We start from the raw sequence: 287588 nt of genomic DNA on the forward strand, positions 1-287588 counted from the left end.
TATTAAAATACCAATAGCATATTTCACAGAACTAGAAAAAATCTTCCAAAAACTTACATGGAACCAAAAAAGAACCCAAATAACCACAGCAACCTTGAGAAAGAAGAACAAAGTTTGAGATTACAAGGCCACTGTAACCAAAACAGCCTGGTACTGGCATAAGAACAGGTACACAGACCAACAGAACACAAAAGAGAGCCTAGAAATTAACCCACATCTCTATGGTCAATTAATATTTGACAAAGGAGTTAAGAGCATACAATGGAGTAAAGACAATCTCTTCAATAAGTGGTGTTGAAAAAATTGGACAGACACATGAAAAAAAATGAAAATAGGCCACCAACTGTACACAAGACTGAACTCAAAATGCATAAGAGACTTAAGTATAAGTCAAGAAACCATAAAAGTTCTAGAAGAAAACATGGTTAGTAAAATCTCAGACATCTCTTGCAGCAATATTTTGCCAATATGTCTCCAAAGGCAAGGAAAACTCGGGATAAACAAATGAGACTACATCAAGCTAAAGAGCTATGCATAGCAAAAGAAACAGACAACAAAATGAAAAAAGAACCCATTGTATAGGAGAACATATTCACCAATGGTACATCCAATAAGGGGTAATTTCCAAAATATATAAAGAACTTATACAATTCAACAGCAGGAAGACAAACAATCCAATATAAAAATGGGCAAAGGTTGTGAATAGACACTTCTCCAAAGAGGATATACAGATGGCCAATAAGACATATGAAAAAATGCTCAATGTCATGAATCATCAAAGAGATGCAAATAAAAACTACAATGAGGTATCACCTCACACCTGTCAGAATGGTTACCATCAATAAATCAACAAACAACAAGTGCTGGCCAGGATGCGAAGAAAAAAAGAGCCCTCGTGCACTGCTGGTGGGAATGCAGACTAGTGAAGTCACTGTGGAGAACAGTATGGACTTTCCTCAAAAAACTAAAAATGGAACTCCCATTTGACCCAGTAATCCCACTTCTAGGAATATATCCCAAGAAACTAGAAAAACCAATCAGAAAGGATATATGCATCCTTATGTTCATAGCAGCACAATTTACAGTAGCTAAGATTTGGAATCAGCCTAAGTTCCCATCAGCAGATGAGTGGATTAAAAAACTGTGGTACATCTACGCAATGGGATACTACGCTGCTATAAAAAGGAAGGACTCCTACCATTTGCAACAGCATGGATGGACCTGGAGAGCATTATGCTAAGCAAAATAAGTCAGTCAGAGAAAGATAAATATCACATGATCTCACTCATTTGTGGAATATAATGAACAACATAAACTGATGAACAAAAACAGATCCAGAGACAGAGAAGCATCGATCAGACTGTCAAACCTCAGAGGCAAGGCAGGGGAGGGTGGGGGTAAGGGGGAGAGATCAACCAAAGGACTTGTATGCATGCATTAAAGCATAACCAATGGACACAGACACTAGGGGGGTGAGGGCACGAGCGAGGGGGTAGGGGGCCATGGGGGCATAAGGACATATATGTAATGCCTTAATCAATAAAGGAAAACAAACAAACAAACAAACAAAAAGCTGCCAGATATTTTTACCACTACTTTCAGGTATCCTTCCAGGTCATATACTTACATTTAACAGATACAATTGTTTAAAAGTGACCCTAACTATGAGAATGTCAACACTAATTTCAATGGTGGGAAAATATTTGTGGACATATAAGTCTTTTGTTCTTCAAATAGTAACAGAATGAGGTCATTTTAGTGCTTTGTAGGATCATCCTTGCCAGAAAGTATAGGGGGTTGACACATGGGCTATAGTGTCAGCTCCTTTATTTGGAACACAGAAATGTACTCATTCTCCAAGAATGCACTGAGTGTGCTCACGGCAGGCACCAGCTCCTACCCTGTACAACCCCTGGAGTCCTCACGAGACAGGAAGTAGGCTTTCCATTGTCGGTGGTGCTTTAGCAGAACAAGGATGTCTGGATGGGTCTACCACCATGACCCAGTAGGACACTCCCAAGACCAGATGCTTGAAAATCATCAAATATGTCTATGAGAGAGATAGTCTATGTAGATCCATAGTGTTAGCAATGAGAGCTGGTAAAAGTAGAGTGGCATTTCAGTGATGCTATAAAGAAGAGTGGTTTTTAAAAATCATATAGAATTTGAAAACAAACCAATAATGAAATAGGCCCCTATTAAATAGTTGTACTTGCCTCCTTGTCCAAGTGTATGACATATGAGTACTTAAGTCCTAAATACTCTACTGTTTAGAATGCTTATCACACACAGTATGGTAACTGCCTCCTGATGACTGTTTTCACTCTGACCAGAAGTCTCTTCTGGTAAAGCCTGTGTTATCTTTATCAAAGACTCTGCAGTGTCTAGCAGGATGCCTAACACACAACAACATCACAGGCGTGATAGATTGGATACAAGTACCAAGAGGGCAGGGTGTGTGTAGGCTTTGCTCACTGCCTGGCACAGCGAGAGGCTCAGCAAGTATTTGGTCAATGAGCACCACGTCATGGAATACTCGAAGGTCAAGCTCTTACTACCCACAGGTGTAGCCCATGATTTTTCAGATTGTTTCATTTGCCCAGATTGATGCAGCTTTAGAGGAAGGGAGGATGGGACAGGTGAGAGGTGGTGGCCATAAGAGGCAGGGAGAGTGAGGCATTTTTTATCTTGACTTCATTCTTGCCCTGAGAGACTGGGCTCCAGCATCCCAGCCACCTACCTTCCAACCCACCACCGAGCTCTGAGCATCAGGAATCCAAGTGGTCTTTCTAGAGAGAGGTGTTTCCTCACAAGAAGACTGAGGTGCCCTGTTCAACAGCTCCTCTGTCTCACACGTGCCTACAATGCAGCCCTGCCCGGATGCTCCCAGTCTTGCCCTCAAGTGACCCTGGAAGCTAGCTTTTCCAAATGAAGAGACCAAGCACATGTTTGCCACTGGCAGGCACCCTCAGGTCAGGACTGCCCATCCTAAATAGATTTTAAATAGCACAGCTGATATTTGGAAAGCTGATTAGTAACCTGATGTTTGCTCAGCTCAGCTGCCTAAGTTGAACTCTATTTATATCAATCAGTTTGTAGCTGATAAATACCTACCAGGAGTTTAGGACTCTGCTAGGTAAAAAGAAATACAAAGTGGTCCATACCAGGAGGCAGTTTCCTCCTTCCCCGGGGAGGCACAGGGATGCTGAGGACAGCAGCTACAAGCTTTACTGTGTGACATGGTTGCTGAGGGTGACAGCCGCTGAAGGGTGGAAAGATGACTAGGGACAGGAGTAAGCAGAGGACATGGGATTGGGACTTGAGCAGATGGGGCACAGAAAGGAGGAAGTATGGTTGTGAGGGTGATTGTAAGAGCAAAGGAGTAGAGGTGGGGAAGGTTATGATGCCTCAGAGCACCTCAAGGGTGCTGCCCTGCCTAGACCGAGGGTGTTTGCTAGGACTACTGGTCAACAGGGTTAACTGGCTGGGGTGGGACCAGCTTCCAGGGGACATGAAAAGCCTTGATGAATGAAGCATCAGGTGGGTAATTCAGAGAGATCCACTTTCTCAGCAGGCCCAACAGAAAACAGACCAGAGGCTGCTGGGACAGCAGCTATGGAGGCACACAGCAGGCACAAGGTGCTGTGGGACTGGACTAGAGAAGCAGGGGGTGGGGTGAGAAAGAAAGAACAACTCCAAAGTAAGAATGACAGGATGCTGTTAACAGATTGGATGAAAAGAGTAAAGAAATGAGAGACCCTCAGGCCCTGAGAGGTAAGAGAAATAAAAAGTTTGGGGCAAGTTTTAGTGGCATTAGAATTAGCTGGAGAGCTTTTCTCTTTCTTTCTTTCTTTCTTTCTTTCTTTCTTTCTTTCTTTCTTTCTTTTCAAAATATATTTTATTAGTATTTTTAAAATACATGTTTTTATTAATTTCAGAGAGAGGAAGGAAGATGGAGAAAGAAATAAACATTGATTGTTGCCTCCAGTATGCCCCTTTTGGGGATCGAGCCCGAAACCAGAGCAGGTACCCTGACCCAGAATCAAACCAGTGATCACCTGGTGCATGGGATGATGCTCAACCAACTGAGCCATACCGGCTAGGCCAGGCTTATTAGTAATTTTAATTGTGATAAAATATACATAATAAAATCTACCATTTTAACAATTTTTAAGTGTAGAGTTTAGTGGCATTAAGTACATTCACATTGTTCTGCAGCTATCACCACCTTCCATCTCCAGAACTCTTTTCATGTTGCAAAACTGAAACTCTGTACCCATTAAACAGGTACTCCCCACTCCTTCTCCCCCTCCAGCCCCTGGCATCCACCATTCTACTTTCCATCTCTGTGAACCTGGCTACTCTAGGAAACTCATGTAAGTGGAATCACACTGTATTTGTCCTTTTGTGACCGGCTTAGTTCACTGAGCAAACCTTAAGGTTCATCCATATGCTTGAATCATGTGTCAGAATTTCCTTCCTGGTTAAAACTGAATAGTATTCCATAATGTGATCTATAATGTGTATAGATCACATTATGTTTATCCATTCATCTGTGGATGGATACTTGGGTTGCTTCCACCTTCTGGCTCTTGTGAATTATGCTGCTATGGTGGTACAAATATCTGTCCGAGTTCCTGCTTTTAATTTATCTCTCTCCTCTTGCATTTACCATAAGCAAACCAAGTCACTTAAATGTTGTTCTTAGAAATCTCCTCAGCTAAATATCCAATTTTATTGCTTGCAAATTTGACCTTCCACCAAACACTAGCACAGCTCAGCCAAGCTCTCTGCCACTTTATAAGAATCTCCTTTCCTCCAGTTGCCAATGGCATGTTCCTCATTTCTGTCTGACTTCAGAAGAGTGGCCTTTAACATCCATATTCTGCTCACAATGACATATGTGTTCTCTGAGAGGCTTTCTCTCCAGCTCTTTTCTTTCCTTCCTGAGGACTCACCACAACTACCTTTAACATCCATAAATCTACCAGTAGTCCCCGTAGGCAGTCTAGGCTTTTTCTATTAGACACCTTAAAACAATTCCACCCTCTACCCATCACCCAGTTCCAAAGCCACGTCCACATTTTTATGTGTTTGTTACAGTAGCTCCTCACTACTCAGTACCAAATTCTACAGGGGTGGGCAAAAATAGGTTAGTAGTAGTAATAATAATAATAATTACAATAATAAATAAATAAATAATACAAGAATAAACTCTGTTTCACAACTGTAAATCTACTTTGCCCACTCCTGCATATTAGTAAACTTAGGCTACCATAACAAAATACCACAGACTGTGTGGCTCAAATCATAGAAATGTATTATTTCACAGTTCTGGAGCTAGAAGTCCAAGATCAAGGTGCCAGAAAATTCAGTTCCTGGCAAGAGTTCTTTCCTGGTTTGTAGACAGCCTCTTCTTGCTGCATCCTCACGTGGCCTCTTCTCTGGGCACACGTGGAGGGAGAAAGAGAGAGAGATCTCTGGTGTCTCCTCTATTCTTATAAGGACACCAGTTCTGACAGATGAAGGTCCCACTCTTACGACCTCATTTAACCTTAATTACCTCCCCAAAGGCCCTATCTCCAAATGCAGTCACATTGGGGGTTAGGGCTTCAATATACAAAATTTGTTCCACAATTCAGTCCACAATAGCATCTCTCCCATAGCCCTCTGTTCAGGTGACTATGATATCATGGAATGAGCACTAGATGTCAGTCAGGTCAACTTTTGCTCTCATCCCAGCCCTTCCTCCTTGGGAAGCCATTTAATATTTATGGGTCTCAGTATTGTCATGGGGAGTGGGGCTGGGGAGAAACATAACCTTTTCTTATAGTTGTACAAAAGGTTAAATCTATTCATGAAGGAGGAGGCATTTTTTGTGCCCTGAACACTTAAGGAATTCTTAGTCACAGCCTTCCAGGTCCCTTTAATGGTCTAACAATCAAATAACCAAAGCCCAGCTCCATCCTCATCCCTGAGCATACACCCCTCATACTGACCTCCTGCCTGCTAGGAAGTGCAGAAGGAGTAGCATTCTTTTTGTTGGTCGTTGTTTAGAATGAAGACCAAGGATAGTAAATGTTGTGTTGCTAAGGATTCTCAGCTGTGTTCCGTCTCAGCATGGTCTGATTGGGTGGTGGGTCTACCTTGGGCACTGGGGGAGGGGAAGGCTTAGCTCAGACTCCCTAGGACTCTAGGGCCCAATCACTGGGCTCTTGTTTTTCAGTTTTCTAGGCTCTCAGTAATCCTACTAGCACTCTCCAGTGTGGAGATGTATTGTTCAAGGATATGAAATCACACTGTCAGAAGACAATAAGCACTGTTTAATGATTAAACAAAAAACTGCTATCCTGTCAATCCTCAGTATTCACAGAAATGAGCATTGTGACTTACACTAAGCGAACATTCCACCAGTGGATTCCTGTGCATAAGCACCAAGCATTGCTAAGGAAGCATGGGTAGACTTCATGCCTTGAGCATCATACCTTGAATGGTAAAGCAAATGGACAGGAGACCATCACAGGTCATCTCAGACAAGATATATATATATATATCCCTAATATGCAAATAGACATAAAAGCAGAACAACTGAACAATCGGTCGCTATGATGTGCGCTGACCACCAGGGGGTGTGCGCAGAACATGGCGGGCATTGGCAGTGGTGGGATGGTGGAGCAGGTGAGCAGGGGCATCAGACCAAGATGGGCGCTGGTCACTGTCATTGGGGTGAGCCTCTGGTTGTTACTGAAAATTCTTTGCTCCCACGCGTAGTGGTCCCACCGGGCACTCACACCTGCTACCAGCACACACACCTGCTGCTGGCGCTGACCCCACTTGCACCCACTGCCGGCTCCCGAGCTACCACTCTCACCTGCTGACAGTGCTCAGTGTCAGCCCCGATCGCTCAGCACTGCCAGCGGGTGCGAGCAGCTGCCAGCCCCAATTGCCCCTGAAGGCTTCTCCACCTCCCCCTGCTCCTGAGGGGTGATCAGGACCAGCAGCCGCTGCTCACACCCACTCCTGGAACCTGCACTGGTCCCGATTGCTTGGCACCATCAGCAGGTGCAAGCAGTGGCTGTTGGCCCCAATTGCCTCTGAGGGCTTCTCTACCTCCCCCTGCTCCTGAGGGGTGATCAGGGCAGCAGCCACTGCTTGTACCTGCTACAGTGCCAGCGACGGGTGTGAGGAGAGCTGGCAAACAGGGAACCTGGGGCTGTTGCAGGAGAGGCCAGGCAGGGCCACGGAGGATGGGCCAAGACCCTCCTCTGTGCCCACTCACAGCTTCGCAGCCTGCAGTTCCTTTCAAGGTGCATGAATTCGTGCACTGGACCCCTAGTTTAACAAGCCTTTAAATAGTTACAAGCATATTTCCCTATGTTTACATGCCTCTCACTTCTGTATGCTCTAATAGCACTTTTTCATTCTGTCATTAGCCCTTCCCATGAGGTATTATAATTACATGATTCTACTTCATCTTTCTCACTAGTCAACAAACTCCTTGAGGGCCAGGAGCACCTCCTATTAATCTCTCTGTTGCCAAAGCCTGGCACACAGTCTCTTCATTGTAAATTTGTCTGTGGGATGACGTAGCAGGTGAACAAAGAGAGGCGCTGTCAAGTTCCAGAGCTGGAGATGCCAGTCATGTCTTCCTTTCCCTGTCCCTTTCTCCCATATCTCGTCACCTGTGGGCCGAAGCAGGCACCACTTGATTTATTTTGGCCTTTGTGTCTGTAAAGGCATACATTAACTGGCTTTTTAAAAGAGGTGGCTATTCAAAGGACAGAAATTGGATGCTAGCAGAGCTAATTATGGGATTAAGAAAATGCCCTTACCCATCATAGGAATTGTGATGCTTTCTATTTTTTAGTGTAAAAAATGTAGTAAACACAATTCACTGTCATTTCTAATGTCCTGGTACATTTCAGAGACCCATTTAAGATAAATGATTTTCAAATGCCTGGTCAGTCTGGTTTGAAAACCTCTATGGAATTAATGTACTATAATATATTCCAGTCATTTTAAATCCAAGCTGTGCTTTGATATTTGTTTATTATTGCCATCACTCGTCAAAGTCCAAGTTCACATAAACAAGTCATTGCTGCTGGGATGTGTCCTATCCTGGCCATTCATTCAAAGGCTCATTTTCTAGCTCAACCAAGATCAGCAGAGAAGTCCCAAGACAAGCACTGGAAATCTTTATTGTGAGCCACATGTAGTGAGTGGGACCGAGATGGAGGAGCATAAAGATGTGTGCCCAACTTCAGAGAATGTAGTTACACACAGAGGAGAGATTTTGACATTTTGAAACCTATCAGGTACAGTGAAGTGTTTTTTAAATAAATATCCATGGTTAAAACTCAAGATAAGTGAAAAATAATTTAAAAATATGTACATTAAAAAGTCATTCTCCCATCACTTATTTAGTAGTTTCTGGTGTGACTCTCCAGCTTTCCTTTATGTATATGGGGATATATTTTACGTCCCCCATAAGAGGATGATTATGAAGAAAGAATGCTTATTGCAGATTACTTTTTTAAAATTCTCACTCAAGTACATGCTTAGAAAGAGGAAGGAGGAGTGAGAGACATCAATGTGAGAGAGAAACATTGACTGGCTGCTCTCCAAATGCAACCTACAACCCAGGTACATGCCCTGACCTGGAATTGAACCACAACCCCTCAGGGCACGGGATGATGCTCCAATCACTGAGCCACTCTGGCCTGGCCAGATTACATTTATTATGTAGTTAGAACATGTTCTAAGAGGTATTACTGTAACACCTGTTTTATAGATGCAGAAACTGAGGCAAGTACAAGCTGAGCTAAGTAACTTGAACCAGGCAGGGTTGGAGCACCTAACCTTCACTTGCTTGGCTCTCAGGCAGAGAGAAAAATCTGCAGAGAGAGTTTCTGTTACCTCCAAGCAATAAACTATTCAGAATCAATTGCTCCCTACATTCTAAAAGAGAGACCAAGGAGATCCCCGGAACATAAAGTCAGAGCAGCAGAGTGTTCCCAGGACAAGGAAAAAGAACCGTGGAAACCTGGATAGCAGGAGGGGTGTGTAAGGCCCCCTTAGGCATTGTCTGTGGAGCTTCAGCTGTGCTCAAAGTACTGAGAGTTGGGGTTGGGGGGCACAGTGATGAGAAGAATTGTCCTAAACTAGAAGCTGTAAATGATGGAAGTAGGCACCGACTTTGGAAATATCAAAGGCTGCTCCATAGTGTGTTAGTACAAGTCAGCTGACCATAAACTTTTGCTAACACCACCTGCACTATGAAATACTTTTCTCCAGCAAGGCTTGCATCCTAGGTTTAGGAATAAAAAGGGGAGAGTAAAGGTGATCTAGGAATAGAGGTTTGTTTGTTTAGGTTTTTTTTTTGGGGGGGGGGGGTGGTACATTAGAACAACAATGGAGTTCGTGATGTTAGCCAGATATGGTGAAAATAGTGGACTAAGAGTCTAGGCCAGAGAAGGGAGAAATGAAAACAGAAGAAAGCAGGGCGGTAAAGAAAAGCAGATGCATAGAAAAGCTAACCTACTAAAAATCTCAGTGCAAGTGAAAACAGGTATAGTGGCAGTGAAATAGCACCAGATGTTAGATTGGTGAAGTCAGACCAGATCTTGGTTCAGTAACCTCAGTACTTGAGTCCTGGCTGCGAAAGAATTCAGAGTCAAGACTCATACTATAAGAGAAAGTTTTATTTAGAAAGTCACAAAGGTAGAAGTGAGCCATAAAAGAAATGGGCTCAGGCCGAACCGGTTTGGCTCAGTGGATAGAGCATCGGCCTGCGAACTCAAGGGTCCCAGGTTCGATTCCGGTCAAGGGCATGTACCTTGGTTGCGGGCACATCCCCAGTGGGGGGTGTGCAGGAGGCAGCTGATCGATCTCTCGCATCGATGTTTCTAACTCTCTGTCCCTCTTCCTTCTTCTCTGTGAAAAATCAATAAAATATATTTAAAAAAAAAAAAAAAAAAGAAATGGGCTCAGGAAACAAGTTACAGAGGCCAAAGAAGAGTCCTTGGAGCTTAGGAGAAAGAGGGCAAGGAAAACATGCCTGGGAGAATGGGGTGGGGAAAGGTGTGGTGTGCTCCATAGAGAGAGCTATACAGGGTCCTTCGTCTTGAGGGTATTTATTTGGAGGTCTCAGGAGCGGATCCCAGTAGAATATTCATCAGCTTTCCAGGTGTGTTCTTCAGGGTCATGGTCTCTGCTGATTGGTGGGCACCAGGGAAGAGGGTCATTAGTCAATGCAGCTGGTTCTGAGGTCAGCTATGGCATCACTCGTCTGGTTTTGCTGCCTTTCTGGGCCTGGAGCTGAAACACAACTGAGGCCTAGATGTTATCCCTAGGGGTTAATGCTTAAGGTCATGGTCCAGCAAGGGCCTGCATGGGAGTTGGACAAGGCCACTCTCCAGCCCTTGTTCTTCCTCAAAGACAGTCTGCCGCATAACTAGCAACATGTCAGTGGAGGAAAGGTCAGGGGAGGGTCTGAACTGCATGACCAGCGATATGAAAGGTCAGAGGCTGTAAACCACATGACCAGTGATATGAAAGGTCAGGGGCCCCAAACTGCATGACCAGGGATATGCTAGATGCGGAAAGGTTACCCTGGGAGCTAGGTCCTTGTTTTCTCAGTTTTGCCCCTTGGTAGGCACCTGTGGCTTTCTACCTGGTGACCTTCTGTCCCTGGCCCATCATCCTTGCTCTGTTCATGTCTGTCTAACAGACTGCCACAGGAGTACCTAAGTTGGGATCTGGAAGCAACAAAGCTGTATTCAAGCTGGGATAATCAATCTCAGAGTTGATGGCATTTATGGTAACAATGAGGTCAGGACATTGCTTGGGCTGAATTGTTCCCCCTCCCCCATTCATATGTTGAAGCCCTAATCCCCAAATACGACTGTATCTGGAGATAGGGTTGCTAAGAGTTAAGTAAGGTTAAATGAAGTTACAGGGAAATACATAGTTCTGGCAGCTTGAGCTGACTAATACAATTTGTGGCCATGGGAGAGAGAGCTATGTGGAGTGGAGAAAAAGGTCACTGGGTTTGAGGAAGTCACAGAGCTGAGAAGTCAGAATTGCAGAGTTGAGTCAGCCATCTAAACATTAAACATTAAAGTCACCAGAATCATGGTAGGACATAGAGTGGTGAAGACAATGAGCAGCTGCTTAAGTCATTAAAGCACATAGGAGGGGACTGGCCAGGAGGAGTGAGATGCAGCTCATCAGAGGGAGAGAAGACAGACTAGCCAGATAGGGGAGTCTCAAAGCCATAGAAGTGACTGAGAAGAGGCAACTTCTAGTCCTGATTCTGAGGTCTGAGGATAACAAAGAGCAGCCATTGGTGATGGTTACTAGGAGAGGAATAGCCCGATATCCTCAGGAGAGGTTGACTTCAGTACAGCAAGGAAAGGTAGGGAATGTGCAGTGGGGAGTTGTGAGTACACAGATTCCATATTTGATGGATAACAATAGAGGAAGTGCTGGAAGTGGGTCAGGGAGGAAGTTTCCAGCTCTCCTGAGAAATATTTTCACATCAGTCAACAGTTTTGTGCCGTGGTTGAACTAATAGGACATAATGTTACAAATACATAGATTATAAAACACAAACCATAATCAGTTTGTAAATAAAATTCATATATATTATGTTTAATCATCAAAACAACATATTCATGAACCACACTTTAATCTTATGGACCCTAAGGATAAAAAGAGAAGAAGTGATACATGATAAAAAAAAAAAAAGGTTTCCATGTTGGGTGATAAGAACGGGTAAGAGGCGTGTGAGCTGAGTGTCTGGTAGGTAGTAAGAATTATCAACGTGTTGGTCTCTGTGTGCAAATGGAAGCATCTGAGCCTGCAGAAGTCAGGAACCTGGTCCCAGAGCTCAGGCCAGTGACAGGATTGGCTGATCCCATTGGGGACAGCAATGGCCTCTGATGAAGGGAAAGAAGAGCAGGTGCCAGGACCCAAGAATCGGGTACAGTGAGAATAAGGAGGCAAACCACGTACTCAACGGACGGGTGACCTAAAAGAAATCTCACTATATTTACTCTGCCATCCAAATATTTAGTTCAGTACACAAATGCTTCAGGCTCAAAGTACCCTTGTAAAGTTTTGTCGGGGCTAAGAAAAACTATATCTTTCCTCCCACCTTCTAAGTCTTTTAGCTGGGTTAATTCTCAAATTAACAGAGATTAACAGGAGAAACATCAAAATGTTACTGTATGTACATGGGGATTTTTTATAAGCATGAAAATTCCAAAGATAGTGAGGCAACATTTGGTATATAAGACAATTTTGAAAACAGGAGAAGGTGTCTTAGATTTCAGAAGTGAGAATGGGCAATTTACAGGTAGTTGAGAAAGAGTGGAACACACGTGGCAGGAAAATTCTGGCCAGGCAAGTCAGAAACAGTGGGACAGAGGGTGTCTAGCTAACTCGCCTGGCTTGAAGCCCCCTAGTTACCATACTTAATTCGAATTAGGCGAAGGAGACATCCTGAGCTCTCTTCCCAAAGCAGGTTTCTCTGTCTGAATCTCTTGGCCATGAAAGGAGGGAAGGTTAAAGTTTCCTTTAAAAAAAAGTTTTTATTGGATTTTTAGAGAAAGAGGAGGGGGGGGGGGCGGGAGAGAAACATTGATGTGAGAAAGAAATATCAATCATGTGCCTCCTGCACTCACCCTGACTGGGGATCAAGCCCACAACCTGGGCATGTCCCCTGACCGGGAATCATGACCTCTTGGTGCACAGGATGATGTCCAACCAACTGAGCCACACCGGCTAGGGCTGAAGGTTCTTTCTTGGGACTTGTGTTAGGAATTGCCTTCAGTCTTTTTTCATGAAGAAACTGAAGGGAACCAAAGTTTTGCCACCCTTAAGTGCCTTTTGGGGATATGAATTTTAAAGCTGTTTATTAGGAAACAAGGCTCAGAAAGAACCTAGGGTGAGTGTCTGAGAACGAAAATCCTATGTGCCAGCCCTTTAAAAACAGTGACTCTGTCTCCAGTGGCTCAGCTCCCCAGCTGCTAGAAGCCCCACCACTGGTTGCTTCATGGGCAGCTGCCCCAGGCTCTGACTGTCAGGCTGGGGAACCCTGCCTGGGGTGCAGGCCTCTCTCCAGTCTGGGGGAACCCTCCTCACCCTTGGCCTGCTGCTCCTGGGAGCTGGGCCAGCCCCTCTCACCACCCCGCCCTTCCTACCAATCTCAAGGTGGTGTCTGCCCTTCTTTGTTAAAAGTCCGCTCTTCAGCCAGACTTCAGCTGGTATTTCAGAGTAAATGTTCCCCAATTTAGTTCCAGTGACATTCTGGGAGGAGGTGGGAAAAAGATCCACCTACTCTGCTGCCATTTTCCAATCCAAATCACTGTTTTTAAGGATGAACAAAAGGAAACAACCTAAAACTTCATTAATAGGGATATGGATGAATAAACTATAGTAAATTCATAGGAATACTACTAAAATAGCAGCTCAAAATAGATGTATTGTTACCGGAGAGATGAGTGGGCCCAATTTCCCTGTCCCTCGTGGGAGTGGGGCTCTTGGGATAATGAGATGTGGTAAAAGACTTTATTTGCATGGAATTATGTTCCTGGGGTTGTATAGTCACAGGCCCCTAACCCACTCCTGGAACAGGTACAGCTGGGGCTTCCGCACAGCCAAAAGCAAAGCCAGAATCCAGAGCAGCTGGGTCCGATGTAGCATCCGGCTAATTAAAGTCCCTCGGTCCACTGTGTGGGTCCCACATGGCCGTGAGTCATGTGGGCAAATGTAGGGGAGGGGGCCCCTGCAACAGGAGTCCCTGGAGTGTAGGCAAGTAGGAGAGGCAAGAGAGAGAGAGGCTCTTTGTCCAGGAGTTTAAATATTTAGGTTTCAAACCCTTGCAGTGGCCACTGACTTGTTTCCAGGTGTGACTGACAGATAAGCACCTTCCTATGTCACTTAAACCTTACTGGGCACACGTATAAACTGCCTTTGCCCAGTTATTTCCTCCACTAATCAGCAGAGAACAGACTTGGAGAGTGATAACTGCAGCTGTCTGGCACAGCTGTATAAACGGCTTGCCTATATTATTGGTCTCCCCTGCACTCCTTTCCTGTTAAATAATAACCAGATTATTACAACGGTATCACCATGTCTCCAAATATCAACCCGTACAAATTTTGAAAACATAGAATTGAGAAAAGATGTTAGCTGAAGAACACTGTGTGAAGTGTTATTTATATAAAAGACAAAAAACTGCGACATATTAATTATTTACACGTACACATGTGAAAATATAAAAACGTGTTGGCATGAACAGATCCCAGGTGAGAAGTCCTATTGAGGAGAGGGTAGGGGTGGGCGACCGGAGGAACATGAAGGAGTTTCTACCACGTCTTTAAAAAACATGAAGCAGATATGTCAACATGTGTAAAATCTGGATAGTACACGCTTATATTATTTTCTGCACTTTTCTGTATGTTTCAAATACTGCAGAGAAAGAGGGGCTCTCCTGGCACTCTGAGCCCCTTCTTGAGCCCCAGCCACCCTGAGCTATTCGTTGGCCCCCAATCATCTGGTAAACCTCTTCTCCTCCTCAAATTGGGGTCAGTGTCGTGGAAACAGACAATAGTGTGGTGAAGGCCTGGGGAGGGGGTGGGAGTGAGGAGGAGGGGGTCAAAGGGGGGAAAAGGGGTCATCTGTAAAACTTTCAACAATATAGATAAATCAAACGGGGGCCAGCCAACAGTGGACCACCTAGTGGCTTTTTGGAAATGTTGCTCCTCAGGTCCTACCCAGATGTGCAGATTCAGAATCTGCAATGTATCAAGTTCCAGGTAATATCTGTGTACAGTGAAGTCTGGGCAGGCTCCTGACATTGCTCCTGCTGCCTCCAGCCTTCTGCCCACGGTCCCTATTACCTAGCTAACTCCTAAAGCTCAGTCTGGATGTACGTCAAGCTTGGTTTGTTCTGTGATTTCCTTGAACCCTTATCTAGCTCTGGAGTCTTCTACGCACACCGATTTTTTTCAAAACAGACAACATTATTGTCCTCTGCTAACTGGACTGTGAATTCCTTATCAGTTCCTATAGCTTTGGGGCACTTGTCCTATCACAGTATATGTCACTGGCACAGGTTCAATGACTGTGCTATGGATGAGTCAGAATCTACCTTTTAGGTACCAGTAAGGCCATCATCCTTACTAAACTATCCAGGGAGTGGAGGTATCTGCTTCTGGAGCACTTAATACAGAGAATTAATTATTTACAGCCCAACCGGCGTGGCTCAGTGGTTGAGCATTGACCTATGAACCAGGAGGACACAGTCAGAGCACATGCCCAGGTTTTTGACTCAATCCTCAGAGTGGGGTGTGCAGGAGGCAGCAAATCAATGATTCTCTCTCATCATTGATGTTTCTCTTTCTCCCTCTTTCTCCCTCTCCCTTCCTCTCTGAAATCAATAAAAAATATATTTTTTAAAAGCCTAATGAAAGACGTGGACCTTCACCTCAGATAAATGCACATGACTATATAATTTCAGTATCCACAAACTCCAAGCAAAGAGCTTCTGCCCTAAAGTGGACAGGCTGTGTAGGATCCCCTTCCCTTGCATTGCTGGGAGTTTCCCACTGTGTCACAGGAACAAAAATGTGTCCATGACAGTAACATTGTTGCTGAGAAAACAATCCCAGTAACCCACAGAAAATCATGACCACTTTGAATTCTCTGACCATTTCTGGCTGATAAAGTGATGTTTTGAAGTATTCTCAGGTTGGATTAATCCCATAATTTCCACCTGTAGTTGCAGAAGACAGGAAGTCGCCATGAGAATGGACATTTCCTGGTCAGAGGCAGTCATGGGAGGAGGGATGGGGCTGATTGAGCAGCAAGGCCTGTCCTCGGTGACCTGGACCAAAGGATTTTATCCAGTGGCTGTTTTTTTTTTTTTCTTAAAATAAGTAGCAGTCAGAAAAGCAGTGAAAATATTTCATTCCACTTACAAGCACCATCTAACTACTACATGTTTCAAACATAATAAACAAGTAACTGCCAAAGGGATCAAGAGATGGGAGGAGCCCTGCAAAGACCAGGGTGACATAAGAAGCCCAGAGCATCAGGTCATACTCAACCCAACTGGGTGCCCATTTGCCTCAAAGAAAAGTCTCACGTCCACCCCTTTCACAAGTGGCCCCCAATCCCTTTGGGAGAAACAGTACCTTCTCTACAGTAGACATCTCCCTGACATTCAGTGGTTGGACCTCTGTGTGCTTATATAATAACCAGAGGCCCTGTGCGTGAAATTCATGCACAGGTAGGGTCCCTAGGCCTGCCCAGCAAACATGGGCAATCAGGGCCTTCTGGCTGCCAGCCGGGGACTACCTTCCCTGGCTGCCAGCTCCTGGCTGCTGGCTGGGGTCTTCCTTCATTCCAAGCCACCCCCTTAGTGGTCAGCACATGTCATAGTGATAACCGAACTCCCTGTCTCCCAGTCAAACTCCTGAGGGGACACTTTGCATATTAGCTATATATATATATATATATATATATATATATATATATATATATATATATATATATATACATATATACTAGAAGCCCAGCGCATGAAATTTGGGCATGTGGGGGAGGATCCCTCAGCCCAGCGTGCACCCTCTCGCAATCTGGGACCCCTCAGGGGATGTCCGGAACCCCTGCGGGATTGGGCCTAAACCAGAAGTCGGACATCCCTCTCACAATCCTGGACCACTGGCTCCTAATCACTTGCTTGCCTGCCTGCCTGATCACCCCTAACTGCCCCTGCCTGCCTGCCTGATTGCCTCTAACCACCTCTGCCTCGGCCCCCGCTGCCACAGCTTTATCAGGAAGGTCATCTGGAAGGACATCCAGAATGACATCCGGAAGGTCATTCAGCTGTCTGGTGTAATTAGCAACTTACGCTTTTATTATTATAGACTAGAGGCCTGGTGCATGGATTCGTGCACTGGTGGGGTCCCTCGGCCTGGCTTGTGCCTTCTCGCAATCTGGGGACCCCACCAGTGCAAGAATCTGTTATAAGGTCTTTGGTTAATCTCTTTCCACCCTCCCCCCTCCCCTCTTCCCTCTGAGATTCATCAGTGTGTTCCATATTTCCATGCCTCTGCGTTGAGCATCTGCTCCCTGGTGGTCAGTGCACATCATAGCTACTGGTCGAACAGCCCAATGGTCCAACAGTTGAACGGTCGCTTAGGCTTTTATATATATAGATAGCCATTCTGACAGGTGTGAGGTGATATCTCATTGTGGTTTTAATTTTTATTTCTCTGATTAGTGACATTGTGCATCTCTTCCTGTGTCTATTGGCCGTCAGTATGTCCTCTTTGGAGAAGTGTCTATTTAGGTCCTTTGCCCATTTTTTAAATTGGACAATTTAAAAAAATTTTTTTTTGGTATTGAGTTATATTAAGTTCTTTATAAATTTTGGATATTAATCCTGATCAGATGTATCATTGGTGAATCTGTCTGCCCATTCAGGGGTTGTTTTTTCATTTTGTTTATGGTTTCCTTTGCTGTACAAAATCACTTTGCTGCGATGCAGTCCCATTTACTTATTTTATTTTGTTTCCCTTGCCCAGAAAAAAAACATTGCTAGGAGAAATGTCTGATATTTTACTGCCTATGTTTTCTTCTAGGAGTTTTATGGTTTCAAGTCTTACATTTAATTCTTTAATACATTTGCAGTTTGTTCTTATGTATGGTAAGAAGGTGGTCTAGTTTCATTTTTTTGCACATATCTGCCAAGTTTTCCCAAATGCATTTATTAAATAGACTATCTTTACTCCATTGTATGTTCTTGCCTCCTTTGTCAAATATTAGTTTACCATATTTATCAGGTTTATTTCTGATCCATTGACCTGTATGTTTGTTTTATGCCAGTACCATTCTGTTTTGATTACTATGGCCTTATAGAATAGTTTGATATCAGATAGTCTGATTCCTCCAACTTTGTTCTTCTTTTTCAAGATTGCTGTTGCTATTCAGGATCTTTTGTGGTCCATATAAAGTTTTGGAATATTTTTTCTAGTTCTGTGAAATATGGCATTGGTATCTTAATAGACTGCTTTGGGAAGTATAGACATTTTAATTATGTTAATTCTTTCTATCCATGAGCATGGTATATACTTCCACTTATTTGTATTTTTTTCAATTTCTTTCTTCAGTATCTTATAAATTTCTGAGTATAGGTCTTTTACATCTTTGTTTAAATTTATTCACAGGTATTTTATTTTTATTATTTTTATGCAATTGTGAATAGAATTGTTTTATTAGTTTTCCTTTCTGAATTCATTATTCACTAGAGGCCCCATGCACGAAATTCATGCAAGAGTAGGCCTTCCTTCCCCCAGCTGCCGGCACCAGCTTCCCTCTGGCACCCAGGACCTGGGTTTCCCTCTGGCTGCCGGCAGGCACCCAGGAACCAGGCTTTTCTCATAGCCCTGGCTTTATCCAGAAGGATGGAAGGACATCCGGAAGGATGTCTGGTCTAATTAGCATATTGCACTTTTATTATTATAGATATTTGCACCATTTTTAACTTTGTAACACTTTCATGTGTTGGTCTAGCATTTTAATTATGTTGTCAGAAAGAAAGAATAACTTCTTCTTCCACTCAGCCCACAACCCCAGACAAGTCCGCACAGCATGAGGGGCTCCCTTGGACCCCAGGCCCGGTCATCTAAGCCTTGTTTGTGTGGAGCTCTCCCATGTTTGTGAGATGAGTCCCTGGAAATGGAAGTTAGCTATTCCTAGATTCTGAGCACTGAGGTCAGAGGCTGATGGAATAAAAGACTTAGTCATTTTGAAAAAGGCCCAGAAATTCCACGCAGTGTAGAGTTCATGAGAGGCTAGCCTTTCCACAGGAATTGCCTCTGGTTTGAGGACTCAAATTGTCTCTCAGTTCTGGAGATAAAGTGAAACTTTGAATGGGTAATGCTTTTGTTTTGGATTTCAGGTTACTTTAAATATTTCATTGATTTAAAAAAAATAAGTCAAATTTATCAAAATAATAGAAGTGAAAGATAGTGGAACTTGCTTTCTCACCTCTGCTGGTTGACTAAGTTAACTGGCACTAACAGGAAAGTCGATATGTTTCTTAGTGGAAAAGCTGAATTTGCCTTGTGTTATTCATCTCTCTATTTACCATTTATTGAGCCCCTACTAGGTTCAAATTACGGAAGATACCCAGTTGGGTCTTCAGAGAACTAAAAGTTTCAGGGAGGAACTCAAAGAGAACCTATTTTCATGCATTTAAGCTATATGTTTCTGAGAGATGAAGCTGGAGAATGAGCAGGGAAAATGCCCCGTTGATTGTGTGTCAGTAGTTCTGTTATTGATTATATGGTATTCTACACACATTCCATTTCCAGGGAGGCAGCATCCAGAATTTAGTGACTGGGAATCAGAAAAACTAACTATGCCCTCATCCAGGCTGACCTCTGAGAAACTCTTTGATTTTGGTCAAAAATTTCAATTTTTCTGAAGCCTCAGTTTTCTTTCCCAGAAAATAGAGATTTAAGGTAGATGACTAGAGATTCCATTTATCTTCATTATTTGTTTTCATTCCAAAATGGTATTTTCCTGCCCAGGCAAGGGAGAAATTATTAATTTTGTGTTGTTCTGGAAGAAAATGGTCGTGGTGCTCTGGCAAATACACTAACAAGCTTCTCCCACTCTCCACCCCCAAGTTGCTTCTTCCCTGCTTCTATTTCGACAGATCACCTCTGGACCTTCAGGTCGCTATTAAAACAAATGAAAAGAAACCCCATTCCTCCTTGGCCTGGGTAAAAGCACAGTGGCTATTTGCAAAGGTACATAAAGGCCTTAATTAGTGTTAGTTCACACTTGGGTTTGATGCAAAATAGCATCTCATAGCAACAGAGAACTTCAAACAGTGTGGCCGAATTCCAGTGCAGACACTAATGGAAGCAAGGGGAAAACAAAGGGGAAGAGGAAAATGAGAGACTTTGGGACTGAGTCCAGAAGCTTGGGACTTGGTAATTAGAAGAGGGCGAGGAGCCATTGGAATTATTTTCCTAAGTAGCCTCAGTAGCTGATTAGTATGTTCATCTGAGGTAACGGGAAGATCCCTAACAAACTATCCATAAAGGGGCACTTGTGTTGAAAATTGCCAAGCCAGGACCAGCAGGGCTTCACACCCTGAGATTTAATTAGGTGGGTCACACCTCCGAAAGGAGAAGAAATAAAACATGTGGAAGATGGAGCCCAGAGGAACAGGACACTGTTTTGCCTTTGTTTTCGAATCCCTTTTTCTTACCACAGTTAGAAAGGGATGCCTCTTTGGCTAAAAGCAAATATAAAACGTCCCTTTCTGTGGAGAACACGTGGGCTGGGAATGATTGAAATTCTTCTCCAATTCCTCTTGGGATTTGGACACTTTTATTAAATGAAAATGCGGAGGGTAAAGGCTCAGCAGAGGTTAAAAGTGGAGTGGTGTTTAAAGAGGGCATGGAGAAGAAAGCAAGCTCCTTAACAGCTAGTCAGAGCCTCATCTCACATGGCCACCAGGCCGGCTTCTTCCCCTCACAGCTTTCAGGAAACCCTTACCTCCAGAGCCACTTTAAGGGCAACAGAAGAAATTCTACCTCCTCATTTTATAGTCACAGGTCATTTTAAGTCCCCAATGATATTTCTCAGCTTAATCACTAATCAGCCACTTTTCTTAAAGTCAAGAGTGTAAACATTTTCACAATTGAGAGTATTTGAACGAATGTGCTGCAAACTCCAAATGTAATTTCAGGAAAAGAGGGCCAGAAGGTGTGAACAACAGCACCTCTCTCAGGAGCCTGCTGTCCCCACTGGAAGAGCAGAGACATGTGGACACATTTGGGCCTGCTGGTTACAAACATCCATTTCTGTTTGCAAAAGCCTCATCTAATGCATGGCTTTACGGTCATTTTCAGTAAGTAACTAGATGAATAAAAAGGGCAAAAACATAAAATAGAACTCTCGGCAAACGAAGTGAGGTTCCCCGTTTTTGGCAGAAAGTTTCCAACAGGATCTAGGGAACTATGCCTGCTGCTGTGTTGACTCAAACCAGTTCCAGCTCCAGCCTGGAGGCTGAGCCCTCATGAGGCTCCAGTGAAAGGTGAGGACTGGATGGTTTGCCTGAGCTTCTGCTCAGTGCTGCTTGGAGCAGGCAGAATTTCTGAGCATCTCACGCAGTGAAGGCAGGGAAGACAGAATTTTGTACTTCAGTGCAGTTTAGATAACTTGGAGTCCATGGTGGTCTTGCAGGTAGTAGTTACCTTTAATTTATTCGCTGAATTTTCCTGAAAAGTGGAGGGTTTTTTTCTTGACATATTTTGCAACTAATGCTTTATCTAGTTTCTCTTTCAGATTAAGGGCCCCCAAAAGACAGCTATACATATTTTTAAAAATCTAGAATTTGCATGTCATTTTTAACAAGAAAATTGAAATGGACATTGTTGTTTCTCCTTCCGTGCCATGTGGATCAAGCTTGGCCAATCAGAGCATCACAGTCCTGGAGCCACAGGGATAGGCTGAAAAATAGCACATGACCCAGCCAGCAGCAATCAGAGCCAATGAGGTGGGCTGTGATATTTTTGGAGGTTTTAGAGAAGAAATATTCTTTCTGCTGGAGCTGCCCCCTGACTGGAAGCTCTTTCAGTTGGCTCCTGTGTCCCTTTGACATAATCCTATCAGTGTGTGTGTGTGTGTATGTGTGTGTGTGTGTGTGTGTGTGGAGGTGTTCAGCACTTCCTTACTTTCTGACACTACAAGATTCCCCAGGCTCATCTCATATATCTCCTGCCCCAATTTTATAATAAATTATTTCCCGAAAGAGCCTTGGTTCCTTTTATTAGAGAAAGGTATTAGAAATGGTGCCAGGTGTACTTATTTATATTAGGGTGTTAAATAACCTTCTGAAATAGCAAAAGTGTTTTACTCAATCAAAGTTCAAACATTCAGTTTCATTTTTTAAAGTACTGACTGTTAATTTAAAAAAAGTTTCAGTAACTTTATCTACACATTTTTATGCTTTTTGCCATAGAGACACTAAATATTTAATCAAAGCCCTGAGAGGTAGCCCATAATTTCTGCTAAAGATACTATGCATACAGGTGTAGCTAATTTTTTAAGTATAAAAATTCTTTATGTCTATCTGATAGTCATAAATTAGAGACAAAATAGTCATGAATTAGAGACCAAAAGTTCATCACATTTTTTGGGGGGGCGGAGGGGGAGGTGGGCAAGAACACCTTGCTTCAGAAAGTATATTCTGGCTCTGTGATCTCCATTTAAGAGTATTCCTTCTCTTATCCTTTTAGCTTCTGGTCATTGAAGGAAATTAGCTTAAACACTTTAGATTTGGCTACACCACCCATGAAGTTGTGGGTTTTGTTCATCTCTATTAGAATTAGTAGGGAAAGAGTTCTTTAAAGAGCTTATTTTGCCTCTCTTAGGAAGTGAAAGTTTCTTCCCTTAAACCTTTGCTACTTGACATTGTTCCCACAAACCCTGCTGATGATGGTTGTCTTCAGATTGCTCACCTCTTATGGAAAGCACAGGTGTCCATACTTGAAACCTGAGATTCATTTGCAACTTTGGGGATGATTAAAAAAAAAAAAAAGAGGCTGTTTCCTTGTTGGAATGAAGAATACAATGTTCACCTGTAAGTCCTGGCATTCTATCCCTTTTCCAGTGTGTCTGTGGGAGGGAGACAAAGAACATTGTTAAGCACAATAAAACAAATGTGACATCTGTGATTTTTTAGCAAACAAAAGCCAGCATCCAATTCTAGATCAATTTGTTGTGCTAGGTTTTTTTTAAAACTCAACAAAAGAATTGAAAATTAAAATTTGAGCAAGCTTCTAAAAGTGATTGAGCCCTATCAATCACATTTACAATTGAATAACTTTTATGTAGACATCTTATCTCCATTTTGTTATCTGTTTCCAGTTGGCCTTTTGATCAGGAGGGTGAATTTGATTAGTACAGGTGTGTAGCTTTTCTCAAGACATCAAATGTAGGTTTCCTTAGGCTAGATTATGTGACATTTTTATTACTTTTGCCACTGAACTAAAGCAGCTTTTCCATTTATGTTTATGATAGGTTTTGTAAATGTCAAATTCCTTGTTAGAAAGTCAGAGTTAACATTCCAAAATTCAAAGGCTGATGTCAATAATGTTCATGGATACTCAGTTTGAAGTAATTTCATATCACATTTCCCTCCAAAAATCAAGATAACCTACTTTTCAAATAAATATTTGAAAGAAAGAAATCAAGCTGCAGTCAGAATAAAAAAAAGATACAGAATATTTTAAAATGTGGTATCTGCCTAGATTTCAGGTATAAACAAAAAATATGAACATACAGGTAAGACCAATGTGAAATCAATTTGCTATGACTAAGTTTGTAATTTTAGGTTAGTTAACCCTTACACCAATTCCTTGGAACTAACTTTATAAAATTATGGAGGATTTGAAATTAGGTTTCTATCAACTTTAGCTAATGTTTTGATTCCTGTTATCTCCAAGGAAATAAACCTGTTCAAGTATATTGGGGATTAGGTTGCATCTTTCTTTTTTCTATCCTTTCATTTTTTAGGAAATGACAAGTTGGTAGGTTATTTAATATGTTTTCAAAGGAAAGGAGAATGGCTCAGCTTCTTTATGGAGATCAGCGAGTTCAGGATACTTTCACAATTGGGGGTCACAGACTCAGAAGCCTTTGGTGGCCAGACAAATGATGTCTGAGAGATGAATGCTGGACGAGGACTGCAGAACACCTGTCCTTCTACTGCATTCCAGGGAGTGTGGCCCTGCAAAGACCAGGCGTGGAAGCTTCTGCTGTGTGCGTGTTTTAATGTTCAATCTCCTGATTTTCAAATGCTGGCAATCATTTTTCTTCAAAGATTGTGTGTATTCTGTGAGCTGCACTTGGCCTATAAGCCTACTGCCTACAAGCCAATAACTGCCCACAATAATTTCATACTGGGAGCCAATCCATTATGCACAATTATTTATAATAAGGAATATAATTGTCAAGTTCATTTAAATTCTCATTTTTGGCGGATCTGAGCACTATATTTGAGAGCTTAAACAAATACGAAAAGGTTGCTTGGTGATTTAAGAATCAATGTAAAGAGTTATAGGATTCTGATAGAGAACTTGATCAAATAGATGTTGAGTGTCTTACATGTACCAGGCACTGTTTTAGGCATCAGAAATACAACTGACTACAAGGTACCTATCTAGAGGTGGGAGGTAGTAAATAAATAAGTAAACAAGAAAACTAGAACTTAGTGGTAGCTACCACTCAGAAAAGTAGACTAGGGTAATGCGATAGCAGGTGCTGACTGGTTTCCCCAAAGGAACCTAAATCCTCAAGGCTATCAAAGTGTTGAATTCTTCCTAAAGTCTCCTTTTGCTCTAGGTCCCTCAATGAAGTCACTGGAGGTATGTCTTAAGGAATTGAAGACTAGTTTATTTTAAATTGGTTACCTTTTAATCTTCTTGGCTAGATTTGGGGGTCATGTTGATCCCAGAGAGATTTAGGGAAAGCTCTCATCTAACCAGCAACTTAGTACAATGCCTGGGTGGGTGCTGCAGAAGGCTGACTACAAACATTTTGTGTTGATTCCTTTAGCTTGTACTTCAGAGAGGACCATTTTCCTGAATGTCCCCAAATTCTGGGAATGTATCATTTTAGGATTTCTACCACCTTTTGGGGACAAGGACTAATAACAGCTTGGCAATGAAACTCCCTGCCAGAGCCAGGGCTTCTCCCACCTAAAAATGCACATTGACAGATACCTTTCAAACTCTTCCCAATGGTATTATAATATGTCCCTTCACATTGACATGGAGAAAACCTGGAATTTGAGTCAAGTTAGAAGATCTGGATTCAAAGCCAGCTATTTGGCTCTGCTGTGGGCCACCTCTTTGATCTGATAGTCTCACAGCCTTATCTTGAAGACCCACTTCTTGGGGATCCTGGGAAGATTGAACAACAGTGTATATTTGAAAGTCAACCCTGCAAAGCTTCATATTATATATTACTAGAGGCCCGGTGCACAAAAATTTGTGCACTCGGGGGGGTCCCTCAGCCCGTCCTGTGCCCTCTCAGTCTGGGACCCCTCGGGAGATGACCACCTGCTGGCTTAGGCCCGCTCCCTGGGGGATTGGACCTAAGCTGGCAGTCAGACAATCCTCTGGCAGACCAGGAGCCCTTGGGGGATGTGCACTTGCCAGCTGCAGTCGGACATCCTTAGTGCTGCTAAGGAGGCAGGAGAGGCTCCCACCACCACCGCTATACTGGCAGCCATCAGCCTGGCTTGTGGCTTAGCAGAGCTCCCCCTGTGGGAGCGCACTGACCACCAGGGGGCAGCTCTTACATTGAGCATCTGCCCCCTGGTGGTCAGTGTGTGTCATAGTGACCAGTCATTCCCAGTCTTTCTGCTGCTGGGGTCAATGTGCATATTACCCTTTTATTATATAGGATTATGATTGGAATGGCCATCAAGGTCATGCTTGTTTTGCAATATTATAATCCAACAAATGGGTAAGGGGGCAGAGCCAAACACAGATAGACCTCTGATGTAACAGTAGGCCACTGAAGAGCAAATAAATATCTTTAAAGTTATATCTGAAATAGAAATGCAGATTGTAAATAATAGTAATTGTAGTAGTGGCAGTAATAATAAATGGCTGACATTTACTGATCACTTTCTCTGTTCCAGGCCTGGAGGTAAACACATTGCATTTATAATATCTTCGAATGGGGTGAGGAGAGGGAAGAAAAAAGTCAAGACAATAATGCGAAGTTGAAAATAAAGCATTACTGCCAGCACAATGTGCACTATCACCCCCAGAAGCTCTTTAAATATGAGCAGGTCTTGAGAACCCATTTCTTAGAGATTTGGTGTGTTCAGTCTTCCCCTTCTCAGCAGGAAGGCCCACCACCTTCTGCCCCAAGGCCCAGCCCACTAGCAGCATTCAGAAAGAATTGTCTTGGATGTGCCAGTATTTTACCTAGTAGCACATGTTGCCCATAACAAAAAAAGAACTTCAGGTTAAATATGTAGTAAACAAAGAATGGAAATGCAAAAGAATACATTCAGTAGCTTAGAGTGTATCCTTTGTAAAGCAAAAGCATTTCTTTCAACGCCCCCCCAACCCCCAATAAGACTGGAAATGGATTCTTCTCTCAAGACATCCATAAACTTCAGAATATGAAATGTGTCCAACAAGTGGGGATGCTGGGGTGAAAGGTGCCGCCCATTCTCCGCCGTGCATGGGTGCAGAAGGAAATAATGCTCATGTAGCCGTTTGCCGCAGGGCTGGTGTTATTTATATAAGGCCGCCGGCTGGGCCAGGTTGGCGCTGGAGCAGGGAGAGGAGGGAGAGGCTTGTCTTCATGTGCGAGAATACAGACGTGTGCGCCTGTGCACTCAGCGTTCGGCGTTTGAAACGTGAATTCTTGAGGAGGGTGTGGGGAATACCATCACCACTCACGTTTATGTATATGTCATTATGTTGGCAACACAGACTTCTAGCATCGTACTTGTATAGCATTCATTTGGGAGTAGGGAAGAAATGGCGATTTGGGAGTGAGTGCTGCGGTCGGCGGTGGGTGATCCACGCTGCTGGTTACTGAGGACCTGAAACTGGCAAACGCGCCCCCTTGATCCTCCACCGAGGACACAAAAATCAACCATATACGTACTTTGGAAAATGGAGAGAGGGTTGCTCCCGAATGCTGGCGACCCTTGGGCTCGCGGCCGGGAGTGGTATGCAGGCAGGTGGGCGGCTGGCATCTCTGAGGCGAGCAGAGGTCACCGAGACCAGGCGCAGGCCGGGTGGGTGGGGGCATCGCGCGGAGGCGGGAGCCCAGCGGCGAACACAACCCCATTCATACGCTCTGGGCGCACGCCGACTCCTCTGGGATCCCCAGTCCACCCGCGCCAGCTGCTCCGCGCCTTCTCCTCCCCCGCCCACCCGGCGCGGGAGGGGGACGGGCAGGGGACCCTCGGGATAGGCGGGCCCGGAGTGTCCCGTTTGCCCCGCCCGCCTCCCGTGGATCCCGCGGCGCGGCGCATCCCGGCTGGAGGGGGCGCTCGCGCCCAGGAACCGGGCGCAGCAGGTGCCGCGGTTACCTCCACCTCGGCGGGGGGAGAGGGGGCGGGCCGGGGCAGGGGAGGAGGAGGAGAGCGGGAGAAGGAGGAGGGAGGTCGGCTCGCTGAGCTGGAGAGCGCGGCCGGCTCGGCAGGTTGGGACCCGAGCTTGCGGCTTCCGGAAGGCTCCGAGGTCGGATAAATACATCCCAGGGACCGGGGAGCAGGGAACGCTGCTCGCACCGCCCGCACCGCCCGCACCGCCCGCTCCGCCGTCCGCAGGGCGCCAAGCCGGCCGGCTGAGGCGCGGCGCCCGCTCCTCCTCCTCCCTCGGCCGGCGCGGAGCAGCGGAGAGCGGCGGGCTCGACCGCCGGCGCCGGGCCGCAGAGCCGATGAGCGGCGGCGGCTGAGGGCCAGGACTGGCCTTTGCCCGCCGTCTGCCCGGCGCCCGATCGGGGCCGCAGCGCCCGGGGCGCGGGGTCCGCGCCGGTGCCATGGGGGCGGACTGACGCGCCGGGGCGGCCAGCACTCTCCCTCGAGCCGCGGGCCCTGCTCGGAGGCGGCGGCGGGCGCCTGGCGCGGCGCGCTCTGCCCGGGGCGCCCGCGGGAGCCTCCGCTGCGCTCTATGCGCCTCTGCGGGCGCCGCGGGCCCGGGCCATGGCGATAGACCGGCGGCGCGAGGCAGCGGGCGGCAGGCCCGGGAGGCAGCCACCCCTGGGCGAGGAGAACGGCTCTCTGCCGCCCGGGGACGCGGCGGCCTCGGTGCCCCTCGGGGGCGGCGCGGGCCCCAGCAGCGGCGGGGAGATCCAGTCGCTGCCCTCCCCGCATCCCGGCGGCGGCCCTCACTGCGCGGCGGCTCCCAGCCTCCTGTTGCTGGACTACGACGGGTCGGTGCTGCCCTTCCTCGGGGGCCTGGGCGGGGGCTACCAGAAGACCCTCGTGCTGCTCACCTGGATCCCGGCGCTGTTCATCGGCTTCAGCCAGTTCTCGGACTCCTTCCTTTTGGACCAGCCGAACTTCTGGTGCCGCGAGGCCGGCAAAGGCGCCGAGCTGGCGGGAGTCACCTCCACTGGCCGGTGGGGAGCCTACGACGGGGCCAACTGGAACAGCCCCCCGACCACCTTCTCCACTGCCGCCTGGGGGCCCGCGGGCAACCTCAGCAACAGCAGCGGAGCGGACAGGGGCGACACGCCACCCCTGTGGTCCCCTCCGGACAAGGGGGACAACGCCTCTAACTGCGACTGCCACGCGTGGAACTATGGCATCCACACAGGCCTCATCCAAAACGTGGTCACCAAGGTAAGGGCCGCGACCGCCCCGGCCCCGTGTCCTTCTCCTAAGTCCCTTTCACTCCTAGGTCACCTCCACCCTTACCTCCGTCCCTCTCCTTATATACCGAGGTCTAAGCAAGGGCAACCAGGGACGAAGGATGGAGTCCCAAAGTGATGCTGACCTGTGTGTACAGGCATCCCGCATTGACGTAATAGCCTCCTGTCCCCCAAACAAATGCATTGACTTGAAGCGAGTGCTTTTTGCCGCCCTCCGCAGTGACAGGGCCTCCTAACTCTAAGGGTCACCATAGCCTCTCCTAATCTGCACCCCAAGTTCTGCCCCAGTGCACGTAGGGAAAGAGTCTCCCCCTCCTCCCAAAAGACTAGAGCTTCCTTCTCCCATCCTGCTGGCTGTCACCCTCATGAGGGCAGGAGTGGCCGGTGGAGGGTAAGGCCTCTGACCTGTCACCAAGCCTGCCTCATTCAAGGTCTGCTGGCGGTTCCAGGCCCGGGGCTCCGCTCTTCCGCCTGGCCAGCTATCGCTGTGTCTGCCATGAAGAGCTATCTATCCATGAGCGTAGCGCCTGTTCCCAGATACCTTAGCCATCTCCTGCCTGCTTTGGAAACAGGCTAAAGCCCACTAAGGCACTGAAGTTGTAGCCAGAGAAGCAAAGAGCTTTTGAAAATTCCCTTCCCCCATTCCCAGGCTCGGTCTCCTCCTAAGATGGGCATACTTGGCCTTAGACTTAGCCAACCCACTGTTCCCTCTAGTGATTTCTCAGGACTATAGTAAACATCATGGAGTATAGGAAGGACACTAAGAATGTTTTGGTACCCAGGGACCCCCATGCTCCTACATAGCAGCTGCCTTTATCTGAGGCATTGGGACCCTGATCAGCTTTAGCTGAACTTGCAACTTGCGTCCAGTCCATTGCAGCTCCTCTAGCAGAGGTATTTCATTGGAATGGAACAGTGTTTGGTGAGAGATGTGTGGCCAGCATAAAAATGGAGAATGAGCAATCTTAAAAAATCAGTGCCCAGGACATCTATAATTTTCTGGATTTCTTAGCATATAAGAGATATCTTATGCCAGTTTGTCAAGCAGTTTGTGGTTTTTGCCCTTTTTGTGTTTTAAATAACTAATTTGCATTTCCAAGTAAATGTAGACCTTTTCCTCTTCTGGGCAGTTCTGGGCAGAGTTTTAAATGATTTGTTTAAATGTGAGACTGAAATTTAACAGTTTATGATAACCAATGTGCATGTATTTTCCTCCCAAATGTGTGTTCGTAAACTTTGTAGCTCACAGATGTGTAAGATGAAACTCTTACATCATCATAACCCTTGTTTTAATCTTGGCAAGAAATGATCTGTCCTGTGGGAACTGTCTGGATTAGCTGTTAAATAAGGAAGATCCTTTCAACTTAGTTCACCCTGACACCCCGGTCCCCCCAGTGAGGTTGGCCTTCCCAAAGGTGTTTCTGTGATTCTGTTTCCCATTGATGGAGGGCAATATTTGGATTTTGTTTTGACCAGCATGGGGAAATTAACAATGACTATTTTAATAGTCTGTATTTCTGTGAAAGTAAGGATTTGGCAGCATTTTCATATACTCTAAGCCCCCTTCTAAAGAGAGGAAGAATAAAATAGATCAAAGCAAATGTGAGAGGAGAGTGCTCTCTCCTGGGTCAGATGGAGGGCAGACTCAAAAGTTAGGAGGTGGGATAGACTGTCATTAACTTAGTGGTGGGGATCCAGGAACAGCTATTCACACTTTGCCCATGGATGGTGGGAGGAGAGAACTAAAATAGTTCTTGAATACAGGCTATGCAGGCATGTTGGAGAGCTGGTAATTCTTTCTAAATTAGCATTCAAAGGGGTAAAAAATGGCACTAATGTGTGCAGTGTGTTTGGGAGTGCTGAATAAGTCACAGTGACATAGAGCTGACAAGCAAGGCTGGGAGGAGAAGACTCTGGGACAATAGTTAGACACACATTTTCTTGTAAGATAAAGACTAGCAGGCTCATATCGATTCTCACACACAAACAAGATCTAAATAAAGGACTGTCCTTCCACAGTGTTCTGTTCCATAACAAATGCTTTAAAGAGTGTTTAGAGCACATTTTGGCACCCGTACCCAGGCAGACTTTCTCCTCCGTTGGCTGTGCACTATCAGATGTACAAACGTGGAAGGTATCCTGTGATGGGGCTGAGTTCTAGGGGTCAGGTGCTTGTGTGCTTTGTAAGTAGAAGAAAAAGTGGAAGATTTGTCTTCTGTCAGTGGAGGAAAGATCAGGGTCTGAGAAGTTGCTTTTTGTGTCCTCTTTTCTGACTCCCATCATACCTGCAAATAAGCCTTACGGAATGTCTTTATCATTAGACATGAAACTGTCAAGCCAGTTAGAATCCCAGGTTATTATAGTTAAAAGAGATCTTCAGGCCTTCAGGCCTCTCTCCCCTCCTGAATCAAACCCAGTATGTGGGTCTCTCTTCCAGGATGGGAAGGGAGCCCCTGCCCAGGCAGCCCGCTTCATAGTTACTCTTCCTTCCAGAGAGGCCTGTTTTTTGGTGATTAGAACTGGGTTCCTCTCATGCCCATGTGTGCAACTTGTCCCTCTGAAGGATTCTTCTTCCTTCATGTAATACATAGTCAGGTGGTGGATGATGCCCAGGTCCGTAGTTTATTTCCTGGCTAAGACGTCTCCAGATGCTTCAGCTGTTGCCATACACGACAGACTTTGCTGTACTGACTGCTCCACTGGACATGTCTCTTCAGCATGGCACCCAGCACGCAGCCTGCAGGCCCTGTGTCTTCTAACCAGGAGGAAGGAAGAATGGACACTGCTTCCATGCACGAAGCCTACAGTTGATGCATTAGGCTTTTAGCACATGCTTCTCTTTCGAGACCATGGTCACCAAACCTTTATGGAATTATACTATGCCAGGGCTTTCTCAGCCTACGCTTGTGTGACATGTTGCACAAGATAGGTTTCATCTGAATAGTTTTTGGGTTATTAGATCTCTCCTATTAGGATCTTTTTTTATTTCTGTTTTTGCCTTGGTCCTTGGTATTTGTTATCTGTTCCAGAATTTGTCATGCCTTCAAAATAACAACAACAACAAAAGCAACAATAATAATACCAAGTTTATTTTGTGTAGCCCTATGAGTTTCAAAACCTTTGACATATATTTCCTTTCATTAAGAATGTTGAGTAATCTGAGGCCAGTCTTAACACTGAGCATTTCCTTGGAGTTTAAATCAGTGGATGCGAGCACACTTGAGTGGGCCAGGGCCCAGTGTTCAACTTCCTGATGTCACTTATAGCTCTGTATTGTATCTCCCAGTCATGTTGGAAGATATTGTCAGTGCCTTCCTGAAAAGAAGAGCCTAATAAATTCCTGCAGAGTCACTTAGAGGACAGTTCTAGGGGAACTGAGGCGGGAGGAGGGGTTGCTTGGTCTCCCTGACCCACACCAGCAGTCCCTGTGCAGCCCAGCGGCCAGGTACTTCTGAGATTTTACTCAGCCAGGAAAAAAAATAATCAGCCCTGCTGATTCTAAAATATTTTTCTTAATAACTTGCATATTATTCCGCATCGTTCTGAGTGAACTCTTACTGGTTTCTAATGCTCACCACTTACTTTGAATAATTACTAGAATTTTGCAAAAAGTCAATGTCAGCTAAACTTTCTAAGCTCCATTCTTTTTCTGTAAATGAAGTTTGGGATGCTTGTCTATCTCCAGTCATCTGCTGTTTCTTCTGTTCTTCATGAATTCTCAAAGATTGCTAGCTTTTACTCTGTAAGGACACCTGAGAGTTGTTTAAATATCCCGAGAAGCAATTTGTATTCTTTTTCTGGTACTCAAGACAATAAAGTGACTCAGTACAATTTAATTAGGATTAAAAATAATTACAATTTAATTGCAATAGTAATATTTAAAAAAGAACCCACTGTTAGGTCATGCTAATGGTGTTTTAATTATTTCGTGCAGTATATACAACACAACAGGGAACATCTTTATGCATACCTATTTTTAGAAATTGACTAATAAAAAATGCATGCATGTGGTATGGAAAGCAGATGGTAGGGTAACATTTCTTGCCATCTCTGCCTCCAGTTTCACTCTTCAGAAGCAACCATGGTTACCAGTTGCTTATGTATCCTTCCAGAAATATTCAAAGTATATTTTCATTTATATATTTTTCTCTCACAAACAGTAACATTATATATACTGTTCTATGCCCCTTTTTTGCCTATATTGGAATGGATGCATAGAGAGCCCCTAATTCTTTTCTGTGTCAGCACAGTATTCCATTGTATGATTGGGTCATAATTTATCTAATTAGTCACCTAAAAGGGGGGCATTTAGGTTGTCTCCAGTCTTGGCTAATATACAATATAGAATGAAATCCTGGCACAAATGAAATCCTTAGCAGTGGAGAGTCAAACTGGGCTGCATTTTTATTTTGCTAGATGTTGTCAAAGTGCTCTCTACAGAGATCTTACTACCAAGTTACACTTCCATCAGGGATGTGTGAGGTGCTCTTCCTCCCTGCAATCCTTCCTGGGCCAGGGAGTTAGCCACATTGCTAACTGTCTCCTGGCTGGATATGCGAGAAGTTGTGTTTGGTCATGGGTATGGATTTACATTTGTCTTGCTTTGAGGGGGTTAAACATCTCCCTGAAGTTGGTTGAGCCATTGTGTTTCCTTGTCTTTGAACTGTCTCTCCATGTTTTGGCTTCATGTGTATGCATGTTGGGGGAGTGTTATTTTCTTACTGATTTATAGACATACTTTATGCTCAAAGTCAGTTAAGCCTTTTGGATGTCTTGTAAATAAATGCTTTTCCCTGGTTTGTTGTTTGACTTTTGATTGTGTTCATGGTGTTTTTGTTAGGCAGAAACTTTGGGTTTGGATAGTGTCAAATGAATGAATCTTTTCTTTTTAGTAGTTTCTGGATTTTGTGTTTGATTTAGGGCTTTCCTAATCCTGGAATGTTAGGGAAAAAACCCATGTTTTCTTCTAATAGTTTTATGACCTCAGTACCTCTTTAATTTGGTGTTGCAGGGATCGGTGTTGCTTTTACTGAGCTGTTAGGCTAAATTGTTAGAAAGGAAAATAAATACTAGGCCAGAGGATATAACCCCATTTCACGCAGGCTTTCACTTGCTCATAACAATGTCTTAAACCTTCAATGTGTCAGAGGCCCTCACTGATGGGAAGATTGGAAGCTAAACAGTCGCTGAGCAGCATTTTCCATCTCCCATTAGGAGACAGCTCATTGTGTGCAGTGGGTCTCACCCCCTTTCATCTTCTTGTTCTGAACTAGCTGCAAAGCATCTTTTTTTTTTTTTTTTGTCTTTAGCATTTTTTTCAAGTCTCAATTCATTTGGGCCATTGGTCCAAAGTAGAATTGAACCAAAAGTTGATGTCAGCTAAAAGCATGTTGGACTCTCTGAATGTCAGTTCTGGGGTCACCACAAACCAGTGATATGTGGGAGCCAGCCTGGCTCCTCCAAACCCTGCGCCAGTGTGCACATCTGTATCCAGCTGCACACTCAGGAACATCGTGTTGGTGGCTTGGAACTGCTGTGGTGGGAGTACTGACAGGCATGGGAATTGGCACAACAGGGTTTATTTTTTTCTTCAGAAAGCTAGTTATTAAGGAATTATCAGCCCACTGAGCTTGACCCTGGGCCACAACTTTCCTTTAAAAAAACACACACAACAACTTTCCTTTTCCCCTCTTCTTTCATAGATATGAGGGCCTATTCTGAGCCAAGCATTGTGTTGTGTGTTGGGGATAGGCGGAAATAGATAGTTCAACTCCTATAGAGCCTATAGACTAATGAGGGAGATAAACCTTAATAAATTAAGTAGTAACTTTTTAATTACAAACAGTTAAATGTGTGGAAAGAAAGGGGAATGAGAGACTAGAAGAGCCTGCCTAGACTGACTGGTCTCTGAGTGAAGCCAACAGGAGATGAGCTCTGAGTAGGAGAGGAAGGCACAAGAGGGGTGTGTGTGTGTGTGTGTGTGTGTGTGTTTTCCAGAGTGAGGAAACAGCATCTGCAAGAGCCCTATGGTGTGCAGGAACCTGGGATTGATAGAAGGCTCTGTAGCTGGGAACATGGGGAGGGGTGGCTTATAAGACTATTAACCATGAGATGAACTCAGCCAGCTGAGGGATGAATGGGAATGGAGGGCAGCAGGGGAGAGCCTGTGGGGTGAGCGGAGGACCTAGGACCCAGCCTGTGCCTGCGATGGGGACTTGGGGCTATGCAGGGAGGCAGAGGGGAGGGAGGGGGCATTTGAGAGGAGTGGAGGCAGCTGGACCAAAGGTTCCATGGGAAACAGGGCCTGTTATGCTGCTGAAAGGAGACCAGCTGGCCCAAGGAAGGGTCCTGAGGAAGAGCTGTGGAAAGCATGCCGGGGCTGCAGGTCCAGACCAGACTTTGGGCAAATGGGCCTGGAACCTGATCCCAGGTCTGTTGATAGCAAACAGCACTGGCTGTGGAGTGTTCTAGTGTTTTCCATTGCCCTCCTGCTCACAAGGGGAGGATGCTAATTAAATTTCCACAAGGCTGAAAGGCACTGATACGGGAAACCATCGGTCTAGAATTTACTTCCATTCAGCTTCACCTTTGCCAAATGCCTGGTGTAGGTAAAGAGGTTGTTAATGACATACATTATCTTCTAGTCCAAAGTCCTCAGTTTATAGATGAGAAGTCTGAGGATTGGAGAGGGGAGGGCCTTTGACTTGTCCAAACCACCAGGATTAGAGTTAGAATCCAGCTTTCCTCACCCTGCAGGGCATTCTTGCCTCTGCCCCCAGGGGAGAGGGTTGTTCCTTTTAACTAGCCCAGCAGAGACGGTCTCCTGCCCAAAGTGCCCATAACTCTGTGGGTTGGTAACTTCAAGGTGAGGTGCAGTTGGTTGTACTGTGGCTCTGTGAGGGTGGGCTTGTGCAAACCGCCTCTCTGGGCAGATTTCTCTAACCTCTGCTCCTTCTGCCTTCGTTTCCCACTTGCCTGGAACTACCTCTCCTCCTTCCTTCAGCTGATAGTTCCTGCTCACCCTTCAGATTAGCTCAGTCCTCATCTGGCGCCCCCAGCACCAGCTGTCCCTTCGTCAGAGCACTCACTGTGTGTGATCAGAATGGTGTCTGCCCATCCCCCACTGGAGGTGTGTCTTCCTGGTCTTTCGCCCACAATGTCGTCATAAATGCCTGAACCCACCTGAAAACTTGATGTTATGAAAAGAGTGGGAGTTTTCAGTTCGGCAGGTGTGGGTTCAAGTCTTGACTGAGCTGCTCATGACCAGCAGGAACCTCATGAGCAAACCAGGTCATTACTTACCTTACCTGGAAGGCTATCCTGAGGGTGAAGGAGAGCAGCTGGGGAGAGCCCTCCCTTCTGGAGCCTGGCAAATAGGAGGCACCTGGGGAATCTCAGACCCTTCTTCCTGCATCCTCGGGTGAGGGCTGGCTAAGTCATCTGAGAAGTGCCTCAGTGCGGAGGAGCTGACAGGCCACACCTGGAAGGGTGATTATTCCTTGGGAGCTCCTAGGTGTCTGTCACCTTCCTTTAGAGCAGTGGTTCTCAACCTTCCTAATGCCGCAACCCTTTAATACAGTTCCTCATGTTGTGGTGAACCCCAACCATAAAATTATTTTCGTTGCTACTTCATAACTGTAATTTTGCTACTGTTATGAATCGTAATGTAAATATCTGATATGCAGGATGTATTTTCATGGTTACAAATTGAACATAATTAAAGCATAGTGATTAATCACAAAAACAATATGTAATTATATGTGTTTTCCGATGGTCTTAGGCGACCCCTGTGGAAGGGTCGCTCGACCCCCAAAGGGGTCAAGACCCACAGGTTGAGAACCGCTGCTTTAGAAACTGATGGTGTGGGAGCCAGGTGTGCCATTAAGACAAGACATCTGAACCTGGAACCACGGACCTGCAGGGGTTTGTCTAAAAGACCCTTGAAAGGGTCTGTTTTCAGAGCTCTCATCTGAAAACAAAACAGGTCTCCAGCCACAGGGCACTGAGGGTCTGGAAAGGAAAGGACCTTCCTGGGGGGCCAAGGCCCTGAGGACCAGAGAGCTCCCCTGGTTAGAAGTTGGGAAAAATCAGAGAGAAAGTGGAATTTTAGAGTTGATGATAACCTTGAGCTGTAATGGCAGGGATCAGAGACCTAACTTCAGGGTGAGCGGCCCCCTTCAGAGCGGCCCTGTCCCACCTGGAGTGCTATTCTTGCTGGGTTTTTGTGGGAGAGCATTGCCTTTGATCTCACTAGTCTACAGACTTTGATCTTTACTGAGTTGGGATTTAGTAGGTTTGTTCTTTCATTTGCTCAGTGTTTGTGCAATGCTGGTCATTACCCACAGGCAGACCTCCTCCCAACAGTGCCTTACAGATTGCCGAGGCCTACGTTCTGGGAAGGGGGCAGTGGTTATTGATTGGTTTAAGTGGAGTTCCTCTGAAGTAAATCGTTGCTGTAATAGAACAACACTACGGCCCGCCAGGCCATCCATTTGCGAAGTATATACCCTATCCAACATCTCTTCTTAGGTTGCAAGTACAGAAAACAAATTTCAAATTACATAAATAAAACGGAAAAGAAACATATTGGGAAGATACATGAATGATTGCATAGGGAACCCGAGGGTTGGGTCTAAGATCAGAAAATGTGTGTCAGGGAGGCGTCTTCAAGAGCCCTGCTGCCAACCCTCGTTCTTCCAGAAGCCACATCTGCTCTTCTCTCGTCCCCTTCTCCAGAGCTGGCCTCCTCCCCCTCCAGACTGCCTTTGTCATGCGGCTGTTACTCCCTGGCCCCTGGTCAGCAATGGCCAGCATGGAGGCCAGTGTTCCTTTGTCAAGCTCCAGGTTCCTGGACTGAATCTGATGTTCAGCTTGGGCTGGGGTGGGGAAAGGCAGGCTTCAGAGCAATGTGTTGGGCTACCTAGGGCTGTGTGTGTGTGTGTGTGTGTCCCCTTCAAACCATGGGACAGGAGCTGGTCTTCAATGGGGTAAAAGGGGATTAGGATTTTTTTGGGGGGCAATTAATCAAGAATAATTGAATATTGATGATTTGACATTTAAATGCTTTACACAAAGTATTCGTTTTCTTCACAAGGACTCAGAATGTAACTTACCTGGCTGTTTAAACTGCTTACGTTTAGTATGAAATTGGCAAGAATACCCCTTCTGATGCTTATTTTCTGGAAAAAATTATAGATGGCTTTAGTTATCAGCTCCCGATCACTGCAGGAGCTTGGAACAAGCCCTTGGGCAGTCACTGAAGCAGTTTGGCAAATTCCCCTCTACCCCTGCCCCCTGCAGGTTTCCAAACCTTTCTTCTAATCAGGACCAGCTGCAGAGCTGAGGGGCCCAGTGAGAAATGAAAAGGCAGAGCCCCTTGTTTAAACATTATCAAGGTCAAGACAGTGACAGCCTGGCACGAAGCCAAGGCCCTTCTGAACGGGCCCTGCTTCTGTGACCCCCAGCCTGTCATCGGTCACAAAACAGGTTGTCACCCCTACAAAGCTTTGCTGTGCTTTGTATCTTTCTCTAGGTTTCTGGTATTAAAAGTGACCCATACTTGTGGGCCTATTTTTCTCAGGGAATGTTCCATAGGCCTTCCAAGTGTTGTTTTGCACTTTGAGTTAGCTCGAGGCCTACAGTACCTGAAGGAGCCAGGCGCCTTCTCACATTTGAAAAGGCTGCTCCTGAAGCGAGCCAGCGGTTTCCTTATCTAAGGAGTGAACCGAAGAGCTGAGTCATGGGAGCATGTGGTAAAGAATGTTAAGTCATTAGGAATGCTAGTTAAGTGTTTATCAGCCTTTTTTTAAGTGGGAAGGAGGGTCAGTTCTTTATATAATTTAATTCTACTAGGTAACAACCACACTTTATTTCTTAGTGTCATTTAAAGAATAAACACAAGGCGATGATGCTGGCATTAAACAGCCACAAGCATCCCAGTGCTCATATTAAATTATGGACGGTTATGCGCCCAGTGTCATAGTTTGCACTACAGCGTGTTTCCTCCCAGATTAGATTAAGAGCTGTTTTCTCTGTGTGTGTTTAAAATACGCCTTACAAATTGGGCACCCCTGCTTGCTACGTGCTCGGAACGCCACTGCTCTCCAGTGGAGACACATGAGTTCTTACAGTTAACACAAAGGTTTGTGTCCTACTGAAACATTTTAAATTGTGATAAAATACACATAATATAAAACTTACCATCTTAGCCATTTTTAACTGTACAGTTCAGTGGTATTAAGTATATTCACATTGTTATGTAACCAACACCACCATCCATCCACAGAACTTTTTCATCTTCCCAAACTGAAACTCTGCTCTCCCCATTCTCCGTTCCCCGCAGCCCCTGGCAGCCACCATTCTATTTTCTAACCCTGTGAATTTGCCTACTATAGGAACCTGATATAAGTAGAACCATACAGTATTTGTTCTGTTGTGACTGGCTTATTTCACTTAGCATAATGTCCTCAAGGTTCATCCATGTAGTAGCATGTGCCAGAATTTCCTTCCTTTTTAAGGTTGAACATATCTCATTATATGGCTAGACCACACTTAGTTCACCCATTTACCCATCAGCAGATGCTCGGGTTGCTTCCACCTTTCGGCTCTTGTGAATAATGCTGCTATTGACATAGTGTTGTCTGACTTTTTGAAGACAGCTACATACAACCCCTCCATCCCTCCTCCCCCGCTGTCAGGTGATTTCTGCAGCCACCTGTGTAGTACTTGACCCTGATTTTTCTCTCAGAACATCTGCTCTGTGGCAGACCTTCTGCTGTGCTCTGGGTAGGTGACAGATGGATATATCGCTTCTGCCCTGAGCAGGAGCCAGTGGTATAGCTGAGACCTTTCGTAAGTGGAGGATTCCAGGGCAGTATGAGATGAGCTGAGACATAAAGGGCTGGGAACTGAGGGTGTGGGGCGGGAAGGGGGACAGGATGCTATGGCATGTGAACTGGCCCAAAGGAGGGCTGGGGTTCGGACAACCCTACAAGACAAGAAGAGGGGCGTCCGAGGAACCAACCCTCTGACACCTTGATCTCAGACTTCCAGCCTCCAGAACTGTGAGGGATAAGTTTCTGTGGTACTTGTTTCAGCAGCCCAAGCTGACTGATACACCTGGGAGCTACCACAAGCGGGTGAGTGACTGAGGATTCAGGCAAGAGACTGGGAGAAGAGGAGTGGCCAAGAGACAGAAGGAAAATCAAGAGCAAGCACACTCCCCTGTCATGAGAGACGAAGGAGTGTGGAGGACTGACTGGTCACTGCCAAAGCCACACACAGGTCACCTGAAACCGCTGAGGCTGTCCTGAGGAACCGAGCATTAGGGGAGCCTGACCTGTCTGGGGCATAGAGACCATGTGGCCAGCAAAGCAGGAACCTGGGCACAGCTGGTGCTTGCCCGGAGCACAGACCAGCGGAGGAGAGGGCAGCAGCTGCTTCCCCCGCACAGTGGTGGCGGGGCTTGTCCAGGTGGTTTTCAGGAAAGGCCCCCACTCACTTGTGTGCTGTGGGTGAATACAGAGGCTGAGAGGGAGCTGAGGACACAGGTGGATGGGCACCGAGCCCCAGCGGACAGGGGCCTGGGCTGGAGCATGTCCCTCCTGTCTCTTCTGTTGTTTCTTAGTTTAGGAACCTCAGATGCTCCATAGCCCATTGGGGAAACATCAAACCGACCCCCAGGAACTGACCATGGACCTCGGGGTTGGGTCCTAGGTCCTCCTCCAGGTCCCTGCCCCTCTGCGCCATCCCTTCATAGCATTTGTCAGCTCCTTGGCAGATGAGGCCCTTTCTCAGTCCTTTCCATTCCTGTCTCCACCCCAAATGGTCTTTGTACCCCAGACCGTGTGGGGTCACCTGATGCTGGGTCCCTCAGGACTGTATCAGTGGTTTCAGTTGGCCTCTGTGTGGCCTTGACAGTGACTGGTTAGGCCTCGACTATCTCCTTATGATAGGGGAGTGTGCTTGCTCTTGATTTCCCTTCTGCCTCTTGGCCACTCGTCCCAATCTCTTGCCTGAATACTCATTCACTCACCTCCTTGCGGTAGTTCCCAGTGTATCAGTCAGCTTGGGCTGCTGAAACAAGTACCACAGAAACTTACTTCTCACACTCTGGAGGCTGCAGTCCGAGATCAAGGTGTCAGCAGGTTGGTTCCTCGGAAGCCTCTCCCCATGGCTTGTTCATGGGTGTCGTCTCTCTCCGTGTCCTCACAGGGTCTTCCCTCTGCATGTGTCTGTATCCTACTCTTTTCTTACAAGGACACCAGTCCTGTTTGATTAGGTCCCACCTCAGGGACCTCATTTTACCTTAATTACCTCAGGAGCATCTGAGGTTCCTAAAGATCATATCTCCAAATAAGGCCACATCCTGAGGTACTGGGGTCAGTACTTCAACATGAGGGTTTTGGGTGAGAGAACAATTCAGCCCTTATCTCCGGTTTTCCAGCTCACACCCTAAGTGAAGCGGCCCCCAATCTCTGTTCTGTGACCCTGATTTTTCCTTGAAACCCAAGGCTTAGCTAAGTATTGGGGTACCTGCTGGGCTGGGCCTCTTATCTGGCCTCTGACCTTATCCACCCCACCCCACCCCACCACCACCTCAAATTCAGTGTTTTGCTCCTAAGAAGCTGAGTGGCTCTATTAATGTTCCTGCTTCAGAAAACTTGGCTTGCTGTAGCCTTTTGGATGAAGTGGGGCCTGGGTGGTGATTTTCTAGGTCCCTCCTGATCCTCACCCTTCCTGCCTCCCCTGCCGCGGTCCCATCATGCCTGTACCGGAAGCCTGTGCTCCAGCCCCAATTGGGTCTCAACACTTGACCTTTGCCAGTGATGTTCCTTCAGCCCAGAATCCACCTCTCCTTCCTGCCAGTGTATCACTTTCCTCGGGCCTTTCCTGAGTCCCTGTTTTCCACCTCAGTCCCCACCTCTGCTTTCTTGGCCCACAGGCATATCTTCAGGACTTGGACCTAGTAGGTGCTCAATTAACATTTCATGAGGGGTGTAGGCAGAGAGGTGGTGAAGGGGCTGCTGCTCTCTTCTAGGTAAGAGTTGCTGATTTAATTCTGGGGTGACAAGAATAGGAAGAAGAGGACAGAAATCTAAGTCAACTCAAACCTAAAGTCAAATTTCAGTGAATTACTGAAGACTCAGAAGAGGCATGTAATTTATCTGAAATAGAAACGAATCACTCGGGAAATCATACTGGGCAAAGGAGTGTCCTTACTTTAAGCCACTGGTTTTCAGAACTTCAAGTCACAAAGCTGCTTCTTCCTCTGAGAGCCCCACATTGAACTGGTGTGTCTGAGCTAGGATGGGGACAGAAGTGATGGGCCAGCTGGGGAACTGTGGGAAATACCTGTGGCAGTTGTTTTAAAAAGTCCTCCGGAGGATTTCCATGCAGTATGATTTCCCCCAGGGGCTTTTGGTGTCTGGGAACGTTTTTGGCTGTCATAACTGAGGAGGAGGGAGCTACTGGCATCTAGAGGGTAGAGACTGGGGTGCTGCTACACATCCTATAATGCGTAGTACAGCCCCCACAGCAAAGAGTGACCCAGCTTAAAACATGGAATGCCAAGTTTGAGTAATCCTGGTCTAGGCTAATGTAAAAGTTCATTGTATTTTCTAACCACACCTGGTAGATGGCCAGGGGTTGTCAGCCCGGGAGCCTTCGGCTGCTCTGTACGCCACAGGGGGAGAGTGGTGGGCAGGCTCAGGCTGAAGAGGGCGGCTCATCGTGCTGGGAGTCACCCGGACACAGTCCCGGTCCCCTTGCCTGCTGTGAAGAAATGGATTGCTAAGGACACTAATGGTGTAAACCAAGTGTCCATGGGCACATGTAGTCTACCTAAGGAAGCACATTACAAAAAGCTGCCTTAGGATGTTTATGTCCAAATGAATGTTGTTAATGACCACATCACTCATTAAAGTAGGTCCTTTGAACCTCTGCTTAGAATAATGCTTGGTCACTTGAAAAGGAAACATCTATTTGGACGTCAAAAATGTCTCTTAGTCAGACTAGCCTTTTCCAGAATTAATTCCTCTTCAGGTGGTTTGGTAGTGTTTTCAGCAGCTGGAAATGAGAAGTCCCCAAGAGACCCAGCCACCAGGAGCTAGTGGCCAGAGCCAAACATGAGCCTGGTTTATGTTTGCTGAGGAACAGATCAGGGTTGGCGTCCCCCTTGGGCACAGGCCCAAGTGGTCTGAGTGTGATGTCTCCAATGACAACACATGCACCTCTGAAGGTAAGTGTACCTACTAGGTGTTAGCCAGGGCTGCCAGCGATGTGCACTCTCCCCGCTCAGATGCTCACAGCCCCGGCTGTCTGTCCACTCACTTGTGTTTCTTTTTGAGGGTTGTGCTGATTTTCGTGTTGTTCCCCATACAGAGCTATCAGGGTTTAGATCAGTGGTTCTCAACCTTCTGGCCCTTTAAATACAGTTCCTCATGTTGTGACCCAACCATAAAATTATTTTCGTTGCTACTTCATAACTGTAATGTTGCTACTGTTATGACTCGTAATGTAAATATCTGATATGCAGGATGGTCTTAGGTGACCCCTGTGAAAGGGTCGTTCGACCGCCAAAGGGGTCGCGACCCACAGGTTGAGAACCACTGGGATAGATGGAGAGACTAGCTGAGTGTTCTGGGCTGGGCAGAGTGTCTTGTGGGGACTCCGAAATAACTTCCGAGTGGGAGATAAAGATGCTTCGACTCTCAGTCATCCAGGGAGAGGGAGTGAAGTTCAAGAAGGTGATGTGGTTTTGTAGGGGCCTATCCATGGCCTAGTAGTTTCTGGAGGTGTATTGCATGGTGAGTCAGCAAATCTACATTCCAGAGTAGGGTTTTTGATTATTTCATTTTAATAGAAGGTTTATTTTTAATCTCTCCCTGGTAAGTCTCATAGGAAGCAACTTTTCAATAATGGATATCATCAAGGTTATGAGGGTATGGGTTTTTTTGTTTGTTTTAGTGTGTCTGTTGATAACATGTTTGAATTTAATTTAATTGTGGTTTAAGTATAAGCTGTGGTTTCTCTAGTTAATTAACTTTTCATCTGCCATATTGTTTCCCCCATTTATAACCCTAGTTCTGTTTTGACAGATTCGTAGGTAAGCAAAACTACTACCTTGGTTATGAATCTCATTACCAATAGCAACTTTTGGGAAACTTAAATGACCTTGAATAAATGGAAGGTTACCAGGAAATTTAAAGACTTGTGGATTATCATACTGAAAACAGGTTTTTAAATCTGCAAAAGGCAGTTTTCTTTTTTTAGGATGGGGAGGCGATGACATGCAGCAATCTTTCTTAGCTGACCTGTTTCAGCCTGTGTAGCAAATATAATGGCATAATTTCATATAATAGTTAAAAATGTATGCAGGGAAAATATCACAGAAGAAAAACCCAGAGAAGTGTGTAATATTCAGATGTTTATTGAGCAGCTACTATGTGTAAAACATTGTGTCAGGAGCTGCAGGGGAGAAGGAGCCTACGAATTGTGCCTAAAGAATGGGTGGTCCTGGTGGACAGAGATGGGCTGAAAGGGCACATATGGGGAAGAGGGAAGCATTGAGCAAAAGAATGGCGATGGGAAGGGTGGAGGCTGAGTTGGGAAGAACCAGGATGTAGGTATTCTGATGGGAAGGAGTAAGAGGAAGCATTTGTTCTGGTTAGGAAGAGAGAATGCACAATAGTGTGAAGGGTTTGAAAGCTGGGGGAGGTCTGTTAAGATGCTGTCTGCTACAAATAGCCAAAAACCTCAGATCAAATGGAGTGACAAATATACAGAAATACATGTAATGTTTCTGGAAGTCCAGAGATAGGATAGGCTGTAATCCACAGTTCTTTCTGTCACTGTCCTCGGCCTTTCTCAGCTTGGGCTGCCATAACAAAGCCACAGACTGGGTGTCTTAAGCAACAGAAATTTATTTCCTCACAGTTCTGGAGGCTGAAAGTCCATGATGAAGGTGTCAGCAGGGCTGGTTTCTTCTGAGGCCTCTCTCCTTGGCTTATGATAGCTACCTCTGCCCTGTGTCCTCACATGGCCTTCCCTTTGTTGCAAGTGTGTCCCAATCTTCTTACAAGGACACAAGTCATATTGTGCTGGGGTCCACCCTAACGACCCCATTTTAACTTAATTACCTCTCCAAAGGCCCTGTCACCAAATATATTCTCAGGTGCGGGGGATTTTGAGGGGACACAGTTCAGCCCATAACAAATGCTGACTTCTTTGTAGTCACAAGGTGGCTTCCCCTGATGGGGGTTATTTGCTACCCCTGCCCTCAGACTTGGAGAAGAGGCATTGGCAAAGGGAACACCGGTCTTCTCCCTTTCCTTGGAGGTGGGTCCTCTCTTACCTGCACCACTGACTGATACCACTCACCAGGGGATGCCACGTGTGCATCGTAGATGGGGCTCCTTCCTCCAAGTCACGTGGGGTGCCGAGGGCCTGCACAAAACAGGGTTCCAAGTAGAGCAGAACAGGGGAGAGGAGGTGCTGTAAGTTACCAACACAGCCCACTGTTCTCCGAAGAGAAGTCCCAACTTCCCCTGGCGGGTGATGGAGACCATTGAAGGCTTTTGAGCAGGGTTGTCACAGCATGTCCCAGGCGCCCTTCCCATCCCAGCTGCATGCTGGCGGCTGTCAGCAGGCTGCTTGCTTCACCCTTGCAGTGGCCCGGCCAGGCAGTCCTGTCACCAGCATCCGGCAGGTGAGGAAACAGACCAGGATGCTGAGAAACTTGGCCAGGGACACACTGTTAATAGCTGGTCAAATCAGCATTCTAAAATGCATCACCCCCACTCCAAAATCTATGCTCTTTCCATGACACCGCTTCCACATTTTCAGAAGACGAAACTGGCTGTGGTGGAGGAGATAAGAGGATGGTGCTCAGTCTGAGGCGAGAACAGAGAGGGCTCTGCAGGAGTCTGTGCTGTTGATGTTGAAGTCCCGGCCACGTGGTGGTGGGGACCTGAAATAGACCCTCTCAGACGACAGGTGTGCACAGGGTTGGCCCTTCCCTAGCCTCTGAGGGAGGCCGGGCTCCAGGCCTCTCCTGCTGCTGGAGGTTGTGCGTTCCTCGGTGTTCCTTGGCTTCTGGATGCATCACCCCAGCCACAAAGCTTCCCACGACCTTCTCCTGTGTGTCTTCATCTTCCCTCTCCATGTGCCTGTGTGTGCAGATTTCCCCTTTTATGACCTCATTTTACCTTAATTACCTCCAAATACAGTCAAATTCTGTGGCACCAGGGCGAGGACTTCACCAGATCTTGCTGGGGACATAACTCAGCCCACCACAGAGTCCTGTCAGGGAGAAGGGAGGAAGTCTGTATGGTTAGAACACAGGCATTCTGTCCTTCGCAGGAAGAGGGCTTCCCACCCATTTTGTCCACAAGTAAAGGTGGCCGAAGTGGTCGGAATCCAGGTGGTGATAGAAGGGGGCAGGTAAAGAGAAAAAGTGGCTGTAAACGGGGGTGGGGGTGTCTACGGGCACCCTTCACGGGGGAGGGAGGGAGGGAGGTGGAAGGAGGCTGTGGCAGGTTTATGGGCTGAGCGTCTTAGGTATGTCAGAGCTGAGTCGGGCAGCAGCCCTCCTCAGGAGGGGCCTGCCTCTCACTTACTGCACAGCTGGAGCGAGAGATTAAGGGATGTGGCTGACACGTGGCGTGACTGACCTGACACTGCGGCCAGCTGCGGAGGCAGCCCTGGGCTCCAGTTCTGCCTGGTGCACCCTTGCACCTAGGAGGCAGGATTGCAGTGCTGAGTCTCTTCCTTTTTATGCAGGCGTGTAGACCAAGGGTAGGGGACTGTTTTGTTTGCTTTTGGTACAGTTGCAACAGCTCTTGTTTTGGACTGATGTATGACCCGTAACCATGTTTGTGAAGAACCGAAGGCCTTGAAATAGCAACTGTGTGAGTTGTTCACTCTCTGTTCTGAGCTCGACCTAGAGATCGACTTTGAAACTGCAGGGAGTGTGCAAACGCCTCATTCGTGAGGTTTATCCGTTATTTGGATTCCTCTGTCAGGAATCTCTTCCCCTTTGCCTCCTGCCACTGGAGGACCAGTGCAAGGAGGAAGAGACTGGATATTTTGGCCTCATCTTTAGGGACCCGTTTAAAACAATTTCCCAGATTCTTAAAAATGGAAGTATAATTAACATATAGTAAACTACACATATGTGTTTTAGTGAGTGTTGGCTCATATTACACCTGTTAATCACCAACTAAATTAAGATACAGAATTTTTCTCAAATTCCTTCAAGCCCATCTCGGGTCTGCCCAGCCACAGGCAGCTGCTGCTTTTATCTCCTTCGCCATAGCTGCGCTAGGCCTGGTTCAGAATGTTCTGTAAGTGGAATGATGCGGTGTGTAGACTTTTGTGTCTGCTTACTGTTGCCCAGCACCATGTTTGAAATGTGTCCATGGTACTGTAACTCAGTGACTGTTCCTTTTCGCTGCTCAGTCGTATTCCACGGCGCGTGCAGGCTGCACTTTGTTTACCTCTTTTCCTGATTTGACCATGAGGGTTGTTTCCTGTTTGTGACTGTGATGCTTAGATGGCCGTGAACATTGTACTCCGAATTCTGTAAGTCCTTTCCACCGCTTATTACTCCCAAGTTCTAACATTTAAAAGTTGATTGACAGAATCAGAGCAGCTAGTGAGAAATGTTGACTTTTAAAAAATCTACATGTTTCCTTCTTTCTCTTTTCTTTCAGAGGGTAGGAAGCAGGGGAGTGACAGGTGCATGTGGGGAGGAGACTGTCCTCTCTACGGGGCAAGAATCCAGCGTCTGTGTCCCTGGCCTGAGAGAGTGTGGCCCCACAGCTCCAGTGACCCACGCCCAGGGTTGAGGAGGAGGCCCCAGGAATGGCGGTGTTGACAGGGTTATGTGTGGGTGGGGAGAGGCATTTGAGTGAGTGTTGGCTCATATTACACGTGTTAATCACCAACTAAATTAAGATACAGAATTTTTCAGTAAGCAGACACAAAAGTCTACACACTGCATCATTCCACATGGAAAAGGCGTTGCCAGTGAGCTGCTGTCCTGTCACCCAAGGGGGAGTTCACCAGTTGTTCCGATGTTTCTTCCTGCCTCTTATAAACAGGCGAGTGTCCTTGAGCAGCTAGTGCTCCTGCTGTAGCCACCTCCTGCCATGTGGGGTCCTTGAGGAGACCCTCCTCACCCTTTCTTTCTATATGAAGACCCGGGTCAGCCCTGGGAGGCAGGCAGCGCCAGGGTTACAGAACTTTTGGAGCAAAAACCCCATCACCCAGCCCCTAGCTGAATGCAAGGAGTAGCGCAGCCCCAGTTTGCAGGGGTGGCAAGGGGAAGTCTTTTCTCATGGGACCCGCCCTGCAGGATCCTGTTTATTCCCTGCACTGGGATCTGGAGGGAATTAGAGGAGTGTTTTCCAGCAGGAAAGAGGGACTGAGAGGAGAGTCAGCCCTCCCAATTTCTCATCTCCTGTCTAAAAACCATAAAGGGGCCTGGCCAGGTAGCTCAGTTGTTTAGAGCATCATCTCCATATACTGAGGTTGCTGGTTTGATTGCCTGGCAGTGCACATAAAAGAAGCAACCAATGAATGCATAAACAAGTGGAAAAACAATCAATGTTTCTCCCCCCCCCCCCCCAAATATCAATCAATAAAATAAATATAAAAACATAAAGGAAGCAATGAAATGTAGGCAGACATTTCCCACCATTTTTAAACATACGAAAAACGTTGCTTGTTCATAGGATTTCTCTGTCTTGTGGTCACTCAGCATTTTGTTAGAAGTGTGTTTGTGCTTCAGCACACGTGTTGTCCCAAGTTGAACTGCATTTCTTTTAAAGCCAATGAAGTAACTGGTGATGGACTGTTATTGAGTTAACTGTTTAGAGATTGGAGGCCCCAAAATGTTCCGCATACATAATACAGTTCCCACGATGGCCGTTGAAATTACTGAGCCAGAGAACTACAGGAGTGACTTCACCCATGTTCTCCCCACGGTGAGATATTGAGTGTTTGGAATAGTAGTTGTGCATAGCAGTGAAGAAGCTGGGTTCCTTTAGGTTTTGTTAAAGTAGTCACAGGATTTCATTTATTTAATCCTCATCTGAGGGCCTGCTTAGGGAGAGAAGGAAGAGGGAGATGAAGGGAGAGAGAGAAACATCGATGAGAGAGAAACATTGACCAGCTGCCTTCTGTACAAACCTGCAACCCAGGTATGTGCCCTGACCAGGAGTCCAATCAGCAACTTTTCGTTGTACTGGATGACACTCAACCAACTGAGCCACCCTGGCCAGGTTGAAAAAAGACATTTTTAAAGCAATTTTCAGTGCAGGCTTTTTCACCGTCTCAGTCAACTTCACCACGTGTGGAGAAGCGGGTGTCCTTCACCCTGCAGGCAGGCACTGCTCGACTGAGGGCCCTGGCAGAGGTGGGAGCCCAGCGTGCAGCGCAGCGCAGAGGGCCTGGGCAGAGTCCCAGCACTGACTGAATCCCAGTGCTGCCACATCACCACAGTGAAGCTCGGGGGTGACTTACCTCTCAGAACCTCATTTCCAAAGTGGAGATGATACTCACCGCACAAGCCTTTGTGGGGATTGAATGAAGCCGTCGGCCTGCAGGCTCCCTCTCAGCAGTGTGCGCTTTGAGACACACATTCATCTGGGTCCTTTCTGCATCACGTAGACAACTACTGTGCCTTATACAACCAAGCGCAATTTTCCAACCATTAACTTTAGACCTTTAAAACAAGAAGTATGGGGGTTCACAGGACGTCATTAACATCAGCCCTGGCAATGACCGTCTTCGTGGCATGCAGCCAGCCAACCCAGCCAGGGACACACACCGGCTACTCTGCTTTCTCACTTTCAGAACCCTCTTCCATTAGCCCATACCACACCCAGCTATTCAGCATCTTAGGTGGTTTTTCCAGGTTCCCTAAAAGGCCCTCTTTCTCAAAATTCCCTCTCTTTCTATTCCTACTTTTTAAAATATCTGGGAAACTGATCGTAGGTAGGAGATTACAGCAGTTCACCCCAAGTTATCTGTGACTGACAAGGATAATCGTTCTCCTTTGGGGTTCATCCATATCTTTAAACCTTTTTCTCAATGATTGATCAATCAGTAGTCTGCAACTATAGGTGGTATATTTTGATATTTCTGACATCAGCAGCAAAAAGCAAAAGCCAAAATAAGGTATAATTTCTGTAAACATTTTAATTCCATTTAAAGTTGTTGTTGATACATTTTCAATTCTGTAACATGATACGCAAGGCCCCTGTAGATTTGCTCCTGCTTATCTCCACTCTCATCTCTAACTCAGTGTCTGGTCCCACCAGCAGTCTCCTGCCTGCCCCACACTTCTAGTCTCTTCCAGTGCAAGTAACTCTCTTCCCGTTGCCCAACCCCGACACTTGACCAATTAGAAGAGAGAGTCACAACTAAATGGAGCCTCAGGCCTCTCTGTGTTCTCAGGGCCTATCCATGTATCAGTTATTACAGCTCTTTATTTCTCAGTGTTGTCTTTCTTACACTCTGAACCATTGAGAGCAGAGACAGCACCTGTACTGTCACTTCCCTGGGGCCTGGGACTCAGTAGGTGACCAGATAGTCATTAAACACTGAAGCTATGCCATTCTCTCCAACACGCAGATGAGGTCCCAGTGGGCCTGGACGAGGATGCTGGCTGTTGGGGAGTGACACAAAGGGAGCGAACCTTTTTTAAAAAAGTATGTTTTATTGATTTTTAGAGAGAGAGGAAGGGAGAGGGATAGAGAGATAGAAACATCGATGAGAGAGGAACATCATCTATCAGCTGCCTCCTGCACACCCCCTACTGGCGATCGAGCCCACAACCTGGGCATGTGCTTGGACCCAGAATCGAGCAGCGACCTCTTGGTTCCTAAGTGGACACTCAACTGCTGAGTCACACCGGCCGGGCGGGAGCAAACCTTTTTGCATGAGGACAGAACTTGGGTTACCTGCCTTGACCATTGTGTGAAGTTGAAGGCACAGGTTGAAGGAGCATTTGACTCTGAGGTAGGAAGGTATGGTCACTCCTTTTTGGTGAGTGATGTCCCTTGTACCTTCCACTCAGAGGTAGCTTTGAGGAGAAGGGATGTCTCACTGCGAGGACTAGTCTCTCCGGTGGAGAGAAGACACTGTGCCGAGGTCTGGACCATGGAGAAGATCTTCCTGAGGCTATATTCCATAAGGCTGAGCATGTGCAGGAAGGAAGAGATGGCGCCATTACGTTCTGCCAAAATCTTAAAGCAGGGTTCTCTTCAGAGCAATGCCACTGGTGTTTAAGTGAAACGGAACCACACCTCGCCCATTTCCCCCCATCCACTTCTTGGGTTTGTCATTGGTAGAACTGGAATAGAATTGAACAGTTCAAGCTAACACATAAAGATACACTTTTTAAAATTGTGATAAAATATAAATAAAATAAAATTGACCACTTTAACCATTTTAAGTGTACAGTTCTGTTGCATTAAGTACATTGACAATGTTGTGTACCCATCACCACCATCCATGTCCAGAACCTTTCATCTTCCAACACTGAACGTCTGTCCCCATTAAATGCTCACTCCTCTTTTCCCCCTCAGGCCCCGGCAACCACCATTCTGTCTCTATAACTTCTCTGGGCACCTCATCTCAGTGGGACCATGCAGGATTTGGCCTTTTGTACCTGGTTTATGTCATTTAGCTCATCCATGTTGTAGCAGGTGTCAGAATTTTCTTCCTTTTTAAGGGTGAATAATTTTCCACTGTATGTACGTATCACATTTTGTTTATCTGTCTGTCTGTCAATGGACTCTTGGGTTGCTCCTACATTTTCAGCTGTTGTGAACAGTGATGCTGTGAACATGGGTGTACCTATATCTGCTCTCGTCTGCTCTCCCTTTTGGGGGGTATGTAGACCACTTTGTAAGCAATTTCCTAGAGTACGTAAGTGCCCTGGACTTGGGCTGACTGAGTGACCTCCTGCTGAGAGACGAGGACCTGCAGTGCAGTTACATTTCTTCCCCAGGAGTCTGAATGTGACACAGTGATTCCTTTCTGTTGTGGTTGACCTTCTGCATATCATTTCCTAAGAGTATTTGATATTTGTCCATCTGTTACTAATTAGCCCTTATAACGTCTGTGAAGACAGAAATATATTTATCATTTTTATTTTCTCTGATCAAAGGTAGGAAAAAGATTCCTTTACTTACTTGGGTTACTCTTTGATATTCATGAATAGCAGCCTTTCTCCCTTATGTAGATTGCCAGAGGTGACAGGACTCAAATCCCAAGATTGTCGTGTGTTATAATTTGCATTGTGATCGCTCATATTCTGCAGAAATAGACCTTGTAAAGTGTGTTGTGGGGGAGATGGTTTCCAAGGTCAAATAGGTTTGGGGAGGATGAGTGTAGAGTCGCCTTTGCAGGATTCATGACACCCATTGACATAGTCAGGGCTGCTAGGTCCCCTGTTGTCAGTGATGTTTCCGCGGTGACTGGACAGTTGGTCACTTTTTGAGATGAACACCTATGGCTGCCCTTTCAGTCTGCTGCCTGGAGAATGTGCTTTGGCTGCTCATGTGGACGTGAGTCTGTCTTAAAGATGCAGCCACACGGGCACAGTCCGGAGGAATGGTTTTGTGTATGGACCACTCATTTCATCTTGTCTTTTGCTCATTTGCTTAGAGAGGAGAAAGAGTGGGAATGCTGAATGGAGGACTTGGTGGTCCCTGAAAAGCTTTGTAAAGTCTGCTCTGTTGAGTCAGTGGTTAATGGGAAGCCATGTTTTAGATAGTCTGTGAATTATACCTCCTCAGGGCGTGCCTTAGGGCTGGGATGGAACTCAGGTGCCCTGGCTTAGCTGAACAAGGCTAGACCCTCAGGACCACAAACACTGACAGAAAATTAACACGTAGCAGAAGGACCACGGAAGCAGAACGACTGCTTCTCCTGTTCCTCAGAAGGGCTTCCCCGCCTGGTTCCTAAGTGCTGTGATCCCAGACGCGTCAGCAGCTGGAGGATGTCCTTCCTGAGCTGGTCGTCGGAGGCCAGACACCTGTGCAGTCCTGTGTCATCCTGCCACCGGAGGGTGGGCAGGCCGTGCAGCACAGCTGAGGACTGCTCGGGAGACACCCAAGGACTCCCACTTGGCGGCTTTGCAGCTGCTCTGGCTTGAAAGGGTCTCTGCCCCCCTTTCTCTCTCTTCTTGCTGAGGTTCAGATTGTCTAGTATGTTCTCCATGTCTATTTCCCACACATCTGGCCATGTCCTGTGTGGGCTCCTGGGGTCTGTCCCAGGAGAATTGGTTCACAGTAGCGAGCAGTACTTTTCAGGGGGATGGTCTGGCATTGGCTGAAGAATACGTTTGAGTTGTATTTGAGAAAATACCTTGGCGAGCTACCTATCAGTTCGAATGTCGCCAAAATGTCAGAGGCACCCCGAGTGGAAGGGGGGGCCCTTTCCTTGGTCACTGCCCTGGGGCTCGGCTGCCCCTTCTCCCATGCTGTGGACTGTGCTGCACACTAGTGCTTTCTGCGGGAGCAAACGGCACAGCCACACTTTGCTGTCACATCGTCAGGTGGGCACAGTGTTTTTAGGAGATTGATAGTTCAAGAAAAAAACATAAACACCCTTTTGGGTATAGAGTGTTGTTAGCTTTTGAGAACAAACCTACTTCTTTTCCTTTTGATCAGAGAAATAGTATGTTGAATGAATGAATGATGGTGGGCCGTCTGGGCGATGGCTCTGTGCTGCTATCCTCCATGGGCTGCTGGAGGTCAAAGCAAAGGGCATTGCAGCCTGCGCAGGAGAAGGACGCAGAAGGTGTGGAGAACCCCTCCGGCGCCCCCTGGCTGTGATTGCAGCGGCACCCCTGGGCACCTCTGTCCCGCCTCCACCGTTTCTGTTCTGGTGCTGGCTATGCAGACAGGACGTACAACTAGTTGAATACCCCTTCGCTTGGAGCAGTTAGGGATAAGGCTCAATGAATAATGCAGACTCTCAATGTCAAAACTCTTTTGAAAAACAGTTTTATTATTCTAACAGTCAAACTTTACTTTCCAACAGACTTAATCCCCCAAGGAGCTGCTTAAATGGATGACAAAATTAATGAATCATAATAACTTGTGCCAGTTACCACGCGAAGCACGTTCTTCACATTACTTTGGACTCATAGCAAACCTATACGATAGGTTTTGTGACTCCTCTATCACAGCTATTGCAACTGAGGTCCCAGGCGGTGAAATACTTACCCTGGTCATAGGACTGCCGAGGGAAAATGCTCAAGCTCCGACACTCAGTCTATCTGGGTCGGAGTCTGCACTCTCACCATGATGCCCAGCTGCCCCCACAGTTGCATCTGGGCCCTGGGCTCCACCCCCTGGTCAGTCCCGAGATTCCAGGCCCTCTCCAGGCTCTTGTTTATCGATGACACCCTTCCTCAGAGGTGGTGGTGAAGTACAGTCCAGCACAAGTGCAATGAAGACAAAGACCAAATGGGTAAAAGTTCAAGAAATTGTGCTGCCCTCGTGCGAGCCCATCTGTTGAGTTCGGTGGACCAGGTGCAGCCCCTGTCCTGTGAAATGTGCTGCAGCGGGTAGGTGCTGGCTGTCTTCAGGGAAAACTGGAAGTTTGTATGTCTTCCGGTTTGAGCTGGACAAGGCAGACAACATTTGTTTGAAGAGGCCATTTTACTTCATATCATTCTTGTCCTTTCAAGATGGTTAGACCGGTTGGGACAGGAGGAAAACTGGTTTGGCTTCTCAGTTATTCTGATTCATAAATTATAAAAGGGATGACTATTTGACAGGAAGCCTGAGTTGGTCTCAATTAAAATGTTGAGTTGATTTTTAAAAAAACCTTTATGTTGTAAGCGTTTTGGCCTAGAATGAAGGTAGACAGAATGACCGTGAGGTTAGGACTTGGATGTTCACCTTATCGTCTTGCTCGGCAGTAATTGACTCACGAGGCTGGCGGGGAGAGCCTCGCGTTCCCGTGCATCGGGGTGACCTGTCCGGAGATGAGGTTTTCCACGGGAGCTGGGATGGGGCGACTGAGACTGGGGAGACTGGGCTCTGCCCGCGCTTGGCTCAGCGGCTTGCTTTGTTATTTTGAGTGACACGTCGCCTCTCTGGGCTTCAGGTTCCTCATTTTTAAAATTAGGAGGTTGACCTTGACTTTTTCCAGCTTTTCAATAAAATTCTATGAAAAATAAGAGACTGTGATATTTTTTCACAGGTACTTTACAAGTCATTTTTGTTTGGTCACATAACCATGAAATAACAGCAAAGCCTGTCCCAGTTCCATAACACTGTGCCTCCCTATACATGGAGTGTATCGAATACCTGGAGACAAATGCTGTGAGCTGTAACAATTTAACATAAAGCAGAGAATTGTTTCTATTCGCATGAGCTAGGGCTGTTTCTGTGAGTTTATTGGGGGTGCTGGTAGTAAAGAACATGAGTTTTAATCAGACTTGGATTTATAATCTACTTAAGCCATTTGACCTTGGACTAGTTGCTTCAGCCTCAGTTTCTTCACCTATAAAATGGACACACTGGTAATAATGCCTGTGTCATAGGCCTGTTGTGATGGCAGAATGAGAGAGCTTAGTCAAAATAGCTAGAAGACCATGGTAGTACTTAACAAATCTTAGTTTCCTTTCTTCTTAGAACAATGCCTAATTTATATAATAGATTTGTTTTATTAAGAGAGAATTATTCATTGTTTTAAATAAGTTTCTCTATACCCAATATTCTGTTGGCTTTTATAATAAAACTAGAGTTATTTTCCTCTGGGGGAAAATTACTAGTAGTGAAAAGTTTGGCGGAAACATTTAAAAACTATATTGCCTATATAAATTTTGTATAATAATTATGTATGAATTATTTAAATTAAATTATAATCACAGAGAACAAAGGCTTAAGAAGGTACTTGGCACAGTGAACACAAGCAGACACAAAGAGCATTTGATTTCTGGGAGTGACAGATTCTACAGGACGCTATCCCTTCCTTTGCACCTCCTCATTCCAGGTACTAGCTTAGGGACTAGGGATATAGAAATCAGACAAGGTCCCTTTCTTTGAGGAATGTGACTGCTGGGTTGAAAAACTTCCTATGAAGGGTCAAAGAGTAAATGTTTTTGGCTTCGTAGGCCATGTTATCTGTGTAACTCTAAGTAGTTGTGGTGCATAAGCAGTCAGGGACAATACAAAATGAATGAGTGTGGCTGTGTTCCAATAAAACTTTATTTACAAAACAGGGGGCAGGGCCCTGTTTGGCCTGCAGACTGTAGTTTACTAACCTCCCGAGCCAGTGAAAGACTTGTACATAGCCAGCAATCTACACTAATAAAAGAGAAATATGTAAATTGGTCATCACTCCACTATGCTCACCAGCCAATCAGGATTAGTATGCAAATTAACCCAACAAAGATGGCGGGTTAATTTGCATACGCAGGCGCCAAGCAAAGACTGAAGACTGAAGAGGCTTGGCTTCTCCGCTGCGGCTGGAGCGGAGAAGCCAAGCCTCGCTGCGGCCAGAGCAGAGAAGCCTAGCCTCGAGGCTTGGCTTCTCTGCTGCAGCCGGACCAAAGGCCAGACCAAAGGCCTGGGTCCCAGGTGCTGGAGGAAAAACGGTGCCGGCAGCCAGGGAAGGAAGGCCTATTGTCCAAATCTTTGTGCAATGGGCCTCTAGTTATAGTATATTGTGATAAATAGTCTGGGTGTTTATCATGAGTACAGGATGCCACAGAAGTACAGAGAAGGCTCACCTGATCCAGCCTAGGAGGAAGAGAATCCCTCACCTGAGTTTATTAAACTTGATAGAAATATGGAAATGTATTCATTTGAGCCTTTGTAATTTTGTACCTCTTTTCCTTTTCACTTAATTGCATGCTTACAAAGGTAATATATGCTCATTGAAAGAAAAAAATGCAAGAAAGTCTGCCCTACTCTCATCCCTAAGTGATAAACAATGTTAAATAATTTTGGCTGAAATGAACTTTCTCCTTTGAATAGGCATTGATCCAGAAAACTGGTGAGGGGGGTGTGGGAGACGTGGACATTGTAGAGCAGACGTTGAAGAGCAATGCAGCAAAGGGCACTGAGGCTCTTTGGGAGCTCACGAGCACTTTGGCATGGCTGGCTTGTGCAGGGTTGGCAAGCAGAGGGGCCGGCATGTGGATGGGGGTTGACAGATGAAAGGGATGACTCAGATCATAAAGGGAGCGTAACAGGGCAGTGTTGAGTCAGAGTCTTAGCCTGCCAGCAGTGGGAAGGGATTGAGGCATTTGCTACTAGCAAGTGAAAGATGATTTTCCTCCTGTCTCTGAGTTCTTCCATGATTGATCACACCTGTGTGATTATTAATCTTTCTCATTTCAAGGGTTTCCTGATCCTACTGTCAAAGTTCCCCATTCTTGGCTCCTTTCCAGAATGAGTGGGATCATTTTAAATGTTAATGTTATAGTCCAGTTTTGCTCATGTCCTCTATTACACCAAAGGATATCCCCTATTAACACATGAAACAACTTTTTAATTTCTCAAGTTAGAGTCTCCCAGTTATTTACTATAAATTAGTGTGCTTGAAGCCTGTGTGTTGATTTATTTCACTTAAGAACTTTAGTGGTTCCTCCCGTTTAATACGTAGGGCTATGGGATTTCTTTTTTTTTTTTTCTTTCAGATTTTGCAATAGGCTCCTTTGCTTTATAGGGCTTACTTTAAATCCCCCTCTTTAGAGGTAGTTGGTGAGGGCCATTAGTAAAATATGAATTGCAGAAGTTGGAATGACTCTCCAAAGTTGTTCTTGCTAGAAGGGCATCCATTGCTTGCTTAGAATTCTGTGTACCCTGTTTCCTTTAAGAAAGAGTAAAGAACAAAAATGAGAAATAACCCTACATCAGCTCCCTTGGCCTGTTTCTGTTTCCCTTTGAAATTGTCTTTGGAAGAGGTCTTATATCTCTACTAGAGGCCCGATGCACGAAATTTGTGCACTTAGCGGGGGCAGGGGAGGGCGGGGTTCCTCAGCCAAGATTGCAAGAGGGCACAGGCCAGGCCAAGGGATCCTACTGGTGCATGATCAGGCCAGGGAGGGACACAGGCGGTTGGTCAGCCAGGGAGGGATTGCAGGAGGGCTTCAGGGCATGTTTGGCCCATCTCACTCAGTCCCGATCAGCCAGACCCCAGCAGCAAACTAACCTACCAGTCGGAGCATCTGCCCCCTTGTGGTCAGTGCACATAATAGTGACTGGTTGACCGGTCAACTGCCTGCCCCTTGGTGGTCATTGCACATCATAGCAAGCAGTTGAGCGGCCTTAGCATATCACTAGCATATTATGCTTTGATTTGTTGAATGGCCAACCAGACAACTGGACACTTTGCATATTAGGCTTTTTTAAAAAATATATATTTTATTGATTTTTTACAGAGAGGAAGGGAGAGGAATAGAGAGTTAGAAACATCGATAAGAGAGAAACATCGATCAGCTGCCTCCTGCACGCCTCCTACTGGGGATATGCCTGCAACCAAGGTACATGCCCTTGACCGGAATCGAACCTGGGACCCTTCAGTCCACAGGCCGACGCTCCATCCACTGAGCCAAACCAGCCAGGGCATAGGCTTTTATTATATAGTATTCCTTTAAAAAATGCTCAGATTCAGTAAGATGGGAAGCCCCCATGTCAATAACTGAAGCAGTGATTTCCATTTCAGCAAAGCCCAGCAGGTGTAAGAATATCATGGAAGAAAAAAGAAACAAGACAGAGACCACTGTGGGAGGGGGTCAGAATGAACCCAAAATTACTACCTAAGTTGAAAAAAGGGACCATGTGAAGTTCAAGAAATGTAACCAGCTTGAATGCTGTGGTTCTGGAGTGGGCTTCCTGCAAATGAGTGGGAATGCAGGTGCTGGTCGGTTGTGCCTTCCACCCAGAGTGAAGAGGCTTGCAGAAGATTTTTGGAACAACTATTTTCCTCAATGTGCTATGTTTTTGTTGTTGTTGTTGTTGGTTTTTTGTCACTAAGAAAAAGAAAATGTTGAGCAGCAATGAATGGAAAACAGAGATACAAAACAAAAAAAAAAACAACAAAAAAATTCTCCCATAGTACCTGGCAAGGATATTCATTATGTCATTTTAGGAAGCTTGCAAGGATGCCAGCCTAACTGGCAGCTGTGTCGGCTACTGTTGAAAGTGGATCTCCTAAAACTGGAGGATGAGCATTCGGAAAAAAAGCAGTGAATGATTTTCAAAATACGTAGTATAGCTTGAATTTTGATAGAGTCTTTTAGGAAGAAAAAAAAATCATATACTGCTAGATAAAAAATACTGAAAAATACAGGGGAGCATAGGCTGCCTAAATGTTGAGACACTAATTGTAGCTAATATGCTGCCTCATTCCTGTTTGTAGGGTGTTCCTTTTGTCTGTCTGTGACTAATCTTTTAGGGTGGACTTGCGCATGCGAGTGCGTGGGTGCATGCGTGTTTGTCTGCATTTCTATCGCCTCCAGTTGAGAAATGCAGGGCGGGGCGAAGGTATGGTATATAAAACAGTGGTTCATGAGAGGCTGCTGAAATGCTACTTTAGGGGGGAAAAGTGTTGCAGAAGAATGCTGACCCTATATTTCTCTAAATTTCTACAAATCATTCAGGAATTTTGTTTTATTTAAGCTTGACATTCTCAGGGTTATTACCCCCTTTGTAGTGCTGAGCAGAAGTGTATTGTCCTTTTATCTCAGCTGACTGTTCTTAGTTTGTTAACAGATGACGTGCACAGTGATGGGTAAACCCCTCCTGGTTTCTAATGGGACAAGATCAAGTGGGGATCTCCACCACAAACGGTGAAACTTGGGGGAGATTTTTCATTTAGTTCCCTAAAAAAAAAATGTGTTTGCTTTAGTCAATGTGCATTAACATAAAGAAAATTCAGGCTATGAAGACTTGATTTGTTCCAAGTTGCTTCCCAAACAAGCTTCCCCTAGGCCTGACTTCTTAGATTGTGGTACAATGCATATTCCTGAAAAGGTGAAAAGGCTTTTATTTTTTAATTTTTTACTAGAGGCCCAGTGCATGAAATTTGTGCACAGGTAGGGTCCCTAGCAGCTGTAGGCTGCAGCTGCTGGCCGGGGCCTCCCTTTCCAGGCTGCTGGCTGCTGGCCAGGGCCTCCCTTCCCCAGCTTCTGGCTGCCCCCCTGGGCCTTCCTTCATTCCGTACCATCCCCTGGTGGTCAGTGCACATCATAGTGAGTGATTGAACTCCCTATGGTCAGTCAAACTTCCAAGGAGACACTTTGCATATTAGGCTTATATATATATATAGATGATTTTATCTTAACCCTCATCAACATCACTGCCTCCTACCACCATGGGTGTTTATATTATATTTACCTATATATTTTTCTCTCATTATAAGGTTTATAGATGAATTGTAGAAAGTTTGAAAAAGTCAAAACTATAAAACTCAGCCTTTTTTTAAAAAAAATCTTTACTGTTGAGATTATTACAGATGTCCCTCTTTTTCCTCCCAATGCTCTCCTCCACCCAGTTCCCGCCACACCCCAGGCCTTTGCCACCCTATTGTCTGTGTCCATAGGTAATGCATATATGCATATAAGATCTTCGTTTAATCTCTTCCCGCCCCCCCCCCCCCCATTCCCTCTGAGAATTATCAGTCTGTTCCATTTCCATGCCTCTGATTCTACTTTATTCACCAGTTTATTCTGTTCATTAGACTTCTTATTCGTTTATTTTTATTTTTATATTCGATTGTTGACAGGTATATATTTGTTGCCATTTTGTTGTTCATATTTTTGATCTTTTTCTTTTTCTTCTTCTTCCTCTTCTTAAATAATACCCTTCAACATTTCATATAATACTGGTTTTGTGATGATGAACTCCTTTAGCTTTTTCTTATCTGTGAAGCTCTTTATCTGACCTTCAATTCTAAATGATAGCTTTGCTTGGTAGAGTAATCTTGGTTGTAGGTCCTTGCTATTCATCACTTTGAATATTTCTTGCCACTCCCTTCTGGCCTGCATAGTTTCTGTTGAGAAATCAGCTGATAGTCGTATGGGCATTCCCCTGTAGGTAACTAACTGCTTTTCGATTCTCTCTTTGTCTTTAGCTTTTGGCATTTTAATTATGATGTATCTTGGTGTGGTCCTCTTTGGGTTGCTCTTGTTTGGGACTCTCTGTGCTTCCTGGACTTGTAAGTCTATTTCTTTCACCAGGTGGGGGAAGTTTTCTGTCATTATTTCTTCAAATAGGTTTTCAATTTCTTGCTCTCTCTCTTCTTCTGATACCCCTATAATGCAAATGTTGGTATGTTTGAAGTTGTCCCAGAAGCTCCTTACACTATCTTCATATTTTTGGATTTTTACTTTTTTTTTACTCTTCTGGTGGGGTGTTTTTTGCTTCCTCATATTTCAAATTGTTGATTTAATTTTCAGAATCCTCTACTGTACTGTTGAATCCTTGTATATTATTCTTTATTTCAGTCAGTGTATGCTTAATTTCTGACTGGTCATTTTCCTTTCCTTTCTTTTTTTTTTTTTTTTTGGAGTGTTCTAGAAAATTCTTGAGTAACCTTATAACCGTGGTTTTGAACTCTACATTCAATAGTTTTCTTTCTTCCATTTCTTTCATTTGTGACATGTTTCTTTGTCTCTGAATTTTGGCTACTTCCTTGTGTTTGTTTCTATGTATTGACTAGAACTGCTATGTCTCCGTGAGTTGGTAAAGTGGCCTTGTGTAGTAGGTAACCTATAGTAGGCCCAGTGGTTCAGCCTCCCAGTCACCTGAGCTGGGAGCTCTAGGTGCACCCTTTATGGGCTGTGAGCACAGTCTTGTTGTAGTTGAGACTTGATTGCTGTTGGTGTCACTGGGAGGAATTGATCTCCAGGCCAGTTGGCTGTGAGGACCAGCTGCGACTACAATGGAAGAGCTGCTGTACAGGAGACACCCATATGGAGCAGGACTTGCTTCAGTGGGACTTTGGTGCTCACTGAGTCTGTCCCTTGAGTGTGTTACTTGTGGATGTGTAGAGTTGTAATCTGGTATGGTCTGACATTGACCACTGGGTACACTGGCTCTTGGGTCTCCAGGGAGGTGCAAAGTCACACTGCCTGGGGCCACCCAGCAGGAGCTACAGAGAGATCTTCAGATTCCTCCTCTTTATATCAGATTTGGAATTGCCCAGACGAGGCCCAGCTATGAAGCAAGGCAGATTGGTGCTGGTGCTGGGTCTTAGGCCTTTTATTGATAGGTTTGGGGCTCCCTGACCCAGCTGCAGCTTGTTTGAGAGGTTTTAGCCTGAGAAAGGACAGACCATTCATATGCAAAAACTTCCGCACAGAGCTTGGGTGGGGTTGTAAATTGGATGAGGTGGGGTCTAAGGGAATCACCAGGGTGAAGCAAACAGAAATGACTGCCAGTCAGCCCTGGGACAAGGGCAGTCCCAGCTTAGGAACAATGATCCCTGCAAGCACATTTATCTGGGAGAAAGCTGCCCCCAAGTTCCTGCCCCGATGCCAGACAATGCAGTTCCTCCTCATATGTGTCTGTGTCCTCCAGAGCCTCTCCTTGGTGCTGGAGCTCAGGGGAAGCAGGACCTTGTAAGTTCAGTTCGGGGTGCTGGCCTTTTAAGAGGAACAGCTAGGTCTCCAGCAGCCTCCATGTCACTTAGCACCAATCTGCACTGGTTTTTACAGCCCATAATTCTTACTGCCCATAGGACTTCTTTTCCCAGCTCTGGGGCCCTAAGCTGGACCCCTTGCTCCTCACGGGTAGCCTCCACAGAGATGATCTCCCTCCCAATTAAAAAAGTGGCACACGCGGGTGCTGGACCAGCCCGTTCCGCACCTCTGCACCTACTACCAGTTTCATGCGCTTTCTTCTTTACTTCTCTAGTGTAGGACTTCCATTCAGTTTGCTTTCCAGCAGTTCTGGATGATGGTTGTTCTGTATTTATGTTGTAATTTTTATGTGGTTGTGGGAGGTGGCGAGTATAGGCATCTACCTATGCCACCATCTTCCACGAACCTCAAAACTCAGTCTTAATTCAACCCTCCAAAGACAATCACTTGAACTATTTTGGAATGTTGTCTTCGGATTTCCACTGCACCCATAAACAGCCATTCACTGCTTTCTTATTCAGAGGCTTTCTCATTACATTATATCATGAACATTTGCCTCAATCATTAGTTTTCAAAAACAAAATTTTAATGGCTCTATAGTATTGTTGGACATTTAGTCAAGTTCCCATTTTTTCTCTTACAAGTGACAACTTGGAAATCATTGCACTGGGACCCCTGTGGGCATATGATAATTTCCTTGGGGAAAGTCCCATGAAAGGGAATTGCTGAGTAAGGAGCACTCACTCTTTAAAACGATGTCAACCATATTGCCAGTTGCCTTCCAGAAACACAGTGTTGAGTTTATATTCCAAGCCTGGATTTGCACCTCTTTGTATCTCCTGCATCTTTGGGAAATTAAAAAAAAAGAAATGTTTAATTCTGATTTTTATTAGTAGAATTGAGGATTTGCCAAGTATTTTTTTAGCTATTTATATTTTGATTGAGTGCTTTACTTATTTCTAGTTGGAATATTAGTCTATATTATGTTAATACTTATTAAATATGAAGGTATTAACCCTTTGGATATTGTAAGGGAGGAAAAATCCCTTTTTTCTTCTACCCTCCTAGGTTCTGTGGTTGGGACCCTGAAAAGTAGACTGACGACAAACAGGTGAACAAGAGAAAGCCAGAGCTTATTCATAGGTGCACTTAGCATGTACAAACTTGGGCTTATGTAGCATCTTAACAAAATAAAATAAATCTGTAGAGAAGTAATAAGACAAAGGAAAAGGGGTTTAGGTTTTTAGGGGCAGCAAACTTGGGAAGATAAATATAGGAGGGAAACTAATGGAAAATAAGGGTCGTTTTAGTAAGATTATTTGCATACCCATCTCAGGACTGACTCCATCATCTTGGCCATAAAATTCCTCCAGGAGCCGGGATGCATGGCAGCCCTCACTTCTCAGAAGTGTCTGCTCTTCGTCAGATAAGCAAAGCTTTGAGAAGGCTTCTTTCTGCATCTGTTGACTCTCATTTGCCTCCAGTTCACATCATCCTTATGCCATAGTGGCATCTTTTGGGCTGGTACGTTCTGATCCCCTACAATATATTTTACAAATTTGGGACTTTATAATTTTGTTTGTGGTATTTTTGATGCATGGATTTTAAAAATAATTAACATGGATAATAATTAAGTAGTCACAGTTAAACTGTTACAAAATCTATCAGTATTTCCTTAGGTAGTTTTTTCACCTTAGTGTTTATCCTTAGGAATTCCAGCTCCACTTCAAAATTGAATAAGTAATGTTTCTTTCCAATGGTTTTTCTTTTTAAAAAAAAACATATTTTTATTGATTTCAGAGAGGAAAGAAGAAGGAGAGAAAGATAGAAACATCAATGATGAGAGAGAATTATTAATCAGCTGCCTTCTGCATGCCCCCCACCGGGGATCAAGCCCACAACCCGGGCATGTGTCCTGACCAGGAATCAAACCATGACCACCTGATTCATAGGTTGATGCTCAACTACCGGGCTATATTCTTTTTCTTTTGTTCTCTGTTTTTACAATTTAGTTTATCATAGTATTCATAATTGCTGAAGATAAGGTTGTTTTTTCTTATCTCCCATTTATTTTCTATCTTCATTAGAAATTTCATTAGTTTTCTTGATGAATATTTCTCTACTCTGGCAAGTCAAGCCATTAGATTATTGCTTTAAAAATCATAAATTTTATTTACTTTAGCGCATCCTTAAAAATATATGGGTAAAGAAAAATCTACCAGATTTTCTGTAACCTCTGCCTTTTAAATTTTTTTTAATGGAACATGTGCAACTAAATATGAGAACACCTTTAGGGTTAATTTTCTCACTATGCAGTCAGTCTTGGCTCACAAGCCTCATGTGGCATCACCATAGACATCCCCGGTCTTCGAACAATGGCAAAGAAAGCAAGCCTATGATTATGAAATGGGGCTGAGACTTTAACGATTTTATGATCTTGTTAGAACTGTTGATGAAATGTTAACGTGCCTAATTAGAGGACTATTTTCATTGTTCTGCAGGGAATGGATTAGAGGAAGGCCGGAGTTAATGCATGGAAGCTCTGGTATTAGTTCAGGAAGGGAGGATGGTGACATCCAGTTCTGCAAACCTCATCCCAAGGAAATTTAATCAGGGAGTAGGATTCAATTTGTAGATAACAGACACCACACTAGGCATTGAAGGAGATAGGGATCAAACACAGGGAAATTGTACTCAGTATATGCAGGAGCAGCTGAAGGTGGGACCTCTGGAAGGACTCTTAGGACAGCTCCCTAGACTGGCCTGCCTGGGAAACTGAGTCACAGTCAGGAGGCTGGGGACCCGGGACCACTGTTTAACCTCTGACTCCAAGGTCATCCAAACCAAGTCCTCCTGCCAGATCTGAACAGCAGCATGGATGTCCCACTTATTCCTCGCTTCACATGCTTCCTAATGCAAGTCATCCCAAAAATTAGAACTAGGTTGTGCACTGAAAGTTATTTTGGGTCATGCAGCTGATTGGCAGAACCTACACCATATTTAAAACCTTAGCTGTAAGGGAGTCTGGAAGTGGTTGTTTGTGTTTTTTTATTAGCCTCCCAGCCCCACACCTGGAGAAAGGTGAGTGAACCCCCCTACCTTTCCCTTGAAGCAGGCTGTCCTGGTGCAGGAGTGTGTGAAAGGGAGAGTCTCTGCAAGTGGTGACTGAGAGTTGGGGGGGAGGGTAGGGGATGGGAAGAGAGAGGAGACGGGTAATGTCAGAGACCAAACTGGTTGCATTGAGTCCTGGTTTTGCGTGTTTTAGATGTTTTAACATCCCTTAGTCTTTGCTTAGTGAAATGATCAATTGCCATAGTGGAGCAAACAAATTTCGAGAGCAAGGTCATCTCAAAGCTTCCTCATACTTCTGAGATTCCTTTGAAGATAATATGTTTAAGTATATTTTCTTTTCTCTGTACATTTTTGTAAGTACAGAAGTAGAAATCAAACAGGAGATGTTGTCTCAAAGGTGCCACCAGCCCTCCTTCCAGGCTGTGGAATGTGCCTGGGGTGGCCCTGCAGGCTTTAAGGGTGTTGTGATGGGCAGAGCCCCAGGCATGAGGAACCTCACCTTGGGGAACCTGCTGGGCCTGCAGTGAGTTTGCTTGTTGACTCAGATATGCCGCCTACTTCTGTGCCTGACTGAGGGGTTAATGCACCTATAACATGCCTGGTCCTGGATTCCCGGCCCCTCCCCCAGACCTAGAGCAGGTGCCTGAGAACTCTAGCAAGGCTTTCCCTAGCAGCTGTGTAAGGGCCTGTCTGTCTCAGCGTTTTTGTTTCCCACTTCAGTGTGGTCCATTGATTAAGGTGCATTGAGGAGGCCGGTGAACCTCTGAATTGGTAGCACCTAAATTGGGTCTTGGCTGCCCATGGCCAATCAGGTAGAGTTATTATTCAGGTGGCTGCGTTCACTGCAGTGTTGGCCATTTCCCCCACCTCTCTGGATGCTATTATAAAATCTCTGGCTTCCTGGCTTCTAATATAAGCATGATGTGCTTCTTTGTATCTATCCCTTAACCTCAAGTAAACTCATCTGCTGGGTGGAGACCTGAGCCCGTGACTCTCTGCCACAGAGCCAGCAGCTGGTGCCCTCCCTCCTCAGCAGCCATCTGGGACCAGGTGTGCCCCTCTTCTGCCAAGAATGTGCCAGGCTGAGGCACAGGCAGGTGTGGTGTGATTGGGAGATTATGATTACAGGTGTTGTAGCACCTCCCCTCCCAGGTTAGCCAGCTGTGCTGATAGGTGTAGCTCTTACTCTGGAAGTGGAAGACTTTGTGGGCAGGTTCCTGGGCTGGGCAGCGAGGAGAGAAACCAATTCAGATGGCCTCAGTGTCTAAACCCAACTGGGAAGCAGACTCTACACACACTGGTATTTAGGATGCTACAACCCACAGTGTAGGCAGAGCCTGCATTCCTGAAGGTGTTGATTATTAAAAATCTGTTTTCCCCTAGAAATAATATACACATGAATGTTGGTTCTCCAGATTTTCCATCAAAAGCCCACTTAACTCATAGTCTATTTTCACAATTCTGCATTTGCAGCACAAAACAATAACCAGTGCACTGTGCAGATTCACCCAGGGTCTGGCTGCATGCTGCTCCTGAACCCAGCCAGGCCTGCAAAGCTCAGTCTTTGGCTTCAGAGTAGCAGGAAATGGCAGGGCAGGGCTGCTGGTGATCAGACCTGAGCAGGCAGCAGAATCACCTGGAGGGCTACCACTTACTTCACTCTGAAAGTTCTCATTCCGGGGGGTCCGGGGTGGGGCTCAAGAATTCGCATCTCTGTCGCATTCCCAGGTGGTGCTGATGCTGCTGGTCTCACCACCTTTGAGGACCACTGGGAGAGATGTGGGAGGAAGTTACCCACCCAAAGAAGTCCTGTATTTGAATTCCTAATGACGAGATTCTGTGTGCCCAGCGGTGCCCCACTCCCCAGTTATCCACTATCAATGAGGCTCTTGGTCCGTCTGTCAGTCTGGGCCCGCCATTCCCTTTCTTCCTGAGCCTGGTGTTGACCATCGCTCTGGAAGTCGATGGGTAGAGGAGTTAGTCACTCTCCCAAGTTCTCTGGAGGGTCGGCCATACCTTGGGGACATCAGTGAGCAAGTGTGTGTCCCAAAGAGTTCAGGTACCCATGAGAGGCGCCCGCCTTCCTGCTCTGTCTGGGCCAGGTGCCTTCCTCCACAGAGTCTGATGCCGAAGTTCAGCTTTTCCCGAAGCCCCTTGAAGCCAAGACCCACAGCTGAGGACTCCTGGGGTCTCCATCAGGTTTTACAGAAATTGACCTGAGCTTACCATGCCCTTTAAGAACTCCCTACATTATACTCTGGGTCTCAAGACAGATAGACAAGGGGGAGAAATTGAAGAAGGCAGAGCTAAGATCAGATCTCAGCCCAGCCTTCCACACGGCCCATGCCACCCCCACGAATCCTGGTTTTGTTTCCAGAACTCCCTCTGTTCTGACAGTCCCTACTGCCTTACCCATCCTCACCTCTCCAGCTTCCTGCTTCACTCCCCCTCTCCACTGACCTGGGTGACTAATGCTTCCCAGGGCTGGAAGCTTTAGCCACTTCTTTCCACAGGACAGAGGGCGTCAGTGCCACTGCGGGGTGACACGGGTGGTGCCACCAGCAGAGACTCCCCATTTGCCCCTTGAGCCCCACGCAGATGGCTGTGGATCCAGGGCTGTGTTCTCACAGGTGCTCCCCTGGGACACATGCCACTTCCAGGGAATAAACTTGGGCTTCTCTCCTGTGTCTGCAAAAGGAGAAAAGAAAAATGGGAGGATTATTTTGTTTGTTTATTAAATAATAACACATAGTTTCAAAAATAGTCTAAATGTTGCACTTACTGATTGATCAGCTTTCCCTCCAGGTGAAGCAGATAGCTTTAGAGTGGAATATGAGAACACATGGGACGTTTACAAGCAAAATAATAGGAATGCTTAAAGTTGATATTCCAACACCTGATATTAGCCCTCTTTATTTTTGACTACTTATGAAGTTTGCGGGGATGAAAACACAAAAATTGCTTTTAATTTCCTCCTGTCATTATGATGCCTGGTGTAAAAAGTTGGCAGGGCCTTCCGCCTGCTGGGCCCTGTGACACTCACAGGTGCTGGTGGCCAGGAACGCGGCCTCCTCGGCTGCTCCCTGCCTTTGGGTGACCTGCCCCAGGTGCCTGGAACAGCAGGAACGCACATGCCCAGGTTTCACGGGGGTATTTCCTGCAGACCTTCATAACCTGCCTCAGACCGAAACGTTACACTGCCTGCTATAGGCAAATTATATTTCTCGTTGTTGGATTTTCAAAAACACTGAGGGGCCTCCTAATGGTATACGTGACGTGGCGCTATAAGTGGCATCACAGCCGTCACCACAGTTCTGTGTTGCCCTTGTGATTGACTAGCACTGGCATCTGTGTGTGCTTCTCTCTGATCTGTTTTTTATTTGCCCCTCTCTAGTGGGATCTTGTGTGTGATAATGCCTGGAAGGTCCATATCGCTAAGTTCTCCTTACTGGTTGGATTAATCTTTGGCTACCTAATAACTGGATGCATTGCTGACTGGTGAGTACCAACGTGCCCACACACAAACCTTGGGAAGCCACTGCAAGACTTTGCAGGCTAAAGAGGAGTGGTCAGTGTTAGATGCTGGTCCTGTCTTTTCTCTGCCCCGGTGTTAGTGCCGGAACAGGAGCTGAAGCCATCCCCTGGAGAATTCAGAATGAAAAGAATTGGCCAGTGCCCATAACAGACCCTTGTGAAGTGAGAATTTAAATTCACTTTAATTTAAAGAATTTAAATTCTTTAGCTGCAAGAATCTAGCAAAACCAGCCAGCAGCCTGCAGCCCTCTCTCCTACTGACAGTCAGTGTTTAGATAGGAAGAGATGGAGGAGTTCAGCTCAGGGCTTTCTGGGTTGAGCCCCGATGGCTTGGATGTATAAGACGCATCAAAAAATGGGGAGAGGAGGACCTAGTGAACTTAACAGGTCGCACCTCAAAATGTCCCACAGGTTTTAGAGAGGGACAGCTCCTGAAGTTGGCTTGGCCAGCAGATGCCTCTGTGGGGTCCATGGGGAGCTGGGCCTGGAGAAGCGGCAGCATTTGGATAACAGCTGGGCATCGCAGGCAGAGGCGGGGCAGTGACCAGGTGAGAATGAATGTGCTTTACCTGGGTGGGTGAGGAGGTCTAAGGGGTGGAGCCGAGTGCATGGTGCAGAATGAAGTGATGAGGTTGGTGAGGAGGGCGGGGGAGGCGGTATTAGAGACGGGAATGATAATAATAATAGCAACAGTGTTGGCAACTGAGAGGTACTGACTGATGACTGTTGCCGGGCACGGTGCTAAGTATTTCCACACGTGAAAATATTCCATCTTCACAGCACCCTGTTTGGAAGGTACTGTTGTCACCTCTGTCTTAGAGTGGGAAAACAGAAGCACAGACGTTTAAGTAAAATCCCCCAGTGCACTCAGCTTTCAAGTTGGAGAGGCAGGATGTGGGGCTAAGTCCCACGGCTCAGAGCCTGCCTCTTCTCAAGGGTGCTGCCACTGTATCTCCGGCCTCCTGCGGTCACAAGGGCAGCGGCAGCAGTGACATGTCTGAGTGGGGAGGCAGCTGCCCAGTGTTGACAGCGTTTCAAGTAATGGGACTGCTCAGGGAGAGAGGCATGGGCTAGCTGTTCCCCTCACCGTTCCTTTATCTAACAAGGAACTTGTGTGTGTGTGTGTGAATGAGGTCATCTTGGACCCAGTAACATAAGAACGATATAGAGCAAACTCCTTATGCCTGTGCCTCCCCCTGGAGCCCTTTGGGCGGGGTTAGCTGAGAAAGCTGGCTCAGCAGCAGCCGGGGCACAGAGCAGTGCGTGGAACCCTGAGGAGTTTTAATACCACTTTCAAGTTCTGGGCATTTCTTTCTAAAAGCTAGCATCTATTTGAGAGTTCCTGGCATTAACATGTGTGATTTCCTGTGTGTTCAGAATTTGCTTAATCATGATTTGTAAATGTTTCTTAAGGACACATTCCCCGGGGACAGTAACAGAGAAGCTGTGAGTGAAGAAGAGGCGTCTGGAAAGCTGTGCAAGGCCCCTGGGGGCTGGCAGGGTGGGGCAAGCACAGGGGCTTTTTTCTAACCAAATCTTGAGCTTAAAGGTGTTCAGAGTAAACTGGATGGATCTAAAAGATACTCCAGTGTTTTAACCACAAGGAGTTTTATTTTCCAAATCAGCATTAAAATAGGTTAGGAAGATACACTAATATAATTCACATCACTTGTTTCTAAAGAAACGCAGACTGGACTTGGGTTCTAGTTTCCTTGTTCAGTGAATTTATAGGTAAAGCAGATAAGGGCCTGTATTAATATCAGTCTGTAACGGGGATTAAATTACTTAGGGGTGGTTTTGTGAATTCTTACTTCTTACGAGCACAGGCTGTTTGGCCTCCCTGATCACACACTAGGACTGGGGACAAAAAGCAGAAGAGTTTGGGTCCTCCTTCAGGAGTAAAAACCAGTGGATCTTGTAGACTCACTTCTCTGCAGTCCCTTTGTCGAGGCCCGGAGGTGGGTGGGGTGCCGTGGGTGATGGAGAGACAGGGAGTGCTCTGTGCTGTGGCTCTTTGAGCATTTGAGTGGGCCTCGGTTGCACTTGGAAAGTTTGGTGTTTTCCACCCTTAGCTTTTATTTATGGCTCTGTGCTCCCTGCGAGCCTTGCTGAAAAGGAAACGGACACGTGTAGAGGGAACTACAGATTCACAGCTGCTGGCCCAGTCACGGCATGTGAGGAAGTTGTCCGAGCCGGGGTGAGCTCTCTAAGACTGTAGTCAGCACATAAAATGTCAAGTGGTACACTTTGTCCTTTAAGAAGTTACCGTTCTCCCCACATGTTTTATTTGGGGACACACATCACATGTTTTAGGATGTGCTAGTTTAGATGTTCGAGGGGACATTCCTGACTGTGGCGTGGCCAGATGACACCCCTCCCCCCACAGCTGGTTCTTTTGCTAGACATGCGCATTTCTCACCCCAGGAGCCCTTACCCCTTGCCCTCTAGCTCCTGGCTCAGCCCTGGCAGAGCCCCTTTGCCAGGAAAGGTAACATATTCCCAGGCTCCAGTGTTTAGGGTGTGGACATCCTGGGGGGCCATTATTCTGCTCACCACGGAGTCTCGTTGATAAAGCCCTCTGTGTCTCTGCATTACAGATCTAGGGCTGTGGTTTTAGCCCTCATCCCTCATGGGGTTCTGCTGGGGGAAGCCAGTCCACACTAAAACTCCAGGGGCTCTGACTTACACTTGTTGACCATTTGCTGGATCACTTGCACTTACTTATCCCTGACAACAAGCCCATTAGTTTGGCACTGACCGGCTGTTCCTAAGGAAACAGGAGGCTAGTTCGGACAAGGGTGGTCTTTCTCGTGACCATGTATGTAGTGTATATGTGGTGGGCCTGGATAAAAGACCAAGGGCTCTGACTTTGAAGATTATATTTGCCCCACAGTTCCTAATAGTAATTTTATTCACTGACTTTAGCAATCATTTCAAAGGGAGAGATTTAAATAGTTTATACAAGTGAAAAAAAAGATTGAGGATCTCTTCTAAAGTATCAGAACATTGTAATTGATCTCATAGCTCGGCCTCATTTCAATAAACTGAAGTTAACTATGGGGAATGTTAGAATCCTAAAAAATTCTGAATGAAATTGTGTCCTATAGCACCCCTCCCCCCAAGTTTTCTGGAAATTATATTCATCTCCTTCATAGAGCAAAGCCATGTGTTACTGAGCATTGCTGTTGCTTTAACAGCTTTATTGGGAGATAATTTACATTTTACATATCATAAAGCTCACCCATTTTAAGTGCACAATCCAGTGAGTTTTTGTGTATTTGCAGAATCATACAATCATCACCACACTAAAACATTTCCACCACCTTAAAAGGGAGTGTTGTGCCCATCTACATTCATTCCTCATTCTCACCCCCAGCCCTAGGCAACCACAAATCTACTCTGTTTCTATTTGCCTTTTCTGGCATTCTACTTTTATGTAGATGCCTTGTTATAAGCACGTATAGGCTAATTCAAGGCATTAGTTACTCTTCAGGTGTTTGGGCTGCCAGGCTTGGTTTTCTTCCTTTGACAAATAGAATTTCTCTCCAGTTTCTTTGTGAGCTATTCTTCTAGTTCAAGCTTGGTTGGGTTATATTACTTTGTATGATTTTTTTTCTCCCTAGTAAATTGATGAAGGAAAACCTGGAAGGCTAGGAAGAGAGGGGTGAAGAACTAGTTACCTTCCATTCCCATAGACCCCCTAACCCCCCTGTGGACCTCTCAGCCACTCCTTAGGAGCACATCACACCCTAGTAGTAGCTGATCTTGCCCGGCTCTATAATCTGCCAGTCTAGTTTTTTTCTGAAACACAGTGGCTTGGGCTCCTTCCACCCCTTGCTGCCCGGTGGGCTTCGCTTTCAGGTTCACACCCATTATTTAAAGTCGAACTATCTTAGTTTAAGTTTAGTTTAAAAATGACTTCTCATCATACAGTTGAAACACACCGGCAGCTGGCTTGGCCCCAGCTCTGGTAGGCTGTGTGAGGTCAGGCGCCTGACTAGTTACCAGCCCTGACTAAGGAGATGAAGCCACTTCACTCAGTGTCTCTGTTGACTTTGGTGCCAGTTCCAAAGGTCAGTGATTTCTCAGGACAGTTTATGATGGGTGTGTCAAGGTTTACATTTGGGGAGTTGTTATTGATTTTGTTACTCTTGCCTTGAATTATCCTCCTATATACTCAAAAATAGACTTGCCAACAGGAATTGGGTTCCTGTTTCAGTTCTATTATGCCGTAGCTGTTTAATCTAGGCCCTTTTTTCTGCACAATGAGGCGGTCGAGCTACATTTCCCCCAAGGGCCTCTCTGTCCCTAGATATGCCACAGTGGGTCTGGACAGTAGGAAGACTTTTAGTCCAGTACTCATTCAGCATCTATTGAGCACCTACTGGATGCTGGGTTTTCAAGGCTGGTACCACGGTCCTGTGTAATGATGACTCCTAACGTTTCCTCTCTGTGCACAGGGTCGGCCGGCGGCCTGTGCTGCTCTGTTCCATCATCTTCATTCTGATCTTTGGCCTGACTGTGGCCCTGTCCGTGAATGTGACGATGTTCAGCACACTCAGGTTCTTCGAAGGATTCTGCCTGGCTGGAATAATCCTCACCTTGTATGCATTACGTAAGTAGGAGTCTTCCCAACCCGTCTTGAAGAAATTGGCGGAAGTGTTTATGGCACCTACGTGGTTCTGGGAAGGGGCTCTGTGCTGGTGGTTTGGGATGGCAGTCTTTTGGAAGTGTAAACTTGAATGGCCTCAGCTGCTGTGAAGACGCTTTCCCAGGTAATGTCATCCAACACCCAGTCTATCCTGGTCTCTGGCGTGGTCTCAGGACACATCAAAGGACACGAGGGCTATGTAACTGCTTGGAGAAGCAGGGATCAGCCCACAGCTGGTGTGGAGGGGCTTTTGCTTTCTTCCAGAATTTTCTGTGTTAATGTTCTGTGCACTTTCAAGTACAGCACATCATTAGGCATCCCTGTGCTTGGTTCCAGAAAAACATACCCACCACTGCTACCCTCTGGTCTGGGCTCAGTGTTCTCATTGCCTCTGTAAGAGTTTTTCTTCCAGCCCTGGCTGGATAGCTAAGTGGGTTAGAGCATCGTCCCAATACACCATCAGGGCACATACAGGAAGCAACCTATAAATGCATAAATAAGTGGAAAAACAAATTAATGTCTCTCTCCCCGTTTCTCTCTCTCTTTTTTTTAAATAATTTTTCTTACTTTTTTTTCCCTGTAAGGCTGTGCAGAGTCCGAATTATCCACATTCTCATGTGCCTGGGTATGGCTTTAAGTGGTCTGGACTCAAATCCCTGCATTGGTACTAGAAGAGTAAATGGCAGTATTGTTAGTACTTGCTCTTTTTTTCGGGTGAAGAAAAATTTTTCTGTATTAATTCCTCATGTTTGTTGGACATATTAACTCTCCTATCCAATCTGGTTATGTTTTACTTCTTTGAAGTTGGTGTTTTCTAGAATATAGCCACAAACCCCTACGAAGGAGGGAGGTTTTAGGCATGAGTGTTTTTACTTATTTTCTAGTTTTTATGCTTTCTAATCACCTGGTGAAAAGAACTGTTAGGAATAATGTAAATTATTTATAATATGTTTTGTCTTTTTCTTTTCCTTTAACAACATGGGTAGGAGTCAGTTATAGATTAAGTAACATTTTCCAGTGAGGTCAAATAAGAATAGTCCTGCTTCTCTTAAGTGCGCTTATTAAAACTAGATAACACACCCTAACCAGTTTGGCTCAGTGGATAGAGCATCGGCCTGAGGACTGAAGGGTCCCAGGTTCGATTCCGGTCAAGGGCACGTACCTTGGTTGTGAGCACATCCTGAGTAAGGGGTGTGCAGGAGGCAGCTGATCGGTGTTTCTCTCTCATCGATGTTTCTAACTCTCTATCCCTCTCCCTTCCTCTCTGTAAAAAAATCATAAAATATATATATTTTAAAGAACCCACAAAACTAGATAACACTTTCAGGTTACTTGAATTTTTGTCCCTCTATTATCTAGAACTAGAGGCCCGGTGCACGAAATTTGTGCACTGGGCGGGGGAGTCCCCTCAGCCCGGCCTGCACCCTCTCGCAGTCCAAGAGCCCTTGGGGAATGTCCAAGTGATGGCTTAGGCCTACCCCCTGCCCGTCCCCCCCGCCCCCCGGCTGGGGAGCAGGCCTAAGCCATCATTCAGACATCCCTAGTGCTGCTGCGGATAGTCAGTGCGTGTCAGCTCCTGCCTTGAGCGCCTGCCCCCTGGTGATCAGTGCACATCGTAGCGACCAGTAGTTCCACCGTTCAGTCAATTTGCATATTCACCTTTTATTATATAGCATGGGATCATGCCAAAACTGGCCTGCAGGATCAGGCTGAAACCGGCTCTCTAGTATCCCCCGAGGGGTCCCGGATTGTAAGAGGGTGCAGGCCAGGCCAAGGGACCCCACCAGTGCATAATCTGGGCCGGGGAGGGACATGGGAGGTTGGCCAGTGGGGGGAGGGACTACAGGAGGGCTCCAGAGCGTGTCCAGCCCATCTCACTCACCCCCGATAGGCCAGACCCCAGCAGCAAGCTAACCTACCGATTGGAGTGTCTGCCCCCTAGTGGTCAGTGCACATTATAGTAACTGGTCGACCTGTCAACTGTCTGTCCCCTGGTGGTCAGTGCACATTATAGCAAGCGGTTGAGTGGCCTTAGCATATCATTAGCATATTATGCTTTGATTGGTTGAACAGATGACTGGACACTTAGCATATTAGGCTTTTATTATATAGGATAGAAATATAATCTGTAACATAGTGTTAGAGTCACAGAGAAGAAATGGGCATAGAGAAAGGCTACAGGTATATTCTCTGAATCCACAGTCAGCAGTTTTGTCATCTCCCAACACTGAACTGTTTCCAGTCTATTTGCATTTATTTTGGAGCCCTTGCTTCTTAGGGAGTTCTTTAGGAATATATGTGTTCCAGGTCAGTGGGTCACAGTCATGGCTGTTTGGAGGTTTTATTTCTTTGAACAGCGTGAGTATTGGGCTTAAAAGTTTCCTGGTAAAATTCCTGTGCTGTTTTCTGGCCCTGCCCACCCATTGGTCTGTGCAGAGGAGCAGCTTCCTCACCTTTTTTAAAAAAAAATGTTGTTATTGATTTTTTTTTTAGAGAGAAGGGAAGGGAGAGGGATGGAGAGATAATGTCGACGAGAGAGAAACATCATCAATTGGCTGCCTCCTGCATGCCCCCTACTGGGGATCCAACCTGCAACCCGGGCATGTGCCCTGACCAGGAATCGAACCATGACCTTTTGGTTCCTGGGTTGACATTCAACCACTGAGCCACACCGTCCAGGCTCCCCACCCTTTCTTTGAGGAGACTCCAGGCCCTGCTCTCAGACACTCATTTGAGCTGCATCTGTGTAGGTTTGTGAGGCTTCTGGTTCTCCCAGGAATCTAGGCCTTCCTTGAGGATGGCCATTGAAGGGGACAGCTGTGCATGTTGACAAACTAGAAGAGCTGCGCTTCAGAAACTTTGCAGAGAGTGTAACCTCAGCCTACCACATGAGTATGTATCAGACTTGGAGAGAATATCAAGCACAGATGACATATCAGTTTTATTTTGCATGCCAACTGCTCATGATAGATTGAGATTGCTAGCGAGCCCAGGGAGCTCAGGGAGCTGGAGAGAACACCTTGATCCATTAGCCACGTATGCCTGGGAGAAGGAAGATGGGTGGGAAGGGCTGCCTTGACCTGACACTCACCTCTGCACAGATCCTCCCTGAACTAAGCCAGACCAGAAGAGCACGCCCCCTGCACTACATCGTTTCAGCCTCACATAGAATCGTTTTACTGACTTGTGTTGTGATATCCTGCCATTGGCTCTGTGAAAGTTGTTGCTATATTTACTGTAAAAATGAAGCTAAGGCTGTTTGTATTTTTTTTTTTTTTCAGGAGATTACATAGTAAACTCTTTACAGTAGGAAGTTCTCTTTCCTTTCGGAACCATACAAAGAATGTGCTTACCCTTGGAAATTGCTGTGCTTTTGTCTCATAGGCACAGAATCATCTGCAGGCATCTGCAAACTTTGTTTCTGTAAAAAGCCAGTTAGTAACTATTTTAGGCTTTGCAGGTCTCTGTTACAACCACTCAGCTCTGCTATTGTACCACGAATGCAGCCATAAATAACATGTAAGTGATGAGGTGTGGCTGCATTCCAATAAAACTTTATTTGCAGAATAAGTGGTGGGACAGATGTGACCAGCAGGCTCTACTATTCCAACTACCGATGTAAGCGAGTCTCTCTGTCCTTTGACTGCTAGGAAGCTTGGAAAGCTCAGAGTCTGATCTCGCATGTGCGTGGGCCTGATGGGCTGAGCTGTAAATCAAGCCTCTCTCCTAATTTCATCTAAACTTTCCTACTGTAATTTCTCCTTTGTCCCATTTCCTGTCTCTATAATATAAGTGTTATTTTATTACATGTATTTGTATGAGCAGTCTTAAATTTTTTCTGAAATAAAGCAGGGAATAAATAGTTATTGTTTTCTTAGATTGGAATTACATATGAAACATCATGATAAATACCATTGCAATGAACAAAATTCCAAGCATCAACCAGTGGCCCACTGTCTGAGCTAATACAATATCTAGTATAGCAAAATTAAAATAAAGCAAAAGGACATAAATGATTAGTTGGAGTTCACTGAGATAGTATTTAAGCAATATAAATAAGGGGCCAATGATTGAGAGACGGCAGAAGAGCTAAGCTTGGCAGGGGAGAATCAGAGAGAGGCCTTAAAGTTGTGACGGGCAGGCAGGATTGGGGAAGGATGTGGTGCTCGCTGGCCTGGGGCAGCCCATCTCTCTGTCAATCCTAGATCAGGACACTGATGGTGACGAGAAGTTAAGAGACAAGCTCCCAGTCAATAGGGCAGATGACTGAATTTCCAGATCAGTGTGCTTGCTAGCATTTTATACACGAGTAATCCATGGGCTTAGTTAATGTTTAAGAATTTGCTTTGCTTAAAGGAAATTATTGATCATCTCTGTTACAGTGTTGAAGTATTTCTTGACTCTAAAGAGAAGTTTTAAACTTTTGGGCATTGATTGTTTGGAAAATACATTTTTAATGGTCCGGACTTTTTCTACTCCTTCACCATGTGGTTTTCATCTCACTAGGTGTGCTGGAAAGGCCTGCACTTCCTCAGAGAGAACTGGATGTCATTCCTTTTTTCAGTCTTGCAGGTGCTTGGCAATGTTCGCAGGGAAAGTAATGATTTTTGCAGATTCCCGTTTCTTGTGTAGCCTGTGGTGTGGGTGGACTCTGAGTTTTAAGAAATGCTGCTGACTTAGGAAAGTTTCTGCTTTATATGCAAGGCTGCTTGAGGATTTCTCATGCTTTGGAATTTTTCTAAGGTACATTCCAGTTAAATACTCTCTCCTTTAGACTTTTGTTTTCTTCAAGTCAACATAGGAGCATGTGGTTGCTGGCTAGGACATAAAGCAGAGATTATTGGCATCTTCCCCAGGAGCCTTTACATGGAAGCAGAGTGCACACTGGCGAGAGCCAGAGAGAACAAGGGAACTGAGAGGGTGTGTGCAGGCCTGCAGTCTGTTTCCTGCCTGCCTCTGAGGCCACCCGGAGACTCTGAAATAACTAAATGTACTTGTGCTACATCAGTAGCTTAATTGTACCCCTTTGCCTCTGAGTAACAACAGCAAAAAAAGGTAGAAAATCTTTGCTGGGCAAGGGGCAGGGAACTACAGATCCAGGAAAGAGGAACTAATCACTTGATGGTTTATGAAAATAAAAGTCTTATCAAAGACTAAAGAGAGAGGCACGTTTCAGTCGAGTCAGACATGGTTTGTGGTGGTGTGAATTCTTTTTCCAGCTCAAACCAAAACATTATGGACAGGGTAACACAGAATTGTTTAAGATGTGTCTTTCAACAGAGGCCAGTGGGAGATTATTGCTTTTTAATCTGATTTGATGCTGGATATAATAAGTCCTGTGGGAGAAAAATATTTTTTGAGACATGAATACTTTGTTTTTCTTCTCATTTGATCTATGTCTTCCCCTTCTCTACCATTAAACTACCCCGCCCCCCCCCCCCCCCCCACGCCATTTGAAGTAATGAGCACTGCTTTTTGTTGCCAGAGACTGTGCCCAGTTACTGTGGGCAAGTGAACATCTTTTATTTATTTATTTATTTATTTATTTATTGCCTAATAACAATAAATAATTTTCTTGAGAACTTTTCTTAAAGCTTCATATTCTCCTAATAACCCTCCTTATACCCAGATAGCTTTGTATATAATCAAGGAGTGACCATAAGTTTCACAGGTGACTAAGTTACTGATTACTTTACAAAATTAGAAGCCAAGTCTTAACTGGTAAACAGACTCAGAAAACTCTCCAGTTTGCCTTGGGCGGGGCGATGTTCTCTTTCTCACATTGCACGCATAGCCTTAGACTCTCACTGAAACGGCTGAGTAATATCTAATGTGCTGGGGTGAGGTGACTTTTTCCTCCTCACGATTGCATCTGTTTCTATAATGTGATGTTTTTCTGAACTAATATTCCTTGGAACATATTTTATTCTACAGGGTTATTAAGCATCATAGCTGTGCTGTACATTTCTAAAAATCACCTGAACCAGACAGCTCTGTGTAGCAAGTTATTGAACTGTGGAATGAATAAAGAGAAGATTGCTGAGCTGTAGAATTAGTAGAATGGAGATTGCTACTGTCCAATATGCATGATTTCAACGGTCTTGTGCTTCACTTCCTCTGGGGAGGGAAGGTTTCACGAATGCATACTTGGTTATGGTCATCTATAGGTCTCTCTCTCTGCGCCCCACCCCTTTGCCCCCCAACTTCAGATACCTGGGCCTTCCTAATGGCAGCAATAATCCCGTTCTTCTGGTGGGACCAACTCTACTGACGGTTTTTCCACCAAGGAAGTGAGTCACAATTTCCAAACACCTTTGACAAATTATTGTATATATTTTTAAAGAGCTTCAGAAGAATTTCAGTTGTATCCAGGTTCAGGCTGGGAAATCAGAGCGATTGAGGTTTCACCCATGTTTGTATTCACTGGAAACACACTGCTAACCCTGCAGGCAAGCTGTGGAAAGCAAAGGAGTAAATGCATCAGCAAAAGTCCCAAAGCCCTTGTCCTCCACCACCCCATCTTCCTCTGCCACACCCCTGAGGAGTCACAGCGCCTGGTGTAACCGCAGTGTTGAGTGACCACAGGTCCTGGTTGGGAGTTTAATCCCTAGGCAGGGACGTGTGGCAGCTGGTCAAGGCAGTGCTGGTCACTCTCTGAGACTAGAGGGCTGAGTCGTCCAGCAGGTAACCAAACATGCCACCGAGGACTAACGTTTCTGAAAGTTGTACCAGCCCTTCAAACAAAAATTATTGAACCTCTCTCTGTTCCTACTGAATATTAGCCAACCTTGGATTTATAGTAAGACTTTTCTTTGAGGGAAAAAAATGAACTGCCTGTATGTCTTTAAGGGCTTGTAAGGATGTATCATCTTCTCTGCATGTTAACAGTGGAGCGTCGAGGGCAGAGGAAGAGTAAGTGGCTCTGTGGCATCGTTGGGACGCATACACCCACTTTTCTTTTGTCTAGAAGTTAGGGCAAGGGAATGTATAAGTAAGCTGCTAAGTGCACATTTCTTTGGGTGTTTTGAATTCATTGAAGATAGTCCTATCTCAAAATCAGAAGGAAAAACAGCAAATATGTAGATATCTGGCATTTTAAAATTAGAGTATTTGGTGGAGGATGTTATTAAAGCTGTGTGTGTCCCTAAGGACTAAGTTTCCCCAAAACTGGTGTGTGAGTGCTTCATTTGAAACAAAGCTGGTCCTCACACTATAAGGGGAAGCGGACAGATCTGGAAATCAGGAGATCCGAGCTGTAGTGTAGGCTCCACAGTGGACCGACTCTGTGTCTGACAAATTGCTTTATCTCTAAGCCTCTGCCTCCCACTCTGTAAAGTTGGGGCACGGGTTTTCAAATTTTGTACTATGGGGTCCCTTCCCTGAGCCATTTGTGGGGAGAAATGGGTAGAAAACAAAAACAAATGGATTCTATATGACCCTGTTTGATACTGCTGTAAAAATAACTAACAATAAAACCAAATGGAAAACCTCTGTCTCCTTGTACCTTCCAGTTTTAGAATTCTGTGACCTTTGAATTCTAAACTCAACCAGTAAACCTCCTTCAGTGTTCAAGATTTCGTAGCTCTTGGAAGGGGGGCACGAAACCAGGGGTGCTTGCTCCCCAGTGGTGTCCTTCTCACACCCACACGTTAGAGTTGTCGGACTTCCATCTTTGCTTTCTGTGAGGCTGCTGCCGCTGTGTCTACCAGGGTGATCTGCGAAGAGATGGAATGATAGGGGAGGATTAATGGTTAACAGCCTCTCTTTCCCCATGGTTCTAGACCTCATGTCAACAACTCCCTTCCCAACCCGTCTGGCTCGCTCAAGTCTCCTTTCTTACCATACTTTTGCTGGGTAGACTCACAGATCTATTCCAGGAATCCTATTGCACTCTACAAAATTTTCTGTTCTCACCTAGAAAAACAGGATGAGACATAAAGCTAAAAGCTGTGCTGCTTAGAACAGGGGGTTGAGGAGAAGTAAGAGAACAATATTGGACTGATTTTATTTTGTTTTATTTTTCCACTCTTGATACAAAATAAAAGAGAGAGGAAATAAATCAGTTACCTGAAACCAAGTAAGGATACCAGGCTTCTTCAAAACGTATATGGGGGGAAGTAAAATCATTATTGGTTTGCCAAGTCTTATGTTAGATGTTAGCAAAAAACATGATCTGGGCTGAGAGGACAGAGAAGCATAACTCAGATGATGCAGAGCCATACTATCACTCATGTAGTTAGCCACTGTGTTACTCTGTGTCATGCCAGATAAACTCTACTGCAGATAGTATATTTTGTTTATTGGTGACTCTCGTGGAAATACAAGACTTCTTTCTCCCTCACTCATTTGCTTGGCAAACATTTGAGGGCTTACTGGGTGCCAGGGGAACGACAATTGGTTACCTTGAGTACTTACTGGGCATTGCCAGATGCCTTGCACACATAGACACCCACTTTCCTGCCTCCAGGACACTTAGGTTAGTGAGTAAAGATGCAGGCACAGGCCCTGGTTAGAGAAAGAGTGCTGGAAAGTGACCTCTGAGTCATGAGTTTTGTAGGAAAGTAGGTGTTTGCTATTTACAGTGGGTGCTCAGAGGCCAAAGGAGCCCAGTGTGTTTTGGGTGCTGTGGATGGTTAGAGACTGACGGAACCTGGTGCATTCTGGGTACTGTGGTGATTAGGAGCGGGTGGAATAGCTGAAATCACCTAGAGAAGAAATTGAGTGGAGATAGGAGATCCAGTTGAGGGAGAGGGGAGGGAATAGCCTGACTGGTCAGTGGAAAGTACGAATAGGCTGATAACCAGGGAGCTAAGGAGGGTGCCTGATGAGAGAGTCACATGATGCAAGACAAGGATTGAGAAATGTCCATGGGATGTAGCAACCATTGCCTAGTAGGTCAGAGGCAACTGGAGCAAACACAACTTTAATTCAATTTAGTGATTAATGTAATCTAAATTCTTTCAAGCAAAGGTTTTAATTCATGTATTCCCCAGAAGAGTACTGTCTTGTTATTATATCAAATGTTTTAGAAAGAAAATACATTTCTTATTGTGATAAAATAAAATTTACCATTTCTACAACTTTTAAGTGTACGGTTCAATGGCTTAAGTACATTCACTTTTTTGTGCAAGAAAATCATGTTTTTAACAATGGTCAATGTTCATCGTAATCGGGTAGAAAAAATTGAATTGGAAGCCAAATCAGTAATGACTCCCCCCCCCCCCCCCCCCCCCCCCCAGTCACCTGAAACTAAGTTAGCATGGCTCAGTAACTGGACATTCACAACTACAGCTGAGTTAGAGATGCCTGTTTGTTCTCCACATGATGTCAAGGGAACAACCATTGGGTGCCAGGGGAACAACACTGAAGGCAGGCCATGTGAGCCCATGTGCACGATCACAGTCAGCCATTGACCAGATCCGCGGAAGGATCCCAGCGCTGGACGCAAGCCAAGCCCCACCACTCGCGCGTGCGCACTGTGATCTTGGATAAGGTACTTAACGCTAAACCACTTTTCTCACCAATGAAAGATTGTGCACAGGGTCGACAGCGTGAATGTCATCGCCATCAGTAAACCGTGAATATCTAGAGAAATGGTGGGCAAGTGTGTTTGTGGGCTGCTTCTGTCAACGTGCAGCCCGGGCTGGGCAACCCTTCCTCTGGCAGCCGGCCCTCTCAGGTGAGGGCCTCTCCAGGGTCGCAGCAAGCTTGGAAAACATCACTGAAGAGGAACTCTGAATTGGGGCTGGCTACTAGCTTATGGTCACATTGGAGAACCACTGTGGTGGGGGGGCATGAGGCTAAGAGCTTGCTTCATGATCAACTCTCTAGTGGCCAGCTTGATAAAGTACCTCTCCCTTAACATCCGTTCAGAGCTCCAGGGACTGCATTCTAAAAGCCCGAACCATGTCAGGGCCGGAAAAAGGTAGTAGACCAATGGAAAAACTCTCTGGACAAATCATACACAGGAACCTTGGCTCTCATGGACAGCAACACCCGAGTATGCTCACACCCAGAATACTCCGTTAATCTCTGAGAAAAGATACTGAAGAAATAGAACACTGGTAGCCATTGTCAAGATTTATCTTACACAGGTTCACAAAAGCGCTCCCTTTCCCTTCCTGATATTACCAATTCTGCTTTGTAAAACATGCCTCTACACACTTTCTCTGTATTTTTAAACATGAATTCACACAGCCTGCTTGGCGTCCCCTCCTGCAGCTGCTGACCTGCTCTGTCCTCTCTGTGGTTGTGTTCTGCTGTGAATCTTCGTTTGCTTTCCTTCATGTAAGGATGATGGCAGTTTATTTGTGATATGATCTGTGTGCTCCCAGGATAGGTACCTGTGTGAGGAGTGTTGCTTTGAAATAGCACAGGGTTTGTTTTCTGTTGTGTTTCCAAATGAGTCTCCTAGAGGAAAAGCTGTTCAGGCACCACCTTCCAATTGCTGGTCCAAGGACATGTAAGACCTACAAATATTGGTTGGCTGGTTTTGATGACCCTGCTGGAGAAGCCCTCCCTGTGTGAACAAGCCCTCCCAATCCAGATCGGCCTTTAGGGCCCATGTGCCCGAGGCTGAGCAGTGATGCCCTGTTAGGCTCTTTCTGGGTTGTGCGGACCCACCCATCTCTTCTCTCTGGAGTCAACTCCATGGCTGGCAGGCAGACTCTCCCTTTGCCATGTTTACAGCTCCCATTGACCGAGACCCTGGGTGCCTTTCTGGTGATAGTCTGTGAAGTCGGACTCACAGACCCTCTGGGTGTCTTTAAAACTGTGACCTCTACCCTGATAGAAGCCAGCCTAGGGAGTCTGAGGAGCCAGGAAAGGGTTACACTGGGTCGGGATGCTCTGCTGTCTGCGCAGCATTCCCCGTGACCAAGTAGGACAGCTCATGGGCCCAGGAGTGGCGTCCCCTCTGAGCCTTCTGCACGGAACACAGAGACCAGAAAATCGTGGGTCTCTCATTGAGGGCTCTGCATTCCCTTCGTTTCCCACTCTGTGGGTCTTTGATGATTCTTGTAGGAAAGAGTGCCTGTGTGCAGCCTGAGTTCGTTCTGTCCACTCCTTTGAAAGCTGAAAGGTGCTGCATCCCTTCAACCGGTGCCTTTGGGAAGCACCTCTGCTTGATATTTCTTGGGGGTCAGGTCTGGGCAAGGGCTCAGAACTCCCTCCAGACCACGGGCAGGGAAGGAACTAAGGACCAGTTCCTTCCAGCCTAGCTCCCCAGCCATATCAGTCTTACAGAAGAGAGAAATTTTGCTAGTTCCAGTGTGACTTGGGATTCATGACTGTTTCTTCCCTGGCATCTATTTAATTTGTCAAACTGGCATTGCTGTGTAAGGCCCTGGGCTCAAAATGCAGAGGCTACAAGGGGCTCCTGAGATGAAGGAGAACATAGGGGCAGATATGACTTATCCATGTTGATACATATTCTTGGCTTCTTTGTGTTTGGGTGGGAGCATGTGACTGTTCTTACTATACGGGAGGTGCTTGCTGGGAGGCCCCTGGCCCTTCATCCCTAGTTGTTTGCTCTCTATTTAGCTGGCCTTAGTGTAGAGCCTGAAGCATGATTTTGTCTGCTATCCCATATATCACTTCCATGCATGCATAGATAGATAGAAAGATAGATAGGTGGGTAGACTCAATTCTTTCCTGTTGGAAAGAATCAGACAGTTTGATGTGCAGCGTTAGGCAGAGAATAGCCGAGGTGAGCCTTGCACGTGCACAGCATGAGCATGTAGTAAGGAGTAAAACAGAGAGACTGAAGAGGTCATGATGATAGTTGTTTGATAACAGTAATAGCTAGTTATTGAGCATTTTCTAAGTTCAGGTACTGGGCTAGGCTACTTACAAACACCTATTTTAAAACTTTTGTATTGACTATATACAGCAGATCCTACTAATAGCCTCATTTTACAGATAAGGAAACTGAGACCCCTAATCTCTGGACCGTATCTACTTCACTATCAGGGCCTTTACGCAAGAGCTAACATTTATTAGACTTTTACAGTATACTTGGATGCTGTGCCGAGTACAATATAGGTATTTCATTCAATCCACCCCAGAATCCTGTGATCTGGGTACTATTATTGTCCCCAATTTCACAATGAAAACCTGAGTGTAGGTGAAGTAACTCGCCCAGGTCACATACCAAGAGCTAGAGGAGACGGAGCTGGACCACAGGTCTCTGTGGCTCTAGGGCTCATTCTTCTTAACTGCTGAGTTAGTCCAAACAGCCCTCTTCTCCTTTGACTTAAATATGTTGTTATAATATTATTTAAATGTGTGCAAACATCCCATAAGGAGTTTGGATTAGTTCTTTAAGTAAGTCTAAGACCAAATGTTAACAATATCCAATTTCAAAATGAATACAGTCCAAATTAATGGTGGTCCGTGGATGTGATGGATGGTGGTTGTCTCCTGGAATGGAGTCACCCTTGCTGGTTAAATAGCAGGAAGACGTAGCTTCACATTGAGTTTCATATTTTATCTGTTTTGGCATTTGGACTTGAAAAATTCCAGCGCATACAATGCCTCGTTTCACAGATTTTGCTGTCTAAAATAGCGTTAACAACTTGAAGGCTTTGCCAGCATGGAATACTCAACCTCCATATTTTCCCACTGCTCACGAGCACGCTTCCATCACTCATGTTGATAGGTGCCTCCTGACAGCTCTCCTAACCTGCCCGCTTCTCCTGAAGAGAAAGCTTGATTTGTGGCATTATTAAAAGATTAATTAAATAGGTATTAATCCACTGATGGCTGGAAATGAAACGAGGAACCTACATTATTGCTTGTTTCCTAGTGCTCTTCTGCTAGTGAGCTGGTCTTACAGAAACCACAGGCACATGCTCGTGCACTCAGCCTGACACCAGGCTCAATCACTGTACAGTGTGGTACTGCAGTTCTCCTGCTTCTTTATTCAACCCACCATATGTGTGGCCTTTCACAGTGACCTTTGGTCTTTGCAAGTGCAAATCTAGATGTGGCGTGGACTCAGAAATCTAGGTTATAGCGGCTGATCCAGACCACCCAAGTTACACTTAGATTAATGTAGACTAAGATTTTCATTGACCTGAGAACATAAAGTTTGAAAATTCTCATAGACTGCCAAGAATGCATCCACAGATGCACAGTCTTCCCATCCTGCTTCAGGAACCAGCATTCCAGAGTCTAGCCCCCTGGTGACCCACTGTCCCTGTCCTCATTCCTGCCACTGCACCGCTGGGTGGGTGACTGGGCGCATGCCTGCTCCCTGTTCCCCTGTCCCTTCCATGATTCAGCTTCCACTTGGCCACTGGCCTTGTACTCCAATATCCTGAGGGCGAGGTACCTTCCTAACAGCCCCTCTTCCCAAAGAGCTCAGCCCGCCTGGTGTGACCTCTGCCCAGGGAGTCACCACACAGAGGCTGTGCAGAGATGCAGCAGAGAAGGGGCTGGGAAGCTTCCCCAGGGCTCAGGCCACAGAGGGACATGAGCACCCGATGACATGTTTGGAGTGGAGAGCTATCGCTGGCTTTTTGAGAGAGAAAGTTTGGGGGAGATAACTGCGCGTCATGCCCTTCTTGTCCTTTGGGCTGCCACGAAGCAGTAATAGTTTGTGCCATTAAACAAACTTGAACCAGTAGTTTCCTCTTTGATGAAGGCACCCCTGAAAAAAATTAAGTGGAGAACTAGACTTCCATATCTGTATCTCCCATAAATGAAATGCACCCAGATCACTCCGCTTCTTGGCGGTTTTATCACTGAAAAGATGGTCTTCTTCGCAGCCATCTTTCAGTTTCCTCGTTTCATGTGTGCTTCTTGCATCTGATGCAACACCGCAGACCCACCACGTTGAAGGGTTGTTGTCAGAAGTTTCATGTGAGCTTGGGGTTGTCCGGAGAATCGGGTTACTCTAGGAGACATGAGTCTTGTTCTTCCAAAGGATTTAATTGAATTACAGAATGTGCCACCCTGGGAGGCCCACGCTGGAGTCCTGGGATCTCACAGTGCCCAAACCCTGTTTTCCCTTTGTAATCATTACCCCAAAACACAGTGGTGTTCTCTGACCTGTGGCTGGATCGGATTTTCCATTTCCTTTGTGGGGTCACTGTAGGTTCTTATTTCATGTTCTCTTCGGGGAATAATTGCTCTCTTTTGCTGTTTTTCCAAGCTCTCCTTTTTGGCATGTTTGCTGTGTACCTTGTGACAGTGGAAGCGAATGTTTGCACAGTTGGCTTTTCGTTCCATCACTGCTGCTCTGGCGTCTGCGGGGAGGAGGGGGGAGAGTGTGCAGAGCGAGGGCTCTGCTGCCTTCAGCAGGCTGGAAGATATCCCTTTGGTTCCCATCACACGCCCCCTCTCGTTTTTTAAATATTTTTTATTGATTTCAGAGAAGAAGGGAGAGGGAGAGAGGATATAGAAACATCAATGATGAGAGAGAATCATTGATGGGATGCCTCCTGCATGCCCCCTACTGGGGATCGAGCCCGAAACCCAGGCATGTGCCCTGACCGGGAATCAAACCTCGACCTCCTGGTTCATAGGTCAACGCTCAACCACTGAGCCACGCCGGGCAGACTCCCATCCCCTTTTTAAAAGGGATGGTAAGGCAACTTGGAATGAAAGAACAATGGAAAACCTTGGGATAATTACCTTCCAAAAAGTTATGAAGACCTCTGATATCTTCAGTTGAAAATTATTAGGAACAGTTTATAAACACGAACCTGAAGAATTTTGGCAAAGGAGCAGGAACAATGGTTGTTACATGTCTAAGTTATGAATGAAACAAATGAAACCAAGTGGGGAAATGCATGGTTTTGTTATTTCCCCAATTCTCTCTCACACATTTACGAGACAAGGGAAATCAATGGTGGTAAACTATTGTAAAGAGGTTTAGAGCAGAGTTCTGCACGAGAACTCGCTGCAGTGACGGGAATGGTGTCTGCACCATGCAGCCCTCTAGCTGCCGGGCACATGTGGCTACTGAGCATTTGAGATGTGGCTACTGTGATGGAGGGACTGAATCTAACTTTAGTTCATTTTAATTAATTAAATTTGAGTAACCACAAGTAGCCCATGGCCACTCTCGGTCAGCTGTGCTGGAAATGTGGAATTAAATCATCTCTGTGTGATCTGTGTCACCACCTCTGATCTTCCCACCAAGTTCCAGATTCAGATATCCAGCTCCCTTGTTGAGATTGTACTTGGATGTCCAATACGTCTTTCAAATGCAGTGTGGCCAAACAGAACCCTCATTCCAGTCTTTCCAATCTCAATAAATAGACCCACCACCCATGTAATTGCTCAAGCCGGGAACATTTGTGTCACCCTTTAATCTTCAAGTCCTCTCAGCTCTTTCTCCAAATTATATCCTGAATTCCTCACTTTCTCTCCACCTCCACTGCGGCAAAGCCACCTCGTTTCTTGCCTGGAAAACCATAGCACTTCCTGGTGGATCTTCCTGCTTCCCACTCAGACCTCTACAGCTAATTCTTCACTTACAACTAGGCTGATGTTTATATACTCACCAACGTCAAACCCTCTGATAGACAACAGTAGCTTCCCTATGACTCTGCTCATGTGACATCTGCAGAGCTTCCTCACACCACCCATATACTCATCACCCAAATAATTCCTCTAGAGTCATCCACTTTTTTTCAAGCATCTACCACTCCCTGAAAATATATTTATTTATTTGCATCTCCATTCATACCTCCTAGTTGCTCTAGAGTGAACTCCACCAAAGCAGGAACTTATTATTCTTGTTTTCCACTATATCTTCAGTACGTAGATTTGTACCTGGACAGAATGAGTGTCTATATATGAGTTGGCTGAATGAATGAATGAATTTATGGAACATGATGAAAACCTATGTATGCAGCACTATAACAGAATAGATATAATTGTAAAATATTAAAGCTGGATGAACTAGAGTTCTCTTAGTTCAGTTTCCACATATTAAACATGAGGAAAAAGGACAATTGATATTGTCACATATGTGAATAGTAGAGATAATTTGCTAACATTTCTCATGAAAGCCTCCTGAACTAGACAGATTTGGACTGGATGCCAAAAAAATTGGTTGTATTCTAAACTGATCCCTCAGTCATATCCTGCAACTATTGATTGATAAATTCATAGCAGCCAGAATAAGTTCTCAGTGACTTGGTGAGGACATATGTGTGCAAATGTTTTAACAAGCACAAAATGGGGGATGGTCCATAATGAGTGATAACATGGGGTCACCATCTTCCTTTTCCTACCTTACCACTATTAGTCAACTCTCCCTGAGTCTTGGCTTTTGTCTTCGCCATAATCCCATGAGAGGGGCTGCAGCTGCTCTTCCATCCTCTGTATGGAGCATAGTGCCTGCCCCCAGTAGATACTCAGTAGGAACTTCTGAGGAATGAGTAATCATCACTACAAGATGGGAAAACTCTTGTCAGGGGGTACTGGGTAAGTTTAAGAAACTTTCCATCATTGTGAAGAGTCAGGGTATCATTTCTCTACATTCCATTGGTGCAGTTCATTTGCTGAGTGGAACCGGTGTCAGCAGTGAACACGCTGGGTAATTTGTGTTGGTGTGCAGGGCTTTCAGGCAGCACTCCCAATTCAGGTTAGAGTCCTTGGCACAAATTCTGTCAAGCCGACAAGACCTGAAACTAATGTTTAGAAAATTTAAAGAGACAAGTTCTAAATACTCTACATCCTTCACTTGGGTTTCAGTTGTACCTAACAGACAGGAATGCCAACGATCCAGCATGAGGTAGATGCCAGCTCCCAGTTTTCATCTAGCCCTTGGCATAGGAGACGGACTGAGGGGCCACAGGTGACACATCTCAGCCAGGTTACTCCTTACAGTGGTTCTCAACCTTCTGGCCCTTTAAATACAGTTCCTCATGTTCTGACCCAACCACAAAATTATTTTCGTAGCTACTTCATAACTGTAATGTTGCTACTGTTATGAATCGTAATGTAAATATCTGATATGCAGGATGGTCTTAGGCGACCCCCGTGAAAGGGTCGTTCAACTGCCAAAGGGGTCGCGACCCACAGGTTGAGAACTGCTGCCTTAGAAGATAATTAAGCCTCAGGCAAGCACCAAGGGTACCCAGACCTCTGGGCCCCTGGGAGCATGGGGTTTACTTCAGGCTCTGAGGACTTCTTATGGGAGAGCCTGTGGACTAAGGTGATTGCAGACGTGAATGGAATGCTTGGCCTGTGCACTGCCTCACACTAGAACTTGATGAGGTTTGGGCAGGGAGGAAAGAGGGGTGGGGCAGGGGGCGGGGTTCAGGATGTGCTTAGCGCACTCTGCATTCTTTTTTTTTCTGCACTTCCTTTTATTATCATCATAGCCTTTGCATCAGAATACATAGCAATGATAATTTTACATTACTCTGCCAAGAAAAAAAATTAAAACTCAAGTTATCTGAAGCCTGGACACACTTCCATGATTAGCTGACTGTCTCAAAGTTGGTGACTTCTTCCTGCTGTCAGCAGATCCAGGCCCCAGAAAGACGGGACAGGTTACAATCGTTTCTGAAAAGTATGCTACAAAATGGATGGCCTATTCTAAGCCAGGTTACAAAGTAAGGATGGGGTAAGGGAGGGACATTTTCTTTCAGACATAGAATTTCTGAAGAATCCCAGTCCATCATTTTTCCCCAAAATGGTTGGAGGAGGGATAAAATCTCAACATGAGCTTCAAAGCACTCTGTGCCAAGGGGACAGAGTTGCCTTGCTGAGGAGGGCTGCTAAGGAGGGACATGGCCAGGTGGATCACCCTTTCCTGGGCGAGGAACACGGAAAGCTTGTCCCCCCGCCCTGAGGTGGGAAGGTGGGCTGAAGCCTGGCACTGAATTCTCTAAGAGGTTTCTTCTAGAAACAGACAACTCAGACTCTTCCTTTCACTTCAGCAAAGAAGTTATTTTTTAAAGCACTTGGGAAGTTACCCTCCAGCCTTGGGGGGGCGGGGGGTGGAGGCTCAGAGAAGAGAGTCATCAGTACAGCTGCCTTTCAGGCTGTAGCGGAATTCCTGAAGGTTGAAGACCCCGTAGAAGTGGACAAAGGCTGCTGCCACCACCAGGACGTGAAAAATCTGATGTGACTGGAACCATATGTCAAACTTTCCAGGACAGAAGCGCTCAGGAATTCGAGCAGCAAAGAGGCCAGCCCCGGTGATGTACATCACGGCCATGAGGAAGAACCAGCCCATCTGGCCCACGGTGGTGGCCTTGACAAAGCCCTCAGAGATCGTAAAGTGCATGGTAGGCACAACGCCACTCAGGCCCAGGCCCAGGAACACCCCTGCTCTTGTCTGCCGGTGTTGAGGCATGGCAAACCGGTCCCACTGTGCCACAATGATGGCGGAAATGCCCAGGACACAGATGATGGAGAGGTAGATGAGCCGTGACTGTGGGGAGCAGTAGAAGGAGTAATACAGCCAGGGGACAAAGCTCCCCATAATCAGTATGGCAATCCCTGAGTAATCCAGTTTGGAAAAAGTCTGAGAGACTTTCTCTGAGTGACAGTAGACGGTGTGAAAGAGCCAGGAGAAGCTGAGGCAGAGCACCGTGCTCAGGAAGAACATCCCAAACACCACCTTCTCCTGCAGGGGGGCCATGAAGTACATGTTTGGCCTCAGCAGGGTCAAGATTCCCAGAAACAGAAACAGCACAAATCCAAGCAGATGGGTCCAGATATTGCCAGTCTCTGTGTGGATGCGGAAGATGCTCCTGAAACAGGCCCGGAAGGAGGGCATGGGCGGCCTGTGGCCGTGGAGCAGGTAATCGTTGTCCTTCAGCCAGTCAGGGAGCACACTGTATGGGATGACCCTCCAGCGGCCCTCCCAGACCTTATACACAAACTCCTCCATCTTCTCCATGGCACGGTATGCTTGCAGGGGAAGTGTCAGGACCCTCATCTCCTCTTCCTCCTCTTCCTCCTCCTCCTCCTCCTTCTCCCTTTCTTCTTCCTCCTCCTCCTGGGGCACTGGGCTGGCTTCCTCTGCTTCAGCTTTGGCTGGGACAGCGATTCCCGGTTTGCCCTTCTCTTCTAGCAGGGGTCCCAGTTCGGCCAGCTCCACCGTGTCAGTCTCCCTGTTACTGGCAGGAGCCCCGCTGCCCTGTGCCACCACCGGTCCTTTGTGAGAAGGCATCTAGCTGGTACCTCAACACCTGCAGCTTCAGCTTGGGGAGGGGCTGGGTGTCTCCGCCCCAAGGGGCAGAGATCTCCCTGTGACGGCAGACACAGGGGCGTTGGGCTCAGCTGGGGCTGCGAACCCCATGCGACATCCCTCAGTGCTGCAGGCAGCCTGCCCCCCAGCGACCTGATCTTTATGCGCCTCACGCCTGAAGGGGGCCCAGTGCTGACGCCACCTCCGCTTCCCGCGTGGGAAGGGGGCCCAGCGCTGGGCTGACGCGCTGGGCTGACGTCACTTCCGTGCAGTGGCTCCCGGCCCCTGTCTCTGCATTCTTATGCAGGGGGCCCTTTAAAAGTCTACAAGTGAGTTCTGTAATTGGAGGCCAATGCCTTGAGATAGCTGTGTGAGTTTTCTCGACAATCCTGCATTTCTTCCTCAGCGACATTGGATACGAGGTTTAGTTTAGGCCGCGGAGATGTGAAAAAAGGCCGTTCCCTTATGCCTGACCAGGGCGCACAGCTGGTGGCTGCTCCAGATGAGCCGCCGGACAGATGGTGGCAGCTGCCCTGGTCATGCCACGGCAGGAGTAGCCTGCTCGTTTCCTTCCAAGCTGGTTCTTTTCTGAAATGCAGAATTCTGTCACTTCCACTCTCTCCCTCCGTCCTTCCCTCCTTTCCAGTCTCTAAAAATCGATGGAAAAAGGCAAACAGTGGGGCCAAATCTTTGGGTTTTATTTATTTATGTATTTATTATTTTTTTAAATTAAATCCTTATTTTTCAGATTATTACAGTTGTTCCTCTTTTTTTCCCCCATAGCTACCCTCCATCCGGTTCCCACCCTACCCTCTGCCCTTACCCCCCACCCCCACTGTCCTCATCCATAGGTGTACGATTTTTGTCCAGTCTCTTCCCGCATCCCCCACACCCCTTCCCCGCCCCCCCAGAATAGTCAGTCCACTCCCTTTCTATGCCCCTGATTCTATTATATTCACCAGTTTATTCTGTTCATCAGATTATTTATTCACTTGATTTTTAGATTAACTTGTTGATTGATGTGTATTTGTTCATAATTTGTATCTTTACCTTTTTCTTCTTCTTCCTATTCTTAAAGGATACCTTTCAGCATTTCATATAATACTGGTTTAGTGGTGATGAACTCCTTTAGCTTTTTCTTTATCTGTGAAGCTCTTTATCTGACCTTCAATTCTAAATGATAGCTTTGCTTGGTAGAGTAATCTTGGTTGTAGGTCCTTGCTATTCATCACTTTGAATATTTCTTGCCACTCCCTTCTGGCCTGCATAGTTTCTGTTGAGAAATCACCTGACAGTCGTATGGGTACTCCCTTGTAGGTAACTGACTGTTTTTCTCTTTCTGCTTTTAAGATTCTCTCTTTGTCATTTGCTCTTGGCATTTTAATTATGATGTGTCTTGGTGTGGTCCTCTTTGGATTCCTTTTGTTTGGGGTTCTCTGCACTTCCTGGACTTGGAAGTCTATTTCTCTCACCAGGTAGGGGAAGTTTTCTGTCATTATTTCTTCAAATAGGTTTTCAATATCTTGCTCTCTCTCTTCTTCTGGCACCCCCATAATTTGGATGTTGGTACGCTTGAAGTTGTCCCAGAGGCTCCTTACACTATCTTCTTATTTTTGGATTCTTTTTTCTTTTTGTTTTTCCGGTTGGGTGTTTTTTGCTTCTTCGTATTTCAAATCTTTGACTTGATTCTTGCGATCCTCTAGTCTGCTGTTGGAACTCTGTATAATAGTCTTTATTTCGGTCAGTGTATGCTTAATTTCTAGTTGGTCCTTTTTCATAACCTTGAGGGTCTCACTAGATTTCTTGAGGGTCTCACTAAATTTATCGGCAGTTTCTAGAAAATTCTTGAAAAACCTTATAAGTGTGATTTTGAACTCTATATCCAGTAGTTTGCTGTCCTCCATTTCTGTCATTTGTGACCTGTTTCTTAGTCTCCGCATTTTGGCTGCTTCCCTGTGTTGATAGAGTGGCTTTCTGTGCTAGGTGTCCTATAGGGCCCAGTGGCTCAGCCTCCCCAATTACCTGAGGTGGACACTCTTGGTGCACCCCTTTGTGGGCTTTGTGCACAGTCTTGTTGTAGTTAAGCCTTGATTGTTGTAGGTATCACTGAGAGCAATTGACCTCCAGGCCAATTGGCTGTGAGAATCAGCTGTGTCTGCAGTGGGAGAACTTCTGTGCTGGAGACACCCTTCTGGGGCAAGACTTGCTTTAGTGGGGCTTTGGTGCTCACTGAGTCTGTCCTCTGAGTGTGTCCCTTATGGATCTGAGGAGCTGTAATCTGGATGGTCCCACTCTGACCACTGGGTACACTGGCTCTTGGATCTCTAAGGAGGTGCTAATTTAGCCTCTGCCTGAGGCTACCCAGCAGGAGCTACGGAGAGATCTGCAGATTCCTCTTCTTTGTTTGGGGTTTGTAGGTGCCCAGATTAGCCCCAGCTGTGAAGCAATGCAAGCTGCTGTGGGGCCTTGGGCCTCCTTTTGGAAGTTCTGGGTCTCTCTAACCCAGCTGCAGTTTGTTAGGTAATTTTCAGATTGCAAAGGGCCAGGCCTTTCATATGCAAAAGCCTCTGCGCGCAGCTTGGGTGGGGCGGGGTCTCAGGGGATCAACAGGGTGGAGCAAGCAGCTATGGCTGCTCCTCAGTCCTATCCTAAGAGGCCCCGCGTCTCAGTGTCACCCGATAATCGCTGCAAGCACCTCTGAGAGAAAGCCGCCCTCGAGTTCCAACCAATGCCAGACAGTCCAGTTTCTCCCCCTATGAGTCTGGGTCCCCAGAGACTCGCCCGGAACTGGAGTTCAGAGCAGTCGGAAGCTTGAGACTCCCTCCAGACTGAAAAAGACAACCATGTCCTCAGTTGCCAGTCCTTTCCATGTGCACTTCCATACCTCTGCACTTTACTTCCACACCTCCTCTGAGTCTCAGTGTACTTTTCTCTTTCCTTCTAGTTGTAGAATTTCCACTCAGCCAGCCTTCCTGTGGTTCTGGATGATGTCTGTTTTGTCTTTTAGTTGTATTTTTGAAGTGGTTGTGCAAGGCAGCAATTTACGGTGTTTACCTATGCCACCATCTTGGTTTCTTCTGGAGCCAAATCTTTGAAGCTGGTTCCAGCAAGGCAGTTCTCCACATGCTTATATAGCATTAAGCGGGTGGGTTTCAAGCACTTGGCAACAGCTTGAAATGCAAGTGCAGATCCATCACCCCCAGTGCCTGCTCCTCACAGGTCTGCTCTGATGCCTTCGCTCAGGAAGGACAGCCTTTCCCTGTACTTCCTCCTGCACAGGCTCCAGGCAAGATAACCAAGCTGAACTCCACCCCCGCCCAGCTCAGATCTTCCTGAGGTGGGAGGGGCGGTGATGCAGGAACACCGCCTGCAAAGGTGGAGATGTGGGGCGGTCAGAGAGCAGCAGGAAAAGTCCAGAGAAATCCCTACAGACATTGAGCCCATCCCCCTCCGTCCTTCCCTCCTGAGAGCCCTTCCCTGGCTGCTCACTCAGAATTCACTAGCCACTTTCTCTTCTCACACTCATTTTCTGCATTCACTTAAAACTTTTTAATTGTGATAAAAGACATAATATAAAATTTACCATCTGAACCATTCCTACATGTATAGCTTGGTTGTGTTAAGTACATAGACACTGTTGTGCAATCACTACCACCTTCCATCCACAGGTGAAAGTCTGTGCCCATTAAACACAAGCTCCCCATTCCCTCCCCAGGCCCACAACCGCCATCTACTTTCTGTCTCTGAATCTCACTACTCCAGGGACCTCATATAAAGGGAATCACAGAATATTTTCCTTTTGTGACTGGCTTATTTCACTGAGCATGATGTCCTCCAGGTTCGCTCATGTAGCATGTGTCAAAATTCCCTTTTTAAGACTGAATACTATTCCATTGTATGCATAGACCATATTTTGTTTATCCATTTATCTGTGCATGCACACTTGGGTTGCTTCCACCTTCTGGCTATTGTGAACATGGGGAATAACTATCTCTTTAGTACAGGTATCTCTTTAAGACCCTGCCTTCATTTTTGTGAATACATACCCCGAAGTGGGATTGCTGGAACAGGCAGGCAGACTCACTTCCTTCATCTGCAGAACGAAAGGCTTGGCCCTCAAAGCCGCTCTGAGCTGGGCTGTCAACATGCTCGGCACGGCTGCTGAGGAACAAGGGCCTTCAGAGCCCCCCACCTATGGGACGGCTGTCACCCAGTGGTGCCAGTCTCCTCTGTGGCCCTAGGAACAAGGCCGTCTTGGAATCAGGAGCCTCCCGCGTCTGCTTTATTTCCAAACAGGCTCCCTTCTGAGGAGAAGGAGCGGGAAGCGAGGTCCCAGTGCCACTTACAGGTTTCACAGATGTAGCTCTGCTTGCGGTTTTTGTGGAACAAGTGAATTTCTCTCTTCGCCTCTCTCTTCACCTCTGAGGTTTGTCTGCCTCCTGCAGTGCTGCTCGGCCTCTCTCTCACCTTTCCTGGGACGGGCTCTGGACTCCTAATGGCTGTTTTCAGGGCCTGGGTGGGGTCATGTCTTTAGCTAATATGGAGCTGGGTCAGTTAATAAATCCACCAGGCCGGGTAATTAAAGACCGAGGAGTGTGAAAGGTGTGTTTTTAAAAGCCTGTTAAAATCTCTTCTCCGTGTCTGGCAGGGACTGCTATTTAATGTGGAACTTGAGAGCTGCACCATTCAGTGCGATGCATTTAATTTGGCAGCATCCTGCTTGAACTCGGAGCGGGCACCTGTTGCAGTATCTTGGTAGCCTGGTGGGCTATTCTGTGCATGTGCTTTAGAGAAGAAGAGCTGAAAAAAACTGGGTGCCATTTGCTCTCACAACATCCCAGCTGTAATGCACCTCTCCTGGCAGCCAAGTGTCCTCTGAGGAATGTTTTGTCTTGACAGAGGCTTTTGTTTTTTCATGTGGGCCAGTAGCAGCACATGGGTTGGGTGCTGTGATGAGTGCGTGGGAAGTCCTGACCCCTGGTAACGCACTTGCCGCGACCTCAGAGGATTTCCACAAGAAGCCCTCAGCCTTTCAGGGCACCAAGCTGATAGGTCCATCAGTGAGGGACAAGTCTAGCCTGTAATAAACGCAGCCGTTGTGTGGTTCAGTTCAGACATCCATGCTTTGGAATTTTTTCTTTTATTGTGACCAAATATACATGATGTGAAATTTACCAATTTAGCCATTTTTAAGTGTACAGTTTGAGACACTGTGGCATTAAATACCTTCACATTGTTGTGTAACCATCACCACCATCCATCTCAGTTTTTCATCTTGCAAAACTGAAACTATCCCTGTTAAACCCTATCCTCCAGGTACTGACAACCACTCTTCCACTTTCTATCTCTGAATTTTTCTCCTCTGGGAACCTCATATATGTGGAATAATCTAGTATTTGTCCTTTCGTGACTGTCTTAGTTCACTGAGCAGAGTGTCTTTAGGGTTTGTCCATGCGGTAGCATGGGTCAGAATGTCTTTCCTTTTTAAGGTTGAATCATCTTCCGCAGTATATATACACAACATTGTGTGTATCCATTCACCCGGGGGTGGACACTCAGGTGGCGTCCGCCTTTTGTCTACTGTGAGTAATGCTACTCTGAACTTGGCTGTGCAAGTATCTGTTTGGGACCCTGCTTTCAGTTCTTTTAGGTCTGTACTCCCAATTGGAGTTCCTGGATTATATAGTTTTGAGGACTTTTGCTATATTCCTTGGAGACCATTTTTAGAGATTTGGTAGAACTTATTGCAAGCATTAATAAATAAAAGCATATGTTGACTTTTTTTCAAATAGAAGTAGCAGGAGATAAAAAAAAATATGGTCATCCTTATAGTAATGAAGGTATAAACTTGAACCAGGTGGTGTGACGACGAAACCAAACAGCAGTGCTGCTTTCACGCTTTTCTTTACAGCACATGTATCCGCGCTTGTTCTTGCTGCCAGAGAAATGTGTTTCTAACTGGTTTTAAAGTATTCCTAACATTCATAGTTTTCACTGATCTATATTTTTAAAGACTATATTTGTAAGAATCGTTTTACAGAGAGTGTTTAAAATGAGTCTGATGGAGTAAAAGCTAGTACCATAAAGTTGACAAATGGTGGGAGATTCTTTATTTTAGAGAAGGAATGTCTGCTTTGCGGATTTGCCGTGGAATGTCTTTCCCATTGTAAGCTCTGCCAATGCACAAATAGTTAGTTCAACGTACAGTAAATGTATTTACACAGCACTGTGGTGTTCTTGCTCATGGCAGCCAGGAGTCGGGAAGCAGCCGCTGTGTTAATGGAGGGTTGTCATCTTGGCCTGACACCTTCTGGATGTTGTTTGTTGAAATGCTGATGGTGCATACATAGTTACTGGCAGTATTCTCACCCCAGCAGAACCTGGGGGGACTTTAGGATCGCAGAGCAAACTGATGTTGCTGCAGCAAGAAGAACTGTCTTCAAAGGCACCTCTGATAGTGCCCCTTTATCCCATGGCCTCCGTCTTCCAGAGGCTCACGGTGCTGTGAGAGCAGAGGGTCATTCACTGTGGCCAGAGGACCCTGCAGCCCTGCTTTCCCTGCTCTCCACCTCACTTGCCGGTTTCAGTCCCTCAGAAATCCTGTAATCTGCTGCGCCTCTCAGCTCTGCACAGGCTCTTCTTTGCTAGACCACTCCTCTGTGACTTTTTCTCGGGGTGGAATTTGCTCATCAAGTCCTCATGGGGCATATGTGCCATTCTTCCCCGGGATTTTCTCCGAGTGAGCGGCCCTCCCCTGGTGCCCACAGCACTCTCTCCTGTCCTGTTACAGAAGCATAGCACTCAGCATGTCCATTCTAGTTGCAAGCTTTACTTTGATTAAATATTGAGTAAACATAAAAATACTAATAGAATATGTCGGATATGAAGGATCTGGCACCACGCCCTTGTGTGTGCCCACCACCCAGCTTTAGAGGAAGGACACGACCGTTACATTTGACGTGCCCTGGGGCCTCTTCTCCACCCCTCTCACTCCTGCCCTCCCGTTCACCACGAGCCTGGCTCTTGTGTTACTCCGTCCCTTGCTTTTCTTTGTAATTTTGCCTCATCTGTGAGTATTCATAAACAACATATCACTTAATTTTGCATGTTTTTGAACTTTTAGTGAGTGGAATCATACAACAGTGTTCTTCTGCATTTGTTTTTTTTTACTTAGCATTATTCCTGAGGCACATCTGTGTTGACCTTTATGGCTGTAATTCACTTGTTTCACTGCTGTGTGAAAGTATCACTGTGATTTGTCCTGTACTTGAATTTTTACATATCTCTATTCTTTCTCTTTCTCTTATGCCCCCATTTTTACCCCAACACACAATTTTATTTTGTTTCTTAATTGATTTGAGAGACAGAGAGGAAGGGAGAGAGAGGAAGAGAGAGAGAGAAAAAACATCACTTTGCTGTTCCACTTATTTATGCATTCATTGGTTGATTCTTCTATGTGCCTTGACTGGAAATCGAACCAGCAACTTGGCATATCGGGACGATGCTCTAACCAACTGAGCTACCTGGCCAGGGCAGTTCAACACAGGATTGTAAACTCCCAAAGGGCAGAGATTGTGTTTATCTCACTTGTTATGTCCAAGTGTAAGAAGATATTTGTTAAATAAGACATGCGCCCTTTGGCCTGAGGGTCTGCCTTTGGATGGGAATTGGCAGCAGTGACGTTCTTGTTTGGCCAAAGCTCTTTCCTTCCCACGCCTCCCCTTGCCACAGTCCCCCAGGCCAGGGCTCAGCAGACTTTCTGGAAAGGGCCAGGTGGTAAGTATTTGGAGTTTTGTGGGCCATTTGGTTTCTCTCAGAACTCATTTCTGCCAGTGTAGCATGAAAGCAGCCATAGATAATAGGTAAACAAATGAGTGTTCTAGTAAAGCTTTATTTACAAAAACAGGCATCAGGTTGAATTTGGTCCAGAGGCTATAGTTCACCACCCTCTGCTCAAGAGAACTTCCCTGGTTGGGAGGGAATCAGTGCTGCTACTGGATCAGTGAGAGGAAGCCTGGGTCACACCTGTGCTTCTGGGGACCCTTCCCATCTACTACACACAAGGTCAGAGTGGGCTTGTGGTACCTTATAAGGCCACAGGCAAACAATATGGCCCTAGCCCTGGCCTGTGTGCTCGCTCGGTTAGAGCATCAGCCCGTGCACCGAAGGTCATGGGCTTGATTCCCAGTCAAGGGCACATACCTGGGTTGCACATTCGTTCCTTTGCCCAAGGGTGCGTGCAGGAGGCAACCAATCAATGTGTCTCTCTCACATCGATATTTCTCTCCCCCCCTCCCCCCCCCCACCCTCAGTCCTTTCTATTCTCAGGTGAAGATTAAAATAATAATAACAATAGTAATAATAATAATGTGACTCTAGTCAAGGTGGAAAGGTAGCAAAGTGCATCAGATGAGGACCAAAATGCTCCTTACCTGTCAGCATGTGGTATGTACAGGCTATGTGACAAAGCCAGGAATAAAATACTACAGCATCTGAGTTGCAGGCTGGGGTAGTCCCTCTCACTGTCTTCATCCCCACCCTTTCTTCCCGATTCCCCTCCAACACCTGAGGCTTGAGTCTGGCTGGCTCTTGTGCACAGAACTGGGAGTTGGTGCCTCCACTCCATCAAGCATACTGAGAATATTCTGGTAGAGAAAACGCTGTCTCGTGTTTGTCAGATTGAGCAGAACAGCTTCTTCGGAGAGTTCTGGTACACGTGAGAGATGACCTTGATGGGGTCACTTCCCTACATTAAAGGGGCCCATATCCACGGCATCACAGACCAGGGAGAGCGCTGTGCGGGAGTGCGGCCCAGGCAGCAGCTGTGGATCTGAGACATCTCGGTGTTTTCGTTAATTAGCGGGGATGTTATACCCACCTCACAGGGTTATTGTGAGGAAAGTGACTTGTTCCTTGTGGTAGCAAATTAGTTTGAAAGATGCTGCTTAAGGGAGGTGGAGATGATGGGGATAAGAAAAAGAACAGGAAGAAACAAACACCTGTGCTTACTGAGCTCTGGGCTCCTCCTTCCATCCGCACAGTGGCCCTGGACGGAAGGTGCTATTTCTGTCCCCCTCCCACAAGAAGGCCACCTGTCCAGGTTCCCTTTGCTGGTGATAGGACTAAGATTGAGACAGTGTGTCTGGCTGGCGAGTTCCTGCCCTTCACCACGACAGGGCTTCACGTGGTGTTGCTACCCATGCTTCCAATTGGGCCACTGTCACATCAGTGCTGAGGGGTGGTCCTGAAGCCCTCGCCACAAAGTGACGCGCTCAGCTCTGTTCTGCTCTCCTGTCGTTGATCATGCCCAACCTGTGGTAGAATAGAATAAAGCTGCCTCAGTGAAAGGTCCCTGAGAGAAAAATAAGGGGATAAAATTGCAGAGAGCTGAGACTCCACTGTGATGCTGGCACCGGGGTCAGTGGCCAGGCAGACGTTGCTAAGTTAGGGTTCTGTTTTTACCTCCCAACGATGTTGGGCCACAGGGGGACTTTAGTTTGTCCCAGTGATGGTATTAAGAATCTTATGAAGGAGACACAAAGGTGGTCTAGACACATCAGCTATTTCTCTGAGGACACAAAGTATCCAGGAGATCATGTCACATATGATGTGCATTTGAAACATTTTGAAAACTCAACAAAGTGTGGAAGTTGCCTTGGCCGATTGCTCAGTGGTTAGAGCATCGGCCTGCACACCAAAGGGTGGAGGCTTTGATTCCCTATCAAGGTCTGTACCTTAGTTGCAGGTTCAATCCTTGGCCCCCGTCAGGATGCGTGCAGGAGGCAACCAATTGATGTGTCTCTCTCATATCGATGTTTCTCTCTCTCTCTCCCTCTCTTCCACTCTCTCTCTCTAAAAAACAAAACAAAAAAATACAGCCCAATATCAATGGAAAAAATATCTTCAGGTGAGGATTAACAACAACAAAAAAAGTATGGAAGTCATCGGTGCCTTTTGCCACTATTTCCCTTGAGATTGGGCAGTTCCATGTGTCTAGTTCTAGCCAATGAACCAAGAGCAGAAATGATGTAGTTCATTTACCTATGAGAGACCCTCTAGGCTTCTAACACACCAACCAGCAATGTTGAAGAGGGCGGCCACTCTTTCAGCCTGCATCCCAAGTGACAGTGATGGAAGAGCCCCCCGACCAGCCTCAGGGGGCAGATCGTTTGAGCAGGAAATAAACTTGGATGTTTAAAGCTCTGAAATTGCTAAGACTTGTTTGTTACTACAGCATGGCATAGCCCACGACTAATCCACAAACCCACCAGTTTTCTGTCCTGGCAAACAGGCTGTACACATTTTAAAAACAACTTTACATGAGTTAGGATTGGCATGAAAGAATGTTAGTGTTGACTTTGGTGTATAGAGTTTTATGTAGAGTAAATAAGAAGTTCCAAAAATAGAGTCCAGTTCCATGGGACTTGATTGTACATATTGATAAATCTCCCAGAATGTCTGGTTTCATGATAATGTCAGGAAATGCTTGTTTCATTGGCAGGCCATTGTTAGGGGACACAAATGTATATAAATACTAACTGACACATCTGAATCAGTTACTCCCTCGGATAGACTTCTTACCAATGCCTTATGATTGTGGTTTGAAATAGTCCCTTGCAGGAATATTTTATTAACATCTTACCCAACTATATTACAGGATAGGTTAGTGTAGATGTTGTGTTCAAAAATACCATTTCTGTTTGCCCAACCGACTCCTGGTGTTTACAACTTTCATCTAAACATTTCCCAGACCTGCTCAACTCATTGAGTTTGTGCAAACCATGCACCCCATTGGCCCTGTGTGTTAGCGTAGTGTCCACATACCACACGGCTGTCCCAGAGCCTGCTTTCTGTTACCATGTAGGATCCCTGCACCTTTCACCCTCTCTCCCCTTATCCCTCATCATGTACTTTATATTTCTCTCTTTGTCTTGCTTGCACACAGGCATATGCATACACGTACTCACATTTTCTCTTCAAAGGTTTAAAGTGATCCTGTTCGGAAATCTCTGACGCTGGGGGAAATGTCTGCACATCATTCATCCCTAATGAACGAAACTGCAGGAGCCCCTTGAAACACGCCTGCTGGGACCTGAGGGAGGCTTGCTGAGTGGCCGTCAGTAATCCGAGGCCACCTGGCTGTGTGACCTCAGTGTGAATTGCAGAAGTTTCTGTCTTAAGTACAAACTCCACAGGTTTAGGTTTTCAGCTTGTGTTCCAGGTGATAAAGAGTAGGGAGTTAGTGGGAGAAATTTAATATTGGGGGAAGGAAAAAAGAGTCAGCATTCTAACCCCCACAAGGTATGTTTACCTTTCTCTTTTTCATAAGCTGAAATTTTCAAAACCAAGTGGAATGCGGTCTATCCTCCCCTCTCCCACCCTGTGCCCTGGTGCAGCACCTTGAATTTGCTGCACATATTCTGACAGCAACCAATAGCATGAGATAAAAATTTCATTCTTGACAGGGAGAAGCACACCCTGAACATTCTTAGGGAGGATTTGGTGATATTTACAGTTTATAAATGATCATTTAAAAGGTGGGCCTTTCCCTAGAGCTTTTAATCTAGTAAGTGATAAGACTTTTGCCACAAAGAAAGAGCACATCTGGGGGGAGAAGATGCCTAAGCCCCTTTGGTAGAGAAGCATGTTTTCAGTTTCTGCTCCAGCCTGCCCTCAGCCATGTGGAACTTGCCTGGCAGGCAGGCCAGGGAGAGGAGAGAGCCTACAGGGCTCAGGAAGGCCTCAGACTTCGGTCGTGGAGAACTCCGGGCCGACGGGCAGGCTGGCGGGGAAGGGCCCACCAGGCTGTCCTGTGAGACGGGGTTTGCTTGAGCTGCACCTTAGCCCCCAGAACTCAGTCCAGCTCATCCTTCATGTTAAAATCTGATGCTGGGACAGGTTAAAAGACGCAGCTACGACAGAGATGGTGTCTGAACTCGAGTGAACTCAGACCTCCTGAAATGCAGTCTAATGCCCCTCAGAGAGTGAAAGGAGCTCAAAGTTGTCCAGGAATATTCAAAAAGAAAAGGAAATGATTGCTTTTCAAGGGAAATTAAAGCTTATTGTCTGAGTGGTAATGGCAGTGATGATCTCTGTGTAAAACTTTTGTTTAAATATCCCTAGTCTTGCAGGAGGAAGTGCTCCTACACGCTGGGAGGACCACCCAGGTTCTCGCCGCCCGTGCTTCCTGGGCTTGTGGCCACGTTGACCTCTGGCCTCCCAGCACACCCGCCTGACAGATGTAGGCTCAGCAAGAGGGGCAAAGGATCCTAGGTCAGCTGAGCAAGAAGGACAAAGTCTCCGGGGCGTTGGCAACACTGAATGTTACAGGAGGACTTGAGGACATGTAGGAATTAGTCACAAGTGGGTTAGGTATGTGCTGTTGTTGCCAGTTTCCATGTAAACAGGTTCCATAACGACATTGCCCAGCCCTTCACATACCTCAGACATCCTGTGTGTGTCCTGGTCTGGGTGGAACCACTCACAGCAGTTGCCTAACAGCAGTGTCTTCAGTCGGGCAAAACTATGTGTGTCCTGTTCTTACGGGGGCCGCGGGGCCGTGGAGAGGACTTGATGTGCTCGAGAAGGAGCGGAGTCTCCGAGGGGAAGCAGAAGTGCCTGCTGCCAGGGCCACTGCCCTGCTGCCCTCAGATCCCGTCGGCTGCGTCAGCAGTCTCCTGCCTGCTCCCTGCCCAGCCTCTCCCTTTGCCAGCACTATTCTCGGGGCCTTGAGTGCGGCACAGATGCTCTGCAACTGCTGCTGAGTGGCGTTCGCCGTAGCCCACTTTCAGAAACATAACAGTCTCACCTCTTGTGGCTGCACTGGAGGGGACAGGACTCAAGCCAGGAGAGGTGGTGCTGGCCCTCCTGCTGCCTACAGACTGAAGAGAGAGGGTGCCCCCACTCTGTCTCCGCACTGCAGGCCCAGGAAGGCATGGGGCGCGGGGAGGAGAGATCTGAGCAGCTCTTCCCTGTTATCGCTGTTGTTCTCCTTCCTGTGTTCCCTCCTCTTGACTCTACACCCAGCCCTTTCTGCATGCCTTCACTGTCCCCTTCCTTCCACCTGAAATGCCTTAGTCCTCTGCCCACCATTTGCATTTCTAAATTCTACCAGTTTCTCATTGGACCTCAGAAGGCCCCATTTCTTTTCTTTTTGAAAATGTGGAATGCATCACATTTTTGCATGCCATCCTTGCACGAGGGCCATGCTAATCTTCTCTGCATCCCTCTACCTTTAGCACATGTGCTGCCCAGGCGAGCACAAAGGCCTTTTTTCTTTACAGATCTTCACATCTCCCCAACCCCCAAGCTAAAGGGCCAGTCTTACTCTAGGAACCCCTGCCAGGCTTTACTTTTTCCTTTCTTATGATCTACTAATATGTCATGTCTCTCTCCAGCTGGCCTACAAGGTTAATATTTGTCCCATTGGTTTTTGTTCAAATAACCCAAGACAGTGTTGTATGGTGAGCTGTGCCAGAACAGTATTCAACAGACTCTATAGTGTAGATGAGTGAATTAGGGATTGGCATGGGTGGCTGAAAGTAACTGGAAATTTAGCAGAAGGCGAGAAGGACATGAGCTTTGAGAGATGGGCGTCTTCCTGTGAAAAGGAGGGCTGCAGACAGGAGGTATTTAGTGACCAGGAGATGAGAAGGCACATTCTATAGAAGGAGATGCATGGCGACTCAAGTGGGAGTTACATGATATGAGCAGAGGGAGGTGGAAGGGGTGGTGGGAGGTGCGGTGTTGGTAGAGGCTCCAACCTGGCTCAGAAAGTTGGTTTAAGAGGAGAGCAGTGGGAGAGTTCACTTTGCACCCAGATTTGGTGTTGGCCTCACTTGATCAAGGCACAGCAATGGTTAAAGGAGGAGGGAGGAGGCGGTGGCTGGGTGTCCAGTCTTTGGTCTGGCTCCACACTAGTGGATGCCACTCTGGAGTGATTGCACAATAATGATTTTGTTCTGAAGCCAGCATCAGTATTTACTGCTTTGGTCTTACTGGCATGGTTGCTTAATAAAATCTTTATTACCCCAAATGCAATGTATTTTTCCAAAGAAATATATATGGCTATAAAATATTCAAAGATGAGATATGGAAGAGGCTTCCAAATGCTGTAGAAATGGAATTGAAAGACACACAGCACCAAATAAACTTACTTCTATTAAATTCCCAATTACCAACTGCCTAAAGACAAATTTAAGTAAATAGACTAGCCATGTGTTTTTCTCTAAGAGGAATATTTTGATAAAAATAAAGACAGTTGGTAGACATTTATACTAGATCTCTCCTTTCTGCCCCGTTAAACCAGAAATAGTCTTTGCCAGTGGTGACCTGGAGTATGTGTACAAGGGAAGATAATTAACTGGAAGGGGCCAGTTGCAGAATTGCTTATCCTGTCATATTTAATAGCAGCAGTGTGGACTCAATACAGATATGCACATTAGAAGCTTTAAGTCCCGTCCCTGGAGACAGACACTGTACAAAGAGTGGCAAATTACGTCTCCTGGAAACAGATTGTGCAGTAGGACTGAGCAGTTTGTCCCCGGAACTCCCATCTCGGCCCACAGTCATGGCTTTGGCACCCGCCCACCGGCCCATGCTGATCCCTGGGCAGGAAAGCTCGCAGTGGTGCCCACCGCTGTGGTAAGTGAATGGTTTAGTTGGATGAATAACTGTGCTCAATGTGAGGAAAAGCAATTAGTTTCCTGAGGACCAGCAGCTGATATTCTTTTCCAAAACACAGAATGTGCTCAGATATAATCATGAGAGTTAATCAGACTCAACCACAGTTGTATAAGCAATATTTTGAAAGGGGGTGGTTTGTTTTGAAGCTGGGAGTACTAAAAATGCTAAATGATGAATAAGGGCAGATAAAGCAACTACCAACAAAGTCATTTTCTCTGGGGCTTGCTTTTAATTTTTCTCTGCCTTTTTTTTTTGTAGCTTGTTGTCATTTAAAATCTCACTCCTTATAGCTTTTGAGATTGTTTTTGCCATTAAACATATTTCTGTGTGAAATAAATAATGTAATTGAATTTTTCTTTTTTAATGACTAAAATATGTTTTATATTGTCATATTGCAGTGTTTGGAACAGAAATCAGAAATTTAATTAAAGTCATAAAATATAGAAAGATACCATAACAAAAATTATTTCTAACCCTTAAAAAATGGCTGTAAAATACATTTTAACCAATCCAGAGTGGTTTGTTTACTAAAAATATATAAATAAAACCAGGGAATTTTTGCATATACTCCATTATTTCTAAAATTAGTGATTTAAGAATAAATTCAGAGCGCCTGTTTAACAAAAATGTATGTCAGTAATACATTTATAGATGGCTATCCTCTTCCAATGGATTTTGCTCATTTAACTCTTGGAAGACCACCTTATTTTAGGTTTGCCTCACAGTGCTCCGTCTTCAAGGAAATTCCCCTTCTTTGCAATATCTTTGTGACCCTGAGTGTATTAAGTTCTGTTTGAGCTCAGGGTTTGCATTGTAAGCCAGGGAAAGCGAGCATGCCTGCAGAGTAATATGGCTTCCTAGCACATTGCAAGTGCTCAATGAACCTGTATTAGTAATTACAATGTGGTAATACAAATACAATGAATTTGTCATGTGTATTCATCAGAGTAACAGATCCTCACTGCTGTAACACAACCCCCAATCCCAGTAGCTCGATGATAATTTATTTATCATTTATGCATTGCTCTGATGCTAGCCAGTTTTCCTGGACAGGTTGCTACCAGGTAAGGATGACTCAGTGACTCAGAAATCTCCAGTCTTTTGATCCTGCCATCTTTATAAACTGGCCTCCACTGTCACTGCAGGAAGGGAAGAGATGGTAAGTGATTGAACCGGCATTTTTATAACCAGACCGCAATGTGGCGTACTTCCCTCTACATCCCATTGGCTAGTCCTCAGTCAAATGGAATGTCAACAACCTGCAGAAGAGCTAGTTAATGTCTTCTTCCTTTATGTCCAAGAAGAAATGGGATTGTAGAACACCTAACCATTCCTTGTCACACTCTTCGTTCCAGTTATCATTGCTGTGAAACAAATTACTCTAGATTTACTGGCATAAAACCACCACCAATTTCTTTTATTTTATTGAATTTATTGGGATGACATTGGTTAATAAAATTATATAGGTTTCTGGTGTACAATTCAATGCCATCATCTGTATATTGTATTGTGTGTTCACCACTCTAAGTCAGGTCTGCTTCCATCACCATTTATCCCCCCTTTACCTTCTTCTACCTCCCCCTCTCCCTTCTCCCTCTGGTAATCACCATGCTTTTGGCTGTGTCTATGAGTTGTTTGTTTTCTTAATCCCTTCACCTTTTTTACCCAACTCCATAATCCCCTCTGACAACTGTCAGTCCGTTCTCTGTCTATGAGTCTGTTTCTGTTTTGTTTGTTAGTTTATTTTGATCATTAAACTCCACATATGAGTGAAATCATATGGTACTTGTGTTTCTCTGGCTTATTTCACTTATTATAATGCTCTCCAGGTTCATCCAGGCTGTTGCAAAGGGTCGACTTCTTGCTCCCATCATGGTCACCATTATTTACTCAGCTTTCTGAACTCACTCTTCAGCCACCTTTAATATCCCTGCCACTGTTAATTAGCTACCAGATTCCATTCTCTCTTTAGAAATGGTTCTTAAAACCCACAGCTACCATCCTAGATCCAACCCACACCCATTAGACGCCTAAAAGGTTAAAGTGGGGAAAATGTCTGAGATTGTCAGCTACCACCTCTCAGCTCAGAAAGGATACGTCCAAGATCTTACTCATTATGGAGGCAAATCCAGCACTGAAACTCCCCCAGTCGTGAACTCTGGCTGAGTATTGTGTTGATTGATGTCGTGGTGAGACTCTTGGAGCAGATTCTCAATTCCTTGCCCTGCTCCAGGGCTCTGGCCCATCAAGTCATCTCTCTGTTGTGCCCCCAGATAAATCTTACCAAATCATCACTTTTGTCACTGTCACTTTCTTGCTCGCTGGCTACCCATTGCTTGTAACTCTTGCTTTTCATTTAATCTTAATTAGATTTCCCCCAGTTTTACCAAGGCACACCTTTTATTCCAGTAGTCTTCCCTTGGTCCTGTCAACTTACCATGGTCGTTGTTGAGTCCACCTCTCTGCTCATGTTGTTACTGCCATGTGGAGTACCTATTTGGAACTTACCTTTGAGATCCCCCTTAATGTCACATGTTCCCTGAGACCTGCCATCACAATTCTAGACTGTGCTGACTTCCCACTGCTGGTCATTCTTCTCTATCTATTTGCATCTGAATGCTTACTGTGTGCAAAGTGTGAGCCATGGAGGCAACCCAAAGACACACTGGCCACGAACCTAGCCACACAGAGTCTGGCACAGGCATCAAAACATGCCCCAAAATATTCTGATGTTTGGTAGACTGTACTTTGTAAATATGTAGGTTCAGTTGGGCCTGTTTATACTAGTTAGGAGTTACCTTTGTGTCCAGAGAGAGAGAGAGACAGTATGGTGTATCGGTTAAGAACTCGGAATCTGCCGGAACCGGTTTGGCTCGGTGGATAGAGCGTCAGCCTGCGGACTGAAGGGTCCCAGGTTCAATTCCGGTCAAGGGCATGTACCTGGGTTGCGGGCACATCCCCAGTGGGAGATGTGCAGGAGGCAGCTGATCGATGTTTCTCTCTCATCAATGTTTCTGGCTCTCTATCTCTCTCCCTTCCTCTCTGTGAAAAATCAATAAAATATATTAAAAAAAAAAAAAAAAAAAAAAAAAGAACTCGGAATCTGAAGCCAGAGGATGTGTTGCTAATAACTAATTATATGGCCTGGGTCAGTACTTAATCTTTTTGTGCTCAACTTCCTCATCTATAAAGATGGAGACAATACAATTGCCTGCCTCCCAGGGTTGCTATGAGGATTAAATGAGTTAACACGGGAAGTGCTTGGAGACTGCCTGGCACATAATAAGTACCAGATACATGTTCGCTATTATTGCCTCCATCACTATCACCATCATCACCATTATCATCAGTACCACCATCAACAACATCATCATCATCATCACCATCATCTTCATCAACCTCACCATCACCACCATCATTAGCAACATCACCAACATCACCACCACCATCTCCATTGTTGTCTCTTATACCTGACTGCGAATTTCTGAAGAGCAGAAATCACAAGGTACTAACTCCTGAGCATTTGCTCACATTTGAATGAAACAATAGATAATCTGATGCGTGGCTTCTCCCACACTTTTGCTTCAGGATCTATCTAGCAAGCACCTCTGTCTCTCCCCCAGGCCTTCCTGTGCTGGCACAGCACGGATTCAGAAGGACAGTATCCCAAAATGATTTGGCTGGGGATGGCTGTGTCGGCAGTCCCCAAGACCACCCCCAGGATCGATGATTCACTGGAGGACACAGGACTCCACACCTCAGCATCTAGTCTGGCTGTAATTTATTACAGCAAGAGGACATAGAGCAAAATCAGCAAAGGCAGAAAGTGCACGAGCCAAAATCCGGAGGAAAACAGGCTGGGTTTCTCAGAGTCCTCTCTCTGTGGAGTCTCACAGGATGCGCTTCGGTCCCCAGCAGTGAGTCATGACAACACGTGTTAAGTGCCATCTGCCAGGGAAGCCCATTAGAGACCCAGTGCCCAGGGTTTTTACTGGGGGCTGGTCTCATAGACACCCTCTGCCTAGCACTTCCCAGCTCCACACCCTCCGAGAGAAAGCAGGTGATCAGCATACAGCACATTGTCTGTCTAAACCGTGTAGGCACAGAGAGCCATGTTGTCAGGGGACGGAGGAACGACTCCTGAAACCCATGTTCCCAGATGCCAGCCAAGGGCCAGCTTGCAAGGAGGCCTTTCTGAGGAGTGCTGGCAGTCACAGGCCTGTGGTGCTGATTCCTTTCTGCACAGGATACAGCCTGAAATTACATGTTCAGCAAGCTTTTGACCAATTGGAATTTTACAGGAGAAAAAGAAATTCCATTCCTCAGCATATTTTAAGCACTTCATAAATATTTGGTGACAAAATAATGGGAAAAAGGGAGATTTGAGGCCAGAATTTTGAGAGGAAAAACAAATCAGAATTTGAAAGTTTGGGCCTAAATTCTCCTGTAATTTCTGCATTCAAAGGCTTGCATCTAACACCTGTGTTGTGCTTGCAGCTCTCTGACTGACATGCACGGCCGAGCCGAGAGGTGTTCTGAGCAACCCTGTGCAATGAGGATGGGAGACAAAGGAGCATGGTTCCCTAGGAGACAGAGCAAAGGGTGGTCTCTGGCCTTTGGACTCCAGACCCAAAAGGAAATAAAGGTTTCTCAAGGATAAGAAACCTCTTCCTGGCCTTCTCCTCCTGTCCAGGCCCTTCCACATTACCTACCCTCAGCATCTGCTCCCATCCTTCCCTGAACTGGAAAGGCTCCCGAGACAGTGTGAGGAGGAAGCTTCCTGCTGGGTGTTAGTGCATCTTGCCATTCTTACTCTGCGCTTTAAAATCCCTGTTTCCCATTACCTCTTCCTGCGTTCAGGCCCTACTTTGAAACGCCAGAGGGATGTGATTGACTGGTGTATTTCCTCTCAGACTGAGGAGGAAGTTCATTTGTGCCCGACTTCCGTGACCTTGATGTTTCATACTTCAAGTTCCGTTTCTGCCTTTTTCCAGGCGTCCATGTTCTTAAGGCAGAGCTCAGACTCTGGACAAAGTTGCCCATGTTTAAAATCCCAGCATTGGCCCTGGCTGGTGTGGCTTGGTTGGTTGGAATGCTGTCCTTGTACCAAAGGCACATACCCAGGTTGCGGGTTCAACCCCCTGGTCGGGGCACATACAGGAGGCAGCTGATCAAGGTCTCTCTCTCTCTCTTTCTTTCCCTCTCTCTCTTCCCCTTCTTCTTTTTCTAAAACATGTCTTTGGGTAAGGTTTAGAAAGTAAATCCCAGCACTGACACTTCTAGCTGTTTCAATGTGGACTAAAAACTGTTTCGCAAAATAGGGACAAAAATAGTACCTCCCTAGGCACTAGGTAGTATCTGTCCTAGGACAGTTGTGGACTGAAAGGAGAAAGTGAATTTCATCGGCTCTAAAACGCACTCCCAAGACAACCCCCCTCCCCCCCTCCGCCCCACACACACACATTCGCATTTGTGTTTGTGAATCAGGATGCATCTTACATCAAGGTTGTGTCATGTTAGCTGGAAGCTCTTTCTTTCTTGGTGGCACACTCAGCAATGGTGCATCTTAAAATCAATAGCATCAAAGATTAGATAAAATGCTGTAACAAGCATGTAGCACTGAACACAACACCTTGTAGGAAACAAATACTCTTGTAGGTTAGTTGTTATTGTCATTGTCAGTGTCATTATCAATGTCATTATCCGTATCAAACAGGACATCCCTCCAGAAGGAGATCAGCTAACATTCACTTAAAGTTTTCTCTGTTTAGATATCTAATTCTTAGAACATACAAGGCAGAGGTTCTCATCCCCATTTTATTTATTTATTTATTTATTTATTTATTTATTTATGTATTTATTTATTTTTATTGATTTCAGAGAGGAAAGGAGAGGGAGAGAGAGATAGAAACATCAATGATGACAGAGAATCATTGATTGGCTGCCTCCGGCATGCCCCCCACTGGAGATCGAGCCTGCAACCCTGGCTTGTGCCCTTGACTGGAATTAAACCTGGGACCCTTCAGTCCGCAGACCGATGCTCTATCCACTGAGCCAAACCAGCTAAGGCTCTCATCTTCATTTTATAGATGAGAAAGTGAGTCTCAGGAAGTCGGGGCAACTGACCTTCTCCTATAGAGCTAGCGAGGGCTGGACCTGAGAGTCTAGCCCAGGAGTCTGTAATCAGCCAACTGCCTTTTTTATAAAAGTGGTCTGTGAATTATGCATGGTTTTTACATTTCTTAAGTGTTGTGATACGTCAAAAGAAGATTCTATTTTGTGACATGTGAAAATTGTAAGAAATTTAAGTTTGAGCATCCATCAGTGAAGGTTTATTGGGACACAGCCCTGCTCAGATGTCACAGAGTCTCCGGCGGCTTCGCCTACAGTGGCAGAGCCGAGTCCTTGCAGTGGAAACCAGGTGGCCCACAACAGCTACAATATTTGCCGTGTGGCTTTTCACGGGGAGAGTTTGCCAACTCCTGGTCTGGCTCCGGGCACTTGGGCACATGTCCTTTGAGGAAAGAGGGTGTCTTGTTCCTCTTTTTGCCTCCCACACTTGGTAGGCACTCAATAGGTGTTTACAAAATTGAATTTCTGTTATCACTCCTGAGTCTAAAATAAATCTCAAGTCGTCCTGGTACCGTCGCACCAGGAAAACAGCAAAATGAAATGATAATTTGCTCAAGGACAGAGACTCTCCAAGACTCCTTTTCACATAAGTTCACATTTGTGGTTCAATGTCTCTTAGATTTAACAAAATAAAGCGATTTCCGAAGAACCAGGCTGTTTCTGAGAGCAGCTGAATGGGCAAATGAGTCTCGGGTAGGAGATGTTTTTGGGAAGTTGAACACTTGGTTTCCTGCTTGTTGGCCCCTTAAAAGGACAGCTGTGCCCCTGGAGGACCATGTGCGGATGGCAGGGACCTCAGCTGCCAGGATCCTTCCGCAGTGTGCAGAGGAATGAGGCCACGATATCCTGCCTTTGAAGGCCCTGTTGGTTTCAAAAGATCAATCAAGTTATTAAAACTAAGCCAGGATCGATGTTTCCTCTGCATTAAATGTTTACAAGATAGGCACGTGCAGGCACATCAAGGTTGCTGGGCAAGCTTGCTCAATGTGGAGTTTGAGCCAGCCATCGGGCACGTGGGCCCCCTGTCAGGTGAGAGGCACTGAGAGGAGCCGGAGCTCCACTCCCTCAGGCCTCACAAGGGAGGTGGTGTGGGGCACCCCAGAAGCAGCCCTGACAAGTACAGCCCTCTCTCGCCCACCTGCAGACAGCTTCCTCTTTAAAAAAAAAAAAAAGTATATATATTGATATATATATTGATTTCAGAGAGGAAGGGAGAGGAGATAGAGACATCAGTGATGAGAGAGAATCATTGATCCGCTGCCTCCTGCACACTCCCTACTGGGGATTGAGCTTGCAGCCGGTGCATGTGCCCTGACCTGGAACTGAACCAGTGACCTCCTGGTTCATAGGTCGACGCTCAACCATTGAGCCACTCTGGCTGGGCAAGACAGCTTCTTCTTAAAGCTCAGAGGTTCCATGGAGAGAGCCCCATTCTCCACACGTGTGCAAAGAAAACTTCATGCAAAGTCAGAACCAAGAGCTAAGCACCTCCCTGAGAAGTCAGCGTGCACCCTTTCTGCCCCTGTCAGACTCAAGGGCCAGCTCAGGATTCTTCAAAACTTGTTAAATTGTTTTATTAAGTAACTAGAGGCCTGGTGCACGAAATTCATGCACTTGCGGGCGCGGGGGGGGGACGGTCACTCAGCCTGGCCTGCGCCCTCTTGCAGTCCAGGACCCCTCGGATGTCAGACATCCCTCTCACAGTCCGGGACTCTCCCAGACCAGGACCCCTCGCTCCTTTCCACCAGCATGTAGTGGAGGCAGGAGAGGTTCCCGCCACCACCACTGTGCTCGGCTTCTGGCTGAGCGGCACTCCCCCTGTGGGAACACACTGACCACCAGGGGGAAACTCCAGTGTTGAGCATCTGCCCCCTGGTGGTCAGTGCACATCATAGTGACCGGTCGTTCCACCGTTCAGTCGATTTGCATATTAGGGTTTTACTATATAGGATTTCCTTTAAGTCATTTCCCCCCAAAGCCTAATTTTATAAAGATTTTTTGCATTCCTATATATAGCTAACCACCTTATTTTTATAAGGAAAATCAACCCTGGCTGGCTTTGCTCTATGGTTGAAGTGTCAGCCCTCAGACTAAAGGGTCTCGGGTTCAATTCCCAGTGAAGGGCACATACTTCAGTTGCAGGTTCGATCCCCGGCCCCGATGTCTCTTTCACATCCATGTTTCTTTCTCCGGCCTCTTCCTCCCTTCCACTCTCTCTAAAATATCAATAGAAAAAAGTATCCTTGGGTAAGGATTCAAAAAAGAAAAGAAAATCAGTGGATTTTCTTTATAATTTTAAGGTGGGGAGGAATTCCCAACCAAGGCATCTTTAAAAAATGGAAGCATATACCATATTCCATAAAGCGAAGTGCGGTGGCATACACTGAAGTCCTGTCTCTTAACAGTCATCCTGATAAAATTGGGTCTGTTTTCCTATAATTTGCCTCTTTCTCCCCAAAAGAAAAGTATGATGTTCAACAAATATTAATGGTATTTACAATGTACTGAGTTTTTCTTTTTGCTCTTGAAAAAGTGGCCAGAGCCACTCCAATATCTTGAAGTACACCTATATGTAAAAGAAATCTTTACAAGAAAAAAGTTATGCTTAAGATATATTAAAAACCATTTCTAATATCGAAGTGATACTGTTTCAACACATGTTTAAGTATGAAGCATTTCAATAGCTTTGGGTTGACATACTTGTGTGGACTAGCCTGGGCCCCTCGAAAATCTGGCTTCTAATTGAGGACCTAAACATATCTTTATACCATTATCTCTAAAAAGCAAGTTACACATGAACTTTTGGGGAACATTTGTGAGGCGGATATTTCCTTAAGCCTGGGGTTAGAGGAAAATTACAGGGAGGTAGTGGTGATTTTTAAAATGCGAGGGTTACAGTCCTTTTTTTGTCATTTTTTTTTTTGGTCCTTTTATTTTTAACTGGGGATCCTGCAGGGTGGGACACAAGGACTCATGTGGTTTAACATCCCCATCTGTCTTTAGAAGACATGCTTGAAGGAGACAGGAGGGATGATCAGCCAAGCTAAACCATTCATGCAAATATTAAGCAGGAAAAAGTATTTTCTTAAAAAACATAAACGCCATACTTTAAGGGACAGACATAATTGGGATAAAAGCAGAGCCATCTCTGGGGAAGAGCATGGAGTTGTAACCAGCTCCTCACTCCGAGCAGTTGGCACATCAGCAGGTGGATCCCAGGGGGGCAGCCAGGACTTCTGTGCCATATGCACACTTTTCCCAGTGGGTTTACTAGAAATAGGAGCTGGTGTGCAGCCTAAACAAGCTGCTTGTGGAGCCCGCCTTGGACAGTGCACGCCTGGGAACTGGACCCGCCGCCTGCCCTGCAGGCAACTTCCTCTTCCGCTTGGCGTTTCTGCCAGTCCTTACCCTTTCCTGATCCATATTATCCTTGCCCCCTACCCCTTCCACAACTAAAGGTACACCGGTTTATTGGAGTCTTGTTGTGTAATTTACTCATTGGAAGATTTGTTTTAATTTTCTTGAAATTTTACAGTTTAAATTGTCCATCCTTTACTTTCTCCAGCTTTAATTGCTCTGACCCACTTTCTGTTGAAATCTGGCCAATTAGACAGACATGAAAGCGCCTTTTAAAACAGTGCTTTTGAGTCTTTGGAATCTTTTTGGGACAAAGACCCCTCCGAAAGTGTGATGAAATCTATGGGTCCTTCCCCTGGAAGAATGCATATCTAACACACACACACACACACACACACACACGTGCCCATAACAGCTTTGCATAAAACTACAGAAAGTCCATGGCTGTTCCCAGACACATCTTTAGCCCCCAGGCTGCAAGCTCATGGCTCTGGTTGGCCACAAGGGGAAGTGCCCTGGGGGGAGCCTGACATGCGTCACCGACACTGGGGTCACATGGACGGTGCCTGGTGTGAGGGGCCAGAGCGGGAAGCACATTTCCAAGATGCGTGTGCTTTCAAGTGCTTTGTCATAGGAACCAAGGATTCAAATTTTGCTTAAAATCTATTTCCAGAAAAGACTTGTCCAAAACAATGGGAAGTGGTTGTGTCCCCAGAAAGCCTCCCACTTTTGCTGTTCACCCTCAGTCCCCTTGACCTGCTGAAGCCAGTGGCGGGCTTTCCATGAGACGGGCTTTGGGCTGCTGGTGAAGATGCAGAGAGCCAGATGTTTCTGCAAGGAGCTGAGACAACATTATTTGAGTCCCAGTCGAGGTCGTTGGGTACACTGGGTGGGGAGCATCTATTCCCTTTTCATCTCATGTGACTAATCTTTAAGTGCTAACAAATGGTCAGGAGCCCTTCCACAGAGCAGCCACTCGCAAACCTCACCTAGAATCCAGTCTGTGCCTTTCCACTGCCACCACTAGCTGTGACTCTGGGCAACCTGACTCACCTCCCTAAGCCTCAGTCTGCTCATCTGTGTGATGGGAATGCTAATGATGTCTCCTCGGGGTGTGCTTAGCCCATGTTGTAAAGTTGTTCTGTGAATGCCTGGCTCCTTGTCCTCACTCTCCCAAAGCCCAGAGTAGTCTCACTACTGGCTGGGTGGCCATGGCCCATACTGCCTTCTGGGGGGAAACTGGGAGTGAGATGACCGCAGAGCTATCTGCAGACCCTGTCAAGGCCGGGTCCTGAGGCCACAGGAGAACGGCCCTGTGGGTACCTGTCAGGCCTGGCTCACTGATGCCTGAGTGATGGTATATAGAAATAGACATTTTAAAGGCAGACCAAAGGATGGATATCCAGCTAACTGCAGCATGACTTCTTATCCTGCCTCGAAATTGTGGTGTCGGAACCCTCTTAGAAATGCACTTTGTTTCTGAAGCCTGTGGGAGGGTGGTCTGGCCACAGAAGCAGCTGTGAGTTCTGAAAGCCCAGGAAAGCCGAGAGCTCCATCGAGAAGAGCCTTTCCTCTGAGCTCATGTGCACTCTCTCTAGATCAAGCATGTCAAACTCGTGGCCCATGGGCCACATGCAGTCCACAACGAATATTTTTGTGGCCCAGCCAATATAACGGATGTAAGAAATGTTTTAATAAAAATTTCATAACTTAACTTTTACAATATCCTGTTATACATAATATTAATAACGAACTACAACGTTTGCTAATGACTGATTACTATAATAGTGTTGCATTCATTTCCCTTATGCGCCTTATGGGCAGGCACACCATTTCTTTCCACTACCGATTACCACGTCTTTAGTCTTGGACTGACTTGTTTGGTATGCTCAACAGGAAATATTTCGCTTTTGGAGAACAAGAAAAATAGGTTTATTTGCATTACACTTATTAATTGGTGCAGTTACTCAGTGTCTAGTAAGTTAATGTTCAAGAAAAAATATTAATTTTTATTAAAATGTTCTATTATTTTATGTTAATGATGACTCATTTATTTCAGCCCTTTGTATTCAGCATGTCTCTATCAAAATAAACCTATGTTTCTCATGAAAATTGAAGCTTTTGTTTTTTTGCAGCCCACATAAACTTAAACCTTGTTTATTTGGCCCATGTTACTCTTTGAGTTTGACATGCTTGCTCTAGAGCAGTGATTCCCAAAGTGGGCGCTACCGCCCCCTGGTGGGCGCTGCAGCGATCCAGGGGGGCGGTGATGACCACAGGTGCATTTGTTTTAACTTTTTTTGTATTACCTTTTTATTCTGAGTTCAATAAATAGTTTCATAATTTCAAACTTCAATGTTTCTAATTTACACCTTTCTTTACTATATTTTACGAAAAAGGTAGAAACATTAATACATATATCTTTCTGTTTAATTGCTATTAAAATTTAAAAAAAAATTAATTTCCAGGGGGCGCTGAGTAATATTTTTTCTGGAAAGGGGGCGGTAGGCCAAATAAGTTTGGGAACCACTGCTCTAGAGGTTTGCTAACAAGGACGCCTGGTGAAGGAGGGCAGCTGTGTTCCTTCAGGGGCTCATGGGACTCCTTGAATGTCTGATTGCTGTGTCTGTGTTGAGGCAGGGTCTGCTCGTCTGCTTATGGCTTGAGACTTGGATCATCCCGGCCCTTTCATTCTAGAGGAGATGTCTCTGGTGATTGCTACAACGTTGACAAATCTCAGTGAAGTTTTGTTTGTGAGTAGAGGATGGGTGGGGCAGAGAGGCCATTGCCTAACCTAAACTTCACCTACCATGGCTAGGACCCCTCATATCCAAGGTCCACATGGCTCCAGCTGGGGCTGAGCTGTAATTTAGGAGTTCTCTAAGAATGATATTTGGGGCAGATGTTTTGCTTGTGGGTAGATCTGAGTGAGGTCTGTAGGTTTCAGCCATTGTATAGACCCTATAGAAGCATTTTCCCCCGTGAAGTATCTTGAGTAGCCAGTAACTTAGGAAAAGTTAGTTTTTATACATTACTGATGGTAATCCTATATAATAAAAGGCTAATATGCAAATCGACTGAACGAAGGAACGACCGGTCACTATGATGTGCACTGACCACCAGGGGGCAGATGCTTAACGCAGGAGCTGCCCTCTGGTGGTTAATGTGCTCCCACAGGGGGAGCGCCCCTCAGCCAGAAGCTGGGCTCACAGCTGATGAGTGCAGCTGCAGTGGCAGGAGCCTCTCCTGCCTCCACGGCAATGCTAAGAATGTCCGACTGCCAGCTTAGGCCCACTCCCCATCAGTCGGACATCTCCCAAGGGCTCCCGGACTGTGAGAGGGCACAGGCTGAGCTGAGGGACCCCCCCACCCCCACCCCACCTCCAGTGCATGAATTTTGTGCACTGGGCCTCTCGTAATAATAATAATAAATAATGTTATTTATTAAGTCAGGCACTGTACTGGATAGTTGCCACATATTAACCCTTCCCCCCACAATACTGTGAGTGAAAAATTGAGCACCACTTAACAGACGGGAATACTGTGGCTTGAAAACTGGACCAAAGCCACCCACCTTATTGTGGTGGAGCCATAGCTCATCCCCATGTCTTTCATCTTTCTCACTTTGACTCCCAGGGTCCTCTTGCCGTTCTCTGTGTTGTTTCGTGATGCTGTAAACCCATGGTACATGCATAAGGACTATGACAAGTTAAAGGAGTCAAAGAAAAATTAAGTGAATAAAAGAATAAGAAAACAACATGGTTTTTGGTTGACAAATTAGTAAATTGTTTTAAAGATAAAGTTTTCTGGTTTCTGTTTTCCTTTTGCCTCTGATGTTCCCAGAAGAATTCAGGATAAAGATGCTTGCATTACACACCTGATTACTTTTTTTTTTTAATCCTCACCAGGTATATTTTTTTCCATTGATTTCTAGAGAGAATGGAAGGGAGGAAGGAGGGGGTGGGAGAGAGAGAGAGAGAGAGGCATCGATTGGTTGCCTCCTGAACATGCCACTACCAGAACTGGGAAATCTGTAACCCAGTATGTGCCCTTGACAAGGAATCAAATCCAAGATCTTTTGGTTCTCAGGCCGAGGCTCTAACCATTGAGAAAACTGGCCAGGGTGACCTGATGACTGTTTTTTTTTAATGTTTTAAATTTTTTAGGGGGGTGGAGGGAGCCTAAACACATGGCCAACACTTGTCTTATGATAATAGCAGAAAAGAATTTTTTTAATGGAATTATTCTGAAAAACCATGAGGGATAGTTTCTATAGTTATAGGTTTAATCTGTGTTCTTTAATGTTGAATTATTTGCTCCAAAAACCAGGAAATAGAGCCTATGTGCTCTCCATGGACGGATGTTCACGACGGTTGGCTCACTGCTGCACCCTCGTTGCAGGGCCAGGAGCATGGTTCACTATGAAAGATCCTTTGCCTAGGCATCTGAAACCCTGGATTCTGGTCCTGAATTGAGACTTTTTTTAAAAAATCCTCACCTGAAAATATTTTTCTATTGTCTTTTCAGAGAGAGTGAAAGGCAGGCAGGGAGGGAGAGATAGAGGGAGAGAAACATCAATGTGAGGGAAATATCAATCGACTGGTTGCCTCCCACACACACCCCAACTGGGGATGGGGAGTGAACCCGCAACCCAGGTACATGCCCTTGAGCAGGAATTGAACTCTCGACCCTTCGGTGTGCGGGCAGACGCTCTAACCACTGAGAAGCACCAGCCAGGGCCTGAAGGGAGGCTTTTATTAGCCATGTCACCTGGGGCACTTTACTTCAGAGAGCTTGTCCTCGGCTTCTTAAAATAAAAAGTGGGAACTGTCTATCCTGTCTTACCGGTCACTGTAGGGACCAAGCTCTGGGCAAGTGTTTGGTGGCATCAGCAGGACTCTCTCTGTTCCTTTCCAAGCAAATACTATTGTGTCTTTGTGTGTAGATTGGAAAATGAGCTCTCATCTCTGTGTGTGTCTCACCTTTGTCCCATCCTGAAGGTGCTCACAACAGTGCCCCAGAGCGGCGTGATTCAGTGGGATGCAGGGACGTTGGACTGGCTGGGTCCTTGGGTGCCTGGGCCCGCAGGCTGGCCACGAGAAGTCGGCCCCTATCAGAGCCACCACCTAGACTAGGCTGGAATCTAGAGGCCTAAAGTCGAAAAATGTCCTTTGTAAGTCACCTGTGGGGTCAGGCGGTCCCTGGCTCTGCCCCACAACCCTATGTCCGCTCAGAGTGTAAAGCCAGGTCCCCTGAGCGGCCAGGACTGGAGGGCAGGGTCGGGAGTCATCACGGAAGTGGAGCTGAGCAGAGGCCAGCGCAGGTGGCTCCCACCACCCCTGGAAAAGCTCCCTTCTTCCCTGGGGCATGTGGCTGGAGCAAGGAAGGCCAGAGTTAGTGCCATGGTGGGCCTTTGTGGAGTGCCATTGTTCTGGGAAGAAAGCAGGTGGTCCCTCAGCACTGGGGTACCAAGTCCCAGTCTGGGCGTGGTTGCTGGGCCCCCAAACTGGGCCTGGGGTTGTGGCAGACAGCAGCCTGTTCTATCAAGGTGACCCCAGCAGCCAGGCAGTGAGCAGGGGCTGAGCCCATGAACCTATTTCTGCCCATTCCTTCTCCCTTCGCTCCCCTCCAGCTCCTCCTCCCTCCCAACCCCCCTCAGCCTGTGGGCCCCGGTTCTCTGAGGGGCAAAGCGGCCGAAGCTGCCATATCCCAGTTGGACCATGTCTTATGTCTTGTTTTGGCTGATAGCCTGGGCTCTGGGACAGAGCCCCACAGCCAACACCTTCCCCCTCCCCCACTTGCCATCCGCTCTGATATTACCTGGGCTGGGCTGTCTGAGCTCATCCCCTGCTGCTGCGCTAGGTGAGGACAGGTAAGCCAGGGCTACAGGAAGAAAAACTGGCTGGTTGAGGGGAGATGCAATTGTGTGTTTTGTTTTGAAATGGCAAGAACTTAAGTCACAGAAAAAAATGCCACTGCCTAACTGCCCTGTGCTCACATCCTCAGCCAAGTACAAGCCCCTTTCTGATGCCCTCTGGAAGCTATGGACAGTGGCCCTCAGGATGGGTCCCCGGGTGGCAGGAAAAGGCCCTGGATAGCCCTTGTCGGGGCGGGGATGTCACCTGCTGCTGCAGGCCCGGGGACCCGGTTGCCAAGGCTAGCCATGGACTGCAGAAGCCACGGGGCAGATCCGGTGAGGCTGCCAGCTTGGAGGGAAGCGGGTGAGCAGAATACTGACAACAGAGCAGGAGACTGTTCCCAGCTGAGCTCGGGCCAGTCCAGTGAGAATACAGATCAAAACTCCGCTCCTCAGCTTCTGAGCAGTCTGCTGTCGAAGGCTGCTAGTTGGCTGCGCCTGCTTAATATTTCGTTCACACACACATGGAAAGGAGGTGTCTGGCCTGTGGTGGAACTTCCCTTCCCCTCCACGCTGCTCCCCTTCTGAGCGGTGGAGAGATGGAGGGACCAGGTGACCGATGGGCACCTCCTCCTGGCCCAGAGTCTGGCCCTGGACTGCCTCTCTTAAAAAGATGGGCCCATGAGAGAGCCCAGGAGGAACGAGGCCCTTAGCTAACACTATTTGGGTCAGGAAAGGGTTTCCTCAGTAGGTGTTTCAATTCCTGATTAAAATGTATTCTAATCTTTTAAATTATACTTTCAGCAACATTTTTTTTGTTAAAGGTTCACAGAGCCTTTAGTTTGCTGATCTGCATGCAAACCTCTGAGATGTACAGACGGAATGTGTCCCCTGTGTTCTCCGATCTGCTGTTTTCTGTATCTGGCTGCCGTTCCCTCACAGCTGTGTCAGTGCTCTTGGCTGTGAGCATGGGAATTGGCTCACATGTCACACTTCACTAATTATTACTGCAAGAATGGCTTTTGTTATCTATGGAATCGGCCTTGTGTTTCCTATTGCCCCCAAACTGTGATTCAGAAAGAGGCTGGGGAGGGTTTTCTTGGACTACACAGGGCTTGCTATTGGCAAGGGAGTGCTTTGTAGAAGGGAGACCGGGAGAGACCTCTCCAGACCTTTACCCTGCCCCTCGCCCCCTTTGAAACTGGAGATGGAAGCTGAAGTCTGGAGACTGGGTCCCCAGAGTTTTGGAAATGGAACTGACGCCAGGCACCTCCTCGTGGGACCTTGGCCTGTGTGGCCTCTCTCAGCTGTTGACTTTGAGACTTTCCATCACTGTGATGTGCTGCTCCTCACCTGCTCATTGTGATGCTGTCTGAGGGGCCCCGAGGTGTTTGAGGTCATGAGAGAGAAGGACAGGACGTGGGATAAAATAGTAATCGGCACAGATTTGATTCATCCAACTTTGTAAAAAGATAAACAAATGAGGTACTGACCCTCCCACTGACCCCTGCGGTCCTCCACCTCAAGGAGCCCCTTCCGCCCATCCTGGGAAGTCTCCTTCCGCCCAGCCAGGAAGGATGCCCCACCCCCAGGGCCTCTGTTGGAGGACACGCACCTGCGCGGGTTGTCTGAGCCTTTGCTCTGCCTCCGTCAGGGAGGGCCCACTTGGTCCTCCCTGTTTCCTAAGTGGATGGGACGGTGCTGAACACGGGGGTGAGTGGAAACGTGGAGATGGGGAATGAGGTTGTCGGGGTTGACTCAGGAGGTGCAAGGCCCTGAAGCCACCTTTCCTGCCATTGAGCCGCTGCCTGAAATCTGACCATGAGAATGTCGTTCTCTATTTTAAGCCACAGAGGAGACTTGACCCCTGAGAATGATAGCACAACAAGCTCTGTGAATCACTCCCACTTCTTGGAGTTTGGGACAGTGTGAGGATCCTTATGTGGGTTGGGTAGGGTAGGCACAGACCACTGGGGGCCCTCAAAAGCAAATAATCCTGCTTTACATTTTGGGACTTGTTTGTTTGTTTGCAGGGTTTTTTTTATTGTGGTCAAATACACATAACATAAAATTTACCACTTTAACCATTCTTAAGGGTACAAATCAATAGCATTAATAGCAAGTGTGGTACTACCATCATCTCCAGAACTTTTCATCTTGCAAAACTGAAACTCTGTTCCCATTAAACTGTAACTCCTCACTCTCCCTCCCCACAGCCCCAGATAACCACCGTTCCACCTTCTGTCCCAATGAATTTGACTACTCTGGGTTCTTCATATAAATGGAATCCTACAGTATGTGTCCTTTTGTGACTGGCGTATTTCACTGAGTTTAATGTCCTCAGGGCTCTGCCATGCTGTAGAGTGTGTCAGAACTTCCTTCCTTTTTAAGGCTGAGTAGTCTTCCATGGTATGTATAGACCACATTTCACTTATCCATTCATCTGTCAGTGGACATCTGGATTATTTCCACCTTTCGGCTATTGTAAATAACGTAACTGTGAACATGAGTGTGGAAATAACTTTGGAGTCGCTGCTTTCAATTCCCAGAAGTGGGACTTCTGGATCATGTAGTAATTCTGTTTAACTTTTTGAGGAACTGCTACACTGTTTTCCACTGTGGCTGCACCATTTTACATCCCCACCAGCAGTGCACAACAATCCCTGTTTCTTCACATTTTTGACATCCTAATGGGTGTGAAGCGAATCTCACGGTGCTTTGGATTGGCATTTCCCTGATGATTAGTGATGTCAGCACCTTTTCATGTGCTTATTGGCCCTCTGTATATCTCTCTGCTTCCCGTTTTGTTTTAAACGTGTGTGTGACCTGAGAAGAACTGCTCAGTCAAAGATGGGAGACAGTGTGCCGGGCAGCCAGCTCAGCTTAGCGCGCTGCTGTCTGCCCGATAGTGGCGAATCCTCAGTAGGTGCTCGTTCCGCATTGCGCTGGAGTCAGATGAGGTTCGGTTACTGTGTCCCTCACTTCCCCTTCTCAGTGCCCATCCTTCGCTCAACTGAAACTTATCTGGGGTTCTGGATGTGGCCTGTATGTTTCCTTGCTGTCTCTGTGTGCCTCTAAATTAAAAAAAGAGTTTTCTCCTTTGCAGTTGTATGGCTCCCTGTCCTCCTGTCATCCTAAATGACTGAGATGCACAGGAGTAGGGGGACGGGAAGGAGGGGACAGCAGACCTGATGTGCAGACTCCATAGGTGTGGAGACCTGGTTCAGATGATGCGGGGGGAGGGGCAGAAAGCAGAGACTCCCAGGACACTACCCAAGGGGAGCCGGAGCTTCCCTGTGAATCCGAAACCTCTGCCAACACCCTACCAGCCTCGCGAAGGCAGATCCCTGCGCTCCTTTCCTCAGCAGAGCTGTGGCTCCTCTGGTGTCCTCGCTGGTTGATGAAGCAGAAACCCTCCTGGGGACTTTCTGATACTGACAACCAAACTGTTCTCTGCGGCCCTCATTCCTCATCACCCAGAAGAAAAGCCCTACTTATTTCCCCTTAAGGTCCAGTTCAAATACTGCTTCCTCTACGAAGTCATCCCCAGCATCTACTCCCACCTTTGCATTGCCTGCAAGGTGTCTTGCACGTCACAGATGTGACACCTGACACCAGATGTGCCTTGTCTCATAGTCATGTGTCTCCTCTGGCAGACTGTGACCCCCTGTGGTCAGCTCTGCAGCTTACTCATCTTGGCATCTCCCCTGGCAAAGCCCCACTGCCTAGTCCTTGATGACTGGGAATGGGGCACTGATTATTATGCACAGCTATCCTCCCCTTTTCCACTTTTCATCATTATTCAGGGTTTTCTCCGGGTTGAGAGATGGGCCTGGGACGTTGAACAAAAACACAGTTCCTAAACTCAGGAAGCTTTTAATTTGGTAGCCAGAGAGATCATTTCTGCATTTTTATGTATGGCATGCTTTTGGATGCATGGTTGATAATGAGAAAGAGGTAAACAACATAGTACATGGAGTTCTGTTTTTGAAATAGCTGGGATCTGTGGCTAATGCAGTGCATAGGCAGCTAGGAAAACAAACCTACTCTGTGCTTGAAGCCGTTTCCTCCTGTGGATCGATAAGGGGCGTAGTCTGTGCATTGTTGCTGCACCACCTGCGTTTACACAAGAAGCTGCCTGGGTAATTATTGGCTATGGCGGGTCCTTACGCGGGTGGTTTGCAGTTGACCTTTGCTTAAGGAACGGGAGGATTTGTTTGGCCAAAACAATGATAACTATTCACATGGCATTTAAATGCCGCTGGATTTTTGCAACTGAGAATGTGATGTGGGCACTGCACAAAACGTGAGCATCCTATACAGTGCCTGCCTTGTTTCCTGTTTCGTTTTGGTTTTCTCTCCCAGGCTGCTTTGCTGGTTTGTCTGCTTAAAGGTGTGTTCCCGGCCACCACGGCCTCTGGGTGTGTCATGGTGGTGGGAATCCAGAAGCCTGTGCCTATCTTGGAGGCACCACTTGGCATCACTAGTCCATGAATTGACCATTGAAGGGGCCATTTCCCATCTTAGAAATGGGATAACACCTAATATCCTTATCTATAGGATTTGGTGAGGGTTTAGGACCGTGGGTCAGCAAACCGCGGCTCGCGAGCCACATGCGGCTCTTTGGCCCCTTGAGTGTGGCTCTTCCACAAAATACCACGTGTGAGCGCGCACATACAGTGCGATTGAAACTTCGTGGCCCATGCGCAGAAGTCAGTATTTTGTGGAAGAGCCACACTCAAGGGGCCAAAGAGCTGCATGTGGCTCGCGAGCCACGGTTTACTGAGCCACAGTTTGCCGACCACTGGTTTAGGAGGTAATGTGTCTAATGCTCAGAAGGGCTCGGGTGTAACCGGGCCCTTGTTATGGGTGTTGTTGATGTGATGGGCCTGATTGCAAAGCCCAGAGGCCCAGGCCGGCCGGTCCCCACTGCTGAGCAGGTGAGGAGGGAGAGGACATGGTTACAGCGGAACTCCGGACTCGGGAAGAAATGTCCTATCCAGGCAGGGTCCTGGCCAGCGGATTTGCTATAAATCAACACTCCTGTGTCTGAATCTGAAGATTTGTCCGGTGAAATGGAGAAGCTGATGGGAGGGTGGTACAGAGTGGCCAAGTTCAGGAGCAGAAGAGGAGGTGAGAGGCGGCCAGGATCACCCCTCTGAGGTTTCCTCCTGAGAAGGCTGCTGCCTTCTCCAAGGTGGACGGTGGCCCTTTAACCTTTCAGGCATGCAGATTGGATTGAATACACTGTTTTATGATCCAATTCTGTCAGCTGTTTAGCAGCTCACCATTTCCTGTTGAGCAGTTCCGGGAGCCGGCAGTCCAAATCCCAGCGGCTGGCCCCCTTGGGGAGAGTGCGCAGCAGCAGCTTGTGTTTTGATGGTCTTTGTTATTGGTAACTATGGAATATTTCTGACATAGACATCTATGGACCCACTGCACAGACTCAGAAGCAAAGTGTTAGTGTAATCCAACCCTCGTGCCTTACCCCTTCCTCCCCACTTCTCCAGCCATCCACATTGTTTTCTGTTAGCCCCAAGAATCCCCTTCCATGCTATGCAGTCCTGAGCAGTATTAGAATTCTCGATGCTACCATGTTGCCTAGGAAATTTGTCTTTCTCCTATTTTTTCAGTTAAAAGCTTCTTATCACACACAATAACTTCATCTTTTTCCTCTGATACTCTTCTATCTTAAGATGAGGAAACGGATGGAATTAGGACCTCTTTGTTCATCATTTTATTTTCACATGTAAAGGGGAAGAGACACTAGAAAGTATCTGGGAGGAAGATTATTTTTTTATTTTATTGGCAGAGGCAGTGTCACAGAGAGGAGAGGGAGAGGGAGCTAGAAACATCAGTCATGAGAGAGAATCATTGATCAGCTGCCTCCTGCACGCCCCACACTGGGGATCGAGCCCACAACCCGGGCATGTGCCCTGACCTGGAATCAAACTGTCACCTTCTGGTTCAAGGGTTGACACTGAACCTCTCAGCCACACCGTCTGGGCGAGAGGAAACCATTTCTAAGTGGGTGGAGGATGGGAAGCCGCAGGTACAGAGGCACCATTTTTTTTTTTCTTTTTGTAAACTCAGAATTAGGAGCCTCAGTGTTTTTCCTGTTTCCTAATTAAAGGAAAAGGTGCAGCACAAGGCAGCAGGCACTTGATGCTCTTAGGGGCGGATTCAGTGCTGTGACCCTCGACCCACAGATCATTATTTTTCTCTTACACCATCTTGCCTACCCACGACTGACAAAGCTACCTCCTTAATTGACTCGGAAGGACAAGTATTAATGGAAGAAGATGACACTGAATTATGAGATTCAGCAACCAATTACATGGTAACTTGGCCCAGCGTAGTACCTTTCTCATTGTCGACACTCACTAATCATTTGATTGATTAGTAGGAAATTAGAGATGGTGTGAATAATTGAAATCTAGGCAATGCCCCCAACTCCCTGTCTTCCCCCAACACTCTTAAAGGGGCATCTACTGAAATCCCGAGACCATGTTTCAGTGCATTCACGTAGTTCATCCACTAACAGATGGTTTATCATTCAGTTATTGAGTGCTTGCTGGGTGCTGGGGCTCCAAAGCTGAAAAGACATTGTCCTGCCATTGAGGTGCAGAGTATGAGGGTAGCGTCTGACCACAGCACAGTGCTCACCGTGATGGAGCACATGCTAAAGGCAGTGGGGATGAGGGAGGAAGAGAACCTCGATCATTCTGAGATTTTCTTCCCTTTACCCAAACCATCTCCATGTAAAGGTGCCGCTTAATCAAAGGAAGGAGAAGGTAGAGCCTCAGAGGGCCCTTGTGTGTTAACTTCTCGGCATCGAGGTGTCCTGAAAGGGTTGTCTCTGCCCACCTGGTGCCCTGCCTGCCTCAGGGGAAAACATCAGTTCAGTCCTGTGAGCCGAGTGGTCTGTGTGTTCTGATTGGGAAGTTTCCCTGAGCCTTTCGTGTGGCTCTTGTCTTGGCCTTGCCGAGACCAAGGGAAAAAATGCTTGTGATCGTCATTGAAATTCCCACAAGCCATCCAACTCTGCAAGGAGGTTTACCTAATGGGAAAAGTCGTTTCACTACCTGTCACTTAAGGGAACATCAGAGAATACAGCCAACCTGCCAAAGATATGTATCCCCCCCCCCCCCCCCCCCCCACTGTTTTCCTAGAGAAAGCAAAGCTCCCCACCCACAGGGGATTGGAAAAAGCAATGGCTGGGGTTTGGACAATGCCTCTGCTACGAAAGAGTCTGTGGTGCTCCCTGACTCACAGCCTTGGGGAACAGTGATCCTGGAAGCAGAAAGCACATGAGCACGTTAGGGTGGCAAGGGATGGGACAGAAAGAGCCCTGTCAGTCAAGCTTCAGAGGAAGAAGAGGACCACCACCACCATCACCACCACCACCACCACCACCACCTGGGAAAGCAGTGCTTGATTGGGATGGTGATTTGGGGATAAAAATCCCAGTAGTTCTAGTCTTTTGGTTTTCAGTTGAACTTTTTTCCTGATGTTTCTATCTGTGTGATTTGAAAAGGTTTAACAAACACCTAAGTCTGAGCAGTGTGATGTTTTAAAGCCCAGGGTCTCAATATTCTCAGTGAGGTGAGATCCAGGCCACGAGGTCTAATGGCTTTAAAGGAACCACCATGTGGCCACTGGGAGAATCAGGGTGGAGGTGCCTCTTAGTGGGAGTTCTGGCTGTGGTATGGGGAACCTCAAAGATAGAACTTCTCTTTTTTGTTCAAATACTGGAGATCCAGGCTTTATTCAGACAGCTAGGTAAAGACCCCAATGATACAGGCCTTTGTAGCCCTCTGCCATCTTTTCTTCAAAAAGATAAAAAATTATGTGTTGAGCCCTAGCTGGTTTGGTTCAGTGGATAGAGCATCGGCCTGTGGACTGAAGGGTCCCAGGTTCGATTCCAGTCAAAAAGCACATGCCTGGGTTGTGGGCTTGATCCCACAGGGGCATGCAGGAGGCAGCTGATCAATGATTCTCTCTCATCATTGATGTTTCTATCTCTCTCTTTCCCTCTCCCTTCTTCTCTGAAATCAATAAGAATGTATTTTTTAAAAAATTATTTAACAGTGGCCATTCTTGTATGTAATTTTTTATGAAGCCGAGCATTGGTGAGTCTTAACATTGGATGTGTTGTGGGACCTGTCAGTATTTGTACAGTAATTATATTTATTTACTTACCACTTTCATTCTTAAGTACGACTTTTTACCCTGCTCCTCAGCAACAGAATTCTGTTGAAACAGAGCTAATCAGCAGGGGCTGGTTCTGTTAGCAGGAGGCAGGACGTGTGGGCTGTCCAACATTGTCCCAGGTGTTTCCCGAGCTTTCAACATGTTCGACTGGCGTGTGTTTGCACACCGTTGTTCCAGAGGAATTCTGCTATACATTTTTCCTTCTCGGCAAAGTCCCTCACTCACATTAGTGACAGAACTGTAATTATTTTTAAATGCTGGTAAGCAACATGAGTCATTCTCAGAACTCAAGGAAACGTGCTGCTGAGTCGTTGGCACTTTCCACACGACATAAGGATGTGATTTAAAGACCTAAGGGATTCCATTTTCCATGATTCAGGTGAGTCCCAGTAGAGGCTTCTTACTTACAGATGGAAAAATGAGAATGAGACAGAGGCAAAGATAAGAGTCTGTAGAAATAAAACCCTTAAAACAGGCTTTCTCTCCCTTTTGTTGTAAATCATTGTTGTAGTTGAAGCTTAAAGGCCTGGCACGCTTGCTTTCTGTGTGTGTGTGTGTGTGTGTGTGTGTGTGTGGTTTTCCCATCAGGGTAGTAGGAGGACAAGAAGCACTTACACATTTTCTTTCATAACCTGCCCTCCTCCGTGGTCCCGACAAGCTGAGGCTGGCTCTTTGCCTTGGTGCCCGCCTCCGGCACTCCTCGTCAGCCCGCCAGCAGAGGAGACTTGCATTTCAGGTGTGGGAGGAGGAGCAGCCCCTCCAACTGTTGGTCCTCACCCCTGAACATCCATCCCTCCTGCTTTCCTGCTCTCCCATTTGCCGAGGCCATGGGGGGCACGGGGCTGCCTCCGGGTGGTCCCACCATCTACAGGGCACAGGGAAGGCCTTGGCATTGCTTTCCTTCACCCTGCCCAGGTGGAGGCACCTGTGTCGGATGAGAAGGTGTTAGAGCCTGGGTCTTCCGGCTCAGCCCAGAAGGGAGCGCCTTGTCTCCTTGGCTTGTATTTGGTACCAAATAGCGGAAATGTGGCCTCCATAGGCCTGCTGCTGCTGGGTGGTGGGGGGTGGAGAGGAGATGTGCTACTGAATCTTCAGGGTGGCCTATGGCCTGGTCCTAGCCTAAAGCCAGAAGAGGCAAAGAGGAGAGGCTTCCAGAGCTGCTGGGTAGAGAAGGAATGGGGGTGGGGGAGGAATGGGGGTGGAGAAGGAATGGGGGTGGGGAAGGAATGGGGGTGGGGAAGCCCAGGGCTGGTTACTCAGCAGGATGCCTGCTCCTCCATCCTGGCTGTACAGACTCAGCCAAGTGTTCTCAGATCAAACCCCAGCATTTGTACTTCAGGGCCCATCTCAGCCTCCCATCCCCAGAAAACCTTGAGATTTGCCTTTCTGCCACTACTAGTGAGAACATAGATTACGTTCACCTTACCTTTCCCTACTCTCTTTCTTCTACCCCAAAAGGCTAAACCCCAGGCCTTTTCCACCATGTTCCGGTAACGCTGGACCAAGACCCACCCACTGGCGCACTCCCAGGGAGATTTCTTTTCTGTCCAGTGTGGGCTTCACCAAGCAGGTGCCTTAACTGCAGGGCCTTCCCAGCTCTCCTTTCTTTCCTGTAATTCTATACGTACGGCCTCAGCCTTTACCCGGGCTTTGTTTGCAGCCGTTCAGAGGGTCATGCTCATCTGACTTGGGTTTCTTGAATTTTAAGTGAAGTTTGTTCTGACCAGCCTGGTGCTACCTCATGTAGAAGAAATGTAGGTTCATGATTATGAGTTATGAAATGCAAAGGGGATGGCTAAAAAAACAAGCTTTCTCTTCCACTACAAACAAAAGGCCTCAATAAAAGCACAGCGTTAAAATTTGAAATGCCCTTTGATACTAACTCGTTGCCCTCGGAACATGTGACCTAGAAGGGCCACCTCCCCCACTGCAAGGAAGTCCGTCTGTCTCTGATGTGGCTCACTATTGCATTCTCTAAGTGACATTACTCATTTTTCTGTTACAAACTGAAGTAAAACTAATACACCCTCGCTGTGACAACCAGTTTGACAAGTTGGCCAGAGTGTCCGTCTGCACCCGCCGAGCTCCCCGCACATGTCTCCAGCTCCGTGTGCGGCCACGGTCTGCATCACGGCTGCCCAGTGCTGCCGTTCCAGTGCGAAAGCAGCCACAGACAGCCTGGAAACAAAAGAGCGTAGCTGTGTTCCCATAAAGCACTGCTTGCGGACACTAAAATTTGGACTCATCATGAATTTCACAGAAGAAATATTATTTTTCTTTTGGTTGTTTTGAACCATTTAAAAATATTTAAAAAACCCATTTTTAGCTCACAGGCTGAATGAAAATGGGTGGCAGGTTGTGTAAACACGGGCAGTGGCAGGAGTTGGCCCACAGGCCATAGCTTTCTGAACCTACTTCCTACCTGATCTCACCCCAAAGACTGAGGAGCAATTCTGAACCCTGCTCTCAAGCAGCATTTCAAAACCGCAGTTCAGAATGCGTTAGTGAGTTATGAAGTCCATTTGGGGGGGTCCTTTCCAGCAAGCTAAAGAAAAAGGATAGAATTTAGTGCATTCCACATAATAAAGGTTAAGTACTGTATCATGAAACTTTTGGGGTGTGTGTGTGTGTGTGTGTGTGTGTACTGAGTCACTATGCTGTCAAATACTTGGAAGGAATTTTGTATCAACCATGGCTTTCCCCAGCCCCCAGATTTTGTGTACAAAGGAACACAAAGACTGAGAATTGATGGAGTGCTAATGTTGTTAGCCAACAAGAGGGAACTGAAGTGAGTGTGACCACCTTCCTCCAAGGTCTTCAGGTGGAGAGAGGTGGAAGCACTACATGAAGATCTGTCCTTGAGATATTGGGTTGTTTGGGGCCATGCCCACTAAATATGAATTTCCTGCTTCCAGGTTTTGCTTATTTCTAAGAATCCATCTTCATCTCTGCTTTTCTGTCTCTCCAGACTCAGTGATATTTAAAACCCTTGGTTGGGTATTCAGGATTCTTCACTAAGTGAGAAACTATTGTGTGTGGGAAGAGGGATGGTGCATTTCAATCTGATAAAAGCAGCTCATGCCAAACATGACTGCCAGCCGAACTGCAAGCCAGGCCTTGAGGAGGAGGAGGAAGGAAGGCAGGCTTTGGCATGCCAATAATTCAGCACCCATCGGGGTACCCTGTGCTGACCCACATCCTAGAGAGGGCCCCAGAAACTCCAGGAACCAGAGGGAAGCCTTGGGCTTTGGCTTTGCACTTTACTGGTCAGTCAGTTGAGCTGAAAAGTATCTGGTAGGTAGGATAGTGATGGGGGGGGGGGGGGCGGCGGCGGGGGGAGGCGGAGACAGACTCTTAGGTTCCTGCCTTGGAACAAGCTCTAAACAATGGTGCGGGGTGGGAGGAGGAAAAGTGGGGAATCCAAAGATGTTTGGGGGTTCTTACTGAACAGTCTGAAGCCCCTGCTCAGCTCTGTACTTCCTGGTGGTTGAGGTGGGGGGCGGGGGGGCTCTGGCTCCCAGCCCTGAAGGCCTCGTAGAGAGGACGGGAGGAGCAGGCATGAGTAGCCCCGAGCCAGCTGGATGTCCCTGACCCAGTGGGTGAGAAAGGCTCCATCTACAAGCTGTGGGGAGAGAAGGCATGCTGGCAGAACCAGAAGGAGCCTCACACTTCCTTGTTCTGCTGCTCAGATGACGCTTGTGGCTTTCTTGTTTACCCAGAGGGAGAAATGTTTACTCTTGTGAGGGATAATGAGAGATTAGCTTCTATTTCCAGGGAGGTGATGAAGGCTGAGGTAAAAGGTGACCAGGAAGGAATATCAGTTACTTCCTCTCAGGAACAAAGACTCTAAGTTGCGCTGGGCATCTGGTACCCTGTGCTGGCTTTGTGAGGTGTCTCCTCACAGTCAGGGACTCCTGCTGAGGGTTCAGGGGCGCCGTGTGCAGGGGGAAGATCTGCAGCCATGCCTTCCCTGGGCAGTTTCCCAGTTGCATTTGGAGGGAGCAGACATGACTGTGGCTGGTGCCTGGCCTCAGGTGTCGGACAGATGAGTCTCAGGGGCAGAGAAAAGCACCGCGCCTAGCTTAGCATCTGGAACATGGTGAACATGCAGGAGACTGTTGGATTAATAAGTGCAGGATGCACTTATGTGTCATTCTGTCTGCAGGGCTAGTGTCTATGTGTGCACTCATACAGAGGCACAGATGGGAGCCGGTAACCAGGCAGTGAGTGGCCTGGCTAAATAAAGAATTGTGAGAGGAAAATGAAGAAAATTCAGATGGCTTTTGTCACTCTAAGCAGATGGCTCAAATCATCCAGAGTATACCCCTGCAGAGGGAAGAAGATAAAATGGAAAGTCATAGGAAATATAACCCCTGCACCAGGGAAGATGCTGCTTGGACCTTGATTTAAAGTTAGAGCCCAAAGGAAGATGTAGCCACAGCAGTCAGACAAGAAAGAGAATTAAAAGGCATCCGAATTGGAAAGGAAGAAGTGAAACTGTCATTATTTGCAGATGATAGAATACCATATATACAGAACCCTAACAGTCCCACCAAAAAAATACATTAGAACTAATAAATGAATTCAGTAAAGTAGCAAAATACAAAATTAATATTCAGAAATCAATTACATCTTACATATCAATAATGAACAATCAGAAAGAGATAATAAGAAAACAATCTCATTTACAATTTCATCAAAAAGAATACAATACCTAGGAATAAATTTAAATAAGGAGGTGAACGACATGTACTTGGAAAACTATAAGATAATGAAGAAGTTGAAGAAGATACAAATAAATGGAAGCATATACCATGGTAATAAACAGGAAGAATTAACATTGTTAAAATGCTGTATCACCCTAAGCATCTACAGATTCAGTGTAATCCTTATCAAAATGCCAATGGCATTTTTCACAGAACTAGAACAAATAATCCTAAAATTTATATGGAACCACAGAAGACCCTGTATAGACAAAGCAATCTTGGGAAAGAAGAACAAAGTTGGAGGAATCATGCTACCTGATATCAAACTATACTGTAAGGCTATACCTATCAGAACAGCATGGTACTCGCATAAAAGCAGACGCATAGATTAATGGAAGAGAATAAAGAGCCCAGAAATAAACCCACACTTATATGGGCAATTAATATTTGACTAAGGAGGCAAGAATATATAATGGGGTAAAGAAAGTCTTCAATAAATGATATTGGGAAAACTGGACAGGCACATGCAAAAGAATGAACTTGGATCACTTTCTTACACCATATACAAGAATAAACTCAAAATGGATTAAAGACTTAAATGTAAGACCTGAAGCCCTAATACTCCTAAAAGAAAACATAGGCTATGAACTCTTTGACGTCACTTTTAGCAATACTTTGTTGGCTACGTCTCCTCAGTTAAGGGAAACAAAAGAAAAAATAAACAAATGGAACTACATCAATCTTAAAAGCTTCTGCACAGCAAAGAAAACTGTCAACAAAATGAAAAGGGAACCTACTGAATCGGAGAAGATATTAGTACATGATACATGTGATAAGGGGTTAATACCCAAAATTTGTAAGGAACTCATACAACTTAACACCAAAACACCCCCACGAACAATCTAATTAAAAAATGGGCAGAGGACCTGAATAGACACATCTCCAAAGAGAACATACAGATGGCCAATAGACTATGAAAAGATGCTCAACATCACTAATCAGCAGAGATGCAAATTAAAATCACAACGAGATATCACCTCACACCTGTCAGAATGGCTATCATCAGTAAATCAATAAACAGGTGTTGGCAAGGATGTGGAGAAAATGAAATCCTCATACACAAATTGGTGCAGCCACTATGGAAAACAGTATGGGTGTTTCTCAAAAAATTAAAAATAGAGCTACCATATGACCCAGTGATTCCACTTCTGGATATTTATTTCAAGAAATCCAAAGCACTAATTTGAAAGACTATATGCATTCCTATGTTCATTGAAATGTTATTTACAATAGCCAAGATAGAGAAGCAACCTAAGTGTCCATTAATAGATGAATGGATAAAGAAGAGGTGGTACATGTATGCAATGGAATATTACTCGGCCATGAAAAAAGAATGAAATCTTGCCATCTGTGACAATATGGATGACCCTAGAGGATGTTATTCTAAGGAAAATAAGTCAGACAGAGAAAGACAAATATCATATGATTTCACTTATATGGGGAATTTGAAAAACAAAATAAACAAAGCAGAAACTAATAGATACAAAGAACAAATTGATGGTTGGGTAGGGCATGAAAAAAAGTGAAGGGATTAAGAAGTACAATTTGCCAGTTATAAAAATACTCACAGGGATGTAAAGTACAGCATAGGGAATATAGTCAATGATGTTGTAAGAACTGTGTATGGTGCCAGGTAGGTACTAGACTTACATGGGTGATCAGTTCATAAGTTATATATAAATATCTAATCACTGTTATATACTTGAAATGATATAATATTGGATGTTAACTGAAAAATAAATAAATAAAATTAGGACCCCATAAGTTGGAGTAATTGTACCAGGCAGTGGTCAGAAACCAGCTCCCTCCCTCCCTTCCCTGCTTCCTTGTTTCATGATCACAGAATACCTGTAATATGTAGGCACTGATTTAGAGATACTGTATTAAAGAAGACGAAAATAAGGTCTCTTTTCTCCTGGAGCCTTTAGTCTCGGGCAGGAGACAGATATTATACAGAGAAACAGGTACATATACTAGTATCCCGCAGTTGGGACTAGTGCTGTGAAAGAAGAATTTTGGGTGATATGAAAGGACATATAGAGACTTGATTTAGATGAGGGAGCAGGGACCTGGAGGCTCAGCCGGGGGAAGGACAGGAGGACAGAGGCTTCAGCCCCACTTCCCGAGGCTGGGAGAGCCGGGCCTTTAAGGGGTGGAAAGAGGCCGTGCAAGACAGCACAGACATAGGACTCCTCAGCCACACCTCAGTGAGACCTGGGAGCGAGCATCTTAGGTAAATGGGAGTCTCTGGCAGGGATTCGAGAGATAATGGAATAATACCAGATTTGTGTCCCAAAATGATAACTTCAGCTGAAGTGAAGATGGGAAATTGGGAGGTGGGAGGGCCCTGAGGAGTCCACTGCAGCCAGCCAGGCAGGTGTTGACAACAGACCAATGGGGCAGGCAAAGAGGGAGAAGAGATGGATTGGGGATGGCGGTGGAGAGAGGGTGGCCAGGCCTGGGAGGATGAGGACAGTGACAAGCAGGCTTGTCTGCATGAGCCGGAGTGAGCACAGATGCTGCTTCCTGAGAAGGGAGTTTGAAAGAGAAACAGCTTCGCGATCTGAGAGATCCAGCCGAGGCCAAGGGGTTTGGGAATCCATGTGGTGGTGGGGTCGTGCTTCCTTGTTACCCAGGGAATGACTGATTCCTGTTGTAGGTGAATTCCATACATGACAGTTTTGCCATTAGAAGTAAGTTAGCACTCGTCCTGTGAGTCAGAAAGGCAGAAGATTTGTAATAGGAGGACTGGGGTAAGCAAAGGTGTGACAGAAGATAGACTGGAAGGGGACGAGTGTGGGGGCAGGCACAGTGGAAGAGTGGCTGGAGGTGCTGGGAGTCCAGTGAACATCAGAAGGGATGATGATGGCAGGCTTTGAAGAGCTGCCGGGCTGTTTAGGAATGAGCCCACAGCTGTGTGGCAGGAGAGGGCAGACCGTGAAGGAAAGGACCTCACTGGAGCTGGAACAGTAGCCATGGAAATGGGAAGGACAGTCAGATCTGAGAGGATTTGTAGGGAGAAAGCTTGATGGTTCCAAAGACTGAGTCCAGATAGGAGAAGGAAGAGGCCCCAGGCCCTCAACCTAAGGACTGAGTGTGTCCTTAACAGACACGAGGAGATGGCTGGAAGGATTGCCATGGGGGTGGGGATGGGGAGGTGAGATGAGTTTCAGATGTGGGGTGTTGAGTTTTAGGTATAGCAGAAACTTGCAGGTTGACAAGCAGAGGTGTCCAGCTGGAACTTGAGGGGAAGACAACTCGGGCAGGTCACGAACTGGAGGGAGCCCATGCCCTCTGACAGAGAGGAGCCATCTCTGGCTCTGAGCAACTGCAGTAGGAAAGACCTCAGTGGGACCAGGTTGGACCGCCCTAAGCTGTAAGTGGAACATGTTAAATGCTGAAGAGGAAGCTCTTTAGTAGCAATAGAACAGCCAGCAGCAAGTGTGGTACCATGTCACTTTGGGGCCGCATGGTATGTTCTGCAATGCCCAAGAAGGCCACAGCAGACTATCTACTTTAGAGAACAGGAGACACCCAAACAAGGGGAAGGCTCTCAGCGCATGGATAACAGGTTAGAAAGGTAAAACCAAGTCTGCTTAGCATCAGGTAGGGCAGTTTTATTATATGATCATTTGTGATAGAATGGGGCATGCCATCTTGAGTCTGTATCAGTACAGGTCCCACATCTTGCCCTGCAAAAGCACCATGTTTCTAGAAATGTAGGCTCCATGCACTTCCTTTGTAACTTAAGTGAGTTGTTTACACGGAGGAAACTATTTCCTTCAGATGAATGCTCATGCCTGGGGTCTGCTGGGTTGGAGGATAGAATAGAAGTGACAGTAAATGAAAGAGTGTAAATAATTCTGACGAAACCAGCAAATGACATAGGGACACACTTATTGCAGACTTAGCCATGGATCTTTGTCAAGTATTGGACAATAAATCTCTATTTTCTGTGTAAAGGGCGATTATTCAGTGAAGGTTCCCCTTATTTTCTGATACTTAAAATTTACCGAATGATTTACAAGCTTAGAGAGACGTCTCAGCGGGGCTCCTGGCACTGACATTGAAGGAGTTTGTGATTGCCTGACCATTACTTATTTTTATGTGCTTAATGTCTGAAATTGGTTTTTTCAAGACACACTCTCTGTTTCTACCTTTAGAGAAAGAATCTTTATGCATCATTCTGTGGATTCACATTAGTTTTGCCTTCACCTTCAATGAAACTCCAAATATTCTAGAATTGTTGTTAGTTCTCCAGGACACTTAGGCCCCATGCCATGTGGTCCCAGTGCCCAGGTCTCTCTCCACGTGGTTATGTCTGGGCACCATCGCTTTTGTCCAATACACTTTGAACTTTTCAGCAAGGTATTTCTTTATTGAGCCTGTTAACGGGCTCCCATGGGGCTTCTACATATCTGTGTTTTATTTATTATTTTCACTGAAAAAAGAGTTGGGGGAGGGGATGCTAAATGTAAATATTTGACACTTATATTGGGCACACATGTGTTCTCTATTATTTCTTCGTTTTTTCAATATACTTGAAATATTTTTAATAAAAATATTTAAGTTCAGTTTCCCTCCTTCTTACTTAAATATCCTGGGGAGTGCTGGCAACATTTCCTCTTCATTTCAGCACTTTACCATCAGATTGCAGACCAGTGCTGTCCAATAGAATGCTTGAAATGTGACTGGTGTAACTGAACAACTAAAAGTTTAATTGAGGGAATAGTAACTAATTTAAATTTAGGTTTAAATAGCCATATGTGGCTACCATATTGAGCACTGCAGTCTGGAAGAAAAAACTGCCGAAGCCAGGATACTTCAACACCATCAGAGACAGGGCTGCGTATTCTATTTTATGTGCCATTCCTTAGCAGACATCCTCTTAAAAGATCTTAGGAATTACTGAACCAAGTCTGAAATTTACTGAAGGAAATGATATCCTAAATATGGAATGTACTAGTAAGTTTCTTCTTCTGCCGTCTTGTACCTTCTGCTTGTCCTTTTCTGATGAAATGGTTTTTTTCTTGTGTAAGTCTGCTCTGTAATAGGCACTAGTGTTTGATAATGATTAGCTCTTCACTGGGTTGAACTACACCCTAGCCCCTGAGGTCATCAATCACCGAGTGTCATTATGTTTGGAAGCAGATGGACAATTCAAGAGCAACCTATGGTCCTTAGACCGTTGGCTGGTTGCTGAGTATTTAATTATGTCTCAGCCAACACTAGAGTGAGCCATCATTCATAAATTTAGCTTATTAGAGGCTGGTCTCCTTAATGGTTGTGTTGACAAATTGTGCTAGTCTATTGAAAAGAGATGACTGAAAGGAAAACTGTATTTTTGAATCAAGGGAATTTGTGTATGTATTTGAGGGCGAGGTTGTTTGCTTTGTTCTTAAAGGATAATTGATTTTAAAATTAAAAGATCTAAATTCAAGTCCTGAATACTAGAAACAATATGACCTGGGCCCTGTTTGGTAACCAGCCTCTTAGCATCCTTCCTGCCCCCCTACACACACACACACACACACACACACACACATACACTCACACACACGCGGGCCGCACCTGTAAAATGCAAGTAACTCTTGTTTACACGACAGGAATGCGGGTGGGAATAAATGTTGCAATCTGGTGACTGTGTTTGCTAGTGAAGGCTCCCCAGTACACCACTGTGGCAGAAGCATTATTTTGAGCTAAAGGCATTTGAGAATCAACAGATGAAAGATGAGGCTTGCTCTGCACCCCCTTGACTGCCTGAAGGAGCAGATCCTTTCAAAACAATTCAGCTGTTATAAGTCCCCCTTTACTTCAGGGGAAAGGATGACTCCTGTCACCGGAGATGAGAACTGCATGAACAGACTTTGCTAACACAAACTTGCCTCCCACTAGTTTCCCTCATCTGTTCTACAATCATTTCCCACCATTTATTTGTCCCTTGAAATCCTAACTCCCTCCCTGAGCTAAGATGGTGTATAAGCCCCAAATTCGAACTGCTTTTTCTAGCCACTTTCTTTGTGGGCCCACTGCCACTCCCATACAAACCTTCCTCAGTAAACTTTGTATTTTCTCTTTTTCATCTGCGTCCGTTTAATTCATGGGCCCCCAGTGACTGACTTAAGAGGATAGAGGAAAAGTTCTCCCCACCAACACTCACAGGTGAAGGTGTTATTTGTGTGATGGTGGCTTGAGGGGGATGAGAAATCCCAGTTGTGCTGACACTTATGTGCTGACACGGGCTTCCTTGTGCGGCAAGATCTCCTTCCCGGGCCCTGTCACCCTCTGACTGGCGGCTTCCCCCTGAGAATATCTGATTCCGTCTGGCACAGGGCCCCAGGGAGTCTGACTCAGCAGGTCAGGAGGCCACACTTTGGGGAGCACTGTTTCCAGGACCTCTGCATCTGGAAAAAACAAACAGAGGGGGGTGATCCAGGATGACCTCGCTTTCAGTGTCCAGGACTGTACTGTATTCTGCATTTCAATTTCAAAGTTGCCTAAATGAAATGGCTTGCTCCTTTTGTTATCAGTGGGGTGCCATCTGTGTCCCCATCTGTTACCGGTGGAAGTGGAGTTCTTGTGATGTCACAAGGAAAGGAATTTCCTGACACTGGCCAGGGAGGATGAGTGGTCTTTATTTTCGTGAAATTAAACCCCTGGGTTTCCAGTGTTGCATTTCCCTCCATCCCACCATTGGGAAAAGTCCAATTTTGTCTTCAGCGGGGCTAGAATTAAGGCCTCTGCCCAGAGTCTCCGGTCGTATTAAAGTCCAGTCCAGTGTCCTACGTGTGGAGTCCGCATGACCCTGGGACATGCAGCTGCTTAAGGCCACATGGCGATGACGAGAGGATGGATGCATGCAGGTCACGGAGCAGGAGAGGAGCAAGAAGGCATGAGTAAAGCAAGAACAGGCAAGAGAGGGTGAACTCTTTGTCTGGAGATTTTAACCAGGAGCTTAAACAATGAATCCTTAAGGATCGGATTTTACCCACTTGCAATTATCTGTTTCCCAGGTCAGACTGACAGGCAAGCACTTCTCTATGTCACCCTGACTTCACTGTGCATGCGCCCATCTACCCCTTTGTTCAATCCCTTTCCCCAGGGATCTGCGGAATGGGCCGGTGGTTCCCTGGGAAGCATGAAGCTACAGCTTCTTGGTGAAGCTGCCCAGATGACCATGCTTACAACGTCTAGCCTCCCCTTTGCTCTCTTCCGATTATTAACAACTAGCTAATTATGACACTAGCACTTTCAATTTTGCTTTATCTCAATTTGCTAGACACAGTAACTTTTTGAAGGAGTTGAAACATGTTAAGGAGACACATATTTTTAAAATATTAAGCCCTAATGAGTTTGATTTGAAATTCAGGGTTACATCTTAGAACAAAATGGTGACTGGAAATAATTTTTCACACAAACACATCTGACATTTAAACCCATATTACTTACCTAAATGAACAAAATATTAGTGAGGAGTTACTAAACTTGGATTATCTTCTTAAACTCTATTGGGCAGATTGCTTCCTCTGTCCATGAATCAATATATATTTAACCACTTGGGCCCTGGGATTTGTTCATGAAATGAGAGAAGTACATGGAGACCTAAGTTATATGATTTTTAAAAATCTATTAACTTTCAAAGAGTTTACATTACTTATTTTGCATAATGCACATCACTTGAATTTTATTTTCTTTTTCCCAAACCAATGTCTTACAGTTTTCTTTGCTTGTATCTTATTGCCAAACAGGCTTCTTCTCTCCCGTTGCCCCACCCCCGATGCTGGCAGGAAAGCTCTGGTCACCAAAGATGATAAATAAATGAATTGTTCATTTGGTTTCTGCTGTCTTGCCTCTTTCTCTTCAGCCAACGTTGTCAAAGGCTGCCCAGCATGAATCAGAAGTGCTGGCTGAACACTTAGACATCTGGGGTTGTTCTTGTGGCAGCATTTACATTTGAATTCACCTCATACCATAGAAGAGATTAACCAGTGGCTGCAACATCATATCCAGTGGGGAGTCACAAAATGACTGTTTCTGTGCTTTTATGTTCTGGACCATAAAACACGTTGGTGAGGTCTGATCATTGTTTTACTGAAAAGGAGCTTCAAGGGTGCCCTCAAATGAGCTTCTCCTTGCACCATGTTAAAGGTAGGCTTTCACAGTAAAGTCTTTTGAACAACAAAAAATTGTAATTCCATGGCAGGGTTTTTTAAAACTTTAAATCCTTTGTCTTTAACATGTTCTCTCTCAACTTGATATGAGGGAATGCTTTCTGAGAAATTCTCTTCCCACCAACCCTCCCAAGGGCATCTGTGAATCTGGCCAGTCTCTACAAGGCCTTGATGTAGAGTGACAGTTCTCTTTAAAGTGCTGTGTGTCCTGAACACGTTTCCTTCAGAACCAAGAGTTCTCAGGAGCCAAGTCATCCCTAAGCTCACAGCAGGTCGTTCTGAATAGTGTAACACGATTGGAATGTGTCTGTGTGATGAAGATGCCCCCCACGAGTGGAACATTAAGTGTGAGGCTTCTGATCACTCAGCTCTATCCTCAAAGAAGGAATGTAGTGGGGAAACACTATTTTAAATAGAATTACTTTAAAGCTCTATTGCCTCCACTTCTGTTTTCCCAAACACTAAAGGTGTCCCTTCCGAAATGATTGCATCAAAACCGCAAACACCTTGAGAAACCTCTCTGTTCTCCCATCTCCAGCACAGCAGGTCCTTTTCCCAGAAGGCCCCTCCATTTCTCAGAAGGATTGCTTTCTGCATTCGCTATGGTGATTGTCTCAATCTTTTTCACGTGGGACCTTGAAAATCGGTTTTCACCTTTATACAATAGATCATTAAGAAAGGCCCTCATACTGCTGTTGGAAATCCAGTCACTCTAGAAATTGCCATTCTTATGCAAAAATAAGTCTTCAACGTTCACAGGGGTAATCACCTTTTACAAAAGCATATTTATATCAGGGTCGCCTGGAACTGCAGAGGCATTTTGTTACAGCCTCTGTGTGGTTGTGGACCTGCATCCTGGAATTATTACACTACAATGCCGTGTCGGGGCACCAGGCAGACATGCCAGGCGTTTTGCCTTCTATCATCTTCGTTCACTCTCCGCCAAGTCTTCCAGGCAGTGTCTGTCATCATCTCATAAGAGAATCACGAGCATGTCGAGTACCTTGTTTAATGCCACACAGCTGGTACTTGGAAAATGGAAATTCCTACCAATTTCCAATCTTCTGCTCTTTCTACTGCCCTCGCCAGGCTGTCCTTCTTGGACGTCTTGTTCTGTGGGAGAGCCTGTGGGAAACAAAAGGAGGGACGGTGGACTGGACTCGAGTGGATAGTCATTTTGATTCTCAAGCGCTGTGAGCTGATAAGCTGAGGCTCTTGCCCCAGAGGGAAGGGGCCAGGGCGTGGGAACTGGGCAGCCCCTGGGGAGTGAACAGGTAGCAAAAAGCAAAGCTTGACCATGTCTTTGAAGACAGATCATCTTCGGCCTCCATCAAAGCCTGTGCACATGGTGCTGGGTTATCAGATTGGGGACGAGGGGGAGGGTGGGGAAAAGCATTCTGGTGTCATTTTTATCAAAATTTGGGAAGAGGCTGACATGGGTTTTAGTTGTAGTGGGGATAATATGTGCAAAGCTATTGTGTCCCCTAAGGAAGGACTGGCTACTCTCCCCTTGACCCGCCGTTCCCTCTGCCGGAGTGTTCTCTCCCCATCCTGTCATCCGCCACATCTCTCGGGTTTCACTTTAGGGGTCACTTCCAAGCTCTCTTTCTGGGGCTCTCACCTGGGGCTCTCTCTTGCCCCTTACTGTCCCAAGACGCTCTACCTAGGCAGCAGTACCCACAGTATGGGGGGTGGTGCTGGGGAGCTGCTCTACCCAGCAGCTTGCCGGCTTCTCTGTGCCGGCAGCTTTGAGGAGCTCCATGCATTTGTGTTTGGTGCAGAGCACTTGGAGTTTCTGTTCATGACAGACCTTCATGCCCTGGTGTGAAGGTGCTTAATACAAGCTGCAGTCCTTTCCTCATTGACCCAGTTCTTTGGTTGCCATGGAAATGTGTGCCTCTCTTGTTTTTGTCATTTTGGCATTTACTGAGCATCTGATAGGTGCTGATTACAGTACTACACATTAAGAAGCATGCAGAGAGGAGCAGACGTGGTTTTCATTCTCAAGGAGCTCAAGGCTGTGGGGGAGACACTGACAGGCACAAGAGGAAGGAGAATCCGAGGCTCTAGAATGTGGCTACTGAGTGCTCTGGGTCCAGGAGGAGGCGGCCTGGTTGACTTGGCATTTTCAGCGGCGTTGAAATATAACAGAGCTGGCGTTAGGTGCAGTCATCTGTCCGCAGTGTCGGGTGAATTAAAGGGAGAGCCTCCCTGAACGCTGCTGGAGCAGTCCGCCCTGGTGAGAAATGTGTGGTGTGATAATGGAAGAGGAACGGTGATGGGGCGCCCTCTCCTACCTCCACCGCCTGGAGTGGGTGACCCCCAGGACGTTTTGATTCCCAGTTTGTTGGGAACATTTGCTTAACTGCTGAGTCGGGTGAGGTGCAAATCTCTGTGTACACATTTTCTGTAGCTTCCAACAGCCACTCCTGGAGCACAGCAGAGCGGCACCAATGTAGTGCTCCCCACACCAGACTTCAATCCTGGGGTTAGAACTTTGTACATTTTAGAGATAGAGCCCCTTCCCACCCCCACCCCCAAACCCCCACAAAGAGACACGCTCCTGACTTCCAGGAGAGAAGGAGGCTCTGAGTGAGGGTTTAAGAGGTAAGTGGCTGCCTCAAGGGCACACAGCTATGAGTAAGTGGGGTCACAGTGCGGCACTGTCCTGAGCTGTGAGCTCTAGTTGAGCTGTGAGGAGCTGCGCCCACAGCGGGATTTAAACAGAGGAGGATTCTGATACTTGAAGGTTACAAATGTGTTACTCAGCATCTATTCACGAGCCCACACTGTCCGCACAGCGGGCGTGGGTGTGTGGGTGTGGTGACTGCCGTGTGACCTTTGGGCTCCCTGGAGGGGACTGCAGACCATGCCCTCAGAGGCTTGGTTCCCACATGGGACAGGGGGCCTGGCCACAGAGGGGCATTGTCCCCAAGTCCCGGGCAGGACTTGGCTGAGACCCAATGCCCTGTAGTGTCAAAATTCTCATCCCACCCCACCCCCATGTGCAGCAGATTCGAAGGCAAACATGTCATGGAACAACAACTGTCAGAAGCAAGGTGGCCCTGGGACAAGGTGGCCCTGGGTCTCTGAGCTTCTCGGGTCCTGCTGCCACTCCTGCTGAGGATACGCCATGCTCCCTCTGGCAGGACAGCCCCTCTCCAAGGACCTGCTCCCTGAAAATCCCTTCACAGTTGCTGGCTCTCTGACCCTTTGTTCAGTTGGCTGATGTTGTCGGGTGAATCTAGCACACAGGGGTTTCCTGATTTGGTGGAGGAGGAGAGAGCTAATTTTAACTGCCTTATGTCACATTGAGTTGGCTTCTTGTTTTTATTGTAATCTCCATTTAAAAATAAACCAGCAGCAATCCAGCGACTCGTGTTCTCCAGAGCTCCTCGGGCTTGGAATTCATGTCTAGCCTTTGGTACCAACCAACTCTGTGACCTTGTTTCCCCTCGTAAAGCGAGCAGGTCAGGTGACGCCTGCGCCTGCAGGCTGCCCTGTGTGGCCATCCCCTGACCCCTGCCATGTTTTGTGTGACCTAGACAGTGTTTTATTTTCTAATTGAATTTAAAGGCCTTTAAACTGGGCAAGCACTCGGGGATTTGCCACGGCCCCGCCCCTCCCACCAGGTCGGTTTGGCACGTTTCTCACCTGCCTGGCATCGGACTCTGCCATCCCTGGTCGGTATTCTCTGGGTTTCCTTTCAGCTGAAATTGTCTGTGAGTCTAATTTCTTTGCAACTTCAGATCTTTTGTGCCTCTGCCTGACTTGCCCTTTGGACATTGGAAGAGCTATTTTCTTCAATGGAAAAAAAACAAATCACACGTCTGATGATGGGAAAAAGCAATGACATGGTCACTCTGAGATCAGCAGGCCAACAGGTGTTATAACCTGTAATGTAGCTTTGTTTTATTTTTATATGCTAGTGCTGCAAAGGGGGAATTAACTATGGGAGCTTAGGGTTACGATGTATGAAACTCTACCTACAGTATTCAGAGCACCAGTTTTCACAATGTGGCCCCCGAACCCGCAGCGTCACCAGGGAACTTGTTACGCATGCGGATTCTGAACCCTGCCCGGCCCGCTGCGTCAGAATCTCCGGTGGCGGGGCCCAGACACCTGTGTGTCGTCCCCTCTGAAATGGGGTGATAAAGTAGAGCCTGCCTCACAGGGTTATTAGGAGGACTGAGTGGTATGGTCATAAAGCCCCCTGCAGTGGTTCTTAAACGTGGGCACCATCGGAGCCACTGCAGGGCTTTGTAATACACGTGGCTGGGCCCAGCCCCCCATTTCTGATTCACAGGCCTGCGGAAGGGCCCCAGGAACATGGTTCCAGAGGCGCTGGCTCCCGTGTGATACCTCATCACTGAGGCTGTGGGGAGTGAGAGGGGCAGGGATCACTAGTTTGCGCAGGGAGGTCCGTCAGAGCTTCCCTAACAAGAGGACCCTCAGGCAGAGACCTGAGGAAAGGCAGGAGGGAGACACAGGACTTTCTGGGGAGGGTACTGCAGGCACAGGGAACAGACAGTAAGTGCAGCGAGGAGGCCAGTGAGCTGAAGTGGAGGGACCAAGGGGGAAAGTGGCCGGTGATGAGCTTGGAGGGCGGGGGGTGGCGGGGGCGGGGTGATCAAGTGAGGTGTTCAGTTGCTGTGAAAGACACCACTTCTGCTCCAAGTGCAGTGGGAGCCATTGGAAAAGTTGATAGGATGTGTGAAATTACTCATTATCCAGGGAGATCATGACTCTATAGTGCAGCCTCTTCTGAATTAGCTATATTTCTGGGTAAAGAAATAGCCCTCATTTGATGAATAAACAGTCTTCTTTGCAAAATAATTCAAAGCAAAAACAATGCACAGTGAATGGTGGAATGAGAAAATAAATCACCACTCTCGCCCCCTAAGAAATAACAGATGTGGCATTGATCACCAGAGGATGCTTAAGCCAGTAGGAATATGTCGGTGGCAGCTCCAGCGTGGGAGGCCGAGGCGCCAACATTGGAATCCCTTGATTCATCTCAGCATCATTTGAAGTTGGCCTGTCCCATCTGGCTTCTGCAGCAGGACAGTGCCGTGGGGGAAGGCGGGGAAGGGTTTGTCCTAAGACATGTGCAACATAGGAATCTTTTTTGGACCCGATTTTTAAAATATAACCATGAAGGGACTTTTTACAAGATAAATGAATATTTTGAACACAGACTGGATATTAAATAATATTAAAGAATTATTAATTCTGTTAGACGTGATGATGGCATTGTCTTTGTGTAAGAATATGTCCTTCTTTATAGAGAGACATATATTTATATTTAGAAGTAAAATAACATGATTTCAAGAATTTGATTTAAAATATTACAGGAAAGAGTGAAAGAGCAAAAAGGGGCAGAAGAACCAAAAGGAGCAAAATATTAATAATTGCTGACCTTAGCAGATGGTATAGAATGAACTTATTAAACTATTCTGTCTTCTTTGTGACTATATGAACTTTCAAAAGAAAAGGTTTTTTAAATGCAAATTGAAAAGAAGATGGGAAGGTAAGAAGATAAAAAAGAAAAGCCTTGTTTAGGAAGACTAAGTTGCTAATAATTCTTCCTTGAGTTAGGGAAATCATGACAGTGAAAGGCATTTACTATTGCTAGATGTTACTTATGTTAACATAAAAACATTCAAACCTGTAAAGAATTTTTGTGAGTTTATTTGAGCCAAACTGTCTACAATTGCCGGGAAGCAGAGCCTCAACAGTTGGGATAATGCTCCCAAGAATGGTGGGTTACATCTGTATTTATACATTACAATCAAAGGGAGGGATGTAGGTGGGTTACATGAAATCCATTGGTGATAGATTAGAGAGGCGGGAGAAAGCAAAATGGGGAAACCCCTGGGATTGGATAAAAAGTAAAATGATAGACACATAGTTAGGTGGGTGCAGGAACAATTAACATGATAACAATGAAGGAATTTGTGGTATCTGTCCTGGCGCCCAGCAAATTGTGTTGTGCCCCAAGGAGTCCAGAAAAAGGGAAGTTACAAGTTACCCAGGAAGTTACAAGTTTCAAGGATATGTTATCATAGATGCAAAAAGACAGATGGGCTCAGTTAAGGTAAAGGTTGACTTGTCAGTGAAGATACCAGCCTAGGAGGTGACTAGCCACCATAACTGCTTTTAGTTAAAGTTTAATTTCAGACCATCCATCCTTTGTGGTTAGTTTAGGTCTCTGAGTTTGCAAGACCGCCATGCAGGCCTTCCCTGAGCTTGTCTGTCAGGTTAGCATCTGGCCCCTTTCGTCCACACTTAGAAATGAAACTATGAACTCTTATTGAGATATATTCTATTTATCACATATCCAACCCCCAATTTCTTCATTGTTTGCCAAGCTCATAAAATAATGACAATATTGACAACACTGATGATGAGAAATAAAAGTTGGTAACCTTCCCTGCCCTCTGACACCTGGGAAGCTGAGTGCATGCTGCTGTGGGGCAGGGTTGCAACCTATTCCATCTCACTCTCTGAGGGCTTACGTCCAAAGGCCTGTGAGGCCTCCTTTTGCTCGGATGCACAATCTGATTATGCACAAACGAGCAGCCAGTACATGTGAGTTTGATTTGTAGGTAGTTAGTACCGCAGAAAACGAGGACTGAGACCTGTTAGAAACTGGCTGCTGGAACTGGCTGCTGGAAAACCTGGATGGCAATTTCTAAAGTGTATTCTCGACCCTAAAACCACCCACTCCCTATCTCTGCTCCCTCACTCAGCTTGAAAATGCTGAGCAGACTCAAAAATGCAGGGATTTCCACAGACTTGCAGGTATTCTGCTGTTTGAAGTCATGTCTCTCCTTGGGTATTTCTTCTCTTAGTAAACGTGGAAGTCTGAGTGACATTAAAGCCCTAAGTGTGTACCACTGAACATCGGTCACTGTTTGTAAACAGAGCGACTGCTGGGCAGAAAGACTAGTGAGCATTTACATCCCTATTCCTCACTTTGAGTAATTGTCATATTAGTTAAAAGAAAAAAACATGAGGTGATAGAAAGAACTTGTCTGGAAAGGGAACTGAACTTATGGCTTCTATTGGGTAGCTGAGTTTTATGGTTCTACGTTTTATCAGCATTTGCACACGTGGGCCCTGACGAACTCCACATAAGACTGGGTTCTTTAGAGTCACAGACTGTCTCAGCCATCATGTCTCTAACGGTTCCATTGTAGAATCTAAGGGAAGAGGAAGGCAGGCGAAGTGACTAAAGTAGACAGGAAGAGCCCATTACACAGTTAGTTCTGCATTGGACAACTATCCGGGCAGGGCCCCTGCCGTGTGCCAGATGCTCTCCTTGTCCCTGAGGAACAGGCTGTCGCCTCCATGGAGCCCAGATTCCAGCGGGGCACAGGGAAGAGACCAGACCCACCCGAGACTCTGAAGACAGCTCCTGCCTGCAGCAGAGGGCTGGGATGCACAGGGTGGGAGGAGTGGGGGGCTGCCTTCCATTCCTACCTCATTCCTTCCTTAGCTGTGTGAGCTTGGACTGGTCACTTAATCACTCTGAGCTTCAAGATCCTCTTGTGTAAAATGCCAATAAAAACAACACCTACCTTATAGAGTTGTTATGCAGATTAAATGAGTTTAATGCATGAAAATGCCTCCTGAGCCGTAACCGGTTTGGCTCAGTGGATAGAGCGTCAGCCTGCGGACTGAAAGGTCCCAGGTTCGATTCCAGTCAAGGGCATGTACGTTGGTTGTGGGCACATCCCCAGTAGGAGGTGTGCAGGAGGCAGCTAGCTGATTGATGTTTCTCTCTCATGGATGTTTCTGCCTCTTATCTCTCTCCCTTCCTCTCTGTAAAAAATCAATCAATAAAATATATTTTTAATAAAAAAAAAAAGAAAAGAAAAAGAAAATGCCTCCTGAGTGTTTGGCCCACGGCGAGTGGGAGTTGTTACTTAGCCCAGCACTAGAGACGAAATAGGTACTCAGCAGCTAACTCATTTGCTACTTCTGCGTTTGAGCATTAAAATGGCCATGTGTCTGGCAGACACTGGAATGGGATTGCTGGGGAATGTTTACATTTTCATAGTTTTTAGGAGAAAACAGCCTTCAGACTGTTCTGACCATCCCTTTAGGTTGGCAGGTCCTAATTAAGAGGGGAAAGCAGTTGCCTATGGGGAAGGGACGATTCAGAGCTGCCGCGTTAATAGCAGCCTTTCACAGTCAGACCCTAAAATGCTATTTGAGTCTACATGACCCAGCAATTTCAGGCCTTCCTGCTATAATAAGGAATTCCACAACTGATGTCCAGAGGGCTGTCTGGCAGGGCTCCTGGGGCCTGTGTCCTTGGCCAGGGCAGCAGTGACGGCGTGGCCCACTCCCGTCCAGGCCCAGCTGAGAAAACTGGCTTCCTTCCCTTCAGCAGGGAGGTTTTCCTCCAGGGCTGCCCTGCGCCTCTAAGCTGTTTGGGTTCTAACAGAGGAGGGTGGGAGAGGAAAGGGAGACTGGCTCGGTCTGAAGGAGGGTGAGTTTGGGAAAGTGGCTTCTGTGAATGGTGTGTGTACTTGCCACGAGGCTGTCAGCTTGGTGGCAGCGGCCCAGTCGGCCTTGGTATAGGCTGCCCCCTTGTGCGCTGGCCAAGCCACTCAGCAGTGCCCTGCATTTTGATGGATTTCTCATTCCTCGGGCCATCCCAGGGATAGGATTTCACCGTGGTGCTTGACTCCAGTTTGGGGAGATGTTGCCTCTCTTGAGCCTGCCTTGCCTCCCTCCTCCAGTGGCTGAGCCGGCTCGTCCTGTGTGGGGCATTGTCTGTGTCTAGCAGAGCAACCGGGCAGTGCAGCCTGGGAAACTGCCCAGGCTGGCTCCTCCCATAGAGCGAGTGTGAAATAAAAGTGGTTGAATCCTTTGCTGAGCTTAATGGGAGGAGTGTGTGCTTGTATCAGCTTAGAGACTTGTTTCTCCTCCGTTCAACTTCTCCAATTCTTTCATGGAATCTCTTGCATGAATTTGTACGGTATGTCATGGGCTTCCTGGTTAGAAAGAAGCCCTGGTGGGGGAGGAAGGAGAAGGACAGCTGGTGCCTCGCCCCACCTGTGCCCTCACAACCCCCGCTGGGTACAAGACCCTCACCCAGAAGAGACCATTCTTTTTGAGGAGCCTCAGCAGCAATCCCCAATGAGTAGAGGCTCCTGAAAGGTCAGAATCCTGTCATATGGAGTTTGACCACCATATCATTCTGTCAGTTCTGACCAAATTTTACCTAAAACACAGAACAATTTAGGCCCCATGTGGAAGAACTTAGTTCACTGGAGTGAGTCTCTTAGTGACATAAGCCCACCCAGAGCCTCACCGAGTGGCCGGCCAGCTGTAAGGACAGCAGCATATGGGAAGCCTGTAGAGCAGGGGTCCTCAAACTTTTTAAACAGGGGGCCAGTTCACTGTCACTCAGACCGTTGGAGGACCGGACGATAGTTTAAAAAAAATTAGTCGGCTGCTAAGCAACAGGCAGTGGCGGCAAAAACACCCGGCAGGCCGGATAAATGTTTTCGGCGGGCCGCATGTGGCCCGCGGGCCGTAGTTTGAGGACCCCTGCTGTAGAGGTTAGACATGCACCGTGTGGAATGGGCACAACACTGCCTACTTCAGAGACCAGGAGACCGGAGCACACGAGGCTGAACGACTTCCCTCAGCCTGGAAGAGGCAGGGAGGGAATTTAACCCCTGCTTCCCACCCTCAGTCTGGGCCTCAGCCTCTCCTCCTGTGGAACACATTCCTTGTTTCCTCCCATAAATATTTTCAGTCAACTTCACATATTCCTTCATTACTAGTCAACTCTGATCCAGAAAAGTCCTGCGGAATATTTTAGAGAACCTAGGAACACTTAGCAATTCCAAGAAAGGATAGACTGTAGCAAACATATCCACGGTTTTTAAAAAATATATTTAACATGTTAAGCGCCCAGTCAGTCACTGGTGACTAACACTATACTTTCCATCGGGAAGATAAAATAGGCTGGTGCTTAACATGTTAAGAAAGAACAAGAATTGTGGCGCTGGCCAGGTGGTTTAGTGTAGTTGGAGCATCATCCTGTACACCAAAGGATTGTGGGTTTGATTCTTGGTTAGGGCACATACCTGGGTTGTGGGTTTGATCCTTGGTCTGGGGGTGTGCAGCAGGCAACCAAATGATATTTCTCACATTGATGTTGCTCTCTCTCCCTTCCTCTCTCTCTAAAATCAATAAAAACATATCTTAGGGTAAGGATTTTAAAAAGAGAAAGAATAAGAATTGTGTTTTATTTACTAATATATTATAGAAGGATGGGGCATATCTTTTTAAGACTGGATCCAAAAACATTTTTTAATTAGATCATCATAATTCCCAAATGCAGTGACCAGTTAGTTAGGTCAGTGTGTTGGTGAGGGTTGGGACTGTGGGAAGGGAATGGCAAACCTCATTCTCTGGCTGGTGTTTCCGGCAGGCAGATAGCTTAGACATTGAAGCGGGGTGAGTCCTGCCAGCACAGTGCTTTGTCTCTTACCCAGCGCCCTGGCCTGGGAGCTCCAGGGTGCGTGTCTCAGCACACAGCACACCCTTGTCCGGCGCTGCACCCTCATCCCACAGGTCCCGAGCTGCAAGGCCGCTGTGCCTGCCAGCCCGGAGATAGGCTGTTTGACAGGAACGAGGAATCTTTTTTTTTTTTTTTAATGAAATTGTATAAGCAAGGAGTTTCTAAAATCATCATTTGTCATCGAATACCAGCAAAGCTGTAGGCTTTTAAACCCCATGAGGCCGAGCGTGGGTGACAAAGTGAGTGAGTGAGAAGACAGAGCCTTTGGTGTTGGCCAGAGGCGGGTGTTTGCATGTTGAGGACATGTGCAGGGGTTTTCAGGACAGACTTAGTTTTTCTCAGAATAGTCACCTGACCTCTGGTTCCTCTTGCAGCACTACCCACATAGCCTGGCCCCAAGAGGGGCTTGTCACCAGCCCACGGAGCCGTAGGTAGGGCTCCTGGTTGAGAGGTGACAGGGGAGCTGGATTCGAGTGATGGAGCCACCTGGACCCACCCCTGGGGCTCTGCACCCTCCAAACCCTTCGTGGTCATTCCTGCTGGTTCTGCTTTGGTGCCATCACGCTAAGGGGGAGAGTGCTGGAAATTTTGTCCACAGCCTCTCAGCGGCTGCTGTGTAGGATCAGGGAGTTTCCCAGCTGGATGGGGCCTGGGAGAGGTGTTTGTTTCCTTTTCAGATTGGCCCTCAGATTCCTGAGGCAGAGGTAGTCAGTGGGACAGAGCAGCCCCTCCCAACCTTTCTGCTGCCCACACAATACAAGCCATGGTGGTATTTTCTTATTATTGCAGAATTTATGAAACCAGAAGGAGATACATAGGAAGCGATTTCCTGCAAGGAATTGGCTTACACAATTGTGGGAGAGGTGGGGCAGACCTGAAATCCAGGGATCAGGCTGGCAGGAGGGGAGTCTGCACGTCAGGGTGAAGCTGCCGTCCACGGGCAGAATGTTTTTGTCTTCCGCGAGGAAGCCTCGGCTCTGTGTCTCTAGGGCCTTACAACTGATGGGGTCAGGCCCACCTAGGTTATCTGAGATCACCTCTTTTACTTAACATCAGCTGACTGTGGACTTCAATCACCTCTACAACATATCCTGACAGCAGTGCCTGCGTTACTGTTGATAGAACACCTGGGATCGTAGCCTAGCAACACTGACTCAGCAAACCGAGCTGATGACCCGGGCTCTGATGCCTCACTTCCCTTTGGGCCTCGCCTTCCTCCTTCCTCACCTGAAGTGACTGATCTGGGCAGCACTACTTTCTTCTTCTTCTAGGAAAAGTATGAGAATCTGAAAGCTTCTGAAGGCCCCTAAAAGATCTTGCACCCCAACACCACATTTCCAACAGAGCTCGCAGAGGGCCTCGGGGCTACTCCCGCACCGTGAGCTCAGATGATTGCGGTCATGCTCCCTTTTTTTACAGGCCAAATGCCTCAATTAAATCTTAATAATGTGCTATTTAATTCTCATAACCTTCAGTAATTTCTCTGTTTATCAACAAAGTGTATCAAGCTTGTAGGAGTGGCTTCTATGCCTTCTTCATTAAGGTGTTAAGGGAAATGTGATTTTAACAAAGGGGATTTTGTAGTGGTTTCCTTGGATTCGCTTAGTTCTGTTTTTCAATTGCTGGATTGTTTCTGGTTTATGAGAATCTCTATGAGATAAATGTAATGAGAAGAAGGAGTGTAGACTGTCATTGTAGGCTATTTCTCTTCCTCAGTCTTTTTAGAACAAACCTCAGCCCTGCTCTGAAATTCACCAGGTTGGTGAAGAATGAAGAGGTCAAATGAGACCCACGAATGATTTGGCAATAATTATGTTATTATATATGGTAATGATGCATAGTATTATTACTTACGAAAACTAACATATAGCCATAAGGTAGGGCTCCTGGTTGAGAGGTGACAGTGGAGCTGTATTCGAGTGATGGAGCCACTGTGTTCAGGCATTCTATGCTTCTTTGATGCTCATAACAGCCCATTTTACCGATGACAAAACTGAGGCACAGACTCCAGATGGCTGAACCAATGTCACAAGTTCATAAGCGCTAGGGACAGGATTTGAACCCAGGCTGTCTGGCACTGGCCTCCAGGCTTTTAGCTATGCGTGAAAGGGCTGCACACTAGATGCTTGAGATATTTTTGGGTTCGAATCTATGATGCATCACCTAAGATGACAGTTTTTTGTGACCTTTAATTGTTTGACATAACGAAGGAGAGGCTGCCGCCATAAGTGAAAACCTACTCAGACGACTTGACCTTGGCCCATTGGCAAAGAAAGTAGCTCTAAGAAGTGATGACACCGTGTGAAGCCTGGGCCTTCACAGGTGCTGCTGGCAGCTGGCAGCTCAGAGCCATGGACAGCTGCTTGTGGGCGACCTATTATTCAACACATCCCAGGTGCTTCGAGGGTGGCTGGGTTGGGGACATCATCCCCTGCTGGTGGCAGGTGTCCCTGCCTTTCAAGACCAAGGCCAGTGGCCTGGCCAGGAGTCTAGAAGCATCTCCAAAGTGTGTGAAGCATTGACCAGCCACTGCCGTGTGCAGAGCTGGGCAGGCCCTTCGTGGGCAGAGAGGGTCTACCTGCCACGTCCTCCCTCCTGCGCACTCCGGGACGTAGGCTTTTAACATCCTGATGGATTTCTCCCTCTCTTTCACTTAGAATACCCGATTCCCATTACCCAGAAGGAACATGGGATTAATGGCAAGCTTCAAGTGCCTGTGGTTCTTTGGTAATTGCTTTAAAAACACACATCCTTATAGCCACCTTTAGAATGTAGTTGATTTCAGGCAGTTTGGAAAGAATTTCTGGTGAGTTGAGGCAAAATGGTGATTATCTGCAAGTGTCATGCCTGTGTCCTCACATCAGATCGCTCTTTTCCATCGCCCCTGCAGGAATGCTGAAACGCCATGTAGCTGCATCTTTCTACCCCAATAAAACACAGTGAACTCCCGGCTAGGATTCCTACCAACGCAGGAGTGCAGAGGTTGGGAAGTGATTTTACTAAGCCAGCTGTCAGAGATGTGTGTCGGGGAGGCAAGAACATTGCTCCCGAGTAGAGCTCTGGGGACCTTGATAACCTGCAGGTGCTGATTCTTGGGTCTGGGTGGGGCCTGAGCTCGCACCTCTAACACACTCCCAGGAGCTGCTGATGCTTCGGTCCAAGTACAAGGAGTTAGAGGATTGCTCAGACCACTCATGGGAGAAGAACAAGAGAAGCCCACAGAGGAAACACTGGCCACGAACTCATATCTACAGTAACACTAACAGGTGCCCCGGGCACGGCGTCCCATTTGCAGGGAGGGGAGAGTGAGAAGTCAGACTGGAATCATTGGCCCACACGGGGCAACTTTCCTTCGTCATCCACCAACCTTGCCCCGGTTTAGAAGGCGGCCCGCGATGCTGTGTGATGGTGCGTGGTGTGGTTAGTGTGTGGGACTGGACATCCCCTAAGGGGGCCTGTGGGGCGGAACTGGAGTTGCAGATGTTTTCCTGCTCGGGTCTCACAACACTAAGGAGAAAGTCATGCCCGTTGCACCCGCTTCGTGCTGCTGCTTTGGCATCATGTATCTCTGTGACTTTGTTTAAAGGTCACCTGAGTAGGCAGGTGCTAAATTTCCTCATTTGATACGAGCCTGTGCTGCGCCGCAGACTCTGAACCCACCCCGCCCAAAGCCCATTTCGGATTTCCATAGCAAATCCACCGCTCGGGCTGAGTAAGTGAAAGCTAGAACCTGCAGCTGGTAGTCTTTTCTAAAAAGATTCTGGTTGCTTTACTATGTTTAAAAGCAGAGATGCCAGACCCCACGTGCATGCCTGAACCCCCTGGGAGGTCATCTTTGAAGTGAGCCTGGCCTGTGCGTAGAAAAGAGCATCATCATAGCCGATGGCCAGGAGACGGCTGTTTAATCCTGTTTTCTTAATTAAATGGAAACCAAATTATTTAGACGCTGTTCTCTGGAGGTCAAGTTTCTCTCGCTCACGATAGCTGGGATCATGATGCCTGTTTGTGCGGAGCGGGGATGGAAATTCTGATCGAGTTATTATTTCTTTCCTACAGATGAGCTGGTGCAGGCATTGGCTGGCATGGTGCCCTCTCCTTGGTGGGGCTGATTCTGTCCTGCAAGTGTAGTTTGTCTGTTCTCCCCTTTAATCTGTTCTCCTTCACTGCCTTGCAACCCCCACCTCTGCGCTGGCCTCTAGACAGTCAGAAAGTGGGCGATGGGCTGTGGCAACTGACCTACAAACAGTGTCTAGACACAGATGCATGAAAAGTACTTTCTCCTGAGAGTCTTCTTTTTAAAAAAAAGATTTATTTTACCTACAGTTAAAAAAAAAAGGCAAGCCAGCTTTAGGGAGAAGAAGAAGAGCAAACGAACTTGTGTGTTCTAAAGTACGTGAACCCTGCTGTCTGCTGCAGTGTTGAGGACCTACCTCTGTTTCAGGAGCTCACGTAGCAGGTCTCTACTGGTTGGCAGCTGGGCGCTGCCGTCTAAGTTTGGGACCATCTTTGACTCCGGGTCAAATTGAGAGCCTAGATTCTTGCAAACAGGAGGGACCATGGTGTCCTTCCATCCAGTAGACATTTAGTGGAGGCAGACACTGGTGTTGTTTGGAGCTGGGAAGTTCAAGCAGACACCCCCACCCCCACCCCCGCCGTGGTATCTACCTGATAGGACCAGAGAGAGGGAAGCATCACACCCAGATCACAGTGGGCAGAGAACCCCCGTGGGGAGGAGAAACTTCCCATGAGAACATCACAAGATCCAAGTCTGCTATACTGTTTGGGTTTTGTCTTGTTCAAAAGGAGGGACGTATAGGTGGGTGGGCGTGAGCAGATGGTGCTCCTGGGTGCCCTGTGCAGAGAATGAGAGGGTCCCCTAATACAGCCTGGTAGAGGGAAGGAGTGGCGACAGGCGGGCACGACAGAGTCCACTCTACAAGACACGCAGTGGCCTCCAGAGAGCAGAAGTGGGAATAATGTGCTATGCAAACACTCTGCCCCCTTGCAGTGTTTGCTAGCTTCTGGACTAGGCAACTCTGAATTATAATGTTCTTTTGCCACTGACTTGCTCTGTGACCTTGAGCAATGATCTCGCTCCCTTCCCCGTCTGATCCTCAGCTCATCTAGCTGTAAAAATGAGGGTCTTAACTTAACTTACTGTATAGGGCTCTCAGATGACCAGCAAATAACCCCGATTTGACAGTTCTTGGTTGGTTAAGAAGTGCACTGGCCCCGGTGCCCCCGTGGCTCCCCCAGGCCAGGGACAGGATACTCATGTCTCTCTTGTCTTTTCTGTGTTCCAGGAATAGAGCTGTGTCCCCCTGGAAAACGGTTCATGATCACCATGGTGGCGAGCTTCGTGGCCATGGCGGGGCAGCTCCTCATGCCCGGGCTGGCGGCGCTGTGCCGGGACTGGCAGGTGCTGCAGGCGCTCATCATCTGCCCCTTCCTGCTCATGCTGCTGTACTGGTCGTGAGTATCCCCGCAGGCTGCCCATGCGGCTGCCCGCACTCGGAAGGCCATGCCCACCCCGGGAGACACAGAGGAAGCATAGGGCTGGGACCCGCTATCCCCAAACTCCCCCTTGTGTCAGCTTGTGTGTTGTGAGGGAATGTTGCTCTCTCTTTTTTATTTTATTTTATTTATTTTTTAAATGTCTTGTCTTGGGAAATGTTCAGACCCACACAAAGTGCATAGAAGATTGGAATGAGCCCTGGGTGCCCTTTGCCAGCTCTGACCACGTGCTCTTCTCAGTCTGGTGTCACACCTATTCGCTGGGTTATTCCGATGTGATTTTCATGAATGGATTTGCGAAGGGGGGATCCTTGGGTTGGGAGGAGCAATAGGGAGATGTTCAAGGAAGTTCAGCAAAGCCACCTGGTCTCCTCTGGACTACAGAGGGGCAATGCCAGGCCCTCGGTCGCCACCCAGCAGCTGCAACCCAGGCTCGTGTGGCCCACAGAGCTGAGAACAGCTGCTGTGTGGTCCTGTGGGGGGGAGTCTGCTCTGACAAGTTCAGGAGGAATTTTAGGGCTACGTGTACCTTTTCAGTTTCTAAGGTTTAAGTTTGGGGCTTGCTGACTTTAGGAAAAAAGAAACTGCTAAGCACACTGGTTTTAAGCTATGACCTGGGCAACTAGATTTTTGAAACTCCCAGGGGATTAACGTGTAGCTGAGATTGGAAATCACCACTCTTAGACAGTTGTTAGGGAAAAAAGGAGTGTCCTGACCTTTTTATAAATAACCCTTCTCTTTCTGTGCCTTCCGTCCCACCCCCACCCCCCATGCCAACACTCTTGCTTCCCCACAAGTACAGGGTACTGTCGCGTAGATTATAATACTGCGCTGTTTCTATTCCTTCGTCACCAATGGCAACCAGATGTCCAGCAAAAAGTCAGTCAGTTGTGTCTCAGCTTTGTTCACAGAGCGGAGAGGGCACTACTGGGGCTTCCTTTTTTTCAAAGGTGCCAGGGAGGAGAAGAAAGCCCCTGCCTTTTAACTTTGCCAGGGTCACCACCCAGATTGTCACCCCCAGCAGATAAAAATCGGTGAGCGAGGCGCCTTTTCCTCTAGAGCTCTGCCCTTGCTCACTCCGTCATAAGAGCCTCAGAAGCAGCAAGGAGCCTAAGGGCCATCTGCTAGCGAGGGCCCCATCGCGCAGCGGCCACACTGCGCTCCTCTCACCAGCGCCTCTGCCAGGCTTCTAGACCTGAGGTCCTCCTTCAGGAACCACACAGGTTTCAGATCCTGCTCCCTCCAGCAGGATGGCCCTGGCCAGTGTGGCTCAGTTGGTTGGGGTGTCCTCCCGTGCACCAAAGTGTTGCCGGTTTGATTGCTGGATCCCCAGTAGGGGATGTGCAGGAGGCAGCCGATCGATGTTTCTCTCTCTCTCTCTCTTCCTCTCTCTCTAAAAATCAATGAAAATATTTTAAAAATAAGAGGCAAAGAATGAAATGGTTTCCCCAGAGCAGGAAGCAGTGGGCAGGTCTTCCCTTAATCAGTCAGAGGAAGCCCTTCCTGTTCCTCCCTGCGCCCGGAGCCGGGCTGGGCTTGTTTTGGACTTTGGGGCATTTATTTATTTAACAAATGTTTATATAGTGTCTGCTCTATGCCAGACGCACTTGCTAGCACTACACAAAGAGTAGACCACTCAGTCTTCCTATCGACCACCCCACTGAGAAGATGACAAAACTGAGGCGCCCAGCTGGCCCTGAAACCCAGCACTTGTGCTGTCTCCCACCTTCCCCCAGCTACCATCCACTTGTCTTGGGAGAGGAGCCCCATTGCCCTAGAGCATCTTCCATGTGGTCTGGCATCCTCCGCCTCCCTCCTCTCACTTCCTGGCCTCCACAGCACCCAAGGGCAGAAGTGCTGTGTTCTGGCCCCTGGGGGTTGTTGGGCCGGGGTAGGCACAGCCTTTTGGAGACCCACACTTCTGTGAGGGCAGACAGGGTGTCTCCATTACCTCCAGGCTCTGAGTCTCAGCCCTGGTTCTGCTCCCACCTGTCCCAGGTAGGAGGGCACCTGATGGGGAGAAATGGCAGAGAAGGCTTTCCTGGAACGGGTCTGGGATCCTGGCCCACGTGGGAAAGGGCTGCGGGGCGGGGCGGGGGGGGGGGCGGGGATAAGGATATTTGTCTTATTCTTGTTCATTCAAATTTAAAATGCATCAAGGTTAATGATAGGCAAGGTAAGGCATTCATTTACTTATGTACATTATCAAACCTAAGGAAAATTCTTTGAAACAAAACTCTACAGTGGAAAGGGTATCCAGGGTACTCTGACAAGTAAAATGTGTGTGTGGACAGACAGATGGACAGATGTCCCGATGCACTGACACCGTGTAGTTATTGCTCTGGCACCGCTGTCTGGATCAACCTGCTCTGCTCACACATGTTAACTGCTGTGATCGTAATCGGCATTATTTTTTATTTATATTATTATTTAAGGTGCTTGGCACATGTCTGGCCTACAGCAGGTGCTCACTAATATTAGCTACTGTTGTTACAATGATTATATCACCTCTTAGCATGTGTGGCAGCCTGGAAGTACCAGGCAGGTAAAAGACACCAGGCGTGAGAGACATATTCCATTTCACCTAGCAGATCAAAAGCCTCCGTAACAGTCATTGGCTTTTAAAGGCCACTGCACTGCCTCTCCTTTTTTGTCATTTCTGATTCCCTCCCGCCTCCCATCCGCTGCAGCGGGAAGCTGTGGCTCCCCAGGCTCTGGTCTGACAGGATGAAGTGGGCTGCTGGGGGAGGTGGTGAGCTGCAGCACCAGTCCCAGGACCAGCTATTGGTGACAAAATATTGAAAGTCACTTGCTTTCCTTTAATGAGCAGGTATTTATTTTGTGCGCCCAGGGGGCCAGCAGTGCACTTGGTGCTTTGCAGTGACTCTAAGAGCTGTGCATGAACAAGGGTCATAAACCAAACTGTATGACACAAGTCGCCACAACCAGGGTCCTGGGTAACAACAAAGAGGTGGACGGGGGTTGGAGGGATCTCCTGGTTCCAATTGTGGGCTAAGCTGACAGGGACCCTCCAAACACACACAGATGCCGAATAAGATACACATCAGCCAAAGTGTTACACAGCGCTGAGCTCCGTGCAAGCCCCGGGAGTTCCCAGGGCCCAGACCAAGCAGAGCATTAGAGCAGGACTGACCAGGCAGCTGCAGGGCATCTGAACCGGAAAAAGGAGCTTGGGCTTCAGCACCTGCACAGGGGGCTGGAGCTGAGATCTCAGGCCTGTATCTCTTAGAATCGGGCCCTTAAATGAAACCAGGGGTCAGAACTGTTGGTGAAAATAGAGCTGAGGGTGGAAGAGTTCATCCCACCAAGAGACCTAACTCTGACGCTGGCTGACGGCCTGGGGCTGAGGGTGGAAGAGTTCATCCGAAGAAACTGGAGCCTCGATGTCTGCACCACACATGCTGTGTGTTCTAAATTCCAAGGCTCCGACGTTAACGTAAGAACCAGTGAGTTCTTCAGAACCTCAAGGCCAAATGGAAACCCCCCCCACCCCCCCAGGGAGAACCAATAGGGCCAGGCACTCAAGATTCATTCCAAAGAAATGTTCACCAAGGATAAGCTCACAGGCAGAATTCACAGAGCTCATCACAAGGGCCAAAAACTATAAATTGGGGAGCTTGCATACCAGGAACTCCAGAAAATAGAGCAATCTGAGAGATAAGTTAATTAGCTAACTTATTAAGTAGTTACCACAACCCCACACCAATTGCTGTTCTAGATACTAAGTATTCTAGATACTGCACATGCATATGAGCAGGTCCCCACTCACGTGAAAACTCCCTTACAGTAGGGCGTGTGGGGTGGGAGGGAGCCCACTGACCATGAAGCCATCAACAAGCGAAGGGCATGGACTCACTAACCAGCACATGAAGAAGGTGAGACGCTGCCGTAGGACAGAAAGGGACAGCAGGGTGATCAGAAGGGCCGCTTTGAAGAGGCGACATTCCTTTCTGAGACATAAATGATCAGAAGGAGGAAGTCACACACAGTTCTGTGCGGAAATGTGTTCCCAGCACACGGGAGCAGCCAGGGCAACAGCTGGCTCCCACTGTCTTTTCTGGAAGAGGAAGCAAGGCCAGTGTATCTGGAACATGAGGGAAAAGGGGCGGGGGGCCAAGCTCAGAGGCAGGTGGGTCAGACCACCTGGGGCCTGAAGCCCAGCGATTTCTTCTAAAAGCAGGAAGACCCGTTGGAGGTTTATGCAGGTCAGGGACATGCTCTGGCGCATGCTCTGGGGTCGCTGTCTGCAGTGTGGTGAGTGGTTGTGGGCGGGTGAGAGGGCCAGAGGGCTACCACACTGGCTGGCCCGTGAGAGGTGGTGTGGTGCCTGCACTGGGGTGGGTGGGAGGTCACTGGAAAGGGTCTGACCCCAGGTACACTCTGTAAGTGGCTTCATGGAGGCTTGCCAGTGGTCTGCGTTGGCGGGTGGGATAAGGAACGGCAGTAACTCGGGTTTGGACGGTTTGCTGAGATGGGGCCAGAGCTCCCTGAAACATGGAGGCCCATCTAGGAAATGGAGCATGAAGTCCTGTCCTGAGAGCAGTTGGAAGAGTGACAGAAATGAGATCACTGGCTGAGGGGGAGCTTTGAAAAGGCGGGTTTTGATCTTGGGGACAATAGGGAACCACTGTAAGGAGTGCAGAGACTTGATTGAAACCACAGCCTGCATTAAATGACAGGGTTTATTAGCATCCAGATCTGGTGAGGCCAACAGAGCTGGAGGCGAAGTCACTGAGTAGTTACTCGGTTCCCAAGAGGAGGGGCGCTCCACATCACGGGGGCCACACAGGAGGCACCGGGTCAGTCAGGAGGCTGAGGGAAGGAGGGGGCAAGAGCCTTCACTGTGGTTTCCTCAGGGAAGGAACCGGTGAGCCAGGTGAGCAGGCTTCGTGTTGGCTGGTTCGAATAACTTCAGGGGGCCATGGGCACCCGGACTGTCTGCTGGTTGTCTGGTACCTGGCCCTGGGTGGTTAGGGCAGGGGAATGATACCAGAGAGTGAGAGCCCCATCAAGGAGGTGGTGGGGGTGTGGGCTCTGGATCGCGGGGTTTGTATTTGAAAGGTGCACTCATAGGATAGTTGTTTGCTAAATGTAGGAATGTCCCAGAAACATAAAAAACACAGGAAATAAAAAGGCATGATTAATGCATAGCCCTACAGCAGCTACAGGGTTACAGAATGCTCTGGAACGAAGTGCCCATGGTGGAAAGAGGTGGCAGCAGAGGACTGATGTGCCCGGACTGGATGGGAGTTTGGGCAGGGGGTGTGGTGAGCACAGGTGGATTCTCCCGGGTGGGGAGACGTAGTGCCCTCGCAAGTGGAACTACGATGGGAAACTGATGTCATTGCACGTGCTGCCTATGGATGCTCCTACCTTCCAGGTCCGGGGGCAACGAGCTGTGGTTGCCCAAGGGCTGTAGGCAAAGGAAGACTTTCAGGGCGGAGTGGCCCAAGAGAACAGAAGGATGTGCTTCTTAGCTGTTGGTGCTTCCACAGGCTTTGCAGAGTCAAACTCTGGCATATCATTGTGAAGCGCAAACAGAAGAGAGGGTACTTGGAAATATTGTTACCTGAGTGTAAGTGCTGTCAGAGGTGGAGGGTAACTCCATGGATGGGTGTGGGTCCCTGAGACCCAGGCAGCCTTTGAACTTCATGGCACTGGGGCCAGATAGGAATGCTGAAGATAGGGTGGCAGAACGTAAGTGCTAATGTAGAAGGAAGTCATACTGACCAATCCTGTTTCGGGGATAAATGTGGAATTCTCCCAGGGTCCCAGAAAACAAACTGGGCATTGGGGGTGGCAGGGCGAGAGGAAGGGGGAGTCTAAGAGAAACTCGGATTTGATATGCTAGGAATTGGCAGGTGAGGACAGAATGGAAGATGGGGCTACTGGGAAGCTGCCTTCTAATTGTACAGATCGTACAAAAGGTGTCCCTTCCAGGTGGCTCAGCCCGCTCCAGGTCACGTGGTGACACACCTTCCTGTGCAGGAGCTCTCATGCAGCACACAGCCTGCGGCCTGCCTTTGGGGGTCCAGGTGTGTGCTAGAACCATGGTCGGTAAACCGCGGCTCTCAAGCCACATGCGGCTTTTTGGCCCCTTGAGTGTGGCTCTTCCTAAGCCTTAGGAGTACCCTAATTAAGTTAATAACAATGTACCCACCTATATAGTTTACGTTTAAAAAATTTGGCTCTCAAAAGAAATTTCAATCGTTGTACTGTTGATATTTGGCTCTGTTGACTAATGAGTTTGCCGACCACTGTGCTAGAACATCTGGGAAAACTGCAGGGTGGAAAATCAGGAGGGTAATACATGGAGCGGGTGACAGAGTTTTCCGAGTGGAACTCACTGTTGAGGAGTGATATGGGAGTGAGAAGCCTGCCCACATGGTATCTACCTAAAGGTTATTTTGGTGGAAACAACGGGAAGTAGGAAGTCGAAGAGATGATAAAGATGTTAGTGACACTTTCCCAAAATGTTAGTGCATGTCATCACCGTACCTTCAAATGTAAGTTAGGGAGCAGAGTACACGTGATGCTTTGTGAAAACACGGATGTCCGCGTCTGCATGTGCGGGGACAGTTGTGATGCCATTCAGTAAGCTCCCCTGGGGCTCTCACCGTACACGAGAGCATGCACCCTCTTCCAGCAATGTTTGCTGGGTGCCAGGGGTCATCATAAACGTGGAGGACACCGTCCTGCCCCACGGAACAGCCTGGCAAGGCGGCTGAGGCACTGTGACAGACACTAATGCACAGGTCTTAAACTGTTAGGGACACACTTTCCCGGAGATCAACAACAAATCTCTGGGAAAGTGTGAGGCTCCATTAACCAAAATATTCCTGGGTTAGGGAGGGCAGGTAGGCAGTGGGATTATTCTGGTGTTTAGCAGGGGAAACCAGGGCATCAAAAAGCTCCCCAGGGCCTGGCTGGTGTGGCTCAGTGAATGAGCATCCACCATGAGCCAGGAGGTCATGGTTCCATTCCCAGTCAAGGTGCATGCCTGGGTTGCGGGCTAGATCCCCAGTGGGGGACGTTCAGGAGGCAGCCAATCAATGATTCTCTCTCATCACTGATGTTTCTATCTTCTCCCCTCTCTTTTCCTCTCTGAAATCAATAAAAATAAATACATTCTTTTAAGTCTTCCCTGGAGCACTCAGAAAAGTGGGAAAGTCAGTAAAAATTGGTTTCGGACGTCAGTGGTTCTCGGAGTGCAGCCTCTGAGCCAACAACGTCCTCACTCCCCTGGAACTTGTTAGAAACACAAAGTCAGTGTGTGGGGGGGCGGGGGGGGGGGGTAGAGGTTATGGTTTAGGACCCGCCCCCCCGCCCCCAGGGTATGTCACTCAGCCCCAGTTTAAGAAGTGCTGTCCTAACACTTCTCCCCCACCTGCAGTTAACACAAAGTAATACTGAATGTCCACTATAATTGAAAAAACTTTAAAAAAATTTTGATCTTAAATTTTCAGTATTTATCATTTTTTGAAAACTTTTTAAATTTATTTTTTCAATTACAGTTTTTATTCTAAGAGGACTTATTAAAAAGATGTCTCTTTTAAAAAAATAAAATAAAAACTAAAAATAATTTTTTAGAAAAAGGAGTGCTGTCCTGTGCCAGACTGCCCGTCACAGAAGAGAAAGCCAGACGTCCTGCATAGGGGACGGGACCCTCGGGAGCCAGGTGCTGCTGAGGGCGGAACGGAGCTCAGAGGGCTGTGGACACACCTCCGTGAGAAGCGGTTTCTGGTTCTGCAAGGAAATGAAACGTGTGTCCTTGAAGGGCCAGGTGACACCATGCAGGATCTGGTGCTTGCCAGCTCCACCACAGAGCACAGAGCTGTCTTTTTTTTTTCTTTTAATATATTTTATTGATTTTTACAGAGAGGAAGGGATAGTTAGAAATATCTATGAGAGAGAAACATAGATCAGCTGCCTCCTGCACACTCCCTACTGGGTATGTGCCCACAACCGAGGTACATGCCCTTGACCAGAATCGAACCTGGGACCCTTCAGTCCGCAGGCAGATGCTCTATCCACTGAGCCAAACCGGTTAGGGCCAGAGTTGTCTTGATCATCCAGACAACAGATGTCATGGAAATTCCCGGGACTGGTGGACGAGGATGTCAAAATCTCAGCACTGGATCTAAGCATTTCATCTGCTCTGTGAGAACATAAGCCTATGTGCATGTGTGTTCTGGAGTCTTAAGTGATGGACCGTGACCTTGCTTACCTGTCCTCGCACGGGCAGCCAGGTGGGGCGCTGGCCGCACTTTCCCTCACGCCCTCCCCGGGCTGTTCACAGGGACCCTGTGAGGGAGGAGCCCGAGTGGAGCCTCACACAGGCGGTGGCGCAGGAACCGCCTGGGGAAAGAACAGCAGGTGGGGATGCGTGAAAACGGTGAATTATTAACCACACTCGGTTCGCTAGAATTTCATTCTGACAAGAGGAAAGTGCTGCTGGCAGTCACCTCGAACAACGAGAGCATCTGGGAAAGCAAGAAGAAGATAAGAAAGGTGCGGGAAAATCACGAGGAAATGAGAGAAAGACGGAGCCGCCCCAGTGGAAGGGAAACCTTGAAGCGAGGAAACTGGAGCATGCTCCGCGAGGAGGGGGCAGCACAGTCACACCCTTAGGGGGAAAGATGCTAAAAGGATTTTAATTTTTAACAATTTCAAGAAAAAGCCAGTGTAAAACATTTAAAATGGCCTCCGGTTAGATAATATCCAGAAAAGAAATTGCTAACTATTCCAATATGTAAATGGTCCCAAATATCACTGGCTCTTTTAAATATCATCAGAAATATTTTGGCCAGAATAGCCATAATTGTTCATATTTCTACAGAGTCTGCTTTGTCAGGTGCTGCTCAGAACTTTCTATAGCCCTTTAGTCCTCCCATCGACTCTCTGGAGTAGGAACAGAGACAGTCCAGTATGGATGGAGAAACTGGGGCTCCCACAGAATGCTTACAGCCTCTGTGGCCAGGTGGCCAGCAGGGGACCCCAGAGCCAGAATGAGGATACCGGGGGGGGGGGGGGGGGGGGGGGGGGGTGACTCAGGGCACAGTGCCGGGGTGCTGCAGGGCCCCAGCCTGGGACCGCATGCTGGTGGAGGGCGTCTCCTGGGTGGCCAAGAGCATCTGTGCGGGCACAGCACTAAGCTGCTCACCCGGGAGGAACTTTCTCTTCCAGTCCTCTTTTTATTTAGTTTATATTGCTTAACGTTTACAAAAACATCTTTGAAAATCTTCGGGGAGTGTCTCACTCCTTCCCCTAATGGAGGCTTAATGAAAATTTAGGTCGATGAATCCATTTTTATTCTTGCATTGTTGAAATGATTTTACAAGACCCTTTAAAATTCATTCCAGCAGTTATGAGCCTTTTTTTCTGCCCGCACACACTTCCTCCATCAGAAATGGTTTTATTTCGCCCACCCGCCTGCCTGGCCGGCATGGCTCAGTGATTGAGTGTCGACCTATGTACCAGGAGGTCATGGTTGGATTCCTTGTCGGGGCACATGCTCAGGCCAATGCGGATGTGCAGGAGGCAGCCAATCAGTGATTCTCTCTCATCATTGATATTTCTATCTCTCCCTTCCTCTCTGAAATCAATAAAATATATATATATATTTTAAATGGTTTTATTTCAGCCCTGGCCGGGTGACTTAGTTGGTTGGACATCATCCTGTACACCAAAAGGTTGCGGGTTTGATTCCCAGTCAGGGCATGTACCCAGGTTGCAGGTTTAATCCCTGGTCAGAGTGTGTACCAATCCATGTTTCTCACATCAACCCCTGCTCTCTCTCTCTCTCTCTCTCTCTCTCTCTCTCTCTCAAAATCAATAGAAACATCCTTGGGTGAGGATTTTAAAAATGGTTTCATTTCAAAAGGGAGCAGAGTACCACATTATGTCAACTCTGTTCCAGATAAAATGGGGCTGAGAGGTTCCCTACATACCAGGGGGGGATGCAAATTCCATTATACCAACACTTAGTCACACAGGAAAATGCTTTCCTCAGAGGAAACTGGAAGCAGTGGATCATAAAAAGCATATAGAGCAGTGGTTCTCAACCTTCTGGCCCTTTAAATACAGTTCCTCATGTTGTGACCCAACCATAAAATTATTTTCGTTGCTACTTCATAACTGTAATGTTGCTACTGTTATGAATCATAATGTAAATATCTGATATGCAGGATATGTGAAAGGGTTGTTCGACCGTCAAAGGGGTCACGACCCACAGGTTGAGAACCGCTAATATATAGTCTCTGGAAACTCGAATAAATCTGCAATAATTCTTTTTATAGGTTATCAGATAATTAATTTGGGGAGACTTATAGGAAACTTAAAGCAAACACAATTTTTTTTAGTCAAATTCTATTTGTTTAAAAATTATCTAGGTGGGTAATGCTAACCAAAGGCAAAGTATAAATAAAAATGGTGGTCAACATTTTATTCCAAACCATTGAAGGAACAACTAAAAGTGAGATAAAAATGTTCTCTACATTGGTGCTTTGGGAGCTGCTGATGGCATGGAATTTTAGGGAGCCCTCAGGCAAGAGGCTGCCCAGTTTTCAACTTCTGAGTATACAGAGATTACGTAAAATAGCAGGAACCCCTGTGGTCAACAAGACTGCTTCCTGGTAGAAGCAGAGAAAGGCCTGTGCTGGGTCGGGGGTAGGGGAGGTGTAGCCTCTGCTCCAAAGGCCGGTGCAACCGACTCCAGGGCCACCTCTTTGTCCTCCCTGTCCCCATGCCCAGAATGAGCTCCAGCACCACCTCTCACGACCCCGCCGAGGAGGAGGGGTCACTGGGCCCTGCCAGCAGGCTGACCTCGGTCTGTGTGTTCTGTGGGAGTGGAGGCATTGAGCTGTTGGCGGCTGGCAGGAGTCAAGTAGATGGCCCTCTGGTGACAGGTGTCTCGTGATAGCTGCTAAGCAGTCGCTGCAGCAGCTGGCACAAGTCCACGTGGGTGATTAAAGAGAGGCCAGGGCCCAGCTCCCATCCTTGCGGACTGGCGAAGCACACATCAGTGTCACAGGAAGTGGGAATCCGGACAGATCAGCACGGCCACCCTCAGTCGCTGGGCTTCAGTGGCCAGCTGTGCCTGTTTCTGTAGGACTTGGGAGAGGGAGCACAGCAGAGGCAAGAGGCTGCTTTCCAGAGCCTTGTATGAGCTTGGGGCAAAGTCAGCAGGGCCACAGGGTAAACCAGTCAGTGAGTGTGTGGCTTCGGCTCTGTGGTCTCCTGCCTGGGTAAGATGGGAGCCGGCAGGGCAGGAGGAGCTCGGTCCGGGGAGAGGGGTGACTGGGCGCCTTAAACAGGCTGCTCAGACAGATGCCCCAATAAAACCCCATTTAGAGAAAAGCAACATAAACCCTTTCATTGTTCCTTCTGCCCTCTTACCTCCTCAAATTGTTTTTCAACATCACGTTTATTTTTATCATTTGTAAAAATGCCAGAGTAATTTCCCGTGCAGCATTACATTTTGAATGCCCCATGGACTATATACTTTCTGCAGCCTGATAATTGCTTATGTGGTAAAAAAACAAAAACAAAACAAACAAACAAACAAACAAAAAACAGAAGGAGAAAGAGCACAAGGAGGGAGAAAGTGGAGAAAACTAACCCAGCTACAGAATATTTTCTGCTGAATTCCTAGTATTCATGTTTGCAGTATTCACTGAGAAACATTTTAAATGTGCCCAATTATTACACATTCAGAGTTGCTTAATCTAAAAGGCTAGCTCCTAACAATCTTATTGCTGCCTTCATTCCGCATGGCCAAAACCGAAAGCATCAATACAATGTTTGTTCAGTGCGATGCCATGATCAGCATTTTTCGTATCCTTCAGAAAGAGGCAGCCATTACCACTAGTCCCTGGAAGCAAATCGCGTTAGAGAATGTTGGAGCTGAGTGAGGCCTTAGTATCATTCCACCATCCATTGCCCATTAGCACCCATTCTACAGATGTGGGGAAACTGAGGCCTGAAGGGTTAGGTGACCTGCTCAGTCACAAAACTGGTTTATAAGCCCAAGATTCCTGATATGTTCCCTCCGCATTTCTATAGTAGAAGAAGTAGGGAGCTTGCATATACATTATTCGGAAAAGCAATAGAGCTAATGGTGTGAGTGTATGTGACAAATTAGTGGGATGGCCATTTAAATAAAAGAATTCCTTGTTTTACAGAGATTTGCAAGAAGAGTTCATTTGCATTGGGAAAACATTGGGTTTTAACCATCCTAAGAGCCATTTTTTTTATTTGTTTTAAATTTATTTTTTTTAATCCTCACCCAAGTATATTTTTTCCATTGATTTTTTTTGAGAGTGTGGAGGGGAGGGAGGAGAGGAGGAGTGGGAGGGAAGGAGAGAGAGAGACAGAAAGAGAGAGAGAGAGACATTGATATAAGAGAGACATATCAATTTGTTACCTCCCATATGCACCCTGGGGCCTGGGATCGAGCCTGCAACTGAGGTACATGCCATTGACTAGGAATCAAACCTGAGACCCTTCAGTCCACTGGCTGACGCTCTAACCATTGAGCAAACCAGGGTAGAAGAGCCAGGGCATAACTTTTATTTGATTACATGATACTCAGCTCTTCTCCCTAAGTTACTAAGTTTGACTCAAATCATAAACTTGACATTTTTAAAGAGCTAATTCATGTCCATTTGCTATCTCTTGACCTGAACCTACTTATCTAAAAACAGAACTAGTTTGTTTTTTAAAAAATCCAAGTGATAACTTACCTGCTTGTCCAATACTATATTTTGTAAGAGCTTTGAACCAGAAACTTAAAAATATTCTCCCAATTGGTATTTAATTCAATGCTAGACTTTGAATTTTTTTTTAATTTGGAAAATCTTTTCAGAATTTCATATTGACTGTGATACTTGGTAGAACCCCAAAATAATAGCTAGAATCACCTCTGTAAATCCAAAGCACCTTCCTACAGTCTAAGACTTTCTTCATAGACGTGTTCAGGGAAGCTTCAATCCTATAGAGCTCTCCATGACTCTTCTCCCTCTCCTCCCCCGTCTCACAGTGTCCTTCCCTCTGCATTGGGCAACCTATTTGATAGAAGCTCTTACCTGTAAGGCATTTGTTAATCTGCATGTTTTTCTCGACTGGCAGGTTGAGCATGCTCAGTACATGTTTATTCCAGGAATGATGTAATGTTGCATCACAACACGAAGGCATACCTGTCTACACTAAGTTCTAAAACTAAGCACTTCAGTAAAACAAGTGACTTGAAGATAAAATCCAGGGTGTTTGCAGTTCATCTTATTTTCTTTCTATATATTTTTGAGTAAATATTCTCATGTAATTTAAAGAGGATAGATATGCTAAAATGTAGAGAACGCCATGCTGGCATTTTATCAGGACAGGTGCTAAATGAGTTAGCAGGAAAGCAGCCCAGGTGGTACACCTGTCTGTCAGATCCTCCAGTTGGGTAGAAGGAATGTTTGGTTTTATTCTTAAATGTCAAGGAAAAAATATCAACTTCATAGTATTAAGAAAGGATCAAGTCTTGAGTTTTAATGACTGATTCTATGGAGTTACAGGTCACAGGGACTAAGATGTAAAACAGATCCATGAATGTGAATCAGATGGGCTTGAGACTTAGTCAAACAATAGAAAAAGTGGGAATGCAGACAAAGCTGGGAAAGTGTGTGAGAAGCAGCACGTGACTATGAAACCATAAGGTGCTGTGGTCTGGAAGGCAGCGGTGAGTGGGGTGCTGTGGAGGAGGGGCGGGTAGGGTCTTGTTTCATTGCACACTGACACTGGGCTTTGTGGAACAACATCTAGTGGCATCAGTCAGGAAAACAGACAATGTTTCTGTCCTGATGTGGAAACATTATTTACGTGATGCCCATGGAAAAATGGTTCCATGAAAATAAATGTTATCACTTTAAGAATTAACACTTTATTGTGACTATTTGGTAGATATCTTTCTAAAATATATTTTTTCTACTTTTAAACAGCACTATAAATATAGTGTAATGTGGAGAAGTGACACTGGTGTAGGGGTCTAAAGACCAAGTGCCATGTCTGTCCCTGCCTGGATGTCCCCAGGAAGGCATTGTCTGGGCTCAGCCCACCTGTTGTGCACTGTGGGGCTGGGCCACGTGCAAATCCGAGACCCTCTCTGACTCTGAAGTTTTCAGTGTTGTAACTTCGCCTGTTCTTGGTGAGCGATTCAAGGATTTTCATCATGGCATCAGGCATGTCTGTGGTACAGCAGTGTGAGCCTTCCAAGGGTTCCCAGTGTGTGAGGTCCTGTGCCTGCCTGGTGGAGCTGGGGACACCTGGCTTTCCCACGCTGTCTTCTGGGAGCCAGCGTGCCTTCTCTGCTCCAAACGCCTCCCCCACCCCTGCCTGTGGCCTGAGGACTTCTAACCTGGAACTCGGGGTCCCACTGAAGAAAATCTGTTTTCAATGATTGGCTTCTTTGACCTCCCTGTTATTCAGTCAGAAGAGTTTTTCACTTACTTTCTAGTTCTTGGCGCTTTGTAGAATAATTGAGGCCACAGGGGAAGTGACCATGTGGTGGCTTTAGGTTCTAAGAACTGAAATTCAGGTTGTGCAGGTTGTTCTGAGGCTGGATCACCCTTGCAGTGGTGCCCTCCGCTCACAAGTAGGTCGTTAGTGTGGGTTGTATCCAGATAGAAACCTGTGTGTACAACACACAGGGGTGACAGTTCCTGGACCCGTGGGTGGGCAAATGTGTAGCTGTCTGGAAGGAAGGGAAATTTTGAGAGCAAAACTGATATCGTGCACTGAAAGTGGGCAGTGGCTACAGCGGAGGAAGCACGAGGTCGATGGGTGTGTGAGTGCCCACAGTGCGATTGGAAGGGTCCACACCACCATCGAGGGGTCAGCCCCTCGTGGGGAGGAGGCAGTGCAGGGGGGCCAGATTGGGACAAGAGGTCAAGGAGGGCTTTTGTCTTCTCTGGAATGTTTTAATTTTTAAGTAGAATATGGATTTATGTGTGATTTGCTTAATTAAAAATTACTTTTCTAGCCAAAGATGTTGACTCCAGTTTCCTCAGCTGTAACTCTTTGCCAATGGTAATCCCACCTCTGACTGTGGCTGGGGTAGCCTCAGGGAAGCAGGCAGGAATCCCCCAGTGTCGTTACTGGGCAAACGCCTCACGCTGTGTCACCATGGGCAGCCCTCCCATCACCTATTGGAAATATGGACGTGCCAAACTCTCATCACAGTCTCTGGCTACTCAGCACAGATAGTCAATATTTTTGCAGTGAAATTCTGTGCTACATGAGGTCAGGTCAGTTCAGGTTCCATTGCCAAGTGAGATGAATGGGAAGGGCTGTGGATTTCCGAAGCTTTTGGGTTCTGGAATTGTGACTAGGGCAGGGGTGGGCAAACTTTTTGACTCGAGGGCCACAATGGGTTCTTAGTCTGGACCGGGGGGCTGGAACAAAAGCATGGATGGAGTGTTTATGTGAACTAATATAAATTCAAAGTAAACATCATTACATAAAAGGGTACGGTCTTTTTTTTTTTTTTTAGTTTTATTCATTTCAAACGGGCCGGATCCGGCCCGCGGGCCGTAGTTTGCCCACGGCTGGACTAGGGGCTGTGGACCCTCTAACCATCCTGAACATGTTTGGGAGACGGCCTCAGGATGACCAGTCACTGGCCTTGGGGTGAGAGGTCCATCAGCCATGAGGTGATGAGACTTCTGCCCAGCATTGATCTTTTTTTGCTCTTATTCTGCCCCTCGCTTCCTGCAGTGGCTTTCAGACTAAACAGGACCAGTTTTACCCAGTTCCTTTCCACAGATGCCCTGGGACTCGCTGAATCGCCAGCTTAGTGGTCACAGCCTGAGAATCTCCAGTGGGGACTGTCTGCTTTCCATCTAGCACAGCCACTTTAATAGCTGTGTTATCTGGGCAGTGTACTTGGACTTTCTTTGCCATTTTCCCATCTGTAAAGAGGCGTAATAATAGTACTGCTGCATAATGAGCTTGAAAAAATTAAACACTTCCAGTTTTTGAAACTTCCCGTTCCACTATTCACTCCACGGACTATTTCCTTTTCCTGTAGCCACAGCTGCTTCTGGCAGCCACTGCAGAGCTATCCCCCAGAGAAGCCGCTATGGCTCCCAAGCCTCGTTAACCTTTTGTGGTTGCAGAAGTCATCCCCACGGTCACTTTTTCACCATCCACATGCGAGCGTGCACCAGGCAGACATGGCCTCCAGCTGCCTACCTCGCGCAGTTTCTCAGCCCTTGTTCCTCACAGGTCCTCGGCCGTTGGCTGGATTTGTAATTGTCATGGTGTTATTACATTATGTACTCGTCAGGAGATATTTCAATAAATTTTCACAATGTGGCCACACTGCACATTATTCAAACTAGAATAGCTGTCTCTGGGCTTTCTCATAGGCTGATAGTCCAGTGAGTTCTTTATGACTTTGAGGCAAATTTAAATACGTGAGCTTCAGTATTCTGTACATGTGCTTTTGGGCCTGTGGCATTCTGGAACACTGAAGGAGCATCGCTTAGGAAAGTACCACCTGAACTTTAGTCATCCGAGTACCATGTAGGCACATGGGGTGAGTTTCTTTGTCCACTGAGGGGAAAAATGTGGGCTCCTGAGTCAGGGTGCCTGGGTTGGAATCCAGCTCTGCCATCTAACAGCTCTGGAATCTGGACTGTGTCCTTGAACGTTCTGTGCCTGAATTTTCCCATCTATGAGATGGGGATGATATTACTACCATATAACAAGCTTGAGAGAATCAGTCCCTCAGGAAACATGAGAAGAGTGCCTGGCGAGCATAGATCCAGTTTTGGGAAGGGTGGTCTGCAGTGCAGTCTGCCTCTGGAGATGGGCTGGGTAACCAATGGGAGCTTGCCCATTATCTTATGCCCAAACCTCCTGGGAGCACCCTACTTCTCTGCTTCAGTTCCTTCCAGTCAGATGGCTGCTGCTCATTAGATTCCATAATGTGCAGCATCCTCCACTCCCTGGGTCCTGCCTCTCTCATCTCATAAATAGCATTCTGGTTTTACCAGTTTGCTGCTCCTTGAACACAACAGACTGTTTCATCGCCCTCTGCCTCCTCTCTGGTCCCACACTCAGGCCCAGCCAGGTAGAGCCAGCAAGGCCCTGCACTGCCACTGTCATGTGTGATGGAAGGTGGGCTGTCCCTTTGTGATGTCATCTGGGGCGTCTTGGAGTTGAGGACTCTTCTTAGCTGCCCTGAGTCTCCTTAGCCTCCGACCAACACCTAGGACCTGCCATCACCCACCGTGGGGCCAGCTCAGACCGGCCCATTCGCAGAGGGCTCTCCCCAGGTCAGGACCTGACACTTGCAGTCGGAGGGGCAGAGTGACCCACTTCTCAGGCTCTACAACTCGATCAGACAGGCTAGAGCAGAGAGTGCAACACAGAGTAGCCTGGCTTCAAGGCTGCACACGGAGCCCCATGTGAACACAGAAAGCATATCCTGTGCCACAGAGCCAGGCCCAAGGAGACCAAAAAGGCCAGTAGTGCACACTGTGTTTTATGGTCATGATTTAGCAACATTAATGAAGCAAGAGTGCAACCTGACCACCACCCCCATCTCAAAACCTGTATATTTGGAAAATCCTGATAGAAATCATGAAATATTTAGAATCAAATCACAGTAATAACGACATGTCTACACCTGTGAAATGTCGCTGAAGTGATGCTTAAATGAAAATTCGAAGCATGAATTCATATGTTAGAAAGGAAGAGTTAAAGTTAATGATCTATACGTCCATGTCAAGAAATTAGAAAATGACACTAAAGCCAAATAGATCAGAAAGATGGAAATAATATAGATGAGCAATAGAAAGGCTGGCATTTGGGTTAGGTTATGTTGTTATAAAGAAAAAATCTGACAAAAACATAGCCAGACATGAATACCTATTTAGCATCTATATATTCTGAATGTTTCTCTTTGCTTGCATTATAGTTCTCAAAATTGACTTGTAAAAACTACAGGCCAGCAAAGCAAACATTAATTTTGACTTTTTTTAATTGAGTGCCTACAATTTGAAACGTATGTTTTAGTGGCTTTCCCATTGGGCTCTCAGATAAAAAGACACGAGACTTCCTGATCCTGTTTTGAAGCTCTGGGCCGTCACACAGCCCTCCCATACCTCTGTGCAGCTGTGCAAGAGGGGGCTCTTTAACAAGTGCCCCAGGTCTCCAGCATGGATTGGTGTTCAGGTTAAACTATCCCAAATGTACCCCCAAATTCAGTGGGAACCTGCCTGGCTGTTTCTGTAAAAGGCAGTCGCAAGCAAGTAGAAACTTGATTTTTGTTCAGCGAGGTGAGAGAGAGCAGTTATTAGATACCATTAGTGATGTGACTTGGAAATAAAAATGTTCCTCTGATAACTTTTTCCAGCTTCTGAATTACTTTAATTAGAGACTCTCTGAACTTTCAGGGCAGGTGTTGGGTTGTTACAATGAAGACTTCTTATCAGTGCCAATCAGGACTCCTGTTCCTGTGTCACTGAAATAAAGTAGAGTGGTGACTGAAAGAAGCACTGGGCTGACAAAGGCTAGGACTTTGATTTCCAGTATTTGCTTCTCCCAGTCAGAGTCACCACTGTTTTTACAATGCAATCCTCAGGGAGCACAGCAGCACCCACCCTGCGCATGCCTTCTGGCTGCTTGCACTCCAAGCAGAGCTGAGGAGTTATGGCAGAGACCTTATGGTTCTAAAAAGACTAATATGGACTATTTGGGCTTTTACAAGAAAAGTGAGCTGACCCTGCTCCAAACAGGAACATTGTTCTCTTTGACTTGTTAATCCATATATCCTATCTAATAAAGAGGGAATATGCTAATTAACCCTCACACCATCGCAAAGATGGCAGCGCCCACAGCCAATAAGGAGGGAATATGCTAATTGCCCCACCCTCAAAGATGGCAGCGCCCACAGTCAATAAGGAGGGAATATGCTAATTGACCCTCACACTGTCACAAAGATGGCGGCACCCACATCCAATAAGGAGGGAATATGCTAATTGACTGTCCCACCCTCAAAGATGGTGGCACCCACAGCCAATAAGGAGGGAATATGCTAATTGACTGCCCCACCCTCAAAGATGGTGGCACCCACAGCCAATAAGGAGGGACTATGCTAACTGACTGCCACGCCCTCAAAGATGGCAGTGCCCAGTCCCCTCAGCCCCACTGGGGCGGCAGGCACAGGGCAAGGCTGGGCCTGCCCCCAGGGGCCCGGCCTTGCCTCACATCTGCCTCTGAATCTCCCAGTCCCCTCAGCCCCCCAGCCACCCAGGGCCGGCCCGAGGTGCAGGCAAGCCTCGGATGGTGGCTGCTTAGCTGCCCAGGGCCACCCGAGGCTCAGGTAACCAGGGCCAGCTGAGGCTTGCACTGCCGGCAGTGGCAGCAGCAAAGGTGTTATGGGGCATCGCCTTCCCCTGATCGCCCTACTACATCCCCCGAGGGGTCCTGGATTGTCAGAGGGCACAGGCCAGGCTGAGGTACCCAACTGGTGCACGAATCCATGCACCGGTCCTCTAGTGTTGTCATAAATGTAAACCAGGTTGCCTCCCGCCCCTGAGGGCTCCCAGACTGTGAGAGGGGGCAGGCCGGGCTGAGGGAACTCCCCCTCCAGTGCATGAATTTTCATGCACCGGGCCTCTAGTATACTAATAAAACCCTAAACAACTTGTCAACTATTCGACTGGTCTACTGTTTGACTGGTTGCTATGACACGCAATGATCACCAGGGGGCAGACACTCAGTGCAGGAGCTGCCCCCTGGTGGTCAGTGCGCTCCCACAGCTGGAGCGCTGCTCAGCTGCCCGACAACGGGTGCCAGATACCAGGCTCACAACTGGTGAACAAAGCTGTGGCGGCTCAAGCCTCTCCTGCCTCTGTGGCAGCACTACCAAGTGGCGGAGGTGGCGGGTGCAGCAGTGCTGGGATAAGTGGGAGCAGCACAGTGCCCAACCCTGCTCAGGCTCTTCCCTAGCGCCCTACTACATCCCCCGAGGGGTCCTGGATTGTGAGAGGGCACAGGCCAGGCTGAGGTACCCAACTGGTGCACGAATCCATGCACCGGTCCTCTAGTGTTGTCATAAATGTAAACTTACAAAATGCATGGATAATAAAACACTAGTTTTTCTTCTATTGGTGCTTTACACAAGATTTTGTCCTAAAAGCAAGCAAAGGAATCTGTTGCTACCATAACTTGAAAACTGCTGTGTTATGGCATCATATCAGGGAGGTGTTACTGCAGTTTGCAAAATGAAGTTAATTCTATAGGGAAGGCCTGGGAAAATCAGTCTTCAGATCTTCAAGAACTGAAAATAACTGTCAGGTTGCTAGTATTGGAGGCATTTTTTGAACTTAAAATTATCCTATTAACATTTGTTTCTCTGTGACAAAATATAACAAATGTAGCCCTTCAATGATTGCTTAGACATGGTTTAGAAATACCTAGGTTTATTTTTTTAATGTTTTTATTGATTTCAGAGAGAGGGAGAGAGAGAGAAACACCAGTGATGAGAGAGAATCATTGATTGGCTGCCTCCTGCACACTCCCTATTGGGGATCGAGCCCACAGCCCAGGCACGTTCCTTGATCAGGAATCGAACCATGACCTCCTGGTTCATGGGTCAATGCTCAACCACTGAGCCAATCATGGTTATTTTTTAAAGTATATGTACACTGACAAAGTTGGTAGGATGTTGTTCCTTTCTGCCAAATTTTAAAAATCACAATTATTATACTTTCTATAAAAAAGTTAGCAACACTCCAGCACCCACAGTCTTATTGCCCCTAATTGGGCTAATGGGAGTCCTGAGCATTCATGGGATCCCACAGCATGAGGGCAGAAACTGCGTGGGACACCTCCTCAAAGTTCACCTGCCTGGGCCATCAGCCCAACTCAGTGCCCTCCAGAACCAGAAGGTACTCACCGATCCCTCTGTGTCTTAAAGGGTATTCCCTGAGTCCCTCCGGTGGCTGATGGCTACCCAGCAGTTTGAGTCTGCGAAGAAGTTGATCCTGCACTTCACCCAGAAGAACTCCATGAACACCGAGACTGACATCAAAGGCGTGATGCCCGGTGAGTACAGGCCCTGGGAGAGGCGCCCCTGTCCTGGACCGAGTGTCAGAGCAGTTCCCCGATGCTGGGGATGGCTGGTTTTCCAGGTAGCTGTCCTAGCTAGTGGCTTCATGTCCTGTGATGGTTGCTTAATGTCTGCAGATAGGCTAGGAACATGGGCGGATTGAAATTCTCTTCACCCTCTAGGAGTTGGGTCTTTCCTGGCCAGGTCTGACACACTGAGGGGCCCCACATAGCCTGCCCAAACCCCAACGTGCAGTGTGAGCCTAATGTGCACCTGGTCGCCAAGGGAGCATGCGCCGGGGGCAGGTAAAAATGCCCGAGCCTGGCACAGCCCTGCCTGCCTGCCTACCAGGTCCAAAGGCCCTCAGAGCACTGGCTGGGAGTGGCTGGCTTCACTACCTTTCTTTTCCCAAGTGCGACCTCGGGGAGCTGCCACCGTCTATACCTGTCATGACCAATTTGTGGGGGCTGAGGAAGTAGGAGCGTGAAGCATTTCTGCAGATGGGTTCAGGCCCGCTGGCAACATCCTCCCAGGGCAGATCCAGTTCTCAAGCTGCAGCTCCACAATATCACCAAGAGGCTGTTAAAATCCAGGCTCCAGGGCCTTCCCTGGCACCAGAGGTTCTGATCCAGTCCATTTGGAATAAGCCCTAAGAACCTGCACTTCTAGTAAACACTAGGAGAGATTCTGGCGCCCACAGTGCACAGATGCCCTTTTGGAAGCCCCTGGTAGACCCAACCCAAGCCCTGACCCACTCCCCCAACCTGAAGACCCGTATTGATGGCACTGTTGTTATAAATTTCCCAGGCAAATAATCTGCAGGCCCTTGTCCCAGAGAGATATGCACATTTCCCACCGTGACCTAAACTTGGATGCCACAGACGTTCACTAAGCGCTGCCATGGGCAGGCACTGCTCTGGAGCAGAGAAAGCAAGAGGCAGAGCTTTGCTCTCGTGGAGCTTGCAGGCCGGTGTGCAGGCCCACAACGCACACGGAGATGTGTAATGCGCCCGGGGGATGCATGCTGTAGGGAAAATCTCAGAGTGGAGGGCTAGAGGGCGGTGGTGAGGACCCACTCCGAGGGCTGGGGAGCCTGGCTCCAAGTACAGGTGAGCAGACACCTGAGTGAAGTTGGAGAATGTGCCGGTCCCGATGGGAAAGGAGCATGAGTCGAGAAACTCAGAGCCCACCGGCCGGGAAAGGCTTCCGTATGCGCCTCTTCCGTGGTCCGAGACAGGCTGCTCACAGCCTCCTGACTCAGGGGATCTGGGGTTCAGTGTCCCAGATGCTGCTGTTCGGCCAGGTGAGCCCCTGCCTTGGCCTGTGCCCAGGACCTGGGAGGTGGGGATGGCAAGGCTAGGCCACCTCCACGTCAGCACAGGCAAGAGTTCAGGAGGCCCAGAGCCCATGCTTTACTGGAACAAAGGAGGACATGAGCCAGGTCTGCTTTCCGAGAAGAGCGCTGAGTGCTGGTGCTCTGCAGAGGGCGGCTGTGGCCCTTGTCCCTCGGCAATGACCAGACACTTTTCTAAATGACTTGCAAATGTTAACTTACATCTAATATTTACCCCTAAATGCTTGATGTGTATTAACTTATATTTCTTCCCAACTTGAGTCCTCTGAAGGGGTTACTATAGTCATCTGTGTTTGCAGGAGGGGAAACTGAGGCACAGGGAGGGTTAAGTATCTTGCCAGAGGTCACATACTGAGTAAGTAGTTGAGAGGGGACTTGAACCCAAGAAGTCCAGCAGAAGCGGCTTCACTGGCTGTTTTTGAGAGAGGGGGCTGGGCTCTGAGACAAATGTGCCTGTTTGGAGAGGAATTCGTACTGAATTCACTTTCCTCCTTTTGGTCATGTTTGCTGATTTTGGAGTGTCCAGCTCTCTTCCCGAAACTTATCCAGGCCCCATTCATTATGAAGATAATGCTCTTAAGTCTTTCCGTGTAATTTGTTTCGGGAATTCCCCTAATTAAATCACATGTTCTACTTTCAGGTTGAAATACTGTCTGGGAAAAGCTTGTTTTCTCAATCCAAATTACACTCATCCATTTCCCTCCTATTTCTGGAGGAAAATGAATTTTCCCCTTTCTTTGCCTCTTAGTTTTGCTGGTGTGATTTTTTATGCTGGTGCCCCTGCAGGAGGCTGGGGGGCGGTAGCTGGCACAGGTGGCCTCCCCTCCCCTCAGGAGGATAATCAAACATCCACTCCTGGGGGGCACTGCGTTCACACCTGCCTCCTGATCTTGTTCACACCCAGCTCTCGAACACACTGATGATAGCATCGCGGCAGAAGCCGCCCAGTGCTTGCAGGAAGACAGGTGTCTGTTTCATCTAATTTGGTCACTTCCAACTTTCTGAGGCTGGACTCGCTTTTCTGCTGGAAATCTTCCCATCGCCTCACCTAATCCACCTCCCAACACCTTAGTGTCCTACTTCGCCTCTTACCTTCCTTGACTCCATCCTCACTGCTACCCTTCCCCTCACATCACCTCCTACTCAGAACTGCTTCCCAGGACCCGTAGGCTAGACCCCCAGGCCTCCAACTGCTCTGAGACCCTGTCTCACGTCTGCCTGCCTCTCGCAGATGCTCTGGCCTTCGCTGGGCCCTCAGAATGCACCAGTGCCTCCGGCTGCAGGGCCCTCCCTGTCCTCAGCCTCGCCCTCATTCGGCCAGCTCCTGGGAAACCAGTCCTCAGGTTATCCAGGGGTGGGCAAACTTTTTGACTCAAGGGCCACAATGGGTTCTTAAACTGGACTGGAGGGCCGGAACAAAAGCATGGATGGAGTGTTTGTGTGAACTAATATAGATTCAAAGTAAACATCATTACATAAAAGCGTACGGTCTTTTTTTTTTTTTTTTTTAGTTTTATTCATTTCAAACGGGCCGAATCCCATGGGCCGTAGTTTGCCCACGGCTGGGTTAGCCTGACTCCTCAGACCCCGGCCAGCTCTCCGTGGTGCACCATCTCAGCTGCAGGCATCCAGCTGTGACGAACGGTTTGTGTAGCTCCTCAGGGCCCATCGCCCTGTGTCTGCAGAGCCTGGTTCCGCTGCTGCCCAGCACTAGCAGACCTGACTCCTAGCAGGCCTTCCACGAAAGCTAGTAAATACATGAAATGTGGTCAGCTGTAGTTACTGGTTGTGTTGCCTGGAGGTGGAGGAGTGTCTCAGGTTAGGCTGCAGGTGTATGCGTCAGGGGAGCTCTTGACCCTGTCAGCGTATCCTAATCTTGGATTCAGGCCAGAAGAAAACCTCATGTTCCAAAATGTTCCATGCCCTTCCTCTTTTAAACAGATCTTCAGTTTATTATTGAACATGGCAGATTTTCTCAGTGGAGTTTGCAGCTGAATTACCACCAATATTTGGGTCTGCTCTGGAGTGTCATTGTCACAGTATCACTCCTACAATCATTAGTGTCACATGGCATGTCCAAGTACTGACAGCTCTTCTTGTATCATAATTCCCAAGATTTTGAACATGTACTGCAGGAGTAGAGCCTGCTGGTTTCAAATGTGGCCACATGGACGGCAGCCACTGTACAGAGAAATCTTGGAATAAGAGCTCCACCCCTGCTCCTAGTCGCAGCAATGGGCAGTGGCCCCGCAAGGCCTGGCTGAAACACTATGTGCACATGATCCTCATCAGAGCCTTAGGAGGACCATAACCAGACCATCCTGCTGTACATGTGAGGAAATGGGGCCCAGAGAGGCTGAGTGTTGGGGAACACTGCTTCCCCACACCCCACATTCCCTCCTCGTGGAAGGAGCCAGACCCAAGGAGGCAGAGCGGACCCCCTCTCCTCTTTTTCTCCTGGAGATTGGGCCATGTGCAGGGTGCAGGTCCTGTGTCCTCAGACATCAGGCCCTCTCGGGTAGTACCCAGGGAAGCCAGCCTGGACCAGCCTTGCCAGGATGGGCAGATGAGTCTGTACGATGTAGGCATTCCAACCTCAGGCCCCTCCCAGTGGTGGAGCAGAGATATTGTCCTCACCTGCCTTGCTCTTCTCCATCTGTTTGGAACCTGAAGTGAGAAAAGAGGGGCCATGTATCAGGTCACTCAGGGTCCCCAGCAATAGGTACCTTGTCCAAAGTCCTCCTCCTCCTGCCCCTCATGCTCTTCCTCCTTCTGCTGCTGCTGCTGCTCCTCCTCCTTCTCCCCCCCCCCTCCTCCATCTGCTCCCCCTCCTCCTCCACTTGATCCCCCTTGCCCTGCTGCTCCTCCTCCACCTGCTCCTCCTCCTCCTGCTCCTCCTCTTTCTGCTACTCCTCCTCCTGCTGCTGCTCCTCCTCCTGCTGCTCCTCCTCTTTCTGCTGCTCCTCCTCCTCCACTTGGTCCCCCTCATCCTCCTGCTCCTTTCCTTATCCTTCTGCTACTCCTTCACCTCCTCCTGTTCTTAAAACAAAGACAGTTTATTGCACACCCCCATCCAAATGAATGCAAATGACCTTGGCGTGTGTTTCCCCTGCATCTCTGAGTCTGGCCTCTGCTGTTCTCCAGAAGCATTCTTTGGCCTCTCCCCTGGATATCCAAACCACGGAGAGGTCATGACCCTTCCAGTGTGTCTGCAGGGACACCTTCCCTTCTGCAGTCAGTGTTGAGAAGTGGGGACAGACTGGGGCAGCTTTTCATTCGGTTCTTGTAACAGTGCTCTGAGGTGGGGACAGTGTTCCACTTAACAGATGGGAAACTGAGGCACAGAGCAACTAAGTAACTTTCCCAAGGAGCCTCAACAATAAAGGCTGAAAGCCGGGACTCTGCTGGGTCTGTGGGCCCCTCGCTGCCCCCCCCCCCCACCCCACCCTACCCCACCCCCATTCTGGAAGGGAGACCCTGCCCAGACAGACCCGGGCCCTCTGGCTGCATCTCACAGGGACTAGCCTGGGGGCAGAAGAGGGGGCAGAGTGACAGGAGGGGCCTGGCCTGGGTGGGAGATTCCTAACTTGACTTTATTTGTTTTTTGTTTTGAAATGTTCCTAATGGCTCGAAGCCAGAGGGTGGAAGAGTCCTGGCTGGGGAGCAGGAGGAGAATTGCTTTAATAGCTGTTTCCTTGATGCAGAGTCTGTCGACCCTCATCCCCCTTTTTACCCATTATTCCCGTGTGCAAGGACTTCACAAATCCCTGCGATTTCTGTCTGATAAGCAGAGGTGGAAAGGCCTCTTTCCGTTACCTATGCAGTTACCTCCGGAGGTCTCAAACGGTCTCTAATGTTTCCTGTAACCCGGCTGGTGGACTTTTGTCCCAGAACAGACCTAGTGCTGAGCAAGGTTATGTTGCTGTTGGTAGGCTGGTGGGTGATATGTCTAACAGACAAAATGTCAGTGGCCCAGACAAGTTCATTTCATTCCAATTAAAATGCAGTTCCTCTATAGACTGCAGTCAGTTCTTCAGACCTGGGGCTCTAGAGTTTAATGTTATATAAAAAACAAAACTCAGTCATAGTTACAATTGCTACAGCTTCTTTAGCAACATCTGTTTTACTTCTAATAATGTGTTAGTAGTTAAGTTTGGGCCACATTTAAAAAAACACAACCTTTAAACTTATGTAAACATCTTAATGGGCATTTAAGGTTTCTTCTTGTAAGATTTTCATGGTGAGCAAGTGGAGCTATTATAATTGATTCCTGGTAAGTTTTACAAAAGTGAAATTACTCAGGTCACTGGATCCAACATGATCTATTAACTATAATATTTCTATATTCTTTAAAAGTTTTTTAGATTTTTAACCAGGAGGAAAGTATGTTTGTAAATCAAATTAGTCCATTTTTACAAAGGGGAGCATAAAAGTCAGGAAGACCTCAGGAGAGGGTCTGTGGACACAGCCGAAATGCCAGCCGTCTGGCTTGTGCACAGACCTCAATCTTCACACCTAAATATGGAAAGGAAGAAAGTTCTGGAAACTCAAGTGGTATGGTATCCCTCAGACATAGGAGAGGCTTTTTCTTCCCTTTCTATGCCACAGCTGGTGACACTGATCCAAAAAAATTTTTATTTAAATAAAAAGCTCCTAAATCCTCATGGTTAAGCAAAATATTTTCCTTCCAACTGTAACTAATGAGGCCGGCGGCCTTGAGGCCATTGGGCGGCAGGAAGGAGGTAGAACAGGAGAGAAGTAGGGGGCAGGTGGCCGGGTGTGGGTGTGGAGGGCACTCCTCAGGGACTCCCTGGGGGAGCTGCTGCTCTGGGAGGCAGGCCTGTTTCCTCTCAGCACTAAAGGCTTCCTAGTATACGGGGAACTTCCCACCTCCACTGCTTTTTAAGAAAAACGTAGTAGACTTTTTTGGGATAACTTTAAGTTTTCAGAAAAGTTGCAAAGTAGGACAGAATTTCTGAATACCCCTGACTCAGTCTCCCCTCTTATTACCATCTGATATTCCCACGGCACAGTTGTCACAGCTGAGAAACTGCCATGGGGACACTACCGTTAACCAAACGCCAGCCTTTATCTGCATGTCACCATCTTCCCATGAGTAACCTCTTCCTGCTCCAGGGTGGCGTTTAGTCAGCCCGTTTCCCCAGTCCTCTCCGAACGACAGCAGTTTCTCAGTCTTTCCTTGTTTTCGTGGCCTTAACAATCTTAAAGAGCTCTGGCCAGCCACCCAATTGGTTAAGTCGTCCTTTTCTCTTTTAGCTCCCGAGTAGGGGATTATTCCCCCAGGACAGGACAGGCCTGGGCAGGAGCAAGAAGGGCCTGGGAGGCTGGGCGGTGGCTTTTCTGCGCACAGAGGGGTAGGGAGGCCGTGGAGGTCCAGATGTTGCCTATTTTGATCTTCCATGTTAACTTGCTAAGTCAACACCAGCACTTGAGCAAACCCATGAACCCGGTTAACGCGGCCCTGGGATGCTGTCGGTCTGTTCAGAATGGCTTTTGGAGCCCGTTTGAGCCTCGCAAGAAACTGTCTTCTAACTGTGTGGTTGGTCACATCACTTTCAGCCAAAACATCATGTCTTTCCAGCTGCCAAAGGCTTTGAGCGTTAAAAGTACACCCACGTGTGGGTTGTGTGTATCTGTTTGTGCACATATAGGCACACAGTTCCTGCATTTATTTCTCTTTCGAAGATGCATGCATTGGAGGGGCGGTGTCAGAAGCAGCAGCGACGCCATCGTGCGTTCCGCCCACAGTTAAGGAGCATGTCAGCATGTGCTTCTCTGAGCAGTGGGCGGTGCAGACAGATCAGACTTAGAAGGAAGCCACTGTTCTCAGTGCCTAGAGCCCAGTGAGTGCTCAGTATCCTAGAATCACCCTTCGGCCCTGACCTCTGCCCGTGTGGAATGAGCCTGCGCTAATCACTGTGTGTGTCCTTCCTGGTTCCCAGGAGAGGCTGACAGTGAGCACGGCTCCCTCCACACCCCACCCCGAGGGGAATCTGAGCAGCCAGGTTAGAGTCCGTGAACACCTTCGCTATCCTGACAGCCAGGCTCTGTCCCCTGCCTTAGAGGGGGAAACCCTACAGTATTCTCCCTGTTCACGATGCCTGATTGGGCACCGGCTGTCTTTGAGGCCGCCCGTCCGGGCCTTGCGGAGAGGTCACGCTCTCTTTCTCCGCAGAGCTGGAGAAGGAGCTGTCCCGGAGGCCCAAGAAGGTCTGCATCGTGAAGATGGTGGGAACCCGGAACTTGTGGAAGAACATCGTGGTCCTGTGTGTGAACTCGTGAGTTGCAGAGGGACACATCCGAGGGCGAGGACAGGGAGGGGCCGGAAAGGGCCTCCAGGCCCTCCTCCTTCCCAGCTGGTTTTTGAATTATGGCCGAGCTGGCCCTCTGGCCTGCCCAGGGCTCCGCCCTTCGCTGAGGGGCCCAGCTAAGTCTGATAAGCCTGTCAGAGCTTTCTAACCAGTTGCTGGAGGATATGGGCCCCAACCCCAGCCTCAGCGCAGCTAGAGCCCCAGCCAGCCACCCCGGGCTGCCCAGGCGGGGCCCTGGGCTAGTCCACACAGATGTGCATCCTTTCGACCGCGAGAAGATGGGCCAGGCTAGTCCTGCCATTCCCCACAGCTGCTTCTGTCAAAGCAGCTCCATTGAATCAGGTCTCGGTATTGGGGTTCCTGATTAAATTTGGGGAAGATAAAAAGGTTCTCCTGCCAGAGCGATAGGAAAGCTCAGACCTCACTTACACCCTGTCCCCCAGGTGAGGAGACCATGGCCCAGGCAAGGGACTCACCAGCCATGGCCACCGGGTGGTCAGGGCCAAGACCTCAGGCCTCAGCCTCCTGGCCCAGAGTTGGCCCCGGGCACGGTCACCACACCACTGTCCATATTGGGCAGACACTGGCTAGACCAATAGGACCATTAAGAATGGAGTGACTTCTCCAAGTTGTATTTTGGAAAAAAAACACAAAACGTGACAAAGACAAGATGACATTCTAATGATTCTTGTTGGAGCGTGTCTCTTTCTCTGGCTTTGTTGTCCTAAACTGCCTTTGTGGCCAGAGGACTTCCTCTCCACCAGAACAGAAAGGTGAAGACTTCCCTGCACCCTCCCTGAGCCAGGAGGAAAGGGCAGTCATCGGTCCAGGAGACGCGCTGAGTCTCAGTTACTAGATGAGAAAAGGACGCCCAGGGGCTGGGTCCTCGGCTGAGTGCTTCCCAAGCAGAAAGGCGTGTGTTGGCAAAGGGCAGCATCCTGCTGCAGGGGTGGGGTCTGCTGCAGGGGTGGGGCCTGATGCATCTTCGAGGCGTGATGAGAGCACCAAGGGAGTTGGAGGAGAAGGGAATGGATGCTGAGCGCTGACATAACAAAGGGGCTCCCCCAGCGTGCAAGCATTTCACACCAGACCCTGTCCCAAAGGGCCCTTCAGAGCCCTGGGTTCAGTCCACGTGGTGTGGTCACCACTGCTGCAGCCTCCCTGGGCGTGCACAGATGCTTCCCAGAGCAGACATCTGTCTGCAGCAGCTGGGACACATGTTGCCAGCAGATTTCTGTGATCCTGTGGGGCAGACAAGAGGCTTGATCCGGGCAGTGGAGGAAACGGACGTAAATGAAGAACTGAAAGTCTCCAAGACCATTTGGCCTGGTTTCTACTGGTTCTTCAGGGTGCCTTTGACAAGTAGTGGCAGAACAGGGTTGCATAGGTCATTCTCTGGACGGATTCCCAAGCCCCCAGAGCCCCGAGTGCTGAAGGAAGAGGCAGACACAGACGGGCAGTGTGTCTCTAAGGTTGTCCTTTGCCAGCTGAGTAATCTGTGCTAGCGGCTGGACCTCCCTCAGCCTGTGTGCCCACCTATGAGGTGGGTCTGACAGTAGCTCCTACGCCACTGATGTGGGATTGAAGAAGCGACACGAGGGGAGCACTCTGTCTTGCATGTGGGGTTCCCGTGAAAGTTGCTGTTTGAACAGAAGGCCTCGCTGCCTTTATGCTTACACCTTTCTCCTGGAGTGATGGCAGGGAGTGAGCACGCGCCCCAGTGAGGGTCACCTCTCTGAAGTCTTCAGTCTGCGTGTCTCTCTCCTCTCCATTCACTGACGGTAACGGCACACTTTTGATTACACATGGAGCCGCTCACACGATTCCTTGTTGTTGGACACAGTGACTCCCGGGGCGTGGCGCGGTCCCTGGTGTCCTGCATGCCCGCACATGGCCCTCTCGGTGTGTCTCCCACAGGCTGACAGGGTTCGGGATCCACCACTGCTTCGCAAGGAGCATGATGGGCCACGAGGTGAAGGTGCCACTGCTGGAGAACTTCTACGCCGACTACTACACCATGGCCAGCATCACCCTGGCCTCCTGCCTGGCTATGTGTGTGGTGGTCAGGTTCCTGGGGCGCCGGGGAGGGCTGCTGCTCTTCATGATCCTCACTGCCCTGGCCTCCCTCCTGCAGCTTGGGCTCCTCAACCGTGAGTAGAGCCGGGGGAGTGGGATGGGCTGTGGGGTGGGGGTGGGGCCGGGTGAAGGGGCCGGTGTACAAAAGGGCTGGTGGGACTTGAGACTAGTTTTCAGTGACCTGGTATTCCAAAATCAGCAGCTCTAACAGCTGTGCATGGTGACTGCCTTCTCTCCTCTCCCTCCCCAACCCTGGGCTCCCACTCAGAGCCGCCCTGACTGCACCTGCATGGCCGCGGCTTCACTAATGGCCAGACTATCTCTGTGACAGCACCTGACGGAGAAGAACAAGGGCTTGTTTCTTCCCTGAGAAATGAAGAGGGAAATAAATGTTGACACTCTTGTGTTGGGACACTGCTTTTCAGTAGATATTCCCAAGTTCCTCAGCTTGTCTTTGGGCCAAAGAATTTCTCAGTAAATGTTTAAATGATTTAAAGGAACGCTGGGGAATCCATGTGGCCCCTGCAAGTATAAGAAGGCAAGCTCAGAACAGCACCATGTGGGCCAAGGCCCACCTCCATGCGTGGAAGGAGCCACAGGCATCTCTCTGGCCTGCTCACGGTGAGACGTGAGTGAGCCAGGCAGCTGAGCCCTCCTCTCACCCGTGCCCGGCCTCCTGGGACAGCTCGGACACTGTGGGGACACAGATGCCATGAAGGGAGCCACCAGGCTGTGGGGACTGGGCTCGGGACCCTCGTGCACCGAGGGTCAGGGCCTCTGGTATGTCAGGTGTGCGGGATGTGGCCGAGACATGGGTCAGGGTCCAGAACGGAAGGAAGCGAAAGAAAGCTCACAACTTCCTCAGCCTGTGTACAAACTGGGTTAAAGAATAGCTGGTTTCGGCCTCACGAGGCATTTTTCTAAGGGCAGGTCCTGTGCATCCTGCATCTCGCTGGGGACTGGTCTTTGTTTCAGCTGTGACTGACAAGGGACCGGAGGAGTGCTGTCTGTCTCTCGACCATCCTGTCCCGGGTGGGGCTGCCCGAGCTGCCCTCCCAGGGAGCCTCGGGGAGTGGGCGCTCCAGGGGATGTGCAGCGGCAGCCCGGGAGGCCACTGCGCTCTCTTCCCTGAGCAGGAAGGAACACCACAGCAACTCTGTGCAAAGGACAAGTCGTCTGAGGATCAGACTCAGAGCATAACGCCCCTGGCGGTGGCCTGGCCGCGGCGGAGGCTCCCTGAGCACAGGCGGGCAGTGATGAGGCTCGTGCGCAGCGGAAGTAGTGCTTGGCTCAGGCCAGGGAGTGAGCCAGAGTCGGTTCCGGAGGGTGCAGGCTTCTCCCCAGGATGAGGCCAGTGAGGCTTTAGCCTGCCCTTCCCAACAGGAAGAGTTTTGTTTAGCCGAGTGCTAATTCCAGTGCCTGGGACTGTCCCACAGGCCTTCTCCATCTCTCTAGCTCTCTGGCCCAGACCTGCAGGGAATTCACTGAGATTCCAGCCACGTGGAAACACACAGTGGACTTGCCTAATGTGCTTTCTTTCTCCCCCTTTTCCCGCTTTCTTTGTCCTCATCCGTGTGCTGCCATCATCTCCGTGGCCCAGTGATTGGGAAGTACACCCAACACCCAGATTCAGGTGAGCCCCACATGCTTGTGCGTGCGCGTCATCATCTTTGTATTGCATCCAAACGGGCAATTTCATAAACACTCACTCGCCTGTGTTTTCCCTCTCCTGTTTCTCCTCCTCCTTCACCCTCCAAGAGTTGCAGCTGAAGTTGGCCGTAGGTTGGACACTATAAGCATACATCTGTGTTCTCTACCCCCTTTGCTTCTAGAAAGAGCTGCTCCTCCTCCTGTTTGTGCCCAGTTTGCACGCATGCCCTCGCCTCTTCCCCTGGCACCGGCACAGGCAGTCAGCGCAGGCCTCAGCTGCCACCCAAGCAGAGATGCAGAGTGTCTTAGGGACAGTGCTGGGCGAGATCAGAACGCCCAAAGGTGTTGGAGGCCTGGCTGACCGTGCTGCTGGGGGAAGCTGCTGTCTGCTTGTGAATGAGTCTTGCGGGCTTGTTGCTCTCCGCCGCGGGGACGGCAGCGCCACCGCCGTGCACCGCAGTGCTGCTGGTCACACGTGCCTGGCCTGACCCAAGCCCATGCCCCTGGGCACTCCACAGGGAGAGCCTGGGTCCCCTGCAGCCTCGCAGGGAACAGAGCTCCGCCCCAGCGGCCCGCTATTGCTTCACGCTAGACGCCACCTTGGCGTGAGGTCAGACTCTAGTGCCATTTGCAAGATGCTTGGGTTGGTTGAGCCCTTTCCTTCCAGGCCCATAAATTTTTCTGTTTGGATTATTTGAGTTTTTATTCCCTTAAATCAAGCCTAAGATACCCTGCCCCGTGTATTGGACTGGGCAAAACTGAGGCCCGAATAGCCAGGGCTCTCTGAGTGTGGGCACCTTTCTCTGGAACCATATGGAAGGCTGGGACAGAGTGGACATTGCTGTAATCCTGAGACCGCCAGCCTCCCTTCCTGCCAGGCTGGCTCAGCCTGAGGCATCCAGCAGTCCGTGTGTGCCCCAGCCCTCAGGACCCACAGGGGACCTGCAGGAACCCGGCAGTCTACTGCCCAGAGGGTCTGACCTCCTGCCTCTGGGCTGCTCCTCCCTCTGCAGAGGGACTGAGCACCCTGGTCTGCACCCCAATAGCAGAGAGGGGAAGAGGGAAGTCCCTTCATGCATCCCAGGCCTCCCTGTTCCCCTCTCCCCTGCTCTCTCCGCCCCAGCGTGACTAGCTTCCTTTCCCCTTCCCTCTGCCCCTCCTCACCAACCCTTTCTGATTGCCCTTCAGGTATGAGCGACAGTGTCAAGGACAAATTCTCCATCGCGTTTTCCATCGTGGGCATGTTTGCCTCCCACGCAGTGGGAAGTCTCAGTGTGTTCTTCTGTGCAGAGATCACCCCCACGGTGATAAGGTGAGTGGTGGGAGATGCCCCGCAGGATGTGTTCCTGGGACCCTGGAGGGCTGCCCATTTGGCAAGGCTCCGAGTGAGTTCACAGCTCAGCTTTGGCCGGCCCTGGCCTCGGGCAAGGGTGATGCAGGTGCTGAGCAGTGAGCTTAGTGAAGGGGCACTCCACCCTGACCTGAGGCAGCTGAGAATCAGGTGAGAACTTGATCCTGGGCTCTGCCAGGCTGCAGTCCGAGGAAGAAGAGGAGGAGGAGGAGGAGGAGGAGGAGGAGGAGGAAGAGGAAGGAGGAGAAGGAGGAGGAGGAGGAGGAGGGGGAGGAGGAGAAGGAAAAGGAAGAAGAGGAGGGGGAGGAGGAGGAGAAGGGGGAGGAGGAAGGGAACACGGCAATGACTGGAAAGGAGAGAAATCAGCAGATAACTTACACCCTCACTTCAACTGAAATCAAATGCTGCCAACTCCTCTGAGAGACCCCAATGGAAAAAATCTTTTTCTAAATAAAAAAGAGAAGTAGAAAGGGCCTTATTTTTTTAGTGGCCTGAAAAGTTGATGTCACTATTCCAAAAACAGGCCACATAGAGAGAAAGCCCAGCAAGTTATATCATTGACTTACTGAGCCAGTATTTATCACATACCCACCCGTGTGGCAGGCAGTAGCCGAGTGAGCAGCACAAGGACCCAGCCTGGCAGAGGTATGATTAGTTCATAATTTCCCGAGAGTGGTGCTAACTTGTGCTTAGCTCATTTCTTTTGGTTCATGGAGGTTTGGTCCTTCCTGGTGCTATCCCTGGGTAGTGGGGGGGCAGGAGAAGGGGGCACACACCATTTGATGTTACTAAGATCATCTATAGTAATAAAAGGGTAATGTGCTAATTAGACTGGACGTCTTCAGGACATTATTCCGGACGTCCTTCCTGACGAAGCCAGGGCCGGAGGGAAGCCAGCCCAGGTCCCGGGTGCCTGCCGGCAGCTGGAGGAGGGAAGCCCGGGTCCAGGTCCCAGGTGCCAGAGGGAAGCCAGTGCCCGCAGCCGGGGGAAGGAAGGCCTACCTTGCATGAATTTTCATGCATTGGGCCTCTAGTAGCATAATAAAAGGGTTTGCCTTTATTTAAAAGGGCACCACTTAACTGCAAAGTCATAGGTTTTCCTGGTAATTACTGTGTGGGACTATGGAAGAGCTCACCTTGGTTTACTTTGAACTTTGTATGGAAATATCATTAGCATTTCCAAAGCATGTCTTAAAATATAAACTATGAATATGGGCAATTATTCAGCTGCGAAATAAAACCCAGAAGCCATGCCCTAACCGGTCTGGCTCAGTGGATAGAGCGTTGGCCTGCAGACTCAAGGGTCCCAGGTTCGATTCCGGTCAAGGGCATGTACCTTGGTTGCGGGCACATCCCCAGTAGGAAGTGTGCAGGAGGCGGCTGATCGATGTTTCTCTCTCATCGATGTTTCTAACTCTTTATCCCTCTCCCTTCCTCTCTGTAAAAAATTAATAAGATATATTAAAAAACAAACAAACAAAAAAACCAGAAGCCAGCATGACGACACCCTTTCCACCCTTACTTTCCCACATGGGGAAATGAGTGGAGGCCAACCTGATGGGCTGAAGGTGGGATTTGCTGGACTAATTATTTTAGCCCCAGGCTACTGGGAAGGACTCTGGGAGGAGGCAGGTAGGTTCATGGACTCTTCTTCCCACATTCCCAGCAGGCACGCTGACCGCTGACAACAGAATTTTCACATGACCTCATTTTGATTCATTCTCCCAGATTTTTACAATATATGCCAAGCCCTAGCCCGAGGCTGCTTGGTGCTGTGGGATAAAATGCCAAGCAATTGTGTACTTAAGAAATGAGCTGTGAAATGCCACATAGTCAGTCCTGCCCAACCTCTGCCCCAGCAAGGTGAAGAGCTGAGTCTGAAGTTTGTTCTTACTGTAATGCTGGATGTTGCAAAGTGCCCGAGGCAGATGGCAGCTCTCTCTCTTTTCTTTACCTACACCTCCTCCCTTCACAAAAGATTCCAGCAAAGAGGATTCTCTCTGTGGAGCAAAAGTCAGGGTTAGGCCGGCTCTCTGCTGGCCTCTGCGGCCTCTGTGACTACAGATGCTCCCCTGCGATGGCCAACCCTCCCCTCCGGGAGTGGGGAGACTTTACTGTTCCCTGTGAGATTTTGCATAAGCAGCTGAACTGTAGGAAACACCGTTTCATTTTCCTCTGTGATGCAAACCTGGAAAGATGACTTGGGGTTGAAATTCAACAAATATGTTGTCAGATTGAGCTTGCCAAGATGACAAATTAGAAAAATCTTGGCCCTTGGTGATGTTTTTGTACTTGCAGAGAATGAAAGAAAATTCAGTCCAAAGGGGGTCTTGTCTCCTGGCCAGGATGGAACTTTCTGGTGTTACTGATGACCCCCTCTTGGCACCGTTTCCTTCCGAAGGCAGTCTCTTACACGCACTCAGGGACAGTCCCTACACAGTCCCAGGACCGGAGTGGCTTTCTTATCCTCCCCCTACTGCGTGCAGATAAATCCAGGGTGAGCTAGGATGGGTGGCCTGCAGTCTGTGAGCTTCATTGTTCTTAGTACAAAACTAGCCTTTTTCTACAAAGATGTATTAAAAACACATCTTCTGCCAGGGCTGACTGTGGGCAAATGGGAGGATAAGAACCTTTCTGCATAAAAGCTTGCGGAACTCCATTGTCCAAGAATGACAGCGACTCACCAGGGCTAATTAATCAATTCGTGGTGTTCTGTGATCCCACCGGAACCTCCCGCTGCCGCTGCCGGGCACGCTTCCCTCCGGGCAGGCTCGTGTAGACGCCACCATTCTTACCATTAGCGGAGGCAGCGAGGCAGCGGGTTCTTCTCAGGTGCGCTTGGGCGACATTGCAGGTGGGTGGGAGGGACCTGTGTCTGCGGCACCTTCTCCGCTTCGGCTTGGACAGTGGCCGGTCCCGGTTGATCCAGAAGCAGCTAGTGGCTTTTTGTGGCAGGTCATCTTTTCTATGCGGTGTCCACCTGGAAGCACAGGCGGGAGCCCCTTGTTCCCAGTCAGGTGAGAAAGGAGGCAGGTGCTGGTGACCACAGCAAGTCCACCTCATTTTCCCGAAGTTCTCACAGGTTCCCTCCACGCCCTGAGCCTCAATGGTGGGTCCCCTGCTCTCGTCCGAGCCCATCCACTCCCTCCTGGTGTCTCCTGCTCTGCTCCCCTCAGGCCACCCCACCTCCTTCTAGAAACTTTTCTTGGCACTTGCCTTACCTGACACCTTCATCCTAACTAACCCCTCCCGGTTCCCACCTCAGGACTAGACCCCAGACCCTGAGGTCTTCCTCTGTAAAGTTGCCTCAGGAGCCAGCACTGGGGACAAAATGGCCTATGTGTCATGTGGAGTCTGCTTAGCTTTTTTTTAAATTTGTGTCTTAAATATATAAATACAATATTTATAACAAATGCTCAGTGAATGACCAGAAGCCAAGGAGACGAGCCACACACATTAGAAGTTAAACAGCAGGACGAGGGCCGAGCAGAGGGCAGAGGATGAGCCAGAGCCCAGATTTGGGTCCTCAGCCCAGAAGAAAGAGCAGAAGTGGGCCAGTGTGATCCCAGAAGCCACTCATCCCTGCATGGCCCCGGCGCGTCCTTCAGCCAGCCTCCACCCCTGTGCCCTCACGTGAGAGGACTCAACCGCCTTGTGTGGTGGTGGTGATGAGGGAGGAGAGAATATAGGCAAAGGGTTTGGCCTTGTAAAGGAAAACTGATATTGACACCTATCCCAAGATATTGGCAAAGCTTGTATGCCTATGGATTGATATTGAGCTCAGAATCCATTTTTTATTCTTTTACATGTCTGCTCATAGTAATAGTTATATTTATTCTTTGGGGTTTTATAGAAAACCCCAGTCCAACTATTTATAATTACTGAACATGTATAACTGTCAATACTCTTTTTTAAAAAAAAGAAAATTGATATAGTCCTACCTGAAAATTTTTGGCCATTATATTTATTTCTGTAAAAATTGACACAAATATCTGTTCATCCTTGACTTCACAGAAGTCTAGTAAAGACAAGCTAAGTAACATAAAAGAGGAAGTAAGAAATGGGAGGTATGTGTCTGGGATTCACATGTTCAAATGGAATGATTTGAAGATTCTAGAATTCTTAATTCATTTGCTATTTCCAATAAGGCGGCTCCCTGTATATGGATCTTTATATCCTTAATTTAGATATTGTAACTAGTAAAATAAAGATAGCTGGTGGAAATGAAAATTTGTGTGCTCCTAAAGCACAGCAAGTTGCCCCTCCCCCATTATCTTTTATCTGTAAATTGAGGGTCTGACTGCTCTACTGTGCATATGCTGCCCTCTAGTGGCAATCTAGAGAAGGGCAGAAAAAACGCAGGAACCAATTGTGGGAAGGAAAATGAAACTATCACCTAATTATTAGCATGTAATGATCCCATTCAGTGAAATTTCAAAAAGAAAACACAAAGCCAAAAATGATGTGCCAAATTCTGCCAAAATTGTTTCTAATCTTACTGAATAATTTTAATGTATCTTTGATAGAAAACCAAACAGAAAATTGCTTTCATTGAAAAAATATATATATATTGCACATTATATATGCATGTGTACATACCTGTTTATGTATATATAGTATATAGGTAATTTTTTAATGGTCCCTCTAATCCTACCAAAAATCAAATATATTTCATTGACATGATTTATTAACATAATGTATTAGTATGGTCAAGTTCATTGGGCATGATGAAGGGAGACTTCTGTGTGGTGCTGAGCCCTGCTCCTTCAACCATGAATCCGTGTTCAGTCTCTCTCGTGGGTCTGTGCACTCTACCTGCCTGCATGTTAACCCATGTGTGGTCTTTACATGCACTGAGCTGCCTGTCAGTGGCATTCACTCTTAGTGGCAAGGTCAGGTGGAAGCCAAGCAGGTTTCCGAGAAAATGACGTCTTACTGATATCAAAGGCCCCGCTGAAACATGTCCATTTTCCCTGGCATCCAATACGTCCCTTGCAACATCCTGTGGCTTCCTGAAGTGACTAGAATGATCAAAAAGACTAAGTGGCACTCTAGCTGGTTTGGCTCAGTGGATAGACCATCAGCCTGTGGACTGAAGGGTCCTGGGTTGATACCGGTCAAGGGCACATACCTCGGTTGCAGGCTGGATCCCCGGTCCTGATCTGGACAATCAATCGATGTGTCTATCTCACATCGATGTTTCTCTCTCTCTCTCTCTCTCTCTCTCTCTCTCTCTCTCTCTCTCAAAATAATGGGAAAATACCTTCTGTATTAACAACAACAAAAAAAGACTAAGTGGCTCTTTTAGGAGTTTCTATTACTCATCTCACAGATGGAGTCAATCACGGTGCTCTTTCCAGTGGTCATCTATACTTAACCTGTCCTGTTTGTTTGGGCAAGCTGACCTTCCTACCTATGAAGCCAGTGTGATCCATAAACAGCCAATATTTACTAGGCATAGACAGTGTGTGCCCGTTGATATTCTTGGAAATACTCCTTGACCTTGAAGGGTCCATAAGCTAACAAGGATGGTGAGCACATGAACAAATACTAATAGAAAGGTTCAGAGTGTCTTTAAAAGGTTCTCTGGGACCCTCTATCTGGGAAGGGGTTAATAGCTGGGAGACACTCCCCAGAACACTGCTGTTCCTCATTTGTGTCCCCTTGATGGCTCAGTGGCACATGATGTGACCATTCCTCTAGCGCTTTCAGTCTCTCCCTTGGGGAAGGCGTTCTAATGCACAGACAGCACTGATGACACGTCACAGCCTGGGTGAGGAGGCTGGCTGCTTTCTTCCATGGCTAAGTGTAGGGAATGCTATCACTCATTGATTAGTGTATCAGTTATCTATTGCTGTGTAACAAATTACCCCACAACTTAGTGGCTTAAAGCAACCTATGCTTATTCTATCACAGTTTCTGTGGGTAGCAGCCTGCATGGCCTAGCTGGACTCTCAACTTCAGGGTCCTCCCCAGGCCACAATCAGCTGGACTTACTTCCAAGCTCATTCAGTAACTGGCAGATTTCTTAACCCATCTGGGCTGCTATGACAGAACACCATAGACTGGGTGGTGTATACACAGAAAGTTAGTTACTTCTCACAGTCCTGGAGGCTGGGAAGGCCACGGTGTCCGCAGGTTTGGTGTCTGGTGAGGGCCTGCTTCCTGGTTCACAGATGCTGTGTTCTTGCTGCATCCTCACATGCTGGGAGGCAGAGAGCTTTCAGGGGGCCCTTTTCTAAGAGCACCAACCCCATCATGGGGGCTCCATCCTCATGACATAATCACTTCCCAAAGGGCCCCCTTCTGATACCATCACATTGGGGATTAGGAGTTCACATGAATTTGGGGGGACACACACATTCAAACCATAACAGAAATAGTCAGTTCCTTGCCAAACAAGGACCTTGTTCCTTGCTGGCTGTAGGCTAGGGGCCACCTTAGGTCCTGGCCACATGGACCTCAACAACCCAGCAGCTTGCTTCATGAAAGCCAGCAAGGGAGTTTGCTGGAGTCCAGTCTTCTGTAAGCTAATCATGGAGGGACAGCTCATCACCTTTGCTGCATTTTATTAGTAAAAAGTGAGTTGCCAGGTCCAGCTCATCTCGAGGTACAGGGTGTGAACAGTGGGTGGTGGGAGTGATTGGGACCATACCGAGTGAATACCCAGGTACCAGCCAGCTCTCAGCCAGCGGCTGGGTAGAGGCTAGGGCTAGCACACTGAGTCAGGCCTGGTCCCGCCCTGGAAAACCACTGAAGAATAAGAGCCGCACAGACATGCAAACATGAGTGAGTCAAGTGTGCTGAGGATATGGTGGGAGCACTGAGAGGAGGGAAGGCAGCGGGCAAAGCACTTGGCAGCCTGCACAGCGTGTACCAGGGCGCTGCCTGGGACTGGATTCCAGGGTGCAGAGGGAGCAGCCAGTGGTCTGGGAGGGAGGTGAGTGCATGGGGAGCAGTGTGGGGGGAGGGAGAGAGCCAGAGCAGAAGTCTCTAGAAGGGAGAGGGGTGGTGGGTGTGAGGCAGCTTCAGGAGGCATTGTCTGCAGGACTTGGGTGAAACGACCAGGAGGAGGAGAAGGAAGGACCAAAGCTGTTCCAGCACCTCCACCAGCCTGTGGGTCTCCACCTTATCCCTGGAGGCTTTAGGCCTCTCTCTCTCTCTCTCTCTCTCTCTCTCTCTCTCTCTCTCTCTTTTCTCTCTCTCCCTCTCTCTTTCTTCCTCACCCAAGGATATGTTTCTTTTGACTTTTAGAGAAAGAGGAAGAGAGGGAGGGAGGAAAGGAGCGAGAGAGAGAAACATTGGTGTTAGAGAGAAACATCAAACCCGTATCCTGACTGGGAATCAAACTGCAACCTTTTGGTGTACGGACAGCACTCCAGCCGACTGAGCCACTCACCTGGCCAGGCCTGGCTCCTCCTCTCTTTAGCCTCTCAGTTCTTGAACTTGCTCAGCTCAGGCCTGGCTGTCAGGTTCCTCCTCATCCCTCACCAAACACCCCCAACCCCAGCCAATCCACTGATCTCAGCGGTCTTCCCTTCACCTCCTGCTGTTTGTCACTTTAATATTAATGCAGCAAGAAAGGAGTTAGAAATAATATTTCTGCTTTGTGGCGCCAACAGAGATGTGATGGGAGCTTAGGCAAGCAGAGAAAATAAGCAGCAAACCTGCTCTGCCTAGGGCTGCTCGCTGTGCCGCTCTCCCTACCCCCTTTACAGATTCTTCCTGCAGCTCACAGAGGGGACGCTGCTGCGGATGATGGAGCCAGAGCTCTGACCCAGGCCGCCTGTTCTCTTAACTGTTGCATCTCCTGCCTGTGTAGCAAGAAAAGTCTGTGAGGCAGCTCGCTCTGGCCTGGCCTGTGTGTGTGGGTTGCCCGAGGTGGGGTGGCCCTAATTGCTAACTGCAATCTTGATGCTCCTCTACTTGAATGAACACTAGTGACAAGTCATGTCTCCTTCTTCACTACACACATGAGGTAGTTACCTACCCAGGAACCTGGCAGGGCAGGGCGTGAAGCCCCGGAGCTTAGCTGGGGCAGGGTGAGAGAACCCCATGGAGGGCTTGGAGGGGAGAACGGGCAGGAGGGCAGGAGGGCAGCAGGGCGGGGGAGCCCTGGGAGCTGTGCATTATCTGGAGGCAGAAGGGAGCCATGGAAGGATTTGGAGCAAGTGACTGGCATGATCAGCTCTGTATTCTAGACAGGGCACTTTGTCAGCAGTGAGGAAATGAAGTCTGAGGAGATGGGAGGATCCCTGCGGGAGACACCAGTGAGGGGAGTGTAACCCCCATGGGCCTGAGCTGGTCAGGGGTTGGACAGGAGGGGGGCTGGGAAAGGGAAGCGCAGGGACTCCCAGGCTTGGCTTTGTCCCCTAGGGCAGGGCACCTGGAGAGACTCTCTGAAACCCAGCCTGGGTCTTAGCCTGCAGCAACCTAAGGAGAAGTGTTTCCCACCCTCCTCATCTCTGAATCACTGGCACTTGCTGTGCCTGAGGCCACACCCTCTGGGGTGGGCTGCTACCTGCAAACACAAAAGGCCATTCCTAATTTAGGGAGAGAAGGGGAGAGAGAAATTTATTTTTTTGATTATGAAACATGACAAAATGGGGGAGACCGCCCATTGTCCCACCCATGCACACACAGTTGCCATTCTTAAGAAAAAATATTTGAGAAAAAATATTTGCAAGACTGCTCTGTCCTATCTTTATCATAAAACTGTATGTCTGATTTAAGGTGGCCCTTAGGTCCAGCTGCCCACCTGGAGAGCCCCAGCATGCCACCATCTCTTCCCGAGTGCCCCTAAACCCTATCACCCTCCCGATCCTGGACTGGCCAGCCAGAGGGTGTGTTGTCGTAGGGCGGCAGGTAGCAAAGGCAGGGTCTCCCCTTCCCTTGTTGGGGACAGTAACGCCCCTGAGAAGGCCTGCAGAGCAAAGCAAAACAGAAACTCCCACCCAGGCAGCCGGGTGGAAGGGAGAGGGGAGCCCGGACAGTCTCCGTGTTCTCAGGAAGAAAGGTGAGGCCTGCGTGGGCGCCCTTCTAGACTAGAAGTCTGGGGATTTGTATCAACAGGAGGCCCCAGGTGGAACCGTTTTGGGGTTTTTCTCAACAGCTTTATTGAGGCACAATTAACATACCATAGCATCCATGCACTTTTAGTAAATAGTGCAATGACAGTGCAAGCCTCACCACAGCCCAGTTACAGAACATTTTCCCCAAAAGTTCCTCATGGCCCTTGCAGTCTTCCTCCCACTCCCAGAGCCAGGCAGCCACTCGTCTGCTTCCTGTCTCTATAGATCGGCCTTCTTTTGGACATTTCCCATAAATGGATTCATACAGTCACCTAGTGTGGTTCTAAATTCACCCATGTTCCTTTTTTATCATGGATGCTATTCCACTGTATATGACAGACCACATTTTGTTTCTTTAGTCACCAGTTGGACAATGGAATTCTGTCCAATTTTTGGATGTTATGAATAATGCTACAGTGAACATTCGCTGGTACGTTTTTGTGTGGACACAGGTTTTCATGTTGCATAGGAGTGGAATTGTTGGATCATAAAAATTTACACTTAACTTTTTAAGAAACTGCCAAGCTTTTCCACAGTGGCTACACCATTTTTCTTTCCTACCAGCCATATGAGGCTTCTAGTTTATCTGCATCCTCACCAACACTTGTTATTGTCTGTCTTTCTGATTATAGCCATCCTAGACCTCACTGTGGTTGTGATTTGCATGTCTCCAAATGTACTCATTGGATGTCTTATAGTTTCTCTGGAGAAATGTCTATTTAAATCTTTGGCCAGTTTTTTTAAATTGGGTTATTGTAAATATGTCTCTCTTCTCTGCATCCAGCGCGGCTAGAGAGCAGTCCAGTTCCTGAGTAGGGGCGGCTAGGGTTTGGGAAAATGAAAGAAAGATACAGACACAGAGGTGGAAGGAAAAAGCTGGGGCTGGGTGGGAACGCTGTCCTCTGATGATGAGACAGGGACAGAGACGTGATACAGCGATACAGCGTATTTATTTTATACAGCAAAAACCAGGAAGTTTTACTAAAAGTCAAGACAAAGGGGATTATGTGCATCCTTGGGTGAGCCCAAGTTGTATTCATTCCTGGTGCTTGGCTGGATTTAAATAACAAAACCCAGTCTCTGGCACCTGGACTGAAGGTCAAGCTGACAACACTCCTGCCTCTTGGAAAAGCGTGTTTCCAGGATGTGGCTTTGCCAACGCCACTGGATTCAACTGACAATAATTAAAGAAATGCCCAGGTCCTTGGGAGCTCCCAGCCCTGTGTCCTACACGCTACAGGGGCCTACCCTTGCGCCCCTCTTTGCCTCATGAGCACATCCAAGAGTAAAGGTCAGTTCACTGAAGGGCAGTACCTAACTGCCTTTGACCAGGTCCATTTGAAAGTTATTTAAACCAACTGAAATCTGCACCCCTGGACCTTCTGCTTACTGGTCTGCATCTGCTCTCTGAGGTGAGGCAAACATCTGCATTCCCCCTGAGACGAGACCTCCTCGCCCGGCCCCTTCCCTGTGGCCCCAGAGCTCTGAGACCAGCCAACCGTCCGTCCTGTAAGTGAGGGCCCAGTGGACAGTAGGACCATTACCTCCTGTCACCTGAACACCGTGGTCCTCTTTACTGCAGCCTAGCACTGCACTGCTTTCTTGGTGTCCACATAACACCTTCTCCCCAGAAATACATCTTTATGCCCAAATAGCCATTAATTGGAGGTTTGATGGTTTTTCCCGCTGCTGTGTATCTACAATGCCTTTGGAGTGTTTGGTAGGTCCCCTCCTGTGGGAGAGGAGTGGAGGCAAGTGGCTCAGGTTCCAGGCTTGTCCTGTGCTATCTGAGCTCAGTGCAGTGGGAATGTCTCCATCAGTGCATGGCTGCTGGAACAGCCTTTCCCAGAGATGGGACACTCCCATTGGTGGGGTGCAGAATGATTCTAGGAAATACATGGGACTCGACAGTAAATAACATCAACTCACAGCGAGAAAATACTGTTTTCAAAGTGTCTTCAAATCTCTGATTGTGGCAAAGAGAAAGTCTGATAGTGTCTTTAACATCTTTAATCCTTGGCAATCCAACCAGACCCCCTGCTACTTCTCTAAATGAAGAGCAAGCCATGGGAAAATAGCAGAATTTAATGCTACTCTCTTTTTCACTGTATGTACATTATTCATGGCAAGGGAAGTTTTCCACTTACAGTGACATTATAAAGTTGTCTTTCAAATTAAATGAGGGAAAGTATTACATGAATTAGAGGTGGTGTACAGGTGGCCCAGATGAAGGTGGTTTGGGATATCCTACATGGGGGATGCACCACAGGTGGGGGGCATGCCGGGTGCCCACCCCCCAGCCAGGCCTCGGGGTCTGCCGTAACCTTGCCATGTCCGCACTCTGGGAGCCACAGCGCCATGCGCGGGGGTGGCGGTGGACACTAACCTTGGTGCTCGGCCCTCCTGCAGGTGCGGCGGGCTGGGGCTGGTGCTGGCCAGCGCAGGCTTCGGCATGCTGACGGCGCCCATCATCGAGCTGCACAACCAGAAAGGCTACTTCCTGCACCACATCATCTTCGCCTGCTGCACGCTCATCTGCATCATCTGCATCCTCCTGCTGCCCGAGAGCCGGAACCAGAGCCTGCCCGAGAGCCTCTCCAACGGGGAGCACTACACGCGCCAGCCGCTCCTACCGCACAAGAAGGCCGAGCAGCCACTGCTGCTCACCAACGCGGAGCTCAAGGACTACTCGGGCCTCCACGATGCCGCGGCCGCGGCGGACTCGCTGCCTGACAGCGCCGCCGCCAACGCAGCCAACGGCCTGCGGTCCTGCGGCTCTGCGCGCGGCCTGCCCTGAGAGACCTGGGCCCGTGGGGGTGGCTGCGCGCAGGGTCACCGAGGGACCAGACATGTGGCTGCAGAGCACACGCGGCTCCGCCGGGCTCACCGGGCACCGACGCCGCGGGAGCACAGGACCTTCGCTGGTGTGGGGGGATTCTTTCCAAAACGCTAAGGATGGTGTGAGGAAGCAGACTCTTTGGAAATAAGACTTTCTTTTCTGCCATTAAATGTTTGTATTTATTTTGGTCATTTTTACGAGAAGCACTTTATTCCCTTTCCTCTCACTGATCTTGAAATAGAACCACCCCCTTCGAAAGAGGGACCCAGTCTCCCCGCCAGCAGCGGCCAGATGCCCCCAGGGCCGCCGGCTGTGCGCAGACAGAACACCGCGAGCAGTTCAGACTGCGCCACGCTGACATGTAAACAATGAGGTGTCCGCCAGAGAGGCTGATGGTCTGAAAGGTTTGGTGTTTGTAGGGTCAGAGCTTCTGGTCCATGTTTTGGGAGAAAGCAGCTCACGAATGTCATTAAAACCAGCTTAATCTTTCCTTCAAGATCATCCTTTTGTACTGGATGCTGGAAACTCTTTGGGGAAAAGCTTCAACATGTCACCACAAATCGTAAATGATCCGTGGCAGTTTCGCCAGTTTTCTGACCCAAGTTTGCCTGGTTCAGTTCATGACTAGATGCGCTGAGGTGAGGCATTTAGCATTAATGCTTTCTCAGATTCAGCTCTGCGGGAAATCTCCCTCCACCATCAGCTTTTCCAGCACTACCTGAAAACACGCTACTTTCTGACGGGAAACCAATGGGACAATAATTGAAATAGAGGACTAAGGCAAACCCACAGAGGGTGGGTGCTCTCCCAAAGACAGCGCATGCACATCTGGAGCACACCACACGGCATCACCAGCTTGGATGACTGTCGCTCCCACTGATTTCACGCTGAGACTGCAAACCTGCGGGAGCCGGTCCCCCTCATGCCTGCCTTTGCCTGCTTCCTGCTTCCTCCCCCTTCCCTCAGCACAGAGGTGGGGCTTGGGGCAAGCAGTGGGATGCTCATAGGTTAGTCCAACTGACCTCCTGCCTCTCTTAAAGCTTCAAGACCAATTGAGAGGAAGCAATAACTTCCCAAAGTTCAACTCCCATCCCCAATAGCCAAGGGTTGTCATTGACTTCATTGCTTGTCCCAGACAATGCAGGCTTCCTCTTCCCTTTCACGTCAGGCGTTCTCACCTGTCTGAGGGTGTTTCAGAGGAAGCTTGGAGGGCCTCCGCAAGGACACGCCGGGGGCCACTAAGGAACAAGCTTCATTGGCGCAGGCAGGCGCCCCCTTGAGCAATGTAGGCACCTGATTTTCCAGACAGCCTGGGTCCTTTCTAGAATTGTCCACCCACCCCACCCCCCACTTTGTGACATGTGTCTTTGTCATGGGCTGTGTTATCCCCAGGAAATCATAGTCTCGGGCCTGTAACTTAGGTGACCTCCAACTGACAGTTGCTAGAACTCAAAGGGCCTGAAAAGGGGTTGGCTTAACTACCCTTTCTCCCCTTCTAGCTTTCTACCCGGCCTGTTTCTTACTGTCTCCACCCACCACTCCCCTCCGAATCTGGTGGACTTCAATAGGAACTGGTGACTTGATTAAAAAAAAATATGGTGAGGAGGTGAAACTTGCAAGTGTGTGTGACTCCAGTGACTAAACCGTACTTTCTGTCGAATCAACGGGGTCTGGGGTCTCCAGCCTCGTCCAAGGGCCGCTGCCTAGGAAGAAGGCCACCTGGCCAGTCCCTATTTCAAACCCCACTCATCCTCACCTTCTCTCATCTCTTAGGTCACTTTTGTTCCATGTTTCCATGTGAGTCCACATTCACCTTACTTTACAAAGGCCTTTCTTTACAAACGTGCAGCCTCCGCGTGCCAAACTTGTTGAATACCTTCTGCCTTTTTTAGAGTACTTGCGACAAGCCACCTGGCAGCAAGACCCATTAATCCAGGACATGACATATGCAGCCGCCAAGCCCCTGAGCAGTTGAGGAAGGTGGGTAGGAGCCAGTGAGGTCCTGGGCCTGCACCTGGCCAGGTGTATGTCTGCATCACCCCAGCACCAGGGCACCTTGCAGTCCCCTTACTGTACTACGGAAGTATTGTAGCATTCTCTCGCTGATCGCAGAGGCCTCCCTTAAAATGTGATGGAGCTGCAGAATGCTGCCGGTAATCTCTAGGAAGGCGGAGGGAAGGCACAGCACTTACAAACTCCTGTTCCTCTTCAGGGTTAGGCTGAGCTCCTCTTCTGTTGCTGGGTTAGCTTAAGAATATCTGAAGCTCTTAAGGAAAACCTTTATCAAATGTAGCCAAAGCAGAAAAGCTTCCCTGTGAAATCCCCGTGAAATCCCACACCAAGTGGGCAAGGCGGCCAGGGCCCACTGAGCCTGACACACGTCCAGTCCCACCTTGCTCTGCATGGGAAGGGGCTGCAGCCACCATCTCCCTAGCACCTATTGGTCAAGCTTGGACTCCTCAGTCCTGTTTCCTTCGTGGTCAGTAGGGAAACAGTTCACAGACACCTGCCATTTCAAGTCCACTTTCCCATCACCTCCTACCCGCCCAGGGAGTCACCTCCAGGTATGTGCTGCAGCCACTCTCCTCCACCAGCCACTCTTGCATCCTGCTATCCTCTCGGGGAGCTGTAACCCCTTTCAATAAGTTATGCACAAATGTGAACGCCTGAGCCACGGCTGGACAGCTCTTCATCTGTTCTTTTCCAGAAGTCAATCATATCTCAGAGCAAGTACCCTAAGTACTAGCACCCAAGACAAATAGGGAAAAGTTTTAAATCTTTTGTTTTCTAAAAGAGTATAATTACTTGCAACTAGAGGAAAGGGGCTGGTAAGTTGTTTTGGCCACAGACCAGAAAGCAAAAATGGACATCGTAAAGGAAGTACTGCACTCAAACAATACCACTTCCTAGAGCCAAACAAGAAATGACTGAAGTGCCATTAAATGAATTGTGACCATCGCACCTCCCAGCCCCTAGGTGGCGCACGCGCGCGCGCACGTGCTGGGGAAAGCCCACGCTTCACTTTCAAAGGATGCCTCGCTTTGCTGTAGCGTGTTTTGGAAACGCAGCAGTGTGTTCTGTCCAGTGGGGATATTCCCTGTCCTTCCTGCCGCCCCAACATTTGAGGTTCCTAGTCAGAACCGTGTTACTGCACATCCACCGGGCTCACTCTGGAGGTGCTCATTCATAGCACAAGCCTATCGAGTTCTGAACTGTGTCGTTCAAAGATAATGTCTGCATGATGTCACATCTGTTGTACCTTTGAGGAAAATTTGTATGTAAATGTACAGAAATAAAAATGTTGCCCCATTAACAAATTTCCTCTGGAATGTCTTCCCTACCTCATCTGATGGTATCCAATGAAGGGCATTTCATGACCATTGACAAGTAATAAAAACTCTTTATTCAGACCTTGCTGAGTTCCTGTTTTAGCGCCTGTGTGAACCGAGTCTTCACTCTGCCTGGGAAGGGTGGGTGGCCCTCATCTGCTTGCAGAGTCCTGGTCTTAAAGGCAGGCAGAGGCAGAGAGGATTAAACACAGACTGTTTATTCAGGGCCAGTCTAAACCACCTGAGAAATGGGGCCATCAGTAAATTTGAGAGTTCTTTTCTCTTGTGTATTGATGTCCTGCTAATCTGTGACCTGCAAGTTCCCAGAAAGGTTGAGAAATGATTATCTGACACTGTGATTCTATAAGGAAAGACTGATAACCAAAACCTTCTTCTCTAATGTAGTATTTTTTCACAAGAAAACAATGTTTCTTTAATAAAGTTTTATAACAAACTCTTCTCTCCATAGCCCTGATTTTGTGTTACTTACTCTTCCTAGAGAAAGTGCCCACTGAGCTCTCAGCTCGGTAACACTGGCTGAGGCCTGGGAGGCTAGCACAGGAAGTCTGCTAAGGAGGGAACATCTTAAACCCCACACCTACTGCTCTGAAATGCCTTTATGTCCCAGCCACAATGTCACCACCCCCGGCTGCTTACCCCGGGCTCAATGCTTTTACCACTGCATGAAGTGTTACAGAGCCCTGGACTACCAGCCTCCAATAACAAAACGGGTCCAGGTGGGCTCCAAAGACTAGCAAGTGTTTGGCCAGTGGTCCTCTGGCTTGCCTGTGCTGAGCACCTGGGAGCTTTTCAACCCAATGCCTGGGCCCAGGCCATCGGCGTCTTGGGCAGGGGAGGCATAGGCAGCCTGTGAGAACTCCCCCACAGATCTGAATGTGAAGCCAAGCTTTGGAGCCACTGACTCAGGAAATACTGGCCTTTGGAAAAAGGAGTGAAAAAACAAGCAAAATGTGTAGCATTTGGTACTGAGTCAATGCTTTCCTGAGCAGGAGGCAAGGGTCATTTCTTTCCCGAGTTCTTGTACAGGTAGATTCGAAGAATGAAGCCACAGACAAAAGGTGGTAGATGCAAAGGTGGAAATTTATTGGAAACAAGTACAAACTCCCATGTAGGGAGGTGGTTCCCAAGGGGTAGCCCACTAAGCTCCTTCTTCCTAAGGATTATAAAGGCTGCAGTTCTTTGTTTCTTGTTGCTGCCTTCCAACTGGTCACTATATCAGCTTCAAAGCTCAAAACCCACAAGGTGCCCCCCTTTACTTCTCCCCCTTCAGTGGTGGAATTCTCTATCTCCTGTGAAAATCTGTTCCTTCTCCCATTTGTCAGCATTTCTCTATCCTCTGTGGAAGTCTGTTTCCTCTTTCTCCCCATACCCTGTGGCTTTTCCCTGTCTTCTGCAAATGGATGTCTTCCTTTTCCCTTATCCTGTGGCACCTTTTATTCTCTGTGAATATATGCCTCTTGGCAGCTCCAAGCCCACAACCAACTATGTCTTCCTCCCGCATGGACCCCCTAATTCCTAAAACTCCCTGCACTTGCCTATTTTACCCCTAAAAACTCCTTTCAGTACTAAAAAGATTAGAATCTACTTCAAGTGGTAGGCAGAAAAAGGCTAAGGATTAAAGATGACCAAAACAGGTACTTGGGACTTGGGGGGGGAAAAGAGAGAGAGAAGGAGAAGGAAAAGACAATGGGAACAGGAGGGCAAGCATTTGGATCCACATGTAGATAAAGCCGTAACTGACTCTTCATTGCCATTGCACTTATAGTTTGCAAAGTATTTCTGTGCAGTTAATCCTGACACTAACCCAGCAGAGTGGAGACCATTCCCATTTTGTAGGTGAGGAAACAAGGCCCAGAGAAGTGAGAGACTTCACCAAGACCACAAGTCTAGTGAGCTGTGAGGAGTGGGGCTCCGACCCAGGCCCGAGGGTGAGCACAGCAGAGAGACGTGCCAGGGAAGGCTTATCATCTCCCATTTTAACTGGGAATGGACACAACAGAGTCACAACTAATTTAACCCTTCAGTCTTTTTAGCCCCCTTCACAACAAAATCCCATCTGAACCCCTTTTCTCCATCACTGAGCAGTCACAAGGCAACTACTGCCCATTTTGCTTTTCTTCTTCCCAAGTTTGATCAATGACAGCCTTCTGGCCCACAATCTGGTGAAGGAGAAGAAGGAGAATTAATAAGATTAACCCTTTAAAGACAAAATGTAAATACATTAACCTGGTGACAAACAGTGGAATTCAACTCATTTATTTAAATGTATATTATACATAAGTTAGAAATCCTCACTTCCGCCTCAGCTAGAACTTTTCCGGAAAAGCCTCCATTTCTTCCTTGATCCTGTTTTCTACAAGTAACGCGAAGTTATTGTCTGTATTTTGTAGGTTATAGCTGACAAACACCTGCTTGTTGGTCTTCCTGGCTAAAAAGAGAAAACACATTGACACAGCCATGACTGAAATATCTAGAGACTCTGTGTGCCTCGGGCAGACCTTACAGCTTAGCAATGCAGGGGGAAAAGACAATGGGCTTTCAGGGGGAGAAGAAAGTTCTGGTTTTTATGACCTCAGAGGCAGCTGCTGCAAATGCAGACTAAAGTCTTTGAGACCGTTCTAAGTCTCTAGAACAGTGGCTCTTCAAGTGTGGTCAGCAGCATCCCCTGGGAACTCATCAGAGACACACATGCTCAGGGCCCACCCCCAGGCCAGCGGGATCAGAAAGGCTGGGCTTGCGGCCAACACTGATGTCCACGAGACCTCTAGGGATCCGAATACTAACGTTTAAGAACCACTGTTTGTTTCACTTTTCAAAAAACACCAATAATCCTACATTTCTCCATTTCTGTGTGTACCCATGCAGATACACACGCACATGCATATTCATATGTGTGGGCAAATACACATACACACACAAATATCTAATTTTCAATTTGATGTTGGCTATGTTTGAGCCCCTTTCTACAGAACAATAGTAATTAAGGTGTACAGCTCCAACTGCAGAAATCAATATGAAAGATGAGACAGACATCCTGAGGACAGCCGGGCAGCAAGTTTAAATCAGCTAAATAGTGTAACTGCACCAGAGCTGGGGCCTCCTCCCTCGGCCTCACACCACACACAGGGCGGTTACAGACTCCTCCTCCCCACAGAGGCACGCACCCACCCTCCCATCCCAAGGACTTCAGATGACCACGCCAACCCAGCATCAAAGGCAGAGAGGTGGTCAGGAGAGGTGAGACTGGGATGCCGGCCCAGCCTGCCCTCATTCAGGGGGCGGGAAATTCCCTGTCCACCAGAAGGGCTGCTCTGGTTCCAATCTCTCTACTTGCTAAGACAGGGTCTTACAGGGAGCAAGACTGTGCCCACCACATCGTCTGCCCAGCAGACCCAGCCAGCGCTGCCCTCCAGAGCCACACAGGGGGGTTCTCATCCACACCGCAGCCTCCAATGTTTCCAGGGTTACCCTGAACCCTCTATCATCTCTTCTCTCACTTCTTTTCATCTGTTTGGGACTCTGCTCTCTTCTCATTACCCCTTCTAGACAAAGCCCCCAACATTTGCACAAACTAAAAAAGAAAAAGAACCTGCCCTGGCCAGTGTTGTTCAGTGATTAGAGTGTCAGCTGGGGCACCTAAGGATCTCAAGTTCAATTCCCAGTCAATGGCACAAACCTGGGTTGCAAGTTCAATCCCCGGCCCCAGTTGGGGCACCTGTGGAAGGCAACCAATCGAAGTGTGTCTCTCACATCAAAATCTTCCTCTCTCTCTCCCCACTCCCTTCCACTCTCTCTAAAAAAGAAAAAAATCCTCAGATGAAGATTAATAAAACAAAAAATCAAAAGAACCCTATTTTTTTTGCATACAAACTATTAGCCCTCCATCTCAAGGACACATCTTCCTTTTTGGCACAAAAAACATGGCGCACCAAATGCGCACCCACCACCCTGCACTACCAGTCTGTCATCCACACTGTGGTGACCCACCAGTTTTCTGGCCCAGAACTATGAACACCCTCATCTTCACTGTGTCGGGCAGGCACACAGTGGTCTGTGACATGATTGTTATCCCTTAAACGCTGGCAATACAGTGAAACACGTGGAACAGTCATGTCTTCAACCTACTTCACGTGGTTCAGAAAAAACAATGACGTGAACACAGGAACAGTAACAACTGGGAATCTGGGTGCGGGCTAAGCTGGAATGCTGGAGCTAAGCAGGAATGCTCTGTATCTTTTCTTGCAACTTTTCTATAAATTTAAAATTACCTCCTAATACGAAGTTACCAAACAACTTACTAGTCAGATTTCTCTAATTTCAGGCTAAAGAAAAGGTACAGTGATGTTCCCAAAATGCTGCAGCAGCTGCCCTCGTGGCCTCACCCTGTCCATGCTCAGAACTGTGTGGCGAGTCTAGAATGGCCTCTCCTCAACCTGCCCCTGGCACCTGTGTGCCACCTGAACTGTGTGAGTGTTCTGTTTACCAGGGTGCCTTCCAGACTGACTTGTTTCCACTTTTCAGGGATTAAGTGGATAGAACTGTCAACACCAATAAAACACAGGGCTGGGCCCCATCCGCTGCACACGCCCAGCACCAGTACACGGGCGCTACATCTGAACCGGCTGGGAACACTGGTGACCACGAAGACTGAGCGGCCACAGAGGCGGCCCTACTGTTCAAGGCCCTGGCACCTGGATGGCCAGGGGACCGCGCACACTGGCCGAGGCGGCACACATGCTGTCCTCACCCGGACTGCCTGGGTACTTACAGGAAGTGTGTCTGGGGCGTAGGAGAGGGGAACTTTCAGCTTCAGGCTCTTGCTTCACACCCACCCTTCACCACACTGAGGCCAGGCCAGTCTCCCTCTGAACGCTGACGGCATCCGGGAGTGTAGGACCGTCCCTCCTGCACAGGCTGGCTCCCTGCTCCACAGGCTCCACTGACTCCCCAGAGCCCAGGAGGCTCCTGCAGCACTGCCCTTGGCACAGTGGCGCCCTTCACACTCGCCCCCACCAGAAGTAACGTGCTTGCAGAAGGACCCGAGTCACCCGTCCCTCATAAGCTTGGGCAGCAGCCAGGGCACGACATGGGAGTCCCCGAGGCACAGGCTGATCTGAGACAGTGGTGAGACCACATGATAGGGATGTGCTCCTAAAGGAGACACAATACACCAAGGTCTGGGCTTACTCTGCTGTGATGAGTTGATTTATCTCTTGACATAAAGATTCACCTCGAAAGTGACTTGCCTCACGATTCCATCACACAGTGAGGCCCCATCTAGCCACTCCTGTAGCCGCCATGGGTACATACCTAAGCGCTGGGCAAGGCCAGTAGAGGTCGTGTCTGAAGTGTCTCCGAGGAGGGAGGTGGACACAGGGATGGAGTCCTGAAAGGAAAACAGAGAGTGCGATGCGGCTTCTCCCTCAGCTGAACTTCTGCCACTGCTGACTCTTTCGCAGGCGGCAGTGGAGGTCCTGGGAGGTCAGACACATCGGCCAAGAGAAGAAGGCCTGGCATCAGTGTCAGCAGCCAGGCAGGCTGGCCCTCTACGCTATGAGCTCACACAGCGGGAGAGATGAGGAGCAGCCACGTGACGCTGGCATCACCGTGCTGACAATAGTTCTAGGAGTTGTTTCACACTAAGGGCGTGGTTTAGTGCTGGAAATTCCAAAGCATGCTGACGGGCAACGTCACAACCAAGATGGAAGCAAACAAGATCATTAAGGCCAGAGCTAAAAGGAGGCTATCGGAGTCTGGGTGCCACGTGCCTGCGGGCCCCTCACCCTGGCAGCCAGCAGCAGAGGAGGCAGGACACCTACCTCCTCACCTGACGGAGAACCACAGCTCCACTCCCCGAAGGGTGTCTGGGCTCTTCAAGTGCACAAAGGCCCCGTGACTCTGCAAAAGGGCACCAGCCATCAGTGTCCAAATAATGAAAATAAAAACTTCTGGCTATACTTGGTCAATTCTCGTTTCAGATAAGAAGCAATAAAACTAAAGATAAGTAAATGTGGCCCCTTTGAAATCCAGAGGTAATCTTACTTCCAATCACAAAATGGAAGTAATTCCCCTTCCCATTAAAAAGGCCTCGCTGAAAATGAAAAACCCGCTAACTTATAATGCGGCCAAAATTCCTTTTAATGTGAGCAGCGCACAGACCAGAGCCTGCTCTGTATCTCCTAAGGGTTCAAGTTATTTCAGTGCGAGACAGAATTCGTTTAGGCCACAAAAGATGAAAAGAATAAAAACATTCACGTCATGATTTTTCCTTGAGAAAGATACAAAAATGTGATCTTAATGAATTTGCTGTTTACAGATTTCAAGTTCAACTGTTAATAGTATTTACAGTTAAACCTCTTGAAAACAGAAAACCTACCTTAACAGGCTGACCTTTTCTGATCAAAAACAAAACTAAAAACCCACACTGTTACCCTTTTCTCCACTTCATTATTTCTGAAATCACACTGTGTAAAGCTGGTCTCCCAGGTAGACACATGCGTAGACGGCTTTATTGCGGCCGGAGGACCACCTTCCACTCAACCAGGCGCATCCTAGTTCTCTGAGCACAAAGGGTCCCCCACCCCGTCTTCCCTGGTCCCAAGCCGCTTCCCTCCTGCCGCTGGGGCCCTGCAGCTTCTCTGGCATCACACAGAGCCGCTGGCTGCAAGGCAGGCCAGCTGGATGAGCAGAAGTTGTATGGTTTTGTTCTACATGGTCTAGTCTTACATGTGGGGACTTTGGGGAAAGGGAAGAGACCTCACAGACCCTTTGGAGCCATCCCCGGCTCATGGGCCAGTAAATGTTTTCTAAGAAGGGCCAGATGGTAGGTAGACAGTACAGTTTTTATAGACAACTGCTCGACTCTGCCATCAGAGTGCAAAAGCTGTCAGACCCTATTAAGGATGGGCATAGCTGTGTTCCAATAAAACCCTAACACAAAAGGAGACGCGAGCCAGCCCGCAGGCTGCGGTGTGCGAGCCCCGGTCCACTGGAACCTTGTTTCCCTGCCCTAAGCTATGGCCTACACCTCTTCTCTCCAGCTGGCCCAGTCCTCTGCCCCTGGAGGACAATGCCTAGGCACACTGTGGCCAGTCGGTGGGAGTGGTTCCTTTTCCCCAATCTTGATGTAAGGTGACTTTCCAGCTGAGAAAATACACCCTACTAAGAGCTATGACTAGCAAGTGGTGAGACTACCATGGCCGCCCACAGCCAGAGCCTTGAAACCAATTCCAGGAATCGATGCCTGGTCTTACCCCATGGGCCCACAGCCTTAGGGTTAGGAAAGAAGGTGAAGTGGCTCCAGGCACCGTGTTCTCCAAACACACAGCACAGCCCATAACCCCCTGCCCCTCTGTGTGAAGCTGGCTCTCTTCCTCTCCTCCAATGAAGGAAGACCTGGAATTGCCACCTGCCCAAAAGCCCACCTGCTGGTACCCACTGGAAATGAAAAAAAAGAAAACAGACCAGAAAAAGAACAGCAAGAAGAAAGGAAACGCCTATGAGAAGGGCAGCCAGAGGGAAGAGGGATACTGTATGAGGCCCATCCAGACACTATCTCCTTCCCAAAGCTTTGCCCAGCTCCTGCCTGATGGCTCACTCCTCTCATTTCCCACCATCCCTGGGGCCCCTCAGAGATTACCATTCTTATTGCCTGGCTGCCTGGGGTTACTGTCAGTCCCCTCTAGCAAAAGGAGAATTCCCCAAGGGTTCCTCACTCATTCATTCAACAAGAATTTAACAAGCAGCTTGTCATAAAACAGACAAACCCCAATACCCACAAAACTGCAGAGGGAGCAACAGCTGGGGGCATGCCAGTGTGCCAGAGCAGCCAAGGGGCCAGGGGGTGGGCAGGGAGGAGGCCGAGCAGAGGAGCTCTCCCAGGTAACAGGGCCTGGAGGGTCACTGTAAAGTCTCTGGACTGTGCTCTGAGTTTCTTTCTGGAAAGGTCTGGAGGAAAGGAATGACAGTATCTAACTGCAGGCACTGTTGTGGGTTGAACTGTGTCCTCCAAAAAGTTATGTCCACGTCCTAACCCCTTGTACCTGTGAATGGGACTTCATTTGGAAATAAGGTCTTTGCAGGAATAATTAAAATGTAAGTTAAGATGAGGTCTCACTGGAGTAGGGTGGACCCTTAATTTATTATGACTGATGCCCTTATAAGAAAAGAAGACACACACAGAGACACTCGGAGAAGAAGGCCACATAACACTGGAAGCAGAGACTGAAGTGATGAGACCACCGCTGAGGAACACCAAGGACTGCCAGCACACCAGAAGGTGGCATGGTTCCTCCCTTGGAGCCTCAAGGAACCAGCCCTGACAACACCTTGATGGCAGACTTCTGGCCTCCAGAACTGTGAGAGAACAAATCTCTGTTGTTATAAGCCACCTAGTTTGTTACAGCAGCTCTAAGAAACTAATACCAAAAGAAGGGGGGAGAGGTAAATCAGCCAAAGAGGAGAGATGCTGCAAGCCTGGCAGGGGTGGCAGACGTTAAAGAGGTGACAGGTGATTAGATTCCCGATGGGTTTTTTTTAGGTGTAGTTGACACAATATTATATTAGTTTCAGGTGTGCAACATAGTGATTTTACATTTGTATACCTTACCAAATGATCACAATAAGCCTCATCACATACCCATGACTTATGTTATTTTTAAATATATATATTTTTTTATTTCAGAGAGGAAGGGACAGGGAGAGAGATAGAAACATTAATGATGAGAGAGAATCATTGATCAGCTGCATCCTGCATGCACCACACTGGGGATTGAGCCCGCAACCCAGGCATGTGCCCTGACCGGGAATTGAACTGTGATCTCCTGGTTCACAGGTAAATGCTCAACCACTGAGCCACACCATCTGGGCATGTTTTATTTATTTTATAACAGAAAGTTTGTACCTCTTTTTTCACCCATGCCCCACTCCACTCCCTCTGGGACATCAGTTTATTCTCTGTAAGGGCAAGTCTGCTTCTGTTTTGTTCTGTTTGTTCTTTTTGTTTGTTTGTTTTTAGATTCCACATAAGTGAAATCTTACTGTATTTGTCTTTCTCTGTCTGATTTACTTAACAGTGACTCGTGTATGTTTTGACTGACAGCAGGGCTCACAGAGTCACTGCCATACGTGTGGAGTGTGGGCGAGGTATCAAGGATAGTCCTCGGGTCCTGTGGAGTCGCCGTGACAGAGGCGCCTGGCTGTGAGGGGGGCAGGGTTAGGGAATAGGTCAAGGGCTTGGTCTTGAATATGCCTATTATGCCTATGCAGTAGACTTCCAAGTAAAGACACAGGAATCTGAAGTTCAGGAAAGAGGTCTGTACTGAAACACATAAATGTCGGTGGGCCAATAGAAAGAGGGCGTGAACACTAAGATGCCACCCCCAGGGTGCGATGTGACGGGGAGCAGAGGACTCACGATGGAGCCCTCGAACACTGCAACTACAGAGGCGAAGGAGAGATGGAGCCCGCGGGGTGGCGGGAGCGCCGGGGAGGGACCCGCCGGAGGTCCCACGTGCTGGCCTGACCGCGCACGGCACCCCGGGTGGTGCTGGTGCGGACCGACCCCCGTCCCCCCAGACATCACAGGAAGAGCTCGGGAGAGCTCCCACGGCCCTGCGAGCTCGGGAGACCAGCGGCTCACGCCCGCAGGCTTGGAGGAACCGAGCCCGCGGTCTCCTCGGCGGGCACCGGGCGCGCGCCCTGAGGCCCCCACGGAGCCAGCCCCCTCGCCGTCCCACCGGCCCAGCCCCGCTCCCGCCACGGGTCCGGCCGCCCAGGGACCGCCCCCACCGTGTCCCGAGCACCCCTCTCCCCGCCACCCGGTCGCCCCAGCCCTCCTGCACTCACGTAGCGGCTGCACATGGCCACGGCCAGGTTGCGCAGGTGCGGCGTGGCCCCCACCCACAGGAAGAGCGAGTCCGTCAGCCGCATGACGTGGAAGTGCACCAGCTGCTCCCACAGCCTCGCGCTGAAGTTGTGCAGGGAGACGTCCCCGCCCGCGGCGGCCCGCGGCCCCTCCATGCCGCCGGCCGCCCGGCCCGCCAGCCCGAAACTCTTCCCGCTGCAGCCGCCGGTCCCGCCAGACCCGAGCAGGCGAGCGCCGAGCGGCCGAGCGCGCCTTCGCTTTTTGCTCCGGAAAGTGGGCGGGGCCTTGGGCGGGTCTGAGGGGCGGGGCCATGGAGGGCGGGGCATGGAAGCCCCCCCCCTCCTCCCTCCAGGCCTTGCAGACAGAGCGGTGGGGGGCCGCGCTGTCCAGCAGGCCTCGCCCGCGCTCCTGTACAGCGTTGGACGCGGGGAAAACCCCCCTCGTCACTCACAGGGGCAGGGCCGGCCGCCGTGGTCAAGGGAGCCCGAGCGCCCGCCTGGACTTGCCACTCACGTGCTGGAGCCAGGAGCAGCGTCCTCCCAGGTCGTGACAGGCCAACAAAGACAGCCCTGTTGTACTCACTAGTTCCTTAAGCACTCCGAGAGCACCCACCTCCCAGATTACCATCTGGTTTGAATTATCAAAATCCACCCCCTGCTAGTAGCCCTGTACTTCCAGGGAAGCCTTGAATGTGTCTATCCTTTAGAAGGGCAACGATGTTGGGAGAAAGCCTATAAAAGGTTGTTGGGAGGATGGGTAGACAGTTTCAGACCCTCCTAAGCCGTAATTGTGTATAAGCGTGGGCCTTGGACTAATCTTTGAACCTCTCTGAGACTCAGAGTCCTCATCTACAACATGGACATAAGAATGGCTACCTCTCAGAGCAGTGGGAAGGGTTATGAGCAAGTACATGGAAAGTAGAGCAGATGGTGGCCATCATCATCCCAGCTGAGGGAGCCTTTAATTTTAGTCACTTTGAGACACTACAGAGTTGAAATAAGGAAGCCTTCAGTGTGTTAAGAAGGAAGGTTTGAAAAAAGAAAGAGAGAGAGAAAGACAAAGAATATATGTGGAAAAAACAAACAGGGCCCATTTTGTCAGATTTTGTTACAACTGAGTGTTGGGTTTTAAGTCAGAACTATCACAGTTCTTTAAAAAGTTCTGCTTTGCCAAAACCGGTTTGGCTCAGTGGATAGAGCGTCGGCCTACGGACTGAAAGTTCCCAGGTTCGATTCCGGTCAAGGGCATGTACTTGGGTTTCGGGCACATCCCCAGTAGATGTGCAGGAGGCAGCTTATCGATGTTTCTCTCTCATCGATGTTTCTAACTCTCTATCCCTCTCCTCTCCCTTCCTCTCTGTAAAAAAATAAAATAAAATAAAATAAAAAAATAAAAAGTTCTGCTTTTAAAATCTCTAATAAGTCTAAGTTGATTAAATTAACATTTTTAAGGGTAAGTATTTTTATAAGTTTGTTCTATTTGCTAATTATCAATGATTCAATAATATAGTTAACTAGAGGCCTTGTGCATGAAATTCATGCACAGGTAGGGTCCCTAGGCCTGGCTGGCGATCAGGGCCGATCAGGCTCCCGCCTCCCTGCCTCTCGGTCTCCTGGTCAAACTCTCAAAGGGACAATTTCATATTAGCCTTTTATTATATAGGATTTTCAGGTCACTTTTTAAACAGTTTTGTTAAGGTATAATTGGCATACAATAACTGCGCATTTAAAGTATACAAATCAAAGTTTTGACACATATATAACCCATAAAACCATGGCTATAATCAAAGTAGTGAATGTGTCCACCACCCCCAAAGGTTTCCTTAAGCCCCTTGTTAATCTTCCTGCCTCTCCCGCAACTGCTGATCTGTATTTTGTCATTACAAATTTGTTTATACTGCCTAGAGTTTTATATGAATGGAATAATACAGTATTTACCATTTTTGTCTGCTTTTTCACTCACCATAATTATTTTGACATTTATCTAGGTTGTTGGGTATATAAATAGTTAATCCCTTTATGGCTTAGCAGTATTCTATTGTGTGGCTGGCTATACCACTATTTATTTGTCCATTACCATGTTGATGTTCACTTGGGCTATTTCCCATTTGGAGATATTACAATAAAACTGCTATAAATGTATGTATACAAGTCAGTCTCTGTATGGACATATGCTTTATTTCTTGTAGAAAAGTACCTAGAAGTAAAATGGTTGTATCATATGGTAGTTATACGTGTAACTTTTCAAGAACTGTTTCTAATGAACCTCAGTTCACATTTCACATCATACACAAAAGCAAATTCAAGTGACTTATAGACCTAAACACAAAACCTAAGACTACAAAAATTCTAGAAGAAAACCTTTGCGGCCTTTATTTAGAAAAATATTTCATAGATAAAACACCAAAAGCATGATCCATAAAAGAATAAATTTATAAATTAACTAATGGAGCAGGTGATCTCACCCACACCTCAACTCTAATATCCTTAATGCTTTCTCCCCTAGAAAACAAACACAATTTTTAAAATGGAGAGTTAATATCTGAAGAATCTTAAAAACTGTCTGGGGAAACTAAATAGCTAACACCCTATTGCCTCACTCTCCTCCCCCACATTTACCCAGCACAAGTTGAAGCATGCTCCTCTGTGCTCCTATGTCTGGGCTCTGAGCACTGCTGGGAAAACCACAGGACCCAGTCATGCCGCCCAATATCACCTGCCCCTTAAACACTGCCCTGAAGTCCCCAGATTGTGCCCTCTCTCATTTACCTTGAGGACTATTCTCTTCAAGCCCTACCCAAACCCAAGTTCAGCAGATGACCCTGCTTCTGAGTCTACAAAGAAAACAGAGATTATCAGACTCGATTTGCACAATTCCTTGTACCTCTACTCAAACCCTCATCTTCATCTTAGCCCATTCTTACTTTCTTTTACTCCTCATTACAGTGCGAGATATCAAATTTTAATCTATCCACCTCTGCTCTGACCCTATCCTTCTCCATGTCCTCAGGAACCTCACTCCATCAACTGTGGTGGACTCTGAGATGTGCCAACTAGATCCCCCTTAAAGAAGGGACTTGTTGTCTCAGCTGCTGGAAATGCTGTTACCAGAAAGCCTTCTGTGAACTTCTTTAGAGCAGCAGTTGCCAACCGGTGGTCCGTGAGGTCCAAAAGGTTGGCGACCGCTGCTGTAGAGTATGTACACACTTCCCAGGGCAGCCCACATCCAATGACTGATGGAAGCAGCAGAATAAAGGCTAGGCCATTTTGGCCCAATGCTGGACAACTTTGTCAGACAATTTTCACTCTAGAGCACCCGTGGGGTTAGCGGAAGCTGACTAGTAAAGGGTAGTATTCACTTTTCACCATCAGAAGAAATCAAGATGGACTATCAGGAGGCTGAGTGCAGTCATCCCAATAAAATTTATGGTCCATTGATCAGTTTCCAGACCTGGAACTCAGGTCCTCTGCAACACCATGACAAGTACACGCAGTGTGACTGCCCTGCCTTTCCCCAAAGAGCCCAATGGCCATTTACTCAGGTAACAGCACGCTAAGGGAGAAGAAGACACATATTTCAAGAGTCAGATTTGGAATTGAGCCCTGGAGACCTGAAGTGTCAACATGGTCCTCCTAGTAGAATGGGAACATACAGGAACCAGACAAAAAATGAAGTCCTGCCGGAAGCCGGTCCATCCTTGCTGCTTGACACAGTCGCTGCAGGAAAGAAACATCTGCACAGCACATGTTTCAAGGGACCTGGCATATATAGCATATTGTTCTTAATATGTTTGCTCTCCTTAGCGCCATGTGTTTTAACCAAGGTCACCTCTCTGAGAAAGGTTGTTTCCCCAGGTGGGGATTTTTCCCTGAGGTTAGGGAGGGGATACAACCCCTTAATTAAGTGCCAGGCGGGTAGTTAAGCTACATAATCTTTACTCCCTGGAATGGAGATAAGAAACGCCCTAACCTTTGTAATAGAAATTGACAGGATTAAAATCGGCTGGTATAAATACGGATGTAACAAGACAATAAACATGAGATCCTCATCAAATCCTAACCAGAACCTAGCCAGAGGACATGGCAAAAGATCCTGGACAGAACCTGGCTACAGAACTTCACTGGAGAACCTAGACAGAACATGGCAAAAGAACCTGGCGACTGAACCTGGCTGGAGAACCTGGTGACTGAACCTGGCTGGAGAACCTGGAGAACCTGGCTGGAGAACCTAGCGAGAGAACATGGCACCAGAACTTGGTTGGAGATCCTGACCAGAACTCGGCTGGAGTTCCTCGCTGGAGATCCTGGAGGGAGAACCTCGCTATGCTGATGAACTGAAACCAGTTTCCATGTCATTCACTCTTCGCCGACTCCGTCCACACCTTTGGGGACCCCTGGACCCGCTGGGGTTGGACCCCAGCAAAGTCCTGCCAAAGGTCCACTGGGTCAGCAGACCCATCTACACCCATCTGGGATCATTTTCTGGGTCTCTGGATATACCATTGGTATAGACATACTTGAAAGTTGCACAATCCCTACATCATGCCTTTGGCCCACAGGGTAAGAGCTATTCTAGTGGAGAAAGCCAAGTGGAAGACTATGAAATTGTCCCTTCCCCAACCAAGCAATATTGCACACAGAGGAGGATGGTGGACATTAGTGCCACCTTTGAGGATCCAAAGGATGTAAGGTAGTGATCATATCTCTACTTCACCAGTTGAATCCTGGAAGATTGCAGTGGACTACCATAAACTCAACCAAGAAGCAGTCCTGACGGCAGTGCCATAGCATATGTGGTATCTTTGCTAGAGCAATATAATAAGGCCTCAGGTACATGGACAAGGATTTGGGAAATGCATTGTTTTCTACTGCAAACAGAAAAAAGGAGCAGAAACAGTTTGTATTTACTAGTACATGGGATGAACAACAATATTCATTTATAGGTTTGCCCAGGACTATGTTAATTTTTCACACTCTGTCAGAATGTAGTCTTGAGAGATCTTGGCTATCTAGACATCCTACAGAATGTCACATTGATGCATTACATCATCATCGCCTTGGTTTCACCAATGCCTTGTCTACAGTTCACGCCTATGGCCGTATTGGAGACCCCATAGAAATAGTTGAAGAATGAGGTAAAAGCCTGAGTTCGTTTTTTTGATAGGTCAGTATAGAGGTGCAAGCTACAGGTAGTGCACCTGCTTGTCTATTTTGTGTAGACAAGCAGTAGATCAAGGTTACAGAACTTACAGACCAGTGGGCAGTGGGGAATGACATGTCTGACCTGGTCAGGGCCCTGCAAGGAGAAAGATTGAAAGATGGAGGACAAGGAGGGTGGGGAAGAGGCATGTGATGGAGTGTCCCCAGGCTGTGAACATCATGGTATCATGTTATCACCCAGGAGACAAATTAAGCAACAAAATAGACAGAATGACTGGGTCAGTTGATGCTAGTGAGCCCCCACCTGCCACCACCGCAGGGATGGTACAATGTGTCATGGACAGAATAACCAGGGTAGGAGAGATGGAGGTTACACAAGGGCCAACAGCATGGAATTCCACTCCCCAAAGTTGATCTTACTGCTGCTGCCACCAAACATCCTACCTACCAACAGAGAGCTGGACTCAGGCTCTGTTATGGCACCATCCTCAGGGAGAACAGCTGGCCATGTGGCAGCAAGTTGGTGTTATCGCGCTCCTTCCACCCAGAGGGGCCAGCAATTTGTTCTGACAGAAATAGAACCACGTTCCAGGTATAGGTTTGCCCTTTCCATCCATAGGGCTGCAGAGGGTGCCATTATCCAAGTGCTTATAGAAGGGGTGGTCCTTATGCATGGCATTTCACATAACATCACGAGACAGCAAAAGAAGCGGGAGAGTGGGCCCAGACCCGTGGTAGCCACTGGTCATATCACACACTCTATGCCATACACCTGCAGCCTCCCACTGAAGGAGATGCTCAGAGATGATCATTTCCGAGGACGGAAAGCCATCCTGCAGGGCCCTGTATAAAACTTGAACCCAAGTTTATATGGTACTGTGTCCCTAGTAGGATAACTTCATGAGTCAGGGATCCAAGGGGTGGAAGTAGGAGCCACCCCACATCTCATCACTCCCAACAACTCATGTAGGGGATTGTGCTTCCCGAACCTGCACTTACGGACCACAGGATTAGAGGTCCTGTTTCCCTCCGGGAGAACACTTCTACCAGGGGACACAGCAGGAGTCCCACTAAGGTATGAATGGCTATTGCTGGGCAAATAGCCATTCATACCTTACCTTTCTTCACCTGGAAGGTGAAGGATGTCTAGATAGTCAAGATCTCTCAAGACTACATCCTGACAGAATGTCCAGAGCCCCACAGTTGAAAAGAATCACCATCCTGAGCACCAGGAGGAGATAGGGCTGTTGTCACCAGTGGGGACAGGGCGGTAAAGGTCTGACACCCCGGTGATGTACTTGGGTGCCATTTGGTACTCCCTTGCCCAATTATGACAGTAAATAGACCAAACTGCAATTCTGGCCCAAGAACAGATCCTCTTTCCAGTAAAAAGTACTGCCCAGCCACTGGAAGAATGGGGCCTTCGGATGCTAACCCCTTTAGGATTACTTCAGCTACCAAGAGCTACTTTGCCCAAAAGTCTTTCCTGAGTTGGCTCTCTGGTGGAGACAAGGAAATGCAGATGCAGCCTCTTCCGCCCAACACAGTCAACTCCGAAAGCCATTTCACTGCAGAGCTCCCCAAGGGCCATCGCAGCTTTCCTTCTCCCTTCGCCCAATTCTACTTCCTCTCCTCTTGGTCAATTCCAGGGGTACTCTCTAATAAATACTCGGACTAAACTCTCTGATGAACCCAGCCTGGGACAGTCTCCTTCTGATCTTATCTCACTTTATGCATTCCCTGGGCAATTTCACCCATGGCCATGGGTTTGCTCATCACCTAATCTCTAAAGTGTAACCTTGGCTATAAATTGAGAAGATTGGCTTAGATGATCTCTAAGGGCCTTACAGAGCTAATACCTATGAAGATCAGATAAGCACTCAGAATGAAAACTAGCCTTCTTGGCCCAGTGCTAAGCGGGAGGATGGTGTTCTCCAGGGAGCCACTAGGTGGCAGGTGGGAGGGAGGCGGGTTAGAGACAGTGTGGCTTTCGCTTTCAGAAAGCAGGAGGGGAGTTCCCGGGTTCCTATTCTTAACCAGAGAACGCCACCGGGAGCAGTCTTTTCTCTAAACTGCAATTTTAGAATACTCCGATGAAACAGCGGGGCCTGTCTCCCAGGAAGCCCGCCACAAAATGCAGAAGCACCAGAGACAGATTGCAAAAGAGGCCAGCCTACCAGCTGTCTGCTTGAGGAGAGGGCCAGGGGTCTTGGGTATTTAGATTCAACCCTCTCCTCTTTCTGCCACCAGTCTGGGTTGTAAGCCTGTGTTCGTTTCATTAAAAAACAAGAATTAAAGAATTTTTTAGGTGATGGGTAAGAAAACAGCTCTGTGGGGAGGACAGCTGTCACCTCCCTTCCAGGTGGAGAAAGGTAAGTCCTGGGTTTACAATGCTCACTGTCTGAACAGGGAGCTGCCCCTGGCATGTTCGTGGTGCAAGTGACAAGTCATGCGAACATCCAAGAGTCTACAGCATCACAGGAATCTCTCTTGAGATCGCTGGGCCTTTCATTCAAAACCAGCCCGAACTCTGTTAAACGCATGCTTGGTAATGTGTGCTTGGGTTAGTAACAGCTAGGTTACACGATGGCAACCTTTTAACCCTGAAATGCAAATGACTTGATGCGATACAGTCTATCTTTAGCTGGCTGGGATGGGGGTGAAGGGGTAGGAGGTGAAGCGGGGCTCTGCTCCACATAGTTCTTCAGGGCCCACAATGACACCTTGTGTGCAGCAGCAGAGGAGGGAGCTGCAATGCTGTGTCTGGCCTCCCGGTGCTCCAACCTAGAAATGACACATCACATTTCTGGCCCATTAGCCAGAAATCACCTATCACTGCCCACCTGCCCGGGGGGCCGGGGGGGGATGAGGGGGAAAAGGTAGTAGAGGGGAAAGGGGTTGGGTGCAAAATGTGAGGAGCAGATGGAATTTTTTTGGTGACCGCCAGCAGCCTTCTGACCTTTACCCATTCCTCCCCCCAGTTGGCAACCATCAATGTATTCTCTTAGCTATGAGTTTGGTGGAGGTTTTTTGGTTTGTTCGTTTGTTTTAGATTCTACATATAACAGACATTATATGGTATTTGTCTTTCTCTGTCTGATTTATTTCACTTAGCATAATACCCTCTAGGTTTATCCATGTTGTTTCAAATGACAAGATTTCCTTCTTTTATTATGGCTGAATAATATATATAAATTAATGTCCTTATCCACTCATCCATCGATGGGCAGTTAGGTTTGATGAGCACCATTGTCCCTGCTACAGCAACAAAACTATCATGATTTACTGACAGTTACGAGATCTGCCGACCAGCATTGGTCCAAGATTTTCCCCGAGGAGCCCCAGTGGCCTGGGGTCAAGATGCCCAAATCTGAGCTCACTAAACCACGTGGTTAAGCTACTTTGAGTCTTTTTCTAATCTGAAGATCATTCACATCCTGCTCCAAATCTGTCCCTCCCACCAAACCCAACAAAAGATCTGCAACGGAACCTGCTGGGTCCGCTCCTGAAAAGGAAAATGGGGAGCTTGCAACCTAGTTCAACTGTAGTTAAAACTGTAGTCTTACTTCCCCCCTCTGACTGACTTGGGCTGAGCTGCAGAGCCTAATCCCAGGGCCCCGCCACAGCTGACTTGGGCGGAGCTGCAGGGACACTCAGGGGCCGCCACAGGAGGAGATATACAGGTCAGAGCCTCCTTGCGAGTTCTGCCACAACACTCCTGCTCATTTCTGCAGAGGAACTGCCCTCTGCCACCTGAAGGTAAGCACCCGAGGCCCCTCCTCACCTGTGAGCACAACACACAGTGCTTTTATCTCTCTCTCTCCTGCATCATCAATTTTCTCCTCTCTACTAGACTATTTCTGTCGCCATACAGATGTGATCATAAAAAATATTTTCTTTGTCTCCACATTTACTCTGACTACCACCCCACATCTCAGCTTCCCTCTACAGCAAAACTCCCGGGAAGCTTTCTGTGGCTGTGTACCATTCTCCTTCTCCCCTTCTCCCTTCCTCTAGAATCCCCTGCAGTCTGGCTGCCCTTCCCTTCACTAAGCTGCTCCCTCCTCCCAGGCTCCCCTGTGGAAGGCCCAGTGTCCATGGTGCTCTCCCTGCCCTCCCTGTGAGCTGTTCGCCAGCACCCTTGGCTCACGCACCTTCTACACGCCAACCACGACTCCCAAACTTGTGTCTCTGGAGCCAACTTCTTTCCTGAGCTCCAACCCCATAGAGGCAGCTGCTCAGCCAGCATCTCCGTCTGAATGTGTGTGGAAACCTCTAACTCAGCGATTTTCACCTTTTTCATCTCATGGCACGTAAACTAATTACTAAAATAATATATATTTTTGCCAATCTGACAAAAAATAGATATAATTTTGATTCATTCACACCGGACAGCTATTGTTGTGTTGGCTGTTGCCATTTTTCTATTTGACAATCTAAGAGAAAAGAGGTCAGTGCCCCTGACTAAATAGCCAGGTACCGCATGTTTTGAAAGTTCCTGTGGCACATGGTTGGAAGTCACTGCTCTAACTTAACAAGTTCTCCCATGAAGCCTGCCCTCCCCACAGTTTTCCCATCTCAGAAGAGTCACCTGTCTTCTTCCAGATGGGCAGTTCAAAGCCCTTGGTGCCCTCCTCGGCGCTTCCTCTCACATCTCCCATCCCCTTCCTCAGCAAACCCTCCTGGTTTGACCCAAACTCTGACCAATTCCGTCACCTCCACCTGGTCTTCTGTCTGGACTTGTGTGCTAACCTTGCAAATTGTCTCCTCACCATCTATTCTCAACATAACAATCAAGGCGATTCTTTTAAAGCAGCTTTTTCTCTTACCTCATTTTTGAAATAGGAGGATTGGGTTCCCCTCCAGAAATGGCCTAATACGAGCAGTCTGTTTCCAGGGGAGACTTCTAGAGTGTTGGGCTTTCTGGTGCTATAAGATTATTCATATACTTTTAAAAATGTCCCCTATCAGTCCTCAAGTCCCCTCAAAGGCAAGTATTCCCAACGTCAGCTACTGCTTTCCTGCCCCTGCCCCCCGCCTCCTCACCCAGCTTCTCCCACTCGCTCCTCACAAGTGCAGACAAAATATTTTTGCGGCAGCAGCTGTCCCATCACTTTTCTTAGCACACAAAAGAAAACCTCTAGCCCAAATTCTGATGTCACCAGGCTCCAGCATAAGAGGAAAATAATCCTGTGGGTTTGCTCCAGAGAAAGAAAAAAGCTAAAGTGGGTGGAAACAAGTTGAACCACGCGTCACTATGGCTCACGGGCAGACTCAGCCGTGACACTTTCCCCTAGCTATTTAAGAAATGTCAATGCAGTTCTTTTAATCAACTAAGCTTCCGTTCAGCCCTGCCTCACCCAGGGGACAGCTCGCCAGTCAGCTCAGCCTCTGCCATTAGACCGAAGGCCTCCCCGCTTCTCCACCCTGCACTCTGCAGGAGCTCAAATTCCACCTCCCGCAGTGCAGGTCTGGCTCAGGATGAAGCCTGAGTGGTGAATATGAAGGCCGGGGAGCAGCCTGTGTGCAAACCCACTCATTTTAGGGAAGGGCGTGGACAAAGAGCCAGGATTCAGGAGAGCAAAGCAGGGAAGGGGTTCCGACAAGAGAGCAGATGGCAGCCACAGAGGGTGGCAGTTCGTCCTCACCTTACTTACCCAGGCCCCTCCAGCAGCTTTTACAGTACACTGAGCTCTGAGTAGTAGAGTCTCTAACCTTGATTTCCAGGCGTGGACTGGGAGGGCAGCGCACAGAGAGGGCCAGTGAGGGTTTGGGGCACCAAGTGCTGTACAGGTCCGGAGTCTGGGAGAAGCTGAGTTAGGCTGGACAGGGAGCCAGGCCTTGAAGGGGGTTAGGGGTTAACAATTAGTTTGGCTGAAAGAAGAGAAGAGGGTATGCTGGGGCCAGGAGGAGGCAGATGTGAGCAAAGCCCAGGGGTATCATGACTCACCTCTTCAGACAAGGAGACGAACAGCCAGAGAAGAGACACAGGGCCAGGAGGCACTGGGCCACTGTGGGTGGGCCTGGGCCTGGATCCTGCACCCACCCAGAGCCTCCTCTCCCCCAGCTGGGTCTGGGAAGCCAGGAAGGGAGATGGGGCGCGCAATGCCAGGAAAGAAGCCTGAATGGAGGGGAACATTCAGATTCCCAGACAAGGAGAAGGCATGCCCACAGGAGCGAGATGGCCCGTGTACCACACCACCCCCTTGTCAGCACTCCAGGTCTGTTCCCCACAGTGGCCCTGAATGAAGGTGGACAGAGGCTCCAGGGTAGCCACCGAAGCCAGTGGCGCTTGTGTCCTTCCCTCTGGCTCTGGGTTTCTTTGTTTTAATTATTATTATTTATTGTCTAAAGTTTTACATATGCCTCCTTTTTCCCTGATTGTTCACCCCCTCCCAGCCATTCCCATCCTGGGCAAGCCCCCACCGCCCCAGGGTCTGTGTCCATTGGTTATGCTAATATGCATGCGTACAAGTCCTTTGGGTGCTCTCTAACCTCCCCCCTTGCCATTTGTCTCTAGATCTATTCTTGTTCATCAAATTATGTTGATCATTATATCCCACATATGAGTGAGATCATGTGATATTTATCTTTCTCTGACTGGCTTATCTCGCTTAGCATAATGTTCTCCAGTTCCATCCATTCTGTTGAAAATGATAGAAGTTCCTTCTTTTTTATAGCAGCATAGTATTCCATTGTGTATTATAGATGTACCACAGTTTTCTAATCCATTCATCTGCTGATGGGCACTTAGGTTGTTTCCAAATCTTAGCTCTGGAAAATTGTGCTGCTATGAACTTAGGGGTGCATATATCCTTTCTGAGTGTCGTTTCTGGTTTCTTGGGATATAGCCCTAGAAGTGGGATTACTGGGTCAAAGGGGAGTTCCATTTTTAACTTTTTGAGGAAACTCCATACTGTCTTCCACAGTAGTTGCACCAGTCTGCATTCCCACCAGCAGAGCACAAGGGTTCCCTTTTCTCCACATCCTCACCAGCGCTTGTCATTTGTTGATTTGTTGATGATAGCCATTCTGACAGGTGTGAGATGGTATCTCATTGTTTTGACTTGTATATCCCTGATGATTAGTGACTTTGAGCATGTTTTTATATGTCTCTCGGCCTTCTGTATGTCCTCTTTCAAAAAGTGTCTATTTAGGTCCTTTGCCCGTTTTTTGATTGGATCATTTATCTTCCTTTTGTTAAGTTGTATGAGTTCCCTGTAAATTTTGGAGATTAAACCCTTATCTGAAATAGCATTGGCAAATATGTTCTCCCATGCAGTGGGCTTTCTTGTTGTTTTGTTGATGGTTTCTTTTGCTGTGCAGAAGCTTTTTATTTTGATATAGTCCCATTTGTTTGTTTTCTTTTTTGTCTCCATTGCCCTAGGAGCTGTGTCAGTAAAGATAGTCCTACGACATATGTCTGCTATTTTGCTGCCTATGGAGTCTTGTAGGATTTTTATGGTTTCCCATCTTACATTTAAGTCCTTTAACCATTTTGAGTATTTTTTTGTGTATGGTGTAAGTTGGTGGTCTAGTTTCATTTATTTGCATGTATCTGTCCAATTTTCCCAGCACCATTTATTGAAGATACTGTCTTGACTCCATTGTATGCTCTTGCCTCCTTTGTCAAATATTAATTGAGCATAATGGCTTGGGTCTATTTCTGGTTTCTCTGTTCTGTTACATTGGTCTATATGTCTGTTCTTGTGCTAGTACCAGGCAGTTTTGAGAACCATGGCTTGGTAATATAGCTTGATATCTGGTATTGTAATCCCTCCAACTTTGTTCTTCTTTCTCAGGATTGCTGTGCTATTCAGGGTCTTTTTTTTTTATTCCAGATGAATTTTTGGAGAGCTTCTTCTAGATCTTTGAAATATGTCATTAGTATTTTAATGGGGATTGCATTGAATTTGTAGATTGCTTTTGTTAGTATGGACATTTTAATGATGTTGATTCTAGCAATCCATGATTATGGTATGTTCTTCCATTTGTTTATGTCTTCCTCTATCTCTTTTTTCAATGTTCTGTAGTTTTCTGAGTACAGGTATTTTACCTCCTTAGTTAAGTTTATTCCTAGGTATTTTTTTGGTGCAATGGTAAATGGGATTGTTTTTTCATTTCTCTTTTTGTGAGTTCATTATTGGTGTATAAAAAGGCCATATATTTCTGGTGTTAATTTTGTATCCTGCTACATTGCCAAATCCATTTATTAGGTCTAGTAGTTTTTGATGGAATCTTTGGGGCTTTCTATGTATAGTATCATGTCATCTGCGAATAAGGACAATTTCACTTCTTCTTTTCCAGTTTGGATGCCTTTTATTTCTTCTTCTTATCTGATCACTATGTCTAGCACTTCCAGTAGTATATCGAACAAGAGTGATGAAAGTGGGCATCCCTGTCTTGTTCCCTTTCTTAGGGGAAATGTGGTTAGTTTTTGCCCATTGAGTGTGATGTTGGCTGTAGGTTTGTCATATAAGGCTTTTATTATGTTGAGGTATGATCCCTCTATTGCCACTTTGCTGAGAGTTTTTATCAAGAAAGGGTGTTGGATTTTGTCAAATGCTTTTTCTGTATCGATTGATATGATTGTGTGATTTTTGTCTCTCAATTTGTTTATGTGATATGTCACATTTATTGATTTTGGCTCTGGGTTACTTATCTGATACCACAGAATTCCTTACACAGTCCCAATTTTAATATTTCAATTGTGTCCCTCTCCATGGGATTTTATTCTGTGACTCAATGCTTTTTAGACAAGCAAACACACAAGTGAGTGGGAAATCTTTTCATGGCTGTGAGTGAGGCAAGTGTGGTGTGAGTATGCTGAGGAGGGTTCCTGTAAGGATGGAAGGTGGAGGTGGGGGCGGGGGGGGGGGGGGGCGGTTGGTGTGGCACAGACTCACCCAGGAGGCAAAGAAACAGTGCGCTCACACAGAAACAGCGCTCACACGGGAGACAGGATTTATATCGATGGCTTCAGATCAGTGCCGTGGAACACCATCCTGTCTGCTGGGTGGACCGTCTGATCCTTTAGTAAAACCCTCAGCTGAGGTAAGCAATCATGGTCGATGGCAGAACAAAAGCCTCTCTTTCTCCCTCCCTCTGTGTGTGGGTGTGTGTGTCTCCCACCCTCCTCCCTTCTCTCTCCCTCCGTGTGTGTGTGTGTGTGTGTGTGTGTGTGTGTGTCCGTCCCACACCCTCCTCTTTCTCTCTCTCTCTCTCTCTCTCCTCCCCTCCCCCTGAAAGGGCCCACGTGATGTAGAAGCAGAGATCATTCCGCAGAGGTTGTGGGTGGGAGGGGCAGGGGGGCTGGCGGTGCTGGGAGGTGTGAGGATTTTTCCCAGAATGTCAGAGCCCTTTCCCCTGAATCGGTGCCCGGATACTGTCTGAGTCACGCTTGGCCCTTCTGCCAGCCCCGTCGCCTGGCCCCTCTGAGTCCAGTCCGATGGGCCCTAAACCCCCATCCAGGGTGTAGTCGGTTCTATTCTTGGCACAAAGGCGGTCGGTCGCCTTTGCTGAGAACACGGCTGCCCGGAGGGTTCGTTTCTGCGCTGGCTGTTTCTTCCTGGCACTGAAAACAAGCACAACTGCCTAATAAAGACTCGGCCGTGAAAGCAGCTGTGTTTCAAGGAGAACCAGGGAGCACGCCAAGGGACAAATGACAAGGTCCAGTGACAGCATGCCATTCATGGGCTCACTCGGCAAACGTTTACTGAAGCCATCTGGGCCCCAGGCCCTGCGCGAAGTGCTGGGGAGACACAATGATGCCCTTGAAGCTGGTGAGCGCCGCCTCCCGGGCTGCCCACGCCCGGCTCCACACTGGCGCACGCTCCCATGGTCCCATGGGCAAGTCCCCATCACAGCACGGGGCAGAGGAGGGTTCCGAGGATGGCGGGGGAGGGGTGTGTGTGTATGTGCAGCGAGATGAATGAATCTCTCCAAAAGGAGCAAGATGCATACGAGTACAAACCGCCGCCGACTCCATTGTTATAGAGTCCCAACCTGGCAGGACTAACCCCCGGTGCTAGGGGCCAGACAGCAGTTACTCGCGGGGGCGGGAGGCACCAAGGGCTTCGGGGAGGCTAGCGTGTTCACCAGGACGTTCCTCTAGCCACACACCTACAGTCCGAGCACTTTTCTGCATCTGCCCAGTAGTTCAAGAAGATTTTATGTATGTTGTACATATATACGTATAGTGAGTCAGAGAGCAGGAGGCCTGCAAAGGCAGCTAGTCTGTGTATTATCTTTGCACGGGACCATAGTTAAGTAAATCTGACCCCTTAAGTATTCAGCTCAAACTTTAATGTCTCCACCAAAAAAGGTCTTCCCTATAGCTCATCTCAGTCCATAAAACGCAGCAATCAAGCCCATCGATCGTCATGACAGCACCTGGCTTGTACACAAGGCCACCCTAGTATTTTTTCACTTATTCATGCCTAAGTTTATCTAAAAGCAATTATTGAGTAACTACTGTGTGCCAGGCACAAGTGATACAAAATTTTTAAAAAAGGAGAAGAAGACAAAGCTCTTTTAGTGAAATAAATGGGGGGAAACACACACAAATGCAATGCAAGTGCTGGGCTAAAAATAAGCAGAGGCCTGGGGAGGCTCATCCAGGGCAGCTGGGGCCATTGGCGGGGCTTCCTAGGAGAGGCAACAGCAGAGCAGAATGGGAGGAGGGGGAGGAGCCAGATGGAGAAGGAGGGAGACCTGGGCAGGGAACAGGCACTCAGAGGGGAAGGCCAGGTGGGGGAACTGCAAAGGGGTCAGAAGGAGGGCAGTCCTGAGAACAACGTGGGCACCACAGGACAGAGCCGGTCAAGGAGCTGTTACTTGAAGAGGGAGAGACTGAGCTGAGAAAAGGCAGCAATACGGAGGAGAAGGGCAGAACTCAGTTTAGCAAAACGGTCCCCGGTGATCTGATCCCATGAAAAACCCTCACCTGAATATCTGGGCATCCGCTTAAAAGGCTACCTTGTCTTAAATACAAAAAAAGAGGAAATTCTGACACCTGCCACAATATGGATGAACCTTGAGGACATTATTCTCAGTGAGCTAAGCCAGTCACAAAAGGAGAAATACTGTGTGATCCCACTTATGTTGTACTTAGCGTAGTCAGATTCACAGAGACAGGAAGTAGAATGGTGGTTGCCAGGGGTCGAGGGGAGGGCAATGGAGAGTTAGTGTTTCATGGGTACAGAGCGTCCGTTTTGCAAGATGATGAAAACCATTCTGTAAAGGTGCTCCTTCTTCCAAATCGAGACAAGAACAGATGGTGCTGGGAACACATGATGGTGTTGCACAGCGCTAAGTGAACATACTTAGTACCCTGATCTATACACTTAAGAATAGAAAAATGGGAAATTTTGTGCTATATGTGTTTTACCACAATTAAACATTTTAAAATAAAAAAAGAAAGATGACCTTGGCTTGGAAGGACAGTCATCTAGTGAAAGCGTTTGACCAAGTCCCATCTTCCTAAAGGGCTTCTAGGTATTTTGCTACCCAAACTATAACAGGCTCTCCTCTGAGAATTCAGGACAAGTCACAAACAGTTGTTCACTCTAAGTCTAAAACAATTCTACTTTACAGTTCTCGTCTCTTCTGAGTCAACTTCCTTTCCAAGAGCCCCTCGAAGCTGCTGCCAAGAGCCCACCACGCCCGCTTCCCAATGCAGGCAGAGCCCCTGCTCAGCAGGTGCCCACAACCGCCTTCTCCAGCCCCAGCACCCCGTGAGGGATGTGATTATCTCAGCATCACGCTGAGGAGGCCCCTTGCCCACGGGCCCACAGCAGCTGGGTTGAGATGAGAAGCAGGTCTGAGCTCTCCCTCCTCCCACCACAAAGTTCCCTTATACTTTCTTCCTGTCATCAGCATGCAATGCAGATTCCTGTTCTCCTGGACTTGTTTTTCCCAACCCCATCCTGTACTGTAACAATGGTGCTAATAGGCACCTTTTAACGTGCACCTGCCCCATGCTAGGAACAGCTCTCTGGGCTTTAAGTACTCATGGTAACTATACATGGGGAGGTGCTAATATCCCTTAATTTCGCCATCCAATCAGTTATTTGCTTCCAAACCTGATGCTCTTTCCACTCCGCCCTTCTGCTTCATTTGTGCAACCTGCACACCCCTTGGAGGAATATTTAAGGCTTCCCTCCAGATTCAAGAGGATGTGACAGCACACCAGCCTGTCACATGCTCCTTGAACCTTTCACTTCTTCATATTCCGCCTGCTCGCCCCTTCCCTCTGGGCTCCTACAGGGCCTGGTGCCTAGTCCGACAACAACAGCAACAACAAGGAAACAGCTCTGCACAGAACATGTGCCCCAGTGCCCTGCAGACTCGCTGATGGAAACGGGCTCCCCCCTTTCCAGGTGCTGCCCCATTCCTGGACCAAAGCCCATTTGAGGCTGAGGAATGAGCCAGCGCTGCCCAGATCCTGCCCTCAGCCAACCCCCCTCTCCCCCCCGCCCCGCCACACACACACACACACCACCACCACCCAATGTGAGCCGTGGACATTCTCGTCTCGAATTGGGAGGAGTGGCAGCACCTTTACAGATGCTGCAGTGGGGCTCAGGGGAGAAAGGGACCCGCTGTCCACGCCTTCCTAAAATCCTGGTGGAATCTTCAAACTCTAATAGTGGTTAAAATCCAAGCCAGCCCAGCCGGTGTGGTTCATTGTTGAGTGTCCACCCATGAACTATGAGGTCACAGTTCCGTTCCTGGTCAAGGCACATCCTCTGTGTTGTGGGCCCGATGCCCAGTAGAGGGCAGGCAGGAGGCAGCCGATCAATTTATTTTCTCTCATCATGGATGTTTCTACCCTCTTCTCCCTCTTCCTTCCTCTCTCTGAAATCAATAAAAGCAAATTTTTTAAAAATCCAGGCTAAATTAGCCACAATCCTGCTTGGATGGTAGAGTGACCCATCTCCTCACAGCTGAAAATGAAAACCCTCACACTGGTTAGAGAGCTCCCTATCCACCAGCATCCTCCCCACCTCCCCTGCCCCGCACTCCACCCGCACACCCCAAGCCTGCTCCGTCTCCATGCACACTTTCATGGAAAAGGCCCCTCCCTCGCACCCTGGTGGTTACCACGGTGGGCTCCTCACAGTGCTTGCCCAGTGGACTGTGCTTCTGGCCTGGAGGTTGGAGATGGGGCCCAAGTAGAATCCCTTTCGCAGCAATTTGCATTTGAGAGCCAGAGAGACTGGGTCTCTCTCTTTGGGTGTCTGGGCTGTAGCAAAGTGGGCTTCAGAGCGAGGAATGCAAACTGGGGAGACATAGGGATCTTCCAGGGGTGCAGAGTCATGAATCGCATTAAGGGTCTGTTTACAGATCTCCAGCTCACACGGGTACCCTTTCCTGTGAGCACTGGGCCTGAGCTCACCTTTTCCAGCTGGGTTGCCACATCACCGCCCCTACTTTACAGAATGGCACAGCTCTCCCCACCGGACACTTCCCATGGGGTGTTGAAAACTCTCTGGCACCAAACGAGGAACAATTCAAGAATAAATTGCTCCTGAGTCTCACAGCAGCAAAGCAGCGAGAGGCAAAGCGCTGAGTGAGTGATGTGGAAGGGGCATCACCTGAGCTCATCCTCAGTCAAATGGGGCAAGTCTCCACACCTCAAGATTCCATCTCTCTTAGAGCAAAAGACACCTTTGATGGATGGAGGGAGAACTTGGGGTCTGACCAGACAGGAGTCTGATAGTGTCATAAAAAGTGCTGGATGTTGGGATTTTAGGAGAAAATAAAGGCATCATAACCAGAAAGACCTGGAAAAAAAGTAGAAGTCATTAAGTCACTTATTAACAAAGATTTGAATTGAATTACATGTAGGAACATGGTAGGGACAATGGTATGAAGTTTCCTTCATTTCTTATGGCAATATAGCTTAAGGTGACAGTTTACTCAAAGGAAAGACAGTGCAAACATTTCACACACATAGATTGGAAAGGCATCTCCACTGCAGAGAACAAGCCTGAGGTCAAGCAGAACTAAAGCTAGCCACATGCAGTATGCTCTCTAACGCAGGCGCGTGCACATGCACACACACACACACACAATCACACTGCAAATCTATTGAAACAGCATACCTACTCTCTCAATGCAACAGCAGTCACTCAATAACTAAAGACTGACAATTATGGGGAGGAGGAAAGGAAAAAAGCCAAGTTCAATGACACTGAATGAATTTATTTTTTAAAGTCTAATCTATGTACCACTTCTGCAGGCAAGGGGTATGAAAGAACACAGACTCTTAAGGAAATTATGTTCCAGGGTGCAACTACACAGGTTATATTAATCCAATGTTGATGTGTCACCACCACGGCTATAATAACACCGTGGGGTCCCTCGGTGCCAACCTTAAAAGAGTTCAAAGCACATGGCAGCATGATCTCATCTCAGGAAAACATGTTATTCTTCTTATTCCATCTACAGATAAAGGCGGCCCCGCAGGGACAGGTGGGGCGGCTGGTCCGAGGTCTCACAGCTACTAGTAATCAGTGAGAGGCTGAGAAAGCAATGCGAGGGCAGCTCTTCTTCCTGCCTCTTGTATTCTGAAGTCAAACTGTCATTGTCAAACCTTCCAAACCACCCCGGCCGCCCTGACGACGGGTAGGTGTGTCTGAGAGAGTAGGTTCACCTTTGTCTATCTGTGCCGTGTTACCCGCGGAGCAGCCCGGAAGGTGGAGTCCATTAGCATCGAAACTTCACCATTCCCTGTCTCTAGTTCAGGGATGATTTGGCTTTTGCCCTGGAGGTCACCTTAGTGATGATCCTGTAATGACTAAAGACACCAATTTTTAGACTGAAGGTTTGTTACTTCTTGTGGGAGGGGGCGAGGCGGAGGGAGTTGTTTTGTGTATTTTTTTTTTTCAATGAAATCCCAGAATCAGTCACTTATTTTCATATATCAGGTAATAGAGAAAAAAATAGAAAGAGGTGGGGGGGGGGGGGGGTGGGCGAGCCAGATTGGAGGCTGGAACAGTGTTGTTATTGAAGTATCTGTGATTCAGATCACCTTAATGGCACCTGTCTAATAAGGTGTCCCAGACACTCTATTCAGTGTCAACTAAGTCCTTTGTAACCTTTAATTACTTCGTTCCACCACACACGCCATTAAGCAGAGAAAAGAGGAAGGTACAAAAAAGAATAAAAATGGGGTAAAAAAATAATGATAGGAAAGGAAATAAGGAAGAAGCAACAACAAAAGGCAGGAAACTGCAGACCTGAGGAATCGTACTTTTTCAACCCGACCACTTTAAGTGCAAGCTAGCTCCAGGCGGCAGGAATGTAGGCCTGATCACTCCCTGTTGTCATTCTGCTGCCTAGAACAGTGCCTGATGCACACCAAGTATTTGGTGGATGAATTCGCCATTTTAAAGGATGGGTATTGTGTATTGCAAAGGCCTGAGGGCCCCACAGGGGTCCTACTTTACCTGGACAAGGAGCCAGAGCCATTCCATTCTCCTTGGAAGGCCCATTACACCGTTTTCTTCTGCTCACCTGGGAAAGCACCAGTATATGGTATGCACTTGGTTCTACATCTAGAACCAAGGTGGCTTTGGGCAGCACTGTAAAGCAAGCCCTGTTTTCTCACCCTCACTTCCCACTGTGGCATAACCCATTCTCCCTGGGCTCTGCTGATCCCGAAGAGAACTGGGTCTGAGAGGTTCAGGCACTATTAAAGTGGCAGTATGGTGCCCCGCTCGGGAGCACATATGATTTCAACCAGTTTCTAGGATAAAGCAACAACTAGTACAAAGGAACAAGTAGTGTGTGTGACATTTCCGGTTATTCAGTTCCCGAGTGAAGAATGTATTACGTGTGTAGCTGGAGCCCTCCTCTCTACACTTCAAATTGCAATAAGGACTGTTTTCTTCCATTTTAGAATTTCTTGACAACACTTTTGAATTTTAAAAATATTCATTAAAAGTATTTTGTTTTTAAATGTTTTCACAATGTTTAAAATAATTTGTTAATTACTTGAATTACAGCAACTGAAATAGAACAGATAATGCTGTAAGTGGCTTCATCTTCAGAGTCTTCTTCATTTGTGGCTCAAAATGCACAATTTCAGGTAAGTCTAAGAAAATAAAAATTCAATAACAAACAGAATAATGGAAATGGATTTGAAGCATAAGGGATGTTTTCCATGGCCCGCTCACTGTCACCTTTGCAGATCCGGGGAGGCCTGTGGGCCATCCTGTGACAAGCCGTGAGAGGAGAGCCAACCATGGAGCCTGAGGACGTTCCTGAAACTGGCAAAAGGTGGTGACAAAAGCCCTGGGATGAGATGAGGGTGAAGTGGTCGTGCCAGGTCAGAAGCACAAGACTTGAGGGTCTCAGCTTCTAAAGAGTGGACTCTCTCCAGGGCCAATAGGCCTGCCCCTTCCTCCGTGTGAAAGTCTGCTCCAAGTGCGGAGTGCTCCGCGCCTGGAGGAGAAGCCCAGCAGGAATGTGAAGTGGCCGAAACGAAGCACAGAGGCCCAGAGCCGGGCGGTGAGCATGAGCAGGTGGACTCCTGGCCTCCTCCCATTGAACCTCCAGGTTCTCCGACCCCAGCGTGACCTTGCTATTCATCGCTGTGAAAGGGAAGACGCTGCCCGCCGGTGTGGCTCAGTTGGTTGAGTGTTGCCCTCTGCGCTGAAAGGTCATCTGTTTCATTCCTGGTCAGGGCACATACCCAGGTCTCGGGTTCAGTCGCCAGTAACAGGAGGCAATGAATTGATGTTTCTCTCTCTCCCTCTCCCTTCCCCTCTCTCTAAAATCAATAAAGACATTTTTTATTTTTAAAAAAAGGGGGGGGGGGGGAGGGAGACGTTACTTGGATTTATTGATAAAGCTCCTGGTGCCCAGGTCCTAGGTAAATTTTGTTCCAAAAGCCTCATATGATTCCCAGACCAGACTTGGGCCCACCCACAGGCTATTTGGGATGCATTTCTTCCGTAAGAGAAGAGAAATTCAGAGCTGTGGAGACATCGTCCATGTGGGTACTGGGCAGAGCTTGTGTGTGCCTCCAATTTACTGGGTGGAGCAGAGGAGATGCCGAAGAGGGTTTCACTCTGGACATCACTGGTTTAGCTGCATTAATTTCTGCCCCAGGCTGGCACGTTTCACTTCCACTCCAGTGAGAATAGTGGGCCAGCTGTCATGAGCTTTCTCACCATGAAAAACAGTCTGGGGTTTGTAAGATCTCTCTGTTGGCCATAATTCATTCAATGTTTCTTCATTCCTCTGCTTGTAAGTCTTCACTCCCTGCAATTGGTAGCTTCTACCATCTCTTTTCCTAGTTACATGAGTCATGAGTCCGCTCCTCTTGCAGAACTTCTCATTTCTTGAAATAAGTGAATAATAATCCCTACTTTCTGCTGCAAGGCTTTTTCTTTTGTTCTCCAGCAGGATTTTGGACAAAAGTCATGCTTAAATGACCCCTCACCACTCAGTTTATGTTGAAAACAAAGGATTTAGACAAGGTTTGTTTATGAGCACTTCATCTTCCTCCTTCTCTGATTTTTTTTTAAAAAATCTGCTCTATATCAGTGGTTCTCAACCTTCCAGCCCTTTAAATACAGTTCCTCATGTTGTAACCCAATCATAAAATTATTTTCGTTGTTACTTCATAACTGTAATGTTGCTACTGTTATGAATCATAATATAAATATCTGATATGCAGGATGGTCTCGGGCGACCCCTCCAAAGGGGTCATGACCCACAGGTTGAGAACCGCTGCTCTATATCAACAGCAAAATGCACTGATTTAACACTTCAGTTTCCTTCCCTCTACAGGCAGAGCTTCTTGGACATCTTTCAAAGAGGTCCTACATAATTTAGTTAGCTCACTGAGCTCAGAGTAGTCTTATTTCCAGTCATTTTTCCACAGTAACTGCTCCATGTTCTTCTTAAATTGGGTAATATTCTTTTTAAGTTTGGTAGACTTTAGACTTTATCTTTCCTTAGTAGTTTAGCTTCATTACAGCATATTTTTGCCTCTGAAAGTTTTTACAAAATTCCTTATAGAAACGTAATTATTTCCATAGGGTGTTGGAGCTCCAATAACTGATCCTGTTTCTTTACATAGCACCCATCATTATCAAAGTAAAAAGCAGGGTGTTTTTTGTTTGTTCATTTTGTTTGTTTTTAAAATATTTTTATTGATTTTACAGAGAGAGGAAGGGAGAGAGAAACAGTGACCAGTAGCCTCCTGCAACCTGTGTCCTGCAACCTGTGTCCTGACCAGGAATCAAACTGGCAACCTTTTGGTGTACAGGATGACGCTCAACCAACTGAGCCACACTGGCCAGGACAAGAAGCAGGTTTTCTACTAGGGTCAATTCCCTTCTTCAAGCACTCTGACTGTGTCTCTAAGCCCACTTGCCTCCTCAATAGTGAGACCTTCAAAAGATGTCTTTGTTGTTTTGATTTTCTGCCTAAAATCTTACAATTTGCTAAGTCCTTTTATGTGATATTTTTAACGTCTGTGCAGCCTGTTATTCCATCACTTGATGTCCTCGACTCTTTGTGGCAGAAGTAGCTTCCAGAATAAACTGACAAACAAGGGATTCCCTGAAAGGAAGTGATAGTTTCAATTTTCAGGGAACTCAATGAAGACCTGGCACCCTCAGGTCCTTCGCCACCAGCACCTTGGGGTGGCATTTCCAAAGCCCTTCACTGAAGGAGCAGAACTTTCCCCATCTGCATGATTTATGTATTTGTATCTAGGCTACATTCAAAGGCAGCATTATCCCTTAGGTCACATACCATCAAAGAGCCAACCTTTCTAAGATCTATTTCTATATCCTTTGGGATACTTCTCCCACCCCCACCTTCCAAAAAACAATAACTCACAGAAACTACAATTTCTTAGTTCTTCTATGTTTAAAAATAGGCGAGAACCAAGATAGTGGTATAGATAAGCAATGGTACTTGCTGTCTTCCACAACCACATCAAAATTACAAGTAAAATACAGAACAGCTATCATTCAGAAACACTTGAAATCTGGATGGATGGAAATAGTACAGTTAAAGAAGTAAAGAAGAAAGCACATTGAGACTGGTAGGAGAGTCAAAGGCATGGAACTGGCTGGTCCCACACCCATGTGTGGCATTTTTTAATTGGGAGGGATATCTGGGGTCTAGAGCTGGGAGGAGAAGTCCCTGTAACTTCAGGCTGTAAAACCCAGCTAGGATTGTGGCTGAATGACATGGAGGCTGCTGGAGACCCAGACAACCCCTCTTAAAGAGCAAGCGTACAGACTTACTTGGACTCACTCCCTCTGAACTCCAACACTGGAACAGCAGGTTGGGGGGATCCAGGGACATATAAAGAGGAACTGGATTGTCTGTCATTGGAGCAAGAATTAGGAGCTGGTTTTCTTCCAGACAGGGGTGCTCACAAGGATCATCCTTCCTGTGCCAAGACCTCCCCCATTGCAGAGCTGACTGGCAGCCATTTCTGAATTTTCATCAGCCTTGTTCACACTGTTCACTCTGCCCTGGTGATACCCTGAGACCCCACCCTACCCAATTTGCAGCCCCACCCAAGGAGTTTACAGCAGCTTTTTCATGTCAATGACCTGTCCTAACTCAGGCTTCAGACTTTCCTAAAATCTCTCAAGCAAGAAGCATGCCCCATTCCTCTCAATATGAGTCCCCCAGGGGCCTGGCACTGGCAGCAGTCTACCTGCCTTCACAGCTTGACCTCACCTGGGCACTCTCAAGCGCAACACAAGTAGCAGCCATCTGCAGATCTCTCTGTGCCCTCTGGCAGTGGCTGACTTTGCACCTAACAAGAGGACCTAGAGCCACTGCACCTGGTGGACAGCATCACACCATACCAGATTATAACTCTACACATCCATGAGTGACACACTCAAGGGGGAAGACTCAGTGAGCACCAAAGCCCCACTGTAGCAAGTCCTGCTCCATTGTGGTGTCTCCTGCATAGTAGCTCTTCTGCTATAGTTGTAGCTGGTCCTCACAGCCAATTGGCCTGGAGGTTAATTCTTCCCAGTGATGCCAACAGCAATCAAGGCTCAACTACAATAAGACTGTGCACACAGGGGCAAACCCAGAGTGCCCAGCTCATGTGATTGGGGAGGCTGAGTCACTGGGCCCTACAGAACACCTACTATACAAGGCCATTCTACCAATTCTATGAGACATAGCAATTCTACTAATGCATAAAAACAAACACAAGGAAGCAGCGAAAACATGGAGACAAAGAAATATGTCACAAATGAAAGAATAGAATACATCTCTAGAAAAAGAACTAAAGGGAATGGAAGCAAACAAACTACTAGATCCAGAGTTTAAAACAATAGTTATAAGGATTCTCAAGGATCTTAATGAGAGCTTCAAGGGACTTAGTGAGAATTTCAAGGACCTTAGTGAGAATTTCAAAGACATGAAAAAGAACCAGTCAGAAATTAAGCATACACTAACTGAAATAAAGAACAATGTACAGGGATTCAACAGTAGAGTAGAGGATTCTGAGAATAAAGCAATGATTTGGAATAGGAGGAAGCAAAGAACACCCAATCAGAAGAGCAGAGAGAAAAAAAAAGAATTAAAAAAAATATGAAGACCGTGTAAGGAGCCTCTGGGACAATTTCAAGCATGCCAACATTCACATTATGGGGGTTCCAGAATGAGAAGAGAGAGCAAGATATTGAAAACCTATTTGAAGAAATAATGACAGAAAACTTCCCCTACCTGGTGAAAGAAATAGACTACAAGTCCAGGAAGCACAGAGAGTCCCAAACAAGAGGAACCAACAAGGCCCACACCAATACACATCATAATTAAAATGCCAAAGGTTAAAGACAAAGAGAGACTCTTAAACACAGCAAGAGAAAAGCAGTTAGTTACCTACACGGGAGCGTCCATAGACTGTCAGCAGATTTCTCAACAGAAACTTTGCAGGCCAGAAGGGAGTGGCAAGAAATATTCAAAGTGATGAAAAACAAGGACCTACAACCAATATTACTCTACCCAGAAATCAAGCAATGCTATCATTTAGAACTGAAGGTCAGAGAAAGAGCTTCACAGGCAAGAAAAAGCTAAAGGAGTTCATCACCACCAAAGCAGTATTACATGAAATGTTGAATGGTGTTCTTTAAGAAGAGGGAGAAGAAGAAGAAGAAGAAGAAGAAGAAGAAGAAGAAGAAGAAGAAGAAGAAGAAGAAGAAGAAGAAGGAGAAGGAGAAGGAGAAGGAGAAGGAGGAGAAGGAGGAGAAGGAGGAGAAGGAGGAGAAGGAGGAGAAGGAGGAGAAGGAGGAGAAGGAGGAGAAGGAGGAGAAGGAGGAGAAGGAGGAGAAGGAGGAGAAGGAGGAGAAGGAGGAGAAGGAGGAGAAGGAGGAGAAGGAGGAGAAGGAGGAGAAGGAGGAGAAGGAGGAGAAGAAGAAGAAGAAGGAGGAGGAGGAGGAGGAGAAGGAGAAGGAGAAGAAGGAGGAGGAGGAGGAAAAGGAGGAGGAGGAGGAGGAGAAATGATCAATAAAATGGCAACAAATACATATATAACAACAATTGAATCTAAAAATCAAAATAAACAAACAAGGAATCTAATGAACAAATATAACTGACAAATAAAATAGAACCAGAGGCATGGAAACATAGGACAGACTGACGAAATTCAGAGGGAAGGAGGGATGGAGGTGAGAAAAAATTAACCAAATATGCATATATTCATTACCTATAGACTCAGACAATAGGGTGGTGAAGGCTTGGGTTGGGGTAGGAACCGCGTGGATAGGGACAATAGGGAGAAAAAAGGGGGACATCTGTAATACTCTCAACAATAAAGATTTTTTAAAGTATATATATTATCTTTAAAATTAAAAGGCAATGTAGTTGGATATACAAATACTAGGATACACTTTCCTTAATATATATATATAGGAATTGTTTTATTATTTTTTAGCATTGACTATTGTTTTTGGGAAAGTCTAGGACAACTGTGGCTTTTTCCCAGTTTTATTCATTGATCTTTGTTCTAGATTGCCCAAATTAATCTTTCTTTACTAGTGAGGTCCATAAAGATGGTGCTGACTGTTTTGTCTTTCCTTTAGGTTCATGAAAGATGGGATTTGCATTTGTTTCCTCTCCTCCTCAGGGAGGGGAAAGCCCACTTTGTTCTGTTATCTTCAAACCTGACTACTCAGGATGACCAGCTGAGAAGGAGGACACAGACTAGTGATTCAGTGCTGATTTCTGAGGAATCATTTCCTTCTCTCTTTTTCTTTTGCCCTATTAGGTAGGCTTATCCAGGAGTCTCAGTTATGCATTACCAATACAGACAAGAGAGGGTGCAAATGCAAGAAAGGGGCTGGGCAGCTGCTTGCAAAGAATTGAAAGGTAAATCCAGAGGTGGGTGTACCTTCTGAAAAGCAGCAGGGTCCAACGTCCTGCTGGGACAGCAGTCTGTGAAGGGTGAGCCGTGGCCTGGCCAGGCCAGGAGGCAATGATAAAGAGAAAGAAGGATGGTTTCATAGTGCTTACTCGAAGAACAACCTGCTCTTGTTTGGGTGAGAAATAGCTGGGGGGTTTTCTGATTTCCTTGTAGTTGAGTATTTTATGTACTGAAAGAATATTTATCATTTGCTTGTACTTAGTTCAGTGATGGCGAAACTTTTGAGCTCAGCATGTCAGCATTTTGAAAAACCCTAACTTAACTCTGGTGCTGTGTCACATATAGAAATTTTTTGATATTTGCAACCATAGTAAAACAAAGATTTATATTTTTGATATTTATTTTATATATTTAAATGCCATTTAACAAAGAAAAATCAACCAAAAAAGTGAGTTCGCGTGTCACCTCTGACACACATGTCATAGGTTCGCCATCACTGATTAGTTTCAAGCAATGTGGGACATATGAAGGCTAATAAGACATGGTGGTCCCTGCTATAAAGGGACCACAAAGAGAAGGAAACAGAGGCCTCTATGCAACTGATTCTAATCTAATCCATAGATCTCAAAGTGAACAGCAAGAGCATCCTTTGCAGTATGGAAAGAAATTATGAGAACTCTTATTTATACTTAGTTCCTATAAAAATAAAGAAATTATGCTTTAAATAGTTAATGTTTCAAATGACACTGGTGCCCTCACAGTATGCTACGTCTTGTGGCCATGTGTCACAAATCATTCCCTGGAAAGGGTGTCCATGAAGGAGGAACTGACAATGTGCTCACCGGCCATATTTTCTATATTTGCTCCACTGATCCTCACAACTGGGCAAGTGGCTAAAGACACAACAGCAAAGAAATGGCAAAGTGAAGATGATGTCAGTGATGAAAACTCATTTAAAAAATAAGGAAGTGGCAGAGCTGACATACTGCTCCTGGTACAAGCCCTTAGTCAAGCCTACTGCCAGGTAAGAAAACCATGACAACTTCAAGTCTGACAAGATGTTGGCCAACATAAAATGAAAACTTATAGAAAAGTGTATTTGAAATATTGATTAACATTTTATGTCATTAATGCAACCCCTTATATTAAATGCATTGTACCTTGAGATACTAGCTTAAATAAAAATATAGTTTATGAATGAATAAATATAGACCTATTAGGAATGTATGCTCAACTTTTTTTTAACTGGTAGAGGTGTGCAATGAAAAAGCTTGAGGACTATTGCTTTTTGTAATCAATGCAAAGCCAGCTGTATACAGAAACCTTTGGGAGAGCAGAGCATAGATAGTTCATTGTTCCTGGCAATCAGGGGGACATATCACAGATAGTTAATGTGCATCATGAAGAATGAATGAAATGTCACCAAATAAAGAAGGAGTGGGCATTATTCCAGGTTGATGGAACAGTATGAGCAGTGACTTAGAGGCTCAGAGAGCATATCCTAAAAAAGATCAGTGGGCAGGCCCAAGTCTCCTGAAATATACTGTATCTAGGCGGAAGGGTGGCAGGCAATACTGGAAAGGCAGATCACATCCAGATTTGAAGGGCCTGAATTCTATGCTAAGATTTTGGACATATATGATAAGCTATGGGAAGTCAACAGAAGCAAGTGTCATGATCCAATTAGTAATTTAGATATCTCTACTGGCCAGACGAAGGAGAAATAAATGATTATATAGATACTGGTTTTTAAAATATCTATCCATTTGAAACTGATAGCAAATTATAAAGACTAGGTATACTAGAATTTAGCTTTTAGTTAAAATTATTAAATTAACCCTTTTAAAAGTCATAGCTGTACTGAAATGTAATTGTGTCCTAGAGCTGGGAGGCCTGCCAATTAAGCAAGTTTTAGGAAACAATATAAAGGTATACTTTGCTTAAGCTAGTAGAAAAATATAGCCTGTTAAGCACAAGATATATAGCTCTGTGTTTTTGTTTGTTTTTGCCCTTAAGATAGTATAACTGACTCATAATACCAAGATATTCTGCTGAACTATGTGAGCAAGAAAGACTGTCACCAGGAAGGAACCAGGACCAGGCTGAAGTGGGTCTGTCACTGCACAGTCTGGAATGTATGGGTTCTTGACTTCATGCAGGAAACATTTCATGACACCAGTCCAGGTGATTTTGAGAGTACTTTCATTAAAGCTAGAGACAATGAAGTAAAGGAAGGGCTTAAAATAGAAGAGGCAAGGTCATAGCAACAGGAGTGAGTCTGAGCAGAGCTGCCTTGGCCCTTTGGAAAGAAAGTCCCAGAGGCAGAAGTGAGACAGCTGGGCTGCATAGACTCAGGAAACAAATTACAGAGGCGAAAGGAGGGCCCTTGGAGACAGGCTCGAGGCTTAGCCTGGGATGAGCTGCCCCTGCCCGCTGCTTCCCTGATTGCAAGTTTCCTTTATAGCTTAGGAGAAAAAAAGCAAAGATACCCACCTAAGCAAAGAAGGTAAGGGAAGGCCCCAGTCATGCTCAAGAGAGAGCAAGCACTGGTCCTTTCTCTTAAGGCTTTTTATCTGTTTTCTAAAGGCAGGAGTTTTGGGGGAAGTCTCAGGGGAGGATCTCAATAGAATATTCATCAGTTTTCCAGGTATGTCCTTTAATATGCTGATTCATCAAAATGAGCATATACAAGGGTCCTGGTCATTCTCTGGTCAGTTTCACCTTGAAAGAATGTCACCGAAGAGGGACCAGGACTGAGGAGGGTCTGTCCCAGCATGGTCTGGAATGTGTAAACTATTTGCTCCTAAGTGTACTTGGTTAGGGAAGATGAGACCTTGCAATTTATTATCTGGCTATAAATTGCTATCTGTTTCAGTTTTCCCATTCCAACTGACAAGGAATTTTCCTAGCTTCTTACTAACCTGCCCCAAGACCACCTGGTCACAGCCACAAAGACTCCAGGCAGGGTGCTACCAAGAGCTAAATAAATCAGATGAAGAAAAAAATCACTAAAGCTTACACAAGCACTGACCAATCAACATAGCCCATGACCCTAAACCCCTTAAATTGTGATTGCTTTTTTTTTTTTCCCTTTAAAACTACCTGATTGTAAGCCACTGGGGAATTTGGGGTGTTATGGGGTTTTAAGCATTAGTTTCCTGTTCTCCTTGCTTGGTACCTTGCAATAAAGTGAACCCAATTCCTCCACTGTAATTCTCAGTGTTCAGGGTTTGGCTCTGCTGTGGGCAGGACAGATGAAGTCTCTTTCATTTTGGTTACATATTGTTGAGAAAATTGGAGCACTATGTTAGCACCAAGACAAAAAAAAATGCCACTCGATATGTAGGAGATACTGAAAAATGAATCCTTTTTTACATTTTAATTTTTAAAATACATTTTTTGTTGTTGATATTATTACAGATATCTCCCATTCCCTCTCCCTCGCCTTTACCTCTCTCCTTCCAGCTCCTACCCACCTCCTAATTTTTATTTTTAATTGTGGTAAAATACACATAAAAGTTTTTTCTGAAGCATACTGTTTGGTAGCATCAAATACATTCACATTGTTGTGAAACCATCACCATCATCCATCTCCAGAATTCTTTTCATCTTGCAAAATTGAAACTCTGTACCATTAAACACTACCTTCCCGTTCCTCCTCCCCACAGCCCTTGTCAACCACCATTCATTCTGTCTCTATGAATTTGACTACTCCAGTTACCTTTGTACGTGAAATTATACAGTATTTGTTTTTTCATAACTGGCTTATTTCACTTACCATACTATCTTCAAGACACATCCATGTTGTAGCAGGTGTCAGAATTTCAATTCTTTTAATGCTGACTAATATTCCATTGTATGTATTGTTAAAGAGAAAACCACAGACCAAAAATGGTGTCACTTGTGTGAAAGCACATGATACCAAACCTAGATTTAATACTTGATCTAACTGTTATAGATGAGAAGGACTTGTCCACCTGGAGCCAGAAGAGCCAAACACTAAACACTGAGAATTTCAGAGGAGAAAGATTGGCTATCTATATATATAAAAGCCAAGCAACCAGAACAACTGGAACAACTGGAACGTCCGGTCACTATGACACTCACTGCAGCTGGCCAACCAGCCTGATGGGGGCAGGGCTGGCCAGCCAACCTCCCACAGCCCCTCCCTCCAGCCAGCCCTGCCCCTGATCAGCCCCATCACCCTGATCGGGGGTGGGGCCGGAAGTTAACCTCTCACAGCCCCTGCCCCTGGCTGGCTGGCCGGCCTGATCAGCCCCTATTGGGGCAGGCTGGCCGGACCCCACCCGTGAACGAATTCATGCACTGGGCCTCTAGTCTATATATATAAAAGCCTAAGCGACCACTTGACCATTCCACCGGTAGCTATAACACGCACTGACCACTGGGGGCAGATGCTCAAGGCACAGGCATGGAAACATGGAAAAGACTGATGAATCTCGGAGGGAAGGGGGAGGGGGGAGGGTGGGAAGAGATTAACCAAAGATCTTATATGCATACTAGAGGCCTGGTTCACAAATTCATGCACCAGTGGGGTCTATTGGCCTGGCCTGGGGGGATCGGGCCAAATCTATGCACAGGGCCTCTGACATCCCCCAAGGGGTCCCAGATTGCAAGAGGGCTCAGGCCATGCTGAGGGACCCCACCAGCGCACAAATCTGTGCACCGAGCCTCTAGTTTTATTATAAATGGCACTACCCAGAGAATTGGAGAAAGGGAAGCTAATGCTCAAAAGCCCAAACTCCCCAATCCAGGGTTCAGGCTGGGTTTTTAAGGGTATGGGGGAACAGGTATGGGGAAGGGCTGGTGGGGCAAGTTTTAATTGGAGTACCTTGGAGCTTGGCCATTGATGGTAAAAGGGTGTCAACACCAGATCTTCCTGGACAAGGGAACCTTTGCTTCTGAAAGGGTTCCAGTGTTCAAGTTCTGGTTATATCCCCATCCTTTGTTTCTAGGTGCAGCTTAAGGTCAAAGTTCTCTTTTCTGTGTATGCTTTGGCTGCACAACTTGCGTTTTTGGTCTGTTGTCTCCAAAAAGCAACTCAGTATCTGATTAAACCGGATAGGACCATTTTGAACTGGTTCTGCAGTTATAATTACTGTTTCAACCTCCCTCGGAAACAATCTTAATCAACCAGTCTGGAATTTTCATAAGTCAACACCAATGAGGTAGTCCTTCTTATGGGTCCTCTCCATTCCCAGTACAGAGAAAAGGCAGTCTTCATGAAAAAAACAAACAAAAACCTTTGCCATTCCCTCTCCCCCAAAAGTAGGTGTCCTGCTCTAAATATAAGCCTTTATTTTCTTTTGTTAATAGTTCCCTTGCCTCACCTTTTTTCTTATAAAAACCTCCCATTTTTGTATAACCCCTTAGAGCACCATTCTAGTTGCTAGATGGGATGCTACCCGATTCATGAATTGCTTAATAAAGCCAATTAGATCTTCAAATTTACTCAGTTGAATTTTGTTCTTTATGAATATACTAAGGGCCCAATGCACAAAATTCATGCAAGAGTAGACCTTCCTTCCCCCAGCTGCTGGCACTGGTTTTCCTCCAGCCACAGGCAGGCACCCAAGACCCGGGCTTCCCTCGCAGCCCCGGCTTCATCCAGAAGGTTGTCCGGAAGGACGTCCGGTCTAAGTAGCATATTATGCTTTTATTGTTATAGACACACTTTTTTTTAATTCACTCATGGGTTGATGTACACTTAGGATTATTTTCACTATTTCGCTATTGTGAATAATATTGTTATAAACATCAGTGTACAAATATTTCTTTGAAACTCTGCTTTAAATTACTTTTGAAGTATAAATGAGAAACTAAGTATTTTTGATGTTTCCTTTCTAGGGGTTATTTGGAAAGAGGTAGTGAGTTCTCTCAGTAGCTCTCTTAATGCATTGTTTCCTTGAAAAACGTATGAATACATGATGGCTGTTCAAAAGTAGGCTGGGTGCCGGTGTGGCTCAGAGGTTGAATGTTGAACTATGAACCAGAAGATCTAGCTAGGTTTGATTCCCTGTCAGGGCACATGTCCGGGTTTAGGGCTTGGTCCCCAGTAGGGGACATGCAGGAGGCAGTGTATCAATGATGCTCTCTCATCACTGATGTTTCCCTCTAAAATCAATAAAAAAATAAAAATAAAATTTAAAAAGTAGGCTGGGCATGCCAAGTCAAGAATTCCTGTTCAGAAGCTGACCTGTTTCTGTTCTGATTAATACCCACTAGACATCTAAATCTAAGAGGCAAACACTATTACTATATGAATCTGTGTGTATCTATCTGAATATACATGTTTTAATTTTATTTAAATGCCAAACGAAGGTCTAGGGCAGATTTAGAAGAGAAATGGAGAGCTGCTGAGACCTTCAAGAGTAGCGGTTGCTGGTGAAACAACCTGAACTGTGGAGGGGCAATCCTGCCAGCACATTACTCCTGCAGCAATCTGCTGCTGGAACTGAAAATGGCTCCCCCAGCATAGCTTCCTGTGTACACTCATTCATTTCAGAAGGGATTTATTTGTAAGCGTGATTTCAGGGACTGCACTTTGCAAAGGAACCCTGTCAATTGTAGTATTTTATAATGTTTCATTTAAGAATACTTTCTACTCTTCTGTTTGTTTTCTACACAACCTGGCCCTGTATCATAAAATGCCATTTACCCAGGATTTACAGAGGCAAGCATTCTCTGGCTTGCCCTCCCCCAGCCTAAGGAGCTCACAAATCACTGATAGTGTGGGGGCGGAGAGGCCGCTTATAGAAGGGAAACGGTGCCCAGGAAAGCCAGGGCTCAACTCCCTCTGCACAAAGAAGGCAAATCTCTTCCATGAAAGCTCGGCAATCCCAGTCTGGATTCAGGCCATTTAAACCCAAATTCGAACGCGGGCAAAGTGAAAACTGCCTGTCTTACTGAGGAACAAAAGTAAATGTGCCCGCACTGAACTGCTTTCTTGGAATTTTCTTTGCTCATTCTAGTCTCTTGTTACCTGGACCACTGGTCCCCACTGAACCCCTATACTGCAGGAGGACAGGGGTTTGAGGTTCCCACCCAGGCAGCTGGCTTCTCACGTGGGCAAGGGAAAGCCAGGGATGAAAGGGGAAGAGTGGGATACAAACAGGAGAATGACAAAGCTGAGCAAGCAAAAGGCTCTGTGGGTCCCAGGAACCGCCCCCCCTCCCCTCCACTCCCAGTCATATTATAAGGCTGAGAACTCCCTAGTCCCAATCCTCTGACCATTTGACTCCTTTTCTTAAATGTTAGGATTGGTAGCTTTCCAATCTTTCTAGCTGGAGAGCACTGAGAAGAGTAATATAGGAAATAATGATGGGTTCCCAGTCTCTTGCAATTCCTCATTCATTGGCTAAGTGTCGGTTGCCTAGGAAACTGCCTGCATCTTGAAACTGCAGGGTTGGCTGTTAGGCTAGGGGACTGTGAGTTGTGTATTAAGTGGTGAATGCCGGCAGGCAGTGGGAAAATCTGAAAGCTCGATGTTTTATAATTTCAATAAGTGTGTAAAAAGATATACCTTGCTTTAAGAAAACAATGCTTTAAAATTTTACTATGAAATCAGCCATGTATTGCCTCCTTTTTATCAAACTTCTTCAAGTAATTAAAACAAAGACTTTATGTGTAAGAAAGACATGCAAAATTACTTGAGAATCTGCCATTAAATGCACTCTGAAAATTGTGAGAGCTTAGGGGATATCTTACTTCAGCCATACCACATGCGTAAACAAATGTTGAAGTTTATTTTACACTAAGTTATTTCTACAACTGTCTCAGGAAGGGAAAATTCAGGAATGTTAGCACGTCATTAAAACTGACCCTGTGTAAGTGATGATGAGCTATATGGTCCTGACACCTTCATATCTGATATACACTGACCTAGAAGAGGGAAATTGTGTGTAATAAACAGACAAAAAGAAATGCAGGGGACCCAGTTGAGAACAATTCTTTTTTTTTTTTTTTTTTTTTTGCTTTGAAAACCCCTTCGGACACAAAATCAGTTCCTTGTGGAAAAAAAAGTGTGCAGCATAATAATTCCAAATTGGGGGAGGGGCATAGGCCAGTTAGAATGCCAGATCTTAACGGGGATGGGGGGGGGGGGGGTGCTAAGAGCGGGGAAGGGGGCGGGTGGGGGGCTTGGGACATTTGTAATAGGGTCAACAATAAAAATTTTCAAAAGGTGGGAGTGGGTGGGGCACGAGCAAAACAGGAAAGAAAAGCAGATCTTTAACCAAAAGTGTGGAGTCCCTGGGTTTTCAGAGGGATAAATTCCAGCCTCACCTCATCCCAATTCCTTTCCCCGAGAGGAAAGGGTCCTTTTATCCACATAATCCTGAACACGCGTTTGACCCGGGCACTCCTCGATCCAGCTCTGAAACAGAATTTGAGAAAATAAACCCTTAGGCGGGCTCCAGTTACCCGGCAGAGCGGACTCCCCCGCCCCCTCTCCACGCTGCGCTGCGGGCCAGGGCCGCCCCCAGGCGCGGCAGCAGGCACTCAGCTAGTAGCCAGGGTGCGGCTCTCGCTGGCTTCCTCCCCGCGCGGCTAGGTCCCACCGGGGCGCCCACCCCAGGACTGGGTGCTGACACCAGCCACGGCCCTTTCGGCCTGGACGTGGTCAGCTTCCCGAGGGCTGGGCGCACGGAAGTGATTCCTGCCTGAGCCCAGTCTTAACCTGCTGTGTGACCTTGAGAATCTTTCGCCCGCTACATTCCAGAGTCTGCAGGAGCGGGATTAGGAACTCGGGGTCAGGTCCCAGATCCTGGGAACCCTTCAAGTGCAGCACGTGGTCGGACCCTCCGCTCGTGCACCTCACGCCCGACGGCACCCTAACCCGGACCCCGGCAGCAGTGTCTGGGGAACTCTGCCGGGGGCTTCAGTCTGGGTGAAATAGGGGCGGCCGGGCTTCGGTTCTGTTTCTCTTTGTGCCTGGAATGGAGCTGCAAGTCCCCCTCCCACCCGCAGCGGGAGAGGGAGCGCTGACAGCTTGCTGATGGTTCTGGGAGGGTCTCACTCGACAGCTGCCTCTCCGCTCCGTTCCGCCGCGGGAACCCGGGTCCTTCGCCTGCGCTCCCCTGCCATGAAAAGGGAGTCATGTCACCTCGCAAACGACCCACCCGGGTCGGGAGTGGTTGGGAGCGCTTCACCTGTGGAATTTCAGGGGCCAGGATCCAGGTCTGCAGTGAATATAGTGAACGTTTTCACCATCCTTTGGCACACTCAGGTCCAGCTTCTCTCCTTTCTCCCTACCCCTCCTCCTCCCCTCCCTTCTCTCTTCTCTTTTCCTTCCCTTCCCTTCCCTTTCTTCTCTCTCTCTCTCTCTCTCTCTCTTTCTCCCTCCTCCTCCTCCTCCTCCTCCTCCTCCTCCTCCTCCTCCTCTTCCTCCTCCTCCCTAAGACACACACACAAGAAAAGTGACAAAGAGATCAGCTCCTTCTTGGACTACTTGGAAACTAGGTTTGAAGGAGGGTGGGTGCTCCGAGTCTGCGCACACACTTCCTGTGCTCGTTGGGTCTCCGGGGGGCCTCTCCCTCCCAGTGCTGCAGTTTTTAGGCGTGTCTGTCACTTCCATCGGGAGCTCGAAAATTGGGGACCTCGTGGCCACCGTGGGGTCCGGAGCCTGATGGAAGATGAGAATGTTAGCGATGGGGCGTATGATGACCAGCCTTGGAACCCATGCCCACACTGAACAATAAATGAACCGAACCCAGATCCGGGGAGCGCCTGGTGGGTGATTTTTAGATACTCATGTGGGAGGCACCCACGCACTTATGAGCCCTTTGTTCTGCCTTAGCCCCGCCCCTGGACCCCACCCCGGTTCTGACCGCTGGTCAGTCCAGACTGCGCAGCCAGCCCACCCACCCCACCCACTCCCAAGGAACAAAAGCCACCCCGCGGGTGGAGGAGCCTTTGGTACTAGCCGAGGAGCTGTGGACTCTTGGAGAGGGTCCGGCAGGGCTGGAGAAGCATAGAGGGTCGCAGCTCTGGATGCTGCAGCCAGTGAGAGGCTGCAAGAGGACCTTGTCGGAGACAAAGAGAACGGGCGGATGCTGGGGGCGGGGCGAAGGGCATCCTGGGGCTCCAGGGCCTCGGGTGTCCAGGGTCACGGCTCTTCAGACCCCAACACCCTGATCACATACGACGTCCTCTTGCGGCCACCTGTCCTTTCCCAAGGCTCCGAGCGACCAGGGCTCAGCTAGATAGTCGTTGACCTCTAGGGTGGGGAAAGGGCAATGGTCTTACGGGGGAGGGGGGAGGGGTGGTTTATGGATCTCTGGCCCCTGGCGGAGGAGGCGACCCAACCTGCGCTGGCAGCACAGCCTTCGCCACCTCGACCGTACCACCTGCCAGTACCCGGAGTGTACGGCGCTCCTTTCCGGCGCACCTGCGGGCCTCTCCACCTGCTCCAATCCTTTTGCGTCCCCTCCTCCCCCATCCAGTGCCAGCTCTGCCCCAGTCCCGGCCTGCCACACTCGGCGCCCTCGGTTCCTTTACCCACCCCCAATTCTCAGAACCCAGCTATCTCCACCCCACCCCCAGCCCTGCACAATGAGCAGGCCCCCACCCTACTCCGCAGAGCCCCCGTTCCTCGCCCGGTCTGCAAACCTGTGCTGATTGGCTACGGGCCCATGGTCCAGCCCCCCGGACAGTCCCTGAGGCTTGGAGCATTACGTCAGCGGGGCCTGGAGAGTGCGAGCGCGAAGGGGACTGGGGGACTCGGGCTGGGGGCGCGGCCTGCGCGGGCCGCCCCACCCTTCTCGCATAAAAGGCCTAGCCCGCTGGGCCGGCTCTCTCCGCCGGTCCGTTTCCCCTGCGCTTTCCCTGTGACCCCACAGTGGGTGTGTAAGGGAGGACGAACAGACGGACCAGACGCCGACCGGGGCCAGAAGAAGCTAGCGAGCACCATGCGTGAGATCGTGCACATCCAGGCGGGCCAATGCGGCAACCAGATCGGCGCCAAGGTGGCTGGGCTGGGAGGGGGCGAGGGCCCGGGCCTAAAGCTCTTTGGGGCTCCTGGGTGCCGACCGCATCCTGAGCAGGCCCAGGGCTCTCCAAGCACAGACCTTCCCGGGTGCTTTGTGCAGCGGAGTGGGGCGTGGACTTTCGTGAGGGGGGGCGGGGAACCTCTCTTTCATTTTTCTGTAACTCGTTTAGAATCCTGGACACTCCGCTTTCTCCTTGCTCTTCATTTAGCCAGGAGCTCGGACCTTGAAAAGGCGCCGGGCTGTCTGGGAGACTGTGCGAGCGCGTTTGCGGGAGGCACCGGGACGCAGGGAGAATTGATTTTACTCGCTGGAATCCCAGTCGAGCTGCGGGGGGAGGGGAGGAGAGCAATTGTCTTGAGGTCTCAGGACGTGCTTTGAATCGAAAATCATCCTCCTTCTAGTCCCTCCGGTCGCGGTTTCCCCGCCCACCCCCTCCGCGCCGGCAGCAGTCCCTGCGCGCCCGCCTCCCTCCGGCGCCGGCAGGCAGCTGTGACCCTGAGCGCGGAGGGTGCAGGCGGTTCGGTTGCTGGCCCCTCCCCTCCCCCCAAAGACCCTTCTACTCGTCCGGGAAACGCCCAGTTTCAACATTTTGCCCTTACACAATACAATCCTGCTGTTGTGGGGGTCACCCAGTCCTAGAGCCCCTGAAAGGTTGGGTTGTCAGAATTGAGTCGGGGGTACTATTCGTTGTAAGTCTTGGTCATTCTGAGGGTTGAGCGTGGATAAGTGCAACCTTTTACTGTGCCTCAGTTTTGGGAGGTCATCAGCGATGAGCATGGGATCGACCCCACTGGCAGTTACCATGGAGACAGCGATTTGCAGCTGGAGAGAATCAACGTGTACTACAATGAAGCCACTGGTAATTGCCTTTACTTCCCCCACCTCTAGCTTTTTACCCCCTCTTTTTCCAGGGGCTTGATCCTGGGATTCTGTCTCTAAGGGAGGGTGGCCTAAAGAATTTTGAATTCACACTCTTTGTGGTATTTCAGTGAGCTTCCCGGTTCACAATCGAATGAACCGGTTGAGACTTGGGTGGGTCTTGTGCCTGCCTTTGTTAGGGGGCCATCAGCGGTGCCTGCAAAAAGGAAACTGGTACCGAGCCCTTCTCTTCAGAGCTCTCTGTGGGCAGGTCTAAGTCCAGCTCTTCCTCCCCGCAGGTAACAAGTACGTACCTCGGGCCATCCTGGTGGACTTGGAGCCGGGCACGATGGACTCCGTCAGGTCTGGACCCTTCGGCCAGATCTTCAGGCCCGACAACTTCGTGTTTGGTGAGTAAGTGGTATGGCTGATGGCAGGGGAGGCTCATTTTACACCAGACAGCTCAGCACTGAGGGGTGTGACTGCCTAGGGGAAAGTATGAAGAACATCCAGTTGTGTGCTGATTCAATCTTAGTTTAAGCTAAAACGAATTTGCCCTCCAATAGCCAGGTATTCCTAGCCTTCCTTATTCATAATTACATCCATGACCAAATATTTTAATGTCTGCACATTTTGGTGATAACCTAAATTAGTCTTCTCTGAACACTGACTAATTGATTAAGAGGTTTAAGGTAAATTTAAATCCAATCCTCAGTGACTTGTGAAATGTCTTTCTCTCTGGCAGGCCAGAGCGGGGCCGGGAACAACTGGGCAAAAGGCCACTACACAGAGGGCGCTGAACTGGTAGACTCAGTCCTGGACGTGGTGAGGAAGGAGTCAGAAAGCTGTGACTGTCTGCAGGGCTTCCAGCTGACACACTCGCTGGGGGGTGGCACCGGGTCGGGGATGGGCACGCTGCTCATCAGCAAGATCCGGGAGGAGTACCCAGACCGCATCATGAACACCTTCAGCGTGATGCCCTCGCCCAAGGTGTCGGACACGGTGGTGGAGCCCTACAACGCCACGCTGTCCGTGCACCAGCTGGTGGAGAACACAGATGAGACCTACTGCATCGACAACGAGGCCCTGTACGACATCTGCTTCCGCACCCTGAAACTGACCACGCCCACGTACGGGGACCTCAACCACCTGGTGTCCGCCACCATGAGCGGGGTGACCACCTGCCTGCGCTTCCCGGGCCAGCTGAACGCGGACCTGCGCAAGCTGGCCGTGAACATGGTGCCCTTCCCCCGCCTGCACTTCTTCATGCCCGGCTTCGCGCCGCTGACCAGCCGGGGCAGCCAGCAGTACCGCGCCCTGACGGTGCCCGAGCTCACCCAGCAGATGTTCGACTCCAAGAACATGATGGCCGCGTGCGACCCGCGCCACGGCCGCTACCTGACGGTGGCCGCCATCTTCCGGGGCCGCATGTCCATGAAGGAGGTGGACGAGCAGATGCTCAACGTGCAGAACAAGAACAGCAGCTACTTCGTGGAGTGGATCCCCAACAACGTGAAGACGGCCGTGTGCGACATCCCGCCGCGGGGCCTCAAGATGTCGGCCACCTTCATCGGCAACAGCACGGCCATCCAGGAGCTGTTCAAGCGCATCTCGGAGCAGTTCACGGCCATGTTCCGGCGCAAGGCCTTCCTGCACTGGTACACGGGCGAGGGCATGGACGAGATGGAGTTCACCGAGGCCGAGAGCAACATGAACGACCTGGTGTCCGAGTACCAGCAGTACCAGGACGCCACGGCTGATGAGCAGGGCGAGTTTGAGGAGGAGGAGGGGGAGGATGAGGCTTAAGTTTGCAGTTCAATGCAGGTTAGGGAGAGTTGAAAAGGAAAGCAAGGGGGAGGGAGGGTTCCTGGGGAACATATCTTTGCAGTTGAAGGGAAGAAGCATGGTCTGCTCTAGGTGTGTGCGATGACTCTCTGGTGCTCTTCACTGTTGCCTGTTCTTTTGTTTGTTTTCTTTTTGTAACACGACAACATCAATGTAACATTTGAGATATTTCTGAACTATCTGTAATGGCTAAAATCACATAAACGTTTGTGTCCTAATAGTCCTCTTTTCTGTCTCCTCTTTATTGAGTTCTTTATTATCAACTTAAATGTAACTTTCAGAACACATTATATTAAACTAGAGGCCCGATGCACAAATATTTGTGCAAGAATAGGCCTTCCTTCCCCTGGCTGCTTCCCTCTGGCACCTGCACCCGTGCTTCCCTCCTCCGGCTACTGTCAAGCCCTCCGGACCCAGGTTGCTTCCCTCCTCCCGGCTGGGTCAGGAAGGATGTTCAGAATGACATCTGGTCTAATTAGCATATTACCCTTTTATTATTATAGATTCTTCCTTTAGGAACTGGAAAGGATAGGTAAAAGTTCAAATGAATTCAGTCTTTCAGTGGTAAATTGAACCAATCACAGTCGAACCCAACTTAAGATGGGACATCAATCCAAGTGTTAAAATGCCTTTAAATAATGATTGAATTCACTGAAAGGATGCCTACCTGAGAGCACACTAAATGTGGGCATTTTCATGTAGAAATCCTCCTATACCTCTACTTCCTTTCAAACACATCACAAAATTATAAAGGATAGAAAGTGCAAAGCAAATCTCTTCCTTCTGTGTCTTGTGGAATAGTTTCTTCCCTGGAGGGCAACCATTCTTACCGTTGTTATCTTTCTTGCATCCTTGCAGAAATAGTCCATATACTTCAAATCTATGTAGATTCTCTCACTCCCCGCCCCTTTTTTTTTTGGTCACACACATTATGACACTAACACACTGTTCTGCTGCCTCTTTTTTGTTTTTCTAAATAGAATATCTTTAAAACACAGAGACCTTCTCTCCTTTAAATGGATGCATAGTATCCATTATATAGTTGTACCATATTTTATTTAACCAATTTCTATCAATGGACATGTAGATTGTTTATACTTATTTCTTATAGTGCCACAATGAATAATTTTGTGCGCATAAGATGGTGTATATGAGAATAGCTGTCTTATAAATTTTGCCAAGTAGATTTTCTGTCAAAAGGTAGGTGATGCTATGCCTTTTTAGGCTGCTGAAATCACCTGTACTTAGGAATAGCCATGGATTTATAAATAGTTAATGCACTAAAATTCTCAAGCAACTTTTCTTCCCAGCAATTGTGTTTATACTCCAAAGCAAACTATTTGTATTTAAGTTAACAACATTTGAATTTATATGAAAGTGAATTCTGCATCAATGGAGAATTTTACTTTAAATAGGCAAGCCATAATCTTTACGGCTTATTGCATTCTTATCATGCAGAGCTGGGGTTTGGGTTTTCAACCACGAATGAAGCAGTGGGATTTCAACAAGTGACTTTCCGTTAAGATCATCTGCTTCCACGGGAGAAATTATGCTTTGTCACCTGGTGCCAGTGCACTGCCTTAATCTGGGTTAGTCAGTGTCTCGTTTAGGAAAAGAAGTGGAGTGTAAGTTACAAACAAACATACAAAATGTACTTATGTACCCCAAAAGGAAGAAAGAAAACTAGGTTTATGCTTTTTCTAATTTTTAGACAAATTCAAAATTAGAAAAAAATATACTACTTTAAATCTTACGCTGTATTTATTTCATTCTACATGGTTCTTCTACTTCTACCTAAGTGTTAAAAAAAAGACAAGATGAAGGGTAGATAGGGATTTCCATATTAGAAACTGATGTATATTTGAAAACAGTTCCAAAGAAAAGTGAGTAATATCATTCATAAATAGTGTGAAAAGTTAATTCTACCAAATGGCTCCCATCAATGAAAAAGAGCAGCAGTTCACTTTACATGTGTACATCACAACAACTAGGCCGAGGGCCAAGCAGGTCAGGAGCTGTGGCTTCTGCTCATGTTCCACATTTAACAGTGAACTGGCAGGAGCCCAGTGTAAAGCTTCCAACCACCTAATTGAAGGGTGACATTGGTTTTAAATGTCCTGAAGACATGGGTCAGCTGCCAGGGCCCCTGGATCTATCCTTGGCCGTGCATTCCCACAACCTGTCAGACACATGACCAGTCACTTTGGAGAAGAGAGGGATTGCTGCCAGGGCCCGGGCGCACTGTAAGCATTGTGCTTCTCTTTCCCACCTTGTGAGAAAGGGATAGCAGGCAGCAGCAGGCCAGCGGGCTAGCCTGCCAGCGTACGCATGACCGCACATGGCTAGTGCTCAGACATGACCTGAAGAGGGTGCCACACTATTCAGCCAAGCAGATGCTCTGGAGCAAAGCTTGAAAACACACTTATATCAATATGCATGTGAAATACACTCTCAGGAAAATAGTTCAAAAGCAGGAAAATGTACAGACCAGGCTGGATTAAGAGATGCCTTTTCTGTTAGCTTTCTTTGTTACGTTACCATTGTGTGATGGGATTTGTGGGTGGTGGTTTTGTGTTTTTTCAACACTCTGCAAAGGAACTGTTTGATCTCTCCCTGGTGTGCCATCGGGAGGATAGTCACTTCTGAGCACAGTACCCGACTTACAAGACCCGCTGGGATGTGATGTGATGCAGGATACAGAAGAGGACTGAGGGAGGGAGTTGAAGTCATGCTGAGGTCATCCCAAAAGTCTGAGAAGAAATGGGTGCCCTAATGTGCTCCAAATTAGCCCACACCTCTACCACCAGCCCCAGAGAAGATATAAGACTGTGTCAAATTTCCCACTTCATCACTAACAGTGTGCCAGATTAATAGAAACTTGAACTAAAAGTAACTCTAAGAAATCACCTAGTTTGACTGCCGTATTTTATCATAAGGAGGCTGAGGGACAGAGACAGTCTTCTAAGATCAGAGAACTCTTTCTGCACAAAGAAGACCTCGCACCCCATGCTCTTTTCTCCACAGCTGCATGTCTCAGGTCCTATTTTATACAAGGCCGCATGAGGATTATGAAGTTGGGCAAAAGAAATTTCCTGGTTTCAAGGAAAAACCCAAAGTTGTCCTTGGTTGGTCCACAACTCAACCTCCCTGTATGGGTTGAACACAAATGAATGCCAAGCCTTTGTCTCTGTTGAGGTCACTGACAGAATTTCCTGATTGTAAAACACCACTTACACCGTGTCCCAATGCAACCAGGGCAAGAAGAGTATTGTCAGCAGGTAGTAATTGTGAAAGTGAGTAGGAAATTAATGGAAATTCTTTGGAGTCTAACCTTGTACACACCCCCATTTTAGTTAAGATGTAATTTGAATACTAGACAAGGTTAGTTGATAAGTATTATGATGCCAATTTTTTCCCAATGTGTAAGATATTCAGCTTGAGGTCATGCTTTTAAAAATGTGCTTCAGAGTTGAGCCACTCACTTGAAAACAGACTCACTTGTACCTTTTCTTAGAGGCTTCCCCCCAGGCCCCCTACTCCTCATGTTTTTCTTAAGGCACCCTTGTCAACACCTACCCTGACAGCACTTGTCTTGGTGCTGTCCACTTCAATCAAAATGCTTCAAATCACTTCTTTTAAAACAGAGATATAATCCAGGTGCCATATAATTCACCACCTAAAAGCGTACAGGTCTGTGGGTTTTAGTATATTCACAGATTGTGCAACCATCACCACTATGTAATTCCAGAGCATGCACATCGCCCAAAAAGAAACCCCATACCCATGGGCAGCTCCTCACCATCCCCCTCTCCTTCCCGCCCCTGGCAAACACTACTCCTTCTGTCTCTATAGATTTGCCTATTTGGGACATTTCACATAAATGGAATAATATAATATGTGGTCTTCTGCATCTGCCTTTTTATACTTAGCATAATTTTTTCAAGGTTCATCCATATTGCAGCATGTCTCAGTCTTCATGCCTTTTTATGGATAGATAGTAGTCTATTGTACGCATATACCACATTTTTTAATTTAATTTTTTATTGTTGACACTATTGCAGATGTTCCCCATTCCCCCCACCTTTGCCCACCTCTACCAAGCCCCCACCCATCTCCCTTGGCTTTCCCCACACTATTGTCTGTGTCCATGGGCTATGCATAGACCACATTTTGTTTATTCATCAATTAATGGGCATTTAGTTTTTCCCCGCTTTTTAGATATTAAGAATAATGCCTGCTATGAACATCCAATTGTAAGTCTTTTCATGTATGTATGTATGTATGTATGCTTTTATTTCTCCTGGATACATACCTCAAAGTAGAATTGCTGGGTCAGGTGGTAATTCTATGTTCATAATCAGTTTGCCTTATACCTAAGGATGTACATGCTTTCACATTTGCCCAGAAGGCCAAGGTAGAATAGAGATCAGGCAAGCCTTGGGGATTTTGTACTTGTGCACTCATACAGTCTTAAAATTGTAGAGATTTAGAAATGGAGGAGTGATCTAACAGGACCCCATGGGTTTACAAAAGAGGAAACTAAGGCTCATTGCTTAATTAGTAATGTTCCCAGGTCACCAAATCAGCTTGGGCTGATGCAGAACTGCTAGCAACAAAGACTTTGAGTTATTCTTTCCCCTCTCTCTCACTTAAAAAAGTCTAGAGATACGCAGTCCAGTCTGTGTAGGTCCACATATTGTCTTTCTGTTTTAAGGGTCATTTCCATTGGCTTTCACCCTCAAGTTCTCCTATGGCTGCTGCAGCTGTGGTCATGATATCTGGGTTCTAAGCAAGAAGGGGGAAGGGAACACTAAAAAGCCACCTTCCACTGTGTAAGCCACTTTAAAGATCTATGCCAGGAGTTCCCCCAATCACTTCTGCTTGTATTCCATTGGCTACTTTTTCTGGCAGGGAAGGCTGAGCAAAGTAGCCTTTTAGATGGGTCCATTGTTGCCCCACCAATTTAGAGGTTCTGTTTGGAAAGGAGGTTTCTTCTCTAATTAGAGAGTGGCTAAGGAGTGGCATTAACCCCGATCTCCAAGCTCCTTTTCCAGTGCTCTCTGCAGACAGGTCTGCAAAGTATTTCATGCTGGGACTCATTTTCTAAAGTGGAGGACTGAAGACTTAATGAAGGAAGGTTCCTTCTTTTCTCATTTATTGTCTACCTTTTTAAAATTTATTTTTCAATTACAATTGACATACAATATTATATTAATTTCAGGGGTGCAACATACCTATTAGACATTTCTATATAACAGAAAGAAGATCTCTTGGTCCAAATTTCTGAATCAAAATATTAACTCTTTTTACTTTTAGGCCTTTCCAACTTTTAGTCAACTGGTGACAACACATACCCATGACTTCTAGGGGAATTCCTTTCAATGACCTATAGTGAAATGTCCATTTTAGGTTGTGCTGCTCATGAACATTCACCGGCTAAAGCAATGGGATTTGTTTTCATGAACATGCTCACTGTGGCCTGCAAACCTGGTTACTGTGGAGAAAGAATCAAGATGAGCTTGATGAATTAGGTGGGAGGAGAGGGCACCAGCATGAGCAGCTGTGGGACCACCTGAGTCACACAGAAGAAATTGTGGGACACACCTGCCCAGGAAGAAATTGGTAGATATCTGAATATAATGCAAGTAAAAGGATTAGATGGCCAGACAATGAAAATCTGTGGAACACTCACCTCCAGAGGTAGCGGAGAGTCTCAGAGATCAGCTGAGAGGGACAAGCCTTTAGAAGTTAAGACAGGAAGACTCAAGCATGAAGTAGGTCAGATCATTTCAAGATAATGCTCTGAAGAACAAACTACACACAAATGAGCCAGAATCTGTAGAAGCAATTTTTCAGCTCCTGCTTTCTCATAGATCTCTGGTTATATAGGCATGATTTTGGATGACATTTATAGGAAAGGAGACGGGAGTCCACATTTACCAACTGCCTGCTATAAACTAGCCATTTTACCACAGAGACTATGGTGAAGAGTGGAGATATCTAAATTGTGTCATTCGTTAATCTTGGGAACCTTTAACAAGTTACTTCACCCCTCAAAAACCCTCTATAAAATAGGGTTCTTAATATTTTCTTGTACAGAGGATTAAAGTACATTAAGGTGATAAGACAGTGAGTTGAGAAAGTATTGACTCACACAATTAAAAAGGCCAGGGACAGATTCAGGTCCTATCATAGCTACATCAGGATCCTCTAAATATGTTATCAGAACTTCCTCCTTTTTTGTTACTCAACGGATTCTGCATTCTTATGTTTCGGCTTCGTTCTTTGGCAGGATAGCCTCACATCGCAGCAATTTCAGGTTCACACCACTGTAGTGCTAGACACCTAGAGGAAAGAAGAACCCAGACTGGCCAGACCTGTATCACCTGCTGACCCCGAATCAGTCATGGAGTCAGGGGGAACGGGAGGCTGGTTGATTAGCCTGGAGCACATACCCTCCTATAAGGAAGGGCCACAGGACTGGCAGTGGCGTCCTTTATGGAATTACGGCTCCTGAAAGAACTCAGGTTTAGATTAAATAATTTGACCCCCAGTCATTCAGCTTTAAGTGGAGGACGTGGATATAAACCCTAGGGTTTTTGACTCCAAAGTGTATAGCACTATGACACCGGAAAAAAGTGGTTACACAGGTTGAAAAGGACGTCTAGCCCAGCTGCTGAGGGCGAGGCACTGACTCAGAGACAGGCAGAGCTTCAGAGCCTCCCTCTTGCCTGCGGGCCATGTCTAATCAAGGCACTTGACCATCTGCCAACAACCCGGTACCTCTCAATATTCTCTTATTACTTTCTGCATGAATCCTCTTCTCCAACTAAAAATATTGTATTTCCCCTTCTCCCACCTTCACCATTGCCTATGCCATTCTCCCTCGCTAGAATATCTTGTTTCACTTCTCTTCCTAACATGCTTTTCAGCTCTTCAAGTCACATTAAGGTTCCACTTTTTCCCAAAAAACTTTCTTTACTCTGATGCTCCATGAGGCACATTATTTGCACAGTTGTTCTAATAAGGGCACAGTCCCAGGAGCCAGGCAACTTCAGTCCCACTCCTGACATTTTCACTTCGATTTTGGCTATTGTTCATTGTTACTATAAACTAGAGGCCCCATGCACGATATTCGTGGAAGAGTAAGCCTTCCTTCCCCTAACTGCCGGCACCAGCTTTTTTCTGGCACCTAGGACGTGGGCTTCCCTCACAGCCCCAGCTTTGTCCGGGAGGTCGTCTGGAAGAACGTCCAGAAGGACGTCCCATCTAATCAGCATATTATGCTTTTATTATTATAGATATTTTTATTCTGTTTTTGTCTCCACTATTGGCTTATTTGTGTTTATGTTTTCAATGGCTACTCTAGAGTTTACAATATTAATCTTTAATTTACCATCCTCCACCTTGAAATAATGCCCTCTCACCTATGCACAGGGTGAGAGCCTTACAATGCACTTCCATCGGCCCTCTGTCTTCCATGCCCTGCAACCATATTTAATTTTCACATATTTTGAAAACCCACTATACATTGTTATTACTTTAAACAGTTATCATTTTAAGAGATTAAAAGCATATTTTTCCACATATTTAGGTGGACAACTTGTTTTCTGTCAGCACAATAAAAATGTCATTTTTTTTTTTGTCTCCTGACTTGTGCTGTGTAAAGTGAGAAGTCACTAGTAATTATCAACTTTGTTTCCTTATATGTAATGTTTTATTTTCTGGTCTAGCTGCTTTTAAGATAATCTCCTTATCACCATTTTCCAGCAGCTTTAATATGATGTGCCTTGGTATGGTTTCCTATGTGTTTATTCTACTTGGAATTACTTGAGCTTCCTGAATCTGTGAGCTTATAGTTTTCATTAGATTCATAAAATTTCTACCATTATTTCTTCAAATATTTTTCGGTCCCCTGTAATGAGAAGGTATCTTCAGACTGAAGGATGGAGCAGGCAACTCCATAGAATAGAACAGAATTTAAAATGGGATAATTAAAACCCGGTTTGGCTCAGTGGATAGAGCGTCCGCCTGCTGACTGAAAGGTCCCAGGTTCGATTCCGGTCAAGGGCATGTATCTTGGTTGTGGGCACATCCCTAGTAGGAGATGTGCAGGAGGCAGCTGATAAAATGGGATAATTTACCTTTGGGAAAGTTGGGCTGGAGCAGACAGACAGCCCCTCACTTTTGCACAATTTATTCTCCGCCAAAGACTCCCATTGCTGTGCTGTTTTTATACTATAACTCAGGCACTACTGATTGACAAGACCAAGGGACAAAGAATGCAGTAGTGCCAGGGGCCATCCCTCCTTGTGGTCCAAACTATCACCAGTTTGATATTCAGCTTGGTTGTCATTCTGGCCATTATTAACAAAAGTAGTTATGGTCACATTTTTAAGGAACACAGATAATTATTAACTAAAGCACTTTGATGTGCTTGCTAAGGACAGTGAGATTGGCCAGAAGTCACAGCATGAGACGGCACGGAGATGAAGATGGTTTTTGTTCACACCTGTATCTATACAACAGACTACATGCATGACACTGCGCTCAAAATACAAATATGAGCCCAACTGGTGTGGCTCAGTAGTTGAGCATCAACCTAAGACTCAGGAGGTCAAGGTTCGATTCCCGGTGGGCGTATATGCCTGGGTTGTGGGCTCGATCCCCAACAGGGAGTGTGCAGGAGGCAGCCTCTGGATGTTTTGCTCTCATTGATGTTTCTGTTTCTCTGTCCCTTCTTCCTCTCTCTCTAAAAATCAATAAAAAACATTTTTAAAAATACAAACATGAAGAAGCATACTCTAGCCTTCAAGGAGTTTCCAAGTCAGTGGGGAAGACAAATATAAGCACAACAAAGTGCAACAGGCTGTGGCGAATGCTGTGAAGAAGCTACGGAAACAGAAAGAAAACATCAACTAATTCTCATTAGTTTTAAACCAGGCTATTTTCATAGAGAAGCAACAGTTACTAGTATACCCCACACACAAACTAGACGGTCTAATGGGATTCACACAGTAATGAGAATCGGGGTTCTTTAGGAGGGTGAACTGATTTAAACAATAGCATTCAAAACAGCGAAGATGTGTCATTAAAGAAAATGCAGCCAGGTAATTAGTGCTGCCTCCTCCACCGCACTGGGTGCTCATCACCACCGTCAGCCTGGCCTCCTTCTTTCATTGGTTTCCCTCTTTCCCTGGCAATTTGACAGGCCTCAGGGAGGAAGACAGTATGGCTGGGCTTGGTGCAGATGCTATCTCTTTCCCTTTGTGGAAGACACACCAGATTATAGCTTTCCAATCTTCTGCTGAAAGAGGGGTCCTGCCTTGAGCATTTCTGTGTTCTTGACCTGTCCATTCAACCCAGCCCCATACCACCCATCACCTGGGGAGGCTCACAGGCTGGCTCCTGGTGATGATCATGCCCCTTTGATGGGAGGTTCTCATAAAAAGCCAGTGGGTTGGTGTGTAGGCGGGCGCAGGAAGAGGGCAGGCTACCAGCCGCCTAGTTTTTACCCAGAGCCGTCTTCATGGGTATATCTTCACTGTACATTACCAATGTGTGTGTCTTTTTAAAAATATGTTTTTATTTATTTCAGAGACGAAGGGAGAGGGAGAGAGATACAAATATCAATGATGAGAGAGAATCATTGATTGGCTGCTTCCTGCATGCCCCTCATTGGGGATTGAGCCCGCAACCTGGGTATGTGCCCTGACTGGGAATCAAACCGTGACCTCTTGGTTCATAGGTTGATGCTCAACCACAGAGCCATGCAGGCCGGGCCCGATGCATGTGTCTTGCTTCTATTCATAAGAAGGGGGGCGGGCGCAGGGCGCGGGGAGGGGGGGGGGGCAGTATTTTTGTTTATTTTGTTTTTCTTTGTGTGTGTATTAAATTCTATATTCAATTATGCAAAGGTTCAGTTAGACATTTTAAAAAAGACACAGAAGATGTGTTATCATTGGAACTTGCAGCATTTCCTCAGTGCATGCAGCTATGCCTTCCTCCCAAACCAGAGCTCAGAGGTAACTCACTCCCAAGGCCAGGAGAGGGGAGGGTGTGAGCTAAAGGCCTCTCCCTGTATGACCCCAGCAGTGGCCATCCAGCAGGGGGACAGCAACTGGCAAGCACAGCCCGAAGTTGTTGACTAAAAGAGGAGGAGGAAGGGAATTTAGAGTCCAGAAGAGAAGGGATTAGCAGGGGTGGGCAAACTTTTTGACTCGAGGGCCACAATGGGTTCTTAAACTGGACCGGAGGGCCGGAACAAAAGCATGGATGGAGTGTTTGTGTGAACTAATATAAATTCAAAGTAAACATCATTACATAAAAGGGTACGGTCTTTTTTTTTTTTTTTTTTTTTTTTGGTTTTATTCATTTCAGACGGCCCGGATCCAGCCCTGCGGGCCGTAGTTTGCCCATGGCTGGATTAGAGCTTTCCCAGGACCCGAACCCCTGCCCCTCTGGGTGCCTTGTCCCCCCTATCCCAGCTTCTTAGCTCACACCCAGGCCCTGAGGCAAGTCACTAAAGTCACTACAGTTGTTTCTGGCCTCTGAGGGTCACTGACATCCCCCTTACCCCCCACAAATTCTTCATCAAGTGAGGAAATCCCTTTAGACAGTTCTGTACAATGAGGTTAGAAACTTCCTTTAAGAAAATAGAAATAGAGAAAGTCCTTTGCTCTCAAGCTACAAGAAGTGGGGAAATGTGGGTTTCTCAGGTCTCCTAGTGCCTCTCACTTCTCCCAGGTTCTTCTGATGATGCATCATGCAGCCAGTCTGTGTCTAGACCTGCTCCTTACCTGGGGGGCATGTTAAATGCAGATTCTGAGCTCCCAGGGGGTGCTGTTGCTGCTAGGAAGTAGTCAGTAGAGTTAGCTCTGGAGAACCTGGAATTAACCTTTCCCTTGCATATTAGCATATTAAAAACAAAATAAAACAAAGTTGCAGTAGGGCCTGTAACATATTGCCCACCCTCACCTTTTGCTGCAAGCCCTCTAAGCCTACTAACAAGGATATTTTTCTTTCCTTTCTTCACTGACCATTCATTTAACAGATACTTACTGAGCACCTACCATGTAAGAGGCACTGTGTGTGAAGAAAAATCCTAGCCCATGCCTTGTACTGCAGCGGAGATAAGAAACGAAAACCTGACCCCGTTATCTCTCCTCTTATAATTCTCCGGTTTCCCCACAATATGTAGTGCAAGTGCCGTAAGACGCATTCTAACACCAGCTTAGAGTGGACTTATCCCCTCACCCATAGCTCACCAACCTCAAGACCTACCCGCTATGAGAAATCTGTCCCCACAATCTGCTGACCAGCCTGTGAGCTGGCTCCTACTCCCCCCTCCTCTTCCTGTAAACACCCTTCCCACTGCTGTCACCAGTCACGCATTGCTCACTCACCCCCTGCAAGGTGTGGCTCACCGCCACCTCTTTCCCGGCTCTCCGTACTCCCAGGTGGATTTCCTGTCCCTTCTTCATTCTGACAGTTTTACATTGATTTCTGCTTCTCTCTCTGCCAAACTTAGTGCTTCGAGCATAGAGAAATGTCTCAGTCATATCCCCAGCACCACATTTCCGCTGAACAGCAGCTGGGTTGAGTATTACACCTCCTGGCAGGACCTCCTGCCTGCAGGTTCCCCATCTGAGATGCCCACGACTGTGAACTGCTTCCAAGGCATCAGCTTTGGCCTCCCAGCATCTAGGGAACCGAGAAGCTTTACAAGAAGTGTTCCAGGGCGAATGTGCATCGTCCATGGTGCCTGACATTTCACAGCCCAGCTGTCGGGACAGATCAATAAAAACCCTGCCAGGCTTTTTGTCTACTGCAACCATGTTACACTGAGAAATGGAGCTGGCCAGGAATTTCAGATCTGCTCCTACCCTGGAAGTCTCTCCATTTTGGATATAATGAGACGAAAAGAGAAATCAAACCCTCTCATGCCCATCTCCAATCAGAGCCCAATGCTCCTGCTGAAGCACTGCCTGTGATCTCTGGAGACTCTTTTTGGAGCCCAAACAGGCACCACCCCTGCAGGATGAGCACCAGACTTGAGCTGGGGGCACAGAGATTCTCCAGCCTGGGGTTGGGGTTGGGGGGGCGGGGGGAGGGGCAATCCTCAAAAGGTGTTGACTTCCTAAAACTGATTTCTAACACCTCGAGGGCCACCACAGCTCAGTGGTTGGTGGCCGTAGAAGATCAGGTAGCTCGGACCTGGTGGGTGTGGCTGGGCAGCGTCCAGACACTTGCAACACCTGCAGTACTCAGGCCAGCACTGCCCCACAGGCCCTAAGCCGCTGCGGGCTGCGGGCCTGCAGGCAGGTGTAGTCCCAAAGACATTTTCCTGTCTTATTAAAGAGAGTCAGCACAAATGTAACAATGAGCGTCTGAGACCATCAGCTTTGCAGAGTAAACTTGTGAATTTCCATGAAACCGTCTTTCCAAGGTCATGGCTAGAAAGGGATATGTGCATTGTGATGATGGAGAGCAGAGGTGAGGGGAGGCTATTAATTCTACATTTGATATCGCATTGCTTTTGTAATTCAAATGCCTGAAATACACACATATATCTGATCTGCATAAGGCATAAAATGGCACTGGAAATGACGTCATCCTCGAGCATTTCACATATACTTGACATTTGTTTCATCCACTAATTCATCACCTATTATGATCTCCAGCTTCCCTTGTCCCCCCAACCCTGGGCCCTCACTGCAAACAGGTTGGCAGTGACTGCCTCCGGGTTAGAGCAGTGGTACATTAGGAGAGTTCTGATTTTGAACAAGGTGGTGACATGGTATTCGGATGATAGCTTGCAATACATACTCTGGTGGTGATGAGAAAGACAGTCGAGGGGTTAGTCACTGGGATCAGAGGTATGACAGGCATACCTCACTTTTCTGAGCTTTGCCTTGTTGCACTTCGCAGACACTGTTTCATCAACACTGAGGCAAGATCCTCCATCAGCAAAAGCATTAGGACTCACTGAAGGCTCAGGTGATGGTGAGCATAATTTTTAAGGTATGTACATTGTTTTTAGATCCCTGTTATTGCACACTTAATAGACTGCAGGATAGTGTACACATAACTTCCATATCCACTGCGAACCAAAAAATCCATGTGACTCCCTTTATGCTATATTCGCTTTGTTCTGGTCATCTGAGACTGAACCCAAATACCTCTGAGGTAGCCTGTACCTACTTAGCTCAACCTTCTAGGTTATATGAGAACTATCTTGGGTGGCAGCACTGGCAAACACATTTTAGTTTATGCTGCACTCACATAACACATTTTCTTAAGACTCCCAGGGTGGCCTAGCCAGTGGCTCAATGGTTGAGTGTTGACCTATGAACCAGGAGGTCACGATTCCCGGTCAGGGCATATGCCCAGGTTGTGGGCTCGATCCCCAGTGTGGGGCATGCAGGAGGCAGCCAATCAATGATTCTTTCTCATCATTGATGTTTCTATCTCTCTCTCCCTCTCCCTTCCCTGTGAAATCAATAAAATTATATTTTAAAAAACCACACTCCCAGGGTGGCTAAGTTAGGGGAAAGGCGAAACTCAATAGTCTGAAGCTCACAGCACATATAGCAGACACTATGCACGGAGTAAAAGTGACCTAAGGAAGGAATTGGACACAAAGCCAATCCCTATGGCAGTGTGGGAAGACTGGCTGGTTCTTCTCTCTTTCCTCCATGTATCCCCAAGCAAAAGAAGAAAAAGGAAAGCCTTTGGGCTAGTGTCTGAATTGTGGGGCAGTATTAGGGGTTTGTAGGCCCCAAATCTGATTAGAATAAGGGCCAGAGTCAAGGTCAAGCTATTGTCAGGCAGTCTGTGGAGAGGACAGTGTAGTGTGTGGACCAGAAGTTAGCTGGGACCTCCAGGTTCCACTCTCCAATAACCATGACTGAGCATTTGTAGTGGTGAGATCCAGCTTGCCAGCCTCAGTGCCGGCCTCAGAAATTATGTTAGTAAGACCAGTGCTCCACTTGGGCAACTCTGGAATTGACGTGATGGCTGCTAAGTTCTTAAAATTTCATCTAGACCTTATTTGGGGAGGATGGGTAGACACAGGTGTGTTTTTTACTTTACTTCTCTCCTTATACTTCCTTTTAAATTTATCCACATATTTATCATTTCCATTGTTCTTCATTCTTTTGTATATACAGTCCTGTGCCCCATAACATTTTGTGGCCCCATACAATAGTGGTCCCATAAGATTATAATGGAGCCTAGTGACATCTTAGCCATTGTAATATCATAGTACAACACATTACTCACATGTTTGTGATGATGGTGATGTAAATAAACCTACTGTGGTGCCAGCATGTAAAAGTACAGCACATCTAATTATGTGCAGTACGTAATACTGCAGGTAATACTTGTTAATGATAATAAGTGGCTGTTACCAGTTTATGTATTTAGTGTACTATAATAGTTATCATTATTTTAGAATATACTCTCTTTCTACTTACAAAAAAGTTTGCTGTAAAACAGTGTGCTGTGTTACACTGGCAGCAGCCTCATGCATCTCATGTTTATTTAATCTCTTGATTGCGTCATTTTCTCTGGTTCTTGAATTAATCTCATGTTGTTTTGCGCAGTAACATACTTACAGACTTGTAGCCTAGGAGCAATAGGCTATACCTTAGGTGTGTTATAGACTATACCAAGTAGGCTTGTTGTAAGTATACTCAATGATGTTAGTGCAAGGGCAAAATTGTCCAATGATGCATTTCTCAGAATGCACACAACACATGGCTGTACCTGAGTTTCATTCTGCTTTTATTTTCCTTTAGTCTAAACAATTTCCTTTAACATTTCATATCATGTAAGTCTGCTGTTGATATATTCAGTTTTATCTGGAAATATCTTTATTTTATTTATTTATATATTTTTTATTGCTTAAAATATTACATATGTCTCCTTTTTCCCCAATTGACCCCTCCCACCACTCCCAACCCCGAGGGCAAGCCCCCACCATCCCAGTGTGTGGGTCCATTGGTTATGCTAATATGCATGCATACAAGTCCTTTGGTTAATTTCTAAACCCCCCTCCCGTGCCTTCTCTCTGAGATTGGATGGTCTGTTCAGTGTTACCTTGTCTCTGGGGTTATTTTTGTTCATCAGTTTCTGTTGTTCATTATATCCCACACTAGAGGCCCAGTGCATGAAATTCATGCAAGGGAGGGGGTGTCCTTCAGCCTGGCCAGCAACCTCTCCAATCTGGGACCTCTTGGGGGATGTCCGACTGTCCTCACAGGGATCGGGCCTAAACCTGCAGTCGGACATCCCTCTTGCAATCTGGGACCACTGGCTCCTAACCACTCACTTGCCTGCTGGCCTGATCCCTCTAACTGCTCTCCCCTGCATGCCTGATCCCCCTAACTGTCTCTGCCTTGGCCTCGCCACCATGGCTTTGTCTGGAAGGACTTCCAATCTAATTAGCATATTACCTTTTTATTAGTATAGAGGCCTGATGCACGGTGGGGGCTGGCTGGTGTGCCCTGAAGAGGGTCCCAGATCAGGGTGGGGGTCCCCTTGAGGGGTGGGGCCGGTCTGGGAGAGAGGCCGCCAAGGGTTTGCAGGCTGGCCATGCCCCTATTGGGGTAGGGGTCCCCACTGGGGAAGGTGCCAGCCTGGTCAAGGGGCTGGGACAGTTTGCAGGCTGACCACACCCTCATTGGGGTGGGGGGGTCTCTTCTGGGGGCAGGGCTAGTCTGAGCGAGCAGCTGGGGCAGTTTGCAGGCTGACCATGCCCCCATTGGGGTGAGGGGGGTCCCCGCTTGGGGGCGTGGCCATCCTGGGCAAAGGGCTGATGGCCGTTTACATGTGGGCCATGCCCCCATTGGGGTGAGGGTCCCTAATGGGGAGTGGGAGGCCTGGGCAAGGGGCCTGGGGCAGTTTGCAGGACGGCCAGCCCCCTGATGGGGTGGGAGTCCCTGCTGGGGGTGAGGTGGACTGGGCCAGGGGGCAGGGCTGCCTGGGTGAGGGCCTAGGGGAGGTCTCCCAGTCTAATTAGCATATTACTCTTTTATTAGTATAGATATGAGTGAGATCCTGTGGTATTTATCTTTCTCCGACTGGCTTATTTCGCTTAGCATAATGTTCTCCAGTTCCATCCATTTTGTTGAAAATGGTAAAAGTTCATTCTTTTTTATAGCAGCGTAGTATTCCATTATGTAGATGTACCATAGTTTTTTAATCCATTCATCTGCTGATGGTCACTTAGGTTGTTTCCAAATCTTAGCTATGGTAAATTGTGCTGCTATGAACATAGGCGTGCATATATCCTTTCTGATTGGTGTTTCTGGTTTCTTGGGATATAGTCCTAGAAGTGGGATTACTGGGTCAAATGGGAGTTCCATTTTTAACTTTTTGAGGAAACTCCATACTGTCTTCCACAGTGGCTGCACCAGTCTGCGTTCCCACCAGCACAGCATGAGGGTTCCTTTTTCTCTGCATCCTCTCCAGCACTTGTCATCTGTTGATTTGTTGATGATAGCCATTCTGACAGGTGTGAGATGGTACCACATTGTTGTTTTGATTTGCATCTCTCCGATGATTAGTGACTTTGAGCATGTTTTCGTATTTCTCTCGGCCTTCTGTATGTCCTCTTTCAAAAAGTGACTGTTTAGGTCCTTTGCTCATTTTTTGATTGGATCATTTATCTTCCTTTTGTTAAGTTGTATGAGTTCCCTGTAAATTTTGGAGATTAAACCCTTATCTGAAATAGCATTGGCAAATACTATGTTCTCCCATGTGGTGGGCTTTCTTGTTATTTTGTTGATGGTTTCTTTTGCTGTGCAGAAGCTTTTTATTTGTTTATTTTCTCCTTAGTCTCCATTGCCCTAGGAGCTGTATTGGTAAAAATATTGCTATGACATATGTCTGATATTTTGCTGCCTATGGTGTCTTCTAAGATTATTATGGTTTCCCATCTTACATTGAAGTCCTTTAACCATTTTGAGTTTGTTTTTGTGTATGGTGTAAGTTGGTGGTCTAGTTTCATTTTTTTGCATGTATCTGTCCAATTTTCCCAGCACCATTTATTGAAGAGACTGTCTTGACTCCATTGCATGGTCTTGCCTCCTTTGTCAAATATTAATTGATCATAATGTCTTGGGTGTGTTTCTGGTTTCTCTGTTCTGTTCCATCGGTCTATATGTCTGTTCTTGTGCCAGTAACAGGCAGTTTTGAGAATGGTGGCTTGTTAATATAGCTTTTTATCTGGTATTGTGACCCCTCCAACTTTGTTCTTCTCTCTCAGGATTGCTGTGGCTATTTGGATTTTTTTTTATTATTCCAGATGAATTTTTGGAGAGTTTGTTCTAGGTCTGTGAAATATGCCATTGGTGTTTTAATGGCAATTGCATTGAATCTATAAATTGCTTTGGGTAGTGTGGACATTTTAATGATATTGATTCTACCAATCCATGAACACGGTATGTTCTTCCATTTGTTTATGTCTTCCTCTATCTCTTTTTTCAATGTCCTGTAGTTTTCTGAGTACAGGTCTTTTACCTCCTGGTTAAGTTTATTCATAGGTATCTTAATTTTTTTTGTGCAATGGTAAATGGGATTTTTTTTTAGTTTCTCTTTCTGTGAGTTCATTATTGGTGTATAAAAAAGTGATAGATTTTTGGATGTTAATTTTGTATTGTGCTACATTGCCGAATTCATTTATTAAGTCTAATAATTTTTGGATGGAGTCTATGTACAGTATCATGTCATCTGCGAATAAGGACAGTTTTACTTCTTCTTTTCCAATTTAGATGCCTTTTATTTCTTCTTCTTCTATGATCGCTATGGCTAGCACTTCCATACTATTATAGTGAATAGGAATGGTGAAAGTGGGCATCCCTGTCTTGTTCCTGTTCTTAGGGGGAATGGACTTAGTTTTTGCTCATTGAGTATGATGTTGGCTGTAGGTTTGTCATATAATGCTTTTATTATATTGAGGTATGATCTCTCTATTGCCACTTTGCTGAGAGTTCTTATTAAGAAAGGGTGTTGGATTTTGTCAAATGCTTTTTCTTCATCAATTGGTATGATTATGTGATATTTGTCTCTCAATTTGTTTATGTGATATATCACATTTATTGATTTGTAGATATTGTACCTTCCTTGCATTCCCAAAATAAATCTCACTTGGTCATGGTGTATGATCTTTCTAATGTAATGCTGGATCTGATTTGCTAGAATTTTGTTGAGGATTTTAGCATCTATGTTCATCAAGAATATTGGCCTGTAGTTCTCTTTCTTTGTGATGTCTTTATCTGATTTTGGAATTAGGATAATACTGGCTTCATAGAAAGAGCTTGGAAGTGTGTCTTCCTCTTAAATTTTTTGGAATAGTCTGAGGAGGATAGGTTTTAGTTCTTCTTTGAATGTTTATTAGAATTCCCCTGTAAAGCTGTCTCGACCAGGACTTTAGTTTGCTGGAAGATTTTTTATTACTGCTTTAATTTCTTTGGTAGTTATTGGCCTATTCAGGTTTTTTTTATTCTTCCGGATTGAGTTTTGGAAGCTTGCATTTTTCTAAGAATATGTCCATTTCATCTAGGTTGTACAGTTTGTTGGAATAGAGTTGTTCATAGTATTTTTTCATAATCCTTTGTATTTCTCTGGGGTCTGTTGTTATTTTGCCTCTTTCTTTCTTTTTTTTTTTTTTTAATATATTTTATTGATTTTTTACAGAGAGGAAGGGAGAGAGATAGAGAGTTAGAAACATCGATGAGAGAGAAACATCGACCAGCTGCCTCCTGCACATCTCCCACGGGAGATGTGCCCGCAACCCAGGTACATGCCCTTGACCGGAATCGAACCTGGGACCTTTCAGTCTGCAGGCCGACGCTCTATCCACTGAGCCAAACCGGTTTCGGCTATTTTGCCTCTTTCATTTCTGATTTTGTTTATTTGGGTCCTCTCTTTTTGCTTCTTGGTTAGCCTGGCTAGAGGTTCATCAATCTTGTTTATCCTTTCAAAGAATCAGCTCTAGCTCTTGGTTTTATTGATCTTTGTATTTGTTTTTTGTTTTTTTGTCTGTCGTTTTTGGTGTTTTTCTTTTTTGTTCGTTTGTTTTTTCCCTATGTTGTTTATTTCTGATCTGATATTTATTATTTCCTTCCTTCTGCTTACTCTGGGCTTTTCTTGTTGCTTTCTTTCTGATTCTTTGAGTTGTAGGGTTAGATAATTTATTACCATTTTTTTCCTGTTTTTTTGAGATAGGCCTGTAGAACTATGAATTTCCCTCTCAAGACTGCTTTCACTGTGTCCCATAGATTTTGGATTGTTGTGTTTCATTGTCATTTGTTATCAGGATGCTTTTTATTTCTTCTTTGATCTCTTTGGAAACCCAATCATTGTTTAATAACATGCTATTTAGCCTCCAAGTATTTGATTTTTTTCATTGTTTTTATTGTAGTTGACTTCTAATTTTATGCCATTGTGATCTGAGAAGATGCTTGATATGATTTCTGTCTCCTTGAATTTGAAGAGACTTTGCCTGTGTCCCAATATGTGGTCTATCATTGAAAATGTCCCATGTGCACTTCAGAAGAATATATATGCTGTAGTTTTGGGGTGAAATGTTCTGAAAATGTCAATTAATTCCATCTGATCTAGAGAATCATTTAGGATTGGTGTTTCTTTGCTGATGTTTTGTTTAGAGGATTTATCCAGTGGTATCAATGGGGTATTAAAGTCCCCTACTATGACTGTATTGCTGTTGATCTCTCCCTTGATATCTTCCAGTAGTTTTTTTTATGTATTTGGGTGCTCCTGTATTGGGTGCATATATGTTTACCAGAGTTATATCCTCTTGTTGAATTGCTCCCTTTAGTATTATGAAGTGGCCTTCCTTATCTCTTGTTATGGCCTTCACTTTGAGGTCTAATTTGTCATATATCAGTATTGCTACCCCAGGTTTTTTTCATTTCCATTCACCTGAAAAATTATTTTCCATCCCTTCACTATCAGTCTGTATGAGTTCTTTGTTCTGAGGTGGGTCTCTGGTAGACAGCAGATATATGGGTCATGTTTTCCTATCCACATAGCTACCCTATGTCTTTTGATTGGAGCATTTAACCCATTTACATCTAAGGTTATTATTGATAAGTACTTGTTCATTGCCATTTTTATTCCTTATGCCTGTGTTTCTTCTTCCCTTCCTATTTCTTCTTTTTACAGCAGTCCCTTTAGCATTTCTTGCACTGCTGGTTTGGTGGTAATAAACTCCCTTAGCCCTTTTTTTTCTGTGAAGCTCCTGATTTCACCTTCAATTTTGAATGATAGCTTTGCTGGGTATGATATTCTTGGATTCAGTCGCTCACTTTGCATCACTTTGTATATTTCATTCCATTCCCTTCTGGCAATGGAATGATGTGTTTCTGTTGAGAAATCAGTTGATAGTCTAATGAGAGATCCTTTGTAGGTAACTTTCTATGTCTCTCTGGCAGCCTTTAAAATTCTTACTTTGTTTTTGGTGTTTGCCAATTTAATTATGATGTGTCTTTGTAGGTCTTTTTGTGTTCATCTTGTTTGGGACTCTGTGAGCTTCTTGGACTTGTGTGAGTTTTCTTCCCAATATCAGGGAAGTTTTCTGTCATTATTTCTTCAAACAGGTTTTCTATTCCTTCCTCAGTTTCTTCTCCTTCTGGCACCCCTATTATGTGGATGTTGTTTCAATTTGTGTTATCCCAAAGCTCCCTTAGACTCTCCTCCTATTTTTTAAGTTTTTTTTTCCAGTTGTTGCTCTGTTTGGGTGTTTTTACCTACCTTGTCTTCTAGCTCACTGATGCGGTCCTCAGCTTCTTCTAGTCTACTGTTGATGCTTTCTATTGTGTTCTTTATTGCAGCTCTCATTCTTCATTTCTTCTTGGTTATTTTTCATTTCCTCTTGATTCTTACACAAGCTGTTGAATTTGTCTTCCATCCTTTTCAGCATCCTTATGACCATTGCTCTGAATTCTTTCTCTGACAAATTGCTTGCCTCCATTTCGTTTACTTCCTTTTTGGGTGATTCCTCCTTTTTTTTCATATGGGGGCTGTTTCTTTGTCTCCCCATCTTCGCTCCTCTCAGGGTGTCTGGTTATGTGGCTCACTCTCTACCACATTGACCAAAAGGCACAAAATACAACTCGACAAGACACAACACAGAGGGAACAAAACACGAATGTATTCATGACACCAATAACCCCAGATCAAGGTGACCACCAGAGAAAAGAGAATTAGGGGAGAGAAAAGAGTGCAAAAATGATATCGAGAAAAGAAAAAAGGTAAGAGAGAAAAGAGAAAGAAGAAAAAAGAAGGGGGAAAATATATGTATATGAGGAGAAAACTCCACAAAACCAACAACTAATGCAAACAACAAGCACCCAGAAAAAAGGAGGAGAGTTAAATCTGAAGAGGCAGAGCTTATTTCTAAAAGGTAAGGTAAAGGAATTGAATGGAAGGAGGAATGTCCATGATTCAGTATAGAGGAGGTAGAAAGAGAATGAGTGTGTAAGAAGAAAAGTAAAAAAAAAACAAAATACTCAATTAAAAAATAATAATTAAAAATAATAATAATTAAAATATATATCTATTAAAAATATGTAAAAAATTTATATATATAAAAATAAAAAAAATTTTCCCCTTTCTTTAATCTATCTATATATTCATCTATTTTTGGAAAAAAAGAATAGAGTAGAGAGCAGAGAGGCCTGAGTTTGGTGAGTGAAACTAATTAAGCTATTAGTAGAAGAAGAGAAGAAGTGAGGAGAGCAAAAACAAAAGCATAAAATAAAAAAACAAAAAAACAAATGAACAAACAATCAAACAAACAACAACAACAAGAAAAACAATTGAGCAAAGAAAGAGAAAAGAGAAGGGTTCATGGACTTGGAGCAGGGGAGAGGAAATTAGATATATGACTAAGCCAACAGAGACTACTATAATAGTAATGCGTCAATAAAGCAGATAAAGAAGATCAATTTTTAACAAGAAGTAAAAATAAATAAGAGAGAAAAACTAAAACAGGAACAGGAAAAGAGAAATCGGATGAGAAAGGGAGAAGTGAGGAAGAAAGGATTGGCATAAAGGAAAAAATGAGACAGAATAAAATAATGATTAAAAAAAAGAATGTAGAACACTAATCCAAAAACAACAAACAAAATGAAAGGTTAAAAATAATAATAAGAAGAAGAAGAAAGGGGAGATCGAAGATGGCGGCATAGGTAAACACCGGAGATTGCCGCCGACGTAAAAAACCACTTCAAAAATACAACTAAAAGTCGGAACGGACATCAACCAGAACCACAGGAAGGCTGGCTGAGGAGAGACTCTTTAACTAGAAGCAAAAACAACAGCATTACGAGGCTCAGAGGAGGCGTAGTGTGGAAAATTTAAAGGTACGGTGGTGCAGTGGTGAGGTGGTGCGCGCGCAAAGCGGGCTGGCGGCTGAGGGCGCGGTTGTCGTTTTCAATCAGGAGTGAGTCTCAGACTCTGGGCTACAGATCCGGGCGAGTCTCTAGGGACCCAGACTCAAACGGGAGAAGCGGTACTGTCTGGCTACGGCCCCTCCGAGGTTTGCAGCGGTTGCTGGGACAGAGAGGCAGAACCCCTGGGGACGGACTGAGAGCGGCCATAGCGGCTCCCTCCCCCCGCCCTGTTGATCCCGCCCGCCCAAGCCCTGCGCACAGCCATTTGCCGATCGCCTCAGGCAAAGGCTGGATTAGCGCCTCCCCAGAAGACAGACGTTTTCCGCACAGCTGATTCCTACAGCCAGTCGGCCTGGTGGTCAAATCCCTCTAGTGTTAACTACAACAATTAAGGCTTGGCTAGAACAAGACTTCACACAGAGACCACAAGGGGGTGCACCAAGAAAGCATAAAAGATGCGGAGACAAAAAAACATGACAGAAATGGAGGATATGGAGCTAAGAATCGCAATTTTGAGGGCTTGCCATAAATTTGTGCAGAGCCTCACGAAAACTAATGAGACCCTCGATGCTACGATAAAGAAATTAGAAAGTAAGCATACACGGACTGAAATAAAGAATATTATACCCAATAGCAGACCAGAGGAGCTCAAGAATCAAACCAAAGATTCGACAAAAAACACCCAATTGGAAAAGCAAAATGAAAAAAGAATCCGAAAGTGTGAAGATAGTGTAAGGAGCCTCTGGGACAGCTTTAAGCGGTCTAATATCAGAATTATTGGAGTGCCAGAAGATGAGAGACAGCAAGATATTGAAAACCTATTTCAAGAAATAATGGCAGAAAACTTCCCCCACCTGGAGAAAGAAATGGACTTACAGGTTCAAGAAGCGCAGAGAACCCCAAACAAAAGGAATCCAAAGAGGACCACACCAAGACACATCATCATTAAAATGCCAAGAGCAAAAGACAAAGAGAAAATCTTAAAAGCAGCAAGAGAAAGAGGCTCAATTACCTACAAGGGAATACCCATATGACTGTCAGCTGATTTCTCAACAGAAACTTTGCAGGCCAGAAGGGAATGGCAAGAAATATTCAAAGTGCTGAATACCAAGAACCTACAACCAAGATTACTTTATCCAGCAAAGCTATCATTCAGAATTGAAGGTCAGATAAAGAGCTTCACAGATAAGGAAAAGCTAAAGGAGTTCACCACCGCCAAACCAGTATTATATGAAATGCTGAAAGGTATCCTTTAAGAAGAGGAAGAAGAAGAAAAAGGTAAAGATACAAATTATGAACAACAAATATGCATCTATCAACAAATGAATCTAAGAATCAAGTGAATAAATAACCTGATGTACAGAATGAACTGGTGATTATAATAGAATCAGGGACATAGAAAGGGAATGGACTAACTATTCTTGGGGGGAAAAGAGGTGTGGGAGATGCGGGAAGTGACTGGACAAAAATCATGCACCTATGGATGAACACAGTGGGTGGGGAGTGAGGGTGGAGGGTGGGGTGGGAGCTGGAAGGAGGGGAGTTATGGGGGGAAAAAAGAGGAACAAATGTAATAATCTGAACAATAAAGATTTAAAAAAATAATAAGAAGAAAAATAATAATAAAATAAAGTGAAAAAATATTAGTTTCTTAAGTAAAAGATAAAAAATAAAAATGTGAAGTAGTGAAGTTTGTTTGCTTCAGCTGATTTTTAATGTCCCATGGGGGCTGGTTTAAGACCCCTCTCTACTGTTCTGTCTGCCACGTCTCAGTTTCCTGTTAAGTAGTCAGCACTGTGTTGAAGTTCCCACAGATCCACTGCTCCTCTGTGTCAGAGGCCACAACTTTGGTTTCAGGCAGGCGGGATCAATCTGCCCACTTTGTTTTTCTGCCTGCTTTCAGTTGTATTTACACAAGTGTCTATTTCTCACATGACCTCTAGGTGGCGGTGTTTTTGTATTAGTTTCCGGGACCAAATGGCCCCTCAACCCAGTCCCCAAGGGCTCCCTAGGGGTATTTAGAATCTTTGTTTCCCTGCCTAGCTCAAGGCTGGGTGTGGCTGCGGTGCTCGGAGAGGCCTGGTCTCCAGGAGAAAAACGTCTGTTCAGGGTTGGAGGGATCAGACTGTCCCAGAGCTGGCTTCCTGATGGTCTCTCCCTGTTTTGCTACCCAGCTTCCACAAAACCACCTTCCCCTGCTCTGCTGCCTCAGTGAGTGTTTGTAATTGAAAGATCCTATGCACTGGGTTTAGCGAGTAAAAGCAAGGAAAATATAAAGACAGAGCAATCTCGCTGCTCAGCATCTCTCTCCCCCAGGCACTGAGCGACCAGTGCAGAACTGCAGGCTGCCTTTCTGGGCACAGCCTCCCATTGTTGTGGGCTTAGATCTAGAGTCCCCTGCTGCCAGCAGCCCTGTGGATCCCCTTCCACAGTCAAGTGCTACACTTGTCCCCGAGGGATGTGGATTTGGTGCAGCACAGTCTCCCTCTGACACTCTAGTCCCAGCTGCGTGCATTTCTCCCTCCAGCCCAGATCCCCAATCCCACCTCTTTCCAGGTGACCTCTGATCTTTCCGTCCATGTATTGTCTCACCAGCTGTGTTTAATTCTCCAATTCCGGATGGATGTTATTCAATTCAGCTGTTTCTTCTATCTGCTCTGTGAGAAGGCGCAGGACCTGTCTGCCTATTCAGCCACCATTTTGTCTCCCCCTGGACATACTTTTTAGGTGCTGTGGCCGGGGAGGCTGGAGTCTCAGTGTTCACGGGTTTGTAGCCACGGCAGCTGGTCCCTGGCCAGTATGGCTGTAGGGTCCCCAGTGGTGTACGAGGTCTCCCCGGGTGAAGGAAATGCTGGGCTTCTGATCACAGCTGCTCTCCCCTTCAAGATGGCCTGGAAATATCTTTGTTTCATTTTTATTTCTGAAGAACATTTTTATTGGATATAGTATTGTAGGTTGATTTGTTTCAGCCCTTTATAGATATCATTCCACTGTCTCCTGGCTTGCCCTATGATTGAAAGACAGCAAAATTTATATCTTTCCCTTCTATGAAACATGTCTTTTTCTCTGGCTTCTTTGAAGATTTTGTCACTGGTTTTCATCAATTTGATTATGTTGTGCCCTCCTGTGGTTTTCTTTGTGCTTATCTTGCTGGGTTGTGTTGAGCTTTTTGTATCTATGAATTGATATTTTTTACAAAACTGGAAACACCTTTGAACATTATATTTTCAAAATTTTTCTGTCCCCACTCTTCTCCTGGAATTCTAATTATATGTATGCTTGATATTTTCTCACAGGGAACTGACATTTTATTCATTTTTTAAGCCTCTTCTTTCTGTGCCTCAATTTGATAATTTCTATTGCCATTTCTTGAAGAAGTTTTTTTCATTGTCCTATCATCTATTAAGTTGAATCTAGCAGCCATAGCATCAACTCCTATCATCTATATCTTTCATTTCAGATATTGTATTTTTAGCTCTAAAATTTCCATTTATTTATATTTTTAAATTGAGATATAATGCTCAGACCACAAAATCCATTACTTTACAAGTATCATTTACTTCCTCATTGTGTTCATGTTTTCCTTTCAATTCTTTAATATATTCATAACAGCTGTTTTAAAATTGTTGTCTGATACATTTTTTACTCTGTCATTTCTGGGTCACTTTCTATTACCTTAATTTTTCTCCTGACTATGGGTCACACTTTCCTACTTCTTTGCAGGTCTAGTATCTTTTAATTGAATATAGGACATTGCAAATGTTTTATTTTTAAGCATTTGAGTTTTATCTTATTTTAAAGACAACAAAATATTTGAACTTCATTTTTACACGTAGTTAATTTTCTTGTAGATCATTATGGTCCTTCTGAGACTTAATTTTAAGCTCTGTTGGGTGGATCTACAGTAGCCTTTACTTTAGTGCTACTTAAGTTCCATTTTTTTTAAATGTATTTTATTGATTTTTTACAGAGAGAAAGGGAGAGAGATAGAGAGTCAGAAATATCGATGAGAGAGAAACATCGATCAGCCGCCTCCTGCACATCCCCTATTGGGGATGTGCCCGCAACCCAGGTACATGCCCTTGACCGGAATCGAACCTGGGACCCCTCAGTCCGTAGGCCGACGCTCTATCCACTGAGCCAAACCGGTTTCGGCTTAAGTTCCATTCTTAAGGTGTGACTTTTCTGGGATTTCTACTGAATGTCCTGGGTGTTTATTAAAATACTAGAGGCCCAGTGCACGAAATTCATGCACAGGTAGGGTCCCTAGCAGCTGCTGGCTGCCAACTGGGGCCTCCCTTCCCCTGGCTGCCAGTTGGGGACTCCCTTCTCACCTGCCTTTGCCTGGCGCTGCCCCGCTCACTTGCTCCACCATCCCGCCGAGATCCCGCTCTCGTTGGGGCCCATTGGGGGCAGCAGCACCTCCACTGCCACCTGCTCCCAGCGCAGCGCACGTCTAACCTGTGGTTGGTTGAACTCCTGCCCGTAGGCACAATTTGCATATTAACATTTTATTATAAAGGATCTCCAGGTGGCTGGTCAGAATTCAAATGTCTCCAGTCCTGTGCACTCTGTAATTACCCAGCAGTTGCTCTTTTTCCTGTCAGTTGGTTGTTCCTTTTTGTTTTTTGTTGTTTTTGCATGGCCTTGTGGAATTTCACCTGAACATCATAAGCTAGCATTCAGCCCAAACTTTCAAGGCACCATGATTTATGAGCTATTTCTTTGCTTATCTTTGAAAATTCAACTTCCCTCAGCATTCCAAACAACTGTCTCTGTCTTCTCAGCTCTCAGCTTCTTAGAGCAGTAAGACTGCTTTGCTCTGCTGGAATTTCTTCTCTTTTTAACATTGTTTAGAAAGTACTTTAGGTAGAAAGCAGAGCCTTGTAAGGCTCACCTCCTTTGTTTCCCATCTTTCAGAAGTTACAGTCTTTGCCTGTCTATTTTCTAAGGACTGAAAACAGTTGTTTCATATATTTGGTCCAGTGCTCTGGTTGATCTGCTATCAATGACTTCCCATACACTCCTTTTAAATGAGGTATTGTTGTTGTTGTTGTTGTTGTTGTTAGGGTAATAAACAAATAGTACACTGGTTCTGGAGAAAGTTTCTTTTTTTTCCCTCTCTCTTAAAACATTGTTGAGCAAAACTTAATAGTACCTTTTCTGCTTCTGAACATGCTTCC

General features: G+C 47.0%; 3 protein-coding genes, 1 long non-coding RNA gene, 1 other non-coding gene and 1 pseudogene across 9 annotated transcripts; 2 read left to right on the forward strand and 4 right to left on the reverse strand.

Annotated features, from left to right (window-relative positions):
- Positions 1–9719: 9719 nt before the first annotated feature.
- Positions 9720–26978, reverse strand: LOC139003665 (uncharacterized). Its single transcript, XR_011470288.1, has 3 exons — positions 26731–26978; positions 22554–22710; positions 9720–10213 (listed from the first exon to the last, which is right to left on the reverse strand). It is a non-coding gene; the product is annotated as an uncharacterized lncRNA (long non-coding RNA).
- A 546-nt stretch (positions 26979–27524) lies between these two features.
- SLC22A23 (solute carrier family 22 member 23) lies at positions 27525–208940 on the forward strand. Of its 5 annotated transcripts, XM_070405799.1 has the most exons (11): positions 27525–28417; positions 68535–68638; positions 73135–73289; positions 159522–159690; positions 180725–180852; positions 188407–188509; positions 190460–190692; positions 192219–192251; positions 192377–192400; positions 193457–193580; positions 205100–208940. In XM_070405799.1, exons 1-11 carry the CDS (start codon positions 27776–27778, stop codon positions 205485–205487), a joined length of 2103 nt encoding a protein of 700 aa, XP_070261900.1. In that variant the 5' UTR covers positions 27525–27775; the 3' UTR covers positions 205488–208940. The 5 variants fall into 5 exon arrangements, with proteins under 5 accessions (XP_070261900.1, XP_070261902.1, XP_070261901.1 ...); XM_070405800.1 differs by lacking the exon at positions 205100–208940 and having other exon boundaries at positions 27696–28417; positions 192377–192396; positions 193457–193545; XM_070405796.1 differs by lacking the exon at positions 192377–192400 and having other exon boundaries at positions 27699–28417.
- Positions 91297–92469, reverse strand: LOC139001972 (adiponectin receptor protein 1 pseudogene; annotated as a pseudogene).
- Positions 105643–105749, reverse strand: LOC139004588 (U6 spliceosomal RNA). Its single transcript, XR_011470459.1, has one exon. It is a non-coding gene; the product is annotated as a U6 spliceosomal RNA (small nuclear RNA).
- Positions 208941–209938: 998 nt separating the features above from the next.
- PSMG4 (proteasome assembly chaperone 4) lies at positions 209939–218975 on the reverse strand. Its single transcript, XM_070405802.1, has 4 exons — positions 218726–218975; positions 214190–214265; positions 211175–211307; positions 209939–211038 (listed from the first exon to the last, which is right to left on the reverse strand). Exons 1-3 carry the CDS (start codon positions 218897–218899, stop codon positions 211186–211188), a joined length of 372 nt encoding a protein of 123 aa, XP_070261903.1. The 5' UTR covers positions 218900–218975; the 3' UTR covers positions 209939–211038; positions 211175–211185.
- A 38097-nt stretch (positions 218976–257072) lies between these two features.
- Positions 257073–260201, forward strand: LOC139003667 (tubulin beta-2B chain). The gene is made up of 4 exons (XM_070405803.1): positions 257073–257254; positions 258029–258137; positions 258436–258546; positions 258882–260201. The coding sequence occupies exons 1-4, from the start codon at positions 257198–257200 to the stop codon at positions 259940–259942; spliced, it is 1338 nt and encodes a 445-aa protein (XP_070261904.1). The 5' UTR covers positions 257073–257197; the 3' UTR covers positions 259943–260201.
- The last annotated feature ends 27387 nt before the right edge of the window (positions 260202–287588 follow it).

The sequence above is a fragment of the Myotis yumanensis genome, unplaced genomic scaffold, assembly GCF_028538775.1.
Source record: "Myotis yumanensis isolate MYYU_CA2020_CCGP unplaced genomic scaffold, mMyoYum1.0.hap1 SCAF_2, whole genome shotgun sequence".
NCBI classification, from domain to species: domain Eukaryota; kingdom Metazoa; phylum Chordata; class Mammalia; order Chiroptera; family Vespertilionidae; genus Myotis; species Myotis yumanensis.

Bases quoted from the DNA above. Each gene is read 5' to 3' on its own strand.
- SLC22A23 (XM_070405799.1), top strand. From the start codon at position 27,776: ATGGCGATAGACCGGCGGCGCGAGGCAGCGGGCGGCAGGCCCGGGAGG. The intron at 68,639-73,134 runs GTGAGTACCAAC...CTCTGTGCACAG, and splicing joins ACTGGATGCATTGCTGACTG to GGTCGGCCGGCGGCCTGTGC. The intron at 159,691-180,724 runs GTGAGTATCCCC...TGTGTCTTAAAG, and splicing joins CTCATGCTGCTGTACTGGTC to GGTATTCCCTGAGTCCCTCC.
- PSMG4 (XM_070405802.1), bottom strand. From the start codon at position 218,899: ATGGAGGGGCCGCGGGCCGCCGCGGGCGGGGACGTCTCCCTGCACAAC. The intron at 214,266-218,725 runs GTGAGTGCAGGA...TTTTCCTTTCAG, and splicing joins TGGCCATGTGCAGCCGCTAC to GACTCCATCCCTGTGTCCAC. The intron at 211,308-214,189 runs GTATGTACCCAT...TTCTCTTTTTAG, and splicing joins TGGCCTTGCCCAGCGCTTAG to CCAGGAAGACCAACAAGCAG.
- LOC139003667 (XM_070405803.1), top strand. From the start codon at position 257,198: ATGCGTGAGATCGTGCACATCCAGGCGGGCCAATGCGGCAACCAGATC. The intron at 257,255-258,028 runs GTGGCTGGGCTG...ACTGTGCCTCAG, and splicing joins GCAACCAGATCGGCGCCAAG to TTTTGGGAGGTCATCAGCGA. The intron at 258,547-258,881 runs GTGAGTAAGTGG...TCTCTCTGGCAG, and splicing joins GCCCGACAACTTCGTGTTTG to GCCAGAGCGGGGCCGGGAAC.